At 34.3% G+C, this 288,358-nt stretch overlaps 1 protein-coding gene, 2 long non-coding RNA genes and 1 pseudogene across 4 annotated transcripts; 1 reads left to right on the top strand and 3 right to left on the bottom strand.

Annotated features, from left to right (window-relative positions):
- Positions 1-46,001: 46,001 nt before the first annotated feature.
- Positions 46,002-285,233, bottom strand: LOC133193090 (B-cell receptor CD22-like). The gene is made up of 9 exons (XM_061329064.1): positions 284,934-285,233; positions 253,305-253,592; positions 206,368-206,673; positions 201,857-202,153; positions 199,742-199,990; positions 130,346-130,624; positions 47,251-47,523; positions 46,678-46,950; positions 46,002-46,075 (listed from the first exon to the last, which is right to left on the bottom strand). The coding sequence occupies exons 1-9, from the start codon at positions 285,127-285,129 to the stop codon at positions 46,002-46,004; spliced, it is 2,235 nt and encodes a 744-aa protein (XP_061185048.1). The 5' UTR covers positions 285,130-285,233.
- On the top strand, positions 73,973-77,598 carry LOC133193288 (uncharacterized). The gene is made up of 3 exons (XR_009721890.1): positions 73,973-74,100; positions 74,429-74,581; positions 76,507-77,598. It is a non-coding gene; the product is annotated as an uncharacterized LOC133193288 (long non-coding RNA).
- LOC133193287 (uncharacterized) lies at positions 220,361-230,397 on the bottom strand. Of its 2 annotated transcripts, none has more exons than XR_009721888.1 (8): positions 230,346-230,397; positions 223,907-224,092; positions 223,611-223,723; positions 223,409-223,507; positions 223,115-223,311; positions 222,364-222,447; positions 222,137-222,271; positions 220,361-220,509 (listed from the first exon to the last, which is right to left on the bottom strand). It is a non-coding gene; the product is annotated as an uncharacterized LOC133193287 (long non-coding RNA). The 2 variants fall into 2 exon arrangements; XR_009721889.1 differs by having other exon boundaries at positions 223,611-223,718.
- Positions 278,847-280,735, bottom strand: LOC133193080 (uncharacterized; annotated as a pseudogene).
- Positions 285,234-288,358: the final 3,125 nt, after the last annotated feature.

Genomic DNA, 288,358 nt, shown 5'->3' with positions numbered 1-288,358 from the left:
AGTAGGGGCCTGCCCCCATTTTTTTCCAAACATAACCTACTTCTATTGTAAATGTCCACTGAAAAGCTGGTTGCCCCCCCCCCCCCCGTTGTAGGATAGTTTAAATCAAAGTAATTTGGTATTATAATGTGTTTCGAAAACAAAGTGGAAGGTGGAACCCCCCCCCCCCCCCCCCGAAATAGGATTTTCGAGTTTGGACACTTTACCTTTTTTGTTGCTTGTCAAGGTTTTTTTCAGGTAGGTTGTCAAAAAAAAATCTGGCTGCCCCCTTTCAAAAACGATACTACGTGCCTATATTTCATAATTTTAAATTTTCTTCACTACGTTATATACATTTTAACTATTCAAAATAGACTACCGCCGGTACATTAAAAACAACATAAAATTAAGCTTTAATTCACATAAGTAAAACGACCATGACGACTGTATAATTTTTTTTCAGTTTCATGGAGTTTTATGAAATCACCACACGTTGCTCAAAAGTTAAGACTACATGTACTACTTTGTTACATACGTTTATCAAACAGTGAGATATGCGTTTCAATATTAAAATTTCAGTTGCGCAATTATTTGCTCGATTTTCTTTACTGTTGACTTCCAAAAAGTTTTCGGTCAAATTCCACAACCCAGATGATCGCAACATTGCTTCAAAATCTTTGTATGAATTGCCAGTAATCTTTAATTAAAAGGTATTATTTGTGTGTCAAATAGCTATAAATCGATTAGGGTACAGGTGTCTTTCGTTCCAGAACCAGCAGGGAGGGATCTCTGTATGAAAAGGTCACGCATGCACATCCTTGATTATTACCAAAAGTACACTCAGTGGGTGGTGGAGGAGAATACTGAGTTTGATTTGCTGTTAACTCTCCTGTATTATATCACATGTTGTTTTTATTTATTTTAATTTAGGCCTATATGTCATTGTTTTAAACTTTCAAAAGAAATTGCTATATAGAGGAATGACCTACTAAAAAAAATCCAACAATTAAATACAACTGTAATATGCACACACACCTTTTTTTACGTTATCTATACAGGTATTCTTTGTAGAATGTTTTTTATTCGGGAGTATTCATATACTACAAGTTTAAGATTGTGTGCCTGTCAATTTATCTACATGTATAATATACGTTGTACATATTCTTGAGAGTCTAGCGGAATTTTAAAAGAATCTTTTTTAAAAAGATTACTAACACTTTACTCCTCCTTTTGTATTTATAGTATGTTTCAAGCATCCAAGCCACATTGACCTGTTCCCTAATGAATATTAATGAAATGTGCGCAATGAGAATGCGTTGCGTATTATGTCGATGTTGTATTCTCACTCGTGCAGTTTTCGTTTTTACGTTTGTGTAATTTTCTCACTATATCGTGTAAATATTTTGTTGATTGTGCAGTTTTTCTATAGTTTGTGTAAATTTCAATAACTTTGTGTATATTTTCCTCACTTTGTGTAAGTTTTTACTTACTCGTGTAATTTTTGTTTAAGGTCGTGCAGAAAATAATTTTGAAGCAATCGGCGTGCCATAGCCAAGTGTAATCTTCACATGCACTGACCAAGAGGTCACAAGTTTGAAATGTATGGCTTCTCATTGTGCGAGTTTTGTCAACACATGTCGGAGTAGATTTATCTAAGCCAATTGATTCCCAAAGAAAACTGCTTAGGAAGTTTTTTTTTGTACAGTTTTAAACGGGTAAAATTCATTCGACGCTCAATGGAATTTTCAAATACAAGTGAAATATTTAGGTTACTTGCGCCCGACCTAGTATTTTGTATGCAATAATATTGTAAGTTAGGAAGAAAATAATACAAACTCAAAAGTACTTAATTTTATTTTCGATTTTCCTGATAATTAAAAATATGACCTTCACGTACAATTATCGTGATAATTATATACATGTTGTTTAATGTTCATGAAAGAAATAGCAACTCGTTCAATAATAACATAAGAGAGATAAATAAACTGTTTCTTTAATACGCAAACAAAGTGGTCTTTTTGGCATTCAAAATGCATTGAATTTTAAGTGAATACGTGAAAGGCAGTTAAAGACTAGCTGATTAAAACAAGCGAGTGATAAACAGTAAGACGAAATCATATGAAAGATTCGAAATGATTTTAAAGTAATTTTCCACAATGCACAATTATCTCGATATCGAGAAATACAATGTTTATAAAAATAAATATGCAACTTTCTTGTAATTCAGCGAATATAATATAAATCGAAAAGTACTAGCGACTTAATTAAAGATTTTATGAAATAATCTGAAAGATTCAACATATTTATCCACTCATCACTTAGTTTACAAAATGTATTTGGAATGGCCATTCTATGGTTTGTTTTGTGTATGACCTTAGGTCGCTGATTCACACGCCGATCGATCCCTGATGACCTCCTTTGCCACGCGCTATCGAGGGAGGGGTTACATAATTGTAAACACACAAGGTGAATGTAAAAGGCGTGAACTTAATGGCTGTGAATAGTCTATGTTTAAAGTTTTGTTTTATTTTTTACCGTCATTGTTTGTTTTTATATGATAAGAAGAAAAGGTTATCTTTTTCCCCCCTGTTTAGTAGACTGGTTTATCCAAATTTGAAAACAAACGAAATAAAAGGGAAAGTTGTTAGTAAATAATTTGGAAATAAAGCACAAAATACTTAAAGAACTTGATTCTAAAGAATATATTAGCATCTAATGTAGCCAGCTTTATTATTTATAGTAAGTTTATTTTAATTACATGCATGAAGAGCTCTTGTTTTCTTGCTGAATGAAAACAGTAACCTGTACATGTGTTATGCTTCTAGCTCATTTAGAACACAAGACTCAAACAAAATAATGTTTTCAAGAGATCAATAAGATGTTAAAGAACAACTTTATTTACGGCAGCTATTTCGAAATATTTACCGTTTTTGGGTTATAAAGCAAAAACTTTAAAGGGCCCCAGATCCCTAATTTTAGGGGCCAGACCCTTTTTAGTGGTGTCAAATGAAAGGCCTTAAAATTGTGCACAACTTTTATTCTACAGGTCTTATCAAAATATTTTTAGTTTAGAAGATAAAAAGGAAAATATATGCAAATTTTCGCTCTTTTAGGCGTTCTAATTTTTGACCCCTCTTTAGCGCCATTTTGAATACAGAAATTGAAAAACAAAAACCGATGTGCACAACTTCAGTGCTTCTAGTATTTAAATTCGGTAAAATTTCTACTCCAGCTTTTGTAGTCTCTGAGCCTTTGTCTGGAAATGAAGCCCACTAAATTTTCATTTAAAGGGAAATAACCTAAAAGCGGAAGTGGATTTTTGAATTGTTTGACAGCATTCTGATAGAGTTTTGTAACGTCTATAAACCCTGCAAATTTGAGCAAAATCCGTTGAGAAATGAGCGAGATATGAGGTCTCAAAGTTGGCGTCTAGGGAAAAAAAAAGAATTATAAGAACTAGAGCCGAGCTCGTTGCAATGCAACGAATAGGTCTTCCATCGGAGCTCCGGACAGGACATAGCGACCTTGAGTCAAGGTCATGCAACATTTTAAGGTTATAAAAAATCCTGTAAGGGGCATCAACTTTCAATGTTTCAACAGTAGAAAGACAGTTAAGGAATGTAAAATTCCCCTGTCAGTGAACTTGAACTTGTCCAAATAACCTTGCGTCAATTAAGCCATGACACATCCTGCAGCTGGTTAAGAGCAAACACCATCTGTATGTCACGGACATAAAAAAATGCACAGTCACGTATTCTTTCAGACTATTCATCCAGAACATCATATTCTAAGTGACCTCGAATTTAAGTCAAGGCCATTACACACTCTGGATGATATATTTATCATCTTTTCAGTGAAATGCAAATGCATGCAATTTTTTCTATTACAAAATTATGGACCTTTTTGTTTGTTTGTTTGTATGTTGTTTAACGTCAGTTTCGAGAATTTTTCAATCATATGGAGACGCCACCATTTGCCGATGGAGATCTGCAAATTTTGACCTATACTCGGCACTCATGGCCATTAAGCAGTGAGGGATCTTTTTCATGTCAGCACCTACTGCCAGACGGGACCTCAGTTTGTACGGTCTCATCCAAAGGATCTCTCTCTGCGTCCCACAGTGGGATTCGAACCTGCGAAGTAAGGATCAACTCCTTAATCCACGACTCTAGAGCAGACACTCTTACCACTGCGCCACGTGGGCGACTAGACCTTTTTGAATTTTACACTTATTATATCAGTGACCTTGAACTTGCCTAAATGACCTATGTTAAGGTCACAAACAACCTTTGAACAAATTATGAGCTTCCAGTGATACTCAATGACAAAGATATACCTGAAAAAGAATATTGCACTTTTCTGTCAGTGACCTTGAACTTGCCAGAAAGACCTTGGATCAAGGTCAAAACACATTCTTGGATCATAAGCAATCTCTGTATCAAGTAAAAGCTTCCAGTGATTTTATATAACAAAGTTATAGCATGGGGATTAAATAATATTTATCTGCCAGTGACCTTGAACTTGCCGAAAAAACCTTTGTTCAAGGTCAGGACAAACCCATCTCAAGCAATCTGAGAAAAAGTTTCCTGTGTTCCTTCCACCCCTTATAAATTTATAATCCAGGCACAAATTTTGCCACTTCTTCTGTCAGTCTAGTACTATGTTATCTCACACCGGTGGATCATAAGCAATCTTTGTTCCAAGTATGAGCTTCCAAAATTATAGCACATACAGTAATCTTACACTTTTCTGTCAGTGACCTTGAACTTACAGGAATGACCTTGGATGAAGGTCGTGTCAAACCCTTTAATTTTGTCATAAGCAATTCCAGTATCAAGTATGATACTTGCTATTATTTTCCAGTGACTTTGAACTTGCCGGAATGATATTGGATCAAAACCATGACACACTCTCGGATCATTACTAATCTTTGTACCAAGTTGACCTTCCAGTTTCTTCATAACAAAGTTATAATATCCTTGGCAAACTATCACGTACAGACGGACAGTGTGATTCCAGAAGACTCAAAACACCCCCACCCCAAACCCACACACTTCGTTTGGGGGGATATATAAATTCCTATGTTAAATTATGAACACTCTTTCCGGTCCAAACCTTCTCCCTGGAATCAATATTTGAAAAAAAAATGAATGTATGCTATGATGGAAATTTTCTCATTCTAGTCCAGGGGTTCTTGAGAATACTATTTTCAAATGACCCCATGCGCGGATCTAGATGGGTTTGGGGGCAGTTAAATGTATATACTAAGCCAAGTAAAAGTGACCATGCCCCCCCCCCCCCCTAGAAAACGCGGACCCTTCCTCGAAAATGCGGATCTGTGTTAAAATGGTATGAAAAGTCTTAAGTATGAAGCTTTAAAAGTCAACAACCCCCCCTCCCCCCATACACAGACACAAACACACACACGAAATTGGATTTTCACGTTTGGGAAAAGAGTTTATTTTTTTTGGCTCGTCAAGAAATTTCTGGGTTGAAATATTTTTTTTTATTGGTATCCCCCCCCCTCCCCGGGGAAAAAAATTCCTTGATCCGCGCCTGGACCCCATCTAATTTTTACTACATGTATCCGTTAAAAGAGGATGTGACCCTTCATTTGAATAAAACTTTACCAAAAATATTCTGTGTTAATTTTCGTTGTTATGGTCCAGTGGTTCTTGATAAAAATGAGAACAATTTACACGTAGCTTTAGAACAACAACGACGATAACGCTTATATACACCAAGAAAGCAAACAAAGATGAAGAATTATGAACAGAAAAGCTTCCTTGGGTCTTTGGCTTGGAAGGTGAGATACTTATTAAAAATTGAAATTATTTTGTCATTTTTTTTTTTACAATCGACGGGCCTGCATTTCAAAGAGAGAGAGAGAGAGAGAGAGAGAGAGAATTTCTAGCTAGGTCTTTCAATAACAGTGACATCGGTTCAGAAAACAAGGTCCCTAGGAATGTACATGTATATAAAATAACTGCCTATCTCTCTCGGAATTCATCACCTGCTTCTGTAAAGCTCCATCCTCACTTGTACTGACATGTACCTGGTAAAACCAACCGACTGCCAAAGGAAAACTTTCTATTTATTTCGAGGATGGGGGTATACGTATAGTGATGAGAGGAAATTTATTCACCTATACGTTCATTAAATATGAAAGATTGCTTCTGAGTATTTGTATACGATCGCACGACTTTCGTGTTAATTTATAAAAGTTGGATTATGTAAGCAAAGAACTAAACTAACATTTGTTGTAGATGCATAAAATAATTAATTAGCCGTTTTTTTTAACATCTGTAAGAACCACTTTATTTTAAAAAACAAATAATCGTCCAATTATGGACGCCCATGTTATATTAGACAAGGTGTTTAATTAAAACATAATTCAGATATCGACATCCAAGAGAACAACACATTCTTTTTCAGTGGCGGAAACAGGAATCTTGAAAAGGGGGCCCGACCAGTTTTGGGTCGGGGTAGGGGCCCAAAGCCTCATAAAAAATTGATTTATTAAATCTTGTGTATATTTTGGATACAAAAGGGGGCAGGCCCCTTGATCCTCCTCTAAATCTGCCAGTGTTTTTTTTTTCATTATAAAGCGAAATTTAATAAAAATCTCGAACCCGATCTATTAAACGCGTTGACAAAGTCAAATAGACGGTTTTAGTTTTTAGGGCATTTTTACAGTGATATGAGAAGTCTGATAATTGCTGTTAATTTTAAGAAATAAAAGTTCGTCATTTTTCAACCTCGTTCGGTATAATATAATTTACTGATAATTTTTTCCGTTAAGGAGGAACATATGGACGAAGGATAAAAAAAGCGGTATTCTGCATGTACATGTACACATCAATGCTATAATTGTGTACTCGGGATTAAACCCCAAATCCTTCGTTACATTGTATTTGGGTATAATTTTCACATGTTCTCAGGCGGATAATCATTTATTTTTATCTGTCTAAAGACAATAATTTCAGTTAATAGAGAAATGTTTTTATTTCGTCCTTTTTTTCCCATCCTTTTGGTTTACACGTGTGCTTTGTACACAAAAGCGTGTGTTCATGTACCGCTGTTTCTACACGCTATCGATGTGATCAGGGAGAACATGATATCATCCAGCAATTTACTTCTTATGAAAACACTTAATGAAAACATATTAGGTGAAAATATATATACCCGTTAGTATCTTAGTACCTTAGTATCGACCGGTTTAATTGCAGTGTCACCAACCGTAACGATCGCTGGCCAGGACTTGAATATAATTTATTACCGTTATTAAAACAACTCGTCAGCTGAGCGGAGCTATGATTTAAACAGTAAAATAGGGAAATTCCAGAGTTCAAAGTGTATTTATTTTGGGCGCTCTTCCACATAAACAAATAAAACCGCATTTACGCGTACTTACATGTATGTACCAGTAATTCGTGTCATGGGTAAATTCAGTTTATTAGATGAAATAAAACAAAAGCATAAGATTAATCTTCCTAAACAACAAGTTTTTAAAACAATATATCTGATATAAGGGACGGTGTAAAATAACAAAGAAAATAACGGGTTTGTGTTTGTATTTAATTTAGAATGAGAACAAATCTTAATCTGTCAAATCATTTATAAAGCATACTTCGTTTTCCAGACACTAATTGCCATGCGTAATCTTCACATGCACTGACCAAGAGGTCACAAGTTTGAAATGTACGGCTTCTCATTGCGTGAGTTTTGTCAACACATGTCGGAGTAAACTATCTAAGCCAATTGATTCCCAAAGAAAACTGCATAGGAAGGTTTTTTTGGTACACTTTATTAACGGGTAAAATTCTTTCGACGCTCGTTAGAATTTTCAAATACAAGTGAAATATTTAGGTTACTTGCGTCCGACCTAGTATTTTGTATGCAATAATATTGTAAGTTAGGAAGAAAATAATACAACCTCAAAAGTACTTAATTTTATTTTCGATATTCCTGACAATTAAAAATGTGACCTCTACGTACAATTATCGTGATAATTATATACATGCTGTTTAATGTTCATGAAAGAAATAGCAACTTGTTAAATAATAACATTAGAGAGATAAATAAACTGTTTCTTTAATACGCAAACAAAGTGGTCTTTTAGGCATTCAAAATGCATTGAATTTGAAGTGAATAAGTGAAAGGCAGTTAAGATTAGCTGATTAAAACGAGCGAGTGATAAACAGTAAGACGAAATCATATGAAAGATTCGAAATGATTTTAAAGTAATTTTCCACAAAGCGCAATTATCTCAACATTGAGAAATACAATGTTTATAAAAATAAATATGCAACTTTCTTGTAATATATAAATTGAAATGTACTAGCGACTTAATTAAAGATTTTATGAAATAGTCTGAAAGATTCAACATATTTATCCACTCATCACTTAGTTTACAAAATGTATTTGGAATGGCCATCTATGGTTTGTTTTGTGTATGACCTTAGGTCGCTGGTTCACGATTGATCCTCGGTGACCTCCTTTGCCACGCGCTATCGAGGGAGGGGTTACATAATTGTAAACACACAAATTGAATGTAAAAGGCGTGTACTTAATGGCTGTGAATAGTCTATGTTTAAAGTTTTGTTTTATTTTCTAACTTTATTGTTTGTTTTTATATGATAAGAAGGAAAGGTTATCTTTTTTCCCCTGTTTAGTAGACTGGTTTATCCAAATTTGAAAACAAACGAAATAAAAGGGAAAGTTGTCAGTAAATAATTTGGAAATAAAGCACAAAATACTTCAAAAACCTGATTCTAAAGAATATTAGCATCTAATGTAGCTAGGTTTATTATTTATAGTAAGTTTATTTTTAATTACACGCATGAAGAGCTCTTGTTTACTTGCTGAATGAAGACACTTACCTGTATATGTGTTATGCTTCTAGCTCATTTAGAACACAAGACTCAAACAAAATAACGTTTTCTTGAGATTAATAAGATGTTAAATAACAACTTTAATTACGGTAGCTATTTCGAAATATTTACCGTTTTTGAGTTATAAAGCAAAAACTTTAAAGGGCCCCAGATCCCTAATTTTAGGGGCCAGACCCTTTTTAGTGGTGTCAAATGAAAGGCCTTAAAATTGTGCACAACTTTTATTCTACATGTTTTATCAAAATATTTTTAGTTTAGAAGATAAAAAGGAAAATATGTGTAAATTTTCGCTCTTTTAGGCGTTCTAATTTTTGACCCCTCTCCAGCGCCATTTTGAATACAGAAATTGAAAAACAAAAACCGATGTGCACAACTTCAGTGCTTCTATTATTTAAATTCGGTAGAATTTCTACTCCAGCTTTTGAGGTCTCTGAGCCTTTGTCTGGAAAAAAGCGTCCTAAATTTTCATTTAAAGGGAGATAACCCAAAAGCAGAAGTGAATTTTTGAAATGTTTGACAACATTCTGATAGAGATTTGTAACGTCTATAAACCCTGCAAATTTGAGCAAAATCCGTTGAGAAATGAGCAAGATATGAGGTCTCAAAGTTGGCGTCTAGGAAAAAAAAAAGAATAATAAGAATAATCTTAACCATCAGAATCAGTAGAAGGTCTCCCGCTGGAGCGGAAGACCTTAACAAGGAAACCACTCAACAAATTAACAGGAGTTCGTTTCAAATCCCCGATAGTATGTATTGGAGAAAAACATGGAAGATGGAGCATCGAGAAAATAATCCTTCGACAATGAGATATAACAAGAACAAATTCCACCAATCTCGGGGAAGATATTCAACAGAAAAACAATCATTTAGAAACAGAAATCCTGGACAAGGACCTATGGAGTTCTTCAATCCTTCTGGAAACTTATTCAGAAGAAATGGTACAACTTACATTGGAAAGAAATCTTCACATTATTTTTTAGGAGGAGGCAAACAGAGCCAAGAACAAAGATTTCAGCAATACCAATACCTACAAGGACAGAGGAAAAATTGGGAACTATAGATCCAAAAGTGATAAACCTGTCAAGTAGGCCATTAAACGCGGCTGAAATAAAATTACTGTCAAAAGGATTAAAATTTACACCAACACGAAGTGACCCTAATCTTCAGGAATTATCTAAGGATATCATGGAATATACAAGAAAATTAAGACTAGCAGAGTATTTTCATGATGATGACGAAGACGAAAACACGTCTGAAAATGATCTTGTTAGGAACAAATCAAATTTTAATCCAAAGAAAGGAAGGAACAGTCTCCTTGACACTGTTTGTAATACTCTACAAAATATACCTCTTAATAATGAAAAAAATAATACAAGAAATAATTTACGAAAAGAAGAGGAAAAGGCTGTTCAATCATTGACAAACGATAGTTCAATCGTAATCAAAGAAGCAGACATGGATGGAGCAGTAGTAGTTATGAACGCAGAATTTTACAAAACAAAAATATAACAAATGCTCAATAACAGCGAGTTTTACAATGAAATACCTGAAAACAGTGATAAAAAGACAATACCAAAAATTAAAAACTTAATAAAAAACCACAATACAACTTCCTTTTTAACAGCCAAAGAAGAGGACTTTTTAACAAATTTTGATTTTAGAGAAAGTGCCTTTTATGGACTTCCTAAGCTACACAAATCTAAAATAATTAAGGAAGCGATCAAAATACAAAACTCTGCATACATTACATGTAGCGATCCAGATGACCTTACATTTAGACCTATCGTGGGTGGACCAAAAGCTCCAACACAAAGGCTGAGTCATCTTATGGACATATTACTGAAACCTTTATGTTTAGAAGTAAAAAGTTATGTTCGGGATGATCTAGATTTTCTGAAACCTTCCTGAAAAAGTTAGTCATGATGCCAAGCTAGTCACAATGACTGTTACTAATTTGTACACTAATATTACTACTTCTCTTGGTGTCAAGGCGCTCGAGTACTGGATTGATAAATATCCACAAAAAAATAATGGGCGTTTCAGCAAAGACTTCATCTTAGAGGCTAGTAAAATAGTATTGAAAAATAATACTTTCTCTTTTAACGACAAACATTATGCACAAAAGAAAGGAACGGTAATGGGTACAAAGATGACCCCTACTTATGTCACCCTTACACTAGGATATCTAGAGGAGAGGATGTATGAAAAAACTACTCAGTACTTTGACCAACAGACTTCAGAAAATATAAAGAACAATTAGAAAAGATACCTTGACGATTGTTTTATCATTTGGAATGGCAGCGATGCAAATCTAGCAGCTTATCTAGATATTATGAACGGTCTAGATCCTGACATCAAATTTACAATGGACGAAAATTTACATAGCATTCCATTTTTGGACGTCATTATAACAAAACTTGGAGAATGTCTTTCGACAGACATATACTACAAACCGACAGACACCCATCAATATCTCCATTTCAGTTCCAGTCATCCAAGCCATACAAAACGTTCGATCCCTTACACTCTAGCTAGAAGAATCTGTACTATTGTTAGCGACAAGAAAAGAAGAAATGAACGTCTGAATGAATTAAAAAAATATCTGCTTGAACAATGTTATCCTCTTGGAATCATTGAGGACGGAATAAAAAAGGGTATAGAAATCGACAGAGAAAAACTTATTAATTCTTCAAAATGTGACACATCAGATTCCGCAATATCACCGCTTGTAACTACATACAATCCAAAGAACAGGAATACAGCCCCTACAGTGCGCCACTTCAACAACATTCTACAGACTGATGAGAAAATGTCCAAAGTACTTGAAAAAATATAAATTCATCAACAGTAAAAGACAACCTAAGAACCTCCGAAGAATATTGTGTAAATCTACATTTCACCAACGGAATTCATACGGGGGGTGATCAAAAAGTTCGCGAACTAATTTAATTACTTCCTTAAAAGAAGTAAAATGAGGTTTCAGTGATTATTATTTTTTAAAGTAATCCTCTCCAATTTTAATGCACCACATCTGCCATTGTTCTGCCCATGCGCGAATCACGTGATCCAGACAGTCACGTGACATGCTCCGTAGCAGTCTGTTCAGAGAAGCTAAAAGATTTTTCCGAGTCTTATATTTCTTACCATGCAAGTTATTTTTTATAACAAGAACAATCCATCTATCAGAAATAACCAAATCTCGGCAATAGGATGGGTGGATAAGGATATTCCTTCCCACAATTAGTATGGTGACCCATCACAACCCGAGTCTTCTGTCTTGGAAGCGTCGTTTATCCAATGTGGATAGAGTATGGGCGCCTTCTTTTTATCATATCTCATATGTTTAAAGTCTAAAGTAAACAATATTTTAGGGATCTAATAATTATATTATTGTTACGATATTCAACCATTATTCTAATTGTAACTTGACGATGTTTTGTAACAAATTGCTCAACTAAGGACACATTTTTTACCCGGCTTGCCTTCGCTGGGCAACGGAACAAACATCATTTTCAACCATCTCCCGTCTTCACTTAAACAATCAATCCAATTAATGATTAAACTTCTGGTAAGTCTTTTGCCTTCATAAACCTTGTACAAATTATCATATTCTACTGCAAAGGAAATTCCAAGATATACGTTAAACTTTACAGCCGTTCGTCGCTCGAGTACGACTGAGTCAACCATTTTTTTGTCACAAGTGACCTACATATTAACGTCATTTTCACATTGTGACGTCACAAACACGTTGCAAAACATGATTTAACATCTGTTATTTATAGAACATGTGTATGACTATATGTGTGCCAAATTTCATTCTGATCTGAATTGTGGTTTTGTAAATATAGAGATAGTTCGCGAACTTTTTGATCACCCCTCGTATATGGTCAATAAATGCTCTGATTCACGTTGTGGAACCTGCCAGTATATAAAAGAGGGGAGTACTTTTACGCTCGGAAATAAAGAACTTATTGTCAATGCAGACATGACCTGTGCATCTAAAAACGTTATTTATTGTATAACATGCGCTGGATGCGGACAATCATACATAGGAGAAACGGGGACCACACTACGCACTCGTACATGTATACGCATACATAGACAACATATCAACCAACCCGAGTACAGAAAAATAAAACTCAGTGAACATCTTGCTGTTTGTGGGCTGGGACAATTCTCAGTTTATCCCTTTTATAAACTCAAAACAGAAAATCTTTTAGAAAGACGCTAAAAAGAAAAACATTTCATCAAGATATTTAAACCGTCCTTAAATAGTTTGATATAGACTGTTTCATGACTTTATTATTTATTACGCTATTTATGAATTGCGTAATTTTACTTAGACTCTATAATAATTGTTTCCTCTATAAGCATTGACGTCATTGCATTGTTGTTGACGTTATCATCAGGTAGCGTTATAACGTCACATGTTCGAATTGTTTTGGAATGTAAAACGTCTGAAGTAATGAAAGCGCTTACGTTTTACTAACATTATTGCCTTGTTATTTTTTATTTTCATATATATATTCTTCGGAGCTACAGTCATGATATTTATGCCCCCGTTATCGAAGATTCGGGGAGTTATAGTTTTTGTCCTGTCCGTCCGTCTGTCTGTTAGTCCACAAAAATGTTAACATTGCCCATCATTTTTGATTGGTTGGAACTAAAACTTATATTCCTCGTGTCAAGACCTATTTTTGGATACAAACATATTTGACCTCTTGACCTTGGAGTTTAAACTACTTTTGCAAAGTTTTGCCAATTTTTAACCATGGCCAAAACTTTTGAACAGTTGGTGCTTTCATAATTCAGATCTGTATTCTTAGGGATAAGAATTTTCCTTGGGTATAGATATTTTTTGTCCCTTTGACCTTGACCTTGGATTTTTACCCACTTTTTCAAGGCTTTAACTTGGAAATGACTTTTAAGCGGTTTATACTAGTGCTTTCATATTTAACAGGTGTATTCGTTATACTGTTACCATTGTATATCAACCATTTTAACCCTTTGACCTTTACCTTGGAGTTTGACCTACTTTTGTAAAACGTTAACCTTGTGAACAGTTGGTGCTAGGATTTAAAACGTGTATTCCATGTAAAAGGCTTTCCTTGGGTTTCAACAATTATTTCCCTTTAACCTTGACCTTGGTGTTTGACCTACTTTTGAAAAACTTTAATCTTGTCCATAACTTTTGAATGGTTGGTGCTATGACTTTCATATTTCACATGTGTATTTCTTGTAAGAAAACCTTCCCTTTGGCATTTGAACATTTGAACTGCGTTTGACAAACTTTTCAAAAAACTTTAACCTTCGTCATAACTTTTTAATGGTTGGTGATCGAGCTTTCATATTTCACAGCTATATAATTATCCTGTGACAGGACATTTCTTTGGGTAACAACATTTTTTAACTCTTCCCGTGGAGTTTGTCTTGCATTTGAAAAACTTTAAACTGCCATTGTGGGGCATCAGTGTTTCTCAAACTCAACGTTTTCTAAATATAACCTTATTTATATGACTGTCGTCATGAGACATAATTGCATAACAGGGGGCGCTGTAGAAGGCAGGGGCTCAGGGGGTTGCATTGAAGCCTCCAGCGGGTGCAGAGCAAGGCCCTGCTGGGGTCCGGGGGCGAATCCCACGGAATTCTAACAAATAAGAGGTGTTTTTCCCTTGATTTTAGGATAACACAAACAAATTTTTTTAAAAATTCAAACGGGGTGGGGGGGGGGGGGGCACGCCCGGCGCTGGATCCGCCTTTGATCAAGAAATCTACATCATTGGAAAAAAAAAAAATAAGAGAACCGGTAATGATTTGAGCGAAAAAGGAGACGGGTTTTCACATACAACTTTGAAGCTGCTGGTCTGTAGCTCGTTGATCTGCACGAAGAAATTAGAATAGACAACTGGAGAGTTCCAAGACGAACTATTTAAAATATAGCTTTATATTTGTTACTTTCTGTGTACTACTATAATTCATTTCCAACTCAAAATATTGCAAACCATGAATTCCTAGCATGCATTCTACTTTTATTTCATGATCGTTTGAGAAATATGAGGATTTATTCAGTCAAGAAAAATCATATTTCCGAGTCGAACAGGGATATATAAAAAAAATAGTTATAATTGTAACGGGGACCGTTACAGATGTTCCCCAAACGCTCCCCAACTCCCTTTTGGTGACTTTTTTCCTGTAAGCTTCATTAAATAAGGCAATGAAGTATATTGGTCATTTTTTGCATTTCACGCGCGCGCACGTGCATGCATGTGCAGAATGACCAAGTCATCCCGTCTATACTATATATGCATCTTTATATTCTCAGTATCAAAACATTTCATCAAAAAATATATAAGTTCCGGCTAAATCAAGCATATTGGTCATCTTAGCATTGCACGCACGCGCACATGCATGCATGTTCATAATGACCATGCCATTTTGTGTACACTTATAATATGTCTGTTAATTCATAGTATCAAAGCTTTTCATCAAAAAATATAAAAGTTACGGCTATATTAAGTATATTGGTCATTTAACACATTGCACGCGCGCGCATGTGCATGCATGTGCATCATGGCCAAATCATCTTGTCTACACTTATAATATGTCTGTTAATTCATAGTATCAAAGCTTTTCATCAAAAAATATAAAAATTACGGCTATATTAATTATATTAGTCATTTAACACATTGCACGCGCGCGCACGTGCATGCATATGCATGCATATGCATGATGACCATGTCATCTTGTCTACTCTTTCTATATATATAAATATTTTGAGTATCAAAGCATTTCATCAAAAAGTATAAAAGTTACGATATTATCAAGTAAATTGGTCTTTTTACGCTTTGCACGTGCGCGCACGCGCATGCATGTGCATGTTGACCATGTCATCTTGTTCACACTTTTAATATATCCTTATATTCTGAGTATCAAAGCATTTCACCAAAAAATATAAAAATTACAGCTATATCAAGTATATTGGTCATTTTACCCATTGCACGCTCACGCACGTGCATGCACGTGCGCGCAAAATGACCTTTGTTCTGCAAATCTACATAACATGCCTATTAACCCTAAAAAGGTTTTAACTCAATTGGTTGAGCAGTTTCCGAGAACACTCGCGGACAAAAAAGTACCGGAGAAGAAATAAGAAGAAAAAAGAATAATAATAATAACTAGAGCAAAGCTCGTTGCAAAGCAACGAGTAGGTCTTCCGTCCTGTTTTGACCGGAAGTGACGTCAACAAGAGAAAGGAAGGAGTTTCGACATCTCCAGTGACTTTAAAATTACAATTTCGCATCGAAACCAGCAAAATAAGCTATTTCTGGCTACTTCCGGTTTGACCGGAAGTGATGTTGAGGGATGGTAAATTTGGTTGGACGCTTTTGGTTACATAAATTAACCAATAACATGTCGAAACGGCAAAAATATGCATTTTCTGACTACTTCCGTTTTGACCGGAAGTGACATCATTTGATGACTTTCGACAATCTTATTCACTTCTACTTGTCATTTTGAACAAATTTGCTTGTTTGATGTATCGCAAATTCTCAATAGTTTTTGAGATTTTGAGAAAATACTTTCAGCCCCTGTAGATCCTTTATTTTAGGGGTCAGCCCCTAATTGTTGATATCGAATGAAAGAGCTTGCCATTCTGCACAACTTTTGTTCTATATGTTTTAACAAACTTTTTACAAGTAAAGAGATATTCTTGAAAAAATGCTAAAAATTTTGATATTCTCAATAAGAATATTTTTGGAGCATAGCGAGCGTCAAAGTGCGGTACTTCTGGAAAAATTGAACTACCTAGTACATATTTATTAACATTGCTCTATCATTGCTGAAAATATCAAGTTCCTATTTTAAGTGCTTTTTTAGAACGAACAAAGTGACCCTCTAAAAATCACGTAATCGCAGAAATCTCGTCAAAATAAAAACATTTATATCTAGATTTTTTTTTAATTTTCTACCAGAGCTGAAAGTTTCCTGAAAATCAAACAGCCCATTTCCGAGAACTCGCGTGCACAAAATCGGTAGGGGAAAAAAACAATAATAAAGTTATGCCTGGAAATGTTTTTTTTATTTCTCTGCAAGTGACCTTGAACTTGCCAGAAAGACCTTTGATCAAGGTCATGACACAGCCTCCGTTCATAAGCTATCTCTGTTTCAAGTAAGAGCTTCCAGTGATTTTCTATTACGGTACTAAATCATAGCATGAAATAGAAATTAATTTTTTCTGTCAGTATCCTTGTACTTGACGGAATAACCTTGGATCGGTGTCAATACATACAATCAATCTCAAACAACCTCTGTTTTAAGAAAGCGGTTCTAGTGATTCCCCCTTAGAAATTCATGTCCCAGACAGGCATTTTACAACTTTTTCTGCCAGTGACCCTGAATTTGCTGAAATAATCTTATTTTAAGTCATCTAAAGCCAGCGAACCATAAGCAATCTTTGTATCAAGTACGAACTTAAAAAATTACAGCCTAGATCGTAATCATACAATTTTCTTTGTCAAAGCCGAAGCAAACCTTTTTGTCACAAGCAATCTCTGTATCAAGAATGAGCTTCCAGTGATTCTCAATTACAAATAAATGGCTCGGACAAAACATTTATTCTTTCTCCAGTGACCTTGAATTTGCCGGAATGACCTTGGATCAAGACCACGACACACCCTAGGATCATTGGCAATCTTTGTAACAAGTATGAGCTTCCATTTAATCCAAAAAATCATAGCCTGGGCAAACTTGGAGGGACAGACGGGCAGCTAGACAAACGGATAGACAGACGGACAATATGATTCCTAATCCCCCCTCCCCCCCAGCCCGGAAACTTCGTTTGCAGGGGATATTAATTCCTATGTTAAATTTTGAACACCATTCTGATTTGAAAAAAAATTAATATTTACTATTTCAGGGAGATATTATAAGTATGTTTTCTCAATCTGGCCCACAGTTTTCTAGAGAATAATTTTTTTAAATGACCCTTTCCAATTTTTGATACTTGTTCTTAATTATCTTATGTTGGAAGAGAATGTAGTCATTCATTTGATCAACAACGTTTGGTTGGTAATGACCCAGTGATTCTTGAAAAGATAAGAATGAGAAAAAAAATTACAAGTACCAGGTTTACAGCGACAGCGTCGATTATGCTCACACCGAGAAAGCCAACATCGAAGTCGGAGAAGAACAAACAGATGATGAGCAGAAAATCTTACTTAGCCTTTGGCATGAGAGATGGGGTACTGATTAAAAATTGAAATTATTTTTATATATTCAATATTTTTTTTAAGATCGACGTTTTGAACCCCCCCCCCCAAAAAAAAAAAAAAAACTGATTGAAAACTTCGCCTCTGGAGGGAAGCATTTTATCTATTTTTTTTGGGGGGGGGGGGGGTACGTACATGTATACTGATGAGAGGAAATTTAATCAACTATCAATCCTATAAATATGAATGATTGCTTCGGAATATTTGGTTACAATTACATGGCTTTTATGTTTATATCACCGTGAAAAATTCACTGTTCAAAAAAGAACTTTATTTTGGACTTTACTTTTCAATTTTTAAGTTGTGTCATATTTTATTTCTCACGATATGTTTCGCGAATCTAATTGTTTAATTGACCAGTGACACTTTTTGGACTCTTGATCTGTTGTTACAAAGAGACAGAGTGCTATGCCTCAAGAACTGTTAATCTCTAAAAACAACACTGTGTAATTATCTGGTTTTTTTATGTCCAAACATCAAAGCGTCATTAAGTTTATTTAATTAATCCATACCTGTGAATCTTTCACCCATTTTACTAAATGTCAACACCTGTCATTTATTTACTCATTATGTACATTCTTATAAATAGTCATGTATAATTTCAATCATTAGTCTGGAATATTCGAAGGCCAGTCTCGGCCACGTCCGACTCGTCAGGACTCTGAGTCCGGGGCCACTTCGGCCAGATCCGACTCGATCATTTTTAATATGTCTGTTTGTTGATTCATGTAAACTATTGCCATCGTTGAGACTCATCTAATAAATACGGAATCCTTCATCATTTGTTTTATCTCTGGAATTGCATATTGGTGGAACTTCGGGAACACGGCACACCTATACTTTGTTTTTACCTCACGGCCACACAGCGCCTCTACCTATACCTCGTACCCCCCTACGCCAACGTTCCCTCACCCCGTTCGTTCTGCAAACAACGGATGCTGTTCCAGACGAATTCCTAAGTACCGTCCAATTCTACACGGTCACATTTATTTATACACGTAAGTTAATGTCAGCTAAGAACTAAATTAACATCTGTTATAGACAAAACAAATAAATCTGTAGCTATTTAGGGTTATCTACATGTGTAGATCTATTTGTGAGAACCACTTTTTATAAAAACAAATTTTCCCTCATGATATATTTGGCACTCTATTTAATTACCATTTTATTAGGATGTCGATCAACACATTTTTTTCAAAAACCCCGGAGTGCAAAATAAGCGAAACTGGCCAATGAAGATGTTTAAAAATCCTGATTCCGCAATCGCATCGTCTCGGGCGTTTCCGTCAGAGGTCGGAAAAACAACCCCGAATGTTTTAACATTACCGGATGTTGAATACAAGATGGAGTCGCTTCCTATTTATAAAGGATAGACGGAGTTGAAAGTCCCTTCTAGCTAATTAGTATATTTTAGGTAATATCTTTACATTCAATAAAGTTAAACTCAATAGTCATTTATTTCAAAGTTTGGGAAAGGGGGGGGGGGGGAGTCTACATAATACATTCAAAGTTTTTTTCCGTTAGTTTGAAAGGCCCGAGAAGTTGCGACTGACTTATCTTGGTCTAAAAACACTTTGACAAACCCAAACCACGCAGATTTATTCAGGACACGTGTACAGTGAAATGAAAAAAGTATATTCAATCCAGTTAATTTGAGAAAAAAAAAATAGTCTGGCATTTTTTCAACCTCGTTCGGTTATTTATTAATTAATCTTTTTTTCCGTGAAGGAGGAAAGCATGGACGAAGGATTAAATAAAAAATATTTTCAGGTGTACAAAAGCACCCGTGCATAGACTTCATTTTAGTACTACATATTGTGATTGAAGTTGGAAATAATCAACAAATAGATTTACAGAATAGAGAGATTATGATTGATATTGTAAATAAAATTAAGAAAATTGAACAATATTTGATACAGGAACTATCTGATATATATGTGCATGAGCAAATGTCTCTCTCTCTCTCTCTCTCTCTCTCTCTCTGGATCGTATTTTTAAAACTAACCCAGAAAAGTAAGTTACAAGTCAATTATTTGAAAGAAAATACTCAATTCTATACGTTAAACGATACAAATAGTTTAATAGTTTATGATACAAAGGCTGCCGATTATGATTTTAATAATTGAAATAAAGTTGTCAAAGTGTATTGATTAAGAATGATAAATTTGTGATATTCAGTAGCTGAAGTTCACTGGTCTGAAAAAAAAAAATGGGATGGATGACCAGAGACTCCGGTCCGTCAATAAATTATTTTTTTTCTCTCGGAAAGCTACATGTACAGTTCTGCAGTTAGATATTCAAATGATTCTAAAATTTTCCCAGTGTGTACCTTTTCCGTTCCAATTGATATTTTAAAAAAATATGTTACATGTATTCTGAAATTTACAGTTCTGGACATACGATATAGGTTTATTGTTATCTACATGTATAACCCGCTACCGATATTTAATCCAACAACAAAATTATGATGTTAGCATACTATACTTAAAAAATATCATTCGCGGGTTTAGAATTAATTATAAAAACAAAATTCATTGCTTTAAAATCCTGATGTATTTTATTAAAACTTTACTATAAATAAGCATAGTGCAACACAGAAGTCGCTTATGAAGTTCAGACCTTGGCCACGTGACGGAGTTACCTATCAATGTTGAATCTATTTCATTGTTTACTTTTCAATAAAATAGCGAATCATTTTTGAAGTAAGACTGGTCACCCTTATGTTTCGGAAGATTCTCTTTAAAAGTTTAAAGTTGGTATAATCATGATAAAAACCTGTGATGAAAAAAATATGACTGGAAATATTTGTGTTGAAAACGGAATAATTTACTGTTTCAAAACGTAGAGAAAGCGCAAAGCTTGTGCATTTAATAGTTAAAATAAAGTAACCGCAGATCGCTAGTCCATACGCAGTGAATCACCAAATTAAAAGTAAAATTACACACGGTTGGGAAATAAATTGTTGGTAACGTTAAAACAATTGAAATATGGAGATAACGAACATTTAAAATTTAAGACTGATTAAATGCTTAGCGTTTTGTACTTAAATCAAATCTAAGATATAAAGATAATTTATTTGAAAGATTCGATTTACTTAAAGAAAATAATATTTTCCCGTAAGTCGTTGTGTTTGTAAATAAGATTTAGAACAACAATGTTTGATCACTGCGCACTGGTTTACATGCACACGATGGACTACTTTGACCACAAGCGATCGAAGGAATGGTTGCGTAATTGTAAACAAACACAAAACCTGGCTAGACGTTTTGGATTAAGGCTACATGTATCATGATCAAATTTAAAACAAAGATAAACCAACATAATCTCAAATATTCAATATTAATATTTGTCCATTAATTGTCGTGTTTACAGAATAGACTTAATACGCCGATTTTATTTTGTTTACGACTGTGGGTCAATGGTTCACACGCGCTGGATTGCTTTAGATCTTCTCGGCCGCGCGTGATTAAGGGATGGGTTACCGTACGTAACGGTAAACAGAATAGAATCTGGGGTTCAGGTGAATGTAAGAATCACGCAGTTAATGATTGTGAATTATTTGACTATTAAAAGTTTTTTCGCGTTTATATTGTTTGCTTTCATATTTAAACAAAGAAAAGATCCCAGATAGCAAGACTACATCGGGCCAACGTTGGTTGATGGTTGGTAGGTTGGTATAGTGTTGGCGTTGGGCGGTAAATATTGGCCCAACATTGGCCCAACGGATGATATGTTGGCGTGAAAGCTGGTCCATCGGTGTTGGGTATGCGATGTTGGGCCAATGTTGGTCCATTGTAGTAAATGTTGGCATGAAACATGACCATTATATGTTGGGCATTTGATGTTGGCCCAACGTAGGTCCAACCAAGTAGATGTTGGCTTAAAACAAAGCCACTGTGTGTTGGGATGTAATGTTGGCCCAACATAGGGCCAACCAAGTAATGTTGACATGAAACACATGAAATGTGTGTTGGGCATGTAATCTTGGTCCAATGTTGGCCCAACGTAGTAAATTTTGATTATAATGAGGTATTGATATGGCTTTCAACGTTGGCCCAGCGTTGGTTCAACGGAGTGAATATTGGGATAAAATCAACTTTCATTAACATACATGTTGGTGATCTGTTAATTACACATATTAAATTTGTATCTTTTAGAACCATGCAATTAAGCTTCTTTCAATAGAGACATCTCATCTTTCGTTAAAATATTATGAACAATGGATTATCTTAATAGCCCATTTATTAATAATTTACAGTGTATGTGTATAAATAAAAATGAAAAATTATTCCAGAACCTAATTTATGAAAATAAGATTTTTAATACTGATTTATGTTTGTAATTTGTGTCCGAGACCATTGCAAATACATGTAGAAGTTTTAATTATTCTGCACAGTATATAATTTTGTAGATTCTATATTTAGCATCATAGCATCAAGTGCTGAATTTTAGAGCTCCAAATAATTAGGTCAGTGGTGAAATCCACTGGCTCAGCAGGTGACTGGCCGGTTTCCTAGGAAACAGGCATCCTAATCAGCTCTGTTTCGTAAACTCGGAGTGGTCACATCTTATCACTAATACAACATTGAACAAAGCATATACATGTGCATGTCCGTTTTGAATCGCAAGACAGAGAAAATGGATTGTTTTAGCCCTTGAAATGTAAGTATAGTCGTTTTAGGTGTGATTGATTGAATTTTATCTCTGTGAAAGTTTTAACTTGAGCATAGTTTGTAAAATTGAACAAGTTATTCAAGAATTGCAATTTTCAAAATATGCATGTATATTTACTAGTAATCTCTTTAAGTTATAACTTATAAGTAGTAAGTGACATCATTTTTGAACGGATTAAACTGATATTTTTTTCATATCATTTATAGCATCTGGTGGGGAGAAAACCCTTTGTGTTACAAGTCCATTGATGTTTGGAATGTAATGGACAGTGAGTGATTTATCTCAATTATCAGTGTGAGAGACATGGATTTTACAGACAAAGAAAAAATAACATGAACAAGAAAAAGGGAGTGAATGGTTCAGAAGTAATATGGGCAGGAGAACATTCCAAAGTTTCACAAATTTCAACACTGGGACTCTTATTCTAGAGGAATATTATATAGTGACTGAAGTGATATGGGATAGACTTAAGAAAACATTGAACTACCTTTATTTCCCTCTGTTGATTTCATTCCATAGGAGTAACAAAAAAATAGAACATTTGTTTGAGGAACAAGATAATTTACCATGCAGGCGGATTTATTCAATCAATTGTGTTTTACTCGTAATTATGGAAATAAAAAAGTTACAGGAATTCATATTGTTGAACTAAAATAATTCAATCGCCGATCATTTGCCAACATGTTTATAGAACGTAGGGCCAACGTTGGTCCAACATTCATTCTTAGCTTTAAAAAAACATTGAACCAACATTGGGCCAACAGGAAGTTAAACGTTGGGCCATTGTTGGGCCAATGCCAGATAACCAACCATCGGATGTTGGCCCAACGTCGAGCCAACATGTTGGTTGAACGTAGGGCCGATGAGCAAGATGATGTTGGGCCAACGCATAAAACTGACAGAGGGCCAACGCAATTTTCACCGTTGGGCTTGCGTTGGCCCAACGTAAGCTTGCTATCTGGGATACTTGTTCTTTTTTGTACAGTTTTTCTCTCTTTCTCTCTTGGAAGGTTCTTTATATTAAAACATAATAAAAAGAAAAAGTTGTCACCGAATAATCTGAATAGGAACCAAAGAGCACATTTAAAACCTACTTTAACAAAATAAGGATACAGCGTTGAAAGATATATTATTTATGGCAAGTTTATTTCAGTTATACGCATAAAGAGTTCTTCTTCACTAGCCAAATGAAAACGGGTCCTTGTTTACGGCTCTAGCTTTTTTTCCGTACCATACACAAGACTCGAACAAAATAATATTTTCATGAGACAAAGAAGGTATAAAGGAACAACTTTTTATCGACAGCCATATCGAAATATTTTCTCGTTTTTGAGTTATAAAGCAAAAACTTTCAAGGGCCCTAGATCCCTAAATTAAGGGGCCAGCTCCTTTTTAGTGGTGTCAAATAAAAGGTAATTAAATTGTACACAACTTTTATTCTACATGTCTTAATAAAATATTTCTTATTTAAAAGATACAAAGGAAAACATTTGTCAATTTTTGCTCTTTCATGCGTCCTAATTTTTGACCCCTATCTAGCGGCAGTTTGAATGCAGAAATAAAAAAACAAAAACCAATGTTCACAACTTCATTGCTTCTGTTTCTTATATTCAGTAGTATTTATGTTCCAACTTTTGTAGTCTCGAAATATTTGTCTGGAAATTAAAGACCTAAATTTTCACTTAAAGGGGAAATAACTCGAAAGTGGAAGTCGATTTTGGAAAAATGTTATATTATTCTGTAAGAGTTTTGTAACGTCTATAAACTGTGAAATTTTGATTAAAATCTGTTGAGAAATAAGCGAGATAGGAGGCATCAAAATTAACAAGTAGGAAAATAAGATAAAAATTTGGGCTGTAGCGGACGTTGATGTTTGGTATTTCGGGTAAAAATGAACATCCAAGTACAAATCTATATATGTTGCTCTATCATCACTGAAAATCTCACGTTCCTGTGTTAAGTGCTTTTCTTGAAAATGCCCGGACAAACTAACCCTCGAAAATCACCAAATCTCGAAAATCTCCGGACCGGAAGTGACGTCATCAAAATAAAAAAATATATATCTAGATTTTTTAATTCTCTATCAGACCTGAAAGTTTCATGAAAATCGGGCGAGCCGTTTTCGAGAACTCGTGTGCACAAAATCGGTAGGAAAAAAAAACAATAATAAAAATAGTGGAAAAGAAACCTAAGAATAACAGTAAGGTCTTCCGCTGAAGTCGGAAGACCTTAACTAGTTATAATTGTAACGGGGACCGTTACAGATGTTCCCCAAACGCTCCCAACACCCTTTTGGTGTCTTATTTCCTCTAAGCTTCATTAAATAAGGCAATGAAGTATATTGATCGTTTTTTGCATTTCACGCGCGCGCACGTGCATGCATGTGCAGGATGACCATGTCATCTCATCTATACTATTAATGCATCTTTATATTCTCAGTTTCAAAACATTTCATCAAAAAATAAATAAGTTCCGGCTATATCAAGTATATTGGTCATCTTAGCATTGCACGCATGCGCACCTGCATGTATGTTCCTAATGACCATGCCATTTTGTCTACACTTATAATATGTCTCTTTATTCTTAGTATCAAAGCTTTTCATAAAAAATAAAAAAGTTATGGCTATATTAAGTATATTGGTCATTTTACGCATTGCACGCGCGCGCATGTGCATTCATGAGCATGATGTCCACATCATCTTGTCTACACTTTTAATATATCTGTATATTCTTAATATCAAAGCTTTTCATAAAAAAATATAAAAATTACGGCTATATTTAGTATATTGGTCATTTAACACATTGCGCGCACGTGCATGAATATGCATGCATGCATGTGCATGATGACCATATCATCTTGTCTACACTTTTGATATATATAAATATTTTGAGTATCAAAGCATTTCATCAAAAAGAAAAAAGTTACGAGTATATCAAGTATATTTGTCATTTTACGCTTTGCGCGTGCGCACACGTGCATGCATGCGCATGTTGACCATGTCATCTTGTTTACACTTTTAATATATCCTTATATTCTGAGTATCAAAGCATTTGATCAAAAAATATAAAAGTTACAGCTATATCAAGTATATTGGTCATTTTACGCATTGCATGCGCACGCACGTGCATGCACGTGCGCGCAAAATGACCTTGATTCCGCAAATCTACATAACATGCCTATTAACCCTAAAAAGGTTTTACCTCAATCGGATGAGTAGTTGACGAGATCACTCGCGGACAAAAAAGTACCCAGGAAGAAGAAGAAGAAGAAGAAAAATAATAATAATAACTAGAAACTTGTTGCCATGGCAACAAGAAGGTCTTCCGTCCCTTCTCCGTTATTAGAGAAGTTGATTCCTCACTCATAACACTATCTGTATTACGTTATGCATTAATTTTATAACTCCTTCATACATTAAATACTATAAAACGGAAATTGTATGCAAAAATATATTGCGTAATTCGAAGAGAAAGTTATACCAGATATCTTTTCAAAGATACATTATTATATTTCAGCTGAAAAATGGTACAAAAAATCCAGACATTCTGGGGATTGAGTCCAGGTCGCCCGCGTGAAAATTGAACACGCTAAGCATTACGCTAACGGGACCAATTCTTATAAGAGTCTCTATTATCCCTAGTAAAATCATTAAAAAATATTGAGAGACAAAAAAGTTGAAAAATTCGACTTTTTTAATTCGTTTCCGGTAGCGACCGGAACTATTGACGACGCACAAAAAGGCAATTCCGCAAATGTAGAAGTCATGTTCTATGCTCTCCAATAAGTCTCCAGTTCATATCTTTAGCCGTTCTTTAGATCTGCCGATGAAAAAGTTCCATTTAAAAATCAGTAAGTTACCCGCAACATGGAACCGGAAGTGAATTTTTCCAAAATTCTTTCAAACTGAATAATGGCTTTTTAAAACGCATTTTCCCTGAAAGTTTGACGAAAAAATCATTGATTAGTTCTTGACATATCGCGTGCATGGTATTTGTCTAAAAAATATTAAAAATAATTCTAATATCTATTATTAATTTTCAAACTAATTATACATTATGCATTCTAAAAAGAGTCTCTTTTAACCCTACAAATATCATCAAAATATATTGAAAAACAAAAAAGTTGAGAAATTCCACTTTTTTAATTCGCTTCCGGTAGCGACCGGAAGTAGTGACGACGCACGAAAGGGCAATTCTGGTAATCTAAGAGACATGTTCTATAATCTCTAATAAGTCTCCAGTTCATACCTTTAGTCGTTCTTTAGATAAGCCGTGGACAAAATTCCATTTAAAAATCAGGAATTTGCCCATAATTTGGAACCGGAAGCGAATTTTCCAAATTTTACTTGTGATGAACAAAGTCCATATGATAACTCATTTTTTGTGAAAGTTTCATTAAAAACTACTGAATGGTTCTCGAGATATCGCGTGTATAATATTTATCTAAAAAATATTAAAAATAATTCTAATATCTATTATCAATTTTCAAACTAATTATATATTATGCATTCTGAAAAGAGTCTCTATTAACCCTACAAATATCATCAAAATATATTGAAAAACAAAAAAAGTTGAGAAATTCCACTTTTTAAATTCGCTTCCGGTAGCGACCGGAAGTAGTGACGACGCACGAAAGGGCGATTCTGGTAATCTAAGAGACATGTTCTATAATCTCTAATAAGTCTCCAGTTCATACCTTTAGTCGTTCTTTAGATACGCCGCGGACAAAATTCCATTTAAAAATCAGGAATTTGCCCATAATTTGGAACCGGAAGCGAATTTTCCAAATTTTACTTGTGATGAACAAAGTTCATATGATAACTCATTTTTTGTGAAAGTTTCATTGAAAACTACTAAATAGTTTTTGAGAAATCGCGTGCACAAAATTTGGTCAAAAAAAAGAATAATAATAACTAGAAACTCATTGCGAGCAATGAGAGGTCTTCCGTCCGATTTTGAAAATAAAAACGAAAATTCAAGCTGAAAAAGAGATAAAAGAAATTCAGACACTCTGGAGATTTAACTCTAGTCGTCAGCGTGAAAATCCAACGTGCTAACCATTTACCATTCACTTTTTTACATCACTTCCGGTCACGACCGGAAATACCGAAAGTAACGGCGATACAAGATTTTCTCACGATTCAAATAAACTGATGACTGACCATCAGTCCAGAAAGTTTTAGACCTTAGTCGTTTACTGTCGTTGCCGAGCAATATTGTGAGATCAAATTCTAATTTTGAGGACAGGTAAACACGAGACCGGAAGTGAATTTTATAAAAAATCTCTGACTTTTCTCTAGACATTTGCAGTATATACAACATACATAAAGTCATTTCAAGTACTTTATCGATGAGCAATATTTATGAGAAAGTTAAATATCAAAATAAAGTAGTTTATCTCCTAGAACCGGAAGTTGACGTTTTTATTTCCGGTGGAATCTAACATATTTCAAAACAGCGAAAGAGATGCAATAAAGTGATGCAAGCATTAATTTAAAAAAGAAAAGTTAGTTTTTTTTAGATTTCTTTGATCACTTACTGTGACAAGCGGAAGTGACGACTGACGCGTTTAACCCAAATGGTCTTGCCTACTCCTCAAGGTCTATTACTCATAAAAGATTGGTGTTTTATTCTTTTACCTGGTTTTGAGATCTCGCTCAGACAACTTCACATTTTGAGGACAGGAAGACATGCGACCGGAAGTGAATTTTTGAAAGATATTTAAGGTTACTCTAGACATTTGCAGTCTGAATAACATATTTAAAATTCATTTCAAATACTTTATCTAGAAAAAATATTGATGGGAAAGTAAAATACTCAAATTATGTAGTTTTTCTCTTATAACCGGAAGTTGTCATTTTTGTTTCCGGTGGGACCAACATCTTTCGAATCTGTGAAAAAGATGCAATGAAGTGATGCAATTTTTACTTAAAAAAAGAAAAATTGAAATTTTCGATTTCTTGGATCACTTCCTGTGACGACCGGAAGTGACGGCCGACGCTCTGAACCCAATTGGTTTTGCCTACATCTTAAGGTCTGATGCTCATATAAGTTTGGTGTCCTAATCTCTCACCGTTTCCGAGATCTTGCTCAGACAACTTCTCATTTTGAGGACAGGAAAACACGCGACCGGAAGTGAATTTTACAAAGATAATTAATGTTACTCTAGATATTTGCAGTCTAAATAACATATGTAAAATTCATTTCAAATACCTTATCTACAAAGGATATTAATGGGAAAGAAAAATACTCAAATTACGTAGTTTTTCTCTTATAACCGGAAGTTGACGTTTTTGTTTCCGGTGGGACCAACATATTTCGAAGCTACGAAAGAGATGCAATAATGTTGTGTAGGATTTGATTTGAAAATGCAAAGTTGAAATTTTACGATTTCTTTGATCACTTCCGTAAGCGACCGGAAGTGCCGATGACGAACGAAAAGGTGATTCTGTTCACCTATAAGTCATGCCCTATACTCTCTTACAAGTCTCCAGTTCATATCTTTTACCATTTTTGCAAAAAAGGGGCGACAAAATTTCATTTTAAAATCAGGAAATTGTCCATAACTTGGCACCGGAAGCGAATTTTCAAAATTCCTCCAAGATGTATCAAGTTCCTATAAATGCGCATTATTCCTGAAAATTTCATAGAAAACCACTGAATAGTTGCTGAGAAATCGCGTGCACAAAATTTAGGAAAAAAAATAAGAATAATAATAATAATAATAATAATAAGAAACAGTAGAATCACTATAAGGTCTTCCGTGAAGACGGAAGACCTTAATAAGAAACAGTAGAATCACTATAAGGTCTTCCGTGAAGACGGAAGACCTTAATAAGAAACAGAGTAAAAACAATATGTTCCCCAACTTCGTTTGGGGAACATAATAATAATAAGAAGAAACAGAGTAAAAACAATATGTTCCCAAACTCCGTTTGGGGAACATAATTATGGCCTTGTCACTTGGCTGTCTGAAACCAATCAGATAACGCTTATATACATGTAGAACAATTATAATGAGGTTATAAATTCTGTTGCTTCTTCTTTTAAAACTTTGATGCCTGTAAAATATGTAAGGAAGAATTTGATTTTTGTGAATAAATGAAATTAAGAAATAGATCAAAAATACGCACGTACACGCGCACACCTTTCAGCGTTTATTAGCTAAAACATTACAGGTGATTGCCGACTATTTCTCTATGTTCGGCAGGTAAGAATTAATATATAATCGCATTTAGAAATGTTTATTACAGAAACTTCATTTTGAGATTACAGTAGCGGCCCTTTTACAAATGTGTGATTTGTTGTGTACAAATGTTAGTAACGTCGAGAAGAGGAAAATATTTTAAATTTCACAGTAATGATTAAAGATAGCATAGGTAAAAAAAAAAAGAAAAGAAAGAAAGAAAATGAAGGACAGAGGCATTTATAACAGCTTTTGATAACATGTGATTTATTTGTAAAGAGAAATAAGTTGACAAACGTATCAATTTTCATACATGGGCTAAAATTTTATGAGACAATCCTAAGACCTGATTTTGTGCCTCTATTTTCTGTTTCTACTCCAATCAGTAAGGCAGGCGCAGAAACAAAATTATATGAACATTGAAAATTTAATTTTTTTTCAGCGTATACAAAAGAAAAGCGCTTGGAATTTTAAATAGAAAACAAATATTTTAATATGTGATTTTCACTTACTACGGATAAACCTATTTGGAAACAATTTTACATATCATGACGTGATATTTTGTCCATTAGAATTCATCTCTGATACAGAGAATACGCGAGGTTTTGTTTGGGTTGGATCTTCCCTTACTCTAGAACTGTGTAGATTCTTTGATATTTTAAAATACAAGTGCTTTATATATTCTTTAATTGAGCTAGAATAGAATGCCTAGTATGGAATTGTACAGTACATGCATTTTATTTTCGAATTAACATAATCCGTTTCTAGAGCCTGTCTAGACCCCCCCCCCTTTTTTTTTTCCAAATCCATGTAACTGGATCTGCCTCTAGAATTGTAAACATGCTAGAACAAAGGCAACTTCAGGGTTTATATTGACAAACTAGTAACTTGGAAGAAGAAATCAAATATCGGCTAGAGTTTATACGTATTATTAAGTTTATTTGAATAATTTAAAACTGAATTTTACGCTCGCGACGTCATTACGTCTTCATGAAATAACGTTTGATGCACCTTACTAAAATGATCATAAAATAGTGAAAAAATAAGATATTTTTAAAGGTAATGTATTTTTGCATTCAGAAAGAGTCAGGCTATCAAAATTTACCAAAAAGTCATTTTGTGAAATTTTGACCTTAAGGGCCCTTTTCTCATGACGGCAGTCATATATTTTAGATATTTAAATGAGACATTTAGAGTAGAAGTATAGTAACTCTCACGTGCCTAACAAAATGGCCCCACTTAATAAAGTCATCCTTATATTGAGTTGGTACAGTAAAATGATACATATACTGAAAGGAAAAAGAAACGCTTACCTAAATACTAGTATGTAAGGTATTACTGTGCAACACAATGGTAGCCTAATAGTATGTAGTACGTATACTTTTTAAATTCATAATCCTAATAAATCAAGGCATAATATTGAATCAACCCTTTACCACCACAGTTATTGACTGTATGGAATAGGAATCTAAAATTCACAAAATATCGAAAGTCAATGTCACATGTGTCATCATCGGGCATTTATAGCATCTGGTATCATTTTAATCATAGTATTGATCAGATGGTTGATTCTTCAAATGGGGAGTTTTCACTCCTCCTTAAGAGCTTGCTTCAGCTCATTGATTGTGCTTGAAATCGGATTCCGAAGTCAAATTCGTCGATTCATTACGTTCCAAATTGCTTTCTGAAGACAAATCAGGACCAGTCTAGGTCCCTACATTATTGTCCACAAGGGAATCCCGCTATACCCTTGGAATGCATGTTCTTTTTCATGGGAACATAGTTCTCAAAGAATGGCTTGCGTGCTTTGAGGCCTGCCTCTAAGATACTTCAGCGTACATATTCCTCTAATACTGACATTGTGGTGTCATAGAATGTTACCAGCAGTTTCACATGCAGTTGTTAATCTGTTCCGGTGGTAGATTAAACGGATCTCTCTGAGCGGAAGTCAAATTGTCCCCTAAAGAAGTTTGTTTTTTGGAAGTCTTTAACCCTTCCTGGTAACATTAGTCTTTATTCTAGTCGCGAAACAGTGGATTGCAACCCGGAACCCATATTAAATTGCTCCGTATTTTCATTCTGATCGTGTCTTTGCATAAGCAAGGCAATAACCAGAAATCTTAGAATTTACATCAAGGCGTAGTATCTTTTAAAATCAAAATTTGTTCAAATTCTTAGCAGACATTTTAAAATAAAAGTCCTTGGCTATTGCAATAAAATGGTTCAACTTATCCAAAATTCTAGCTACATGTATTTTTACCTGAATCTCAAGGACAAACTACTCGTGCTCACGGCAAACAGGCCATATTTGAGTGTTTTTCTATTGCATGTCCATTTTTCGACATTATTTAAAGCCTAAATAAATTCAGACCTATTGAAATTAACCATGATTAGACACAGTTGTAGTAGATCAATTAAATGTATGCGTTTCTTTTCCCTATCAATATACATGTATATTAAGATAATTAAGGTCAGACGACACGTTCCTCAAATATCTGTTATGTATATCTTCGTTATGTATGAAAAATATTCAAAATTTTAAGTACCATATGATTTCTTAACCAGTTTCTAATCGTCTTTAAAAAAAACCAAACACTAAAAAATTGATATTGGCAAATTAAATTTTTTTCTTAAAGGATTATATAAGAAAAACTACCCACTGGTATCTTGTACAAATGCCTGGTAAGGTACCTCAATTTTTTGTGAGTAAACATGTTAAAGTAGCAATACCTCAGTGACAAAATCTTGGAAAAAATTATATATTATTTAAAAATGTATCGTCTGTCCTGAACTTTATAAATATATGTACCTTAAGATTATTAATTTTAATTCACCTTTGTCTGGCAAATCACCATTTTGAGAAATGTCAATGTCAACAAACCAATTATTTCTGTTGGACATTTTACTAACGCTCAATAGAATCAGCCCAAACTCATAAAATTGATATATTTACGTCATAAGATCAACAATACATGTATCCTCCCCCCTGGGGTCATGATTTGAACAAACTTGAATCCACACTTCCTAAGAATACTTTCGTTCTTTGTATAAATATGACTTTCCATGCCTTTTCTGTTCTTTCGAAGTTTTTTTTAAAAATAAATAAATAAATAAATTCTATATATTTCTATTTAAAACCCTGATCCCCTATTAATATTGTGGCCCCACTGTAACGCGGAGATTTGAACAAACTTTAATTTGCACTATGTAATAAAGCTTTGACGTAAGTTTCAAGTCTTCTAGCCCAGTGATTCTTGAGAAGATTTTAAAGATTTTTTTTTCCACATCTATATTCCTATGTAAAAATTTGATCTTCTATATATTTTGGCCCCGCCCTACCCCCGAGGATCATGATTTGAACAAACTTGAATCTAAACTTTTGAAGATGCTTACCCAAAAGTTTAATTTTTGACCCAGTAGTTCTTAAGAAAAAGACTTTTAAATGATTCCATTAAATTTTCACTAATTCGTAATTATCACTACTTGGAAGAGAGCGTGGCGTTCATTTGAACAAATTTAATACTCTTTTCCCAAGGATACTTTGTGGCAAGTTGGTTGAAATTAGCCTAGTGGTTCTAGATCTTGAGAAGAAGTCAAAAATGTGAAAAGTTAACAGATAGACAGATGGTCAGACTGACGCCTGACAAAATGTTATCAGAAAAACTAACTTGAGTTTTCGGCTCAGGTAAGCTAAAAGTGTCTTTGATACCTTTCTGAAATTTATTAACATTTCTGTAAAAATTCGTGACCAAAAAAAAGACATTTGAAAAGGTTTTTTCATGCGATTCTGTAAATAGCATGTTGTTTACGTTAGTTTGACGGAGCAACCACATGGCTATCGTTGCAATCGGTTGGTGGAGCATGGATGCGTGAATTATAAAATCGATTTACATATGCATGATTAACCTCGTTCATACTGTTAACTATTACTCAAAGTAAATGTATGTTTTGTGTTTGTTTTTATTTTGTCCTTTTGAGAATTTTCAGGAATCGTTCACTTAGGTAGGGACACTGGATGCTGTAAACTGATCCAAGAAAATGCAATTTTATAGAAACAAGGTGTATAATAAAAGAAAAAGAAACATCTTTTTCTTGTTTTCAGGGTTGTGAGGTGTTTTAACGCCTCCCCTCTCCGAAACGAAAAGACAAAATTGGTCGACTTGCATAACTAACGTTTTATGTTCAAAATAATAAAATGGATTAAAATTATGCACGCATCGACGAAATGCAATAATAATAATAGTTATTAAGAGTTACTTAAGACTAAAAAAAAAAAAGAATTTTGAAGTTCAGTTAAATTACATTAATATATAGAAAATGCCAAAAATCAGAGTAAAATTCCAGACACGAAATATGAGGAATTCCCGAAATCCAGTGAAAGTATCAGTCCAAATATCCAGCCGAGCAGTTTCACAGCCGAGATAAAATGTACAGAACCTCTACCTCGATCATGTCAAAATATACAAGACACTTGTTTCCAGATGTCCACCGAACATTTTCTTGCATAAATTGACAATAGAAATAGGAAAAGAGAGGTTTCCCGATTTCTTCTAAAAATTCTCTCTGTATTAACTTGGGGAACTAATTAGATTTATTAACGTGTATTTAGGGGCATAGTAGTTCTAGGTGTATGGACTCGATGCTTGGGATATCAAGTATACTTGTAACATAATTTTATTGTAAATGAATTACTTAATAATAGCGTTTTACAGGAAGTGACAGAACTGTTATCTTATGAAACGGATTCTGCATTACCTCCCCGTATATACAAGGATGTCATTGATTACTGACCTTATTGAAAAAAATTAATATTCGTCTCAAACTTAACGACGTTTTCTGACCGAGCGCTTCTACACGTACAGTTGAAATTTACGTTTTGATAAACGTTAAGAAAAAAATTGAACACACAAATACGCAAGAAACCCAATCCAGAAAAATTAGGTGGAAGCTAAAGTATTTAAAAGAAGCTGAAAATAATCTTTTATATTTACATTAAATTTGCAAATATTTTCCCTTAAATACACTATTTGAACAAGTCGCTTTTACACCTTGCAGGTTTGTCATGTAACCATAAATTGATTGTTTAGTCATAAACGTTCCAAGTAATTTCATAGTAACGTCATAAGTGATTGACTCGTTCAACAAATTCAATTTATACCGTTGAAGTTTGAAGAAAAAAATCGGTTTATGTGTTTAAAACTATAGGACCCAACTATTTGTAATAAATCATGTAACAAATGTAAATATTAGTAATAAGGTATCATTTTGGGATGTAAATACGAGTTGGCACGTGATCAAATCACATGACCAACCTGTATTTATATCCTGATAAAAGTTTACATTGATACCTTATTTCTTAATTAATAATCTGTATATATATTAGAGGCATGTAGAAAATGTCCTGAAAAAGGAAATCAACAAACTATAAATAGATTTATTGATTCATTTACGTCAAAAATATCTTAGACCATGGAAGCTTTCTTTGAGGAAAAAAAAAACCCACCAATACCATCTATTTAACAAAATTATTCATGCAGAATTCCGATTGATAAACCTATGAATTGAAAAGAAAATATCAACGTAAAAGAGACTTTCGCATTTTTAACAAAGGAGCGGATACTTACCGTAAATTGTTCGAATCAAATAAAAAACAGATTATTAATGAGTATTAAATCAAAGGTTGTTAAAGTGGTGAATTGAAAACTGTTAGTACAGATGCACAGTTTGGTTTTTAACGGGGAACAGCTGAGGCAATATTCTGTCTACATACATTGATAAATCAATCATTAATTAAGAGCAAAAATTAAACTGATTAAAAAAATATTTTTTAAAAAGATTTTACAACGGCTTTTAGTACTGTTGAATGTGCATATTTATGGCACAAACTTAGTTTATATGTAATTAAGGGGAAATAACTAGGCATTATTCGATCGATGTATTCTAAAATAAAATGCTGTGTGAAAAATGCGGCATTACTATCAGAATTGTTCGAGAATAACAACCTTTTACAGGGCGAATTACTGTCTTCTATTTTATTCTCATATATTTAAAAGACTTTGAATTGGATTTTTTAAACAAGGAAAATTAATGAGCTTGTTGATCTACAAGAACTAATTTTATTTGTTTTAACGTAAGTAGATGATATGATCATTTTTTGCAGAATCGGCAGATGGGCTTCAAAGAATGTTAAATACTTTATATGACTATTCTTCAAAATGGATCTTCTCTGTAAATATATCGAAATCAAAAATTGTCATATTCAGAAATGATGGCAAAATACATTGTACTTTAGGAAGAAAGACTGGTATTTAAACGGCGATGGAAAATTTAATGCTTCACGAAAACAAATGACAATCCAAGATGGAAAAGCAATGTTTTCTTTAAAAATCAAAACCAATCAAATGTATCTAAATACTGAGACAGTTTTCACATTTTTATGCTTATGTTGCACGTATATTGAATTATGATTGCAAAGCATGGGGAAGCCACAACGCTACAAGTATTGAAAAAGTATATTAACATTTTATTTAATGTGTTTTATGTATTAGAAAGAGATTACATACTGGTATGATTTAAGGAGAATGGAAGACTTTCAAAAAAGATTGTTCGCATTCTCCGTATCTGAATTTGGTTGAAACTGTTAGAAACTGATAATTGTATCCTGAAAATGTGTTATAAATATTTATTTAATGAGTGTGAATGTTTCCGCAAACGTTCTGAAAACTAGGTTGTAAATATCAAAGAAAAACTCTTTAAAAATGGATTTGGATTAACTGCTTTGAACAAGACAATAAAGAGTAAGAAGCATTTTTCTATTGTCAATCAATTATTAAAAGACAATTTCATACAAAAAAATCCCATGCCTGAAATTAATTTTTCAACAAAATTTATTTTTAAGCATATGCTGTGAATTATCTCAACTTACAGTATTATTTAAGAAACTCATTATCTTCTATTTCTTAACACAAATAATTAGAATAAGAATGTTTTCTAATAACCATGCAATTGAAATTTAGCGTCATATAAATATTGTAAAGGAGCAAACATTTTGTGGATTTTGTAAGTTCAACATAGAAGATGAATTTAATTTTGTTTCAATTTGTCCCATATACAAGAAATTGAGAAATAATATATATTGAAAGCTAATGCTTTCATTAATAATTTTGTTTTAATTTATCCCATATACAAGGAATTGAGAAATAATATATATTGAAAGCTAATACTGGATTGATTAATTATAATTATGTATGTTGTTTGACGTCCCATTCGAGAATTTTTCACTCATATAAAGATGTTACCATATGCCGGTGAAGGGTTTCAAAGAACTACGCACGTTAGTTCTCTATTCCCGCCTACATTTTACACCCATTTAATTCAATATTAATGGCAATTTAGCCGTAAAATCTTTGTTGAATGCAAAGAACAGTTCAATGGTAATTGACTGATAGTTTTAATACCAGTGTTAAATAGTTAATTACCCCTAATTCCAGCTCTTTAAATAAGGGTGGGGTGGGGGTGGGGGGGTTAGACGATATTTTTCACTGAAATCGGGATTTAAAGCATTACCTCATTTTAAAATATTCTTGGATATGAATAATGTTCATTAAATCTTTTCTCATGTTTTAATCATATAATAAAATTAAACATATATTATTCATAAAATACAATATTTTAGTTATGAAATTTAGTTTGAAATTGGTGAAAAAATAACCATTTTTGTAGTTTTTTTTTGTCTGTAAACATATGCCCCCCCCCCATCCCCCGTGAAACACAAAAAGCTTTGGTTTGAATTTGTGAAATGACAGGCCATATTACCTGTAAAAAGGAATTTTTGCTTCACGGGGGGATGCTTTAAAAGTATTTTCCGTTTTCCGTTGATTTCTATAGTGAAAAACAAAGATTATAGAACCATCTCTCTTTGTTTTCCCAAAAAAGAAATGTTTTATGAAAATTCATATAAATATCTATATAGATATAAAAAATCATTCACATGTATTAACTTTTGAAAATTGACTTGGAGGTAGGCGGGAGAACAATACTATCGTTCGCAGTTCTTTAGACCAATACTCGGCAATCAGGGCCATTGAGCAGTGAGGTTTTATTATCGTGCTAACGCCTATCGTGACACGGGACCTCTGTTTTTAAGGTCTCATTCGAAAGACCCGTGACTTTCACTTCTAATGCCGGTGTAAAGACGAATAATAACCCCCGTAGAATGATGAGCGGGGGTCATTTTTCGACGTCGAAAAATGTCCCCCAGGCATTATTCGGCGTCGAAAAATGACCCTTTTGTCTGTAGAAAAAGTGGCATCACCCTTAAAATCTGCATATCCTACGTGAAAAATAATGACCCCCGAAGAATAATGACCCTCTGTAGATTTTGTTAGGGATATACATGTATTTTTCTTATTGATTAAAAAGATTAAGATTTATAAATTAAAAGGTCCGTGGACCAAAATACTCACATGAGTATACGTTAAATGAGGATACAGGGATTATATGTTGGTCTCCCATTAAATCTTTCAAATAAAATTATGTGCATTTTATGATAAATTGACAACATTAATCGACTTCAATGTACATTATGTGGAAATGCTTCCATTTTGGTTTGACAAATGTATCATTGTTTTTAAGAAGATTTATAAACCAGAAGTCTCTGATGAGACTGTAGCTCTACTGGTCTGTTTGTATAACAAAAGAAAAGTAGCACTTGGATTTGAAACATTGCAACATGCAACAATAAATAGAATTATGTATCTTAATGTAGTCTACTTTTGTGACAAGTTATATTGAAATCAAATGAAAACTAGGAGTAGTAGCGTTTTGAAAGTATTTCACGGAAATTTCTATTTTTAGTACCGGTAACCATGACAACACCACTCACCCAAATAAAAAAAAAACAGAAATACATATTATGTATCGTAGTGTATTCTAACTGTGTGCCAAATTAGATTGAAATCAGACCAAAATTGTAGGAGGAGTAACGTTTTAAAGGAATTTCACAGAAATTTCTATTTTAAGTAACCATGGCAACACTGTTCATCAAATTCAAAAACCAATGCAATAAATTATGTATCTTAATATAGTCTTCTTGTATGCCTAATTATATTAGAAGCAGACTAAAACTGTAGCAGGAGTAGTGTTTTAAAGGAATTTCACAGAAATTTCTATTTTTATTAACCATGGCAACACCATCCATCGAAATCAAAAACCGATGCACTAAATTCTGTATCTTAGTGTAGTCTACTTGTGTGCCAAGTTATATTGAAATCGGACCAAAACTGTAGGAGGAGTAGCATTTTAAAGGAATTTCACAGAAATTTCTATTTTTAGTAACCATGGCAACACCGTCCATCGAAATCAAAAACCGATGCACTAAATTATGAATCTTAGTGTAGTCTACTTGTGTGCCAAGTTATATTGAAATCGGACCAAAACTGTAGGAGGAGTAGCATTTTAAAGAAATTTCACAGAAATTTCTATTTTTAGTAACCATGGCAACACCGTCCATCGAAATCAAAAACCAATGCACTAAATTATGTATCTTAGTGTAGTCTACTTGTGTGCCATGTTATATTGAAATCGGACCAAAACTGTAGGAGGAGTAGCGTTTTAAAGGAATTTCACAGAAATTTCTATTTTTAGTAACCATGGCAACACCGTCCATCGAAATCAAAAACCGATGCACTAAATTATGTATCTTAGTGTAGTCTACTTGTGTGCCAAGTTATACTGAAATCGGACCAAAACTGTAGGAGTAGTAGCGTTTTAAAGGAATTTCACAGAAATTTCTATTTTTAGTAACCATGACAACACCGTCCATCGAAATCAAAAACCGATGCACTAAATTATGTATCTAAGTGTAGTCTACTTGTGTGCCAAGTTATATTGAAATCGGACCATAACTGTAGGAGGAGTAGCGTTTTAAAGGAATTTCACAGAAATTTCTATTTTTAGTAACCATGACAACACCGTCCATCGAAATCAAAAACCGATGCACTAAATTATGTATCTTAGTGTAGTCTACTTGTGTGCCAAGTTATATTGAAATCGGACCAAAACTGTAGGAGGAGTAGCGTTTTAAAGAAATTTCACAGAAATTTCTATTTTTAGTAACCATGGCAACACCGTCCATCGAAATCAAAAACCGATGCACTAAATTATGTATCTTAGTGTAGTCTACTTGTGTGCCAAGTTATATTGAAATCGGACCATAACTGTAGGAGAAGTAGCATTTTGAAAAATTGTTTACAGACAGACGGACAGACAGACAGACAGACAGACAGACAGACAGACAGACGGACGGACGACGGACACCTTACTATCGCATAAGCTCTTCTGGTCTCTGACCAGTAGAGCTAAAAATATATTCCACACACACACACACACACAGAGAGAGAGAGAGAGAGAGAGAGAGAGAGAGAGAGAGAGATTGTGTATAATGTCTATCTATTTGTTGATCAAGTTGCATTTGAGTGCATGTATTTTTAAGTCAGTGATTTTAAATAACAGTGTACATACATGTAATTTTTGGAAATATAGCAAAAGTATCTTACAATTTGAATGATAAGATATGTGGTGTTTTAGATACTTTTGGTACATTTTCATTAAAACCGAAGGAAAAAGAATTAAGTAGCTGTCCATTGTATATAGCAAACAAAAGTGGAAGTGCAGGCAATATTTTAACCTACATTGCTAGTAAAACTTCCATGAAACCCAAGAAACCGCAAAGGAATGGAGTCAATAAAGTAAAACTTGTTCATACAGATATCCATATCTCGTCCCCAAAGTGCAATTAATCCATGTGCTTTATGCATGTACCATCTTTGATTTTCTGCATCCTCACCCTTATCAGAGGAAAGATAAATCTTGCATAATGAAATATGGAGATAACAAACAGTATTCAAGCTCAAAAGTTCCATTGGGAGCAGAGCAAAACATCAGAGATGGAATCAGGTGTCATGGAGGAGTAAGCATCCCTGTCGACCGGTCACAGACGCCGTTTGCTCCTTGTCATGATTGGGCAAAGTGAAAAATCCGTAGACAATTCAGTGTGTAAATAATGGACAATTGGTATGAAAAATGTCAGTCAGCATTCGACTTAATGAAAGATTGCTGATTGCTGATAAGGTCACTGTATCGACAATAGAACTTGCAAAACGATGACTTCAAACGAGACTGTTGATATCCTTGTTTCATCAACTTGTTTTTCAGTAGCTTGCCTCGTTTTTGGAATTGTTCATACGTAGAACATGCTCTTGCGTATCGAATCAACTGGGAGACATAAACCCCATATAAAGATGATAAGGGTATGTTGCAACCACTATTGAAATAACGACCACTATTGAAATAATTATTTCAATAGTGGTTGAGAATGCATTTCAAAACCAAACACAGCTTGTAACCACTATTGAAATAATGTTCACTATTGAAATAATTATTTCAATAGTGGTTAAGAGTGCATTTCAAAACCAAACACAGCTTGTAACCACTATTGAAATAACGGCCACTATTGAAATAATTATTTCAATAGTGGTTGAGAGTGCATTTCAAAACCAAACATAGGTTGCAACCACTATTGAAATAACGTTCACTATTGAAATAATTATTTCAATAGTGATTGAGAGTGCATTTCAAAACCCAACATAGGTTGCAACCACTATTGAAATAACGTTCACTATTGAAATGACTATTTCAATAGTGGTTGAAAGTGCATTTCAGAGGCAAACACGGGTTGCAACCACTAATGAAATAATGTTCACTATTGAAACAATGATTTAGATAAAGGTTTTTGAATGCATTTCAAACTCTAAACCAGGTTGCAACCACTAATGAAATAATGTTCACTATTGAAATAAAGATTTCAATAGTGATTGAAATAATGATTTCAATAGTGATTGGAATCATTATTTCAATAGTTGCTGACAATGATTTCAATATAAAAACCAAATTGCAAGCCTCATTGAAATAACCCCAATATTGGAAAAAATATAAGGAGAAATTCTTCATTATGTTTTCCAACATAATAAAATTAATTTATTGAGTTTAAATATGATATGTAATTTCATGTTTTAATTTCTGTCCAGAAATACTATTAATACACGGATACTGAGATTTAACTGATCTAGTAATTTTAAGTAATTTTGTTATATAATTTTCATCTTTATTATTAATTGGGGAAAGTAAAAGATTATAAAATACGGATAGTTGTAGAAATATACATTATTATAACAGTAACTTGATCCGAAGAGTCGTATCACGTCGAGTTGACAGGCGCGGATCATCAGATCAAACGAGACGCGAAGCGTCGAGTTTGATCTGATGATCCGCGCCTGTCAACGAGACGTGATACGGCTCTTCGGATCAAGTTACTGTTATAATGATAAATTTATTATATACCCCACTTACAACTAGCAAAATATAGTTTTAAAAAACTTTTGAGATCAATTATATAAGAATTTTTCCATTAAACAAAGCATTTTGTCAAGGAACTTCTTGATGCGCATGAAAAATAACGTCATGTTTCTGTGCACTACGTCATTACTTTCAGAGAGGGGTGATATGGATTCAGAAAACCACAGTGTGGTGATCCGGAAAGTCGGATCACACCTTCACGTGATTGTACGAAATCTACAGTAAAATTGAGTGATACACACTTGGGTATATAATAAATTAGAATATCTACATTAAAAAGAAGAAAGAAGACATCTATTGATATCTAATATGTATACAAACTTTCTGATGAAAAAAAAGATTAATTTTAATGAAAAGGATATAGAATAGAAGTAAATTTTCGCTTATATTCTTGGGCTTGCCCACACTACCAATATGGATAGTAAATCAAACGTTTCTTGACAATACATTAAAATCAACTATTTGGGAAAACTAAGTATTATAACATCAGAGGTCGTTATTTCAATAGTGGTTACACGTATAAAAACCGCTATTGAAATAATTATTTCAGTAGTGACCGTTATTTCAATAGTGATGACAACTTAGTTTAGGCTTTGAAATGCTCTCTTAACCACTCTTAACCACTATTGAAATAATTGTTTCAATAGTGAACATTACTTCAATAGTGGTTACAAGCTGTGTTTGGTTTTGAAATGCATTCTCAACCACTATTGAAATAATTATTTCAATAGTGGTCGTTATTTCAATAGTGGTTGCAACATATGTTGCAAGGGTATATTGCTACACAAAAAGGGAAGTTGACAATAGAAAAATTGAAGTCATCACGTTTATTAAAAAGTTTTGTAGTAAGATTACATTAACGTCTTTTTCTAGTAAAATATCCAAATATGAAACAGATGTGTCAGACTCTGTGATATCTTTTATTTCAAGTACACTTGGATATATATCGAGTCACATATGAATGGAGGTAACTATATGCATTATTAACTGATAATACGTCGTCGATATATCTAGATGTCGAGTTGAAGACCACAGCGAGTGTTTTCTTTTTTTCATGTATAAGTTTTTGAATAATTATTCTTCATATGAATACGAAAATAGGTCTGCTAATAACGGGGCGCAATTGGTACCCATGGAAATTCTGACAAATTGTTGGAAGACCTGATCTCCAAAAACTACATAGATATTGTCAATCAGAAACTCAAGCATCTTTTTAATATCAACTTCTGGGTACTTAAACGTACAATCAAAATGTTTTTAACAAAATAATTTTGCAAATGACCAATGACAAGGTAAGTAAATTAAAAAAAACAAACAAACATCAAATCTGTTCGAACAAATATATAATTCGCTAAGTTGTCCAAGCAAATACCCAGTTCGTCTGAACAATTCAAAAACAATTTTATCTACTTTCTTCTAAGTGTATTTAATTTGTCCGAAGGAAGAACTTATTTGTTCACCCAAATATCTTGTTCATCCGAACGAAGAACAAACTTGTCAGAACTATTACCTTACTTGTCAAAACATTTTCATCCAAACAATTATTTTTTTTTCTCGGCTTCAATTGCACCATACTATTGTATTATATTCCGTATTTATAAAAATATTACCTTCATGGATTTTTGTACAAGGTACGCTTTCAATACAAATCTTGCCCTGTGTTTTTCTTAAAAATAAAAGTGATGTAAAAAATTAAAACTCATGCTTTTTGAATTATTGAAATTCCATGCAGAAAGATCATACAAATCTTTTTTCTCACATGACCTTCTAAATGCTAATTGTGACGTCATAAACTTGTGCATTTTCCCGTATTTTCTTAAAAAGTTGCAGAAGACACCAATTTTCAATGGAATTTTCTTTCAGATAATATTGTCCACAGGCATCGCCCACAAAGATTTTGAGATATGTGATTTTTCAAAGAATTTTACACAACATATCTAAAAATTAACGTGGGCGACGGCTGTGGACACTATTTTCTTAAGGAAAATAACCCTTGAAATGGGTCATTTTGAGGCTTTTTCTCTTTAAAATAGAGAAATGCATAAAATTAATGACGTCATATATCCAGAATGGTACTCCATCATGCTATATTCTTTCATGATTTATTACAGTCATGTACTCAACTAATATTTTAGCCAGTTTCAAAACTTTTTGAAAACATTGAATTTTTAGGGCACAATAAAGCTAAAACCATACCTTCTTCTTTGTTAAAGTTATTAAGATTCTAAAATTATAAAGTGTATAACCTTACAAAATTTAAAAGATGGAAAATAAATGAATATGCCTACAAGGTCATTAAAATGACCCAGGGATTTTTAGAATACTTACTTTGTTTGAGACTGTTGAAAGCCCTGATACATCATTTCATTTGTCAGTATCCTGCCTGTTTAAAATTTGATCGTATACAGAGCATGCGTACCGAATATGTTAGGAGACTTACACACCACATGCAGATGATATTAGAAGAATTTTACTACATAAATACATATAAGAAGTGGCCGATTCGAAAGTCATCCCGTTTGTAAATAGTTTAGTTGTCAGTTGGCAATAAGTGTCTATAAATAATAAAGTATCCAAATACGAAATGGATAAAAAAGAAAGATTAAGATAACAGTCTTAACCAATAGCCACTGTGACGTACCTATTGTGCGATTTTTATTGTGTGATGAAAACCCAATAGGTGAAATATGAAGATAACGACCAGTAATCAAGCTCAAAAGTCCATTGGAACAATACATTGCAGAAAAGCAAACACGGACCTATATAAAAAAACATCAGGGCCATAGAGGGGTAAGCATCCCCTGTCGACCGGTCACACCAGCTGTTACTCCTTGTCATGATCGGGCAAACTGAAAAATCCGTAGACAATTCAGTGTGAAAATAATGGCCTAACAATTTGAATGAAAAACGTCATTCAACATTCGATTTAACGATAAAGTGTAGGTCATTGTATCGACAATAAAATTAGTGAAATGCTGACAAAACGAGACTGTTGATATCCATGTATTATCAACTTATTTGTCAATAGCTTGCCTCGTTTTAGAAATTGTTCGTAAGTAGAACATGCAATCGCGTATCGAATCGTTTGGGAGACATAAATTTCATATACAGGCGATAATGGTATATTGCTACATAAATAATGGATGTTGACGATGGAAAAGTTGAAGTCACGTTTGTCATCTATTAGTTTTTTTTTTTTTGTTAGTTTGCCATTAGTGTCTTTCTCTTGTAAAATATCCGAAAAGGTATAATAGATCTAAACACATGCTATTTAAAATTACATTTTAATTGCATTTTCTTTCAGTGTTCTTCAGAAAAGTACAGGAGAATTAAACGTTGAGAACCAAACCTTGTCATCAATCACCTCTTTTAAACTTTGTATCACTCTGTTGGAAGGGGGTCATTATTCAACAGGGGTAAATTTTTTATAGGTTGCACATGTAGAAAATTGACCCCTAAGGTTCTTACAATTACAAAGTACAATTTTCTACGGCTGGGAGGTCATTTTTGAACGGCGAAAAATGACCCCCGGTCTTTTTTCTACGGGGGTCATTATTCGTCTTTACACCGGCAAAGGAACAATCACTACCTCGTCTTAGGTTTGATGCAGCGCGGCGAACGAGAATCGAACCCGGGCCTCACGATCACAAAAGCTAATGCTGGAAAAACCATCCGCATTTAAATAGTACAACTATTTAGAGCTTAAACTTTTCTTAGCTTAATTTAAGCTTAGTTAATATAAATGTAAGTTAAGAAATGAAAAAAAAAATGTTATGAATCCATTCGTCGTGTATCTTATCTGTTAATTTATCTATCTATAATTTATAATCTGTCTATAGTGTATGTGCTACATATCATGTACGTAAGCGTCAAACTATACCATTTTTTGTTGCATACATATTTGCCCTATTTATCATGTACAGAAGTGCCATACCATGGGAATTTGTCTGTGTATAAACGTTATAAAATTGTGATAATACGTTTTTAAGCAAATAAAGAATAATTTATGTACCTCTTTGGACGAAAGTAACTTTCTTTTGCTATAAGTGAATATATGTATTTGTTTCAGATCTGAGATTTTTTAATACGGTATTGTTTTATTATTATGATTTTTGCGGGCACTGCCAATACTGTCCGGATGTTCATTAATTAGTTGTTCATCACACTGATATGTTCATTCATAAAGAAATGCAAATTGTCATGTTTTATCAAGAAAAGTAAAACCGGTACCATGATAAGAAAAACAAAGTAAATTCCCTACATTTGACTTTTAGTGGTGTGCTCTTTGTTGCTGGAATCCCTATTCCATTTTCAGCATGACAACTGAAATTCCCTGTGTCATAACAATGGGCAGAACTGATGACTAGTTGACTATATGCCATACTAATGTCCTGGTGTCCGAGACGTTCTCCCTTACGATGCCACGTTACGTTGGAATAGGGTTGACTATCAACAGTACACATTATCTGTACCCTTTCTCCTTCATTAACAGTGTTTATACCATAACTTATGGTGATATTGATATTTGGTGGATCTAAATTAAAAAAGAACATTGGTATGATTAATCTGAATAATCTGTAAGTTTCTTATTCATTTGTACATATCTTTATCATGTAAAATAAAAATTAGCAGTAATTTGATAACAAACCTACAAATATATTTCACTTAGGATGATAAATTGAAATGCCCATATCTGTCAATTACAATTTCCTATAATAAAACAATAGAAACATTTTCTTTGTGGCTTCCAATATATGATTTATTATATACATTTATAATTTTTTTATATGCAACATTTTAAAGAAGTAGATGCCCAAAATGACAAAAGACTTACAAAGTACAATAATGTGTATAGTTATTGACGCAGATCTAGGGGAAGAGTTCACTATATTTCTTGCTGTACAGATGTATGTCCCATTTTTATCCCTTTTAATCAGACCGAGGTTGAGCACAGCTGATGAAGAAGAACGTGGACCATTCCAGGTAAGGTGACACACAGGATTGCATATAGAGTGACACATTATACTGGGAAATGTAGATGAATTTGACTCCTTATAATGCATTATACTTGAGAAATTAGTTCTTGTATTTTCCAGGCTGGGACCATCTGTAAGATAAAATGTTGCATAGGTAGGAAGATTGCAATAAATGAAGTTCATGTTAGGAAAAACAGTGTATTAAATAAGTTTCAGAAATTAACTTTGGAAACTGGATTCTGTCCAATTAATCACAAGTAACAGTTTTTGAATTTTAGTCCGGTATCCATTGTAAACAAGAAATGGAGATGTACACGACAGCAGAGATACAAAAACTACAGAAAGTAATCAAAGGTGTATCAACGGACGAGAGCAGAAATGCAATGAGGATAAATGCATATAAGGATCATTTTTTTTAATCTCCTGATTAGCTGGATTAAAGTTATAATTTTAAAAAGGCATGATGTTTCCTTAAAATCCGCTCAAAATGTACAGTAAGAAAACATTTCGCATCCAAAGACACATCTTCGCAAACCATGGCCAAAATGTACGATCCTCTCCCATTCTGGCCGTGGTTGAATGAGAAAAGAATATTTCGCAGTTCATTAAAATATTGACCAGTGCGAGTAAAACATAGTCGGATGATGAACTTTGGCGCGACCTTTTCAATCTCAATCGCAGTATACGAAATATTTCTTGTATACTGTTGATGTCATTTGTTGATTTCAATTGCGATGGAAACAAATATTGTCATTGGCTGAACATGACGTCACAACAAAAAGGCGTTAATACTGAAGATTACGACAAGCAGCCACTGGCAAGAGAGAGAGCTATATGCGGACTCAAGACCGTGGCTTGAAACGATGCTAAAGACACATCTTCCTGGAACGTGTCGCATACCATCTATATTTCGCCGATACCATCTATATTCAACAAGGAAAAAGGTGAAGATAACGAACAGCGATCGATCGAAAAAATATCCACAGACAGTGTATATATATATATATATATATATATATATATATATATATATATATATATATATATATATATATATATATATATATATATATACAAAGCACTCAAAAAGACCAACGACACGAACAATAATAATTGTCAAATTTTCGGGACGACCTGCCACTTCCTCGGGACAAAGAAAAAGTTAAGAAGTCATAAAAACAAAGGAAATAGAGAAACAAAAACAACTAGCACTACTACTAAACTACCAAACACTAAATATTTACAGTTTTACATGTTTAATTTTAAGTTAATAAACAGTCGTGAACAAAGAAATCCGGAGCGTTATGAATTGCGTCCGGTCTATCGAGTGAACTCTGGTGAAGTGCGATTTACATAATTGAACGAATTAATTATCACTAATTAATTACGACAAGCAGTAAATCGTACATTGTCTTATTCTCTCAAAATAGCGTAACTATACATGATAAAAAGAAATTAAAGAAAGATAATATGGAAGGGCAATTTTAAAAATATGAATTTGGATATATTATAAATTTGGAAATCGGATAAAAGAAATACACAAAAATGTAAGCTGTAAATATCTGGGTAGGTTGTTCCAGAATTGCTAATGCGAATTAACGGTAAAGTTTACACCATATAGAGAGAATGAACTTGTTTGTTACAATCCGGGATTGTGTCTAGTTCACGTTCATCCTGGTGAAGTCATTAAGTTTGTTAATACCATTAGGGCGGAATGACTTCAGCCTGTGCATCCAGAACTTTTCCTTGCTTTTTCTCTGAGCGTCTGTCCATCTTGGATTATGGTCAATAACCACTACTGTCATGTCCTCCCATTTGTGACCTTCAAGGTTGAAATGTTCCCCAACGGGTTCATTGAGTTTTTTGGTCCTAATGGTAGAACGATGATTATTGACTCTCCTGCGGAGATCTCCTGTTTCACCAACATACTGTTTGGAGCAAACTTTGCAACTGATGAGATAAATGCAGTTGTCTGTTTGACAGGACAAATTCCCTAGTATTTTGTAGCTGCGGCCTGTAACGGGGCTGTTAAAGCTGTTTGTGTCAGAGCTGTGCTTACAGAGAAGACATCTTCTGTCAGAGCAAGTTTTAAAGCCCCCGTTAGGTAATGGATTGTCCAATCTGGTTCTTACTACCATGTCCTTTAGATTCCTCGGGCGTCTGTATGCAGCCAATGGGGGCTCCTTAAAGACCTCTGCCATTCGTTTATTTGAGTGGAGAATTGGCAGATTCTTTTGAAGGATACCGCTGAGGTTTTTAAGGACGGGATGGTATGTGGCTACCAGAGGGACCCTGCCGCTATTGTCTTTTTCCTTGTAGCGTAATAGGTTTTGCCCGTCATGTCCCGCCATCTCATCAATAGCAGTTTGTACGGTGCGGGCATTGTAGCCTCTCTTGCATAAGTGGGACTTGAGGAGACCGCTTTGTTCCTGATATAAGGCAGGGAATGAACAGATGCGCCGAATTCTGGTGGCTAGACCCTTAAATGTGTGTGGGGGATGGCAGCTAGTTGGAATAAGATACAAATGGGAATCTGTGGGTTTCGTGTGGAGACTGAACTCGATTTCACCATCAGGCAGGGTAGATGTAGTATCTAGGAATATGTTTTTCGAATTAGATACGTCTACTGTAAATTTGATAGACTGATGAAAGGTGTTGGCAAATGAAATGAATGCCTCGAGGCTCTCGCGACATTCCACCCACTTCATCTCTATATCGTCAATGAAACGCAACCAGCTAAGGGGCCTAAATGGTGCTTGAAGTAGCAAGTTGCGTTCCAGTCTGCCCATGAAAATATTGGCATAAGATGGTGCCATTTTCGTACTCATAGCAGTGCCATTAACCTGCAGGTAATGTTCTCCATTAAACATGAAGTTGTTATATTTGAGAACATGTTCAAGGAGCTTGGCAAGGGACTTGGTAGAAGGAATTTGTATGGATCTACTATCCCAGACTTCTCTACAGGCTTCGATACCCTCATCAGAATATTGGTGTACAAAGATGTGACGTCCATAGTCACGAGAAAGGTATGATCTGGAAGGCCAGTAGAGGGCTTCTTGTTAATGTAGTCCGTGGTGTCCTTGAGTTAGGATGGCAAATTCTCTACGTGTGGACGGAGATGTAGATCAATGTATTCAGAAATTTTCTCCGTGGGGTGTCCAGTTGCGCTAACTATAGGGCGACCTGGCATACCTTCTTTGTGTATCTTAGGAAGCAGATAAAATTGTCCTGGTCTACAGTCATTAGGATTGAATGTCTCATAGACGTTGATACCAATCTCGTTTTTCTCAAACATTTCGTCAAGAGTTTTGGTGATGGCGGTGGAGAATTCTTTAGTAGGGTCAGAGTCCAGTTTCTTATAGAAACGTTCGTCTGAGAGTTGTCTATGGGCCTCCGCCATGTACGTCTCTCTATCAAGCACTACAACTGTAGAGCCTTTGTCTGTTTTCTTGATTACAATGTCATCCCGATTCTTTAATGATTGTAAGGCGGATCTCTCTTCCTTACTCAAATTGTCGGGAGCCTTGTCTGGCATTGAAAGGAGTTTCTCTATGTCTGACTCAACGGCGTCAATATACGACTCAAGGGCTCCGCATTTTCCCGGTGCAGGTTCCCAGTCACTTTTGGGCCGATAGAGTTTGTGTTCCTCTAAGTCGTGCAACTGTGGCTGAGAAGAGTAATATGAGTCAACTTCGGAGTCTTTTCTAGAAAAGTGCTCCTTCAACCAAAGTCTCCGAAAGAATGCTCGGGTGTCCTCTCTGACTTGTTTTTCGTCGACCTCATGTGGCGTGGGACAGAAATTCAGCCCCTTGGAAAGAAGTGAGGTCTCCAATTCGGAGAGAGGAATACTAGTTTTATTGAGCACTGGGCAGACGTCAGGAGTTTGTGAGGGTCCGTCCCTCGCGATTGTCGTTAAGCGCTTGAAGCGTCTCGAGCGGGGTTTACGTGTTTTGTTAACTCGACCTCTGACCGGTTGTTCTTGGTCTGCGGAACACTGTCTCGGAGAAATTTCTTTCTTTGAGTCTTATTGAGTTCATTTCTTAGGGCCATATTATAGGTGTCAATAATATTATGGGCTTCATCAAGATCAGCTTGGGACATGCTATCAGCGAGGGATGATTCTAAGGACGTGATATCACTCTCAAATTGTCCTAACTTGTGGATATCCCAAGAAAGACAGAGTGACATCAATTGTTTAGAACACCTCTTTGTAATATCTTCCCAACGTTCTTGAAAGCGTTTGGAGATTGGCCCTATGTTAGGCGTGACATTAATCTGGACACTTAGGATATACAGTGTTGTTGGTTTTTATAGTGCTTTATATATATATATATATATATATATATATATATATATATATATATATATATATATATATATATATATATAAAAGAAAAATCACAGTGGTCGGTGATAAATATGAAAAATACTCAAACATATAAAAACACAGAGAACGAGTGAAACATAAGCGCTTTCATTTCTTCTTCATGATGTTTTACAATATCGTAATTGATATCAAGTAATCAATATTGTAAAAATTCATGAAGAAGAAATGAAGCGCTTATGTTTTACTCGTTCTCATTGTTTTTATATGTTTAAATATTTTTCATACATATATATATATATATATATAATATCCTTATTGCCTGACGCCACGTGGGTCAGGCAGTATAGATCAAAATTTCCATGGTCCGAAACTAAGCGATCATACTGTTACCTGCATTTAAATACAGTTTGCAGAAGAAAGAATCATATTACTGATGCAAAATAATATGTTTACTTCCTTCAGTTTTTTTGCATGCACCTGTTTATTCTTTGTGATTCTTTATACGGACATGTCCATGAAACATTTTTTCTGCGTTTCTAAACTACTGGATCAGTCCATTTGTCTTCTACGAAAGGGGTGACACAATCATTTCGCGCCAAATGTCACAGGTAAATTATCTTTGCGCCTTTTTCTTGGATTGTTTTATTGAATGGGTGCGATTTTAAAATTGTACATAATATGGCATCTATCTCGCCTGTATGCGAATAAGATGCTTTTATCTTGGAAGCGCAATTTTTTGGCGCAGTTATCTCTCCTTGTTTCAGCACGATGTTATCTAACTTTCAATTATATAAAGAAAGCGCTCGTGCTGCAAACTCTCTCGTTGCCGGTTACATGCTAGTTGCAAGGTTGGTGTTATTAAATTAAAAAAAAAAAAAACAATAACGGCTAAGTGCAGATTTTTAAAATAGATTGTTGCTAAAAAGTTTTGATTGCTATTAATGGGTTTTTTTTTTTTATGAATTTGTACTGTTTATTTATCTATTCGATGACAAAGGTTTGAGATCAGGTCAAATGCATTTCAGTTTTTTCTTTTTCGCATCACCATGTACTAGCCACCATCTTTGTCGCAAGTGAGAAAAAAATTAATCGAATAATATAATCTAATAAATAATAATTTTATAACTTTGTCTTTTGCGAATCTTCGACTTATCGACTATTTTTATCTTCAATTTTCTGTAACTGGATAAATATTAGCTAAAAAAAATACAGCTAGGCCTACTTTTTTGTTGTGAATTGTAAAATTTTACTTTATGGCACTGAATTTAGCACCATTCACTACATGTTTCCCATTCATTTTAATATTTTGTATAATTAGATAAATTCTTTTAAATTAATGGTTTATTTTAATTTTTGGGACTTGACATGCCACGCACTAAGCAGGCTACGAAAGGCAGGCCACCTCAGCGGTTTGACCCATCTCAAACAACAACAGTGGAGAATCGGGGTCGTGCAAGGAGGCGGATGGATCGAACTCAAGTAACCCCATCCCCGAACATCCAACCCCATCCAGAAGCTACGCCAGGTCCATATCATCATCCCATGCAGGTTCAGCAGACCCAACATGACACCCAACCACTGCCGGCTGCCACGACACAACAGCAAGTCAGCCAGCAGACATTAATGCAGCATTTCAACCAACAAATTCAACCTGCTCCAATACCCGCACAGCCACTGCAGAATGTTCTCCAGCAAACCCAACCACAGCAGACTTTCATGACACAAAAGCAGCAAGGTACACTAGGACCATCTCATCAGCCCATGCAGCCTCAGCAGACTCAACAACATACCCAACTGCTGCAGACTCCCACGACACAGCAAGTCAGCCAGGTGCAAGAACAGCCCCAGGCCCAAACAAGCCAGAATCAGAAAGCTGTGCCAGTGCACTCTGTCCATAATTTGGGTATGCACATTAATCAATCTTTGGAACAAAATATAATTGAGGGTTAGTTTGTAGAATTACAATCTCTGCTTCCACCTAAACCTGGGGGTAATGATAAAAAACTAACTCTAAGTGCCACAGGGGAAATCGTAACAAAGGAAAATGTGTCCAAAATATATTCAATTGAAAAATGGACGGATGTCATGCTCATGTTTGCATCCGTTTACATATCTGCCCATCCAGATAAAGCAGTAGATATGCTAAAGTATATCCATACAGTTCGTTTGGGGGCTTCAAGGGGGGCTACAGGGTGGTATCAATATGACACGCAGTATCGTCTGCGGAAATCTACAGATCCTTCTAGTTCTTGGGCATTAGTTGATTCAGAGCTGTGGTTGTTATTCATGAATCCTAGTTATCAGTTGGGTCTTCCCCAGACTCAAAACACACAAATAAACAAATGTTGCTTTGATTTCAATTTTAAGGGGTCCTGCAGTCGAAAACCATGTCAGTACATGCACACGTGTACACGTTGTGCCGGCATGCATCCAGTCATACAATGCAATTATCAAAGAGCCCAGGCAATTAGCTCATCGAACCCCACCTACTCCTTTCGAACCCAGCCCATGCAAAGTTGTAAAGTGGTTTTTCTCAGGGGTTCAGACTTTATTTCTCAGGTCCGAGGTTACATATAGAAAACAACAATTTAATTTCAGCCTATGAACACAAAGCAGAAATAAAAGAAAAAAAATAATAAAGAAGCTGAAGTAGGCAGGGTAGGGGGGACCTACAAAGAACTACCCATATGTAATCTCCGAGTATCTTCAGTAGGAGTGGTACCAAAGGGGGAGAATGCTGGGTGGCAATTGATTACGCACCTATCATATCCCACAGACAACAGTGTAAATCATTATATAGACCCTAGTGAGTCCACAGTTCATTATACATCCTTTGATACAGTCATAAAAATGTTGGCCAAGGTTTGTGAAGGTGCCTTTATTGCAAAAGTAGATATTAAATCAGCATTCAGGTTACTACCTACAGAATTTTCCTTGGGGATTTTGACCTTTTAGGATTCAAAGTTGATGGTTTATATTATATTGATAAATGCCTTCCAATGGGCTGCTCTCTCTCATGCTAAGTTTTTGAAGAATTTGCAACATTCTTGCGCTGGATTACAGAAAAAAAGAGTGGTCTTGATATTTTAGATCATTATTTAGATGATTTCATATTTGCAGGGGAGGATAGGGAGTCCTGTCTTAAATTAATGCAAACATTTCAAGGAGTTTGTAATGAACTGGGGTTCCCCTTAGCTGATGACAAAACGGTTTATCCCACTCACTGTCTTGTATTTTTAGGTTTAGAAATTGACACAGTGCAAATGTTAATCAGAATACCTCATGAAAAATGTATCGAATTTGAGTTTATGCTGCATGAACATTTAAGCAAAAAACATAGTTCTGCGTCAGATACAGTCATTGTTAGGAAAGCTAAACTTTTTTACAAAAGCTATTTCTGCTGGTAGAGCATTTGTTAGGAGATTATACAATTCAACCCATGGCGTATCTAAGCCTCACCATCATATTAAGTTGAACAATGAAATGAAGCAAGACATGGTTATGTGGTTAAGCTTCCTAGAGCAATTTAATGGTCAAGTTTATTTCCAAGAAAGTGATTGGTCTTCAAATTTGGTTTTAGATCTGTATACAGACAGTGCTGGTTCTGCACATTTGGGTTGTGGAGCATACTTTCAAGGCCAATGGTGCTATTTTCCTTGGCCACATGAATGGGTTAATTCAGATATCTTGCGTGACATGACAACACTATAGCTTATCCCAGTGGTTTTGGCCATAAGTTTATGGGGTAGTCAACTCGCGAATAAAAAAGTACTATTTCATATTGATAATGAGGCATTGGTTGCGGTTTTGAATAAACAGCCCTCAAAATCCAATAGAGTTATGAAATTAAATCGTCCATTCGTGTTAGACTGCATGTTAAACAATATTTTTTCCGTGCTGTTCACATCCGTACAAATGATAATATTATTGCCGATTCAATTTCTCGTCATCAGTGGCACCGTTTCTGGAAGGCTGCACCACATGCACAGACAACGCAACATGTACCAATCAAATTCCAGAACCTCATATCCAGCATGAAATAAACAAGTTGTTAGGGGCAGCATTATCTGAAAACACTAGCAAGGCTTATCAAAACGGTTTAAGAGCTTACTTCAGCTGCTGCATGCAACAAGGATTAAATACTCCTTGGCCACCCACCTGTGATTCGATTGTTAGATTTGTTGCACATTTGTCACTTAAGGGCCTGGCCCTCTCTACAGTTCGTTCGTACTTAGCGTCCATTTCTTATAATTGCAAACTTCAAGGTCAAAAAGATCCAACAGAAGTGTTTATAGTAAAAAAAGTTGTTACAGGGCTTGAAACGCACAGCTCACAGCATTGACAGTAGGTTGCCCATTACAAAGTCCATATTAGTGCAGATTCTTAAAATTCTACCCAGTGTATGTACAAATTTATATGAGGTATCATTGTTCTCAGCTGCATTTTCTATTGCATATTATGGCCTCCTTAGAGCAGGAGAACTTGCAGTCTCTGGCAAATCCTCAAATAGAGTTGTTGCCTATACAGACATTCATATTGATGACACTAGCACTACATTATACCTCAAAATAAAATTTTCAAAGACCATTCAGTATGGAAGGGGTACAATTTTGCAGATACATGGCACAGGGGATTTAACTTGCCCCTGCACTAATCTTCAAAGGTTTTTGGAAATTAGACCTACGCAGGGGGGGCCCGTTATTTTGTCATTTTTCCGGAGCTCCTCTCTCTAAGTACCAGTTTACTTTGATTTTATACAAAGCAATATCGGCCTTAAACCTCGAGTCTTGGGGCTACAAATCCCACTCTTTTCGTATGGGAGCAAGTACGAAATTGGCTTTAAAGGGGTTTTCATCTCAAGTTATTCAATCCTCAGGAAGATGGAAATCAGATTGCTATAAAACTTACATACGTATTCCAAGATTTTAATTAACCCAGAATTATTATTTCAGATTCTCAAGTCGGATGGTTGTTTGGGTCATCAATTATTAAAAGGGCTTTTGCAGAAGCTAAGATTAGGCCTGGTAGGTGTGACTTAAATTTGCAAAGATTAAATATTTCAATTTGGTGGCAAGGTTACAGTGGTATAGAATTTAAGAATGCTTTAGCTAAATTGCGGTTGCTGAAAGAAGTGGGTCCTACCCCAAATGTCATCCTTGTGCACTGTGGCGGAAATGATATTGGGAAAACATCAGTGAGAAAATTAAGAATGTTAGGCATAAAATTCTTGGATTTTATTAGGGAGGAATTTCCTCTTGTGCACTTAATATGGTCTCATATTCTTCCACGCATTAGTTGGCGTTATTCCTCAGACAGTCGGGCCATGGAGAATACCAGAAAAAGGTTTAATGCATTTTTCTCTAACAAAGTTTGTCAGGTTGGGGGTTCTGTAATCCACTACCCTGACATAAAAAATCATGCCCAATTTTTTGAAAGGGACGGGGTACATTTATCCAAGTTAGGAAATGAAATTTTTCTCAATACAATTCCAGGGGGGGGGGGGGGTATAGAAGCGATCATTAGGAATGGATGCAAGTTTTATCCATCACATTAATGACTGATATCGGGAGAGGAAGGGTCACGGCTGCTCTAGGCCGCTCAGGACCCCCACTAGTAAAGTAGCGGCGTCCCCATTCGTAGATGCCTTGTTAATACATATACGACTGGGGTCTTGTGGCGAACTGAGCGGCATACATCCCTTTAACTGTAATATTTGTTCATTATTGGACCGCTGCACCACACAGGGTCAAAGTTGAATACCATGTAAATATTGTGACAGTGTAAACAAAACTGTTTATTTTCTTCCTTGACTTCTGCACCTCCCAGAGTCATGGATGTGTGAATATTATTGTTGCATTGCAAGTTTTTATTATTTGACCTTGACCTCTGCATCTCCCAGGTCAAGGTCACCTGATATGTTGTATGTTGATGTTGTACTGAAATGTTGTTGTACTGAAATGTTGTTGTTGAGCTTGTATTGCTGGGCCTACCCGTTGCTTTGGAGGCCCGAAATAATATGTTGTATAATTCAGCCGTGGCCAAAAGCGCCAAATGAATATAAAACCCATTAAAATTTGTGTTTGATTTATTGCGCCTGTCCAAGATAAAGATATATTTTAAACTCATTCCTAATATATGGTAAGACCATCATCGAAAGTGAGTTTTGTTGAGGGAGGGGGGATTATTATTATCTTGTTTTGCTCTAGCTATAAAGTATACAGGTCATTTACTTTGCGTCCTAGTGCAGCATTGAAGCATTTCGTCTAAATTACTTCAAGACAACTTTCCTGGTCAAAACTGTTCACAATTTATTTCGTCGTCTACAAGGACGGAGAACAGACCAGACTATAAATAGAGGCCGTCTCATCAATCTGTCAATGACCAGAGACTCCCTACTAATGTGTTCGGAACATTTTATTTTTCGGTGTTCTGCAAATTATAAAATCCGAGGAAATCCCAGTTGCTCTCACAGTAGCTCTGGCGAGATCTAAAGAGACTTCTACAAGATAAGCTAAATTATTCACGGAAATGTGGTATGGAAGTGACAAGCACGTGGAGACATGGTAAACAGAAAAGTTATCTTGCGTGTCATTTTTCAATATCTGTAGAAATGTACTTCAATCTCTCTTGAATTCATTCAAATGTCAATAAGTATTCTTCATGACATTATTTACTGCACTTATGTATTAAATCTTCTTTTTGGACAAATATGCCTGCATGGGAACTGGGACTATATCTTTTGGCGTAAGATTAGCAAATGAGGTACCAATATAGCTTAATCTGAATGAGTTGAATTGCATTGTGGGTTACTACGGATACTACAGGAATTTTTCGCTTGAAAAAAAAAAAAAAAAATAAAAACAAGGTGATTGGAAAGGCACATAGAACATTTTTTCCCAAGCATTTGCATACATTCCCATGCTGTCCATTTTTATTCTATTTCCATACTCAAAATTACAAACAATTTATTTGTAAGTTGTTAAATAAACGTGGAATTCTGGCTTTCTCAAAGCCAAGCTGTATGGCGATTTGCGTCTGTATTCCTTTGTTGTACTATCGGTGAATACAATTGTCAGGCAGGTTCCCTGACCAAAAAGCATAGATGATCACGGGTATTGTAACATGAAAAAAACTTTGTTGTCCATTTAACTGTTTAAATGCCTAAGGGATGCTGCTCGTTTTCCTTAACCTTGAAGCGCTAGTGTTCTGAACGTGGCATAGACTACATTTCTTATATGCATTTTCTAGTTAACAACGTAGAAACAAATTACGAACACCCGTGGCATCTTTCATATTTTCTACTCTTTGGTTTTTTTTTTCATATAAAGGGTTTTTTTTTATTCAATCCATTTAATATCGATCGTAGATTGAGTTGAACTACGTGTTCAAAGTACACTGGACAAAATTGCTAACGCACCACTTGTTTTTCTTATTTGTGAATCGAACATTTGCCCGATCGGTATTAGTATATATAATATACCATCTTTTCCAAAACAGTGGGACTGACAAATGTCTTGGTATCATGACAAGACCTTTAAAGGACCTTCTTGCCCGAAAACCAATTTTCCGACGTGCACTGCGCACCGTTTTGCCCAGATACATGAAGTTGGTGATCATCAAAGGTGGTCCGTAAGGTTGGCACAGAAGCAGTCTCCAAGTTAAAAATCAAATAACATACAGCTATTGACTATCATATCGCCTAGTAGTCATCCAGTGCCTTGGTGTCCATACCAAATCCACCCAACTTCCGGTTGACCCAATTTTGTGCTACAATTTTCAAATTATCGTGTGCTTCTTACTTAATGCTTGGCTATCTAGAGTAAACATTTTTATGTTTGTTTATTTATTTGCAACAATTTCCCATTAAAGGAACTCACAATCTTTTAATTGTTTTCATTTTTTACAAATTTCTCCGAAGGAACCCCCTGCAGCCACCATACTGTCTGCTTTAGCACGCTCTTCTAAGGTCAAACGCCGCATACGGTGTAACTTTTTTCTGAGTTTTTAATTAGTACAAATATAAAGAACACAAACACAAAGAAAAAAAATTAAATTTATTCTTCCAAAGAAGTATGGACACGATTTTAATTTAAGTAATATAATTATATATCAATTACATCAGTAACAAGTTTTGAAAAGTAAAATATTAAATATTTGGTGGTGCGTTAGCAATTTTGTCTAGTGTAAAAATGTAAACATCTAGGTGTCAAGTTAACGTTGATATTCATTCAATGATTGGTCAATTGGTGGTAAGATCCTCTGTGCGCATTAATAACAATAGCCATATAAGGTGAACAAAGGTTTGTCATATACACTTCTTTTCTACCAACGTTTCGGGCGATTTCGGAAAAATTAACACTACTATTAAGCTCCAATTTTCGCCGAAAATTATCACAAACGCGAAGATTAATTTGGTAGATTGTGATTTTTTAAATCCCACCCATTTCTTTTTAAAATCTTAAAAATCTTTCAGAAAGGTCTAGAAACACATTTTTATAGGACATGTTTTTAAAAGAAACAGATAGCAATTTCCTGTTTACTGCAAATTTTGTTTATAAAACCGGTTCTATCCTATAACCTTTGAATGGGTCAACCTACTCAACGTGCCTTGAATATCAATCACAATAACATAAACATTAGTAGGGGTGAGAGAGTGTGCATGAAGAAGCGCGCCCTCTGGTAAGAGAGCAATATAAATTTCTTTAGAACGAATCGTCTAAGTATTTTTCTCAGAATTCCAATCTACGCAAGTGCACTTGCAGTTTCATCCCAACGTACTTGGTAATGACATTTGAGAAAGTCAATTGTACATCTTGTGTAATGAAGTATCGCAACTATGTTGCTCCTTGATGACGAGAACGTTTAGCACTTCTCTTGCTTATACGTTCCATAGATATTGATTGATTTAGTCAGGTAAGCTTTTTAAAAAGCTATTACTTGTAAATTAATAAATTTTGCAAATAAACTCCTAAATGCCTGCACTAAGAGTTCATACTTACTTCTCTAGGAATTCACTAGGTATGAGGTGATGTCCATAAACTATATTCAGATTTCACTCGCAGAGTAATTATTGTAAATTTAATTAAAGGTCTACATGTACCTTCATTTTCGATAAACAGCCCTGAAGTGGCAAAAGAAGAGAGTAGTACTTCGATGGTGGTTCCGGTTGGCGGATCTACATGTAAGTTACTGGCGATTTTTAATGAAACTGACAACAAGCAATCCTTTATTTATTTCATAAGATGTCATTAAAGAACTATTCGATTAAAACTTGATTGAATGATATAAAAGAAATAAGTTGCGATAACTGATTAAAAAGCAAAATGTGCAAATTGTTTTTGTAATTCACTGATCTAAATCTTGACGGAAATTTCTAGAACATGATATGACATCGAGCCCGATGTTAAAAAATAAAACGGCGCTATTATTACTACATGATTTTTATTTTTAAAAAAGCTTCGATGTGAATGGGCATGGAAATAATGGTAATGCAACTGATAACACTATGAGTTGTGAATACATGTATATTTATATATCGAAAGATTGTACTAATAAATTTATCAGTAAAATGCGCATTTTCGCCACTGAGAGCATCATCGCAACGAACCCGAAGTACAGTTTGTATTTCGTAAAAAACTTATTACATGTAAAAAGAAAATGTCAATTAATGAATACGAAATTTGTTCGACATTGATTGCTTTAGTTAGGCCAGTCTTTTGAAAAAGCTATTACTTGTAAGCGTGTAAAGTTACATTTATATGTGCCAGGAATAATAAACATTATCAAAAAAGAATTTTCAAGAAATTGTTCTTGCACTTATTACACACTGTTTATTACCGCTAGGCAATCCTATTACATGTAACTCTTCGATCCCGAGGTATAAAAAATCTAGGATAACTAACCAGTTTTAATGTTTACCGTTACTGATGTTCCCCAAACGCTCCCCATACTCCCTTTGGGGACCATTTCCTATAATCTTCATTAAATTAAGCAAAGAATTATGTTAAATTGTAAGAGAGATATAGCCTATTAAGTACATGTATAACCAATCAGATTTCAGCACACGTGTATGGATTTCCTAGCGTTACTTTAATTTTGATAGAAGCATGATGTAGGAACACCTATCTATATTCTAAATTTCATCCTGTATTGTTGAAAACTAAAGAAGTTATAGCCATTTAAGATTTCAGCCAATCACGTGCATGCGCGTGTTTCAAGAATTTCCTTAATTATCATATTGTAGAACTTTGTAATATATACCTACATCGTAAATTTCAAAGTATTTTGTCAAAAAACAAGGGCTATTGAGATTCTTAATTCAATCAATCAGAGCGAAGCACACGTGCATGACTTTAGGAGACTATTCTGTTCCTGAATAAGGCAGCTGTGGATGAACAGATGTGACTTAAAAGTCCCATTTATGCAATAGAACCTCAAAGCCCACAACGTACAAACTTCAATTGATGAGATGGCAGGACACGACAGACAAAACCTGTTACACTACAAGGAGAAAGGAAATAGCAGCAGGGTCCCTCTGGTAACCACATACCTTCCCGTCTTAAGAACCTCAGCGTATTCTTAAAAAGAATCTGCCAATTTTCCTCTCAAATAAAAGAATGGCAGAGGTCTTTAAGGAATGTCCATTGGCTGCATACAGGCGCCCGAGGAACTTAAAGGACATGGTAGTAAGAACCAGATTGGACAATTCGTTGCCTAACGGAGGCTTTAAAGCTTGCTCTGACAGAAGATGTCCTCTCTTTTAGCCTAGCTCTGAACAGACAGCTTAAACAGCCCCGTTACAGGCCGCTGCTACAGAAATCTAGGGAATTAATTTATCATGTCAGACAGACAACTGCATATATCTCATCAGTTGTAAAGTTTGTTCCTAACAATATGTTCGGGAAACGGGAGATCTCCGCGGGAAATCAATAATCACCATTCGATCATAAAGACCAAGAAACTCAATGAACCCGTTGGGAAACATTTCAACCTTGAAGATCACACATGGGAGGACATGATAGTAGTGGTTATTGACCATAATCCAAAATGGACCGAGGCTCAGAGGAAAAGCAAAGAAAAATTTTGGATGCGCAGGCTGAAGTCATTCCGCCTTAATGGTACTAACAAACTGAATGACTTTACCAGGATGAACATGAGTTGGGCCAAAATGTTTGGTGATGACAATCAAGACTTTTCTTTCCAGATAATTATAACCACCTAATAAATTCATATTTTTTCTAATTATTTTTATTTTTATGAATGCTATGGTTATAGATAGTTTTCGATTGACACGATTTTAGCAAGAGTTATTTCCCGTTGGTCGCCATATTGGAGGTATACAAGTCCGAATCTCTTCATTATTCAACCAATTTAAACTTGTCATACTGGGCAATTGGGTAAAGATAACACAATTTTTCTTCCGAATTTATGTTAACACAAGCTTCTTTTAATTCGTAATTTTAGTATTTTAAAGATTTTTGCACTTATACTTCTGCCATACAAGTTTAGAATTGTTGCTGAAAGAGGAAAATTCGCTCGTTGGACCTTCAATATGGCGGCCAACTGGAAATTACTCTTGCGAAATTCATGCCTGTCTAAAAATTAAATTATCTATTAGTCAAAAAGTTTTTAATAAATATTTCAAAATTTTAGAGGGTTCTTAAATTATTTGTTTTCTAATTCTGTTCTACTCATATTCAATTTCCTTCATTATTATGAGTTTCATTTCAGTTTCATTTCTATATCTTTATGTAATAATATTATGTAAGAGAGAATACAACGTGGAACGGTTTAACACCTCGCAGTGATTAATTAACAATATATAATTCGGTCGCCTATTTTAATCACAGTATACCAGACTGATCGTGCCTCGCGATGGTCCGGATACATATCAAATTTATTAGTTTTCTACATCAAAATTCAAAATGTAAAGTGTAAATAAATAGGGTTTAGTAGCGAAGTCGTAGTGCTAGATGTTTTGTTTTTATTTCCTTTGTTTTTTTTTTCTCATGAATTTTAATCTATTCTATGTCCTCATGAAGGGACAGGGCTGTCCCGAAAATTTGACAATTTCTATTGTTCGTGTCTTTGGTCATTTTTAGTGTTTTATATAAATTTTTCGTCCTTGACCTTGTATCTATTTAGTAGATCCGACATTTAGGACATACAGTGTTGTTGGTCTTTTAGTGCTCTCTCTCTCTCAAAATCTATCTATCTATCTATCTATCTATCTATCTATCTATCTATCTATCTATCTATCTATCTATCTATCTATCTATCTATCTATCTATCTATCTATCTATCTATCTATCTATCTATCTATCTATCTATCTATCTATCTATCTATCTATCTATCTATCTATCTATCTATCTATCTATCTATCTATCTATCTATCTATCTATCTATCTATCTATCTATCTATCTATCTATCTATCTATCTATCTATCTATCTATCTATCTATCTATCTATCTATCTATCTATCTATCTATCTATCTATCTATCTATCTATCTATCTATCTATCTATCTATCTATCTATCTATCTATCTATCTATCTATCTATCTATCTATCTATCTATCTATCTATCTATCTATCTATCTATCTATCTATCTATCTATCTATCTATCTATCTATCTATCTATCTATCTATCTATCTATCTATCTATCTATCTATCTATCTATCTATCTATCTATCTATCTATCTATCTATCTATCTATCTATCTATCTATCTATCTATCTATCTATCTATCTATCTATCTATCTATCTATCTATCTATCTATCTATCTATCTATCTATCTATCTATCTATCTATCTATCTATCTATCTATCTATCTATCTATCTATCTATCTATCTATCTATCTATCTATCTATCTATCTATCTATCTATCTATCTATCTATCTATCTATCTATCTATCTATCTATCTATCTATCTATCTATCTATCTATCTATCTATCTATCTATCTATCTATCTATCTATCTATCTATCTATCTATCTATCTATCTATCTATGACGGTAAAAGACATCCCCTCCTCCCCCCCCCCCCCTTTTTCGTGCTTCTGTTTGTTTGAATTTCATTTCCAATGCATCAAATTCTTTTGAAATAATATATTTAGACAGAAAATGACTTAATGTTGATTTACTGGGTCGAGTGAAATGCATGAAACCTGCAGAACACCATAATCAATAGATAAAAGATAAAAGTAACACTCTCTAAAATTATTTATGCACAAATAATTTAAAAATTTAGAAATTAAAAAAACGCTCCTAAAAAGAGCAAATCATGACAAGGCCAATGTATCTATACAATTTTTCTGACCATGCCAAGAAATCCCGTCCATTTTTCCACAGCGATGGAGTCAATAAAAGTGTAATTGATGCAAATCACCCATATTCCCCTAACGCTGGCGAGACAATTAACGGCAGCAGATTTGAGGGGGTGGATCCTAAGTTTTCCGTTTTCTTAGTCAAAGAAAAATAAACTTCTACCCCAGGAAGTAGCCTCCTATGCCCTGAAAAAAATAGTTCCTGTCAAAAACCTTTATTTATTTACAAAATATGTAAAATGCACTAGACACAGGTACCAAAATTGTAAAAATAGACTGGAAGGAAATTAAAAAAAAATTCACAAAAGGAAAAAATAATAATTTTATAGGTATGGAACTACAATTGACTAAGTTCATTTTCATTGGTCAATTACCGGTATGATACCTTAATAAGGCGCGAGACTTCCACAACAACCAAGTTCATCGTGCCCGATCTTAATTTATAATAGGAAAAAAAATATTTTGATATATAAACACTGAAAAATTTGAAAGGCGTCTAATTTTTACTGAACAATTAATTAGTTCACTACAATATATTTCACTTTCTTTTTCTTCTTTTTTTTTTAACTTTTTTAATCGCATATGATTTGCATGGAAAATCGCACCCCCCCCCCCCTCAAAAAAAAAAAAAAAAAAAAAACAAAAAAAAAAAAAAAACAAAAAACAAAAAAAAAAAAAAAAAAAAAACAACGAGAAAAAAAGTGCAAAGGGTTCTAAATAATAAGTATTCTAGCTTTAATTTCAAACCAGTAAAACTTAAGATCCTTCCCTCAAAACTGCTGACATTAATTGCCTCGCACACATCTCCCTGGGGAAAAATCACCGATTAACGCTAATTCCGCTTTTATTGAGTTCGCTCTAAAACTAGAATGCGTACCTTTTCTTGGCATGTGTTACAGTAAATATGTGTAATCAGGAAATACATGTACCTGAAATTCCTATTCTACTAAGGAAAAACATGTATTTACTGTTTTCAGATAGGAAATACACGTATTTACTGAATTTTTCAATACTTTTTACATGTATTTACTGACTGTGTTATGGTGAGATAATTTAAAAATATAAATAAAAAAATATGAACAGATGCATTGTATATTCAATGTTTATATCAATGAACTTATCATGTGAATAAATAATATTTGAAATAAACCTTTATTTATTTATAAATAAAAATGCTTTATTTTTGAATATTTAAAAACATAATGATACACTGCTTTCATTTTCTGGAATCAGTTGTCTACGAGGGCTGTTCAATAAATTATGTCCTGAACTCTATGACATACGACAGAGAAATCATATGACATAAACCTTGGTTTTCTCTCATGATTGAAACTTTAATAAACCGATAACAGTTTATGTGACCACGTTTCATCATATAGTTTCATTGTGAGAAGTGGAAAACAAGGGCTATTCGAGACACTGCATTAAAAATGAATTGTAAAGAATCAGTAAACAAGAGTGAAGTTAAAAGCTTCATTAATGCTGCTGTAAAACTTGGTAAGAATTCCAAAGAAATATTCACCAAAATATGTGATGTTTACAGCAACCAATGTTTGTTTTATAGACGCATGAAAGGTGGATTTCAATGATCAAAAATGTTTTATTGTCATTTTCTTCGATAGTAGTGGTTTTGTTGTTCAGATTCTTATTTGGGGAGGCCGTTCAATTTCCGGACGAGTCTAGAAAGCAAAATGTTTGCAAAAAAATCGAAAGGTTTATGAGAAGAAGGAACCAGAATCAGGAATCTGCTACATTAATTTTCTTCATGACAGCGTCCAAACCCACACGTCCTGAACAGTAAAGGAGTTTTTGTGATAAACAGAAAGTTAATGTTTTGTCACACAAACAGTATTCGCCAGATCTTTCACCCTTCGACTTGTTTCATTTTCCAAACTTGAAAAAAAAAAACACCTTTCGGAAAAAAGAAACAGGAATGTCACACTCTGGTATCTTTTATTTCAAGCTTACTGGGATATATCGTGTCGACATGGGAATGGCAATAACTATTGTTAATTGATAATACGTCGTCGATATACCTAAATTAAAGGCCAAAGCAATGGATTTCTTTTTCTCATGCATAAGATTTTGAATAATTTTTGCTTCATATGAACCGCTACGTTGGGAGAACTAGCATAAATATTTAATGCTAAGTACCAAATCCAAGATGCCCTCTATAGTTACAACTTCACAACACACTAGATTCTAATAAAACGGGGAATTATTTTCTACATCTTAACGAATGAAATGTATATTTACATAATTATATATGAATTTTCCGTTTGAAATAAACTTTATTTGTTCCAAAAATAAGTTTTTACTGATATATTTTTATCCCAAATCTTAAGACTTAGCAGCTAGGCTAGCTGTCCGTTCGATAGAAATAGATATATTTCATCTAGCTGCTAGGTTAGCCCCTACGATCTTGAACGGGTAGAGTCTATAACATAACCCAGTCACGGTTTCCGGGAAAATAAATTCCGATTTGGTTAAAGTTTTATATAATTTTAGTATACCGAACCCGATCTATTATTATCGATAATCAGGTCAGTAGGAGTTGGACTCTTACGATTTACCCAAGTAACAAAATGGACGAAGAAATAAGGTAAGGGAACATAGAAATACTAATTTTTTGATAATAAATACAAACAGAGAGTCTTTTTAATGTGTTTTGTATGGCCAAGCTGAAAATTTGACCGGCGACAATGACAAATACTTTATGAAATAACGATAATTGTTAAAATGACTTTATACAACATTAGTCATATCTATTCAAAATTGTGTCTTGTTCATCAATATGTACACCATAACTGAGTCACTGTACAATTAAACACACTCATATTACTGTAGTATCTGTGCGACTGTCCCGTGGTACGACTTACTGTCTGTATTGCGTCAGGCGGCGGGACAGTCGCACGGACCTCTTCTACACGTGGATGCCGAGCTGACAGGACGTGTCAGGGACAGCAGCGGAGCAGGGAGTCGGCCCGGGCCAGAACCTACGGATAAGTTTGTGATTGTATATATTGTTAATAAATATAGTAAAGAACCACAAAGACTTTACTGGCGCCCAACTCGCGGGGCCCGGGAGATTCCCGTACTGCTGTCAAAGTTAAGTTTTTTTTCAGGCATCGTTTTAGCCGCCATTTTTGGTGCTGCTAGGTATGTGAGGTTGGTGTTGGTTTTTTTTTATGTATTTCGTGAATCAACTTTCAGAATTAATTTGTATTGTCTGTGATTTTATCTGATTTAATGTGATATTTTATTATAGATATGTCGGTAGAGGAAGCCGTGTCGGCTCTAGGCCTGGGCACTCAGGCGGTCAGACAATTTCAATTTTCGTTCTCCGTGTAGGATGGGGGTATACCCCGGGGAGGGGGGTTATTCACCATACGCTTATAGCGGGAGTGAGCATTTTGCCTCCCGTCACACACCTTTTGCTCAGTCAATGTCAGGCCACATGGAAGGGGGGTTGCCCCTGGGGGGTCCCTCTACACCTATGCCCGGCCTGCACTCGGGCATCCCCTGTGGGGAGGGTAGTGTATTACATGGAAAGTCACGAAAAGAGGTAAGGTTTGCCTAGTCTCAATTTGGATCACCAGGGATGATGACCAGTGATTCCCTGGAGGCCTCTCTAGCCAGCCCGTGTAGGTGTTGCTCACCTGGTAGCACTGTGGGTTGTAGCCCACCTAAATATGAATATAGGGAGGTTCCCTTGAATTCGGGATTAAACCATCCGTATTCCTTAGGCCATGTGCGACCAGCTAGTAGTAGCCACCTTGTCCTTGTGGGAGACACAGCTAACCTGGGGGGCCCTGCTACTATGGGTTATAGACCAAGCCGCTTGGGTGAGGTTGTACCACACCCACTTGACCCAGCCCTTCCGTCCCATACACCGTGTGTTAGTCAGCAAACCGAGAGGCCTGTGAGGCCCGCACAGCTCACCTCCGAGTATGATCGTCTACATGTGAGGCCCGTAGATCCTGTAGGGCTCACCTGATACCCTACACCCATACAGAGCCAACCTAGACTAGCAGATTTTGGTGCGCCCTCTCTCCCTGGGGATGATTTGCAACCCCGGAGCTCAATGCCATGCACTATATCTGCCCCAGCCCCTGTAAATTTTGGAGTGTCACCAGCAATAGTTCATTCACAAGTAAATGCTTTAAACACTGGTGTGACTGCTGCCAGACCCCAACCTACATTATTGTATGCTAGTTCCACAAGCACACCTTACCATGCACCCCCATCAGTGTACATCAATCCTGGGGGTAGGCATGCCCAACCCCCAGTACCTGACCATGCCCAGTCTGTGTTGTATGGAGGCGAGAGTACTCCAGCCACACCCCATGGTATGGCTATGCCCAGTGCACTGCAGCACCATAGTGTTCCTGTGTCAATGACTTGTAGTCCTGCCCATCCCGATACCCCTGCCTGCCATTTTGGAAGGGAGGGGGAGAGGATAGCACATGTTCAACCTAACATGTATGGGGCAGCCCACCCGGGATACTATGCTAGTCAGTCAGTCCCGGCTAACCAGGCTTGCAACTTTAGTACACCAATACATTATGGCTCACCTGGTTACCAGGGCACCACACCATACCCAGTTACGGCAGCCACTGGGAGTAAGCCCCGGTATAAGGACCTTAGGTATGATGGTAAGACCAGCTGGAAGGCATTTTTGCACAAGTTCGTTAGGTTATCTCGCAGCCAGCTATGGACAGAGGAGGAGCAGCACGACCAGTTTTGTTTCTGCCTTGAGGGGGCAGCAAGCGAATACTATACCTTGCTGTTGGAAACCAGTAGCCAGCTCCGCCTAGGTGAGATCTTGCAGCGATTTGAGAAGCGTTTCGGCTCCTCTGCCCCAGATCTCACTCATCAACTCAACTTCCAGGCTGCCAATCAGAATCCAGGAGAGTCACTTCGTCAGTGGGCAGACAGGGTGCTGACCTTGGCAACGCGAGCCTTACCTTGTGTGCCGGACGTGCACACACACGCCATACCTAGACTGTGTTATGGAGCTGAGGACCGTGACGCTGGCCTCTATGCGCTCGACGGGCATCCCCGGACTGTGGAGGAAGCGGTGGAGCGAATGCTATACTACCAGCACTCCCGACTCCACAAGCCTAAACCATCGAGGGAAGTAAGAAGGCTGGGTTCTGACCATGACACTAAGAGGGATGATCCTGGGATGGGAAATGTGGATGCTAGGGAGGAGCTTGAAGCCTTCAGGCAGAAAGGATATGCCCCCTTTCCGAAACCTCAGAGGGCTGGTTCCCCGCCATCCAGATGGACGGCTCATAAGCGGAAGCCTTCTGTGTGTTTTAAGTGTGGAGAGGTGGGGCATTTCCATAGAAATTGCCCCACTCGAGCTACAGGGAAGACAGTAGCCACTGATGGGCCGCGGGGTGGAGCCCGGATGAAGGGACCCCTTGGTGAGAGGTATCGTAGGCCTGAGTCCCAGGAGAGGGGACCAAGGAGTGGAAGGCCTGGATCCCAGGGAGGGCCCTCTCAGGCAGTTCGATTTATGAACCCAGAGCAGTCCCCAGAGAGGACAGACTCGGAGAGTAAGGAGCAGGGGGCTAGTCTACCCCCCTCCTGTATGCGGCGCAGGCTAAGGGTCTGCTTTGAGACGCCCCATTCACCAGAGCTATTCTCGGCTGAGGAGGAAGAGGCATCTTTGGACGAGGAAGTGGGGAAGCTTGTTGCCCCCCACTCCACTCCGGAGCCACTTGGACCAGCCCGGGATAGGACTAGGGAGTTTCAGGTCTTTGGGAGGACCAGCCCTGGTAGTTCTGATCAGGTGTCACCCGTGAATGAGGGGAAGGAGACCTTTATACAAACTGGGCAGTCACGCCAATCTCAAGGCTTTGCTGTTAGCCTGTGCGTGCCATGCCTGGAAGTAGAGATGGTGGAGGAGTCTCTATTGGATTCTGCAGTTGAGGATATCGGTGTTACACCTCTCTCCCCAAGACCAGCCCAACCTTCGAATGAGGCGGCCTATGGTCTAGTTTCTGTGGGATCACTGAGTTCTGTGGACAAAGGCCCCACCTTAGAGGTAGATATAGATGGGGTCACGAAGGACCATGTTGCAGAAGTGGGGACAACCCCATTTGATTCTGGCAGTCCCTTGTCATCTGACAGTGCGACACCAGAGGAGAACAGTGCATGTCGTTTATACAGATCAAGGCGGAGGCGTGGGCGACGCCGGAGGGTGAGTTTACCCTCCAGGGCCTGATGGTGTGACTGGTGTCACAGTTTCTCAGTAGTGAGTGGGCCTGATGACCTTGGCCCACTCGGTTATCGTTAAACAGATGTTGGATGATTGTCTGGGAATTATACCGGACATACCACCTGTTTGGGAGTAATCCCGGACTTGTTACCTAGGATATCCTGGGTGTGGTTTTGCCTGGAGCTTGCTCTGGCACTTGTATTTCTTGGGCAGTTAGCCCGGGAGGGTGTTTACAGCGCCCCGACGTTGGAGATGGTTCCGGACCCTCTTTCCTGTGGTAGACTCCAGCCTTTCAAAGAAAACAGGGGGAGTGTAGTATCTGTGCGACTGTCCCGTGGTACGACTTACTGTCTGTATTGCGTCAGGCGGCGGGACAGTCGCACGGACCTCTTCTACACGAGGATGCCGAGCTGACAGGACGTGTCAGGGACAGCAGCGGAGCAGGGAGTCGGCCCGGGCCAGAACCTACGGATAAGTTTGTGATTGTATATATTGTTAATAAATATAGTAAAGAACCACAAAGACTTTATTACAATATCATTGCCTTATATAACCCAGTCTTACAACAGATATAACAAAGTTACTACACAGCATAATTCAGACAATACAAACAATATCCCAGTCGCTTTACAGGAGCTAACAAATCCCCTTGCCCAACACTGGGGGACTAGTGAATTTTAGGGATAGGAAAGTGAATTTTTATTAACCACTTGAGCGAGGGTTAGAAATTTTTTCATGAAAAAAAAATTAGTCCCTGAACAACATAACCCAGTCACAAAACAACATACCAAAGTCACAAAGAAACATAACCCAGTCACACAGCAACATAACCCGGTCACAGAGAAACATAACCCAGTCACTGAACAACATAACCCAGTCACAGAGAAACATAACCCAGTCACAGAACAACATAACCCAGTCACAGAGAAACATAACCAAGTCACAGAGAAACATAACCAAGTCACTGAACAACATAAGCCAGTCACAGAACAACATAACCCAGTCACAATGAAACATAACCCAGTCACAGAGAAACATAGCTGAGTCACTGAACAACATAACCCAGTCACAGAACAACATAACCCAGTCACAGAACAACATCACCCAGTCACAGAGAAACAGAACCCAGTCACAAAACAACATAACCCAGTCACAGAGAAACATAATCCAGTCACTGAACAACATAACCCAGTCACAGAGAAACATAACCCAGTCACAGAACAACATAACCCAGTCACAGAGAAACAAAATCCAGTCACAGAACAACATAACCCTGTCACAGAGAAACAGAACCCAGTCACAAAACAACATAGCCCAGTCACAAAACAACATTACCCACTCACAGAGAAACATAACCCAGTCACAGTGAAACATAACCAAGTCACAGAGAAACATAAAATATCAAACTTATCATTGTGGTTGGGTGTGGGCGGGTGTAATATGTTCCAGTCACAGAGAAACATAGCTGAGTCACTGAACAACATAACCCAGTCACAATGAAACATAACCCAGTCAAAGAGAAACATAGCTGAGTCACTGAACAACATAACCCAGTCACAAAACAACATAACCCAGTCACAGAACAACATTACCCAGTCACAGAGAAACAGAACCCAGTCACAAAACAACATGATCAAGTCACAGAGATACATAACCCAGTCACTGAACAGCATAGCCCAGTCACAGAGAAACATAACCCAGTCACAAAACAACATAACCCACTCACAGAGAAACATAACCCAGTCACTAAACAAAATAACCCAGTCACAGAGAAACATAACCCAGTCACAGAAAAACATAACCCGGTCACAGAGAAACATAACCCAGTCACTGAACAACATAACCCAGTCACAGAGAAACATAACCCAGTTACTGAACAGCATAACCCAGTCACAGAACAACATAACCCAATCACAGAACAACATAACCCAGTCACAGAGAAACAGAACCCAGTCACAGAATAACATAACCCAGTCATAGAACAACATAACCCAGTCACAGAGAAACATAACCCAGTCACAGAGAAACATAACCCAGTCACAAAGAAACATAGCTGAGTCACTGAACAACATATCCCAGTCACTGAACAAGATAACCCAGTCACAGAACAACATAACCCAGTCACAGAACAACATAACCCTGTCACAGAGAAACAGAACCCAGTCACAAAACAACATAACCCTGTCACAGAGAAACAGAACCCAGTCACAAAACAACATAGCCCAGTCACAAAACAACATAACCCAGTCACAGTGAAACATAACCCAGTCACAGAGAAACATATAATATCAAACTTATCATTGTGGGTGGGTGTTTGCGGGTGTAATATGTTCCTAAGACTTTTCTTGTTTAACAGTATGCTAAAGATTTCAAAGGAAAACTGACAAAAATTTTGGAATTAGTAGAGGTGATGAAAATTAATGATGGACATTGAGAGCAACCTTAAATTAAGTTTAAATTGTACCCACTGCTGCCAGTGAGATTACATAACATGATGGTTTGATTCAATGAGATATATCATATAAATTGCTGATATTTTTGCCCACTGGGAATTCATATTTTTGTTTTTCCACTGGGAATTCAATTTTTTTTTTAATCACAGACATTTTAAATTGAATTTTTCATTGATGATTGATATAAGTAGTTTTGTTTTCTCTAAATTCATCAGAGTTATTTAAACTTGCTTTACAGGAGTTATGAACCACACTGTAGACATCTATCATGGATTGAGCAGAGATGATTTAACCAATCATAATTTGATGGAAAACTGTTTAAAGAGGTAGCATACATTCATACATGTACCAGTAACCTTTGGAGATAAGGGTAATTTATGATGCTTGTCTTGCAGATTATCCATGTATTTGTTTTGTATTAGAGTTTAATGAAAGACAATTTTATAACAGAGATTTTTGTAATATTAATGAGAGACAATTTTACCTTAGCCTTTGAATTAGCCAAATTGTCATAAAGACTAGTAGACAAATTCATAAATGTTGTACTTCTTGGACCTTAAATGTCATTAACATTCAAATGAATATATATGCATAAGACCCATTCTTGTATGCCTGTCTACTATAGTGAAACTAATTAATGCAAGGATTTCATGAAATAGACACTATATCTCTAAGCAAATTCCACTTTCACTTTTTAGCAGTCAGATAGGCTAAAGTATAACACTCAGCATCCTTCAGTCTACTTGATGGTTTTTCTTAGGGGTCTCCAGTGAAGACTCTCCACAGTTCTTTAGGATTTTGAGTTTGGAAGACTCCAAAAATGGAAAGCTGATGGCAGCACTGGAAAATAAGTATGTTAGGCCATCTTTGAAAAAAATGTTTGTGTGCCCTCTCCCAACCAACTGACTAAAAAGGGCCTGACTTAATTTTTTTAACCTCCAGGAAACTTTTTTTACTATTAATTTCGAAGTTTTCTCACTAATAACATATATAAAGAACTATCTGAACCTCATATTCACAAGCATTTTTTGAATTAAAAAATATTTCCCCTACATGCCTACCCATTTTTTTTTATCCTGAGTCAGGAGAGAGCAAGCAAACATTTTTGGCTCACCTGAGCTAAAAGCTTAAGTGAGCTTTTCTGATAACATTTTGTCTGGCATTTGTCTGTCTATCTGTAATCTTTTTACATTTTTGACTTCTTCTCAAGAACCACTGGGCCAATTTTAACAAAACTTGCCGCAAAGCATCTTTTGGTAAAGGGAATTCAAATTTATTCAAATGAAGGGCCATGCCCTCTTTCAAGGGGAGATAATTAAGAATTGGTCAAAATTTGATGTCATCTTTTGAAAATCTTATTCTCAAGAACCATTTGCCCAGAAAAGTTGAAACTTACATGAAACCTTTATTACATAGTGTTAATTTAGATTTGTCCAAATCTTGACCTGTTTGGGGTAGGGGATGGGGGCAAAACGGGGGATTGAAACTTTACATAGGAATATATTGAAAAAAAATCTTTAAAAATCTTATCAAGAAAAACAAAGACATGATTAGTCATATAAGTATGGAAACATCCTCAGGTAGTGTAGATTCAAGTTTGTTCAAAACATGACCCCTTGAGGTAGGGTAGGGCCACAATGGGGGATCTAAGTTTTACATAGGGATGTATAGGAAAAATCTTTGAAAATCTTCTTCTCAAGAACAACAAAGCCAGGATTGGTCATATTAATATGGAAGCATCCTCAGGTAGTGTAATTTCAAGTTTGTTCAAAATTCCCCCCACCCCAAGGGTAAAGTGGGGCCACAATGGGGGATCAAAGCTTTATATGGAAATATAAAGGGGTAGCATCCTCAGGTCGTGTAGAATCTAGTTTTTTTTTTCAAATCATGACCCCTGGGGGTAGGGTGGGGCCATAATGGGTTATCTAAGTTTTACATAGGAAGTATCTTCAAAAATCTTTGGACCAGTCACGATAGCGTAGTAGTAGGACATTCGCTTCATGATCGGGAGGAGGGGTTCGATTCTCTTTCATCGCACTGTGTCAAACCTAAGACGTAAACATAAGACGTGACTGTTCCTTTGCCAAGCACCTGGCACTAGAAGTGAAAGTCACCAGTTTTTTGGATGAGACCTTAAAAACCGAGGTCCCATGTCACAGTAGGTGTTGGCACGATAAAGAATCCTCACTGCTCAATAGTCCTGAATGCCGAGTATAGGTCTAAATTTGAAGCCCTTCACCGGTATATGGTGACATCTTACTATGAGTGAAAAATTTTCAAATGGGGTGTAAAACAACATACAATCAATCAAAAATCTTTGAAAACAGCTAAGCCATGATTGGTCATATTTATATGGAAGCATCCTCAGGTAGTGTAGATTCAAGTATGTTCAAATCATGACCCTCGGGGGTAGGGTGGGACCACAATGGGTGATGAAAGTTTTACATAGGAATACATAGGAAAAATCTGAAGAAGAACAGCAAAGCCATGATTAGTCATATTTATATGAAAGCATCCTCAGGTAGTGTAGATTCAAATTTTTTCATTCCCCCAGACTACTTATATATTTAAGCTTTTCTGCTTCTTCCTAGCCAAAGTGTTCAGGGGAGCAATGTGGCCCACGGGCTTCTTGTTATTGAATAATTTGCAATGGTTACACTAACATTTTTTTTAAAATGGGAAAAAAAAAGGAATTTTATGATTTTCTTAACTCTCTTAACTTTTTTTTAACATATGATATTTCATTGATCATCTGAATAATTTTATTCTCTTTCAGGACAGGACAGAGGTTTAATGATGGGGTCTGATATTCTAAGGAGGTGTTGCTTGTAGAAGCTAGGATCATTGCTTCCATTGTCGATAACACACAGAAAGAGGTTTATGTGATCAGGTTATGGTTCTCAACGACCCAGACACTTTCTAGACCTTGTGCAAAGTTGTAACTATCTTATTTGTGCAATATACATAATTTTCATGTAAACCAAGGACATTGTCATATCCTTTTAGGAGATTGGAGACAGCCCTTCAGTGAGGGATGGACTTTATTAATATAAATGATGTGATACTCTAACTCACTAATTGTATTATAAAAGATGTGCACACTAAGTATCAATAGCTTTTACCATCTCGGCTCTGAGACCTATGAAATGATTATGGTTCATAATCATAATATAATTATAATCATAATCATATGATTATGGTGATAATGATTATGTGAGTTTTCACCATCTTGGCTCCAAGTAGCTGCAGAACTGTAGCTCTCCGAAAAAAAAATTGACAGACCGGAGAGCTACAGTGCCATCCATTGAAAAAACTGTATATTTATTGCGCACAAAAAGTTGCGCTCTTCTGGATTTATTTCTCCAAATTCTTAACCTCAACTGCACAAAAGCTCAATTTCAAAAAGAATCCTTAGACCTCTATCAACTACTCTTGTAGTTGACATCTTTACGAAGCGAATTTGGCTGAAATGTCTATCCACAAAAAATGGCAGTATTTACAGGCGAAATTTTGGATGGTCTCAATTTCAGGCAAAGGAGGGCTATTAACAATGGTTATAGGAAATGTTTTGATGTGGGAATAGTGACAAAATGAGTTAGGAACACACGGTCAGTAATATTTTGAGACTGCAGTTTAAAAATATGGAGAAATAAATCGAGAAACAGCACACTTTTCTGTGCGCAATAAATATACACTTTTTTTCAATGGGTGGCACTGTAGCTCTCTGGTTGTCCATCCCAATTTTTTCAGACCAGCAAGCTACAGACCTGCAGCTAGGCTCCAAGACCTCAAGCCAATGTACCATTGTTTTACTCAAATGTTTTTGTTGTGATTTTTTTTTTAATAATAAATCTTTATAAACTTTCAAGTCTTCTTAGTCCAAACACATTCTGCTATATGATGTCTAAGCATGCATGTGATTTACCTTTAGTTAGATAAACTCAGCTAATTGTGGGTACACTCAATTCACATCCACACTAGGATGGTATTATCATTCTAATTTGAAAAACAATGAAAACAATGGAAGAATTCGGTAAAATTTAAATGGAAATTTGAGGGGGTAAATTAATTAGGGGCAGTTTTGGTATTGACTGCCATTAAGAGATATCATCTAATTGAACACTGAATTGGTGATATCACTTATTTGATTTGAATTGGTTATATCACCTATTCCAATACGTGATATCACCTATTTGAATTTCATTGGTGATTTCACCTATTTGAATAGGTGATATCACATTTTTGATTTGAAATGGTCCTATTCAAATAGGTGATATCATCTATTTGAATAAGTGAAACCACTTATTTGCATAACTGCTATCATCTATGCAATTTGAATGACTGATATCACCAATTCTAATAGGTGATATCATCTTTTCAAATAAATTACCTTTTCAGTTTGAAAGAGTGAAATTCTTCTTCAAAAAGGTGATATCACCTACTTGAAATTAGGTGAATTTGAAGAGTTTATGTCATCTATTAAATAAATCATCTATTAGAATAAATGATATCATCTATTAGAATAAATGATGTCACCTATTCAATTTGAGTGAGTGATATCACTTATTCAAATAGGTGATTTTACTAAATGGCCATAAATACCAAAATGGCACCTTATAGCAAGTTTGAATAAATCTTTCTTTTATGAAATGAATTTAAAATTTATTTCATAATCATGATGGGCATAACTTTCTTGATATAGTGAGGTCTTATTATTGTGATATAAATGGATTCAGGTTAGTTGATCTAGACTAACTTAACTTAGTGTGAAACAACTATGAATGACATATTAATGTGTTGAGAATGTTTGTTGAGAATGTCATCTTTGAAAAAAAGGGCACAGTTCCAAAAAGGTAAGCATTACATACTTTATGTCAAACAAATTATATACTGATATTTCTTTCATTCAGTTTTATTTTTTCCCTATTGTTTTAGTCTATCTGTATTAAAAAAATCTGCACATTGACTGGGTAAAAATATGTTATTTGAATCCATTATGTTAATTGACTGAATTCACTTTACCAATGTATATTTTGATGAATGACTGGGTGATATGATCTGCATTATGTTGTTAGGTGACTGGGTTATTTAGTTGATTAGGTCCAAAGACCATAAACTGAGAACAAACTTAAAATCAAAATTTCAAACAAATTTAACTTTTGAAATAATTCAGATAATGAAGCAAAATTTACACTATTATATACAAAACTGGAGGATTTTAAGCAAATATGTTAAATAAAAATCAAGATATTTAAAATTAAATTTTTGACTTAATTCTGTCCTCAGTTTATGGTCTTTGTTTTTCAGTGACAACATTCTGTTTCTAATTGACTGGGTTATGTTGTTCTGTGACTGGGTTATGTTTTTCTGTGACTGGGTTATGTTTGTCTGTGACTGGATTATGTTGTTCAGTAACTGGGTTATGTTTCTCTGTGACTGGGTTATGTTGTTCTGTGACTGGGTTATATTGTTCTGTGACTGGGTTATGTTTCTCTGTGACTGGGTTATGTTGTTCAGTGACTTGGTTATGTTTCCCTGTGACTGGATTATGTTGTTCAGGGACTAGGTTATATTTCTGTGTGACTGGGTTATGTTTCTCTTTGACTGGGTTATGTTTCTCTGTGACTGGATTTATGTTTCTCTGTTAATGGGTTATGTTGTTCAGGGACTAGGTTATGTTTCTCTGTGACTAGGTTATGTTGTTCAAGGACTAGGTTATGTTTCCCTGTGACTGGGTTATGTTGTTCTGTAACTGGGTTATGTTTCTCTGTGACTGGGTTTATGTTTCTCAGTGACTGAGTTATGTTGTTCTGTGATTGGGTTATGTTGTTCAGGGAATAGATTATGTTTTCCTGCGACACTGGATTATGTTGTTCAGGGACTAGGTTATGTTTCTCTGTGACTGGGTTATGTTTCTCTGTGACTGGGTTATGTTGTTCAGGGACTAGGTAATTTTTCTCTGTGACTGGGTTATGTTGTTCAAGGACTAGGTTATGTTGTTCTGTGACTGGGTTATGTTGTTCAGTGACTGGGTTATGTTGTTCTGTGACTGGGCTATGTTGTTCTGTGACTGGGTTATGTTGTTCAGGGACTAGGTTATGTTTCTCTGTGACTAGGTTATGTTGTTCAAGGACTAGGTTATATTTCTCTGTGACTGGGTTGTGTTGTTCAGTGACCGGGTTATGTTTCTCTGTGACTGAGTTATGTTGTTCTGTGATTGGGTTATGTTGTTCAGGGACTAAATTATGTTTCTTTGTGACTGCGTTATGTTGTTCTGTGATGGGGTTATGTTGTTCAAGGACTAGGTTATGTTTCTCTGTGACTGGGTTATGTTGTTCTGTAACTGGGTTATGTTTCTCTGTGACTGGGTTTATGTTTCTCTGTGACTGGTTTATGTTGTTCTGTGACTGGGTTATGTTGTTCTGTGAGTAGGTTATGTTTCTCTGTGACTGGGTATGTTTCTCAGTGACTGGGTTATGTTGTTCTGTGATTGGGTTATGTTGTTCAGGGACTAAATTATGTTTCTTTGTGACTGCGTTATGTTGTTCTGTGATGGGGTTATGTTGTTCAAGGACTAGGTTATGTTTCTCTGTGACTGGGTTATGTTGTTCTGTAACTGGGTTATGTTTCTCTGTGACTGGGTTTATGTTTCTCTGTGACTGGTTTATGTTGTTCTGTGACTGGGTTATGTTGTTCTGTGAGTAGGTTATGTTTCTCTGTGACTGGGTATGTTTCTCAGTGACTGGGTTATGTTGTTCTGTGATTGGGTTATGTTGTTCTGTGACTGGGTTATGTTGTTCAGGGAATAGATTATGTTTCCCTGTGACTGGATTATGTTATGTAGGGACTAGGTTATTTTTCTCTGTGACTGGGTTATGTTGTACAGGGACTAGGTTATGTTTCTCTGTGACTAGGTTATGTTGTTCAAGGACTAGGTTATGTTTCTCTGTGACTGGGTTATGTTTCTCTGTGACTGGGTTATGCTAGTCTGTGACTGGGTTATGTTTCTCTGTGACTGGGTTATGTATCTCTGTGACTGGGTTATGTTGTTCAGTGACTGGGTTATGTTTCTCTGTGACTGGGTTATGTTATTCAGTGACTAGGTTAGGTTGTTCTGCGACTTAATTGGTTATGTTTCTCTGTAACTGGGTTATGTTGTTCTGTGACTGAATTATGTTGTTCTGTGATTGGATTGTGTTGTTCAGAGACTAGCTTATGCCATCATTATCAGGTAATGTTCAGTGACCCGTTTACTGTTTTCAACAAGTGTCAAATAAAAACATTACTTCTTGCAAACCTGCAGGCCAAGATTTGTTTAGATTTTCTCATCTGTTCAATAAAATATTTATATGCTTCCTATATGGGCGGGATATTTTATACCCCCCCCCCCATGCTCTACCGGATCTGCCAAAGGATGATTAAGATTTTAAAATGAAATCTATTTCGTACAATATACAAACTAGGACTTTTTTTTCATTAATTAGGCCTATTATCATTACTGGGCTATAAAACGTAATCTGCTGATTTATATTTAAGTTATAAGTACTAAATATAACAATCGTTATGAAAGCCGACCATTCGCCTGAATATTCCATCTCCAATTATAGTTTTATTGTTCGTGCTAGATCAGTAGATGCCACATATAATCATAACGATAATGTTTACAAATGTATATTGCATCGGGATCGAACATGTTTTATATTAGAAAAAGCCATACCGGAAATAATTTTTCCGGAATCCGTGACTGGGTTAAGGCTCCACCTGGGACCTTATCAAAAAAATTTAGTCGCCAATGCAAATTTTAAGTCGCCAGGCAATTTTTTTATCGCCAACTTTAAAAGTTACATGTAATAGTAATCAATATAGAGACCATTGATGTGACTTAGAAAACACGGCATGTCCACTGCTAAAAACAATTTCCTCTTCTTTTAAATTTCTTTTTACTTTTTCAGACAAAATGTTAAAAATGTTAAAATTTACGGAATCCGACGATTGCCAAGTCACTTGAAAATGGTCGCCAATTTGGCGACTTATGGAAAATATTTAGGCGCCAATCAAAAAATTTAGGCGCCATGGCGACTAAATTAGTCGTCAATACGAAACTTCCGAGATACCGGGATATAGCGGTTTTCGTTCTGATTTTATACACCGTTGTCACGTGATAATGCTGAAATGTAGGGCATATTTTGTTGACATCGAAACAAAATGGAGCGTAACGTGGCAGACGAAAACAAGCCCCAAAAGAGAAAAAGTGAGAAGAATGGAGACGAACCAAGTCATTATTGGTGTTCGGTGCCGGGTTGCACATCAGATGGCAGGAAAAAGGCAAATTTAATTAAATATCCGTGGATGATAGGAGTGCAGTTCTATCCATATCCAGGAGCTAAACGTAAGGCAAAGCTGAGAAAGAGGTGATTGCAGCAGGTTTTCAGGGATGAGAAATATGCTCCAAAACGCTACCATTCGGTATGTTCACGACATTTCATAGATGGTTGTCCAACAGAAGAAAACCCCGTTCCTACTTTATTTCCGCGCAATAAAATCGTCAAACATTCCAGAACTACAACCTCTATAGAGAAACGTCAACAGACCAGGTGTAACTCTTCGTCGGATTCAGCTACAGCAGTGGAGAAGTCAGATGTTCATTCTACCCAGTGTTCACCAATAGAATGTTTATCGGTATTGTAAATAATTGATTTTATTCCTACATCGAAAATTTTATGTATGTAAATATACACATGTATCATGATCAGACTCAGAGACATAATATTAAATGACTGTCTCTGCATGACATATACATAACTCATAAAAGTTAGCTTAAACATATAATAAATATATTAAAAAAGCATTACATGTATATTTATATAAAAATGATTTTTTTTTAAATGTATATACAGGATAATTAAGAAGCCAGGATTGCTTGAGGCTATATTTTATGTGTGTATCAATGAAACAAATTGTTTGAATTCAGAAATCAAATAAACAAAATATACATACATATGTGTAATCTTGGGTAATACTATTAAATTTAATATTAAAAAAATATAGATGCATTATTAAGTTTAGTACCAAGAGAATCATCCAAATTGATGATATGTTAAATTTCTTAATGCATATTTTTTTTTCAGATGGAGGATATCACAGTTTCATGTGAAGGGAATGCTGATGTACATATACCTCTCCCTATAGCACATGAGTGTGTCATAGAACACACATCAAACGAAAACTGTTTCGAGGAACCTTGCTCCAAAACTGAGGACATTTCTTAAGGAAACTGCAGTAAGTGTAATGAATTGTATGTTTCATTAGCATAATTCTGAAAAGTTCTATGCAATTTAACTTTTTTGTAGTATACATGTATATCAATTAAACTTATTATATAATTATTATTATTATAGACCATGACCATGTATACAGCAAACGGTCTGTGGAACCTAGGTGCAGTGAAGATTTTGTTGAGTTTGCTGTGCAGACAGACCTGACCATGGAGGATATACATCATATGGAAACTATGACCAAAGAGACAGAACATATCCACAGGGAGCAGTTTGTCAATAGAATTACATGGTCCGACTCGGCAGTCAGAAGATATTTAGGAGTGCCTAGCATAACTATGCTTTTTGGACTGTTTGGTAAGAAATTTGAAGATATAGTTTAAAATTTACCTAATACTGCTTAATATGTATTGTCTTATTTGCAGCTATTATTGATTAGTACAATATTTGAATACTTTGCACTATTTTGTATGTTTGTTTTTGGATAAAATCTTATTTCTGCTTACAGCAATATTTGACAAAGTATGCACCAAACTCAAGTACTGGTCAGGAAAGAACAGCATAGCAAACATGAATTATGAAACCTCTGGAGCCAGAAAACCAGGTCCAAAGAGGAAGTTGACAAAGTTCCATGAGTTTTTATTAACCCTTTTTCGACTAAGACTTTCTGTCCCAGCCTTTTTGATTGGTGATTTGTTTGGTGTATCAGAGACACGAGTATCACAAATAGTGTGTACATGGATAAACTACATGTTCCAGGTTTTCAGACCTCAACTGAAATGGCCATCACTACAGAGCCCTGTAAAATCAGAATGTTTTTTAGCAAAATAATTTTGCAAAGGACCAACGACAAGGTAAGTAAATTTACGAGTTCCATTTTTATTGAAAAAGCAACCGTCAATGATATCAAAAAGCCTAGACTCTAATTTATGCTGGGGATGTTGTATTCATAGTTGAAAAGCCTTAAGTTTTTATGTCATTGATTTTGGTAAAAGAGGTTGTTGCAGTTCTTTTGTTATTTTCCCTAAATGTGTAGCAGATTAAAAGAAGAACTTTAAGTCACTGAAAACGATGTTAATTCTTTTCAGATACAACGGTATATACAGCACAATGTCGAACAATATTTGGAAGCTGCATATTGACTTCCAATTTCCCATTAAATGAAGTGTAAATTAGTCACACAGCAAAATATATAAGATTTTCTGTTTTTTGAATAGGGAATCCCCGTTGTTCTGAAATTGCCTCCTTGAAACAGAATGAATTTGATATATGCACAAAGAGGCAGGAATTTTCATTTCCGATTTTTGTTTCAAAGAGGCATATTTTTGAAAAAACACAAAAATTGAACAGAAATTATTATCTATACGAAATGCAAAATGTGTACATAAAATAACGCACATTAAAATAGTGTCTGAAATGGTCTAGTGGTTATGCTGGTGGACTCTTAACGAATTATTTTACCTAAGAATGGGTTCGAATCCTGGAATGGGTCGTTCGTTTTTTGCATTTTTTCTTCTTCACTTGTTTTCATGTATGGAAGTGCAATAAAATATCTATTTTCAGAGAGCGAGGGAAAGAGAGAGAGAGTGAGAGAGAGAATGTCAAGAAGTTAATGAGTAATAATATTTTAAACGCATGCAGATTTAAATTGTGTTCCTTGATACTGTGACCTAAAACTAATGACATAATGCTAGTTTTTAGTTGAAAGGAGATGTCCTGGAAAATAAAGTATTGTTTTAAATAATTTATTTTTTACATAGTTTACTCATTTTGATTCATTTTTGGTCTGTTATTTAGTGGCCAAGATTTGATTTGAAGCAAATGGAATGTCTTGGATGTAGCATAAACAGTGTGATTATGGGACATAGTTTTATTTATTTAAAAAATATTCACGGACGTTGTCTACATATCTTTCAAAATGCTGAGCAAGGTGCACTGGCCATTGCATGTGCTTTTTATTGTTCAAACCTTTCTCGTACAAAACGGCAAGAGTGACACATGCATGTTAAAATAAATAAAATAAAAAGGTTAACGTTCACTAAAAGGTCGCCGATCGGTTCCTACGTTAGGAAAACCTATGCATGAAATAAACGTAAAATGTGAGGTGTTTTGCTACATCAAGCTGGAAATACCCGCCGTAAACACAAAGTTATTTACGTAGCCTTTTCTATATTTAGACATAACTCTTCAGGCATCGTGAGTATTTAAATGTTCTTCTCGATATAGGGAATAATCGCGAGTTTCTGCAACACCCTCTTTTGTGATTTCAAATTTTCAAAAAAGTTCCTTAAAATTTATCAGTATCCACATCTGATTTACACCACTTCTCGAGTATATTGTTGCACAGTACTCCTGAAGTTTCTTCTTCACTGCTGTTAATATTTAGTGAGGAGTAAAGAAAGAGGCTTGGTAGAACATTTACTGGAACCCGCTAGGCAGCTTTGTTTGTAAGGATTTTTATGAAGTTTCGGAATCCAATGTAAATATGGTAATTTAAATTCATTTTGGTTGTTGGGAATATTAAAAATATTCAAGACTGACATGATTTTGAAGAATTTCCTCCTTAAAAAGGGATCTATGTGTTTAAGTTGGATTGCCACTTGTAGAATTAAGTCCCAGTTCTAGACTTCTAAAATACAATTAAAATAATGAACTTTACAAACAAAGACAATGGTGTTACTTGCTTTGTCAGCTGGGACGTACATACTGATCGTGTAGTCTATCTAATTCTTTTTTCACTTCTGAATTATTGATCACAGATGAAAAGTCAAAGCCTTGAAATCAAACGTTTAGCGATCTTCTAAGAGGAATAGTTAAGAAAATTCGGTAACTTGTGAACACCCATTGTTGTATATCGAGAGGAGTTTTCCGATCTCACTGTATTGTACTAAGGAATAAATTCTTGTTCTTGCAATACAATCAGAAATAGAATGGAGAACATGTATTTAAGTAATTAGACATTCCACTTATACTAACTAAAACGCGGAAAGAGTATCTGTTATTTTTTTTAATTTGATCATTGAATTATACTGTATGTGGACAATTATCAGTGTGTATTGTTATAAGGGCTCAAATTCATAATTAATGCATGGAGTTCTTGTTATATATATATATATATATATATATATATATATATATATATATATATATATATATATATATATATAAAATTAAAAAAAAACGATTTCTTGAGTAATACAATTTAGCAAAGGGGAGTAACTCTCATTCACTTCACTTATTACAATTTTGTACTCTGTTTGCCTCCTAGATTTCCAGGAGAAGAGAAGAGGTACCTTTATTTATATTTATACGTTTAATTTATATTATTGCATTCAGTTTGTTTGCTTAATACTAAGAGACAGACAGGAAGATTTTCAAAGCATTAATGCATTTTCGCTTCATAATCAATAGAGCCCCGCCCAAACACAAGAGCCCCTGACCCAGGGGTGATGAAATTCACATTTTAGAAGAGACATCATTGCTCACCAAAACTATGCATTTAGTTTGCTTGTTTGCTTAAAAACAAGAAGCAGAAGAGAAGATTGTCCATAGATTATTTCATTTTCAGTACATGTTAAATAAGCCCCCCCCCCCCCCACAGGACCCCTGACCAAGGGGCTATGAAATTCATAACTTTGGGAGGAGCATCCTTGCTCATCATAATCATGCACTTAGTTCATCAACTTAATACCAAGGAGCGGAGAAGAAGATTTTCAGAGAATATATATTTTCACTATATAATCATCACAACCTTTTCCTATTTATAACATTAGAGCCTCTGACCCAGGGGCCATAAAATTTACAAATTTTTGGAAGAGGTACCCTTACCCATCATTGCTATGCATTTAGTTTGTTTGCTTGATACCCAGGAGCTGAGGAGAAGACAAATAAATAATGCATTTTCCAATATATATTTAACAGAGCTTCGTCCTAGCACCAGAACCCCTCACCCAGAGGCCATGAATTTCAAAATGTTGGTAGAGGGCTCAATGCTTATTACAATCATACCAACAATTAGATTGCTTGTTATCCATGAGTAAAGAAGAAGATTTTTAAAGATTGCATTAATTTTGATGGTTTGAGCCCCACTTCTCAGGCCCAAGGGGTAAGAGCCATGAAATTCACAATTTTTCTACCCCTCTAACCATAGATGCTTTTTGCCAAAATTGGTTGAAATTGGTTCAGTGGTTTCTAAGGAAGCCGGCAGGTGCCAGGTAGAAAACATATTTTATCTGGCGGCCGCCATATATTTTTTTGGCGGCCGCCACATAATTTACTTATGTGGCGGCAGCCAGATAATTATTTGGTGGCCGCCAGATAAAATATTTTTTCTACCTTGCACCTACTGGCTTCCGTAGGTTTCAGAGAAGAAGCTTAAAATGTATAAATGTTAAACAGACGTCGCACGACGACGGACGAAAACAGATAGCAATAAGTTACCTGAGTGACCTAAAAACACGGAAGGTTTACGTCTGATAATGCCAAGACGGTTAATCCCACGAAAAATCACAATCAAAACTTTTTCATACAAAAAAGTTGGATTATAATCTTTATTTCTTCTTTCTTTCTTTCTTTCTTTCTTTCTTGTCGAAACTGCACTTGCGAGAGCGCTTCTGAACCTATATAAGTGTTGTTATTAATTGTATAAATTATATTTGTTCATTTGAGTGGAAACGAATAACAAATGTGTTTATTGAAGTTATCACAACACGTGTATCTATCAAACATGTTTTAACCAGAGGCCTGTTCAACAGAGCGAGCGTTCGCGAGCGCTCGCCTAAATTCCTTATCCCTCCAACAGAAATGTTCGCAAGCGTTCGCTCTGTTGAACAGGTCTTCGGTGTTTGTTATGTAGACTGTCGATCTGATTAGTAACTGTATTTATAGAATACGCACGCTTTACTTTACGTAAAAGTTAACTCCATTCAAAGACTCTCTCTCAGTGCAGTCAGACGTTTCTCCGTCAACCCGCCCTCATATTTGTATTTTTTTGTCTCTGTAGATATAAAAATTAAAACAAGGAGAGTAAAAATTGTACAATCCCATGAATACAGTAGATTCCTTATTATTCGCGAGTACTTATTGCAAAATGACTCTTTAACGTCAAATCGCGAGAACAATAATTTGCGAGTGGACGATTGATCAAGAGATTTTACATGGATTTCAGCACCATAAAAAATAAAAGCGAGTAATTTCAATTCGCAAGTGGTGCTTCTCGCGAAATTACGCGACAATTATTTAGGAATCTACGGTATATCAAAGTGCACTTGAGAGGCCGCTTCTGTACCTATATACGTGTTGTTATTTATTTTATAAATTATTAATGTTCGAGTGGAAACGAATAAGAATATAATGATGAAAATATAGCTCCACTGGTTTATATTAAACCAAGGTAAAGAAAAGTACCACTAGGACTTGATATTATGGCTTCAGTAATACATAAAATACTGATCCTTAGTTTAGTCTCTTTTTTGGCATGTTCAATTGTAATTGGACAAAAACCGTAGGAGGAGTAGCGTTTTGAAAGAATTAATCGGATTTTTTTGTAATCATGGTCATCCCGTTTTTCAAATCAACAAGATGTATTTGTGAAATACTGATGCCCCCGTATGGCAATTCATAACAAGGCTTAAACTTTTTCGAATGCAAATTAAATATGTTGATACCCAAAGTAAGGTCTTGTCTCGAGAAATATACCTGTGAAATATGAAAACCCTAGCAGTTACCATTGAATAAATATGGAAAAGGTTAACGTTTCTTAAAAGTAGGTCAAACATCAAGGTCAAGTTCAATTGGTCAAAATTAATGGTGCCTAAGGAAAGACCTTCTCACAAAAATAAATATGTGAAATATGAAAGCCCTAACACCAACCATTCAAAAGTTATGGCCAAGGTTAAAGCCTTTCAAAAGTAGGTCAAATTTCAAGGTCAAAGGGTCAAATTTGTTGGAATCCAAAGTAAGGTCTTGTCACAAGGATTACATGTACATATGTGAAGTATGAGAGCCCTAGCACCAATTATTGAAAGTAATGGTTAAGGTTAAAGTTTTCCAAAAGTAGCTCAAACTCCAAGGTCATAGGGTGAAAGTTGTTTGTATCCAAAGAAAGGTCTTGTCACAAGGATTACATATGTGAAGTATGAAAGCCCTGGCATCAACCGTTCAAAAATTATGGCCAATATTACAATTTTGCAAAAGTATGTCAAACTCCAAGATCAAGTTAAAAGGTCAAAGTTGTTGGTATTCAAAAGAAGGTCTTGTCACAAGGATTAAATATGTGAAGTATGAAAGCCCTAACACCTACCGTTCAAAAGTTATGACCAAGGTTAAAGTTTTGCAAAAGTAGGTCAAACATCAAAGGTCAGGGTCAAAGGGTCAAAGTTTTGTGGTATCCAAAGGAAGGTCTTGTCACATTGATTACAGATGTGAAGTATGAAAGCCCTAGCAGCAACTGTTCAAAAGTTATGGCCAAGATTATTGTTTTTTCAAAAGTAGGTCAAATTTCAAGGTCAAAGGGTCAAAGGTGTTGGTATCCAAAGTAAGGTCTTGTCACAATGATTACATATGTGAATTATGAAGTCCTTAGCACCAATTATTGGAAGTAATGGCTAAGGCTAAAGTTTTCCAAAAGTAGGTCAAACTCCAAGCTCAAAGGGTCAAAATTGTTGGTATCCCAAGAAAGGTCTTGTCACAAGGACTACATATGTGAAGTATGAAAGCCCTAGCACCAACCGTTCAAAAGTTATGGCCAATATTACAATTTTGCAAAAATAGGTCAAACTCCAAGATCAAGTCAAAAGGTCAAAGTTGTTGGTATTCAAAAGAAGGTCTTGTCACAAGGATTAAATATGTGAAGTATGAAAGCCCTAACACCTACCGTTCAAAAGTTATGACCAAGGTTAAAGTTTTGCAAAAGTAGGTCAAACATCAAAGGTCAGGGTCAAAGGGTCAAAGTTTTGTGGTATCCAAAGGAAGGTCTTGTCACATTGATTACAGATGTGAAGTATGAAAGCCCTAGCAGCAACTGTTCAAAAGTTATGGCCAAGATTATTGTTTTTTCAAAAGTAGGTCAAACTTCAAGGGTCAAGGTCAAAGGGTCAAAGGTGTTGGTATCCGAATGAAGGTCTTGTCAAAAGGTACAGTGTATACACATGTGAAGTTTGAAAGCCCTAGCACCAACTATTAAAAAGTTGTGATCAAGGTTAAAGTCTGAAAAATTTTTGCAAAACTGGGTCAAACTCCAAGGTCAAAAGGTAAACTTTTATGGTACCCAAAGAAAGGACTTGTCACAAGAAATGCACGTGCGAAATATGAAAGCCATAACTCCAATCAATCAAAAGTTATGGGCAAGGTTAAAGTTTTTGCGGACAAACAGACAGACAGACAGCTAGATAGACGGACGGACAGGGCAAAACCTATATGCCCCCGAATATTCGATTACGGGGGCATAAAACTTATTATTTTACTCTACTTGGGTACTTAGTTATACTGAAATCGGATGAAAATGTAGAAGGAGTGTTGTTTTGAAAGAATTTCAGAAAAGGTCATTTTTTAGTAACCATGGTTACCCTGTTCATCAAAATCAACAACAGATAAACAGAATTATGTATCTTAAGTATCTCATGTAGTTAAGAAAGTGGACTGAAAATGTATAATAAACATTTTAAAAAATGTTCATAGACAAGCAGACAAAAAGACAGACGAACGGACAAAGGACAAATTCTTACTGTCTGACCAGTAGAGCTAATTAAAACTTGCATTTTGACTTTTACCCGTACGACTTAATTCATAATTACCCATCATTCATTATCAACTTTATGAGAGGATTTATTCTCGAATTTTCCCGCGATAGGTGGCGCGACAGTTCTAGAGGTGGTTAACTGAGCGTTTGATTTTCGCGTCATCGCTTGAAATGTAACAGCACTTCCGGTGATGGCATGTGAACAGGATCTCGAAATTTGTTGTTAGAAAATCCATTGTAATCCACTTAATTTGGACAGTAACTAGAATTATTTCGCTGGCAGATTTAAGCATTTATAATTCTGCGTAATTTGAAAGGATTATTCAGTGAAGATGGTGAGAAAAAATGCAGCTGGAACCGGTGGAAGTGGTAATGGCACGCCAAAGAAAAATGGATTCGACAGTTTACTGAATTCTTTTAAGGACAAATGTTCAGAACTTTTAGAGAGTGAAGTTAATATTCATGAAACAGTGGAAGCTGTGAATGAACATCTGAAGCAGGAAGGCGCTGAAGCATCTGGCGAAGACAAGGTAGCTGTGAAAGTAATTTCTTTAATGATGCCGGTTCTCGAGGTAATGATTTCCGCGAGAAGAAACGACAAACTTGACATCCATGAAACAGCGATAATGAAACTTAGTGCTGAGGTGAGAAAAATTTCATATAGTTCTGACTCTCAAAACCAATACTCCAGGCGTGAAAATATTCGTATTTCAAATGTACCGGAAAAGGAGGGGGAGCAAGGTGAAGACTTGATAAAGACATTAATAGAAATAGGTGATGCAATAAACGTTAAAATCAAACCAGAAAACATAAACGACATCCATAGGATGGGGCAAAAACGCCCAGGGAAAATGAGACAAATCATAGTAAGGTTTGTACAGCGTGAACCTAGACATCAATTACTTTGTAACCGGTTCGATCTTCGAAAAACAGAACAATTTGAAAAAGTATTCATTTCCGAAGATCTGACCCAGTTGAAGTTCAAATTGCTACAATATGTAAAGAAGCAAAGCCAGGTTAAATCTGCATTTCCAAAAGATGGGAAAATAATCCTTCAGGATGACAAGAAGGAAGTGGTCGATACACCAGATGATCTCTTTAAGCTTGGAATTGATGCGATTGATTTTAAAGCCTTGGGACTGTCAGAAAGCGTGCTTTAGGATGAGGAAGGAAGTTCCGGTGATTTGCGTTGTAAAGACGATGATACAAATGAAGAAGACTCTGGTGAAAATGCTACTGTACCAATTTGTAAATTTCAGAAATCTGATAAGCAGATTAAAGTGTTGCATTTGAATGTATGTGGGATAGTGTCTAAAATTAGAACCCCTGATTTCATTGAATATGTTTCACAATTTGATATTTTATGCTTCACTGAAACTAAAATTGATGTTTATGATGATATAGGTATTCATAATTATGAATTACTACCACCAATTATTCGTCAGAATTGTAAACATAAATCAGGTGGTATTGCAGTTTTTGTCAAAAGTGAAATTTATAGATATGTTAAGGTCGTTGATACATCTAGTCAATGCATTTACTTATTCTCTGTTGAAAATATTATGCAACATGACACTTAATTTGGGGTTGTATATATTCCCTCAGAAAATAGTCCTTATAGTTCTGTTGATATGTTTGATGAAATTGTTAATAAGTTAGTAACAGTTGATAAAAATTACCAAGTGTGCCTACTTGGAGACTTTAATGCTCATACAGGGTCTCTTGCAGACTACATTATTGTAAATGACACTATTCTCGATAATCTGCTGATTGATGAAGACTCGAGGAAGGATATGAACAGTTTAAATTCCTTATACGAACTCGGTATTCCAATACAGAGGTATTCAAAGGATAAGCGTGTTGATAATTATGGAAATAAACTACTTGAAGTTTGTAAAAGCTTAGATATATATATTGCAAATGGTAGAATCGGTGATGATAGTTTTGTAGGTGCTGCAACCACGAGTAAAGATACCGTTATTGACTATGTTATTGTGTCTCCATCTTTATTTGATAGTATTTCTTCTTTCAAAATTTGTAATTATGATCCTATGTTGAGTGATATGCATTGTCCTGTTATTGTGCACTTTGAGACTGTGTTTATGACAAAAACAGATATAAATGAGCTTTCTTGTAAGTTTAAAGAAAATACTGTAGAAAATCAAGTTGTTTTAAAACCAAAGTGGAAAAGTAACAATGCACATGTATTTATTGAAAATTTAAGTGAAGAGAGTATAAATGAATTGCTTATGAATCTTGAGAATGTTGACATGAATCAAGTCGATATTGGTTTTGTAAATCAGGTTGTTACTAATTGTAATTCTATAATCAAGAATGCAGCAGAAAAGGCAGATATGTTTATTGTGACTAATAACAATGTGCAGAGGTCTGTAAGTTCTAAAATAGGTATACCCTATTTCAACAAAGAATGTTATTTGAAACGTAAAGAGTATCACAAGTGTAGAAATCTCCATTGGAGACTTAAAAGAGCTGAGACAGAACAGAGTTTATTACAAAGTAGTAGAGACTATAAAAAACTTTAAATAAACAGTTTAGAGAATATCAGAAAATTTTATTAACAAACTGAGAAATTTACGTAGTACTGATGCGAAAGCATATTGGTCATTATTGAATAAATGTGACAGAAAGGGTAGTAAAAATGTTGGAAAAATTGCTCTTGATGTTTTCTATGATCATTTTAAGAATATGAATGCTTTAGATAATGATTCTGATGATGATGTCAATCAGCTTCCTAATGTAACTGATTTTAATATGAATTGAACCAAGCTATTACTGAAACGGAAGTGTTGAATGCTATAAAATCACTGAAAAACAACAAAGCATGTGGTAGTGATCTTATATTGAATGAATTCTTGAAAAATACAACTGCAAAATTAATGCCTGTATTTGTAAAAATTTTTAATATTGTTTTCATGACTGGTATTGTGCCTGACAGTTGGTCAGAAGGTTATATTTGCCCAATATACAAAAACAAAGGAGATCCTAATGATGTAGATAATTATCGTGGTATTACCATTCTAAGCTGTTACGGAAAATTGTTCACTTGTATCTTAAATAATAGGTTGCATAAATATTTAGAAAACTCTGGCATGCTCTGTGAAGAACAAGCAGGGTTTAGAAAAGGCTATAGCACAACAGATCATATATTTAATCTTAAATGTTTAATTGATTTGTATTTACATAGAGGTAGAAAATTGTATTGTGCTTTTGTTGATTATCGTAAAGCATTTGACACTGTACGAAGGGCTTATTTATGGCAAAAAATGTTGAAACATTCTATAGATGGAAATATGTTAAAAATAATACAAAATATATACAGTAATGCAAAGTCTTGTGTAAGGCAAGGCAGTTCTTGTTCCAATTTTTTTATTTCAAATATTGGTGTACGTCAAGGTGAAAATTTATCACCAGTTCTGTTTGCCATTTTCCTTAATGATTTGGTTGAATTTATGTCACATGCCTATAATGGTCTTGTAGATATGAACACGGCAGCTCACTTATTAGATACTGACGAGATGACTGTTTATTTACGTTTGTATTTGTTGTTGTATGCTGATGATACAGTTATTTTAGCAGAGTCAGCTGCTGAACTGCAAGCTTCTTTAAATGCAATGTACTTGTACTGTCAAACTTGGAAGATTAATTCTCTTAAAACAAAAGTTGTTATTTTTTCTCGCTCTAACATGAACACTGATAATTTACATTTTACTTATAATGGTGATAGACTAGAAATTGTTAGAAACTTTCAATATCTTGGAATAATTTTTTCTAGTAAAGGTACTTTTAATGACGCAAAGTCACATCTGGTACAACATGCCAGAAAAGCTATGTATATTGTTCTTAGAAAATCCAGGAAATTAAATTTACCTATTGATATGCAACTGCAACTTTTTGACACCATGGTTGTACCTATTTTGTTGTATGGTGTAGAAGTATGGGGTTTTGAAAACTGCAGCATTTTAGAATCCTTTCATATGGAATTTGAAAATTTGAAAGTTAAAAAAAAAACTACTCCTCATTGTATTGTTTATGGAGAGCTGGGTAGAATACCACTTAGTATATTAGTAAAGTCTAGAATGGCTGGTTTCTGGCAAAGGATTTTGTCTGGTAAACATGAGAAAATTTCCTTCACATTGTACTCAATTTTGTATCAATTTAGCTCAAAAGGTTTTTACCATTCAAAATGGCTCATGGAAATTAAGAATATTTTACATGATTGTAATTTGGATCTAATGTGGAATGCTCAGTATGTTGATAAATCATGCAAAATTGGTGTGTTGGTTAAGAATACATTAAGAAATAGTTTTATCCAAGACTGGAATGTAAATGTATTAAATTCTCCAAAATGCCTTAATTATAGAATGTACAAGTGTGATTTTGGTTTTGAAAGTTATCTAAACATGTTACCAAATGATCTTAGATTATATTTATGTAAATTTCGTTGTGTCAGTCATAACTTGCCAATTGAAGCTGGTAGATTTTATAGTATTGATAGATCTGAGAGACATTGTAACCTCTGCAATAACAATGAACTTGGTGATGAGTTTCATTATTTATTTAAGTGTCCTTTTTTTAAGAATGAAAGACAGAAATTTATACCTAGCAATATTTACACAAATCCAAACACAATATCTTTTTATAATTTGATGAATACTTCTGATATATATGAACTAATAGATTTAGCTAAGTTTTGTAAAACTGTCCTTAAATTATTTCATGCCTGAACTTCCTACAATGTAAACATTAAACGATTTTTTTTTTATACAACCGTCAGTACTGTCCATATCAAAGTTCTTTTTGTGGTTCATTATGTTAACTGTTCACATGTTGATTTGTTCAATTGTTAAACTCTTATTGTACTAACATACCCCATGTGAGGCCTTTAGTGAAAATAAAAGTTTCAAAGTTTCAAAGTATGTAAACAAAATTCAGTATTACCAATAAACACCAATTTTATCAACAATTCCACAGTATTGCTGTGTCCTAGGATGTCATAATTCAGGAGGACACAAATTCCCATCAGACAAAAGTGGATTGTTGCATTTAAGAGAATTAACCCGAAAACGAAACGTTATGGAGGCCAACGAAACACGATGTTGTTTGCCATTTACGTCTAAAAGAAAAAAAATATTGTTATTCATGTGAATATTTTTTAATCTATTTAATATTCATTTTTCGTATTCTTCAGTTAATACCCTCACTTTAAAGTTCGTATTACTTTGTGGTTACCTGTTTCTTTTTCAGTCGATACTAAGTCCTTGAAGTATAGACAGTACCATACAGATAAGATTTATTAATAACCATATCTATATGAATTACTCTTATTAATTTTAAAAGCACGGTAACTACCCATTATACTTCAAAAAATAATACATGGAGTAGGGGAACCCCTATTTACGTTGCCCGTGAGATATAAAGTAGATATTTCGGAGGCCCTGAGGGGTGATCCTTATTATAAAAATATCAGATTTGTTATGTGCTGTACATGATTGCTCTAGTACAGTTTTTTTTTTTGACAGAATTACTCGGGTTGTTTAGAAAAATTAAGACACCCCATAGCCCCTGACTCTTAACCCCATTTTTATATTGTGACATGTCACAATATAAAAGCAGGGTTAAGAGTCAGATGAATCTCGGATTTCCCCTATGAAAAATCATTCGAAGGGGAGTGTCTTCATTTGTGTAAAAAAAAAAAAACAACTTGTGATAGGGAGGCCTATCCGAAATATCAGTAAAAAACTAAAATCTTTTTCAATACAATATTTTCATTGTCATTGGTCGGAAAATACTTGAATTGAGCTCCTGGTTTGACCATTTCATTTTTAACCCCTATAGGAGCATTTAATTTTGACCTCAACATTTGCGGAATCATCTACAGCTGCATATGGGGAAGCTCCCAAATATGATTAGTCTAAACAGACAAAGAGCCCATATTCTGTAGTTTTTATACCAAACTTGTTTTCAAACAATTTCAAACCCATGTAGAATAGCTTTGGTTTTGATATTTGAACACAAAATGGAACTACATGTTTTACTGGTATTGCTTCGCGAAGTAGCTCTGCAGACTTCACCAAATCGTGATGCAGTCAGTCTCCACTCCCTCCCCTCAAACCATATGGTGTTTTTGCTGTTCTCTTGTTAATGCTTCTATCTTGTGAATTTTGCGCTCATCGACCTACATATATTTTGCTAAGTTTATTGAGATATTATGTCAAAATAACAATTGTTGTAAATAATAACTTACAATATTGGCAGGTTCCAGAAATTCAAATTAATTTTCGTATTATTTGGACAACATTAGTAAAACTAAATTTAAAAAAAGAACTTGAACAAATAATATTATGTATCAAAAAAGTGTAGGTATGTCTTGATAAATTGTGAAAACAGTTACATGTACATTATTCAGGATTTCACATTCACCTATTGTACAAAAAAAAAAAAAAAATAAGTCAAAAGAAATACATGTAATATACTGTATTATTTTGTTTTTATCATTTTTATATAAATATCGTTATTATTTATGATCAAGCATTCAAATGGAAAAAAGAAAAAAAATGCAACTAATACAGTTTCAGATTATTTTATACATATATTTAGTAGTAAATACATTAGTTTTTTCTTTAAATATTTTTCATGGCTTAATTACCTACCATCAAAGCATTATCAACCTTTTGTTCTTTAAGTGACAAATGACCATAGTCATGTATCATGGACACAACATATATTTTTAAAAGAAACAAATGATAACAACATAGATCTGTCAGCTGTATTTTTTATGTTCTGTCAATTTATAAAAACACACCTTAAAATTTGGCAGCACGATTCATACTTTTAAATGTACAAATGTTATGGCAATATATGTAAAGATGTATGGTTAAATGATTAATGGCTATATTTATTTTAAGAGATTATTTATATTGCATGAATGTATGTACAGAATGTACATAATAACTCATTAAATTGAAAACAGTTATGAGGAACACTATATTAAATATTTCCTGTTTTACATGCACATTTACTTCAAATATACCTGAAGATTTGCTCTTGGATACAGATACCGCATAGAGATATCTTTAGATGTCTCGCTGCAGTATGATGATGATGTTTTGCATCATAGAGTTTTAAGCCGGATTGTTTCTGTGTTTGGGTTGCTTTGTATCTTCAAAAAAGTCTTCATATGGCCCCTTTTTAGAAGAGAGATCCTCTGCCTTTACCGGAGAACCTGTTGTATTTAAAAACGGACATTTTAATCAATATCTATAGAAATGGCCTGTAGGATAAACCTATGTTAGAACATAAATACGAATAAACAAATTTACATATATTTCAATGACATAAATGATAATATGTGACATATTGTTAGAATAAGTCACTTTAAGAAGAATCTTTTTCCTGTTTAAAGCAAAACACATACCAATGTATTGTACTCTTTGGTCTATGGAAAGACATAAGATTCTCTGTGCAGGATTTTACAATTCTTTATGTCCCATTTTCTGCAAATCTCTCAAGCATGATGCAAACAGCTGCCAGATGTTTCAGGTGCCATGGGGCCCTCTCCGAGCTGGGCATTCACAATATGAGTGTTCAAAGGGTCACCACTCTCTCTTGAAACACTGACTTTATAGCTGTAGGTAACCTATCAAGTAGATTTTACAAATTTAATAAGTATAAACCAATACAAATAAATATGATGAAGTAAGTAAATTATATGTAGAATAGTGCATGTTAATTGGCATAAATAATATTTTGACTCCTCTTTCTACAATATTCATTTCCCTCTACAAGCATTAAGTCATGAAATATCTCATAGATGAATGCTACTTACTTTTTGTTTCATTGCTACACCCACAATTCCTGTTAAGTAAATATCATTCTCGATGCAAATAGAGGTCTTGGCCCTTTACCAATCTTTTCAAATCTCCAGTACATTGTCATCTAATTAAAAATAAATATCTAATTAATATGATATTGACCATTGTATACATATACTGTACCTACGCTGAATCACGGGAATCGCCATTAATGTAAACAACAAAAACTTGAAATTTTCATTTGACACCTGAACGAGACAAACTCACACCTGCCGATTCCCGTGGTGAAATTCATATCCGCTTTTTCATTAATGTTAATTAAATAGGTAATCTAATTGACAGGCTATTATATTTTTAACTATGTTAAATCAACGAGCCGTGATTATACAACGCAAACTTTGTCATTGCAGGACGCATGCAGAACTCGGTAAAGCGGTTCAACTTCCAATGTTTACAAGAGGAAATATTTACCTGTCTGTAAGTTCCTGTTTTCGACCAGTTGTTACTGCACCTCTTTTTATTAGTTCTTTCTTTATCTGAGGGACTTTCCAACAGGAATAACGCGAAGAAGTTTCATCCATGACTTGAGCTTACTATGTTCACTTACAGACGCTTGAATTTAAGCGCTCTTCTAACCATCTCTAGTACCTTCGCGCCGCCTAGCGAGTAATGACGTGAGTACGTACTATTATTATGTAAAAATATTTCATATATTACTGCAACTTTAGTCACTCGTGTTGTTAACGTTCTGATTTTTTGCATTTAATGACAATTATTCAATGTACTAGCTGCATATTTATTGCACAAGGATTTTCAATAATTTGGCGAAATAAGTGAAGGGAGTAATATTTACTTTCCTTCTAACCAATATCTTTCTATAATACTTACATGTCGTTATAGAAAAAATATGTTCAAAAGTGTTTATAAAAGTAAGTATATAACACATTACAAATTAAAGTAATTATTTGAAATAAATAATTTCCATATCTGAAAGCATAGAGGAGTTTCTGTACAGGTATATGGACACTTTATCATTCGACAACATCTACAGAGCACTTTGTGCAATTTAAGGGAAACAAAAACAAAATTTACTAAAAGATCCAACTTCAACTTTTAAAATGTTCATATTATAAATTCAAGAAAAATGTAACAAAAAGAAACTGGACAAACAAACATCCTCATATAAGTAAATACGGAGTTATAAACTTCAGCATCGTTTCATTAATTGCATAAAAAGAAAAACAGTATGTTTGTGATTTTGAATTAATGAATTTATTTCAACATGTCATTAAAGGCCGTTGGCTGGTAGGTGAATTGAATTTACAGAAAAAACAACAGGTACTAGTATTTCAATGAAAATGTATGCAAATTGCAACCTATTTGGTCAAGATAATATTCCGTACTTACTTCTGCTCAGATAGTGATAACAATAGTATCACCAGACACTGCATGTTTATATATTATCCAAGTCATGCCTGAATGCAAATTTCATCTGTGACTTGTGCAATTTTATAAACCAGATAAAAATATGACCACTACCTACACATCTTGTGGCTAAATGCAAGACCATAATCATTCATTATGTCAGGTTACAAAATCAGCAACCAAAACTGTTTTATGAACAGTATAATAAATTCCTTGCATTAATAATATGATAAATTCCTAATAATATGACCTATTCCTTCATTAACCTTGCATGCGCGATGGTACTTTTTGGGTCACCTCAGGTTAACTATTGATATCCGTTTTTGTCTGTCATCGTGCGTTAACATTTAACCATTTTCGGTTTCTTTTCAAGAACAACTGTACTAATTTCAGCCAATTTTGGTATATAACATCTATGGTATCAAGGAAACAAAACTTGTAAATTTCGTGATCTCTGCATCCTCCATGCCTGAGAGATGGAGATAAAATCATTAACATTAAACCTTTAAAAACCGTCTTCTTTACTCTTGGACATCAGGAAATGAAAGTGTTGGCAGTTTTTTAACTAAGCATTGAGCTCTATTTAGCTCTACCAAAATTGTAAGATATTTGGCCCCGAGGTCAGGAGTTCTGGTGTAAGGGTAGGGATCTATAGATCATAAGTGAAATTCAATAAGTTCTTCAAAAATCTCTCTCCCTGTATATTTAGCAGGAAAATGTATAGATATGATCAGCAAGGGTGCCTCTTCCAAAATTGTGAAATTCATCAACCCAGGATAAGTTTATCTGTTGTTATTGCGTTATTTATACGTACTCTCTTAATAACCCTTGCGATTTACTGTGTACTAAAATTTAACTGTGCGTTTCTTTCCATTGAACAGTACATAAATGAAAAAAATTAAGATTCATTAATAAACCAAAAGAAATCCCTACTCAGTTTGATTAATAAACTGTAAAATATTGAACACCCCAACTGCTTTATGCATATAATATTCATGTTGTGATAATACTTCTTCATCATACATCTTCATCATATGCTGATACTTTAACATTATTTGCTGATACTTAAACAATAAATGACATTGTTTTGTCTTTATAAATTCGGAATACATAACATTGTCTTGTTTTTTAAGACCACAGATATTTCCTTCCATTCAGTGAGTACCTTAAATACGCAAGTTTCGAGATTATCTCCATTGGTGCGCTCTTTCGTTACGGAGGAGAGTTTTGTTTCCGCGTGAGCAGGCAGGTGGGACAGTTATTTATATATGGATACATTACATCATCGATATACCAGTCCATCATAACTGATTGTCGGGATGTACTTATTAACGAATTAAAGTAAAGGCGTCATTTTTTTCTACGAAAGAAAAAATCCTGAACAAAAGAAAATAAAAATCGGAACAAAAGAAAACGTCAGTGGATATTTAACATCAAACGAGGGAATAGATCTATATGGATCTCTAATAAATACACACGCACCTGATCATTGTACGTCGGCATTCTGAATGACTCTTTGCCTTTTAATAACTTAGAAGAGTCCAATAACTTTTTAGAAAAGGTTTGTACAATCAAAGAATTCTTTTTTTTATATAAGACTATTACAATTCTTTCGTTTTCAAGTATCCTAACTGAAAGTAAATTTTGCAAATATGTATAGAAGAGCTATACAAAATCATCGAAATGATCACTCCTTAGCATTATCATCTTTTTTATAACATTAAATTAATTTTAAAAGCCGTAGCCATCGTTCTTTTATGTATGCAAGTTTGTATACATTAGCAACCTGTCCCACTTCCATGCTGATATAGATACTTTTTGCGCCTCTATCGTAGGAGAGTTACAATCTCGAAACTCGCGTATTAATTAGGTATCTCATTGATTTTTGAAGATGTGTCAGAGAAACTTTAAGTAATTTTACTATCGCTATTTTAATCCGTAATTTTTTCAGTAGCAAATGTGCTAAAAGAAAATTAACAAAACTCGCTACTATCTTAACACTTAAAGGGTTTTTATCACGTATCTAAATTTCTTTCAAATGAAACACTATTATATTCCTGAAACATATAATTATCGTTTAATTATGAAATAAATTTGAAAACGGTCGTATTTAGACGATGAAACGCTTGTAACATAGGGTCATCGAAGCAAAAAAATCCACTTCAAAAATTCACGTGGTACTGAAACGTCATAGGTATCAATGGCAAATTAGAACTCGTAAAGCTTATCCTAAGAAAAAATATGTTGAATAGATTTTTACGTTAAACAAATAGACTACACAATATGGCTGGCTGAAATTTTGACATCGGCCATATTCCTTTGGTTATGGACGGTCAATATGATATGTATGAACGTATAGCAGAGAGAAATAACCAAGAAAATATGAACACAATTGGAGAGTTTACCGAAGACGAAGCCGTTGACAACTCGGGTTTTCTACTGAATAGAACAAATCACTAAAGTTTAACTTAGTTAATATTTATATATGTAGGAAGTTTAAATACTCCTTCATTATTTCAATTATTAGTCCCCTACTGGTGAAACCGGAGGGGACTATAGGTTTCCTCTGAGTCTGTCCGTCTGTCTGTCTGTCCGTCTGTCCCTCTGTCTGTCTGTTAGTCTGTCCCACTTGGTTTTCCGCACCTTTTTTTCTAAACGCTTGCAGATATTGAGCTGATTTTTGGTATGTGAGTGTATCTTGTTGAGTTACAGATCAAGTATAGATTTCGTTCCGCTTCAATGATTTTTGACGGATTTACGACCTCTTCAATTTTTTAGGGTTTTCCGCACTTTTTTTCTAAACGCTTGCAGATATTGAACTGATTTTTGATTTTTGGTATGTGACTCCTCGATGAGTTATAGATCAAGTTTGCATTTTGTTTCAGTTCATCGATTTTTGACGGAATAATGGAATTTTCAATTTTTAAAGGGAACCAGATTACACTTGCCGGTACGGGACTAGTATTGCTAATGCAATACTCTCAGAATGCTTGTTTACATATAAGTAAATCCTGAATATCTTGTGTCTGTTCCAGCAGTGATTATCATATACTAGAAGTGACACTTCTTGAGTGACATTTCTTCTTTGGCGCCGTGTGCCATTACAAAGTTCACAACATTTCTACTAGATTCTGTGCGACTTTTAAAAATGCGTGTTGGAAATTTATTTTTTTTTAAAGAAAGTATGGTGGCATATTTCTGCCCCCTTCATGCAAGATAAATTTTGTTAACATGTAAGAAAAGTATGTTAATATGCAAGATAATTATGTCAACATGCAAAATAATTATATTCACATGCAAGTTACCAATTTTTTTTGCAAATCTTATTTTAATGTTGGTAAAATTACTTACTAACGCCAGTATACGACATTATACAAGCAAGCTGCAACAGAATATGTTGACATGCGACTTAATTATGTTAACATGCAAGAAAGATAATTATGTTATGTTAATTATGCAAGATATTTATGTCAACATGCGACTTATTAATGTTAACATGCAACATTATTATGTAAACATGCGACTTATTTATGTCAGCATGCAAGATAATTATGCTAACATACAACTTATTTATGTTAACATGCGACTTAGATTTGTCAACATGCAACTTATTTACGTCAACATGCGACTTATTTATCACAGGACGAAAGACCATCTTTAAGCAATCGCTTTATGGTGGCTTAATGGTAGCTTAATGGTGACTTATTAAAGTTAATTCCTTTAAGCCACCATTAAGCTGCAGCTTCCAGGTGCTTAATGTCCAAACTTCATTAAGCTATCATTAAGCAACCTTTAAACAGCAACTTAATAATGGCTAAACGTCCAAACTTAATTAAACCACCTTAACGCATTTTTTATCAAGTCTTTAAAACAACTTGCTAAATTTAAAGTTGTTTCAATATCATTTGCGCAAAATCTTATTCAGTTAATAATTTTGTCTCGCTATTTATAAAATCGTTGTCAATGCATGTAAACTCGGCACTGAAAAACAGCTTCAGCAAATGACCTAAAATTTTCGCTATCAAAAATCAGTTTATTTAAAACTTGTTTTAAAATTATTTTTATCCACAAACACATAATATATACTAATTTTCACGTTGTATTTTTCTTTCCTGTTTGGAGAGTCACGTTCTGCTGTAGTTTATATTGCCAATCATTGAATTCTATCATGAATAATTTGAATTAATCCGTGGTTAAATACCATAATTTTTTCCTTTTTAAAATAATTCACAAGTAATTTATCAAAATATAGTCGATCTTCAATTATTGTTATTTCAAAATTGATTTTCAGAAGAACAGTCGATCAGATTAAACATGACATCCGACAAGATTTATACACATTGGGAAAGGGGGTAAAATAAACAGTGTACAGTATATCGACTGGTTAGACAATAGACCTTAATTGTCCCCACCGTCCCCGGTCAGCTAACAGGAAATTATACACAACGTACAGTGACAGATTTTGATGATGAATTGTTTTTACAAAACTTACAATTAAACGCAAGCATATAACAAATTGAAAATTATGATTCTAGGCCAAAAGACAATTATTTTGATACCCATAGTGAAATAAAAAGAAATAAAACTGAAGATGATATGTTAAAAATATTTTATAAACGTAAGTGTTACGCAAAGATTGTCAATTATTTAGATACCAAAAAAAATCGTAATTATCCGCAGCATACATGTATTTAAAAGAACTAAAATATGTTTTTCCATCGTTCTCTTTCGAGGATATATTCCTTTTTAGTAACAAAATTGTGTTATATCTGTTGAATTTCAATCTTTTCATGCCAATAAAACTGCGAATAACAGAGCGAGGTTATCATAACATAAATCAAAAGATTGTTTTACACCAAACTCCATATGACGTAGGACATATGAACGTAATATAAAAGTTTTTTCAAACACCTCTAAATATAATTTATTTATTTATATTATTGATTATAAAGATATAAATAAAAACATTAAAAAATACACTGTCCAATCCACACAAATTTTGTTAAAAATAAAGGTTTTATATTTCCTTAAAATTTCAACAGCACCGATAGCCTAGTGGTTAATGCGTGCGCCCCATAAACCAAAGGTCTTGGGATCGAATCCTGACTTGACCATATTTTTTTATTTTAATTTTTTTTTTAAGAGCTAGGTTCACTTTATGCATAAAATGGCCCTGTAGATATACCAATTTATAAATAAAAGATTAAAAAAAAAAAAAAAAAAAAAATGCGTGCGCCCCATAAACCAAAGGTCTTGGGATCGAATCCTGACTTGACCATATTTTTTTATTTTAATTTTTTTTTTTAAGAGCTAGGTTCACTTTATGCATAAAATGGCCCTGTAGATATACCAATTTATTGACTAAGGCCTTATGTTCCATTTTAAACATCAAGATAAAGTAGAGACGTACATGTAGTGCTTTCATTTCCTATTAATTATTTCTCCTTAAAGTCCAGGTCTTGGAAAACAAGCTTTATGGAATTGCAATGTTCTTGAATTTTAACGAAAACAGGTATATTTAAGTACTTTCAGAGAAGAAAAATAATAATTGTAACTATAACAAAATTATCTTTACTTTTAACGAATAGTAGAATAAAACGCATACTATTCAGTATGTCTAACATGATTTTTTTGGTACTGCTGATATTTTAGTAACTGTACACACATAATTACTGAATGCAAACCAAAATCATTCAAGTATCTAGTAGAATTGGAATTGAAATTACTTTATTGCAGTTTTTTTTAAATTTCAAATTGTTGAACTTAGAGCTGTTTTTAGACAACCAACAAAATTTAAAATTATTACTACAATCATCATGATATATGCTTAAATCTGTTATCTCTTCATGCATGAAGCATCGCTTTTGAAAGTTGGGGGAGGGGCTAGGACAGTAGTTGGCAATTCACCTGAAATTTCTTTGACAAACTACATAGAGAGAAGAAAATTCCAGTTAGGGGGTGGCTTAATTTCCAACTTTTTCGAAGAGAGAATTGATTCTACTTTAACAAAAAGCGGAGAAAAGGGGGGAGGGGGGCAACCGGTCTTTCAAAGAATACTTCCATACTAAATAAACGGTATAAGATTAAGTTTCGGACCCACCCATCCCCCGATATTTTGTGCCTTAAGAATAAATAAATCTAATCATTTCTGTAAGACAAGTGACACCGGACCATGTCAACTTAACATGTACTGACAACGAACATTTTGCTTATAAATGTCAATTTCTCATATAGTATCCTTTCTGCAAAAAGCTATAATATGTCTAATGAAATGAAAATAGCGCTACTTTTCAAACTACGAAATTAAATGCTTTTTAAAAAAAATTGACGACGAATAATATATATATATATTTTTACCTTACATCCATGTTATTATGTTCCCCAAACGAAGTTTGGGAACATATTGTTTTTACTCTGTTTCTTATTATGTTCCCCAAACGAAGTTGGGGAACATATTGTTTTTACTCTGTTTCTTATTGAGGTCTTCCGTTTTCACGGAAGACCTTATAGTGATTCTACTGTTTCTTATTATTATTATTAGGTCTTCCGTTTTCAACGGAAGACTCTACTGTTTCTTATTATTATTATTATTTTTTTTTTCATTTTTATTTTTTTGACCTTTTCAAATCGCGATATCTCAAAAACTACCCATTCATTTTCAGCCAAATTTTCAGGAATGATGTGTTATCTCATGCCATTTTGAAATATTGAAAAAGTCCGGAAAAATTTACTTCCGGTCGGGAATTATTACGATTTTTCACTTTTTCCACTAAAAATTTAGTCCAGGAATGTTCTCAGAAACTGTTTAAGGTAGGAGTCTGAAACTTTCAGGTATGATAGAATTTGGTTTGTAGATGTGTGATGGAAACATTTCGTGTGTCGTCGTCACTTTCGGTCGTCACAGGAAGTGATTTAAAAAGGGTAATTTTTTGAACTTTTTTATTTTTCATTATTTTTTTATGATGTTGATAGGCTAGATAAAGAGTCTTACAAGAATGCTAAATATATAGTTTGCTTAAAAATTGATTAACCCATACTCTAAATATTTATCAATTTTCAATTTTAAGCGATGGTGTTTGATAGCGCAATGGTTAGCATGTTGAATTTTCACGTGGGCGATCGGGATTCAATGCAAAGAATGTCCGAATTTTTTTCTCACTTTTTGGGGCTCATATATAAGATTTTATCTTTAAAAGGGGAGGGGGGGGGGGCTATGTCGTTCGACGTCAGAGCAGCGGTGTTTGACGGCACAATATCAGCGTGTCTTTTTACTCCCTCATAAAGAGTTTGCAGTTGAATTTTGCACTAATTAATGTGCATAGATGCAATTGTGATATCACAAAACGAGGAAAACATCTTGGTACAAATGTATATGTAGCTAGATACCTATGCAATTGCATCATAAATTGGAGAGTTGCCGAATTGTATTTTGAAAGTAGAATTTGTTACTTTCTCATGTTGATTGAATAAAATATAGCAATTTCAAATGAGAGAAAAATAAACTTCAATGATATTTTTCTTTGATTTTAGTAGGGCAATATTCCTTTATAGATGCAAGTTACTGAACATAATAGGTATCAGATTCCTTGAGCATCATATTTCAGTCTTTTCATTAATGTGTTACTAATTGGCATAATCCACTTTTGGGGTAAAGAGGAATATAAAATGTGTAAGAAAACTTAGCGCTGCATTTATGTTACTTGTCCGTATACGGTATGTTATATCTACAGTGTGATAAATATACATTCTTAGGCTAGAAAATCAGGCTATAGCAACATAGTTTTAAAAAAATTTCATTGAAGCTATCACGTACACTTATTCAATTGAAGACACATTCCAAAGAAAAGGTGCGAAGATTTGCTCGTGACGTTTGGCGCGAAATAATTATCTTGACCCGCCTTTCACAAATGGTCTGATGCAGTAGTGTAGAAGTACAGAAAAAGATTACACGGACATGTCTGAATTTGGAATTGCATAGAATAGAAAGTTGAATGCATAAAGAATAAAGGAAGTAAACACAATAGTTTTTTTTTTAGTTTTTATCAGTAACAGATTATTTTTTCTGCTATCAGTTATTGTTAAAACTCAAGTAACAAATCCGATGTAAATCTACTAGTACTTGCACAAAATTTAGCTGGCTAGTTTTCATCCTATAATTCCACACTATAAGAAAAAAAGATTAACCTGACTGACACTCATTACTTCAGGGAATGAGTGCAAGGTAAACATCTATGATGGCTGGTACATTGCGCTAGTGTAGTGGTTTCAATATTAAAGAACAAGGTTCACTTAGGGCCTTTTTTGGCCCTGTGAATTTCAGAAAAAACTGAAACTGCTTGGTTTTAGTTGACAATGCATTAAATATCATTTAGACCTTTGAAAACTGCGTATCTATCAAAAATGAGGTAATTTTCTGGCTAGCCAATGCATTATGACGTCATGAAATGCGTCATTTTCCTCATATCGTGAAAAATTCTACAAAACTATATTCAATATAGTGCGTAACCTCTGATCTTAAATATGCAACTATAAAATGATAGAACTATTTCTGAGGATTACAAAACCTGTTTTATTTTTTTTTAGATCAGAGGGTGTGCTCATATTATTTCTGTTCTGTGAAAGTACTCAAATATACTTATTTTCATTAAAATTCAAGAACAATGCAAATTCATGAGCCCTGTTTTCCAAGACCTTGGCTATAAGGAGAAAATTTTTAATAGAAAATGAAAACACTAAATCTCTACTTTATCTTGATGTTTAAAATGGAACATAAAGTGTTAGTCAATAAATTGGTATATATACAGGGCGATTTTATGCATAAAGTGAACCTAGCTCTTTTCGGGCAGCCGATCTTGGTTTAATCCCGACTATATCTGAATTTTCTGCTTAAATTTACGTTTTCGTCTTTATCAATAATGTTGATCTTTGTTTTTCTCTTTGGGAATTCTGTGCTCTTTTTATTTTTTTTTTTATAAATAAAAAATCTTTTTAAAGACCCATGTTAAATTTTTAGGTGTTTTTAAAAAGAGCAGATATAAATGTAATTTTACGTGCAAAGAATATCACAGTTAAGGATGGCTATTCAGACGGAAGACCTCTCGTTGCTCGCAACGAGTATCTAGTTATTATTATTATTAAGGTCTTCCGTTTCAGACGGAAGACCTTATAGTGATTCTACTGTTTATTTAGGTCTTCCGTTTCAGACGGAAGACCTTATAGTGATTCTACTGTTTATTATTATTATTATTTTTTTCCCATTTTTTGTCCAAGCGATTTCTCAGAGATGGCTCGATGGATTTTCTTGAAACTTTCAGGGATTATAACAAATAAAATAAACTAAAAACATTTTTAAGGATTTTGCAAAATTCACTTCCGGTCGTTAAATATGTCCGATTTCCGTTTTTTAAAAAGAGATCATGTCCGGACGATATCTCAGAAACGGTAAAAGATTAAGACTTCAAACTTTCAGGGATTATAGATCAGGACAAGTACGTTTGCAGAATATGTTTAAATCCGTCAGCCGTCACTTCCGGTCGTCACAGGAAGAGATTGAAGAAATCGAAATTTTCAACTTTCCTTTTTTGATTTTTTTCTTTCATCACATTGTTGCATCTTATTTGTAGATTCAAAATATGTTGTCCCCATCGGAAACAAAAACGTCACATTCCGGCTATAAGCGAAAAACTGCATAATTTGATTATTTTACTTTCCCATAAATATTTTTTATATATAAGGTATTTGAACAGATTTTTGAATATGTTATCAAGACTGCAAATGTCTAGAGTAACGTCAAATATCTTTGTAAAATTCACTTCCGGTCGCGCGATTAAATGTCCGCAAAATGAGAACTTGTCCGAGTGAGATCTCAGAAACTGTAAGAGATTTAGACACCAAACTTAAAGGAGTATTAGACCTTGAGGAGTAGACAAAACCATTTGGGGTAAGAGCGTCAGTCGTCACTTCCGGTCGTCACAGGAAGTGATCAAAGAAATTAAAAATTTCAAATTTTCTCTTTTGGAATAAGACTTGCATCATATAATTGTATCTTTTTCACAGTTACGATATGTGTTGGTCCCACTGGAAACAAAAAACGACAACTTCCGGTTATAAGAGAAAAACTACATAATAGGGGTTTTGAATTTTCCCCAACATATCGCTTATAGATAGAGTTCTTTAAATGATTTTTATATATGTTATTGAGACTGCAGATGTCTAGAGTGACGTGAAATATCTTAGTAAAGTTCACTTCCGGTCTCGTGTTTTCTTGTCCTCAAAAAGAAAAGTTATTTCAGCGAGATCTCGGAAACGGCATGAAAGTAAGACAACAAACTGATAGGAGTAATAAAACTTGGTGAGAAGGCAAAACACATAGGGTTAAAAGCGTCAGCCGTCACTTCCGGGCATCACAGGAAGTGATCGAAGAAATCGAAAATTTCAACTTTTCTTTTTAAAATTAAAACTTTCCTCGCTTTCTTGCTTCCCTTTCGCTGTTTTGAAATATGTTAGATTCCACCGGAAAAAAAAACTTTAAACTTCCGGTTTTAAGAGAAAAACTACGTTATTTCGTGGTTTAACTTTCTCATAAATATCACTTATAGATACGAGTAAGTATTTGAAATGTTTTTTACATATGCTGTAGATACTGCAAAAGTCAAGAGAAAATTCAGAGATTTTTATTCAGTTCACTTCCGGTCGTGTGTTTTCCTGTCCTCAAAATTAGAATTTTTTCTCACAATTGTTCGGCAACAGTAAAAGACTGAAGTCTAAAACTTTCAGGACTTATAGTCAGTCATCAGTTCATTTGCTTCGTGTAAAATTCGTGTGTCGTCATTACTTCCGGTCGTGACAGGAAACGAAGCAAAGAAGTATTTTTTTAAGTTATTTTTTTTACATAAGTTTTAGGCTAATACCGACGTTGGAAAAGACATGTTCATGCAAACAGGAAGTAGTATAACGGAAGACCTTCTCATTACTAGTAATGAGTTTCTAGTTATTATTTTTTTTTCCCCATTTTTTGTCCAAGCGATTTCTCAGAGATGGCTCGATGGATTTTCTTGAAACTTTCAGGGATTATGACAAATATAATAAACTTAAAACATTTTTAAGGATTTTGCAAAATTCACTTCCGGTCGTTAGATATATCCGATTTCCGTTTTTTTTTAAAGAAATCATGTCCGGACGATATCTCAGAAACGGTAAAAGATTAAGACCTCAAACTTTCATTGATTACAGATCATGACAAGTACGTTTGCAGAATATGTTTAAATCCGTCAGCCGTCACTTCCGGTCGTCACAGGAAGTGATAAAAAAATCGAAAATTTCAACTTTTCTTATTTTAATTAAATCTTGCATCACTTTATTGCATCTGTTTTGCAGTTTCGAAATATGTTGGTCCCACCGGAAACAGAAACGACAACTTCCGGTTATAAGAGAAAAACGACATATTTTGAGTATTTTACTTTCCCATAAATATCGCTTATAGATGAAGTTTTTGAAATGATTTTTAGTTATGTTATTTAGACTGCAAATGTCTAGAATAACGTCAAATATCTTTGTAAAATTCACTTCCGGTCGCGTGTTTTACTGTCCGCAAAATAAGAACTTGTCAAAGTGAAATCTCAGAAACGGTAAGAGATTAAGACATCAAACTTATATGAGTTATAGAACTTAATGAGTAGGCAAAACCCTTTGGGTTAATAGCGTCAGCCGTCACTTCCGGTCGTTACAGGAAGTGATCAAAGAAATCGAAAATTTAAACTTTTCTCTTTTGAAATAAAACTTGCATCATATAATTGAATCTCTTTCACAGTTTCTATATGTGTTGATCTCACTGGAAACAAAAAACGACAACTTCCGGTTATAAGAGAGAAACTATGTTATTGGGATTTTTAACATTCCCAAAAATATCACTTATTGATAAAGTTTTTGAAATGATTTTTACATATGTTATTGAGACTGCAATTGTCTAGTGTGAAGTCAACCATCTTAGGAAAATGCACTTCCGGTCGCGTGTTTTTCTGTCCTCAAATTGAGATTATGTTCACCTAATTGCTCAAAAACAGTACATAACTGAAGTATAAAACTTTCAGAACTGATAGTCAGTCACCAGTTTATCTACATCATGTAAAAATCGTACGTTGCCGTCATTTCCGGTCGTGAAGGAAGCGATGCAAAAAAGTGAATTTTTAAAGTTTTTTTCTTTTTACAGAAATGTTTGGCTAATGCAGATGTTAGATAGATCATCACCATGCAAATTATTTTCATCGGAGGTGCCAACCGAAAAACAAGAAGTTGTCTCAAACATGAGTAGTTTTTCATGGAAACTTTTAGGGATGATCAGTTGTGAATAATTTAGGTGTAGAATGAACATTTTATTCATTTGGAGCACTTTCGTTCATGACGAAGTACATAAAGAAAACAGAAAAGTAATTCCGTTTGTTTTTATCTGTATTTACATATCTTTGGAAGCCTTGTGATAACTTTTGTTAATTATTTAGAAGATTGTTTTTTTTTTCAAAGAAGTCAAGAAAACGGAAGACCTGTTATTGCCTTGGCAATAAGTATCTAGTTATTATTATTATTATTTTCCCGTTTTTTGTCCAAGCAATTTCTCAGAGATGGCTTGGTGGATTTTCTTGAAACTTTCAGAGTTTATGACAAATATAATAAACTTAAAACATTTTGAAGGATTTTGCAAAATTCAGTTCCGGTCGTCAGATATGTCCGATTTCCTGTTTTCTCAAAAGAGATCATGTCCGGACGAGATCTCAGAAACGGTAAAAGTTTAAAATACCAAACTTTCACGAGTGATAGATCATGACAAGTAGGTTTGCAGAATTGGTTTAGATCCGTCAGTTGTTACTTCCGGTCGTCACAGAAGTGATCAAAGAAATCGAAAATTTCAACTTTTCTTATTTTAATTAAATCTTGCATCACATTATTGTATCTGTTTTGCAGTTTCGAAATATGTTGGTCCCACCGGAAACAAAAACGTCAACTTCCGGTTATAAGCGAAAAAGTACATAATTTTAGTATTTTACTTTCCCATAAATATCGCTTATGGTTGAAGTATTTGAAATGGTTTTTAGATATGTTATTTAGACTGCAAATGTCTAGAGTAACGTCAAATATCTTGGTAAAATTCACTTCCGGTCGCCTGTTTTACTGTCCGCCAAATAAGAACTTGTCAAAGTGAGATCTCAGAAACGGTAAGAGAATAAGACACTATACTTATAAGAGAAATAGAACTTAAGGAGTAAGCCCTTTGGGTTAATAGCGTCAGCCGTCACTTCCGGTCGTTACAGGAAGTGATCAAAGAAATTAAAAATTTCAACTTTTCTCTTTTGAAATAAAATTTGCATCATTTAATTGAATCTCTTTCACCGTTTCTATATGTGTTGGTCTCACTGGAAACAAAAGACGACAACTTCCGGTTATAAGAGAGAAACTTTGTAATCGGGATTTTTAACTTTCTCAAAAATATCGCTTATTGATAACGTTTTTGCAATGATTTTTACATATGTTATTGAGACTGCAATTGTCTAGTGTGAAGTCAACCATCTTAGGAAAATGCACTTCCGGTCGCGTGTTTTTCTGTCCTCAAATTGAAACTTTGTTCACCTGATTGCTCAAAAACAGTATATGACTGAAGTCTAAAACTTTCAGAACTGATAGTCAGTCACCAGTTTATCTACATCATGTAAAAATCGTACGTTGCCGTCACTTCCGGTCGTGAGAGGAAGCGATGCAAAAAGTGAATTTTTAAAGTTTTTTACTTTTTACAGAAATGTTTGGCTAATGCAGATGTAAGAAAGACCATGACCATGCAAATTATTTTCATCGGAAGTGCCAACCGAAAAACCGGAAGTTGTCTCAAACATGAGTAGTTTTTCATGGAAACTTTTAGGGATGATCAGTTGTGAATAATTTAGGTGTAGAATGAACATTTTATTCATTTGGAGCACTTTCGTTCATGACGAAGTACATAAAGAAAACAGAAAAGTAATTCCGTTTGTTTTTATCTGTATTTACATATCTTTGGAAGCCTTGAGATAACTTTTATTAATTATTTAGAGTAATCTTTTTGACAAGATTGTGTTTTTTTTCCAAAGAAGTCAAGAAAACGGAAGACCTGTTATTGCCTAGGCAATAAGTATCTAGTTATTATTATTATTTTTGGACCAAATTTTGTGCAGGCGTTTTCTCGAAAACTATTGAGTGGTTTTACGTGAAACTTTCAGGAAAAATTAGTCATTGTATGAAGTTTGTTCTTCACAAGGAAAATTTGGAAAATTCCATTCTGGTTCCAAGTTACGGGCAATTTCCTGATTTTTAAATGGAATGTTGTCCGCGAATGATCTCAAGAATGGTTAAAGATATGAACTGGAGACTTATTGGAGAGCATAAAACGTGACTTCTAAATTTGTGGAATCGCCTTTTCGTTCGTCGTCGGCACTTCCGATCGTGTACGGAAGTGATCGAAAAAATCGTAAAATTTCAACTTTCCTTTTTTGAATTAATTCTTACATCACATTATTGCATCTCTTTTGTAGTTTTGAAATATGTTGGTCCCACCGGAAACAAAAACGTCAACTTCCGGTTATAAGAGAAAAACCACATAATTTGAGTATTTTTCTTTCCCATTAATATCTTTTGTAGATAACGTATTTGGAATGAATTTTAAATATGTTATTCAGACAGCAAATGTCTAGAGTAACCTCAAATATCTTTCAAAAACTCACTTCCGGTCTTGTTTTTTTTTCTGTCCTCAAAATGAGAAGTTGTCTGAGCAAGATCTCGGAAACGGTAAGAGATTAAGACACCAGACTTATATGAGCAACAGACCTTAAGATGTAGCCAAAACCATTTGGGTTCAGAGCGTCAGCCGTCACTTCCGGTCGTCACAGGAAGTGATCAAAAAATTCATCTTTTCTTTTTTTATTTAAAAATTGCATCATTTTATTGCATCTTTTTCGCAGATTCGAAAGATGTTGGTCCCACCGGAAACAAAAACGACAACTTCCGGTTATAAGAGAAAAACTACAAAATTTGAGTATTTTACTTTCCTATAAATATTCTTTATAGATAATGTATTTGAAATGAATTTTAAATATGTTATTCAGACTGCAAAGGTCTAGAGTAACCTCAAATATCTTTCAAAAATTCACTTCCGGTCGCCTGTTTTTCTGTCCTCAAAATGAAAAATTGTCTGAGCGAGATCTCAAAAACAGGTAAAAGATTAAAACACCAAATTTTTATGAGTAACAGATCTTGAGGAGTAGGCAAAACCATTTTGGTTAAACGCGTCTGTCGTAACTTCCGGTCGTCACAGGAAGTGATCAAAGAAATTAAAAATTTTAACTTTTCTTTTTTAAATTAAAGTTTGCATCACTTTATTGCATCTCTTTCGCTGTTTTGAAATATGTTAGATTCCACCGGAAACAAAAACGTTAATTTCCGTTTTAGGTGATAAACTACGTTATTTCGATATTTAACTTTCTCATAAATATTGCTTATCAATTAAGTACTTGAAATGTTTTGATGCATTTTGTAGACACTTCAAATGTATAGAGAAACGTCAGAGATTTTTCATAAAATTCACTTCCGGTCGCGTGTTTACCTGTCCTCAGAATTAGAATTTGCTCTCACAATATTGCTCGGCAACAGTAAAGACTGAAGTCTAAAACTTTCAGAACTGATAGTCAATCATCAGTTTATTTGAATCGCGAAGAAATCTTGTATCGCCGTTACTTCCGGTCGTGACATAAAGTGATGCAAAAAAGTGAATGGTTAATGGTTAGCACGTTGGATTTTGGATTTTCGCGCTGACGACCAGGGTTAAATCTCCAGAGTGTCTGAATTTGTTTTATCACTTCTTCAGCTTGAATTTTCGTTTTTATTTTCAGAATCGGACGGAAGACCTCTCATTGCTCGCAATGAGTATCTAGTTATTATTATTATTTTTCTTCTTCCTGGGTACTTTTTTGTCCGCGAGTGATCTCGTAAACTACTCATCCGATTGAGGTGAAACCTTTTTAGGGTAACTAGGCATGTTATGTAGATTTGGGGAACGAAGGTCATTTTGCGCGCACATGCATGCACGTGCGTAAAATGACCAATATACTTGATATAGCTGTAACTTTTATATTTTTTTATGAAATGCTTTGATACTCAAAATATAAGGATATATTAAAAGTGTAAACAAGATGACATGGTCAACATGCACATGCATGCACGTGCGCGCACGCGCAAAGCGTAAAATGACTAATATACTTGATATAGTCGTAACTTTGATACTTTTTGATGAAATGCTTTGATACTCAAAATATTTATATATATTAAAAGTGTAGACAAGATGACATGGTCATCATTCACATGCATGCATATGCACGCACGTGCGCGCGCGTGCAATTTGTTAAATGACCAATATAATTAATATAGCCGTAATTTTTATATTTTTTGATGAAAAGCTTTGATATTAAGAATATACAGATATATTAAAAGTGTAGACAAGATGATGTGGACATCATGCACATGCATGCACATGCGCGCGCGTGCAATGTGTTAAATGACCAATATGCTTAATATAGCCGTAACTTTTATATTTTTTGATGAAAAACTTTGATACTAAGAATAAACAGACAAATTATAAGTGTAGACAAGATGGCATGGTCATTATAAACATGCATGTAGGTGCGCGTGCGCGCAATGCTAAGATGGCCAATATACTTGATATAGCCGTAACTTATATATTTTTGATGAAATGTTTTGATACTGAGAATATGAAGATGCATTAATAGTATAGACGGGATGACATGGTCATCCTGCACATGCGTGCACGTGCGCGCGCGTGAAATGCAAAAAACGACCAACATACTTCATTGCCTTATTTAATGCAGCTTACAGGAAATAAGACACCAAAAGGGTGTTGGGGAGCGTTTGGGGAACATCTGTAACGGTCCCCGTTACAATTATAACTAGTTAAGGTCTTCCGTCTCCAACGGAAGACCTTATTGTTTTCGTTCGGTTTCTTTTTCCCTATTATTATTATTCTTACCGATTTTGTGCACGCGAGTTCTCGGTAACGTCTTGGCCGATTTTCATGAAACTTTCAGATCTGATAGGTATTGATCTAAACCTTATTGGAAATTTTTTTCGTTGATGACGTCACTTTCTATCTCGAGATATTAAGGATTTTCTGATTTTCAGAAGGTCGGCCTGTCCTGGAAACTCCTCCGAAACGACTTAAGATATTGAGTCAAGATTTTCAGTGAAGGTACGGGAAGGTTTCTAGATTTGCAGGCAGGTGTCAAAATCCCTCTAGTGCAAAAGGCGCCGAAGCTCGGTAGGGCTCAAAAAATGTCTCATAAACATCTCACAAAATTTTACACCTTTTCTTTCATATCTTCATACATTTTAAGAATTTGTTAAAACATATAGAAGAAAAGTTGTGCAGAATGAAACGTCCCTTCATTCGATATCAAGAAAGAGGGGCTGAACCCTCAAATTAGGGGCTGAGAGAGACCAAAAGTCTTTCAACTTTAAATCTTTAACGATCAATAATTTGTAATACATTACCGAAGCAAAGATGCTTATCTTAACGATTTACAACAATATATGATAAGATTCTGATCATATGTTACGTAATAAGGGGTCACAAGGGGCGAGAATGCTAAATCTTTGACGCTTTATATCTTGAAAAGGGGAAATATTTTGAAAAGCATAGCTGAACAAAGGATGGTCAGAATAATGTTCTAAACAATATGCACTCTTTCAATTTTTGTCAGTCGGCCCCATTAAGGACTTGGAGGGTTGGCCCCTAAATGTTTCAATTCAGCATATCTCCACAACGAAAAGAAATCTCTGAATAGTTGTTGAACAAAAAGTCTTCAAAATCACAAGACCTTTCATTTGATATCAAGAAAAAGGGGCTTACCCTTCAAATTATGGGGCTCAGAGGGGCCAAAAGTCTTTCATCTATAACTCTTTAACGATCAATTATTTGTTATACATTACTGAAGCAAATATGCTTATCTTAACGATTTACAACAATATATGATAAGATTCTGATCATATGTTACGTAATAAGGGGTCACAAGGAGCCAGAATGTCGAAAAGGGGGAATATTTTGAAAAGCAAACCTGAACAAAAGATGGTCAGAATAATGTTCTAAACAATATGCACCCTTTCAATTTTTGTCAAACGGCCCCATTAAGATCTTGGAGGGGTGGCCCCTAAATATTTCCTTGAAGCATATCTCCACAACAAAAAGAATTCTCTGAATAGTTGTTGAACAAAAAGTCTTCAAAATTCCAAGACCTTTCATTTCATATCAAGAAAAAGGGGCTGATCCCTCAAATTAGGGGCTGAGAGGGGCCAAAAGTCTTTCATCTTTAACTCTTTAATGGTCAATAATTTGTAATACATTACTGAAGAAAAGATGATTATCTTAACGATTTACAACAATATATGATAAGATTCTGATCATATGTTACATAATAAGGGGTCACAAGGGGCGAGAATGCTAAATCTTTGACACTTTATATCTCGAAAAGGGATAATATTTTGATAAGCAATACTGAACAAAAGATGGTCAGAATAATGTTCTAAACAATATGCACTCTTTCAATTTTTGTCAAACAGTACCATTAAGGACTTGGAGGGCTGGCCCCTAAATATTTCCTTGAAGCATATCTCCACAACAAAAAGAATTCTCTGAATAGTTGTTGAACAAAAAGTCTTCAAAATTCCAAGACCTTTCATTTCATATCAAGAAAAAGGGGCTGATCCCTCAAATTAGGGGCTGAGAGGGGCCAAAAGTCTTTCATCTTTAACTCTTTAATGGTCAATAATTTGTAATACATTACTGAAGAAAAGATGATTATCTTAACGATTTACAACAATATATGATAAGATTCTGATCATATGTTACGTAATAAGGGTCACAAGGGACCAGTATGCTAAATCTTTGACGCTTTATATCTCGAAAAGGGGGAATATTTTGATAAGCAATACTGAACAAAGGATGGTCAGAATAATGTTCTAAACAATATGCACCCTTTCAATTTTTGTCAAACGGTCCCATTAAGGAGTTGGGGGGGGGGGGTTGGCCCCTAAATATTTCCATTCACCATATCTTCACAACAAAAAGAAATCACAGGACTTTTCAATTGATATCAAGAAAAAGGGGCTGACCCCTCAAACTAGGGGCTCAGAGGGGCCAAAGGCATGTCATCTATAGCTCTTTGATAATGTTATATAAATCGAAAGAATGAAATCTAATTAGGGAAGTCTATATATTATTATCTTTTAACAAAGATCATAGTCAAGATCATGTCTCATCTTATCGAAAAAATCGGACGGAAGACCTACTCGTTGCTCGCAACGAGATCTCATCTAGTTAAGGTCTTTCGTCTCCAACGGAAGACCTTATTGTTTTCGTTCGGTTTCTTTTTCCCTATTATTATTATTATTATTATTTTTCTTCCAACCGATTTTGTGCACGCGATTTCTCAGAAACGGCTGGGCCGATTTACACCAAACTTCTAGATGTAAAAGATATTCAATTGATCTTGATAGGTTTTTTTGTTTTTTGATGACGTCACATCCGGTCGTGAGATATTGACGATTTTCCGATTTTCAGAGGGTCGGCTTGTCCTGGAAACTCCTCCTAAAAGACTAAAGTTATTGAGTTAAGATTTTCAGTGAAGATAGAGGAAAGATTGTAGATGTGCAATTGGGCATCTATATCATTCCAGCTCAAATGGCGTTGAAGCTCGCCTGGGCTCGAAAAATAGGCTCACAAACATCTCGCAAAATTTGACACGTTTTCTTTTATATCTTTTTACCTGTAAATATTTTGTTAAACCATATATTACAAAAGATGTGTAAAATGATAAGACTTTTCATTTGATATCAAGAAAAAGGGGCTAACCCCTCAAATTAGGGGCTCAGAGGGGCCAAAAGTCTTTTATGTATAACTCTTGAACGATCAATATTTTGTTATAAATTACTGAAGCAAAAATGCTCGTCTTAACAATTTGCAACTATATGTTTTAAAATTTTGATCCTATGTTACGTAATAAGGGGCCAAAAGGGGCCAGAATGCTAAATCTTTGACGCTTTATATCTCAAAAAGGGGGAATATTTTGAAAAGCAATATTGAACAAAAGATGTTCAGAATAATGTTTTAAACAATATGCATCCTTTCAATTTTTGCAAAACGGTCCCATTAAGGACTTGAAGGGCTGGCCCCTAAATATTTCAATTCAGCATATCTCGAAAACGAAAACAAATTTCTGAATAGTTGTTTAACAAAAAGTCTTTAAAATCACAAGACCTTTCATTTGATATCAAGAAAAAAGGGCTGATCCCTTAAATTAGGGGCTCAGAGGGGCCAAAAGTCTTTTATGTATAACTGTTGAACGATCAATATTTTGTTATAAATTACTGAAGCAAAAATGCTCGTCTTAACAATTTGCAACTATATGTTTTAAAATTTTGATCCTATGTTACGTAATAAGGGGCCAAAAGGGGCCAGAATGCTAAATCTTTGACGCTTTATATCTCAAAAAGGGGGAATATTTTGAAAAGCAATATTGAACAAAAGATGTTCAGAATAATGTTTTAAACAATATGCATCCTTTCAATTTTTGCAAAACGGTCCCATTAAGGACTTGAAGGGCTGGCCCCTAAATATTTCAATTCAGCATATCTCGAAAACGAAAACAAATTTCTGAATAGTTGTTTAACAAAAAGTCTTTAAAATCACAAGACCTTTCATTTGATATCAAGAAAAAAGGGCTGATCCCTTAAATTAGGGGCTCAGAGGGGCCAAAAGTCTTTTATGTATAACTGTTGAACGATCAATATTTTGTTATAAATTACTGAAGCAAAAATGCTCGTCTTAACAATTTGCAACTATATGTTTTAAAATTTTGATCCTATGTTACGTAATAAGGGGCCAAAAGGGGCCAGAATGCTAAGTCTTTGACGCTTTATATCTCAAAATGGGGAAATATTTTGAAAAGCAATATTGAACAAAAGATGTTCAGAATAATGTTCTAAACAATATGCAACCTTTTAATTTTTGCAAAACGGTCCCATTAAGGACTTGAAGGGCTGGCCCCTAAATATTTCAATTCAGCATATCTCGAAAACGAAAACAAATTTCTGAATAGTTGTTTAACAAAAAGTCTTTAAAATCACAAGACCTTCCATTTGATATCAAGAAAAAAGGGCTGATCCCTTAAATTAGGGGCTCAGAGGGGCCAAAAGTCTTTTATGTATAACTGTTGAACGATCAATATTTTGTAATACATTACTGAAGCAAAAATGCTTATCTTAATGATTTACAACAATATATGATAAGATTCTGATCATATGTTACGTAATAAGGGGTCACAAGGGGCCAGAATGCTAAATCTTTGACGCTTTATATCGAAAAGGGGGAATATTTTGATAAGCAATACTGAACAAAAGATGGTCAGAATAATGTTCTAAACAATATGCACCCTTTCAATTTTTGTCAAACGGCCCCATTAAGGACTTGGAGGGGTGGCCCCTAAATACTTCAATTCAGCATATCTCCACAACGAAAAGAAATCTCTGAATAGTTGTTGAACAAAAAGTCTTCAAAATCACAAGACCTTTCATTTGATATCAAGGAAAAGGGGCTGACCCTTCAAATTAGGGGCTCAGAGGGGCCAAAAGCCTGTCATATATAGTTCTTTGATAATGTTATATAAATCAAAAAAATGAAATCTAATTAGGGAAGTCTATATATTATTATCTTTTAACAAAGATCATAGTCAAAATCATATCTCACCTTATCGAAAAGTCGGACGGAAGACCTACTCGTTGCTCGCAACGAGATCTCATCTAGTTATTATTATTATTATTCTTACCGATTTTGTGCACGCAAGTTCTCGGTAACGTCTCGGCCGATTTTCATGAAACTTTCAGATCTGATAGGTATTGATCTGAACCTTATTGGAATTTTTTTTCGTTGATGACGTCACTTTCCATCTCGAGATATTTAGGATTTTCTGATTTTCAGAGGGTTGGCTTGTCCTGGAAACTCCTCCGAAACGACGTAAGATATGAATTCAAGATTTTCAGTGAAGGTAGGGAAAGGTTTCTAGATTTGCAGGCAGGTGTCCAAATATCTCTAGCGCAAAAGGCGCCGAAGCTCGGTAGGACTCAAAAAATGTCTCAGAAACATCTCACAAAATTTAACACCTTCTCTTTCATATCTTCATACATATTTAGAATTTGTTAAAACATATAGAAGAAAAGTTGTGCAAAATGAGACGACCTTTCATTTGATATCAAGAATAACGGACTGACCCCTCAAATTAGGGGCTGAGAGGGGCCATAAGTCTTTCATCTTTAACTCTTTAACAATCAATAATTTGTAATACATTACTGAAGCAAAGATGTTTATCTTAATGATTTACAACAATATATGATAAGATTCTGATCATATGTTACGTAATAAGGGGTCACAAGGGGCGAGAATGCTAAATCTTTGACGCTTTATATCTCGAGAAGGGGGAATATTTTGATAAGCAATACTGAACAAAAGATGGTCAGAATAATGTTCTAAACAATATGCACTCTTTCAATTTTTGTCAAACGGCCCCATTAAGGACTTTGAGGGGTGGCCCTTAAATATTTCCATTCAACATATCTCCACAACGAAAAGAAATCTCTGAATAGTTGTTGAACAAAAAGTCTTTAAAATCACAAGACCTTTCATTTGATATCAAGAATAAGGGGCTGACCCCTCAAATTAGGGGCTGAGAGGGGCCAAAAGTCTTTCATCTATAACTCTTTAACGATCAATAATTTGTAATACATTACTGAAGCAAAGATGTTTATCGTAATGATTTACAACAATATATGATAAGATTCTGATCATACGTTACGTAATAAGGGGTCACAAGGGGCCAGAATGCTAAATTTTTGACGCTTTATATCTCGAAAAGGGGGAATATTTTGATAAGCAATACTGAACAAAAGATGGTCAGAATAATGTTCTAAACAATATACACTCTTTCAATTTTTGTCAAACGGCCCCATTAAGGACCTGAAGGGGTGGCCCCTAAATATTTCCATTCAACATATCTCCACAACGAAAAGAAATCTCTGAATAGTTGTTGAACAAAAAGTCTTCAAAATCACAAGACCTTTCATTTGATATCAAGAAAAAGGGACTGACCCCTCAAATTAGGGGCTCAGAGGGGCCATAAGTCTTTCATCTATAACTCTTTAACGATTAATAATTTGTAATACATTACTGAAGCAAAGATGTTTATCTTAATGATTTACAACAATATATGAAAAGATTCTGATAATATATTACGTAATGAGGGGTCACAAGGGGCCAGAATGCTAAATCTTTGACGCTTTATATCTCGAAAAGGGGGAATATTTTGATAAGCAATACTGAACAAAAGATGGTCAGAATAATGTTATAAACAATATACACCCTTTCAATTTTTGTCAAATGGCCCCATTAAGGACTTGGAGTGGTGGCCCCTAAATATTTCTATTCAGCACATCTCCACAACGAAAAGAAATCTCTGAATAGTTGTTGAACAAAAAGTCTTCAAAATCACAAGACCTTTCATTTTATGTCAAGAAAAAAGGAGCTGACCCCTCAAACTAGGGGCTCAGAGGGGCCAAAAGCATGTCATCTGTAGCTCTTTGATAATGTTATATAAATCAAAAAAATGAAATCTAATTAGGGAAGTTTATATATTATTATGTTTTCACAAAGATCATAGTCAAAATCATATCTCATCTTATCGAAAAATCAGACGGAAGACCTACTCGTTGCTCGCAACGAGATCTCATCTAGTTATTATTATTATTATTATTCTTTTTTTCTACTTTCTTCTCCGGTACTTTTTTGTCCGGGAGTGTTCTCATAGAACCACTCATCCGATTGACATGAAACCTTTTTAGGGTTAATAGGCATGTTGTGTAGGTGTTCGGAACGAAGGTCATTTTGCGCGCACATGCATGCACGTGCGCGCGCGTGCAATGACTGAAATGACTGATATACTTGATGAAGCCGTAACTTTTATATTTCTTGATGAATTGCTTTGAAACTCAAAATATAAAGATATATTAGTAGTCCTGACAAGATGACATGGTCAAATTAGCGTGAACTCACGCGCATGCACGTGCGCTCTTCTCTGATTGGCTAATACAAAAATCTCAATAATGTCCTTGTTTTTTGACAAATACTTTGAAATTTAGAATATAAGTATACATTATAAGGTGCTAAAACATGTTATATAGGAGATTTCTTGAAAACACGCGCATGCAGGTGTGCTGCAATCTGATTGGTTGAAATTTTAAATGTCTAAAACTCCCTTGGTTTTCAACAAAACAGGATGAAATTTACGACATGGATAGGCACATTGAGCTCCTACGTTACGATACTATCAAAACTGAATGCAAGGCCATGCATGCGCTTATGCTGAATTCTGATTGGCTAATACTTAAAGGGTTACATCTCTCTTATTTTTCAATGAGATTCTTTAATATTTAACACAAATGTATGTATTGTGAGACACTATAAGAAAATTAATTTGAAAAATGTAGAAAACATGTGCAAGCACATGCGCTGAAATTTGATTGGCTAATACCAATATGGCTGTATCGGAGTAGTTTTCCAATAAAATACCCTTATAAAAGTATTGTCTAATTTATTGAAGCTTGTAGGGAACGGGGCATCATAAGGAATTGGGGAGCCGTTTGGGGAACATCTGTAACGGTTCCCGTTACAATTAGCACTAGTTATTATTAGGGTCTTCCGTCTTCAGCGGAAGACCCTTCTATTATTCTTCGGTTTCTTTTTTACCTTTATTATTATTCTTTTTTCTTCTTACAAAATTTGTGCAGACGATTTCTCGGAGATGGCTCGTTTGATTTCATTCAAATTTTCATGGTAGATGCGTTGACATCTGAAGTTAATTCCGGCAATTTCGTTAAGTGATATTTACTTCCGGTCGGAAGTTATCGCCCTTTTATCAAAATTTAGAGGACCTCCTTGTCTGCGATGGAACTCAAAAACGGCTTAAGCTAGACCGCTGAAATTTTCAGTGATGATAGAGGACATGTTGCCATTTTGCACCTGGGTTTGGATATTTTCCGGAAGTGCCTAGTATGGAAGCTCGGTAGGGGTCGAAATTTAGGACACGAATCATGAGTGAATTTTTGAGACATTTTATATCATATCTTTTAAAGTATAATTAATTTGTTAAAACATATTGAACAAAATTTGTGCAGAATGACAAGATCTGTAACATGGTATCAAGAAAAAAGCGCTGACTCATCACATTCGGGGCCGATAGGGGCCAAAAGTCTGAAATCGATAACTCTTTAACAAGCATTATTTTGGTATACATTACTGAAGCAAAAATATTTATCTTAACAATTTACAATTATATATTATGATTTTTACCTCGTATGGCACATAATTAGGGGCCACAAGGGGCAAGAATGCTAAATCTTTGACGCTTTATATCTCGAAAAGGGGAAACATTTTGAAAAGCAATATTGAACAAAAGTTGTTTAGAATGATGGTCTCAACAATGTGCACCCTTTGAATTTTTCCTAAACAGTCCCTATAAGGACTTAAAGGGACGGCCCCTAAATATTTCAAGTCCACATATCTCGAAAACGAAATGAGACTTCTGAATACTTGTTGAACAAAAAGTCTTCAGAATTGCAAGACCTTTCAAGTGATATCAAGAAAAAGGGGCTGACCCCTCAAATTAGGGGCTCAAAGGGGCCAAAAGTCTTTCATCTATAACTCCTTAACGTTAAATATTTTGATATTAGTTATTGAAGCAAAAATGTTCATCTTTACAATCTGCAACTATATATCTTTAAATTTTCATCAAATAATACGTAATTAGGGGCCATAAGGGGCCCGAATGCTTAATCTTTGACGCTTTATATCTCGAAAAGGGGAAATATTTTGAAAAGCAATATTGAACAAAAGTTGTTTAGAATGATGGTCTCAACAATGCGTATCCTTTGAATTTTTCCTAAACAGCCCCTATAAGGACTTTAAGGGACGGCCCCTAAATATTTCAAGTCCACATATCTCGAAAACGAAACGAAACTTCTGAATAGTTGTTGAACAAAAAGTCTTCAGAATTACAAGACCTTTCATGTGATATCAAGAAAAAGGGGCTGACCCCTCAAATTAGGGGTTCAGAGGGGCCAAAAGTCTTTCATCTTTAACTCTTTAACGTTAAATATTTTGATATTAATTATTGAAGCAAAAATTTTCATCTTCACAATCTGCAACTATATATCTGAAAGTTTTCTTCAAATATTACGTAATTAGGGACCATAAGGGGCCAGAATGCTTAATCTTTGATGCTTTATATCTCGAAAGAAGGGAATATTTTGAAAAGCAATATTGAACAAAAGTTGTTTAGAATGATGTTCTCAACAATGTGCATCCTTTGAATTTTTCCTAAACAGCCCCTATAAGGACTTTAAGGGACGGCCCCTAAATATTTCAAGTCCACATATCTCGAAAACGAAACGAAACTTCTGAATAGTTGTTGAACAAAAAGTCTTGAGAATTACTAGACCTTTCATGTAATTTTAAGAGAAAGGAGCTGACCCCTCGAATTAGGGGCTCAGAGGGGCCAAAAGTCTTTTATCTATAACCCTTTTACAGTAATGTTCATCTTCACGATCTGCTACTGTAAATATTTTAAAATCTACATCAAACATTGCGTTTTTTGGTGTCATAATGATCAAAATTTTGTTAAACATAACTGAAGCAAATTGTACGTTTTCACTATTTATATATTTATGAACGAAAATCTCAGTCAAATTCGTATCTCATCTTATCAAAAATCGGACGGAAGACCCACTCGTTGCTCGCAACGAGATCGCATCTAGTTATTATTATTTTTCTTCCTGGGTACTTTTTTGTCCGTGAGTGATCTCCGAAACTACACATCCAATTGAGGTGAAACCTTTTTAGGGTTCATAGGACTGTTATGTAGATTTGCGGAACGAAGGTCATTTTGCGCGCACGTGCATGCACGTGCGTGCCCGTGCAATGCGTAAAATGACCAATATACTTGATATAGCTGTAACTTATATATTTTTTGATGAAATGCTTTGAAACTCAGAATATAAGGATATATTAAAGTGTAGACAAGATGACATGGTCAGAATGCGCATGCATGCACGTGCGCGCATGCGCATTGATTGAAATTACCAATATAATTGATATAGACTTAACTTGTACATTTTTTGATGAATTGCTTTGAAACCCAGAATATAAATATATATTAGAAGTGTAGACAAGAAGACTTGATCAGCGCACACATGCATGCACTGCGTGCACGTGCGCGCGCGTGCAATGAGTAAAATGACAGATATACTTGATATAGCCATAACTTTCATATCTTTTGATGAAATGCTTTGATACTCAGGATGTCAGGATATATTAAAAGTGTAGACAAGATGACATGGTCAGAATGCACATGCATGCACGTGTGCGCATGCGCAAGGATTGAAATAACCATTTCAAATGATATAGACTTAACTTGTACATTTTTTGATGAATTGCTTTGAAACTCAGAATATAAATATATATATTAGAAGTGTACACAAGATGACATGGTCAGCGCACACATGCATGCACGTGCGTACGCGTGCAATGAGTAAAATTACCAAGATACTTGATATAACCATAACTTTTACATTTTTGATGTAATGCTTTGATACTCAGAAAATATAGACATATTATAAATGTAGACAAGACGACATTGTCAATATGCACTTGCATGCACGTGCGCGCGCATGCAATGCTAAAATGACCAATATATTTGATAAAGCTGTAACTTTTATACTTTTTGATGAAATTCTTTGATACTCAAAATATGTAGATATATTAATAGTGTTGACAAGATGACACGGTCTCATGGAGATGCATGCACGTGCGCGCGCTTGCAATGCGTAAAATAACAGATATACTTAATATAGCCGAATTTTTTTTATTTTTGATGAAATTTGAATATAAAGATGTATCAAAAGTGTAGACAAGTTGACATGGTCATTTTGTACATGCATGCCCGTGCGAGCGCGAGTAATGCGTAAAAAAGCCAATATACTTGATTGCCTTATTTAATGAAGCTAACAGGGAATAAGACACCAAACGGAAGTTGGTGAGCGTTTGGGGAACATCTGTAACGGTCCCCGTTACAATTAATACTAGTTACACTATGGTATGTGATCGCCAATCAAAACTACTCGGAATATATTTAGGATAACAGAGACATAAATGTTTGTCGTGAATACTGAATGCTGTATCTAATCCCCAATATTGAAGTGTATTCCTGGAATTGAACAAAAACATGAATTTTTATGCATTCAGTAAAATTTTTGTATGTTTTGAATGACACCGGACGGACATTATCTTAACCTCGAGCTCACCTGTGAGGTAATGACAACGAACTAATTTTAGTGCTTAACTCTGACAATGGTACTGCTAAGGAACTTAGCGTGTTCCTTGCCGTGTAGGCGCATGTCAAAAAAATCTTCTTGTATCTTGTTTGTATGTAGTCATATATTGGCGTTAGTTAGTAAGTTTACCAATATTAAAATTAGATTTTCTAAAGAAATTGGTAACTTGCAAGTCAACATAATTATATTGCATGTTGACATAAATAAGTCGCATATCTACAAATTTATCTTGCATGTAAGGGGCAGAAATATGCCACCATAAGATAGGTATCTTTTCCTTTAAATATTTTATAGTATAGAAAATTCGTGATCGGGCGTAAACGGTTGTTCTGAATGGAGATAAACGCGCGTTTGCAGAAAAAAGCCCCCTTTCACCTCTCGACCAAGTCCAGAAAAAATGGGGAAAAAATCTTCCTAAGACCTTTCTTGTGCACATTTGTGCATCCTAAAACCAGAAATTATACCTTACTAGCTGTCAATTATCCATTTATCACTTAATTATTTTCTAACAGGTTTAATAGACGCAACAAATGAGCCCTTTTGTATACACAATAAGTACTTCGCTTGACCAGGATTGACACCTATGACGTCAGAGAAATGGCGCATAACATCGGCGATGAAAATATGCATATTGAGAATATCAAACTTTGAATCGCTGAAACATCAAAAATATTAATTTCCTAGCAAAGAATTTTAAATATATGATTTAAATAACATGTAAACTTTGTCATATCAAAAGTTTTTGAGACGTAATAAAAAACCCTTTAATAAGGGATCTCATTGTCTATGAAAGGGCAATTCCTTGGGATGTTGGGATTTGAACATAGGAGTCCCTGACCTGTTTACGTCTAAGTTGTGTACATGTATCGAAAATGTCTCTGTACAAGAGTGGTAATGATGAAGATACATACATGTAGTCTATTTAGACAACCTGGTAATTATAAAATCATTCAATTCTATATCATTGAGATAAGATTGAATTATACTTCTCCACGAAATAAATGGAGATAACGAACACTATTCAAGCTCAAAAGTCCACTTAAGAATACACATCAGGAGCAGAGCAAACATCGACCTCTAAAACATCAGAGGTAGGATCAGGTGCTATTGAAGGGAAAGCATCCCCTGTCGATCAGTCAGTACGGCCGTCTGCTCTTTGTAATGACCGGGAATCAGAAAAATTCATAGACAATTCAGGGTAAAATTATGGAATAACACTCTGTATAAAAAGCGTCAGTCAACATTCGACGGGGTTGTTGATGTCCTTATTTCATCATAGCTTGCCCCATTTTAGAAATTGTTCGTACGTTCAGCATGCTCTTGCGTATCGAATCAACTGGGAGATATAAACTCCATATACAGGTTATATTGGTACATAGCTACATAAATAAGGGAAGTTGACTATTGAAAAGTTGAAGTCATCACGTTTATCATAAAGTTTCGTTGTTAGGTTGTCATTAATTTTTTTATTCAAGCAAAATATCTAAATATGAAACAGATGTGTCCGACTATGTGGTGTCTTTTTTTCGAGTTCAAGTCCTCGATATATCTGAAGGTCGAAATGAAGGCCACAGCAACAGATTTATTCTTTTCGTGTGGAAGATTTTGAATTAATTCTGCATCATATGAGTACAAAATTAGGTCTACTTATAACGGGGAATATACAAGTCAGCATATAATGTTGAAGTATCCGCATATAATGTCAAAATATCAGCATATCATGTTAAAGTATCAGCATGTAATGTTAAGATATCAGTGTAAAATCAAGAGGTAACATCACAAAAGTTTATAAACAAGAGACAATAAGGGCTTTCCATAGTAAAAACTTACAAAGTACATCTACTGTAAGAGTCTGTTGCCCTCTTCCCGTATAAGGTTGTTGACCTGTAGGTGTCAGTGTATTCTCAGCGTGACATGTGTATACACCACTCTGGTCTCTCCGTATGTTGTTGATCTGTAGTATATTACTATTTGAGGCTGTTGCTCCGTTTGGATTTCTCCAATACATCCGGTTTACAGCTGGTTTAGCAGTCGCATTACATCTCACTGTAACAGAATCTTTGACTTCCTCTGGAGTTCTTGGTACAAAGGATTCGATCTCTGGAGAATCTGCTAACATGAAATTTGATACTGAACTGTTTAAAACTTATCAGGAATGTGCTAAAGGTGAAAATATACGATTGACAAAGCTTTGATTGCAAAATTTTGCGTATTTGATACAAGGATACCATTCGAGATGTTTTACTTCACGCAATAGGCATTTGCCTTGTATTAACACATACATGTAATCTTATTCATTAAGGGTTGGATTAAGCGGGTGAAAAAATATAAATGATGAATGTAGTAAAATCGAAATGATGAAACAATATAATTAACCTTCGTTTTAAATCTCCTTCTTGTTTTAAATTTCTTTACAGGTATTACTTTTTGAAATTATCTTTTTCTTTTGGCAATTCAAAAGAAATACATGTATCCTAATTTAATGAGTCATACACGTATGTGTGGCAGTAGACTGTAATAAGAATATTGTCAGACAAAACTGAAACAAAATGAGTAATATAATGTTAAAAGAAAATAGAAGCTGCAAGATTTCAACATTAATGAGTTTTTAAGATGATTTATAAAGATGACAGAAGTGGATAGGGGGCATACTGCCTAAAAAGATCAGTTAATATTAGCATCTCAAGTTATTTTTTTTTAAAGATCAGAAAATTGTTTACGATGTTGTCAAACAAGTTCTTGTTACTCATTATCTGGAAACTGGATTTAGTAGTTGAAATATGTATAACTACTATTCATACTGTTGATACTGATAAAGAAGAAAAGAAATATACAGTCTTGTAAAATCAGGCGTAAGCACATTTCGTAGCGGAAGATAAGATATACAAAAAAATATAAAATAAAATACTTATTTACTTATGCACTAAGTAAAGTCATGTTAAAAATTTTTAAGTGTCAAATTGTGAGAGCTTTATTTATATTAATAAAACAATATCAAAGAAGTTAAATGCATTTAATTTGCTTTTTGATTAATTGTGGTGACAAAATATGCAACGATAGAAATTACCCTTAGACTTGGATTAAATTTGACATTTTTATTAATTATGGTGATACTTTGCAAAAATCTTAAGATTTTAAGAGTTTATAAAAACCACATTGCTACACTAGAGATCTAATGTGCATTAACTAAGATAGGATTAAATCATAAACTAAGCACATCATATACCATTAATGATATAGCGTCTTTATATATACAGAAATAGTAATAATAATTATCGGAAAACAAAACCAGCTAATTATGATAAAAGAAATTAAAATAAGTAGATTCACAAATTCTACTGAAATAAAATTTGTTACATCAATTGACTACTGTGGAACCCTTTTAATTTGCTGGGGTCAGTGTTCAAGGACAAGCAATATTTTATTGGTTCATGGGAATTAATTTCGTGGGTAACTTGCATATACCGAAGATTCAATTAATATATATGTGGATAAAATAATTGTTCGTGGGGATGTGTGTTCGTGTTAAGGGAGACCCGGGAAATCAAAATTGGTCCCCCAGGAACAATGATGGTTCCACATTAATTAACCTAAAAATATGGCGTAAAAGGTATGGAAAGCAGAGTATCTAAAATTCCTGTATTCGTTAAAACGTAAAAATTGTTTTATTTCGTAGACTGGAAATCGGATACTAGTACATTGTAGCTAAACCAACTAAGTAGAGGGTAGAGATGATCTAGAAATAGCACGGGGTGATATTCTCAACAGAGGTCAGCTAAAAATAGGGAAAATCAACTTTATAATCGGGAAAAAAAACCCACTTGAAGTTGGTATTTTAGTCCACCTAAACAAAAGGCAAAAACCCTTTCCTAATCCATAGATTTCATCATTTGCTCTTGTGAAAGTGGTATATCAATGGTACTTTGAAATGAAATTGTTAATCATTTTACCTACCTTGGCATTATTTTTTGATTTAATAACAATGATAAGTTTTCTTTCGGTTAAAACAACTTGTTGATAAAGATAGGAGAGCTTGCTCGTTTTTATTTCTGATTTGGCAGAAAAACACCTTCATGTAAATAACATTTATTTAGAAATATGTATTTAAACCATGATAAATTTTTAATAAGAGATTGGCGAACAGGGCTTGCAAAATGCCTAGAGCTTCAAATGTATGAAAGACATATTCAATTTGTGAATTTAGTATTTAAAGTGGAGTTATGAAATAATGACAAATAAAACATTTATGCGGAATTTTCTTTGGAAAAAAAGTTCTGTGATGTAAAAAAAAATATGTGTGGTATTCTTGGGGTTCGAACCAAAGCAATAAAAATACTGAATATTAATTATCTCACTGAGAGTAACACGCCTACCACTACTCTATATCGCTCATGACAGAAACCGGTATTTAAATCATATTTGTGATATGACCCTTGACTAAATGACTTGTTTCATAAAAGAATATTTTTAAGGTATAGTGGATTTTCGCTCCATGTTTTTGTTAACCGAAGAATCTATATTTTTAGTCATACATTGAGGAAAAAGGGGGCAATGACCCACGGAAAAACGTGTTTTAAAGAATTAACCACTTTTCCCCTCTTTGATGTATATGTATGCTACTCATAGTCAAGTAAATTAAATTTTTCTGAGATTTTTGCGATTTTTGGTTATTTTACATAAAGTATATGTTCATATTAATTGAAATATAAAAGAAACTTTGTCATTATTGAGATTTAATTTTTCACTTTCATATTTGTCGCACAGTAGGCATTTTGTTCGCCTTGTTCGCCCATCTGTTTTTGAGTATTCTTCTGACATTTGAGGAGCACGTAAAGCACCAGATGTTGAATTTCGTATTATATTGGAACGATCGAATCCAGTCTTTTCTGTTCAATCAAAAAGATACCCCCAGAAATCCCTGTACTAGCTTTTTTTTCGATCATGAAAGTAGGTTGTTGTACAAGTGGACAGTAGTAAAAACGGTATTGGTGCCGTTCTTCTTCAAGACAGCAGACCAGTAGAATAATGAATATGCATCTAGATTTCACTGACAGCGTCTGAAACAACCTCGGCACAGATCAAGAAAGATGCATTTTCCGTGTTATATGATCTAGAATGCTTCAATCAGTATATTATGGCTTTAAATTAAAGAGACAATACAAACAGACAATAAACCCTTAGGGGACATCCTAAAAAAACCCCTCTTGCAATGGCACCGAAGCGATCACAGGACATTATGAAGAGATGGAACTCATGCCTTTGATTTTGTATGTGTCAAAGGTGCTAACCTAACAATTGCACACTTTTAGTCGTGCATATCTGAAGAGTGAAGAGGATAATTTTGGTGTGAGACTAAGAATTTTGTCGTACGTTGAAGCTTGATTAAACATCTGACACCTGATGCTTGTCTTCTGGAAATTAAAGAGGCAACACAAATAGATGAGAAAATGCAGGCTATCAAGAAAACGGAAACATGTTACATTACTAGAAATTCGTAAATATTTTGATTTTATAGACTCTATATTATATAGGGATGGTCTGATCCTTAAAGGTAAAGCCGTAATAATCCGGAAATCTTTGAGAAAGGAAATGAAGACCAGACTTCACAAAGCTCACTTTGGATGTGACAGTATGTTAATGAGCAAGAGAAACAATACTTTGGCCAGGAATGAATACATATATCAAGCAGTTGGCTTATTATTGTCAATATGATTAATTGTATGTTTTGTATGCATTGATTGTATTTTATGTCCCGTTCGAAAGATTTTCACGTCTTCATATACCGGTGAAGGGGTTCAAATATAGACCTATACTCGGGACTCATGGCCATTGAGCAGTGAGGGATCTTTATCGTGCCACAGCCTGCCGTGCAACAAGGACTCGGTTTTTAAAGTTTCATCCGAAAGACCTGCAAGTTTCAATTCAAAGTGCCGAGCGTTTGGCGAAGGGACAGTGGCTACCTATTTTTTATCGACTTAGGTCAGTCGCTGCTGAGGCTTGATCCAACGACCTTTCCATCACGGAGTGAGCGCTCCACCGACTGAGCTACCGCGACAGTACGGAAAACCAAGGAACCAAAAAGCTCCATTTCCATTGATGCAGCCTGCAGAGGGCTATCCATGGCAGAAAATAGGACTTGACTTGTTTGAGCTTAATGGAAAACATTATTTCAAGTGCATTGGATTTTTTCTCTATGTTCATTTAAATCGACATGCTTACATCTATGACAAGTCCAGAGTAATAGCTATACTAAAGAAATATTTCGCTCGATTTGGAGTTCCAAATGTACTCATTCTGAAGACGGCCCATTTGTAAGCCAAGAATTCCAAGATTTTGCAAAGAGGTGGGGAATCTCTCATATCATATTATAATCTATTCATCAACAGACCAATAGCAAAGCTGAGTCATATATAAACGTCATGAAAACAATTGCTAGAGAAATGTGAAGTAGAAAAGGCAGATCCTTATGAAGCAATTCTTGAACAAATTAAAGGAATACACCGAAACGGAATACTGGTGCTACACTGTAGTCCTGCGGAAATAATGTTTAACAGAAAAGTGCGTGGCATGATTCTATAGTTTCCTCTGAAATTCGAGGAACCAGAAACCCTCGCAATCGCCAGAAAGAGGAACCAACACAGGCAGAGAGTAAAGAAATAGTTTGTCAGAAAGTCTCGTGAGCAGAGTGAATTGGATGTTGGTCAAGCAATATTCTGCCAGCATGTAGAGGGACACAACTTGAAATACAGAGAAATTAACGATATTCTTGTTTTCAAGGCCAAAATGAACTGCTTATCGAAGAAATAGAATTCATGTGCGAGATACCAAAAGTAACTTCCATAGTCATGACCGTTCGCTGAGGCGTTCAATCGTGGAAGATTATTCAAACAGCAAACAGAGAGGATTTGCACAGATCCTATTCAAGTGAACAAACCAAACACTATTTTTAGCATAAGTGAACCAGAAACACAATCCGTTGAACTGACCGAATCGACACCAACTAAACCATTCGAGGAAAAACCTGATTGCAAAAGAAAACCAGCCTATTTGAAAGATATGTTACTCATTAGTGGACTATGTACTATGAGATTAGTTATGTCATTCTCTGGTCATTTTTGTACTGTTATGTATTTAAACATTCAATTATCGAAGTGTTTGTCCGTTTGCTTGATCATGACAATGAGCACACGGTGGGTGTCACCGGTCGGAAGGGGATGCTTACTCTTTCATTGCAGCTGATCCAACCTCTGATGTGTAAGAGGTCCGTGTTTGCTCTGCTCCAAATTTGTGTTGTTTCAGTGGACTTTGGAGATCGATTGCTTTTCGTTATCTTCATATTTCATGTACATGTATTTTGCAAATGTTTATTTATTGATCAATTTAGATGTCTTCGCAATTCAGTGACAAATAAGCTAGATACGAGCATTATTCATTATAAGTGTGTCAAATGATTAAGTCATATTTGTTTGTGAATCAAATATGTTTTAGAAACAAAATTTCGGTAAGTTTTCTTGAAAAATGGGATGTTGATGGAATTTCTTATATTGGAAATGGTTCGCAATTCAATCAGATAGTGAAAAAAATATACTATATTGCTTAGTCAATAGTTCCTCGACAATGAATAGATTTACATTTTCATTTTTCCCATTACTTTTTTACAAATATTTCTCAACTAGATTTTGAAGTCTGTATACGAGTGATAAAATCTCGAACCCCGTACAAATTTAGTGTGAGCACTATGTTATGAATTGTCTAGCATATAGCATACAAAGAAATGAACTAAGAAAAAATTTACATGAGCAGGGTTCTCCATCATTTGAAATTTTACTGTGTTGCAGACTTCACGTGAACCACTAATATTCGCGGTATTTTCGCGATCAAATTCGCAACTGAACCACTATATTTATTATAATTACAAAAGCAAACACAAACATAACTTTTTTTTATCATTAATTCGCTATACAAATGCTATGGTCGTACATGTGAATAAAATAATAAATTAATTGATACTTAAATCAATTAGAATGTATCCATATAAATAATGTACATACAATGTACTATAAGACAAACTGTAGCCCCCCCCCCCCCCCCCCCAAACACACAACTGAAAAAAGAGATAAGTTCGATTAAAAAAAAACTTATATAATAGACTTGTATCACTGTCTACAAGTTGTAAGTGTATATTAAACCTTGATATTTTTGTTTATATATATATAACTTCATATTTTACACATGCTCTGAAGAGCAGAGGAAATTCTTGTCGATACAATCGATCTACTTACCATCTTTAAAATTAAATTTGTCGAGATTTTTGTCAGTTGATCGAATTAACGGAATAAAAAAAGAAACTTTAGAATTGTAAAATACTTTTAGGGGGTGTCTTTAAATTCTTCAACAATATATTTATACATCAATTATTAAATAATCGATTACGGTACGATGTTTGACTCACAGTGCCAACATAATTCTAGAGAAGTAATTCTGAAGTATAAAGATATATGTTTATAATAATATTTAAATTTTTAAATAACATTTAAAAATGCAATTAGCAATTATACATTTACATGTACAGGGAAGTGTGAAAACAAATTGTCTTTGTTCCTTCATGCGTGAAGTCCAGCAAGGGTCTAGGAGCTAATTGATTATGCAAGGTGAAGCAAGACAAAGTGCCCTTATTAAAAGATATTTAAGTGTTTTGCCTTAAAAATTGAAAGACGGTAAATTTCTTTGATTAAAGTTTCAGTTAGAGAGAATTTATGTTCTGATTTTCACAGAATTTTTACTGTGTCGCACGCATAAAATTTGAATCGTTACTGTGTCGGAGGAAATTTCAATAATCAAATAATGTAGTTTTTGTTTCCGGTGCTACCAACATATTTCGAAACTACAAAAGAGATGCAATAATGTGATGTAAGTATTAATTTACAAAAGGAAAAATGAAAATTTCAATTTCATTGATCAATTCCGTGAACGACCGGACGACGAACGAAATGTAGCTAGGCTAGGCCCAATCACGATCTATAATCCCTTAAAAGTTTGACATTGAAATATTTAGCCGTTCTTGAGATTATCCGTGGAAAAAATCTCATTTTGAAATCAGAAATTTGTCTGCAACTCGGAACCGAAAGTGGATTTTCCAATTTCCTCCCGGATAAAATAACTAATAACTGGTAGTTTTATTCTGTATATGCACTGCATATCATTAATTAACCATACCTTTATGCGCTAAACTGCTTTGAGCTCTTACTTACGGATCTTGCTCTGAAATAATTATATCATCGAAATTTATTTTTCTCTCAGTTGAAATTGCTATATATTATTCAATCAAAATGAGAAAGTAACAAATTCTACTTTCAAAATACAATTCGGCAAATCTCCAATTTGTGATACAATTGCATAGGTATTTAGCTACATATACATTTGTACCAACATGTTTACCTCGTTTTGTCATATCACATCTATGTACATTAATTAGTGCAAAATTCAACTGCAAACACTTTATGAGGGAGTAAAAAGACACGCAGATATTGTGCCGTCAAACACCACTGCTCTGACGTCGAACGACATAGCCCCCCCCCCCCCCCCAACCCCTTAAAGATAAAATCTTACATTTGAGCCCCAAAAAGTGAGAAAAAAATTCGGACATTCTTTGGATTGAATTGGGATCACCCACGTGAAAATTCAACATGCTAACCAATACAATATCAAACACCATCGCTTAAAATGGAAAAATGATAAATATTTAGAGTTGATCAATTTTAAAACAAATTACATATTTAGCATTCTTGTAAGACTTTATTTAGCTTATCAATATCATAAAAAAAATAATGAAAAATAAAAAAGCTAAAAAATTACCCTTTTTTAATCACTTCTTGTGACGACCGGAAGTGACGACGACACACAAAATGTATCAATCACACATCTACAAACCAAATTCTATCATACCTGAAAGATTCAGACTCCTACCTTTAACAGTTTCTTAGAACATTCATGGACTAGATTTTTAGTGGAAAAATTGAAAAAAATCGTAATAATTCCTGACCGGAAGTAACTTTCTCCAAACGTTTTCAATATTTCCAAATGACATGAAATAACACACCATTCCTGAAAATTTGGCTGAAAATGATTGAGTAATTTTTGAGATACCGCGATTTGAAAAGGTCAAAAAAAAAAAAATAAAATAAAAAATAATAATAACTAGAGCCGAGCTCGTTGCAATGCAACGAATAGGTCTTCCGTCGGAGCTCCGGACAGGACATAGCGATCTTGAGTCAAGGTCATGCAACATTTTAAGGTTATAAACAATCCTGTAAGGGACATTAACTTTCAATGTTTTAACAGCAGAAAGACAGTAAAGGAATGTAAAATTCCTCTGTCAGTGAACTTGAACTCGTCCAAATAACCTTGCATCAAGCCATGACACATACTGCAGCTGGTTAAGAGCAAACACCATCTGTATGTCACCGACTTAAAAAAAATTCACAGTCACCTATTCTTTCAGACTATTCATCCAAAACATCATATTCTAAGTGACCTCGCATTTAAGTCAAGGCCATTACACACTCTGGATGATATATTTATCATCTTTTCAGTGAAATGCAAATGCATGCAATTTTTTCTATTACAAAATTATAGACCTTTTTGTTTGTTTGTATGTTGTTTAACGTCCCTCTCGAGAATTTTTCAATCATATGGAGACGCCACCATTTGCCGATGGAGATCTGCAAATTCTGACCTATACTCGGCACTCATGGCCATTGAGCAGTGAGGGATCTTTTTCGTGCCAGCACCTACTGCCACTATACGGTTTCATCAGAAGGATCGGTCTCTGCGTCCCACAGTGGGATTCGAACCTGCGACATAAGGATCAACTCCTTAATCCACGACTCTAGAGCAGACACTCTTACCACTGCGCCACGTGGGAGACTAGACCTTTTGAATTTTGCACTTATTATATCAATGACCTTGAACTTGCCTAAGTGACCTATGCTAAGGTCAAAAACAACCTTTGAACAAATTATGAGCTTCCAGTGATACTCAATGACAAAGATATACCTGAAAAAGAATATTGCACTTTTCTGTCAGTGACCTTGAACTTGCCAGAAAGACCTTGGATCAAGGTCAAAACACATTCTTGTATCATAAACAATCTATGTATCAAGTAAAAGCTTCCAGTGATTTTATATTACAAAGTTATAGCATGGAAAAGAAATAATATTTATCTGCCAGTGACCTTGAACTTGCCGGAAAAAAACCTTTGTTCAAGGTCAGGACAAACCCATCTCAAGCAATCTGAGAAAAAGTTTCCTGTGTTCCTCCCACCCCTTATAAAGGATGACTGCACTTAAGGACAAGCGAAATTTGCGACAAAATAAACTTTCAAAACAAGCATTTTTCTTTTCTTTGCAAGAATGGTCAACATCCAATCTACAACATTATGTAATTACGTTAAATAAAAGTGTGTATTTACGAAGTTCAAATCTGTTTTCAAAGGCAGAGGTCATCACAATTTCTTGAATCTCCGTTCGATAATGAGGACGTCACTTTTTTACTGACTTAATACGAGGGGTGATCAAAAAGTTCGCAAACTATCTCTATATTTACAAAACCACAATTCAGATCAGAATGAAATTAGGCACACATATAGTCATACACATATTCTATAAATAGCAGGTGCTATATAATGTTTTGCTCCTTGTTTGTGACGTCACAATGTGAAAATGACGTCAGTATGTAGGTGACTTGTGACAAAAAATGGTTGACTCAGTCGTACTCGAGCAACGAACGGCTGTAAAGTTTAACGTATATCTTGAAAATTCCTTTGCAGTAGAATATGATAATTTGTACAAGGTTTATAAAGACAAAAGACTTACGAGAAGTTCAATCATTAATTGGATAGATTGTTTTAGTGAATGCAGGGACATGGTTAAAAATGATGTTTGTTCCGTTGCCCAGCAAAAGCAAGCCGGGGAAAAGATTTGTCCTTAGTTGAGTAATTTGTTATGAAAGAACGCCAAGTTACAATTAGAAAGATAGTTGAATATCTTAACAATAATATAATTATTAAATCCCTAAAATATCGTTTACTTTAGACTTTAAACATATGAGATATGATAAAAAAAGAGGTCGTCCATACTTTATCCACATTGGATAAACGACGCTCCCAAGACAGAGGACTCGGATTTTGATGATCACCATGCTAATTTTGGGAAGGAATGTCCTTATCCAACCATCCTATTTCCGAGATTTGGCCATTTCTGACAGATGGACTGTTCTTGTTATAAAAAAAATAACTTGCATGGTAAGAAATATAAGACTCGGAAAAATCTTTTAGCTTCTCTGAACAGAACGCCACGGTGCATGTCACGTGACCGCCTTGATCACGTGATTCGCGCATGGGCAGAACAATGGCAGATGTACATTATAATTAGAGAGGACTACTTTAAAAATAATGTGCACTGAAACCTCATTTTATTTCTTTTAAGGAAGTAATTCAATTAGTTCGCGAACTTTTTGATCACCCCTCGTACATAGTCAGCGCATGTTTGTCTATTGTTCTACGTTTAACAGTAGTTGTATATTTGTATAAATAACAATGTGTCTAAAGGAGATTAATAGACAAACATGCGCTCATGGTTAAAAAGAGAAAAAACTGCTTCTTACATTCGCTCTCTGTGTTGTAACCAAGGATTGTGACATGTTGAATATTATAATTCACCACGTGATTTCTTACTTCAGGTAACTTTGTGAATACTAAATTCCGTCACGTGACTTGTAAGGTAGGATGTTTTGTGCTAACTACTCTAGGACATTGTGTTCGAATTAATTTTAAGATCCGCCTCTTCAAACCGCACGAGACATTTAGAACGTCTAGACTGTGACGTCACATGACGTCGTATGTTAGCTGTATTTCTATAAATGAATTTTGAAAAGTGCAAAAATTTTAACAAAAACGTTTAATCTACTATCTGTATGCAATTCCATTGATTAAGGTGATTTTTGGTGAATTTTTAGTTGTTGTTACCTGCGAGAACGAAGTTAGCAGCGTTGCTATAAACAATCTAACTCCTCAGTGGTTTAATTGTGACGTCTCAATCGTGAAACACGCGGCTAGGATAAGGCTGTCCGAAGAATGTCACAGTGTACCAGCCGCAGTAACTTCTCTGAACCACCTAGATATGACGTCATAATGGCATATGACGTCAAGTCACTGCAAATTTGAGCAGACATAACGGGGAAAGTGTCATAACTTTTACATTCCTTTCACATCACATGTAGAATTTTTTTTACGTTGATGTTTAATTCATAGTCTGTTGTTTTAAGGCTGTTATGATGGTGAATATTTGCAGTATAATATCGTTATTCCTTTTTCTTGTCTAACATGTATGTATTCAAACAATTACAAAAAAATGTGAAACGCTCCCCCTTACGCGTCTGTAGACAAAGTGAGCATTTATAAATCGTGTATATATTAGACTGGCACAAGTGAATAATAAGGATTAATTGAAGACATTCTGTGTGAATCTACTAGAGAAATATGTCCTCTAACTGAATTTTGCTGGGGGATTGTATGTAATTTATCCCACTTTGTATAAATTGCGATGAAGAGTGGAAAATTACCCCTTGTATGTGGGTAAGTAGAATTTCTCGTGAAATATTTTCTTAATAAATAAAATTCAGACTTGCCCCCAGCACTTTATATATACCCAAGAATACGTTTAATTGATTTATGTAACAAGCCGTTCACAATTATTTTGTTTTTCACTTGTGCCGATGCGATTTTTGTGCAACATTTAAGAAAATTTATAAGTGTCCGTCACGTGATCAACACAGTCATGTGACATCACAGAAATGCTTTTTTATAATACCTTATTCAACTCTCTTTACAACTAAACGGTGTATGTATACAAAGAGTACAAATTGAAATCAAAACATAGCTCAAAATAAAATAGTATATATCTAATGCATATTAAGCCTTCAGACAGCCTTAACATAGCTGCGCACGACGTTTTGTTGCAGGGCAAACATGATGGACACGTGAACTTCTTAGCCAATCAAATTCTATTTTACTAGTGAGTTTTCACTTGTAAGCTAGTTGAGGTATAATAAACGTTTTTTTAGACAATACATTGAAATAAATTATCATAATTTCTATAGTCGTAATTTATTAGGTTCAACTCACTGCTTTAAAGGTTCATTGTAAATGTTTTATGCCCGATTTGGATACTGAACAAGGTGTGTTTTTGAAACACTGATGCCCCCATATGGCATCTTATGGCGAAAGTTAAAGTTTCTCAAATGTACGCCAACTCCATGGTCAAGGTCAAAAGATAAAAGAAATGTTTTTATCCAAAGAAAGGTCTTGAACAGAGAATATACTATGAAATATATATGAAAGCCAAAGTAGCAACAGTTTAAAAGTTATGGCCAAGGTTAATTTCTTTAAAAGGTCAAACCCCAAGGTCAAGGGGTCATAATTGTTTGTACGAGGGAAGGTCTTAATTGTTACAAGGAATACACACCTACTCAAAGGTCAAAGTAAAATGGTCAAAATTGTTGGGATACAATGACAGGCCTTGTCACAAGAAATACACCTATGAAATATGAAAGCCCAAGTACTAGCTATTCAAAAGTTATTGTCAAGGCTAAAGTTGTTTAAAAGTCGGTCAAACTCCAAGGTCAAGGTCAAATGGTCAAACATATTTATACCCAAGGAGGAGACTTATCACAAATGATACAGAAGTGAAGAATAAAAGCCCTAGCACCAACTGTTCAAAAGTTTTGGCCAAGGTTATAGTTTGGTAAAATTTTGCAAAAGAGGATCAAACTCCAAGTTCAAGGTCAAGAGGTCAAATATGTTGGTACCTGAAGAAAGTCATTGTTACAAGGAATACACATTAGAAATATGAAAGCAATAGTTCAAACCAATCAAATTTTATGGGCAAAGTTAAAGTTTTTACGGACAACAGGCTAACACAGGCTAACAGACAAATAGACCATCGGACAGGACAAAAACTGTGTATGCCCCGGGATCTTCGTTTACAGCAGCATAAAAAAATGTCGGCGTCTTTGGGTTTTCGCATTGGCCTTCAATCTGAAAATCCAAAGAATTACAAGGTGCATTACGATACGCTTTCACATCATGATCTATAACGCAGAACATATTGTCTGCAAAGAGAAATATTTAATTCAGTATTTAATTAGCTATGCATAATTATCTAATAGAATGTTGTGTTCGTAAGGAAATATAAAAAAAAAATATTTGTTTTATATTTTTCGATGTAGAGATATACAGAAAATGTTTTCCAATCTTAAGTCCTTTCTCGATACACATTTTCAAAAAATAAAAAAAAAATGTGTGTGTTGGAGGGGGGTTCATTACATTTTTGCAGGGATTTGCCTCTGTATGACCGTAGAGGAACAAAGAATGGGGAGGGGACAAGCAGCAACTAAATAAAAATTTACATATTAAAACTACAGCATAAGACTATTTTCAGAAAAGTCTGCCCCCCCCCCCCCCCGGTACAATCCGTACAACGGACCTGTGAAAAAAAAAGCTGATCCTACATTCAGAGTCCCAGGGCACCAGGAAAGAGTGACAAAAAGAGAATATCAGTTTATTTCAGTCTATAAGTCGAATCAAAATATCTTTTCCTCAAGAGTCTTCTTTTTTTGAGTTCTTCCCAGTGATCGTGTGGTTCATTTCATTTATTTTACTTTCTGTACTGGACTCGGAAAATGAGGACATCTTTGGGTTCCTGAGCTGGCCTTGAAGCCTGCAGAACAGATTTTGTGCTTTACGATAAATTCAAATGATAAATTCAAGTTATATGTAATTCGGTATTAATTTTGTGTTGATTTTTGTTATGTTGATTTCATCAAGAAATATGAAAAATCAATTTGTGAACTATACATAGTGAGGCATTTTTTGTGTGGAACGATTATTTGGGGTTTTCACGATTTTTTCATATGGTACACTTGATGAATAAGTGCAAAAATATAATTTGTGAAAAAATGTACAACAAGCTCCGAGGTTGAATATGGGGGGGGGGGGGGGGGGATCTAGTCCACAAGTACCTGTGGTCAAGCCCGTAGAAAGCAATTTCAGTTTTTTTTTGGGGGGGGGGATCAAACAGAAATTTCCACAGGTACTTCTACTCGAATTTTCCTATGGTACACCTGATGAATAAGTGTAATAAATATAGTTTGTGGAAAAAAATCTCTCAACAAACATCGGGGTTGAATTGGGGCGGGGAGTGCTTTGCACTCGTGAAAATATAAAAAAATCCTGTCCCACTAGTGAAATAAATTCCATATTCATCTACAAAACATTGATTTTTCTGTTTTCTTAGATTTTCCCTTTCCCTCTGTCTCTTTGTAACACAGTGTCATAGGCTGTGACGTCATGATTGAGACGTTATAGCTAAGCGATTGTAATATTGAAAAACGTTTTAAACATGGATTTTTAACGGCATATTTGGAAAACTTTGGCAGTATAACTATTAGACCCTGTCAGAATGGCTCTTTAACTCTACCTTATAACAGGCCAGGGATTTTTTTTTTTTTTAAAAAAAAACACTCTTCGTGAAGGGAAGGAAAATCGTAAGTTTTGCCGCACTTCTGCTATTCTCACACTGTGAGAATACCATTTTGATATCCTTTCACACTATGTCAGAATATCACTTTTATTCAGTAAATAAATTACAGTATTTCACTGTTGAAAATGTAATAAATGTATCTATTAGATGCATAAATTATGTTATTAATCATTTTATCTTAAAGGAAAAGTAAAAATCTCAATCAAACTTGTTCCGCATATTATGCTCTCTGATTCAATACTTAACAGATGCTTAATATACATGTAAGAAGGGAAGACTGCAGACTGCAGGTGTGATAAATTCACAGCATGCAGCTCCAGCCTTAATTCCAACTTTGTTCCAAAATATTATTATTCAATGAAAAATTAGAATTAGCCGAAAGAATATTTTGAATCACTTCGGAAGTGCTGCCGTAGAACCAGACTGAGTTTACAATATCGAGTGATTTTGATTGACAGGTGTAGCGCCGTTGTGCATGGATTTCGTGTAACTACATATGAACAGATTGTGTTTGAAAATAATAAACAAACAGATCTAAAGAAAAGATACTGTATAATGTACATATATTTGTTAAGAACCAGTTAATTCATGAAACGAATTTAGTCGTATTATGTGGGCCCATGTTAGATTTGACAGGTTGATTTACCAGTAGAAATTAATATTTTAATTCATTAACTTCCTTCCGTTTCGAAGAAAACGTTGCGTGATATTTCTCATCGATGTCGTGGCGTTGTTGGTGGATGAAACATGGCATGTTAGGTATCTATAGAACGACAATTTTATAAGCTTCTGTGAGTATTATTTGTTTTTGATAACACCTCAAAAATATACTAGTTACATGTATGGCCGCATTTGTAGCCCCCTACAGTTTGGAGTATTTCGAACCACGTGTGTACATGCCAACAGTCAAATAAATTGCACGCGCTACATACATGTTATATGTCAGATATTTTTTTAGACATTGTTTCTTAAATGCAAGGGGTATGAAAGTAATGATTTGACAAAGAAAGAGCTAATAAGACTATCCCGGGTCCCGGTATACGCTTGATCAGTATTGATCACTGTTGATGTGTACGAGTACGTGCAAGTTATGCAGTGATATATATGTCATTCTTAATAATCATGATATCTAAATATGAGTTGGTTTAATTCCTTTTCACAAATTTTTTATCATCATTATATCATTTTTGGTAGCCTACTCGTAGAATTATGACAGTTCAATGTTAATTGTTTTGCATTAAAAAAAATCACATGTGTGAAAAAAAAAATACATAATTATCAGGATAATATTTTAATTAGATGACAACAATTTACAATCAGGTAATTTCTGAAAGTATTATTTTGTTGGTATTTGCTTTTCTGCATGATCCGCCTCTGAGAACGCTGTTTTATTGTGTGCCTACGGGGGGGGAGGGGGGGGGGGGCTTTAATAACTTAATAAATAAACAAGAACCTTCAACAAGAAAATAATTCTTTTTATTTTTTGATACTTTTGGTAAACAATACCAACTAATTCGTTGTTATCTGACTGTTTTTAGCCATTTACCTGGTGATTCCAAATACCCTGAAGTGACCTGCAATACACTCAAAAGGTGATGTAAATTTGACCCCTGTCAAGGCCGCTGTGTCGTAGATAGACTCGCCGTGTAATGTAGATCTGATTTTTCATAGAATTGGCTTTCCTTTAATACCAACCATTTATAAACTTGTTAATAAAATCAATAAATAATCAATAAAATCAATAAAAAGCGATTCGGAATACCCTAAATGAATCCGTTATAAAACAACTCATTATCAACTCAGCGGACCGATAATTTACTTCAAAATAAGCTATAAATCAATAAAATCGATTTCAGATTTAGCGATATTTTGTTGCAAAGATAATGTAAAACAGAGACGGGGAATTTTGTATTTCTCTGTATTTTAAACACTCGATATGCGTATATTGGGGCGCTCTTGCATATACTTGTACACTTGTACATACGAATTCATGAAGAGCATGTTCTGTACTTGCATGCATGTATGCATGTATCCGTAAAACTTTCCGATTTTCCCGAGAATTCATACTCACAATGTCAATTAAGGTTCCGAAATCACAATACCTTGACATTGTGAGGATGCCGAGAATTGAAAAAGTCACCTCCACTTACACTTATCATGCATGTGTACATGCAGTTTAAAACATGAGACAGAAAAATAAATTGTTGCAAACTTAATGGTTAAGTCGGCAATTTTAATGCATAAAACTTGAAATGAATAAACGCACGGGCGGTTAGGATTGATAAAAATAAGCGTGAGATAGTGTGAAATAAAATAATATGTAAGAATCGAAATCATTAAGGTCTTTCGCTCCAGGCGGAAGACCTTCTACTGATTCTGATGGCTAAGATTATTAAGGTCTTCCGTTTCCAACGGAAGACCTTCTACTGATTGTGATGATTAAGATTATTTTTATTATTCTTTTTTTTTTCCTAGACGCAAACTTTGACGCTTCATATCTTCCTCATTTTTAAACAGATTTTGTTCAAATTTTCAGAGCTTTTAGACTTTACAAAACACTGTCAGAATACCGTAATACAATTCGGGAATTACCTTCTGTTCACGAGTTATTCCCCTTTGATTGAATTTTGCATGCCTCCGATTTCCAGACAAAGGCTCAGAAATGGTTATAATTGGAGCACAAAACCCTTTGAAATTGAAAAGAGGAAGCATTGAAGTTGTGCACATCGGTTTTTTGTTTTTAGATTTTTGCATTAAAAATGGCGCTAGAGAGGGGTCAAAAGTTAGAACGCGGAAAACAGCAAAAAATTTGACATATTTTCTTTTATATCTTGAAAACTAGAAATATTTTGTTAAGACATGTAGAACAAAAGTTGTGCATAATTGCAAGGGCTTTCATATTATACTATTTAAAAGGGGCTGGCCCCTATGATTAGGGATCTTGGGCCCTTAAAAGTTTTTGCTTTATAACTCAAAAACGGTAAATATTTCGATCTGGATCTTGGGAACAAAATTGTTCTTTTACACCTTTTTGATCTAATGAAAATGTTGTTTTGTTCGAGTATACCATGGGTATTGCGTAATACGTATTAGAAAGCAGGCTAGGTAAACAGGTAACGTTTTTCATTCGGCAAGAAAATCAGACCTCTTCATTTGTATAACTTAAACAGACTTGCTATCAATAATATACCCTGCGGTATTTAATGCTAATTTTCTTTTTAATAAGGTTTAAAACGTGGTTTATGGTTCACTATTAAATTATTTATTACAACTAGTCTTTCTTTTCTTCTTTTTTAAATTAGGTTAATAGTGTTCAAAAACGGAGAATATTAAATCTATCTTTCTACGTTTATTATTACAACAAATTTTGTAAGTGATTTTAAACTGTATGCATTGAATAATTCACGATCATTAGCTGTATGCATATTACGGTCTCCATGTTCAGCTCGATGTTTAGTTATGTAACCCAACGCGCGAATCCCACGCTGTTGATCGAGGTCACCAGTTTCCTAGCCACCTGTGGCCATAAACAAAGCTAGTATTTGTGATCGCGTATAATGTCAATTTTGTACAAAGAGCTATTAATTAATGGAAAGTTATGTTTTTAATTATATTAAATCAGTAAGATTACTTTACCGATCTTTTATAATCTTAATTCCAAACACTGGTGCATAAAAATCATTTTGAATTTTAATCGCTGTTTTTGTCTGTTCACGCAACAATACATTTAAAAAAAGTATTGCTCTATCCCGTGTTGTTGTATTTTAATTCATCTGCAATTGTAATTGAATGGGGGCTTCGGTAAATAATTGTAATTACTACGCATGCTACGCACATATCATTTTTACCATCACTCTTGTGAATGTCCATTTATTATTTATAGAATTAAATAAACATTAACATAAATAAAAATTCCTTCAAATATACATGTACTATAATTCAAGTTTTTGTAATATAGCAAACAGTTTCATCCATCTCTGCCGCTTTGTGTCTTTAAGTGTTGTAGTCCAGTCCTCGTTTACATACACGTGGCCACAGAGAGCCGCGGGCACCTCGATGTTGAAATACATTGTGTACTCTGATAGTTGCTCTACACCGCACAAACAACTAACGTGTACATGCAGTGTAGTAATTGGCAAAGATTGTTTGAAAAATATAAACTCGCATGTGTTCGCTACGAAGCATTCATTTTAAAATTTTATTTACATGTAGATACCTTATAAGAACAAAATAAAGTAAATGTATAACACCTAGAACAATGTTTAAAAATTAAAATACAAATATCGTGTGCTCGGAAGGGAAGATGGCTTGAAAGGGTGTGTCTGTGAATGCTTAGATCTAGCAACACACTTCGCAAAGTTAAGCATACTTGTGTCCAAATCCTTTAAAAGTGGGGGCAATCCCCAATCCTCGCACCCTTCCTTTTTGAATCTAAAAATATATACCATTCTGAGAGTTGTATATAGAGCGGGAATGTTATTTTATTAGTCCTTAAAGGCACAACTTAAGAAATGACTTATAAATTTTTTTTAGATAAGATTGTTTCGCGATACAGCTGTGATAAATCTTAGGAACTTCTAAAGTTATAACTTAGGCATATCTTAAGATAACTAAGGAAACGTTTTTGAAACAGGCATGTCAAGCATTCAGTCAGATCTATTACGACGTCCATATTACCATATAAGAGAATGAAATTTTGTTTTGTATATAAAGTGGTTATAACAAATATGCGTGTTAAAAAATGTATGTTGAAATCATTAAAAGCTATCGAATTATTTGCATACGTGTACTCGTACATATGAACATTGATCAACACTGATCAAGTGTATACCGGGACCCGGGATAGTCTTATTATAGCTCTTGCTTTGTCAAATCATTACTTTCATACCCCTTACATTTAAGAAAAACAATGTTATAAAAAAATAATAATCTGACATATAACAAGTATACATGTAGCGTGTGCAATTTATTTGGCTAGGGGCATGTACACACGTGGTTCGAAACTGTAGGGGGCTACAAATGCGGCCATAACTAGTTTATTTTTGAGGTGTTATAAAAAAACAAATAATACTCACAATAGCTTATAAAATTGCCGTTCTATCGATACCTTATATGCCATGTTTCATCCACCAACAACGCCACGACATCGATGAGAAATACGTTTCTACACGGGCATTTTCTTCGAAGGATAGGATGTTAATGAATTAAAATAATTAATTCTTTTAGTTAACGCATTATGTTTACCTCTTTATTTGTTGTATGCAATAAGTATAGACCTTACTAATAATGACTGTTTGGTTGTCACACCAGTGCATGTGTCGTGCGAGGTACAGCGGTAAGGTAAATTACCGAGAGTCGCGATGTGCGGGGTGATTCGGAATACCCTAAATGACTGTGGTCCATTGAATTTCTACTAGTAAATCAACCTGTCAAATTTAACATGGGCCCACATAATACGACTAAATTCGTTTCATGAATGAATTGGTTCTTAACAAATATATGTACAGTATACAATATCTTTTCTTTAGATCTGTTTGTTTATTATTTTCAACCACAATCTGCAGTACATGTATAGTTACACGAAATCCATGCACAACGGCGCTACACCTGTCAATCAAAATCACTCGATATTGTGAACTCAGTCTGGTGTTACGGCAGCATTTCCGAAGTGATTCAAAATATTCTATCGGCTAATTCTAATTTTTCGCGTTGAATGATAATATTTTGGAACAAAGTTGGAATTAAGGCTGGAGCTGCATGCTGTGAATTTATCACACCTGCAGTCTGCAGTCTTCCCTTCTTACATGTATATATATGCGGAACAAGTTTGATTGAGATTTTTACTTTTCCTTTAAGATAAAATGATTAATAGCATAATATATACATCTAATAGATACATATAAATGTACATGTATAGCTTTTTAAAAACAAGAATCTGTAATTGAAAATGTGAAAGTGAAGAGTTTAGGTAATAGTTCTTAACCAAAATTTAATGACAGTTCATTCCTTCCTAGTCTCTATATAACTTTTAATTACGGCCGTGCCCTCTCCCCTTCAAAAGATGTCTAATACATGCTTTTAAATTCTGTTTATGTATCAAGAAATTTCCACGGGTACTTGTGGACAGGATCCCCCCCCCCCAAATTCAACCCCAATGTTTGTTGGACATTTTTTTCCACAAATTATATTTATTACACTTATTCATCATGTGTACCATAGGAAAAAATCGAGTACAAGTACCTGTGGAAATTTCTATTTGCCCCCCCCCCCCCTTCCCAAAAAAACTGAAATTGTTTTCTACGGGCTTGACAACAGGTACTTGTGGACAGACCCCCCCCCCCCCCCGATATTCAACCCCGGGGCTTGTTGGATATTTTTTCCACAAATTATATTTATTGCACTTACTCATCATGTGTACCATATGAAAAAATCGTGAAAACCCCAAAATAATCGTTCCACACAAAAAATGCCTCACTATGTATAGTTAAAACATTAATTTTTCATATTTCTTGATGAAATTAACATTAATAAAATCAACACAAAATTAATACCGTATTACATATCACTTGAATTTATCATAAAACAGAAAATCTGTTCTGCGGGCTTCAAGGCCAGCTCAGGAACCTAAAGATGTCCTCATTTTCCAAGTCCAGTACAGAACGTAAATTAAATGAAATAAATCACACGATCACTGGGAAGAACTCAAAGAAAGAAGACTCTTGAGGAAAAGATATTTTGATTCGACTTATAGACTGAAATAAACCGATATTCTCTTTTTGCCACTCTTTCCTGGTGCCCTGGGACTCTGAATGTAGGATCAGTATTTTTCTCACAGGTCCGTTGTACGGATTGTACGGAGGGGGGACCTTCTGAAAATAGTCTTTTATTGTAGTTTTAATATGTAAATTTTGATTTAGTTGCTGCTTGCACCTCCCCACTCTTTGTTTCTCTACGGTCATACATAGGCGAATCCCAGCAAAAATGTAATGACCCCCCCCCCCCCTCCAATACACCTTTTTTTTTAAATGTGTATTGCGATAGGACTTAAAATTGGAAAACATTTTCTGTATATCTCTACATCGAAAAATATAAAACAAATATTTTTTTTTTATATTTCCTTTTTGAAACAACATAGATAATTATGCATATCTAATTAAATACTGAATTAAATATTTATCTTTGCAGACAATATGCTCTGGGTTATAGAACATGATGTGAAAGCGTATCGTAATGCACCTTGTAATCCTTTGGATTGTCCACCTGTCTATTTGTCTGTTAGACTGTGTTAGCCTCTTTGTCCGCAAAAACTTTAACTATGCCCATAAAATTTGATTGGTTGGAACTACTGCTTTCATATTTCTTATGTGTATTCCTAGTAACAAGGACTTCCTTCAGGTACCAACATATTTGATCTCTTGACCTTGAACTTGGAGTTTGATCCTCTTTCGCAAAATTTTACCAAACTATAACCTTGGCCAAAACTTTTGAACAGTTGGTGCTATGGCTTTTATACTTCACATCTGTATCCCTTGTGATAAGTCTCCTCCTTGGGTATAAATATGTTTGACCATTTGACCTTGACCTTGGAGTTTGACCAACTTTTAAACAACTTTAGCCTTGACAATAACTTTTGAATGACTAGTACTAGGGCTTTTATATTACATAGGTAATTTTCTTGTGACAAGGCCTGTCATTGTATACCTTTAATTTTGACCATTTTACCTTGACCTTTGAGTATGTCCTACTTTTGAAAAACTTTAACCTTGGTTTTAACTTTTGAACAGTTGGTGCTAAGGCTTTTTTAATACCACATGTGTATTCCTTGTAACAATTAAGACCTTCCCTCAAGTACAAACAATTATGATCCCTTGACCTTGGAGTTTGACCTTTTAAAGAAATTAACCTTGGCCATAACTTTTAAACTGTTGCTGCTGTGGCTTTCATACTAGTATATATTTCACAGTATATTCTTTGTTCAAGACCTTTATATGGGTAATAACATTTTTTTTTATCTTTTGATCTTGACGATGGAGTTTGACTTGCATTTGAGAAACTTTTAACTTTTGCCATAAGATGCCATATGGGGGCATCAATGTTTCAAAAATCACACGTTGTTCAGTATCCAAATCGGGCATAAAACATTTACAATGATCCTTTAAAGCAGTGAGTTGAACCTAATAAATTACGACTATAGAAATTATGATAATTTATTTCGATGTATGGTCTAAAAAAACGTTTATTATACCTCTGTGAAAACTAGCTTACAAGTGAAAAATCACTAGTAAAATAGAATTTGATTGGCCGAGAAAGTCACGTGTCCATCATGTTTGCCCTGCAACAAAACGTCGTGTTTCACGATTGTGACGTCACCATTAAACGAGTGAAGAGTTAGATTGTTTATAGCGAGGCTGCTAACTTCGTTCGCGCGGTAACAACAACTAAAAATTCACCCCAAAAAATCACCTTAATTAATGGAATTGCATACAGATAGTAGGTTAAACGTTCTTTGTTAAAATGTTTGCACTTTTCAAAATTCGTTTATGGAAATACAGCTAACATACGTCATGAGACGTCACAGTCTAGACGTTCCAAATCTCCGTGCTGTTTGAAGAGGCGGATCTTAAAATTAAGTGAACAATGCACTCGCCCAACGGTCGCACCGTCAACATATTATCGTTGATTGATTGTGTCGATTTAAATGTGTAAAAATGTAATGGTGTTTGAATGTTACTGGTGTGATCACACAAACTTGTCACGTAGGATTTTTTTTTTACTGAAACGAGGCTATTGGTGTACCTGTAACTTACATCTCTTTCATATCGTTCTCATCAAATGCATGTTTGCTTTATTCATTGGATCTCCTTTGTAATTCCTGCATTTTGGTTAATTCGGTATTATAAACAATTTATTGCATAATAGTGAGGGAGACATAAAGATTTCTTCGCAAATGAAAAATCATATTTCTCTCGGGCGTTGCCTTCGGGAAGTATGATTTTTTATGGGCGAAGAAATCTTCATGTCTCCCTCACTATCATGCAATAAATGCAAACTGTGAACTTGTCAATTCCGAAACACACAAAAAGGTATCGCTGATATCATACAGAGTGAATCATTGCCTTGATCAGGCCCATAGGAAGCAAATTCAGGGGGGGGGGGTTGGGGGGGGACAGCCATACATTTTCAGTTGACAGCTGAGGGGGCACTACTACCATAAATTTCCTGACAAGCAAAAAAAAAAGGTCACCAACTACCAAAAATTCCTTGACAAGCAAAAAAAAAAAAGAAGGTTATCAGACGTTTTTATTGAGGTGGCACAAGCTATAGTATCTATGTCTACTATAGTAATCTATATATCGGCAAAATTATTGGGGGGCACGCCCCCCTCCCTCGGTTCCTACGGCCATGTTGATTAAATTTAGGGTCACTAAGGAAAGAATGTTTTGACTGGATGAATGGTCTGAAAGAACATGTGTTAACTTGTCGAGTCGGTAACACATAGATGGGGTTTGCTTATAACCAGAGTGTGTCATGGTTTGATGCAAGGTCATTTGAACGAGTTCAAGGTCATCAACGGAGAAACAAAATTCCCTAACTGTCTTTCTACTGGTGAGACATTGCAAGTTGATACCCCTTACAAGATTGCTTATAACCTTAGAATGTGGCATGACCTTGACTCAAGGTCACTTCTTCCTGTTCGCAGCTCCAACGGAAGACCTACTCGTTGCTTTGCAACGAGCTCTGCTCTAGTTCTTATTATTCTTTTTTTTTTCCTAGACGCCAACTTTGAGACCTCATATCTTGCTCATTTCTCAACGGATTTTGCTCAAATTTGCAGGGTTTAAAGACGTTACAAAATTCTATCAGAATGCTGTCAAACATTTCAAAAACCCACTTCCGCTTTTGGGTTATCTCCCTTTAAATGAAAATTTAGGAGGCTTCATTTCCAGACAAAGGCTCAGAGACTACTGAAGCTGGAGTAGAAATTCTACCGAATTTAAATAATAGAAGCATTGAAGTTGTGCACATCGGTTTTTGTTTTTCAATTTCTGTATTCAAAATGGCGCTAGAGAGGGGTCAAAAATTAGAACGCCAAAAAGAGCGAAAATTTACACATATTTTCCTTTTTATCTTCTAAACTAAAAATATTTTGATGAAACATGTATAATAAAAGTTGTGCACAATTTTAAGGCCTTTCATTTGAGACCACTAAAAAGGGTCTGGCCCCTAAAATTAGGGATCTGGGGCCCTTTAAAGTTTTTGCTTTATAACTCAAAAACGGTAAATATTTCGAAATAGCTGCCGTAATTAAAGTTGTTATTTAACATCTTATTGATCTCAAGAAAATGTTATTTTGTTTGAGTCTTGTGTTCTAAATGAGCTAGAAGCATAACACATATACAGGTAAGTGTTTTCATTCAGCAAGTAAACAAGAGCTCTTCATGCGTGTAATTAAAATAAACTTACTATAAATAATAAACCTTGCTATATTAGATGCTAATATTCTTTAGAATCAGGTTTTTGAAGTATTTTGTGCTTTATTTCCAAATTATTTACTGACAACTTTCCCTTTTATTTCGTTTGTTTTCAAATTTGGATAAACCAGTCTACTAAACAGGGAAAAAAAGATAACCTTTTCTTCTTATCATATAAAAACAAACAATAAAGTTAGAAAATAAAACAAAACTTTAAACATAGACTATTCACAGCCATTAAGTACACGCCTTTTACATTCACCTCGTGTGTTTACAATTATGTAACCCCTCCCTCGATAGCGCGTGGCAAAGGAGGTCACCGAGGATCAATCGGCGTGTGAACCAGCGACCTAAGGTCATACACAAAACAAACCATAGAATGGCCATTCCAAATACATTTTAACTAAGTGATGAGTGGATAAATATGTTGAATCTTTCAGATTATTTCATATCTTTGATTAAGTCGCTAGTACATTTCGATTTATATTTTATTCGCTCAATTACAAGAAAGTTGCATATTTATTCTTATAAACATTGCATTGTTGAGATAATTGCGCTTTGTGGAAAATTACTTTAAAATCATTTCGAATCTTTCATATGATTCCGTCTTACTGTTTAATTATCACTTGCTCGTTTTAATCAGCTAGTCTTAACTGCCTTTCACTTATTCACTTCAAATTCAATGCATTTTGAATGCCGAAAAGACCACTTTCTTTGCGTATTAAAGAAACAGTTTATTTATCTCTCTTATGTTATTATTTAACGAGTTGCTATTTCTTTCATGAACATTAAACAGGATGTATATAATTAAAAACGATAATTGTATGTAGAGGTCACATTTTTAATTGTCAGGAAAATCGAAAATAAAATTAAGTACTTTTGAGTTTGTATTATTTTCTTCCTAACTTACAATATTATTGCATACAAAATACGAGGTCGGACGCATGTAACTTAACCGCCTCAATATTTCACTTGTATTTGAAAATTCTATCGAGCGTCGAATGAATTTTACTCGTTAAAAAGTGTACCCAAAAAAAACCCCTTCCTATGCAGTTTTCTTTGGGAATCAATTGGCTTAGATAGTCTACTCCGACATGTGTTGACAAAACTCACGCAATGAGAAGCCATACATTTCAAACTTGTGACCTCTTGATCAGTGCATGTGAAGATTACGCATGGCAATTAGTATCTGGAAAACGAAGTATGTTTTATAAGTGATTTGACAGGTTAAGATTTGTTCTCATTCCAAATTAAATACAAACACAAACCCTTTATTTTCTTTGTTATTTTATACCGTCAGTTATATCAGATAGATTGTTTTAAAAACGTGTTGTTTAGGAAGATTAATCTTATGCATTTGTTTTATTTCATCTAATAAATTGAATTTACCCATGACACAAATTATTGGTACATGCATGTAAGTACGTGTAAATGCGATTTAATTTGTTTATGCGGAAGAGCGCCCAAAATAAATACACTTCGAACTCTGGAATTTCCCTATTTTACTGTTTAAATCATAGGTCCACTCAGCTGACGAGTTGTTTTAATAACGGTAATAATTATATTCAAGTCCTGGCCAGCGATCGTTACGGTTGGTGACATTGCAATTAAACAGGTCGATACTAAGGTACTAAGATACTAATGGGTGTACATGTATATATTTTCACCTAATATGTTTTCATTGAGTGTTTTCATAAGAAGTAAATTGCTGGAGGATATCATGTTCTCCCTGATCACATCGATAGCGTGTAGAAACAGCGGTATATGAACACACGCTTTTGTGTACAAAGCAAACGTGTAAACCAAAAGGATGGGAAAAAACGACGAAATAAAAACATTTCTCTATTAACTGTAATTATTGTCTTTAGGCAGATAAAAATAAATGATTATCCGCCTGAGAAGATGTGAAAATTATACCAAAATACAATGTAACGAAGGATTTTGGGTTTAATCCCGAGTACACAATTATAGCAATGATGTGTACATGTACATGCAGAATACCTCTTTTTTTATCCTTCGTCCATGTGTTCCTCCTTAAGGACATACGCAACGTAGTTTGAACTTTATTGTCTTTTTCCCTGGAGTTGAAGAGTTTCAATACTTAAAATAATTGTGTGCTACATTTTTATGTCTATATATTCTTTTGTACACTTAATCTAAAACAAGTTTTAATAAACAAAACATGTAGAATATATGATTAGTAATTTTTGTGTATTTTTCTTTGAATTATACGAGAATTTTCGTCAATTGATATCTTTTCAAAACCCCTGGTAATACATGCTGATTTTTTGTCCACGAACATCTGATGGCACTACAATCTTAAATAAAGAATATCTGGAAAAATTATCAGTAGGTAAGGTACGTTGCGTATGTCCTTAACGGAAAAAATTATCAGTAAATTATATTATATCGAACGAGGTTGAAAAATGCCGAACTTTATTTCTTAAAATTAACAGCAATTATCCGACTTTTCTCATATCACTGTAAAAATACCGTAAAAACTAAAACCGTCTGGTTTGATTTTGTCAACGCGTTTTAGATCGGGTTTGGTTTGAGATTTTTATTAAATGTCTGGAGTATTTCGCTTATTCTGCAAGTCCGTATAATGAAAGAAAACACTGACAGATTTAGAGGAGGTTCAGGGGGCCTGCCCCCACTGGCGGATTTAAGTGGGGCTTGGGGGCGCACCCCCCCCCCCCACCCTAAAATTTTCAAAATATGACATGACTAATATTAATAATGCCATACTTTGGTTTTATAATTAATGGTCAATTAAAAAATGGTAATTTTATTTTATGACCAAGTATCGGTTTCCTTAAAAATCAAGTCTGAAAACCATGCATTCCCTAGGCTATGAATATTCAAAGCGGAAAACGTCTCCCGATTTCGTTTGAAGGGTAGACAGCACTCGTCAATTTCCTATGATGATGCAAAGAAAGGTAAATAACATTCGGCAAACCTCGGCTGATTCCGTCACCTTCATCCAGATGAGGTACGAATCGGCCGAGGTGTGCCGAGTGAGGTAAATAAGAAGGTCTACGTTACAAACCTATCCACTGATTGATGTATTTATTTATCAAATGGTGTAACTATGCAGTAATTTACTTACATAGATACAAGACTTTTTTTAACGTCAGGATATAGGTTAGGATGGTCACAGACGAGTGTAACTTCGACCACCTGGTGAATTTCGACTGTTCATAAATACCTTAAAATAATTTGTTTATAACCCATTATAGTGTACACACATCTATTTTATGCAGAAAGAAAATGCATTTTTCATATACAAATCAATGTTGATAATAATAGGCGAAATTTATTTCTTTACTGGAAAATTACATCCAAGAAGAAAGTTTATCGCCCGAAAAATTACGGACGAGTATTTTTAAACCATTGCGGGGAATTATCAGTTTATCACCTCTAAAAATGTCTTGTATATACAGAAAGACACAGTGGATATTCCTGGCGTGAAATTTATCAACTATGTTTAAATTTGCAACTTAAATTCATACCTTTTAAATTTATAGTATTTAGTTTTTACAAATAAAATGCAAATCAGCTGAACAGAAATCGGCCGAAGTTACCCTTTGCATGAATACGGCGTCAGCAGGTAACTCAGTTCGACCAATGAAAATGACGCAATGCTATTTGTTACCAGAAAAAAATCATGACCACCATCCGTATAAAAAAAGTATTAGGATAAGTATTATGTACAAGAATACGCCGTAGAAACTAGTTCTATAACCGTGAAAAAATCATCTGTTTTGTTTACATGCGGTTTAGATGCCTGCGCATATATATATATTTGTAGCATGCCTTGACAAATCGGTAAATTAGTCTCTAGGCACCTGGTGCACTTAATGTCTTCAAATTAGGTACATTTTGAAAATTGCTTTTTTTTCTTTTTGTCAGCAGTTTTTCACAATCTTTTATGTTTTACAACAGAATAATTTAAATTAATATAATGTATTTTTTTAAAATTAGAGATGACGCGAAAAATTTCATTTATATTTGCACATCGATCGAAAATACCCCGTGTGCAGTTGAAGTTACCCAACACACACATCTTGTAAATCGAACACATTTATTTTATATCATGACGAATAATACATATAACACAATGTAATCTGAACAATAAAAGGTATTCCGAAGGAAAAATAATCCAGTAAATGTTGAGCGCAATACATGTATAATAGGCAGTGACATACTTGAACAAATCTAAATATAAAAAGATAAATCGGTCGAAATTACACCACCCTACCCTACAGTGTATCTGTCATATATGTATAATACTTATAAAAACAAACGTTGCAATATTTAATTTTTCAATATTCAGATATTCTTTGTGTATCATTGTGCTTCGTTTATTTCATACTGCTGTAAAGGGAACTGCACGTTACAGCGTGTTTGTTTATATTTTTTCGTTGGCTGCGGTGGAGATAGGCCTATTAACTGAAATGAAGGGTCACATCCTCTTTTAACGGATACATGTAGAAAAAATTAGATGGGGTCCAGGCGCAGATCAAAGAATTTTTTTCCACGGAGGGGGGGGGGGGGGGAGGGGATCCCAATAAAAAAAAATATTTCAACCCAGAAATTTCTTGACGAGCCAAAAAAAAAGAAACTCTTTTCCCAAACGTGAAAAACCTATTTCGTGTGTGTGTTTGTGTGTGTGTATGGGGGAGGGGGGGGGGGGGTGTCGTTGACTTTTAAAGCTTCATACCTAAGACTTTTCATACCATTTTAACACAGATCCGCGTTTTCGAAGAAGGGTCCGTGTTTTCTAAGGGGGGGGGGGCATGGTCAGTTTTACTTGTTAGCTCACCTGAGCTGAAAGCTCAAGTGAGCTTTTCTGATCACCCGTTGTCCGTCGTCCGTCCGTCTGTCCGTCCGTCCGTCTGTAAACTTTTCACATTTTCAACTTCTTCTCAAGAACCACTGAGCCAATTTTAACCAAACTTGGTACAAAGTATCCTTGGGGGAAGGGGAGTTTAATTTTTTAAAATAAAGGACCAAGTCCCCTTACAAGGGGAGATAATCAAGAAAAGACAAAAATAGGGTGGGGTCATTAAAAAATCTTCTCAAGAACCACTGGGCCAGAAAAGCTGAAACTTATGTGGAAGCATCCTGGGGTAGTGTAGATTCTAAATTGTTCAAATCATGACCCCCGGGGGTAGGACGGGGCCACAATAGGGAATCCAAGTTTTACATTGAAATATATAGGAAAAATCTTTAAAAATCTTCTTCTCAAGAACCACTGGGCCAGAAAAGCTGAAACTTATGTGGAAGCATCCTGGGGTAGTGTAGATTCTAAATTGTTCAAATCATGACCCCCGGGGGTAGGGCGAGGCCACAATAGGGAATACAAGTTTTACATTGAAATATATAGGAAAAATCTTTAAAAATCTTCTCAAGAACCACTGAGCCAGAAAAGCTGAAACTTATGTGGAAGCATCCTGGGGTAGTGTAGATTCTAAATTGTTCAAATCATGACCCCCGGGGGTAGGGCGAGGCCACAATAGGAAATACAAGTTTTACATTGAAATATATAGGAAAAATCTTTAAAAATCTTCTTCTCAAGAACCACTGAGCCAGAAAAGCTGAAACTTACATGTATGTGGAAGCATCCTGGGGTAGTGTAGATTCTAAATTGTTCAAATCATGACCCCCAGGGACAGGGCTGGGCCACAATAGGAAATACAAGTTTTACATTGAAATATATAGGAAAAATCTTTAAAAATCTTCTTCTCAAGAACCACTGGGCCAGAAAAGCTGAAACTTATGTGGAAGCATCCTGGGATAGTGTAGATTCTAAATTGTTCAAATCATGACCCCCAGGGACAGGGCTGGGCCACAATAGGAAATACAAGTTTTACATTGAAATATATAGGAAAAATCTTTAAAAATCTTCTTCTCAAGAACCACTGGGCCAGAAAAGCTGAAACTTATGTGGAAGCATCCTGGGGTAGTGTAGATTCTAAATTGTTCAAATCATGACCCCCGGGGGTAGGGCGAGGCCACAATAGGAAATACAAGTTTTACATTGAAATATATAGGAAAAATCTTTAAAAATCTTCTTCTCAAGAACCACTGAGCCAGAAAAGCTGAAACTTATGTGGAAGCATCCTCAAGTAGTGTAGACTCTAAATTGTTCAAATCATGACCCCGGGGATAGGGCGGGGCCACAATAGGGGGAATCTCAAGTTTTACATTGAAATATATAGGAAAAATCTTTAAAAATCTTCTCAAGAACCACTGGACCAGAAAAACTTAAACTTATGTGGAAGCATCCTGGGGTAGTCACCGTTCACGGTAGCTCAGTCGGTAGAGCGCTCGCTTCGTGATCGGGAGGTCGTGAGTTCGAATCTCGGGCGCGACAGACCTAAGTCGATAAAAAATAGGTAGCAACTGTTCCTTCGCCATGCGCTCAGCACTTTGGAGTGAAAGTAGCGGGTCTTTCGGATGAGACCTTAAAAACTGAGGCCCCGTGTCACGGCAGGCGTTGGCACGATAAAGATCCCTCACTGCTCAATGGCCCTGAGTGCCGAGTAAAGGTCAAAATTTGAAGCCCTTCACCGGTATATGGTGACGTCTCTATATGAGTGAAAAATTCTCGAATGGGACGTAAAACAATATACAATCAATCAATCAAACCTGGGGTAGTGTAGATTCTAAATTGTTCAAATCATGGCCCCTGGGGGTAGGGTGGGGCCACAATAAGTATTACAAGGGGGGAAGTCTGGTAATGAACAGCATGGCCAAAGTTACTCAGGTGAGCGATGTGGCCCATGGGCCTCTTGTTTAGTATATACATTTAACTGCCCCAACCCCCTCTAGATCCGCGCATGGGGCCATTTGAAAATAGTATTCTCAAGAATCCCTGGACTAGAATGAGAAAATTTCCAACATAGCATACATTCATTTTTTTTTCAAATATTGATTCCAATGAGAAGGTTTGGGCCGGAAAGAGTGTTCATAATTTAACAAAGGAATTTATATATCCCCCCAAACGAAGTGTGTGGGTTTGGGGTGGGGGTGTTTTGAGTCTTTTGGAATCACACTCTCCGTCTGCCTAGCTGTCCGTCTGTACGTGATAGTTCGCCAAGGATATTATAACTTTGTTATGAAGAAACTGGAAGGTCATACTTGGTACAAAGATTACTAATGATCCGAAAGTGTGTCATGGTTTTGATCCAACATCATTCCAGCAAGTTCAAGGTCATTGGAAAAAAATAGCAAGTATCATACTTGATACAGAAATTGCTTATGACAAAATTAAAGGGTTTGACACGACTTTCATCCAAGGTCATTCCTGTAAGTTCAAGGTCACTGACAAAAAACTGTAAGATTACTGTATGTGTTATAACTTTTGAAGCTCATACTTGGAACAAAGATTGCTTATGATCCACCGGTTTGAGATAACATAGTACTAGACTAGCAGAAGAAGTGGCAAAATTCGTGCCTGGATTATAAATTTATAAGGGGTGGTAGGAACACAGGAAACTTTTTCTCAGATTGCTTGAGATGGGTTTTCCTGACCTTGAACAAAGGTTTTTTCGGCAAGTTCAAGGTCACTGGCAGATAAATATTATTTTTTTCCACATGCTATAACTTTGTTATATAAAATCACTGGAAGCTTTTATTTGATACAGAGATTGCTTATGATCCAAGAATGTGTTTTGACCTTGATCCAAGGTCTTTCTGGCAAGTTCAAGGTCACTGACAGAAAAGTGCAATATTCTTTTCCAGGTATATCTTTGTCATTGGGTATCACTGGAAGCTCATAATTTGTTCAAAGGTTGTTTTTGACCTTAACATAGGTCATTTAGGCAAGTTCAAGGTCACTGATATCATAAGTGTAAAATTCAAAAAGGTCTAGTCGCCAAGTGGCGCAGTGGTAAGAGTGTCTGCTCTAGAGTCGTGGATTATGGAGTTGATCCTTACGTCGCAGGTTCGAATCCCACTGTTGGATGCAGAGACTGATCCTTTGGATGAGACCGTACAAACTGAGGTCCCGTCTGGCAGTAGGTGCTGGCACGAAAAAGATCCCTCACTGCTAAATGGCCATGTGTGCCGAGTATAGGTCAAAATTTGCAGATCTCCATCGGCAAATGGTGGCGTCTCCATATGATTGAAAAATTCTCGAAAGGGACGTTAAACAACATACAAACAAATAAACAAAAAGGTCTATACTTTTGTAATAGAAAAAATTGCATGCATTTGCATTTCACTGAAAAGATGATAAATATATCATCCAGAGTGTGTAATGGCCTTGACTTAAATGCGAGGTCACTTAGAATATGATGTTTTGGATGAATAGTCTGAAAGAATAGGTGACTGAATTTTTTTTAAGTCGGTGACATACAGATGGTGTTTGCTCTTAACCAGCTGCAGTATGTGTCATGGCTTGATGCAAGGTTATTTGGACGAGTTCAAGTTCACTGACAGAGGAATTTTACATTCCTTTACTGTCTTTCTGCTGTTAAAACATTGAAAGTTAATGTCCCTTACAGGATTGTTTATAACCTTAAAATGTTGCATGACCTTGACTCAAGATCGCTATGTCCTGTCCGGAGCTCCGACGGAAGACCTATTCGTTGCATTGCAACGAGCTCGGCTCTAGTTTCAATGTATTGTTGTGTCGAGTGTCGACAGTGAACAGGCCGGTGAAAGCGATTCAAATTCGAAATGTTTTTATGCACTAGTGTTTGGAATTGAGATTAAATCAAAGATGAAATTAAGTTATCTTAAAGATTCGATATAAAATAAAAAAAACCTAATGTTTCATTAATCGTTGTTTCTACACAATGGATTTTAAACGCGATCACTGATGTTTGTTTTGTTTACATGGTTTATGACCGCAGGTGGCTGGTACACTGGTGAACTCGGCAACGTGGGATTGCGGATTGTGTTACATAACTGTATACATCGAAGTGAACATGGAGAACGTAAAGTGCGTACAGTTAATGATCATTAATCATTCGATGCTTAAAGTTTAATATTACTTATATAGTTATATAGATACATTTAATTCCTTCCTTTATTTGAAGACGTTGTTCCCTTTAAAACTAAATTAAAAAAGAAAAGAAAGTTGTAAAAAAAATAATTCATGAGTGAACCACAGAACACGTTAAAAACCTTATTTAGAAGAAAATTAGCATTAAATACAGTAGAGTATATTATTTATTGCAAGTTTGTTTAAGTTATACACATGAAGAGTTCTGATTTACTTGCCGAATGAAACCGCTTACCTATTTACGGGACCTGCTTTTTACCTACATATTACGACATATAAGGCAATACTCGAACAAAACAACATTTTTATGAGATCAATAAGTTGTTAAAGAACAACTTTAATTCAGAGAGCCATATCGAAATATTTACCGTTTTTTGAGTTATAAAGCGAAAACTTTCAAGGGATCTAGATCCCTAATTTAAGGGGCCAGCCCCTTTTAAACGATATCAAATGAAAGCTCTTGCAATTATGCACAACTTTTATTCTACATGTTTTAACAAAATATTTTTTGTTTTAAAGATATAAAGGAAAATATGTCAAAATTTTTGCTCTTTTCCGCGTTCCAACTTTTGACCCCTCTCTAGCGCCATTTTTAATGCAAAAATCAAAAAACAAAAACTGATGTGCACAACTTCAATGCTTCTTCTTTTCAAATTCAAAGGGTTTTGTGCTCCAATTATTACAGTCTCAGAGCCTTTGTCTGGAAATCGAAGGCCTAAATATTTCAATCAAAGGGGAATAACTCGTGAACAGAAGGTAATTTCCAATTGTATAACATATTCTCAGAGTGTTTTGTAAAGTCTAAAAGCTCTGAAAACTTGAACAAAATCCGTTCAGAAATGAGGAAGATATGAAGCTTCAAAGTTGGCGTCTAGGAAAAAAAAAGAATAAGAACTAGAGCGAGCTCGTTGCAAAGCAACGAATAGGTCTTCCGTTGGAGCTGCGGAAGGAAGAAGTGACCTTGAGTTAAGGTCATACAGTCCCTGAAACGTTCTACTTTCCCATTTTTCCGTTCGCTCACCGTTCGTTCAGCGTGCGTTCACCGTTCGTTCAGCGTGCGTTCACCGTTCGCTCTCCGTTCACAGTTTTGCGTTCAGCGTTCACCGTGCGCTCGCGTTCACCGTTCACAAAGCGTTCAGCGTTCGCTCTTCGTTCGTTCATTTTGCGTTCACCTTGCGTTCAGCGTTCTCCTATTTCAGTTTTTATTGTCATTCGGAACTCCGAAGTGAAAGGACTTATCTTTTTTTAAGTAAGGATTTTCAGGTTTTGAATTAAATAATTAACATATCGTGTTTAAATAATCATTATTTCATGGGAAAAAATTATCTACAATATTTATTTTTATCATCCTAACTTAGCTCTAAGGTTATTAATTAAATTTATCTGGAAAATAAATGTTGTTATAAGTACATGTACAGTGTATGTACCTACGTAGAACGATGCTGAAAAATTAAATTTAAATACGGGCAAAATACAGATACTAGCACTGCAACATTTTGTCGTTATGTTAAAGACGACAAATCGTTAATGGATAGATAATAATCGAGTCAATTAATTTACCAACTGCAGCAAAAATACGACAATATTTATTTCTAACACATTTTTTTTAAATAATACAGAAATACATGTTAGAACTAGTTCTGAGAATTATAAACAGTACTGCGGATATCCAGTTAATTAAATATCTTTAGAGCGAATTAAAATGATAGTGTGGTTAAAAAAAAAAATCTGTTTAAATGTAAATACGTTATAGAATTTTTTTCTACTTTACATATATAAAGTCTTTAATAAGAGAGAGAGAAATGCCTTTATAACATAATTATCATTAATATAACCAAGGTGATTCTCCATTAATGATATTTTTCACCGTAACATTATATGTTTGCCATTCGACATGATTAAGAGCCCCCCCCCCCCCCCTTCCCCTAAATCGGTTACTTAGTTAGTATTTCCAGTATATCTTAATTAACATTTAAAAAGAAGTTAATGTGTTTTGTAGCACAATAATTTCAGTCTCAAAACAAACATGCATCTTAACAAAGTCGTTAAACAATAGTGGTTCAAGATATAAATGTGCCGGCAGTGATATTATAAATTAGCAGGTAGCATGTTTCAAATTCAAGCGGCTTAATCATTCCAAGTGTTTATTTCAAATGTATTTTATTCATTTATTACTTTTTTTTTAAGAAATGTTGGAATCAGATCTAGAAATGATAAGGAGAAATGTTAAAACTTCTTGGAGATACTAACACTTTGCCTTCGGTGTGACGAGACTTTTACACCTGCAATGATTTTGATTGACATGTGGACTTCGTGTGAACTTGAAGCAGGAAAATAAAAACCAATTATGACTGTAAAACAAATGGATCTGTTGATAGAAAAAATGATCACTTTCACTGCCTGATATATTTAGAAAAAAAATTAAGATTTTTGTTTGGTATAGGTACACACATTTTAGGAAAGGGGGGGCTCAAACCGGACATCTCTCTCTCTCGCTCTCTCTCATTTGTCTGTTTAATAAAAACCAAGACAGCATTTTACTTAAATATCAAGTTGTGAAAATTTAATCTATAACAAATAATATGAATGCCTCTTTGTATCATCTTGTCCGAGTATAATCACAGCCGGAAAATGTCTACAGATACATGTAAAAGTCTACTCAATAAATCATCAAAAAATAAAAAATAAAATAAAATAAAACTGACACATAAACATATTATTGTATTAAAATTTTAAAAATACAAGTTTATTTATGCAATAAACATCCACATACCTTTGTAAGATATTTTAAATTTTTTTTCTCTTTATTTTCCACGGAATCGCCTTGGCACGGAAATATATGTATAGTTGTTACAACCGTTGCAATTCATTCTATAAGTCCGTAGTTTTCTCTTCTAAAATCAACATTTTTTGTAATGGTTTTATTTATCAAATAAGAATCAACATATTTATTTTACAACTAGATTAATTTTATCTTTTATACTACAACGTTCGGTAACAATTACAATGTTTTACAGCGATAAAAATCATGTTATTAAAAGTTGAATTTAAACATCGTACATATGTGCAGAAAATATTGTAAGCAACTTAAATTAATAATTTTGCTTAATGTGCATGTATCATCTTTCTTAGGACAATTTTCATTGATTTGTTTATTTATTTATTATTTATTTATTTTTATAATACAACAGAATAGTTTCAATGCAAGGAAAAGATCAGAGGCATTCCGAATAAATCGTTCATCTTGCGTTCACCGTTCGTTCACCGTTCACTTTGCGCTCGCGTTCGCGCTCCGTTCGCGTTCTGCGTTCGCTCACCGTTCAGCGTTCACACTTCGTTCACCAAGTTGCGTTCAGCGTTCACACATCGATCACTCACCGTTCGCTCTGCGATCGTTCAGCGTTCGTTCACCGTTCGCTCACCGTTCAAGTGGGAAAGTAGAACGTTTCAGGGACTGTACCACATTCTAAAGTTATACATGTAAGCAATCTTGTAAGGGGAAGCAACTTACAATATTTCGCAAGGAAAAACTGTAAAGGAATGTACGTGACCTTGAACATTCCGAATGACCTTGGGTCAAGCCATGACACACTCTTGTCATAAAACCCAATCTGTGTGTTGAAAAGTTCACAGTGACACGTCATGTTCTTTTAGTCTATACATAAAGTCAAAACATCTTATCCTTAGTGACCTTGAACTTGAGTCAAGGCCATGTCTCACTCTGCATGATACCAGCAATGTTTCACTAGTACAAATACGGTAGCGAAATTAGTTTCTCTGTCAGTGACCTTGACTCGACCAAATGACCTTGCATCAAGGCCATAACACACACTGGTTAAGAGCAATCCCAATCTGTGGGTTTCTGAATGGATAAGTTCAGCCATGTTTTTTTCAGACCATACAGCGAGTCAGAATAATTTGCTAGGTTCAACACAATGATTTAATTTAAAAAATTCATTGAGAATGTTTTATGTCCAGTTTGGATAAGTAGTAAAACGTGGAGATCGGTCCTTTGGATTTGGATGAGACCGTATAAGGTCTCATGTCGGGGTAAGTGCTAGCAATAAATTTTGAATTTACCGGGTGGCAGTAAATACAAAATTTACAACATGACATGTAAATTTTGTATTTACTGACAACCGGTAAGTTCAAAATTTACAACATGACAGATCCATGGCACTTGATTCTACCTCTGATTTCAAAAGATTTGCACTGCTCCTGATTTGTATTGTTTGAATGATCTTTTAAGCTTGAATGCTGCACAGGTGCTTGTGGACAGGACCCCCCCCCCCCCCAAATATACAACCTGGGTCCAAGAATATTTTTATTCGTCTTTTTCAATAAATTAATCTTCTAGTACACATTTACAATGTATTCCATATGAAAAATCCAAAAAATAACGTAGAATTAACGTTTTATTAAAAATCATACCCGCGGTATTATGAAATAGAGAAGGTAAGTCACTTCCATTTGTTAACCATGAACCCCTCTTGGATATCGGGCCTAAAATATCATATACCTACCACATGTCACCAAAATATGTTATTAAATCTTGTTCCGGTAGATATTTTTTTGTCTTTAATCGTGCTATTTAATTGCCTATGCATTCCACAATAATCCGAGTATTCATCGTCAAACGTAAAAAATGTAAGATTTGGAAATGTCAAAGTAGAATTATACGGAAGTGATGCAGAAACGACACCTAGCGGGTTACTCGAGAGTTCCGAGTGTTACAGAATTAAGGGAAAAGCCAGAGGTCTGCGGAAAAGTTCGGAAAAATTTTGATAAAGAAGTCGGAATCGATTCATTAGAATTTAAATTTTGCTCATCAATATTCTTTTTAAAGGATTTTATCACTGAAACCAAATACCGTTTTAAAAACGCTTTCTAACTGCACTTAACCAGTTTGTACAATTTTCCTGTTGTTCTTCATACTCACATAACAATTGTTTATAACATGTCCGCAGAATGCAATTATTTGTATTGAGCAAATTACACCCGTCCAATATTTCAGAATTCGAAGTTTTCTTTGAACATACATTGGGCATCTACCAAATTCGAAATAAACCATTAAGTTATTTGTAGATTTTCGAAGCGACATAATTTTCTTCAAAAAGTTCATATGTACTTGCTCAGCATGTGGGGCTTTATGAAATCCCCACATCTCACATCCATAATGAAGAACAGAACCTACATATGTATCAAATAAAGAGAGTGTAGTCTACACATTTAGATTATTCTCTTTCACTCTTTTCCACAAAGAAAAAGTACATTTCTCCTTAACATTTCACCTTTGGAATGCTGATCATTTTCTCCGTATTCCATCCCTTACTGCTCAAAGGCCGTAAGTACCATGTACATTATAAAATGTATAAAATTTCAGCCATTCACCATTTATATCCTATCAAAATTTTAATTCCATCTATTTTGTTAACATTACATTGCTGGAAATATAGTCAAAAAATCCAGAATGAAAATAATAAATGTTAAAAGTGAAATTTATTAACTGTCGGAAGTGCAATGCAAAATTCCGGAAATCAAATGCACCGAAAATGTTACCCCCCCCCCCCCCCCGCAAAGAAACTATTAGTACACACTTCGACGCTCAATTGACCACTCCAATGAACACGTACATTAAATCGTTACATTTTTTAAGTTTTAGAAATAAAATAAAAGACCTTAAAAAGTTTATAAAATAGGAAAGCTTAGTCACAGATATTAATCGTTGCAGACCTTGTTTTTCATTCATTTGACGATTCGCGAATAACAAATGTCGCGTATGATTATTGGTTTACATTAAAATAGGTTGTGGATTTCTCTCGGAATTCAACACCAGCCCTCACCTATATGTATACGTACCTAAACAATCCAACCGATTGACATTTTCGGCTCTAAAGAAAAACATTGTATTCTTTAAATCTTTAAAGGGGGGGGGGGTGTACGTATCGTGATGAAAGGAAATTTGATCACCTGTCAGTCCATTAAACATGAAAGATTATTTTGGAATATTTGTATACAACTACTTGGCTTTCTTAGAACCAAATTAGTATTTGTTAGAAAAATTAAATAATTATTTAGATGTTTAAGATTTGTGACATATTTGTAAGAACCACTTTATTTACTTAACAAAGTTTCATCCTTATATGGACGCCGTGACATATTTGATAGGCTGTTTAATTACTATTCGGATATATTGCCATTCAAAGGACCAACATATATTTTTTTTAATTTGGATAAAAAGTCCGACAATTTTCAACCTCGTTTGCTATAATTATACCGAATCGGATCTTTTTTCCGTATAGTCAAAATGCATGGACGAAGGATAAAAAACCGTATGCTGATCAATCAAAACATCATTGCGATTGTGTATTTAATTTATGGAGACATGTTTTTTTTTTGTTTTTCCTTATCTGTGAATTACCCGTTTGCTTTGTGCATGTGTATTCTGGATGTATTTAGTTTGGGCGCTCTTCCATGTAAAACAGCATGTATGTACTTACAAGCATGTATCCGTAAAATCGTGTATTGGGATATTCTGTTTATTCGACGAAATAAAAGAAATGCATAAGTATATAATTTTGTACAATACAATTATAAGTTTGGTAGCAAATAATGCAAACTCAGAAGTGATTAATTTAATTTTCGATTTTCCCGAGAATTGTAAACGTCACCTCCACTAACAATTATTATACATGTGTACATGCAGTTTAAAACATGAGACAAAAAAATAAAGTGTTGCAAACCTAGTGGTTAAGTCGGCAATTAAAATGCATAAAACTTAATTAAAATGAATAAATACACAGGCGGATAAGATAATGATCAAAACAAGCGTGAGATCGAGTGAAATAAAATAATATTTAAGATCTGAAATGATTTCAAACACAATTTTCCATTAATTGCTATGAGTACACATTGCATTTTAACACCGATATAACCGCGGCTTGCTAATCTCTGCGGCCACGTGTGAACGACGAGTGGGTTAAACATTTTGAAGTTAAACACAGAGACAGAGCGGAATGTAAACTGTCTGCTGTAAGAAGGCGTGAATTATTGTATGTTAAAAGTATTATTTTATGTATATAGTTTATTTAATATTAAATGAAAAATTTAATGAAGAAACAAGAGACTGACAGTAAAAATTATACTTTACACAAGTATTAATACTTAATATTTCCATCACTAATTGCAATTCTTTGCCGTAGCACCTTTCAATTACAGTTGAAATAGAATACAATAACAAGGGATAGAGAAATAAATTGTTTATTTTTTTTTAAATCGTATCGTTGTGTCGACAGTGACCAGGTCGGTGAAAGCGACTAAAATTCGTAATGATTTTATGCACTAGTGTTTGGAATTACGATTAAATCAAAGATAAGATTAAGATATCTTAAAGATTCGATAAAAATAAAAAAAAAAACAAAATGTTTCATTAATCGTTGTTTCTACACAATGGATTTGTCTTCTCAGATGTTTGTTTTGTTTACATGGCTTATGACCGCAGGTGGCTGGTACACCGGTGACCTCGACATCGTGGGATCGCGGGTTGTGTTACATAATTATAAACATCGAGGTGAACATGGAGAACGTAACCTGGTAAAATGAGTACAGTTAATGATCATTAATTATTCGATGCTTAAAGTTTAATATTACTTTATAGTTATATAGATACAATTAATTCCTTCCTTTATTTGAAGACGTGTTCCCTTTAAATCTAAATTTAAAAAAAAAAGAAAGTTGTAAAAAAAATAATTTATGAGTGAACCACAGAACACGTTTAAAACCTTATTTAGAAGAAAATTAGCATTAAATACAGTAGGGTATATAATTTATTGCAAGTTTGTTTAAGTTATACACATGAAGAGTTCTGATTTACTTGCCGAATGAAACCGCTTACCTATTTACGGGACCTGCTTTTTACCTACATATTACGACATATTACGCAATACTCGAACAAAACAACATTCTTATGAGATCAATAAGGTGTTAAAAAACAACTTTAATTCCGAAAGCCATATCGAAATATTTACCGTTTTTTAAATTATAAAGCGAAAACTTTCAAGGGATCTAGATCCCTAATTTTAGGGGCCAGCCCCTTTTAAACGATATCAAATGAAAGCTCTTGCAATTATGCACAACTTTTATTCTACATGTTTTAACAAAATATTTTTTGTTTTAAAAATATAAAGGAAAATATGTCAAAATTTTTGCTCTTTTCCGCGTTCCAACTTTTGACCCCTCTCTAGCGCCATTTTTAATCCAAAAATCAAAAAAACAAAAACCGATGTGCACAACTTCAATGCTTCTTCTTTTCAAATTCAAAGGGTTTTGTGCTCCAATTATTACAATTTCAGAGCCTTTGTCTGCAAACCAGAGGCATAAAAATTTCAATCAAAGGTAAATAACTTGTGAATAGAAGGTAATTTCCGAATTGTAATACAGTATTCTGAGAGTGTTTTGTAAAGTCTAAAAGCTCTGAAAATTTGAACAAAATCCGTTCAGAAATGAGGAAGATATGAAGCTTCAAAGTTGGCGTCTAGGAAAAAAAAGAATAATAAGAATAATCTTGGCAACATGAAGGTCTTCCGTCCCTTCTCTGTCTTCAGAGAAGTTGATTCCTCACTAAACAACATGTTATGTTGTTCATTGCCTGTAACACCTTCATAAATAAAATATAATTAAACGTTCAAATTTTGAAAATATTGCAAAACTGGAACGATAAAAAATACGATACATCATTTAAAGAAAGGGGGACCTATGCCCAAGACGTCTTTGTGAGAATTTTTTTAAACTTTGATATTCTCACACTTAATTGTGCTAAATATAAAATTATGATAAGATTTTTTTTTTAATTTAAGGGCTATCTACTCTGATTTATTTTATTCTACACGATTTCATGCATTTGGTTACCCTCGCCCCCCCCCCCCCTTCCTAAGTCAGCACCACACACGCATAACAAATTGATTGACAATTTACTGATGTATTACTTGAAAGAATATTTTTTCACACACTGTTTCGATTATACAGATTTTTTTGGTGTTTTATTGTGTTAATACACTGTACATGTATATCATTGATTAACCATACCTTTATGCGCTAAGTCGCTCTGAGCTCTTAATTATGACGGATCTTGCTCTGAACTAAATGTCATTGAATTTTTTTCCCTTTCATCTGAAATTGCTATTTGTTATTCAATCAAGATGAGAAAAAAATTAATTTTACTTTCAAAATATAATTTGACAAATCTCCAATTTGTGATTTAATTGCATAGGTACCTAGCTACATTTACATTTAGTCGCCCGCGTGGCGCAGTGGTTAGCGTCTGCTCTAGAGTCGCGGAGTAAGGAGTTGATCCTTATGTCGCGGGTTCGAATTTCACTGTGGGACGTGGAGACCAGTCCTTTGGATGAGACAGTATAAACCGAGGTCCCATGTCGCAGTAGGTGCTGGCACGAAAAAGATCCCTCACTGCTCAATGGTCCTAAGAGCCAAGTAGAGCTAAAAAATTTGCAGCTCTCCACCGGCAAGTGGTGTCGTCTTATTATGAATGAAAAAATCTCGAGAGGGACGTTAAAGCTGAACACGACTCGTAAATAGACATACGCCATTTTCGATATTACTATCTTAGATATCAGCACCGGGGTATACTCTTCGCATTCGTTACACCTGACTGCTTTATTGTCACGGGTATCGGCGTGGAATGGCGACCCGTGTTCGTGCTGGTTATCTTGCATTCCCTTTGTTTACATTTTATTGCAGTTACGTATATTTGTGTTTGTTTTTATACTGCATTGACCTGTGCAACTGTTGTAAGTGTCTTTGGTATCTTACTCTCCTACATTAGAAGAAGCACAGTTATTTTTGTCGCTCCCAAGTGCTGTATAGCATACGTCCGTCTACACCGGAGACGATTGATTACACTGAACAGTGACCAAGTGAGCGGCTCTATATATAGGGGTCCTCAGATACAGCTCGAGTCCAATCGAATATGGCGGACACATTCTTTTTACGAAGCGTGTTCAGCTTTAAACAACAAACAAACAGATAAAAACAAAACATTTACATTTACCTTGTTTTGTCATTTCACAATTTCATGTATGCACATTAATTAGTGCAAAATTCAACTGCAAACTCTTTATGAAGAAGTAAAAAGACACACTGCTTTTGTGAAGTCAAACACCATTGCTCTGACGTTGAACGACATGGCCGCCCCCCCTCCCCCCCCCCCCATTCATAGATTAAATCTTACGTTTAAGCCCAAACAACTGTGTGAAGAAATTCGCACATTCTAGGGATTGAATACGAGTCGCCCGTGTGAAAATTCAACACGCTAACCATTACGCTATCACAGATCATCGCATCAAGGTAGCAAGTACTAAATATCTAGAGTACATGTTGATCAATTTTTAAACAAATTACATATTTAGCATTCTGATAAGACTCTTTATTTGACCTAAAAATATTTTTAAAAAATAATGAACAACAAAAAAAACGTACAAAAATTTACCCTTTTAAAATCACTTCCTGTGACGACCGGAAGTGGCGACGACACACGAAATGTTTCCATCACACATCTACAAATCACATTCTATCATACCTGAAAGTTTCAGACTCCTACCTTCAGTTTCTAAGAACATCACGGACTAGATTTTTAGTGGAAAAAGTGAAAAATCGTAATATTTCCTGACTGGAAGTAAATTTTTCCAAACTTTTTCTATATTTCAAACCGTTCACGGTAGCTCAGTCGGTAGAGCGCTCGCTCCGTGATCGGGTTCGAATCGGCCGCGACAGACCTAAGTCGATAAAAAATAGGTAGCAACTGTTCCTTCGCCATGCGCTCGGCACTTTGGAGTGAAAGTTGCGGGTTTTTCGGATGAGACCTTAAAAACCGAGGCCCCATGTCACGGCAGGCGTTGGCACGATAAAGATCCCTCACTGCTCAATGGCCCTGAGTGCCGAGTAAAGGTCAAAATTTGAAGCCCTTCACCGGTATATGGTGACGTCTCTTTATGAGTGAAAAATTCTCGAATGGGACGTAAAACAATATACAATCAATCAATCTATATTTCAAAATGACATGAGATAACACATCATTCCTGAAAATTTGGTTGAAAATGATTGAGTAGTTTTTGAGATATCGGGATTTGAAAAGGTCAAAAAAATAAAAATGAAAAAAAAAAAAATAATAATAATAATAACTAGAAACTCATTGCAAGCAATGAGAGGTCTTCCGCCCGATTCTGAAAATAAAAAACGAAAAATCAAGCTGAAAAAGTAATAAAAGAAATTCAGACACTCTGGAGATTTAACCCTAGTCGTCAGCGTGAAAAGCCAACATGCTAATTATAAACCATTCATTTTTTACATCACTTCCTGGAAGTAACGGCAATACAAGATTTTCTCACGATTCAAATAAACTGATGACTGACTATCAGTTCTGAAAGTTTTAGACTTCAGTCTTTTACTGTTGCCGAGCAATATTGTGAGAACAAATTCTAATTTTGAGGACAGGTAAACACGCGACCGGAAGTGAATTGTATAAAAAATCTCTGACTTTTCTCTAGACATTTGCAGAATCTACAACATACATAAAATCATTTCAGGTACTTTATCGATTAGCAATATTTATGAGAAAATTAAATGTCAAAATAACGTAGTTTATCTCCTAAAACCGGAAGTTGACGTTTCTGTTTCCGGTGAAATCTAACATATTTCAAAACAGCAAAAGAGATACAATAAAGTGATGCAAGATTTAATTTAAAAATGAAAAGTTAATTTTTTTTGATTTTTTTATCACTTCCTGTGACAAGCAGAAGTGACGACTGACGCGTTTAACCCAAATGGTTTTGCCAACTCTTCAATGTCTATTACTCATAAAAGTTTGGCGTTTTAATCTTTTACCTGTTTTTGAGATCTCGCTCAGACAACTTCTCATTTTGAAGACAGAAAAACACGCGACCGGAAGTGAATTTTTGAAAGATATTTAAGGTTACTCTAGACATTTGCAGTTTGAAGAACATATTTTAACTTCATTTCAAATACTTTATCTATAATGAATATTTTAACTATAAAGAGTATTTATGGGAAAGTAAAATACTCAAATGATGTAATTTTTTCCTTATAACCGGAAGTTGTCGTTATTGTTTCCGGTGGGACCAACATCTTTCGAATCTGCAGAAAAGATGCAATAAAGTGAAGCAAGTTTTAATTAAAAAACTAAAAGTTGAAATTTTCGATTTCTTTTATCACTTCCTGTGACGACCGGAAGAGACGGCTGACGCTCTGAACCCAAATGGTTTTGTCTACATCTTTAGGTCTGTTGCTCATATAAGTTTGGTGTCTTAATCTCGTACCGTTTCCAAGATCTTGCTCAGACAACTTCTCATTTTGAGGGTAGAAAAACAGGCCACCGGAAGTGAATTTTAGAAAGATATTTGTCGTTACTCTAGACATTTGCAGTCTTAATAACATATTTTAAATTCATTTCAAATACTTTATCTACAAAAGATATTAATGGGAAAGAAAAATACTCAAATTATGTCGTTTTTCTCTTCTAACCGGAACTTGACGTTTTTGTATCCGGTGGGACCAACATATTTCGAAACTACTAAAGAAATGCAATAATGTGATGAAGGTATTGATCTAAAAAAGGAAAGTTGAAATTTTACGATTTCTTTGATCACTTCCGTAAGCGACCGGAAGTGCCGACGAGGAACGAAAAGAAGCGACATGGCTAGTATTTATCACGACCTATAATCCCTGAAAGTTTGACATTGATATCTCTTGTCGTTCTTGAGATTATCCGCGGACAAAATGTCATTTTGAAATCAGAAAATGGTCTGTAACTTGGCACCGGAAGTGAATTTCGAAATTTTCTGTCAGATAGATCAAGTTCCTGTTACGACACATCTTTTCTGAAAATTTCATGTAAATCCATCCAATAGTCTTTGAGAAATCGCGTGCACAAAATTAGAAAGTAAAAAAAATAAGAATAACTAGAAACTCATTGCGAGCAATGAGAGGTCTTCCGTCTGATTCTGAAAAAAAAAAAAAGAAAACTCAAACTGAAAAGTGATAAAAGAAATTCAGACACTCTGGAGATTTAAACCTGGTCGTCAGCCTGAAAATCCAACGTGCTAACCATTAACCATTCCCTGTTTTGCATCACTTCCTGTCACGATCGGAAGTAACGGCGATACAAGATTTTGTCACGATTCAAATAAACTGATGACTGACTATCAGTCCTGAAAGTTTTAGACTTCAGTCGTTTACTGTTGCCGAGCAATAGACCGGAAGTTGACGATTATTTCCGGTGGAATCTAACATATTTTAAAACAGTGAAAGAGATGCAATAAAGTGATGCAAGTTTTAGTTTAAAAAAGAAAGAAGAGAAATAATATGAGCGCATCCTCTGATCTAAAAAAAATAAAACAGGTTTTGTAATCCTCAGAAATACTTCTATCATTTAATAGTTGCATATTTAAGATTAGAGGTTACGTCCTATATTAAATATCGAAAAATAGCTTTAAAAATTGGCTGTTTTGTATAAATTTTCAGGATACGAGGAAAATGACGCATTTCATGACGTCTTAATGCATAGGCTAGCCAGAAAATTACGTCATTTTTGATAGATACGCAGTCATCAAAGGTCTAAATGATATTTAATGCATCTTCAACTAAAACCAAGCAGTTTCAGTTTTTCTGAAATTCACAGGGCCAAAAAAGGCCCTAAGTGAACCTTGTTCTTTAATATTGAAACCACTACACTAGCGCAATGTACCAGCCATCATCGATCTTTACCTTGCACTCATTCCCTGAAGTAATGAGTGTCAGGCAGGTTATTTTTTTTCTTATAGTGCGGAATTATAGGATGAAAACTAGCCAGCTAAATTTTGTGCAAGTGCTAGTAGATTTACATCGGATTTGTTACTTGAGTTTTAACAATAACTGATAGCAGAGAAAATAATCTGTTACTGATAAAAACTAAAAAAAATTATTGTGTTTACTCCCTTTATTCTTTAAGCATTCAGCTTTCTGTTCTATGCAATTCGAAATACAGAAATGCCCGTGTAATCTTTTTCTGTACTTCTACACTACTGCATCAGACCATTTGTGAAAGGCGGGTCAAGATACATTATTTCGCGCCAAACGTCACGAGTAAATCTTCGCATCTTTTCTTTGAAATGTGTATTCAATTGAATAAGTGTACGTGATAGCTTCAATGAAATTTAAAAAAAAAATATGTTGCTATAGCCTGATTTTCAAGCCTAAGAATATTTATCACACTGTACATATAACATATCGTATACGGGCAAGTAACATAAAGGCAGCGCTAAGTTTTCTTACACATTTTATATTCCTCTTAACCCCCAAAGTGGACTATTCCAATTAGTAACACATTAATGAAAAGTCTTGAATGTTTTGCAACAAAACACGTCTCGCCATATGACGCTCAAGGAAACTGATACCTATTATGTTCGGTAACTTGCATCTATAAAGGAATATAACCCTACTAAAATCAAAGAAAAATATTGAAAAATGTAAAAGTTGAAAAAATTGACTTTTTTTAATTCGCTTCCGGTAGCGACCGGAAGTACTCACGACGCACGAAAAGGCAAACCTGCACATATAGGAATCATGTTCAATGCTCTCCAACAATTCTCCAATTCATATCTTTAGCCGTTCTTTAGATCTCGCGCGGATAAAATTTCATTTCAAAATCAGAAAGTGTCCATAACTGGGAATTGGAAACGAATTTCTCCAAACTTCTTTCAAACGTAACAATGGCATGTTATAGCGCATTATCCCTGAAAGTTTGATGGAAAATCATTGAATAGTTCTCGAGATATTGCGTGCACAAGATTTGTCTAAAAAATCTATTTTTAAAATGTATTCTGGTAGACAATTTTAAAAACAAATTATATGTTAAGCATTACAATAAGAGTCTCTATTAACCCTATTAAAATCAAAGAAAAATATTGAAAAACGTAAAAGTTGAAAAAATTGACTTTTTAAATTCGCTTCCGGTAGCGACCGGAAGTACTCACGACGTACGAAAAGGCAAACCCGCATATCTAGAAGTCATGTTCTATGCTCTCCAACAATTTTTCAGTTCATATCTTTAGCCGTTCTTTAGATCTCGCGCGGATAAAATGTCATTTCAAAATCAGAAAAATGTCCATAACTTGGAACCGGAAGCGAATTTCTCAAAAACTCTTTCAAATGTAACAATGGCATTTTATAGCGCATTATACCTGAAAGTTTGATGAAAAACCACTGAATAGTTCTCGAGATATTGCGTGCACAAAATTTGTCTAAAAAATAAGAATAATAATAATAATAAGAAACAGTAGAATCACTATAAGGTCTTCCGTGAAGACGAAAGACCTTAATAATGATAAGAAGAAGAAGAAACAGTAAAATCACTATAGGTCTTCCGTTGAAAACGGAAGACCTAATAAGAAACAGTAGAATCACTATAAGGTCTTCCGTGAAGACGGAAGACCTTAATAATACAGTACAGCTCACGAGTTTCTTCCACCCCACCGTGAAAAACACACGGTGGAAAATACCCCGTGTTACACCGTGTACACGGAGTTCCACCGTGTGCGTATATTGCGATTACACCAAAGACGCACCGTGTCACACCGTGGACATACCGTTTCATCGGGTTACCCTCCGTGTTCCACCGTGCAAGAAAATTACGGAAGAAAATGGCTTGTTTATAAAAATAATTTTAGAATTGAAATTATAGGTATGTTGGTTTAATTGCTAGAAAGAAATAGTAAATGAAAAATTATTTAATTCAAACAGCTCACTATCATACATGTAAGGTCGTAACATAACAGCGGCGTTCAGTGTAGACTTTGGTTCACCGTTGACGGTATATATCAATTGAATAAATTTATTTTGATTTCTGTTGAATTCATATTTCATATTCAATTGAAAACAAAAATAACTACATGTCGATTGTGCAAATTAATATATTTCTGACGTATGCTATAAGTGCGCAGGTACAAATCCAAGTACAGGTACATTGTCTATGAACTTAATAATTATTCAATGTGAAACATAGATACGGATCGGTAATTTTAGTTGTTATTTTCTCTGTGAAATAATATGGTATTAAAGGTATTGAGAGTAAAGGCGTTTACAAATAATACCTATGATATCAGATAATTAATTTAGCATCATCTGATCACTACATCGTAAATAATAATAGTGAAAAAAATGTCGAGTCAGTATATTATGATATTCATATGGTATATGAATAAAGTCTTATTTTGCAGAAATAAAATAAAAAGTGTAGACCACTTATCAATGATGATACTAAGTTGCTTCATGTGAGGAAGAAAAAGTATTTGTACATGTAAGAAGAAAAAAAGCAAAACACGTAGCATTCACTAAAAAATCTTATACGCAGTTTGGTAGTCGTACAATCGGCAAATTCACATGAAATTCAAGCAGTTGTATGCATCATTGATTAAACTTGACATTAAGAGACATAAATGTAAAAAAAAATTCAATGTTTGAACGTTTATTTCTGTCGAATATGTAAAGTGTCAGTATTTCTATCTGAGTATTTTTTTTTTATTACTACTTAATCTTCTACGGTCAGTACGAAAGGTATAAAAAATAGCTTGAACTGCCAATGCAGCATTCTAAAAATTCTTTTATAAATTATATACTATTCACTTTTTTCGTAATAATTAAAAATTATTTTGAATTCCATATTTTATAATGTTAAGATACGAGAGAGAGAGAGCGATATTTTACTTTCAGGTTCATCCTTCTGTTCTTTTTTTTTTTTCTTTTCTCATATACATCTAATGTATCTCTCTTATTTTTTTTTTAAGAAATCATAGTTCACCTCCAGTTTTTATTAATCGAAACGAAATAGAATCGGTGCAATTTAGGTACAAGTTCAACGCATCACACACGGAATCCACGTGTTCTACCTGTCAATCAAATACCGGATATCGATGAATTGCAGAAACTTCTCGTGTATTTATGGAGTCGCTCCTTGGCTAATATATTTCACACCTGTTCAGAAGAAAAATATATTGCGACATTCAGTAGCTGTGGCCCTTGGGACATTATTCCCATGTTGAAACTCTAGACGACTGTATACTATACACCTCAACTGGCTTCGAAACTTACACGTGTCGGGCAGTTAATTGGAACTTGAAAAATCAACAACTACTAGTATTTATTTTTATTGTTTATAGAATTTTTAGTACAGCAACATATTTTTAAAAAACAAGTTACAGTTACAAACGAATATTATTCAACTGTATCTAGATTATATAAAGTCGTTATATACTGTAACATAACTTACTGGTGAAATGAAGAAAAAAGAAATCATAACTCTCCATGTCGTAAAATTGTCTCTCTTTCGTTGATTTTATTTATCATTAAAATGCTATTTTTGAAAAGGATTAGAATAAATCCTTAAATAGGACAGGTAATACAATAAATAGGCATATGTAAATATTGTTCTTTTTTTAACATGTCCGTGTAGAAATTATCCATAAAACTCATTATGGAAAGGGGGGCTGTTATTACATGTAGGGAGAGCACATATACAGTATGCTTGCTTTTATTTAATGGTTTGAAAAATCTCCGCTAGGTACTAGTAAAATATAAAATCTTCTATCTAGTTTTTCGTATCTCCTATGCATATGCTTAGTTAGGCAGTGAACCTATCAACAATTATAGACTTTTTTCATACACGTTACGGAAGAAAACTGTTTGGCTTTTTACATCATTGTTTAACGTAGAACATATTGCAGAAATATCATTTTCATTGAATAGTATCATTGGAAATTTTTTCCATTATCGACGTCATTGACAATGTTGTTGAGCATTATTATAACGTTTTACATCTTATCGTTTACATATTGTGATTATTCTTGGCGACAAGTTTTGTGAAAAATGTTGTGCCCATAATGCTTCGATCTGTACACAAAATGCAAGTTAAATATTAAGGTTCATATTTTAAACATAATTCTGAACAATTACAAACAGACACAGATGAAAAAGTGGGGCATCTTCAATACCTGAATATCAACATTTCATATTTTCTGATGGGCTGGGCAAAGATTTACTCATCACACAGAGACTACATCCGGTCTCATCTCAATATGGGTTCCGTTACGGGACGGAAATTTAAGTCAATCTTTTCATAGCTATTTTTTTTCATCCGATTCAAATTAAATTAAACAATATATTTTCTGTGTCGTATTTTGATGTAGTAATTATTTACATAATTATACACCAGTTTCTACAGTAATTTATAATTTAAAACAAAGTACGTCGGATAAGATAATCAATTGACAATTCCACATGGATTTCCTGAGCATAGTACAAATGCAGAATATTCCTTTCTTATTTTTTTTTTAAATTTAGATTTAGCTTTTGTTTTACAAACAAAATAATCTTTAAGAAGATATCTTCCAAATAACACAAGATTGCTGACTGCTTGGTAAAATTCCGTCTTTGTTAAATTCATTGACAAGTCAGTACAATATCGAAAGTAGGAAAATGTACGCTGCGGATGATATGCATTTCAATGATTTTTATTCTAAAATCTTCAATGAATTATTTTAAAGTAATTTCAAACCACTTAACGTTGATTAACCAGCACGGAGTTCCACGGAGCAAACGCACCGTGTCCCACCGTGTACACACCGTGTCGCACCGTGTGCCAGGTTAGCGCTGAAAACGAAACATCAAAGACACCGACATTTTTCAAAGTCCACGCAAAAGCGTGGACCAAGGGTCCACCGTGGCCGGTGTTTTCCGGAAGATACTCGTGAGCTGTACTGTATAAGAAACAGTAGAATCACAATAAGGTCTTCCGTTAAGACGGAAGACCTTAATAATAAGAAGAAGAAACAGTTGAATCACTATAAGGTTTTCCGTGAAGACAAAAGACCTTAATAAGGAACAATAGAATCACTATAAGGTCTTCCGTGAAAACGGAAGACCTTAAATAGAGTAAAAACAATATGTTCCCAAACTTCGTTTGGGGAACATAATAAGAAACAGAGCAAAAACAATATGTTCCCAAACTTCGTTTGGGGAACGTAATAAGGAATTTTAAACGTTACCGTTCGCAACGCAGTAATACACTGTGTAAAACAGAAAAATCTCACACTGCGGTCTCACACTGGACAGATCTATCTAACATCGGTGATTATGTGAGAAAAAGATGTCGCCATACCAAAAAAAAAAAAAAGAAAAAAAACCCAATAGAAACAGGTCGATAAAATAACACGGATATAGAATATAGACTTTGTGTTGCTGGTGTGTATCAGTTTACTTAAGTTTGTCCTGTTTATAGAATTCATCGAAAAAGAATAACTTACGAAAAACCCTCGATGTATATAATAATGTATTAAACCTGAAAATGTGAAAGAAGTATAAGCTACCTAGATAAATATACGAGGGTTGTCCTGAAAAATCGTAGACATCGCGTTTTCCCCGAAAAATAATGCATGCACTGGGCTGAATTTTTTTTAGCAAATGTTTATTAATCATATTTAAGATTATCTTATTCCTTTTAATAAATTATAGGCAAAAATAGAGAGTTTATTATGCTTCAATGTGCACAGGGTATGGGCCTACGGCGCACGACCAAACAACAAGGGATTTATCAGTGAATATGCAAGTATTATTTTGAAATAAAAATATTAAATATAATAGGTTGGGGTAAAAATCATCATATTTTCAATTCACTATATTATGTCGTCATTAGGAAAATTTCAAGGAATTTACTAAATGTTTGGTTATTTTCCGAAACTTTGAAAGGGAAAAGTAATAAACGCAACACACGAAAAATGGCGACGTTGATGACGTTACGGCGCACCGGAGAGCAGAACAGTTATTTGTTGATTGCGTAATGACGGTGTAAGAGACTTTAAATGATTATAAAAGATAACAGGATATATAAAAAAATATATTTCAAAAAAATATAACAGTTACATTAGAATACAAGTGGAATGAGCATTTTTTTAAACGGAAGCCTTTTGATCGAGTCCCCCGGTAGATCAAAACATACAGTCAGCCATTGGCAATAACAAAAGATGCTACCATTGCAGATAGTCGTAAAAAGACTACCTATTTAGATAAGTGAAAGTGAGAGTCCCTCCCCCATACAAGTTTTCATAAGGGCCCATGTATGTGTTAGATTGGTACTTCGATTCTTTTTTGAGAAATGAAGGGGAACTCGAGTGTGTGCATCAGTAAATTTTCCTGAATTTATGTAGGGCTTATCCAACTTTTTAAAACAAAGATGATTAACGTGACGGTGCTTTAGACATTTTGACGTTATCATCCGTGCGCCGTACGGTGATACCACACATAACATAATATCCCATAATTTCCTTAATTGAATATATAACTCTATGAAATTTGCTATGTATATTGATGAAAAATGTACTAAAGTGAAGGGAAAATTTTAGAAAGCAGTGCTGATTAATTTACACTCTAGACTACCTGTCCACGATTTCAACGGACAAGCGTCGTACTTAATTCAACACGAGAACTAGAAAAATACATGAACAAAAAGCTAGGTTTATTTTATGCATAAAATGGCCCTGTGCCTATATCAATTATTTGACTATAACCATATGTCCCATTTCATATATCAAATTAAAGTAGAGACTTAGTGCTTTCATTTCCTTTAACCAAATTTCTTCTGGAGAATCCAGGTATTGGAAAACAGGCTTTGAGAAAATGCAATGTTCTTGAATTTTGCAGAAAACATGCGTATTTGACTACCTTCAGAAAAGAATTAAAATATGAGCACAGCCCACGATCCAAAAATTAAAATATGTTTTGTGATCTTCAAATACAGATCTTTCATTATATAATTGCATATTTTGTGCTCTATATGAAATTTAAAAAAAAAAAAAAACCTCAATTTTTTGCCATTTTTTAGGGAATTTACAGGATATGGGAAAAATGGCGCATTTTATGACGTCATAATGCATTGACTAGAGAGAAAATTACGTCATATTCAATAGATACACGGTCACCAAGGGTCCAAGCTATAAATACTATATTTTCAACCAAAACTGAGCAGTTTCGATTTTTCAGAAATTCTCAGGGCCAAAAAAGGCCCTAAGTGGCTCTTACTCTTTATAAGTACAATAAGTACTTCTCCTGAACTGGACTGATTTTCTGATATAGCAAGAACAATTCATAAAGCTCCCTGCAAAATAGAATTTGTGATACACAACTTATGCAGTGCCAAATGGAATTATCGGTGAATTTTTTTTTTTTTTTTTTTTTTTTTTTTTTTTTTTTTTTTAGATAAAAAGTACATTCTTTACAAGGATGGGCGATTCTTTTTAGAACTTCAGTGATATCGGACAAATGTAATGTGGTTTAAAACTACATGTAAAGGACAATTAAAGTTTTTGCTTAGACTTGTCACGTGAATTGATAGTCACGTGATTTTAGCAAATATACTTGCAGTATTAAGGTCATCTATTAATTCCAATATTGCAAGGACATAACCAAGTTAAAAATCGAAGTTTAATTTATAATTATTTTTAACACTATCCTTTCTTTCTGAAAAGGGCTGCGGACCTTTATAGATTTTAGTATCTAATTGGTAAAATTACATTTGTAAACCGCATGTTGAATATTTTGCATCATATGGAGAAATGGTGTTCATTCTGCTGATTTGCATAAAGGTTTATATAGAGAAAATACAAAAAATCGCGAATTTTTATATCCTAACTATTTCGGATAAAGTTCTTCCGCCGATGGTTTGATTCTTCTTAATATCTTCTATCGGAAATGACAAGATTGTTGATACCAAAGTGAAAGTTGCGACCGCCTTTTTGATTTGAAAATTCGAAGCAAGAGTGTATTGTTTTATTGAAGGAAAGAGCACAGATTGCTGTTTTTATATTTTTTTATGAGGAAATGTAAGTATTTATTACAAGTTGACAGAGTTCTTCCGCCGATTAAGAGGTGCAGGAGAGAGCCTATTTTTATAAAATACATATGTTTCACCATTCCATGAGGAGTTACGACTGCTTTTTTAATTTGAAAACGGCAATTTTTTGCATCAGTGTGACCTACTTTATATCGGGAAAAAGGTGTTCTGAGTCGTCAGCTGTTATTCACACAAATTTCTACCCATATAACTATGACGGAGCCTTGAAGAAAAAAAAAACGAAACAGGCTTGCAGGTTTTAACATAAAAATTTAAAGAAATGAAATTTCGAGTTTATTCAGTATCTAATGAATATTAATGAGAAATAAATGACGTGGAAGCAATCTCATAAATAAATTGCACACAGTTTCTTCATATGTGTCAACTACATTCAATTTAGAAATATCTAATTCATTTGCAAGATTTCATCAGGTTCGCAGCACTTTTCAAATATCTTTATACTTCTTGAGTTTGTGTGTAAAATCATTCATGATCTACTGAGGGTATGCCCTTGCAATATATCGAATGTTAAAACCCTTCTGTTACCCTCCAATGAATCTGCATACAAATATACGGCAGTATCACTTGTCAAGGGAATGTGCGGAATGTATATGAATACGATCATAAAATAGACATCGCTTCCAAGTTAATGGCCTCTTAATTATCTGAAAATAATATTTCATTTGACTACAAAGTACATTGTTCATTGTATAAAATATCACTTGATCCGCCTCTCAGTGCATACAAACTGCGTCAAATTTTACAATATGACGGTACATCGATAAGTGCATTGCGATCACTGAATTCTTTATATCTTGCTGTGTGGGATTTACCAAAAGACAAAACTGCATGAAATGTACGTTTTGGTGTAGTTTATAGCTATCTAATAGTTTAAAATAGCAAATCATTTCATTGTGTGGTGATTTGAAGCACTAGTATTTTTGTGTGATGTCATAGTTAAAACATCCCGTATATATTAGGCCCCACCTCCTTTTTTTAGCTTTAACTGTGCTGCGTAGGCAGGAGATATTGTTTTTGGAAAAATGTGTTTTACAGTCCAGGGGAACCAAATCTGGTATATAAATCAGACTAAACTAAATTCTGTAGATTTCTAAATATACGCGAGGAATAAATTATCGCGTAATTACGCGAGAAGCACCACTCGCAAAATAAAATTACTCGCTTTTATTTTTATAGTGCTCTAATGAATGTAAAATCTCTGGATAATTCGCGAATTATTGTTTTCGCCATTTGACGCCCTTTGGCAGTTTCGCGATATTAAGTGCTCGCGTAAAATAAGAAATCTACTTAGGCATCAGCATCCAACCAGCATTAGCATCTGCATTTAAAAAAAAACATGATGTTACTTCCGGAATCTTTGACTTTCATGCAGGTTTGAGAAAGCCTTATATAGCTGCATCGGGGCAAGGATAACTTGCCTAGTATTTACTGGCATCAAATCAGCAAGTAGGGAAAGCATTCAAAACTGCAAAACCGTTCACGGTAGCTCAGTCGGTAGAGCGCTCGCTCCGTGATCGGGAGGTTGTGAGTTCGAATCTCGGCCGCGACTGACCTAAGTCGATAAAAAATGGGTAGCAACTGTTCCTTCGCCAAGCGCTCGGCACTTTGGAGTGAAAGTTGCGGGTCCTTCGGGTGAGACATTAAAAACCGAGGCCCCGTGTCACGGCAGACGTTGGCGTGATAAAGAATCCTCACTGCTCAATGGCCCTGAGTGCCGAGTAAAGGTCAAACTTTGAAGCCCTTCACCGGTATATGGTGACGTCTCTTTATGAGTGAAATATTCTCGAATGGGACGTAAAACAATATTCAATCAATCAATCAAAACTGCAAAAATGGATTTTAAAACATCAGCAGCCATGTAACAAAAGAAGTTCCCTACACTGTACATTGAACGAGAACTAGTCCTTTATTAGGTCATTTTGACTTAAAATGCTAGTTGACGTTGCTTAAAGCACGAAAAGAGCAGGGTTCACTTAGGACATTTTTTGGCGCTGTGTATTTCTAAAAAGTCAAAACTACTTAGTTTAAGTTGACAGTGCATAAGATATCACTTCAACCATTGGTGACTGCATATCTATTAAAATGACGAAATTTACTCACTCTATAGTCAATGCATTATGACGTCGCAAATTGCGTCATTTTTCCCATATCCTGAATATTTCTTCTAAAGGGGCCAAAAAATGAGGATGTTTTTCAATATTTTGTATACAGCAGAAACTCTGGTCCAAAATTGCATATTGAAAGAACTTCTCACAAGATGAAACACTTCCTTTAAACTTGGCTTAAGGAGGCTCTGAACACTGACAAAAAGTGCTTTTTGGACAGGGAGAAAAATATATCATATAAAGGTGTGCATTTTGAATCCATTTAGGTCATTTCCAACATAACGTAACTGCCTTATTTCTGCAGGAAAAATGTTCAAAGACAATGGACTATTCGTGAGCAGAAATCACTGTTGTTTACTTACATTGGGAAAATTAATGGAAATAATGCATTCAATTACTTATTCTTGGTCTGATATAATGCTAAGAATATTTTAATCTATTACAAATTGTGTTATTAACTGTAAATAACTAATTTTTCTATCTTACCTCTGAGGGCAGATCACTCTAACTGCATAAAACTACCCTATAAGTAGAACTCTTTAGTGTGCAGTGTTTAGAGCTTCCTTAATGGTGGCTTATAGGTCCTTCATGATGGCTTAATGGTTGTCTTTAAAAAGATAGCTTAATGGTGCATAATGGTGACTTAAAAACGTCCAGTCGGGGTTCGATTCCACAGCCTTTGGTTTATGGGGCGAACGCTTAACCACTACACTATCGGGTCTGTTGAAATTTGATTGAAATATAAAACCTTTATTTTTAACAAAATTTGTCTGGACTGGAACGATAGAAAAACAAATTAAAGTTCTTTTGAATACATGTATGCTGTGGATATTAACGGTTTGTTTATCTAGATATTGAAATCTTTGCGTAACCTTACGTTTATAAAATATTTCTTTTAACATATCATCTTCAGTTTTAATTCTGTTTATTTCCCAATGGGTATCAAAATAATTGTCTTTTTGCATAGAATATAATTTTAATTTGTTATATGCTTGCATTTAATTTTAAGTTTTGTAAAAATAATTGATCATCAAAATCTGTCACTGTACGTTCCCGTGTATAGTTTCCTGATAGCTGACCGGGAACTGGTGGGGACACCTAATCAAGGTCTATTGTCTAACCAGTCGATATACTGTACACTGTTAATTTTATCCCGATTCCCAATGTGTATACATCTGGTCAGATGTCATGTTCAATCTGATCGACTGTTCTTCTGAAAATCGATTTTGAAATAACAATCATTGAAGATCGAGTATATTTTGATAAATTCTTACTAGATGCATTATTTTAAAAGGGGGAAAAATAATGGCATTTAACCACAGATTAATTCAAAATATTCATGATAGAATTCAAAAATTAAGAGACTTACAGATAATATTTTTTTTCCAGAAAAAATACTTTATAATACAATATTTCCCATAAATTCGGCAGCGGAACGTGGCTCTCCAATTACGAAAGAAAAATACAGCGTGATTTTTAAAAATTAATATATTCTATAATTGTTATGTTTTTATGGATAAAAATAATTTTAAAACAAGTTTTAAACAAACTGATTTTGGTAGCAAAAATTTTAAGGCATTTGCCGAAGTTGTTTCCAGTGCCAAGTTTATACGCATTGACAAAGATGAATGTTAGAAATAGCGAGACAAAATTATGAATTGAATAAGATTTTGCGTAAATGATATTGAAACAACTTTAAACTTAGCAAGTTAGTTTAAAGACTTGATAAAGGATGTGTTAAGGTGGTTTAATTAGGTTTGGACATTAAGCCACCGTTAAGCTGCGGCTTAAAAGTGGCTTTATGGTAGCTTAATGAAGTTTGGACATTAAGCACCTAGAAGCTACAGCTTAATGGTGGTTTAATGGTGGCTTAAAAGAATTAACTCCTATAAGCCACCATTAAACTACCATTAAGCGAATGCTTAAGATGGCTTTTCGTGCCTGTGCGCTTCTGAAGATTATAAAACATATTTTACTTTTTGGATCAAGGGGTATGCTCGTATTCCAATTCTTAGCTGAAGCTACTCAAATACACTTTTTTTCTGCAAAATTCAAGAACATGGAAATTTCACACAGCCCGATTCCCACTATATGGACTCTTAGAGGAAACTATTTTATAGGAAATGAAAGCACTTAGACTCTACTTTATATTGATGAAATATGGGGAGATAACAACCAGTATTCGAGCTCAAAAGTCCATTAAACATAACAAAATAGGAGCAGTGCAAACACGGACCTCTAAGATATCAGAGGTGGGATTAGGTGTCATGGAGGAGTGAGCACCCCCTGCCGACCGGTCACACCCGCTGTGTGCTCCTTGTCATTATCGGGAAATAATTAAAAAATCCGTCGACAATTTAGTGTGTAAATAATGGCCTAACAATTAGTATGAAAAAAGTCAGTCAGCATTTGACTTAATGATAGATTGTATTGCTGACTAGGTCACTGTATCGGCCATAGAACTTACGAAATGATGACTTTAAACGAGACTGCTGATATTCTTGTTTCATCAACTTCTTAGTCAATAACTTACCGCGTTTTAGAAATTGTTCTTACGTAGAACATGCTCTGGCTAATTGAATCAACTGAGAGATATAAACTCCGTATGCAGGTGATAAGGGTATATTGCTGCATAGGTAAGGGAAGTTGACGATTGAAAAGTTAAAGTCATCACGTTTATCATAAAGCTTTGTTGTTAGATTACCATTAACGTCTTTTTCTAATAAAATAACCAAATATGAAACAGATGTGTCAGAATCTGTGGTATCTTTTATCTCAAGCACAGCGGGAAATATCGTGTCGACATAAGAATGAAAATAACCATTGTTAATTGACAATATGTCGTCGATATATCTAAATGTCGAGTTGAAGGCCACAGCAAGTGTTTTCTTCTTTTCTCGTAAAAGATTTTGAACAAATTCTGCTTCATATGAAAAAATAGGACTGCTAATAACGGGGCGCAATCTGTACCCATGGGAATTCCAATAGATTGTTGGAAGTCTTGATCTTCAAAAATCACATAGATATTGTCAATCAAAAACTTGAGCATCTTTTTAATGTCATCTTCAGAGTACTTGTGTGTACAATCAGATTGTTTTTTGACAAAGTAATTTTGCAAATGACCAATGACAAGGTAAGCAAATCTACGAGTGCTTTTTTTATTGAAAAAGCAGCTGTCAACGATGTCAGAAATCTGGACTTTAATTTATGTTGAAAATGGGACATAGGGTGTAAGTCAGTAAATTGGTTTATCTACAGGGCCATTTTATGCATAAAGTGAACCCAGCTCTTTAACCACACGAAAATATGTGATTTTACAATATTCGAGGATTATCTGCATGGAAAGATTGCTTTGGATTTTCGCCTCAGATTTTTCCCATCGTATACAACATACATTACAAAAAATCCAATGAGCCCAATTTAGATATTGGAGGGGGGGGGGGATGAGTCCTATCATTATCATTAATTAAAACATGATTTTGACGTAAATCTTTTGTTTGTGTAGTCCATTCTATAGCTTAATGTTGAGCTAACTCCTCAAACAATCCATTAAGTTACCTGTAAGTGTCCATTCTTTTTGGAAAACTGTCCATTCTTTTAAGAATGGACAGTTTTTTTTTTTTCAAAAAGAATGGACAGTTAAAACAAACAGAATGGAGAGTTACAGGTAAACCTTGGAATATGTTCAAGATGAAAACAAAAACAAATACAATGAATACTCTTTAATTTACATGTAAATAACAAAAAGAACGCGGAGATCTAAGTTAATCCACACAGCATCCACTCGATTTTACTCTTTTAAATCCACGAATAATGCACATTATTTCAATGCTTAAAACTTAATTTTCACAAAACTTGAATTCAAATGGCACGATTTCACATTTGCTTAAAATTTCGGAAAAATCAATCCCTCGAGTAGAATTTTAGATAGAAGTACATTTAATATTAAATCCTCCACCCAGAAAACAGTTTGCACCATGAACACTACACTGCTGCAGTTAATATTTCGGTAGAAAATAAATAAAAATGAAACATTTCCAGATTGGATTTGAAAAACATTTTCAGGTCGAAGATTGGCTCATGGCTAATCCAACACTCAGAACACAATTTGCATCTCACCATTACACTGCTGCAGTTAATATATCCTGAAACGTAGAATTCAAATAAAACATTTCCAGGTTTGATTCGAATTTGATCATCTGTATCTGTCGTCGAAGTTCATTTTTGGGTCAAAAGCTTTCTAATATTTCTTTTACTCTTACTTTTCTGTTTCCAGATCCAAATATCACTAATTTTGTGCATATTTTGGTTATTAGATGTTCATTCTGTCATATACTCTTCCCATCACAGGAAAACATGTATGCCTTTACAACGCAAACTGTAAACTGATTTTGAAGCATCGCATACTTGTATAAATAATAGTATCCCACAAAATCCACCTGTAACTGTCCATTCTTAGTACAAAGACCTTTTGTTATTTGCATCTGGAAACACAATGACTATTCAAAAAATTGCTCTGCATCCCTAGCTTACCTGTGACTGTCCATTCCGTAAACAATGAACTTGTCATGGTATGTATGCTACCTGTCATATCTGATACCAGTTTTGTACATTTTTTATTTAATTTTGAGAACAAAGGAAATCATGTTTTAAGTAGGAGAAAGGCCTCGAACTGTCCATTCTGTGAGAGAAAGAACTAATCTTGGGATTACGGCCCTCGATTAGTTCTTTCTCTCACAGAATGGACAGTTTGAGGCCTTTCTCCTTTACGTAACAGTGGATACTTATATACGGATTAACTTCTTTTTCTCAGAGTTTGCCTTTGCCGCAAACGCAATGCCCTGTGATTTAATTCTGTAATTAATTGGCGATTATATTTAACAATCAACCATTAATTCATTTTAAATTGGTGTTGCATTCGCAACGTTTTATGTTATTAATGGATTGTTTTTGAAAATTTTAGCGATGTGTAAACTCTTGACATTTTACTCACAAACTAAATAAAAGTGAGAGGCATTTTATGTTAAATTTGTGAGTAAAATGTCAAGAGTTTACACATCGATAAATTTTCAAAAACAACGTTTAATTCTTATAATTCCAATTTGTGTTTAGATTTAAAAAAAAAAATTTATACCCTATGCGAGGTCTCTTTCTTTTTTTAAACTTGAATTTGCCAAACTAGTAGGAATACATCATATGAAAAATTAATTCCTAAGTGCTGGAACGTTAACAAAATTTAATAATCAAGTTGTATAACAAAAATATATTTAACATTAACTGTATAATTTATGCAATAAACAAGTAATTCACTAAAATAGGAGGGGTTTTTTTGCGTTTGATCAAAGTTTTATACTATGACGTATGGCATTGTTTACAACGCTAGTTAAAGTTAAAGTGGCAATCTTTAAAGACAGAGCTTGTTCCAAATTTGACAAATTCATGGATTCCCTGCGCAGGTAGGTTAAGGCTTCCCATAGAATATGACAGTGCACTCTGTGCCTTCACTTCTCTGAACTACAAAAATATGATCATAATGGAAAATGACGTCAAGTCACTGCCAACTTGAGGTTTTATGACCGGGGGGGGGGGGGGGGGGGGGGGGGAGTGTCATGAACCTTACACCTTATTTGAAACTGCATGTAACATGCTAGATAGCTAAAAGTTATTTTAAGTCTTGTATGTCCGAATGTTTTAAAAATACATCGCTTACTTACCCTTGATTAAAATTTAGCATGTTCAAAATGCTTACGAAAAATATACTTTTGAAATGTCCTCTGTGTTATACCCATGTTTGAAGGAAGAATTTATTTTGTGTGTATAAAAGAGTCTGGCGCAGGTGATTAATGAGGATTAATCTGAGATTTTTTGTGGGAATTTGTAAGAAGAGGTTCTCTAACTGAATCTTGCTTTGGAAAAATATGTAATGGCTTTGTTTTAATCCAGATTACGATATTGTTTGGAAAATACCCTCAAATTTGTAGGTAAGTTGTATTTCTCACGAAATATTTTGTACCCAAGTAATGATATGTATGGCATGTCAAACGTTGCAATATTCAATCTTTTCCATTTGTATTGTATAACTTTCCATTTGTATTGTATAATTTTTATTTGTATTGTATAATTTTTCATTTGTATTGTATAATTTTCCATTTGCATTGTATAATTTTTATTTGTTTTCTTTAATTTTCCACTTGGAATCTATAACTTTCCATTTGGATTGTATAATGTTTATTTGTATTCTATATTTTCCATTTGCATCGTATAATTTCTTTTTTGCATTATATAATTTCTTATTTGTATGCGATAATTTTTCATTTGTATTGTATCCGAGGATTGTTTATTTATTTCGTTACGAAGGATGTCATTAGTCATTAGTCTGTATAAAGGTCTCAGGTGCCCACACAAACTTAGTCTGGTACCCTTCCGACAATTCCGATCGCGCACTCTCTACAAACACAAACTCGGCTCCTCTATTTGTGTGCATGCTAGCATTTGATTGGGGGGGGGGGGGTTCGAATCCGATTTTTTTTTCATTCTCTCGCAGGAGAGAATATTTATTTCCAATATGACCAGAGACAAGGAGAAAAGGGAAAAGAAGAAAATCTGCCCAAACCCGAAAACTCATTTGTGTGTGTGTGTGTGTGTGTGTGGGGGGGGGGGGGGGGGGAGGTACCACCACTCAAGGTCAATTTATTTTTTTCTCAGTCAACATTTCTAAGGACAGATTATTTATTTGCCATCTGCCAGCGCTCCCTTTTTGGAATCTAATGACCGTCTAACATGCACGCAAATACATATGCCGCCGAAAAATAGCTGAAATATTGCCGACTCCGCGTTAAACAATAATCAAGCAAGCAAACAAGCAAATACATATGAGCCCAGTTTGCTTTGAGCACCCGAAACATCTTCAACCCGATAAAGGCTGAAACTTGACCAATGAAATCCTTCATAACGAAACAAATAAACAATCCGCGGATACAAAACAAATGAAAAATCGCATACAAATAAAGAAATTTTACAATACAAATAAGAAATTATACGATGCAAATGGAAAATATAGAATACAAATAAAAATTATACAATACAAATGAAAACTATACAATAAATAGAAAATTATAGAATACAAATAAAAATTATACAATACAAATGAAAAATTATACAATACAAATAGAAAATTATAGAACACAAATAAAAATTTTACAATGCAAACGGAAAATTATACTATACAAATGGAAAAGATCGAATATTGCAACGTTTCTCATGCCATAACTATGACTTTCCCCAAGCACATTTCGGGTACACAAGGATACGATGAGTTTATTTATATAACAAAATGTTAATTATTGTGTTAATCAGCTGCGCCGAAGCGATTTATGGAAACACTTCAAAAAATTATAAATGACCGTCACGTGATCAACAAAGTCATGTGATATCGTTGTTTGTTTGTTTGTTTGTATGTTGTTTAACGTCCCTCTCGAGAATTTTTCACTCATATGGAGACGCAACCACTTGCCGGTGGAGAGCTGCAAATTTTGTCCTATTCTCGGCACTTAAGGCCATTAAGCAGTAATGGATCTTTTTCGTGCCAGCAAATACTGCGACACGTGACCTTGGTTTATACGGTCTCATCCGAAGGACCGGTCTCCACGTCCCACAGTGGGATTCGAACCCGCGACGTAAGGATCAACTCCATACTTGGCGACTCTAGAGCAGACGCTCTAACCACTGCGCCACGCGGCCGACCATGTGGTATCGTAGCAATTATGGTAATATATAGCCGAGGGAACCCTCTAAATAAATTGGAGGTACTAAAGTACAATACTTAAAAATTAAAACCAAAACCGACCTCGAAATGAAATATGTTTTGAGCGCAATTTAAAGCTTCGGGAAGCCTTAACATAGATGCGTGCTTATTTGGAGACTTTGATTGTTGATTGACTGTGTTTGAGTGGACGGTATCAGACTCGCATGTTTGGGTTTTTTCTTCACTTGCAACATTTTTAAGAACAGAGTTAAATTCAACTTACCGACAAATTTGAGGGTATTTTCCACTCAATATCGTCATCTGTATTAAAACAAAGCCATCACACATTTTTCCCAAGCAAGATTCAGTTAGAGGGGAAACTCCTCTTACAGATTTCCACAAAAGATCTCAAATAAATCCTCATAAATCACCTGCGCCAGGCTCTTTTATACACATATTATAAATTCTACTTCTATCCAAGGGTATAAAAAAGGGTAAATGTCAAACGTATATTTTTCGTTTATATTTTAAACACGCTGACTTTTCAACAAGAGTAATAAAGCAATGTTATCTAAAATATTCGGATATATTAGATTTTTCAGAAAGATTAAAACGTTTATTTTTCATAACCTTTCTGACACTTTATATGCAGACTGAAATAAGGTGTAAAGTTTATGACACTCTCCCCATCATTACAGCTCAAGTTTGCGGTGACTTGACGTCATTTTCAATGATGACGTCATACATTTGAAGTTCAGAGAAGTGACGGCACAGAGTACACTGCGATATTCTCTGGGAAGCCTTAACGTACCTGCGTCGCTCATTGCTGTGATCGAAGTCGAACGGAGAGAATGTGCAGTGAATCTAGTGGTCGCAGCGTCCTTGCAGATATTTTGCATGAATGTGGTGAATTTCTTGAGCTTAACTAGGGTGACTATATACCATACTGAAAAGGATTCAGGTGATTCTCAACGTAAAGCATCTCGTGCACATTCATTAATGAGTGACACAGCTGCTGGGTCATGATCAGTTTTTTGGATAAACTTTTTGAGGGATTATACCGGACATGCTGATGTTCCTGTGGCGTACATTCTCTTGTCCTAGGCCTCCTCGCACTTGTCACCTAGCCCACCCTGGTATTTCTTCTGTTGCGTTTCATGGTTTATCGTTACATACTCTAACTCATTTTCATCGTTCGCAAACTTCAGGGATTTCATAGTTAGTTGGTGATGAAACTCGCAGCGTCTGCTTACAAAATGGATTGCCAGTAAATACCTGATGCAAAATCTGAGGGAGACAAGGTTATCATTAAAGATATACTGGTTGATTTTTGCAAGATCCTCGTTTGGTATAATGAAATGATGCTTGGTTGATCTTGACAGGCCTTGACGCAAGTTAAATTTGAGTTTTGAACTAAGCATCGCATTAGCAGTTTTGAACTCCTTGTCTCTTACTATGTCAATTTCTCTTCCTATGTCTTTGAAGTATCTATTTATTGCAGCTCGCACTTTTTTCATTGAATTTCTGTGATATTCTTGTGTCTTTTCCTCTTTAGTTGTTTTCGATCGATTTATGAGATTTTTCATTTAGGGTGCTTGCATCAACAACCTCTAGATCATGTGTTTCATTTAGTAGCTCCAGACACCAAGCTGGAAAATTATAATTTTTAGATTATTTTGATACACTGATACTTTTATTTACAATACACAACATAAGTATTTTTGATATTTTGTAATTCATGCATGTTTGTTTACAATAATACAACTACATTTTGATATTTATTTTATATTTTCACATATTTTAAATTAACACGTTTGTACTGTTTTTTGTTTTTACTAGTTTTGTTTTATTTTCAAAATAACTATACAGGTTAATGATTCATTCTATACCTATTTCTGGCATGATCATGTTTTGATTGTTATTCAAAATGTCAAAACTGACCATTGCTGTGGGTAGATATGTGATATTGCTGCTGAATGAACTTTATAGTGATTTTATAGAAGTATCAAAGTAAGCATTACCATTAAAGACACAAACTCCCCATTTTGTGTTCCTTTTGGTGGCTTCTGAGTACTGGTTTCTCTCTATTTCTTGTAAATCGTTTTCTGAAAGGCATTTGAATCCAGATTTTTCTTCTTTCAGAGTCTCCTTAGGTGAAACAGGATTTTGAATGGGTTCTGGTTCTGCCATTGTGACATTTGATTCAAAGTGCTCTTCTGTCTGGTTTTGCTGTTGTAATGCCTCCAGGAGCATGCCATCAAAACCCTCAAAATCTTCTTTTAGGACCTCCAGAAGTGTTAAAACCTCCGATTCATCAATTATTTCCGGTGGTATAAACTATTGAAAATCTACCAAAAGCCTTTCAAAGGTTTCTTCACCATCTGAAGATTTTATAGCTTTAGATTCTACTGCCAAAGCCTAGCCCCCCTTGATAGGTAATCCAAGCAGACGTTATATTTACAGATATATTAAATTTAATTTAAGTTTCTCATGATCAGGAAAGTTAAAACTGTTGAATTTAAAATGTTTTTAATCAAAAAAAACTTTAAAAATTCCTCTTTTTTTTTATCAACAATCAGTTTTCCCCAACAAGTTACGACAACATATTGTCGGCCATATTGTTTACATTAGATATGGGTCAAAAATGTAGTTCCAGCTTTCGTTTCTTTATCGAAGTGTTAAAATTTGTGCCTGTGGCTTATAAATCATTCAGAAGGCTTGATTGTTGAATATGCTTATGAGATTGGAATTATATTCTTTAAATAGCTCTTTTATGTTCTTCTCCATTTCTATTCTGTAAGGCAAGATTAAATTTGGCCGACTAGTTCATAGGAAATGGAAAAATGATGAACAGTCAGTAATGCAGGGAGAGAAAATGTGGAGAAAGTAGAGTTTTTGTACAAGTGAAGCGGAAAGATCTAAATGAGAGTATTGTATGCCCTCTTCAAATATTTGTATTGTTAATGTTTTTTTTTTTTTAGATAGATCACTGTTCATTTTCTTCAACTTTTTCCTGATCTTATTAATCATGTTGATATACATCGGCCTATATAAAATATAATTATCACATTCTCTTTGATGCTACATATACTGTTAATACTTCTTGAATTTTTAACTGTCATCATTATTACAGGTAGTGGATGTTTGCTTGTCCATTAATGCGAAATTTTATGGTGGAACAACAAGTGTCCATCTTTAGTATCTTCTCTTACAATTGCTCGATTATGTTTTCCATTGATGATACGATATTTATTGGTTAACATTGTAATTGATTTATATAGTGTTTGTTTTAATAGATTTGCCCAGTATATAAATACTTACATTGAACAGTTATTTGAGTCCTGGCTATTGGAGATCTACCAACAGTGTTTTCTGCTTCACACTCGTACTGCCCCTCGTGTACTTTCGTAATTTCAGTTATCTTAAGGACATTAGATGTAGATGTGGCTGGGTTCCACGTATAAGATACCTGCTGTGGATTTGCTTCTAGCAAGGTACACTGTAGTATTACATCTCTTTGTCCTACAACAACCATTAAATTGGATGGTGATAGACTAACCCGAGGGGAGTCTAAAATATATAAAGAAATATGTATAATGAAAGACAAGTGTTTACAATTAACATTCTGAAATACTTGACAACATTATAAAGGTGTACAAAACATTATACAATTATAATTGCTGTTTTTGAGATCAATACGATGAGTTAGGCACCTGAGGAGTACAATGTTGTACTTCGAAGGTTGGCTAAGTCATCTTATTGACTGAGAAAAACAGGAATAATTGTTTCATTATATAATTCACTATGATTAAATGATGCAAACTCATTTAGAAATCCATGCCATCTTACTTTTTACTACTTTTTACATTAATTTCCTGAAGTCCTAGCCAAATGCAGTCAGAGAAACTGGGATAAAATTAACATAAACCGTTGTATTTACAGTAACACTTGTTTAGTACGAACACGGATATTGCGAATTCACGGATATAGCGAAGTTTTCTTTGATCCCCAGCTATATAAATCTAACAAGTTTCTTATACGGATATAACGAATTACGGATATAGCGAAGTTATTTCACGGGTCCAGTTGACTTCGTTATAACCGAGTTTTATTGTATTTGGAATTGTTAAATTTAGAGAAAAAAAATATATGTCAGGCACGTAAATAGGATCGATTTTTAAGAAAAAGGGGTTAGGGCATTATGAATATAAAATACAAGGCTACTGTCTATATTTGGGCGAGGGTAAGAAAACGTGATAGAGGGCGAGGCTTGCCGAGCCCTCTTTCACGTTTTCGACCCGAGCCCAAATATTGCATATATTTCAAGACAGTATCCATGTATTTTGTTTATCCTGCAATATATTTTACATAAGACCTCCACAACGAGCTATTTTCAACCGATTTAGGTATATCTCTACAGTTGAAACTAAGAAGACACGGCGTAAACATTGCAATGTTTATAACGTCACAATGCATTTAGAACGTCGGAATACATGCACGAGGCTTTATTAGGGTATTGTCTGAATAAAGCTTTAGTTTATTAGGTTACCTTTATTAGGTCAATGTAAGGGGTAGTCGCAGGATAACAAAAATTAAATTCACAACTTATTGAAAAAAAAACTTTAACTACCCACCCACTCCCCAAATATGATGAGAATTCTCTTAAAATTATGTGCGGCATGGTATTATGTAGTGTGTTCGAAAAGTTTCTTTGAAAGTCACGTGGTTATATAGGTATAAATAGTAAGGCCATGCGGTAGCACGACACTCTAAGCTCGCTCGCTAGGATTTAGAAATTAGTATGGCTGATAGTGATGCAATGGAGTGCAATGAATTTGGGCTATACAGTTGTATTAGTTAATGTGTTATGGTTATGTGTTAACAGTATATAATTGAATAAAAGCACTAGCGAGCAGCGTTCCTACTTAATATGTGTTGTGTTTTATTCATTTAGCACTTCATTGATTTATATTCGGACGAACGAAGTGAGGGAGAATATAACAAATTTTATTTTGATAGTGGAAATGGGTAAGTGTTAGGGTGTTAAGGTCCATAAACCTAGGGGCACAAGCTCTTTAATGAACATTTTATAGTTCATTAAAAGTAAAAATTTACGTTCAGAAAAAAAAAATTTGCGGAAGGGGGCAGGTCCACTACAACCCCCTCCCCCCTCTACACCACTCCTCATCCCAGATCCTATGTGCCTGAATGATATGTTCACCTCAGTGAAAGTCAGGTGCAAGTGAAATAACTTTATGTTCACTTCTGAATTTCCCAATATCGTTTTAGTCCAATGTAGAAAAATTTAATGCAGTTGAAAAAAAACGTAGTATTTTTCTACATTTTCTACAGTGTTGGATCTCAGCCAATCAAAGAAATAAGAATTATTCAAATATATATAAAAAAATCAATACTTTTTTAGTCTTCGGCACTTACACTTAACATCAAGAGTAGTAGAATTATTTGCCACATTGTCACCATTACTAGCTGTGCAGGTGATGACAGAACGGTGATCATGACGTGACAATACTTTTGTATAAGTTTGAGATGTCCTTACTCCATTGTATATTCCAGCAGATGTGGATACTGCAGTGTTAACAGACAGAGGAGACGAGTTATTTCTCCATGAAATAATTGATGCATTGTTTGATTCATCAGCTGTACATCTCAAATTCATTGCACTGTTCTCCTGCAGTCCAGTAGTCCCATCAAAGCCGATTCTGTCTGGGCCAACTAGAAAACGGAATAATAGTTTCTGATAAATTAGAATTTGGATTATATTCCTAAGAGAGAAATGTACAGAAATAAGTGAGTAAATAATGCGTAAAGAGGATTTTTGTGATTTAAAAAATAAGAAAAAAAGCGTGTTCCTGAAATGTGGTTTATATTGAATTCATTTATTTCAAAGAAAAAAATAAAAGAAAAATATTGTTTTTTCCTGAGAGTTGAATACCGGTTAGAGGTAAATTGAAAGATTTCACAAGGGGTAAGATAAAAGTTATGCAGAATAAGTAAGTTATAATAATGAATAATTATGAAGATATTAATAATAATGATAATGAATAAGCTCTTATAAAACTTGCATTAAATTCATTTGATGAAACTCTGTAGCTTATTTTATTTTCATTATTTTTGTAGAATCTTAGTGACAAAATAATTTTCAACATATATCTGCCTTATTATAATTTTTTACTGTTTCACCTTTTTTGTCAGCAGTATTTCTTAAAGATGGCTTAAACAATCTTAATGAAACTAACAGTGATGACACTCACGAGGTGTATACGTAATTATGCATACCATATTAAAATTTTTCAAAATATCTTGCCTTCACCATGGAAGCGAAAGGCATTTTGTTAAAAATTTGAAATCTTCCAAAATTTTGAAAAAGAACTCACCCCCTTTTTTAAAGTATTTTTTATTTCTAAATTTCATTTGCTTAATATTTCGTATAAAACTACAAGTGTCAGACGAATTTTTTTTGTTCAACAGGAGTGAAATTTTTAAATAATGAATTTTTGGTGGCAAAATTTTTAATGATAAAAAAAGCTTCACGAATAAGTAGGTATTGTTAGATATTCATTTAAATCTAATGAATAGTGCATTTTGATAATATCATTAAAAATTATTTCAATAAAAATAATATTTTCGCATATTTTAAGGTGTTTGGAAATTATTACGTTCTTATTACGCTTCCGCTTACGGACTTGCAAAGGACACCCTATATATATCTATATTATTCACTTATTTGATTTCATATTTCGTTTAAAGATCTTCTGAGCTGAAACCTCAAGTGAGCTCTTTCTGATCAAATTTTGTCGAGCGACCGTCGGTCTGTCCGTTTGATTGTCTGTCCGTCTAGCTATCTGAAAATTTTTCATGTAGATTCTCCAGGAATAACGCGCCAATTTCAAGTAAACTTGCAAAAATGATTCTTTGATGAAAGAAATATCCTCAAACAGAGTATATTTCAGTAGGTTCAAATTTTGGTCCTTAGGGGTAAGATGGGGCCTAAATATAAGATCAAAACTTTACATGGTAATAATAGGGAAAGGACCTTTTTTTAAATTCTTGTAAATTAAAAACAAATTTGTAAAAACGATGCAAATATTCTTATGGTGTTTAGATAGATGTTTGTTAACCATGACCCCTAGGTTAAGATGGGAGTATACTAGGGGATCAAAGTTTCATAGGTATATACAAGAATATATATATATATATATATATATATATATATATATATATATATATATATATATATATATATATATATATATATATATATATATAGAAAGCACAAAGAAATTCACTTCTACAAGGATACCCACTTCCGCCCCAGCCCGGGGTTGAATTCTCGACCTACGGAATCTGTCTCCTAGCAGTACAGGAACAGCGCGCTAGACCGCTCGGCTATCTAGGCAAGTCATAAAACTTGCTTTCGATGCCGATGGAATTCTCGCGGAGCTGCCCTACACTACACGGTCATTGAGAATGGAAGTGAGATACAGTTATTTGGACATTAGTTTTATATATATATATATATATATATATATATATATATATATATATATATATATATATGAAATATATGGAGATAACGAACAGTATTCAAGCTCAAAAGTTCATTATACAATACAAAATAGGAGCAGAGCAAACACGGACCTCCAAACATCAGAGGTGGGATCAGGTGCCATGGAGGAGTGAGCATCCCCTGCCGACCGGTCACACCCGCCGTGTCCTCCTTGTCATGATCGGGAAATAACGGAAAAATCCGCTGACAATTCATTGTGTAAATAATGGCCTAACAATTTGTATGAAAAACGTCAGTCAGCATTTGACTCAGTGATAAATTGTATTTGCTGACAAGGTCATTGTATCGACCATAGAACTTACGAAATGATGACTTTAAACGAGACAGCTGATATTCTTGTTTCATCAACTTATTTGTCAATAATTTACCTCGTTTTAGAAATTATACATAGGTAGAGCATGCTCTTGCGTATCGAATCAACTGAGAGATATATACCCCGTATGCAGGTGATGAAGGTATATTGCTGCATAAGTAAGGGAAGTTGACGATTGAAAAGTTAAAGTCATCACGTTTATCATAAAGCTTGGTTGTTAGATTACCATTAACGTCTTTTTCAAGTAAAATATCCAAATATGAAACAGATGTGTCAGACTCTGTGGCATCTTTTATCTCAAGTTCACCAGGATATATCGTATCGACATAAGAATGAAAATAGCCACTGTTAATTGACAATACGTCGTCGATATAACTAAATGTCGAGTTGAACGCCACAGCAAGTGTTTTCTTCTTTTCACGTACAAGATTTTGGACAAATTCTGCTTCATATGAATACAAAAAAAGGTCTGCTAATAACGGGGTGCAATTGGTACCCATAGAAATTCCAATAGATTGTTGGAAGACCTGGTCTCCAAAAACCACATAGATATTGTCAATCAGAAACTCAAGCATCTTTTTAATATCAACTTCAGAGTACTTGTGTGTACAATCAGAAAGTTTTTTAACAAAATAATTTTGCAAATGACCAATGACAAGGTAAGTATATTTACGAGTTCCATTTTTATTGAAAAAGCAGCTGTCAATGATATCAAAAAGCCTGGACTTTAATTTATCGTGGGGAATGGTTGTGTATAAAGTTGAAAAGTCGTAAGTTTTTAAGCTGTTGATTTTGGTAAAATCTTGTGATTTCAAATTTTCCAAAAGTTCCAATAAGTATCCACATCTGATTTACATCACTTCTCGAATATATTGTTGCACAGTACTCTTGAAGTTTCTCCTTCACCATTGTTAATATCTTAGTGAGGAGTAAAGATAGAGGCTTCGTTGAACATTTACTGGAACCCGCTATGTATCTTTGTTTGTAAGGATTTTTATGAAGTTTCGGAATCCAATATAGATATGGTAATTCGAATTCATTTTGGTTGTTTGGAATATTAAAAATATTCAAAACTGACATATGATTTTGAAGAATTTCTTCCTTAGAAAGGGAACTATGAGTATAAGTTGGATTACCACTTGTAGAATTAAATCCAAGTTCCTCTAAAATACATTTAATATAATGAGCCTTACAAACAAAGACAATGTTGTTACCTGCTTTGTAAGCAGGGACCAGTACGTACTGATCATGTAATCTATCTAATATATATATATAAAGATGATCTCAAAAACAAAAAGGCCCTGAATAATATTAAATAAAAAATCAGGAACCTGAAAGTACATGTATATGTGCCGTGGATTAACGGTAGAATTCGGGTGTTAAAGAAAAAAAAAGTTTTTGTTATAGTTTAAAAAAAAATTCTTTATCACTCTGAGCGGTCAAAAAATCGATTTGGGATGGCTTAGTGAGATTTTAGATTTGTCGATAAGATGTTGAACAGCTATGACGTTTTTTAAACTCATGCTAGGCAGGATCAGCTATATCTTATATGTATTCCTTGATGTAAGACACTTAAATAATGGACCACGTTAAAACCGCAGTTCGGCTAAACGTAATTTACATCAAAATTTTTCATTTCCACTACAAACATTGAAACCAGCGCAAGATAATTTATAATAAAAAAAATAAAAGGTATAACAAAACATTCATTGAATAGGTTCGAGGGCACCATGCATTTTGCCGAACCCTCGAAACAAATTGTTTGCCTTCGGCCTGAGGGCCTTAGGCAAACCGTTTGGTTCTTGGATCCGACAAAACGTAAATGTAGAGTAAAAAAAATGTACAGAACAGTATAATCTTGATTAGCAATTTTAATTAGGGCCATCTTCAGGGATGTAGATTCAAGTTGGTTCATACCATGGTCCACGGAGTAGGGTTGGGCATGCAACTGTTCTAAAGAACAACGGGGATTTGATGACTCAGGTTGGCGGTGTGGCCCATGGGCCTCTTGTCTGGGTTTGAAAGATGATAACATTGTTTACTTACAGTGGATGGAAACAACTTGCTTTGACTGAGTTCCAGCTGATAACGCAATGTTAGAAGCGATGCATGTAACGTTTCTTCCATTATCTCCTCGGTTCACTGTAACAGTTAGGGTTGAGCTTACAGTGTAGGTGTGTGTCAAAGTATCTAACATAGGTGGAAAAGTAGTTGTTGCTGGTAATGAAGATCCTCTAAACCTCCAGGATAGGGTTGCTGCTGGGCGGCTCCCACTGGATGAACAACTCACCGTCAACTGCTGGTTCTCCTTAGTTACAAAGAGAGAGGAAATAAGTGGTCTCTGAGGCATCACTGAAAATAAAATCTGTGTACAATAAAAGAAACGTATATCATTTTCAATCTGCAACTTCATTTACATCTTCTACTGGGTGGATTCAGGAAGTTTTCCTATGAAAAGAAGTAATATCCAGTAATAAAAAAATTGAGCTTTAAAAATCACATCAAAGTACATTCTATGGAGAACTTTTTCAATAGTTTGAGAGGGGTCAACTTTCCTGAAGTGAGGGCGTCCAAAGGCAATTTCAATATAGTTTACAGAGCACACTCATAAACACTAAAAATGCTATAAGATGTTTCGTCTCCTCCCCTTAAATCTACACGCAACCATCCCGTTCCCCTCTGATACTGCACAAAATTCATTAGTCGCCCGCGTGGCGCAGTGGTAGAGCGTCTGCTCTAGACTCGCGGTGTAAGGAGTTGATCCTTACATCGCGGGTTCGAATCCCACTTTGGGACGTGGATACCGGTCCTTCGGATGAGACCGTATAAACCGAGGTCCCGTGTCGCATTAGGTGCTGGCACGAAAAAGATCCCTCACTGCTCAATGGCCCTGAGTGCCGATCATAGGTCAAAATTTGCAGCTCTCCACCGGCAAGTGGTGGCGTCTCCACATGAGTGAAAAATTCTCGAAAAGGACATTAATCAACAAAAACAAAACGAAATTCATTACATTGACAACAGGGTTGTAGAAATCCTTGTAACATCGACTTATTTATCATTAGCTGGCCTTGATTTAAAAATTGATCGTTTTCAGAATATGCTCTTACGAAGCTGCAGAGCGGTAGCTCTCTGCTTGAGAGAATTCGGACAGATAAAACAGAGAGCTACAGATCCAAGCGTTGTAAAAACCTTCGATTTACGCCGCCGCTTTTTTGTCTCTCGCTTTGTGTATTATTTCTTGTATTTTATGCTTTCCTCTGCTTTAAGATTGGTATCGATAATTAACCATATATATTACTCCCGTTTCTGATACTTTATCTTTCAACGTTTCCAAACGGCCGTATATGGTTTTGGAGTATAAGTTAAAAATGCATTTAAATGTCCATGTTCATCCTCAAATAACACGCCGGAGTTTTAATTATTAGTATCTCATTTCTTATTTTTACATACATATTGTCTTCTTTATAGACAATATGCATCATATTTGAACCTCCTAAATTTTTATTTACATTTTCTTGGCAAGTGTATGTTCTTTGAAAGACCCCCAACATGGACATCTGGATAGGAATATTTTAAACCGATATTTCACAGCGCTATTTGGGACAATTGAAAGTAAAATAAAGTATCAAGAATAGGAATAAAATTACGGTTAATTATCGGATACCATTCTTAAAGAGGGGGAAAGCATTAAATATAAGAAATAAAAAGAGAAGCGAGCGAAAAAAGAAGCGGCGGTGTAAATCGATGGTTTTAACAACGCTTGGATCTGTAGCACTCTGCTTTATCTGTCCGAATTTTCTCAAGCAGAGAGCTAAGCTTCAGTTCTGCAGCTAGCTCTTACGTATCCAGTCAGTTGGGAGGCATAAACACAATATTCAGGTGATGCTGGAATATTTCTATATACTGTGAAATCACACATTTTCATGGGATAACATTTTCGTGGTTTGAGGGAAAAATACAGGTTTATTGGTGATTTGATTTCGTGGATGGAGAAGTTCTTTCTAATACCTCGAAAACAACGAAAATTATATCCCTGCAAAAATTAATCCCTATGAAAATTAGCGATTTCATATTAAATAAGGAAAGTAGACCACGGAATAATTAAAGTAATCTTGTCATATAATAGGGTTGTGATTTGTATGAACTATGCCTAAATAGTAGTCAGGGTTTGACACATGGTGCACAAGCCAGAGGCTATTGTTTATTGATAAACGTCGTCTATATAACTAAATGTTAAGCTGAAGGCCACAGCTACAGTTTTCATTTTCTCATGAAGAAGTTTTTGAATAAATTCTCCTTCATGAGAGTATAAACACAGGTCGGCTAATAAAGAAAAACAAAGAGTGCCCATCAGAATTCAAACAGATTGTTGGAAAATCTGGCTCCCAAAGACTACACAGGTTGTGTTAATTGGGAATTCCAGGATCTTTTTATTATCAACTTCAGAGTACATGCATGTACAGTACCAACCAGACCCAACTTGACACCCAAGCAGTCCCAGAAGGCAATCCCGAGGACTGCTCTAGGACTTCTGTGAGACTGCTCTGGGACCGCTGTGGGACTGCTCTAGGGAGCAAACCTAGCAGAATCTGAGGCATACACTCGTGTGATTTAAACGCTTATAGAATAAAACACTTGAAATTAGTAAAATTGTTTTCTGTTTCATAAAGATTTTACCAATAATTAAATCGGCAAGTCATTGAAAATAATCATGACTAGAATACTGAAGAAGCACAAATTTTCGTGAGGATAAAATTTCGTTGAATTGTTATCTTATTAGTATATAAGAAATATCACAAGATATGAAAATTTACGAGGTTTTTTTTCATTCAGGAAGCAAATGTCTATAATGTCGAAATGCATTTTGTTCTGCCACAATAATTGCCTTTATTTAGCAGAATGTTAAGGTGTTATGACCCTTTGTTCTCATTTTTTTTAAACATTGATTTTCATCAAGAGCTATAGCTTTAGATTTAAATAAAAATAGTATGAGGTACGAAGAGCTGCTTATTTTTTTAGAAATGGTTTTTAAGTCAGACCATATGAAGACATTAAACACGGAAAATCAGAGGAGTAATAATATATTTTCACAACATAAACTTAAAAATATGAGGTGCATATAATGATAATATTTAGTGTCTTACATTTTTAAATCATATTAGAAATATAAAAATGTTTAATGTGCTTGTAAGAAAAGAAAACATCCATCAGGAAGAGTTATCTTTTTTTAAAACTATTTTTTCAATAAAAAAAAGGAATACTAATAACAAATTTATATATGGTACATGGCACATCAAAACAATTTTTTTTCAATGGTTCATAAAAAAGAGAGAACTTCTTCAATTTGTAAGGTTTTTAATACTGGATGTAAATGTTTTATGTCAAATATAAGAACAGATAAGACTAAGGGAATCTTCTAAAGCAATTGAAGGGTAAACACAGATAAGGTCCGTGATTAGTAATATAAGGAAAGATCTATGGGAGGAAGATGGAATTGATTTTCGCATATCTCACGTTGCTCAACAACAGGAGGAGAACATCAACAATATCCAATTGCTTCAATAGGAGAACAAGATACTAAGAGAAGATACCGATAACTATGTTAAAATGGGTGTTCATTACTAAAGATAGAACAGTCAGAAATCAGCAATCTGAATTATAGATTAAGAGTAAAAGACAATGAATCACAATATTCTTATTCACAAAATTCCAGAAGACAATGAGGAAAAATTTATTTAAGAAAATTCCACAACTCATAAAGCAGCATTTTGGAATGGAACTACTTTTGCAAATATTCACGGAACTAGACCAAAACCTCCAGGGAGATTTCGAATAATTACTGGTAGAATGGGAAAATTAATGGATAGGGAAAAATTCTCCAAGCGTAAAGAGAACTGAACGAAAGAGATCGTGAAGCGTCTGACCATTCCGCGCAACCAAATGACCTGATTTACCATTTTACGTCACGCCATAGAGACCCATAGAAAAAAAAAAAACGAAAGAAACTTTAGGAGATACTAGTAATCAGTATTAGAAGAAGAAGGTAATGACAAGATTTGTGGGAGAGAAATTAATATTTCCGTATGGAAATATGTACAGAGACAAAGTATTGAAACCAGAGCCAGTAAATATCCTGGAGATAAGGAAAAGCTTAAATAGAATCCCATGTCCATCACTGAAAGTTCAGACGGAGGAAACATATTCAAAGTAGCCAGAGCAACAACAAAACTTATAATTAGTTCAGAAACTTTTATTTAAAAAAATCTGCAAGTATGGTGAGGGGAGGCGGCTCATCAAAGTTCTCCAGTAGCGGAACGTTACAAATATGATATCCATGATCTCCTGCAGATTTTATGGTGAACAATTGGGATTTCGCAGGTTTCAGGTTATGGAAAACTGGATTGCAGACATTATTCATGCGCATCGGTGAAGAATGTACGAATTTAATCCTTTTAAAAACTTTATTAACAGCATGTTATGATTGATTGTTTATTGTTTAACGCCGAGTCGGCAATATTTCAGCCATGTTTCGGCGGAACAGCATGTTATGCACACACGTTATGCACACACACTAGGAACCATAACTCTTACATACAGACTCTTACACAGAACTCATAGGGTTAATTACCTTAGGTAATCAATACACAACAATACCCCCTTTTCCTTGAATAAACCATTACAAATCACAAAATAAATCAATTACATAAAAAGATTACTGTCCAAAATATTCCTAGAAAATCTTTGAAATCTCCTCAAGTTTTAAACAGTTATTACAGATTATTCCATTATTTTCATCTCAGATATACAGCTTCTTTCACACAGAAATACATTTCACATTTCAAAGTCCTCAAAACATTGCGGTTATTTCTTAACACGGGTTGAACTTCTCAATTCTGGTCCAAATTTCGGAGCTAGTGCAACTGAAGACGGAAAATTGTCACCATTATAAGTAGGCACAATGATCCGTTCACGAGGAGTCTCTGGAATATCAGATGCACTATTCAGTTCATGAAATTTTTTAACAAATTCACTATTTCGCTCAACGGAAGGTCCCTCCGGCAATCTATCAACTGCTTCCAGTTTTCTGTACGAATTTATACGGTTCTATACGTAGTATCCTTTTTATCATTGACTGTTTTCCTCAAAACGACTAATCTCCTGGCTCTAAATCACAATCACATTTCTCGTCAATATTAAGTTTGTTTTTGTATTTTGAATACACATCTTTATCACGCACTCCCTCGTCAAACACGTCTTCTTGTAGGTTTTCTACTTGTGGTAGTTTTATTCTCAGTTTACGGCAGAACATCAGTTCTGCATGTGGTTCTCCTGTTGTACTTTGTGGAGTTATTCGATATGCAGAAAGAGAATTTAGGACTTCTTTCTTCCAGTCCTTAGATTCTGCTTGCGCAATTCTAATTCTTTTCATCAACGATCTATTTGGACGTTCTACCTCCCTGTTTACTGATGCATGTAATGGTGTAACTGCTCGGTGCTTAATACAGTTATCTGTCAAATATTCTTTGAATAACTTTCATCTGAATTGTGGTCCTTTATCAGAAGTAATTTGTAATGAAAGTCCATATCAACAAAACATTCCCTCAAGTGTGTCAGTGATTTTATCACTTGTAATATCATTGGTAATTACAATCTCATAGTATCAACTGAAATAGTCAACAACTACTAACACAATTGTCCAGATGTTAACGGTCAAAGTAGATCAATAGCCTATTCTTGCCATGGTCCTGTTGGCAAGGGTGTCGGACTAACTTGTTCTGGTTTTTGAAGTGCACAGGTAATCTGACATCTATGACATGAGTTCACATACTTCTCAATTTCCTTATCCATACCAGGAAACCAAACTTTAGTTCTTAACTGCTGTTTTGTACCAAATGAAACGATTCCTATATGTCCCAGGTGTGCTAACTGTACACAGTGTTTCCTCAGATTTCAATAATTCAGAGATGAAAAAAGAATTAGATAGATTACATGATCAGTATGTACTGGTCCCTGCTGACAAAGCAGGTAACAACATTGTCTTTGTTTGTAAGGCTCATTATTTAAATTGTATTTTAGAGGAACTGGGATTTAATTCTACGAGTAGTAATCCAACTTATACCCATAGCTCCCTTTCTAAGGAGGAAATTCTTCAAAATCATATGTCAGTTTTGAATATCTTTAATATTCCCAACAACTAACATGAATTTGAATTACCATATCTATATTGGATTTCGAAACTTCATAAAAATCCTTACAAACAAAGATACAAAGCGGGTTCCAGTAAATGTTCTACGAAGCCTCTTTCTCTACTCATCACTTAAATATTAACAGCAGTGAAGGAGGAACTCCAGGAGTACTGTGCAACAATATATTCGAGAAGTGGTGTAAATCAGATGTGGATACTTAAAAATTCCAAGGAACTTTTGGAAAATTTGAAATCACAAATTTTTACCAAAATCAACAGCATAAAAACTTACGACTTTTCAACTTGATATAGAACCATTCCCCACGATGAATTAAAGTCCAGGCTTTTTGATATCATTGACAGCTGATTTTTCAATGAAAATGGAAATCATAAATGTTCATATCTTGTCATTGGTCATTTGCAAAATTATTTTGTTAAAAAAATTCTGATTGTACACACAAGTACTCTGAAGTTAATATTAAAAAGATGATTGAGTTTCTGATTGACAATATCTATGTGATTCTTGGAGACCAGGTCTTCCAACAGTCTATTGGAATTCCCAAGGGTACCAATTGCGCCCCGTTATTAGCAGACCTATTTTCGTACTCACACGAAGCAAAAATTTGTTCAAAATCTTATACGTGAAAAGAAGAAAACGCTTGCCTTGGCCTTCAACTCGACAGTTACATATATCGACTGCGTATTGCCAATTAATAATTGTTATTTCCATTTTTTCAGAATACGATATCAACCGGTGAGCTTGAAATACAGGATACCACAGAGTCTGACGCATCTGTTTCATATATGGATATTTTACTAGAAAAAGACGTTAATTGTAACCTAACAGCTAAACTTTATGATAAACTTAATATCTTTGACTTTTCAATCATTAACTTTCCTTACTTATGCAGCAATATACCATTATCACCTGCATACGCAGTTTATATCTCCCAGTTGATTCGATACGCAAGAGCATGCTCTAAGTATGAACAATTTCTTAAACGGGGTCATCATTTCGTTAAATCTATGGTCGATACAATGACCTTGTCAGCATATACAATCTATCATTAAGTCAAATGCTGACTGACGTTTTTCATACTAATTGTTAGGTCATTCTTTACACACTGAATTGTGTATAGATTTTTCCGTTATTTCTCGATCATGAGGAGCAAACGGAAGTTGTGTCTGGTCGGCAGGGGATGCTCACTCGTCCATGGCACCTGATCCCACCTCTGATGTTTTAGAGATCCGCGTTTGCTTTGCTCCTGATTTGTATTGTTTAAATGTTCTTTTGAGCTTGAATACTGTTCATTTTCTCTATACATTTTTTCATGAAGAAGTATAATTCAATTTTACCTCAATGATGTAGAATTGGATGATTTTATAATTACCAGAGGTTGTCTAAATAGACTACATGTAAGGTCATCATTACCATTTTTTACAGAAACATTTTCGAAAGATGGGCTCAATTTAGATGTAAGGATAATTGAACCAATAATTTTTAAAAGAAACTCTCTGGTTCAATGATAACATTAAAATGAATAATGAGACAGTCTTCTTGAAAAAGTTGTATATAACAGAGTCTCAACTAATTTTTTGTCTAAACTATTTTTTTATTCAAATATCATCTTTTCAAGGTTTGATTATTAATGGCTCATTCTTCAACTTACAAAAAATTGTCCCGAAGCACAAAATTGAAATGATAAAATTTAACTTTTCAAATTCGAACAGAATGTAGCTGAATTTGTAAACAAATTTTACTGAAATTCCAGATCGAGAGGTTTTTACTGAAAATATTTTAAATTTTCCATCGTCTTACCTGCATTGTTGCAATGCCATACAATTTGCACAACTATATGCAAATGCAGATTATAAACATTTCTCAATTCCTCAATGCAGGAATTTCATGACTACATAGTGTGAATGCAGGCTTCATGTATGTTGAATGATTATGCCTGTCAATACAGGTATTGACCGACTCCAACGTCAGTCAATGCAGGCATTGGCTTACTACACAGTCAGTCAATGCAGGCATTGGCTGACTACACAGTCAGTCAATGCAGGCATTGGCTTACTACACAGTCAGTCAACGCAGGCATTGGATTACTACACAGTCAGTCAACGCAGGCATTGGCTTACTACACAGTTAGTCAATGCAGGCATTAGCAGACTACACAGTCAGTCAATGCAGGCATTGGACAACTACACAGTCAGTCAATACAGGCATTGGCTGACTACACAGTCTGTCAATGCAGGCACTGGCCGACTAAACAGTCAGTCAGTGCAGGCATTGGCTGACTACACAGTCAGTCAATGCAGGCATTGGCCAAACCACAGTCAGCCAATGCAGGCATTGGCCAACACCACAGTCAGTCAATGCAGACATTGGCCAACACCACAGTCAGTCAATGCAGACATTGGCCAACAGCACAGTCAGCCAATGCAGGCATTGGCCAACACCACAGTCAGTCAATGCAGGCATTGGCCAACACCACAGTCAGCCAATGCAGGCATTGACCAACTTCACAGTTAGTCAATACAGGCATTGGCCAACACCACAGTCAGATAATGCAGGCATTGACCGACTACACAGTCAGTCAGTACAGGCATTGGCCGACTACACAGTCAGTTAATGCTGGCATTGGCCAACACCACAGTCAGTCAATGCAGGCATTGGCCAACTCTATGGTCTTTCAGAGGAGGCATAAGTTGACCCCTCAGTCTCTCAATGTAGAACTTGGCTGACTTTTACAAGCTTTTTAATCAAATAAGGAATTGTGGTCGTTAACAATTTTCACGTCATGGATCAGTAAAATGATGAACAGTTTCAGATTCATTTGAAATTAATAAGTTAATAATATGCAGCCAAGTAATTTTTAATACATTAAAGAATAATTGACGCAAAAAATTTCTTGTGAGTGAAACTTGATTTTTGTTTTACACTAGTTTGATGTAAATTCATTTCATACATTAAAAGGATGCCAGCATGAAAATGATCCTAACTGCTATATGTCTACAACGTACTGTATGTGCTTAGTACCTGATAAAAATTCACATCATTTCACTGCGGGGAACTTGGTGATATTCCAACATGAATGAAATATTTCCGAACAAACCGTACACAAATAATCAAATAAAATAGAAATATCAATTGGTAGTAAAAATGGTAGAAATTTTCCTGCAAAATATAAACATTAGGGGCATATTAAAAGAGTTTTTGCTCCTCTGTCGTTTTCTTTTCCTTCGGTCTGTATTGTAAGTTAAAGCCTGTGTATACCTGAAAAAAAAGTAGTGTTGGTAAAGTAATCAAGAAAATTTGATCATAATTACTTTTTTAAAAAAATTATTTACGATAATTTTTTCAGATATATTCTGACAACCATTTATTTTGATTATGTTTATGTCCTGGAACAATTGGATTAACAAGTACTGAGTAGTTTAAACTATTGTTTAAACTATAGATATTATTGGAACAGGGGTGGCATTTTTTCCTCAGTTGGATTAATTATAATTAATATGTATTTTCAAACATTCAAAATTAAGACAGAATATTTATATCCAGGATGGTCAGAGGCAGATTATTTATTTTCTCGCTAGTGGACAATCGGACATTATTAATTTTCATCATTTTTAAGGACAACTTATTTCTAAAATCTGCAAGACCCCCCCCCCCCCTTTTTTCCAGAATTAATGAATTGGCCGATCCCTAACATTCAAACAAACAAACAAAAAAGAAAGAAAGAAAAAAGAAAAAATTAAAAAAAACACTCTACCAGTGTTTTCTTTTGTGACTTTTCCACCAGCTCATTGTCTTCTGTATTTCTCTGGTTTCTGGGAGTTCATTAGCATTTTATAGGTACCGCAGGTCGATTTCCAGTCTCTGTTACATTCATCATAAGGAAGAGATTTCGCACTAATTCACATTTACCGTGGCAAGCCTCGTGTCCTATTGAAATCACATTGTATTTAGGATTTGTTTAAAAAATTTATCATAAACTATTTCACGATGTTTCAATCTTTTGAACGCCTCTGTATTAAAAGTGATAGTTTTAGAATTGTTTATAGGTCAAAATCAATTTTATTTATTAAATTATTGAATTATTACTGGTTAATAAAAAGACGCAAGAAAAACTTTCCCATGACGAACGCATACTCAATCATTATATAAATGATCGGAATAATGCTTGCTGATCGGAATAATGCTTGCATAGGCTCGATGGATATACATGTACATGTACATACAGTCGTAGTACGTAAATGCGTGTATTCTTTCACAAAGATACACATAAATACAAGATAATGAAATTCCGTCCTTTCTTTCGTTGTATTTAAACGGCTTCTACAACTACTAACGTTTCGCGGATTTTAGTTTCTGTTTGAACACGGTTGAATTCAATGTACGTGACGTCATAAAGGCACGTTGTGTTGCTCTCAACAGTTATTTGAAGATTGATCATTCACTCAAGTAACAAAGATGTAGGCGATTACAAAAAATTGGAATTATTATTATGCAGTGAAAAACAACAGCCAGATGTGGGTTTTTTTTTCTTGAAGCAAAGCTCTGTCTTCCATCTACATGTACGAAAGTCCAACCTAGTTCTAGGACCTCTTGAATGTAAGTAATACATGATCTGAGTAAATATGTATATAAATATACATAGGGTTGTGTATATTTGACAAATGTTTATTTCAAAATAACTACTGTATTTCCGAAGTAATTTCGTAAAGGTGTTTAAGGTTATTTTTAGGATACGGGATTTTCGATGTATAGCTTCTGTCGAAAGTACATGTAAATCGTATGTTGTTCGTTTTCTTATGTAGAAAAAAATGTTCGATTTCTTACGTAGAGAAAAGAATAGTTGTTTTCAATTTCTTAAATTGAAAAAAATATGGGAATAAATTTAGGCTATGGCTTGTTTTAACTTTGCACTTAGTGTGTGATTTTTGAAATTTGCAATGTGTGTGTGTGTGTGTGTGTGTGTACGTGTACAACCGCAATTCTCACTACACGAGGTTTTACACCTGAAAGTCACTACACTATGTTCCAGCAATGCTAACAAGATAAACAGACCATAACTGTGATTCTATGGGTCTTTGTATATGCAAATGAGGTTCAGAAAGATGAAAATTCAAATAATGAAAAAATGATTTTTCACCTAAAAGTCACTACATTTGGTCACGTGAATTTGCTCAATCACACACCGGAAGTTGACAAGTCACTACATGGCGTTACCAGGACACACACAGGAAACTCAGTACATAAACACTCTTGTAAGATATTATACAAGAAAATCACTACATTAATAAAATTTTGAATGTGTTTCCCGTAAAAACACCAATTTTTCCAAAAAATTGTCGAAAATACATGACAATGTCTGCTTGAAATCTGTATGCTATAGAAAAGAAAATTGTCAAAGGATATCCGACAAAGTTAAAAGATAAAAAATTGGCTTTCAGCATCTGTATATAGATTAATATAAAGCAAATGAAATGAGAAGAATAAATTAACAGTCATGACAAAGATTTAAAAGTATTAACGGCCAGGCACGTAACATCGTTTTTGAAAGTCGGGGGGGGGGGGGGGGGGCAGAAAATACAACTTAATACCCGAAAATCTTTGGCAAGCAAGAAAAATAGGTTAACTTCAAAAAGTCGAAAATCCTATTGCTGGGTTGAACTTTTGTGAACCCTCCAAAAAATTTCTTTACAATAAAATGACCGCATTTAGATACATAACAAAACAGTGTGTGTATGTGGGGGGGGGGGGGGGGCTTTTAATGAACACTTTCACAGTAAATTAAAAATAAAACTTTTAAGTTTGAAAAAAGGAGAGGCCAAGCTACCCCTCCCCTCTGCTTTTACGTCGCTGACGGCAATGAATTGCCGAGTGTGCGTTAATTCAAGACTTGTTTCGTCAAGAATATTCGTTTTGGGGTTTTTTTCCTGTTGCATTGAGTAAGACAAGTAGAAATTGAAAATCGTTCCCCAATTTTAAATGCAATCATTATGTTTTTATGATCTTAAAGAGTTTATTTTTTTCTTAACAAGAATTTTATAGGATTACAAATTACTTAACTACTGTTCATGTAATAACATCTCGTTCTTTTTTATGTGGATGACACCACAACCAGCATTCAAAGGAAATTTTACAATAGTAATATAGTATATTCAGAAAAAGTGGGGGGGGGGGGGGTGGCCTCCGCGTTCTACGGACCTGAAATAAGGGGGAAAATAATGATCCCTCTTATTTATTCTTGCAATTTAATGACTTCAAAAAACTGAAATTACTTTGGTGGGGAAAGTCCACTTCATTGTTTTTCTTATGCATAACATTCTATCATTTCATATTCATCATTTCATTTTCCAATTCAGCATTTAAAAATCCCATTGCTCAAATATGTTGTTCTCTAAAACCATGATTTTTTACGAAATGCAGTTCATACAGCACCCTTTAGTTCTCTTATCCCTTTGCTCAAATGTTTTACAACATTTTGAAAGATCAAACAAAAAAGACGGTTTGTTTGCATGAAACAATTTAATTGCATCAACTATACAAAAAAAGTACATAAAAAGAATGCTGACATGAAATAAGATACACATGTATAAGCCAAGTGTAAATAGATATTTCTTGCTGTTAATTTTTAAGGTATCCAAAATAAGTTTATTTTCACAGAAGAACAATCAAGGACAATCAGTCAGTATTTGTGCAAAATATAGTGGCATTTTCTTAGTGCATTAAACAACATACAAGTTTCAAAATAAAAAAAAAAAACTCTTTAAGCTTAAAGCTGACAACCAAGCAAGAAATATAAATATTATGCAGTTAATAACTTCCTGTGTTTAAAATGCAACAAAAGGCCCTAGGCTTTGACTATTACCTGAGTATTATGAATTTCTCAGGCTGTGGTCATTTCAAAACCGCCTGGATCTAGAAATCTAGACCCATGTAACAAAAATCGTAAATTTTCACAAGAATTCTATATTTATTATCATATTGATGCAGCTGAACTCCTAGAAGTTCAAAAGTAAAGAGGATAAGGTATACTGGCTAATACTGTATAAAACATTTTAATTTATGACTAACTCTGCCTTTTCATGGGCCTGAAACATTAAGAAGCCTTCAATTAGAGGGCTAAGCATTAATTAAGATTAATTTTAGAGGTCCATGTTTGCTCTGCTACGAATATGGGTTATTCTAATGGACTTTTGAGTTTGATTAATATTCATAATCTTCATATTTAATTTTATGCCTGCTAGTTTGCCTGCTAGATGTTCACCAGTAAAGGATTTTTTAAAACTTCAATTTACAGCCCATAGCAAGGGTTTCAAAAGTAGGGGGACTTCAAAAAATATCTGACAAGCAAAAAAAAAAAAACATTATTTACTGAACCGACCTTATTGCAACAAAAAGGGGGGGGGGGAGGGGAACCAGGATATAAAGGATACTTTACTATAGCAAAATACTATACTCAGAAAAAGTGGGAGGTGGGGGGGGGGGGGTTCTATGGGCCTGTTGCAGTGTCAATATAAATAATAAATAGGTAAACCTTGCATGAACAATGGGTCATGAGTGATAAATTTCACAAATTTTGGTTAAAAAATAATTACTTGCTTAAATTATGCAAACAGCTGTCTGCTACATGTCCATGAAAAAAAATTTATAGGATATATTTTTTCAATATTCAGCTCCATCCTGAACCTATATGCAAAAACGAATCTCACAATTTTTTGTACTTAAAGAGCTATGGGCTTATATGATATGCATACCATCAATTGGCCTGCTGGCAAAACTTCTCACAAAAGAGACATGAATGTTTTTTATTATCATAGTTCCCAGACCATGTTTTTGGCCTCTAAAAAACTGGTCTTTCGCTTCTCTGACTGTGGTAAAACTTTGCTGACATCATCATGATCATCTTCACATTCACTGTCCTTTTCACTGTCACTTGCAAGTGCAGCTTGTTTCTGCTGCATTTCAGATTTGAGAGGCTTACTGGGCATATCTGAAATTATTATATATGTACATGTATTGACAAAAGGGATTCATTTTTATTTTTATAGAGGAGGCCAATGGGCCACATGGCTCACCCAAGTCACAATGGCCCTGCACATTTCCCCCCTATATATTCCTATGCAAAGCTTTGATTGCCTATTATGGCCTCATCTTACCCATTCAAACCTAATGAAGAGGTATGAAAGTTGTTTTTCCATACTTCAATCTGTTAGGCATGATTGAAACACTCTATTTAAGCTCCTTATGGAGATATTTATAATTTATAATGCTGGCTAATGAACATCATGTTAATGTGATGCAAAGGAAAGTAATTTATTTAAAATGAATTTTGTCAATTTATCAGACTGTGATCATGTCTGGAGAAAAAACAACTTATGGAATTAATCCTTAACTGTAATAAAGAAACACTCATACTTAAAATTCAAGACAGAAATTCTGACATAATTTTAATTCACTTTAAACAATCTACATATTGTACAATGTAATACATAACACCTTATACAAGAGGCCCATGGTCCATGACACCTGAGCCCTTTTGCAAGAGAAAAGCAGAAATCAGTTCAGTATTGAAAAGTTTGAGCAATTATACAATTGGTGCCACCCTATGCCCTGTGGGTGATGATTTGAACAAACCTGAAACTACTTCTCCCATCCTACCCCTTGATGTTATGATTTGAATAAATTTGAATGTACACTACCTGAAAAATACTCCTGTATTAATATAACAAATCATGGCTTTGCTGTTCTTGAGAAGAAGGCCTTTAAAGACATTTTCTATATAATTCCATGTAAAAGTCTTATGCCCCATTGTGTCCCCACCCTTCTGCCAGGGGTCATTAGTTGATAAAACTTCAAGCTACATTACCTGAGTATGCTTCTGTATTAATATGACTTGTCATGGCTTTGCTGTTCTGGAGAAAAATTTTTCTGGCCCACTCAGACCTGTTTAACTTTTCTAATTGATGTCAGTATTCTAGAAGTTGTCAGTATTTTGAGCAGTTTGTCAGTAAAAATGCAACCCAGCTTATTAGACATTTTTATATGAAGAACCCCTTGTTATACAAATGCTAAGCACTAACTGCGCATGTCACCGTATGCTGTCTACTGTTGCTTACATATTTTACATTTGCCGTAATTATATTGTTTTTAGATCATTTTTGATAAGACCACTTCAATCAACAAGCTTCTTTATCAAACTGATTGACAAATTTCGGGAACGACTCCGATTTTTTTCCGTCTTTAGGGAAAATCTGTATATTTTCAACGTGAATCTGTAGAGCACATTTTTACTCGAAGATTCATGGGAAATACTAAAAATTTGTACAAGTAAACAACTCTGCCCATTGTTTCTGGAGAAGATTTTTTTAAAGATGCCATCAAATTTACACTTATTTTTGATTATATCCCCTTAAAATAGGGTGATGCCTTTCATGTGAACAAACTTGAATCCCCCACCCAAGAATACTTTGTGGCAAGTTTGGTTGAAATTGACGCAGTGGTTCTTGAGAAGGAGCTGAAAATTTGAAACAACAATGACGCTGGAGATGGACAATGGACAAACTTTGATCAGAAAAGCTTACTTGAGCTTAAGAAAGTTCTGTTTTCAGCTTTATTACCAAGATCATTAATGGTATCTTCATCACAGCTTTTTTCATCGCTTGAAGGATGGTATGATTCATCATCATTACCATCATCATACTCGTCTGCTTCATCACTTAAAAGTGCCCCTGTATCATATCCTATTTAAAATTCTAAAAAAGAAATTATCATTTTAAGACTATTCATTTTTATTGGGTTAACTTTTAATTTGTAACATCCAAACAACATCATAAATATAGATTACCATTCTCATTGACAACATCATGACTGCTGCTTTCATTTACAAATGATTGGTGTGATTCCTCATCCTGCTCAATTGCAAAAGACTCTGTCAAAACATTCAAATTAGATATTAAATTGGAAAATAACACTTTTCTTAAAAAGTAAGATTCAAATTTATGAATACAATAGGGGTTATCTATTTTTTTTTTGCCTTTACTATGTGCATGCAAAGAAGAGTCCCATGGGATACAACATTTCCCATGTAACTTAAAAGAAGCTTTTCTTAATGTTTATAAAGAGTTTTTCTCCTTAATTTTCCCATGCAAAATTGTGAACTCATATTATGACCCTATCCTAACTCTAAAGGGTCTCTGAATCCCCCCCCCCCCCCCCCCCCCCGGGCTTCCTTCCTCCCTTTGGCCATGATTTGAACAATAAGGAAGCTACAAGAAGGTTTAAAAATACTTGTTGTGGTCCAGTTGTTCTTAAGAGGATTCATAAAGATTTTAACCAGTACATAAATGTATGTATATATTTCAAGGTAAATCTTTGATCCCCTATTTTGGCCCCATCAACCCCAAAGGCCATTTTTTGAATAATTTAAAATCTTTATTACATCAGGAAGCTTTCACATAATATTCAGCTCCTGACCAGTAAAGTGAGAATATTATGGGCTTTGAGAAGAAAATACACATTATGGTTTAATTTGACCTCCAAATCTTTTTTCTAGTACCATAATAATGTACTATACATTTATTAACTTGACAACATACCAATCTTCTCCTGGATTTTGTATGCTGGTGAGCACAGACTGGGCTCACAGTTTCCAGCAAAGTTAACAGCTGTAACTCTTAACTCCCACTCTGAGTCCTGAGGAAGATCGGTGACAGTAAAGAGAGGTCAGTGCAGGGGTACTCATTACACTTAAACCACATCTCTGCTCCCTTAAACCTCTCTTCCACAAGGTAGTCTACAAAGATAATCAATATTATCAACTGCTACAGTGTTTATGTGTTTTGAACAGAGATCAACATTTCCCTTTTTTTATTCTACTTTTAAATTAGTACCTGTAATTTTACAGCCACCATTATGCTTAGGTGGTTCCCATTTCAGATAAGTTATAGAATTGTTGACAGCCTCTGGTACACCAGGTGGCAAAACCTTGGCTAAAATAAAAGTTTAAAAATGTGAAAGAAAAAATAATTGAAATTAAAGTACAATATGGTAATTGTTTTTTAAAATGTTATAATTTTTTTCAAATATACTTACTGTATTTGAAATGGGGGTTATGGGACCAATCACATCACTAGACTCACTAAAACCTTCAAGATTCTTGGCCCGTATGTGGAAGTTGTATTCCTTGTCCTTTTTTAATCCCTACACTGATGAAAAAATTCTCAAATTTAAGTTTTGTAAACAAAACAAATTTCAAGAATCACTTTCGTAAAACATCTTTTCACAGTTTTCAGCCATAATATACTAATTACATGCAACAAAAGGACATGTAAATCCACTTACTAGTTCATAAGAAAGATACATGTGTCAACAAGTAATCAGTTACTCACCCTCATAAACACACTCATCTACTGGGTAGTCATTAGCCTGCCTCCAGTGGTGGGGTCTTCGTATTCTATGACATATCCTATAATCTTCTTAAAACCATCATTTCTTGGTTTGGTCCAACAGAGACAGAGTGACAAAATCTTCATCAATGTCGAAAACACTTGGATGTCCAGGAGGATCACAACAAGCTGAGGGAAACATTTAATATTTTCAAAATTTTTCAACCCAGTTCATCATGCAAGCACAAAGACATTCTTTTAATTGTATACACCAATCAATGCTTGAATCTTAACATATCCCTTCGTATTGAAACGAAGTCTTAAAGTTTGGAATTCATTTGATATCTAACAATTCATGTTCAACAGAATTATCACTTCACTTCAGCTTAGCTTCAGGGGAGAGATCAAAATTCATACACATCTACAAAAACTAATCAATCACCTGAAAATGAATTTCTTTGGCTACCACTTAAATATTAAGATGACTTGCAAAATAAAGTGGACAGACAGGACAGTATATATAGGTTGAACAAATAGGGATATACTAAAATACTTAACTAAATGTGCATTCTCAACCAAAGGATGACTGCACTTAATGCCTATATTTGGGTCTTTTTCGGTTGCTTCTGTTGCTTTTATATCTAAACCTTATTTCACTTTTGTATGTTTTTGAGAGAATCCTGTCAATTTGGAACCAAATTTAAATCTTAAAATGATTTTAGACTGTGATACAATAAAATGATTCAATGTTTTTTGTCCTTACTGCTTTCCAAATATAGTGAATTTACACTTATCTGCCCTTGATTGAACATTAGGTATGCATGAGAGGTGGAGCTAACATTGTAAGAATGGGTCTAAAATTAGACTTGATAAATAACAAAATAACAATGACATGTTTGGAAAAAAGAACGTGATCACTCCTTCCAATCTCCCTCTCCATTCTGTGTGGCACAAATACACTTCTGATAAAGGTTTCAAAACGAAATTAACAATATGAGCACGTCAATGTAATTAAAGCAGACTTTATATCAATGCCAGATGACTTAACGTGTTCGAACACAATGTCCTAGTTAGCACAAACATGCTACCTTACAAGTCACGTGACGGAATTTAGTATTCACAAAGTTACCTGAGGTAAGAAATCACATGGTGAATTATAATATTCAGCATGTCACAATCCTTGGTTACAACACAGAGAGCGAATGTAAGAAGAAGCAGTTTTTTTTCCTTTTAACCATGAGCACATGTTTGTCTATCAATCTCCTTTTGACACATTATTATTTATGCAAATATACTACTGTTAAACGTAGAACAATAGACAAACATGCGCTGACTATGTATAAAGTCAGTAAAAAAGTGGGCGTCCTCATTATCGAATGGAGATTCATGAAATTGTGATGACCCCTGCCTTTGAAAACAGATTCGAACTTCGTAAATACACACTTTTATTAAACGTAATTACATAAAGTTGTAGATTGGATGTTGACCATTCTTGCAATGAAAAGAAAAATGCTTGTTTTAAAAGTTTATTTTGTCGCAAATTTCGCATGTCCTTAAGTGCAGTCATCCTTTGTGCACAGTGCACTATTTAAAGAATGTCCATACAAAGTAGTCAAAATACCAATCCCAAAGATTTTGAACTTAGCATTTTACAATTTTTTCCTCATAAAAATAGATGAATTCAAAATTTGATGCAAAAATATTAATGCTCTCAAACTAGGAATAATTAACATTTTTGGTGGAATGGCTCTGTTCAATGGTACCAGTTATGGAAGAAAAAAAATGCTGCTGTTTGTTCTTTATCACAAAATACATTGTATTTAAAAAAAAAGTTCATTTCTTTTTTATTTTAAACATTTTTTCCTTTATATTCCCACAAAAAACTTTAATCCACTATTGTTGTGCCACTCTACGGGTACCTCTAGGCACCATGATTGGGAAAAAAATTGTACAGCACTTTCTGAGGATAACAGCTAGCACATTAATATCACTAATCAATGTCCTGTTGTGAAATACATTCCAATGAAAAACTTCAACCGCTAATTGTAGCCCTATCCTACCCCACTGTAGATGCACTTCATTTATTTATTTTTAATTACAAAAAGACAATTGAACAAACTACCATGTTATGACTGCATCTTATTATGACATTTTTTTATATGTTGATGTAAAAAAAATATTGATTCCATACTGGTTCCACCTACCCCATTAAGTCAGATTTGAACATGCAAACTTGAATCTATACCATGTCAGGACACTTCCACATAAGTTTCAATGGTTTATAAAAAGGAGATTTTTATATGAATCAAATTTTCACTGTTTCATAGCTATTTCTCCTTGAAAAGTTGGTCACCATTCATTTGAACAAATTAAAATTGCCAAGTGGTTCTCCAGAAGAAGTAAAATGCTCCTGAGCTTTTGAGCAGATTTTTGTCTTAACCTGTATTTCCACTTTTGCATAATGTTTTAGTTCTTACAATAAATTTGGATTCTACAATACCAATTAAAATATATTCAGTTAAAACTCCATACCAAAAGCATTAAGTGAGGAAATACTGTATGTGTACTTAAAAAAGCAGGCTTCATATTTTAGGGGGCCCTTGGCGCAGACAACAATGCGCTAATTCATGAATACCACTAAGAAATCATTTATAAATATAATATACTGTACAGACATTTATAGCGCTAATTCGTGATGTCGCCAACACCTCAAAACCCAGTGATTTCGCTAAATTTTGAATACGCCAATTTATGTACACGTACAGTATATTTTGTGGCGGAAGGTTTTTTAGAAGAAAATGATCATTTCTTTCTCTTTCAAAGTAATTAAAGTATATTAAGTTTGGATTCCTATTTTTCCATGCAGCCTACACACAGAGTTATTCTGAGCCATGAATTGTTTTATGCTGGTCCTAAATTATATATCAAATAAAATATCATGAATTCTATCATTATATTTGATAAGTATAGCAAATATATTGTGAAAATCCAGAAAAAATAGCCGTAATTTAAATTAAGCTTAAAATTAGCACTATTTTGGTAATATCTAAAAATTAACATCACAGACCCCCACTTTTAATTTTCTTCTCTGAATATATAAAATACTTTTAACCATTCTTCTTAAATTCAGTAAAATGTCATTACTTTCAAGATATTTTATTGCTTGTTAAATTTTTTAATGCCAGAAAAATATTTTCTGAGTGCAAAAAGGTCAAATAATTGAACTTGCGAAGTAATTTGAAAAATTTTTGTTGTCACAAATTTTAATACACCTATTCAAGGTGAAATAAGACTGCGTTTGTTCCCATAATTAATTTGAAAAAAATATTGGAGGAAAAACTTTAAAAATTGATTTATGTGTAAGACGTATTTACAGTGCAAAAAAGTCAAACTAAATGCTCAATACCGCCAAGAGAAGCACATTAACCCCCATTTTTTGTTTTGATTTTTAATTAAGCTAGGTGTGTACATTGTAGATTCTAAAAATATACTTGATAAAAGATCCTCATTACTTTTGAATTTAAAATTTCAAAATTATGCTTTGTAAAGTAGAAATCTGGTGTCTGATTATAATCGATAACATTGAAACAGAAGCTGATTCCAAACATTGATCGAAAATGAAAATAAACCAATGCAAGGAAACTCACAACATCTGTGTGATAAATGTATACAGACAGGGAAACTCACTACATGTGTGTAAATAATGCACTCTGGCAAGGAAACTCACTACATGTGTGTAAATAATATACTCTGGCAAGGAAACTCACTACATGTGTGTTAATAATGTACTCTGGAATGGAAACTCACTACATGTGTGTAAATAATATACTCTGGCAAGGAAACTCACTACATGTGTGTAAATAATGTACTCTGGCAAAGAAACTAACTACATGTGTGCAAATAATGTACTCTGGCAAGGAAACTCACTACATGTGTGTGATAATTTTAAACAGACAAGGAAACTCACTACATGTGTGTAAATAATATACTCTGGCAAGGAAACTCACTACATATGTGTAAATAATGTACTCTGGCAAGGAAACTCACTACATGAGTGTAAATAACTTACCCTGGCAAGGAAACTCACTACATGTGTGCAAATAATGTACTTTGGCAAGGAAACTCACTACATCTGTGTAAATAATGTACTCTGGCAAGGAAACTCACTACATGTGTGTGATAATTTTAAGCAGACAAGGAAACTCACTACATGTGTGTGCAAATAATATACTCTGGGAAGGAAAATCACTACGTGTGCAATTACTGTCCTCTGACACTACATCTGCGTGATAAATTTTAAAGTTAAAGATAGAAACTCAAAACGTTGACACAAATACTGAGGTATGTGACTAATGCAGAGATTATTAGATACTGTACGTGGCATGAAAAAAATTGCTGGCTTCACATCAATGTTGCTATGGAATGAAGGAATCAAAATAATCATCCCAAATTAAACATACATGTATTAGACCATTAGAGAGAATCTAGGTATGTCACTCCAGTTTGTTTACTTTGTACCCCATTGGTTTTTCTGAGTTGAAATCATGTTTTTATTTCAAAATGAAGTGCCATTTCACATTCTTTTGACATATAATTCAGTCTGTCTTTAATTTGATGAAGCTTTTAAATTGGATTTGCATCTCATAATAATACTACAATTTATTCTCAAATACAAATCAATCAGTGTTTTGGAAAATCCTTAAGTAAAAGCAAAAGGCCACTCAATCTCATTCACTACAGTATGTCACTTCTTTTCATCCATGCTCAATACATTTCACTCTGATTCTTATTCTTCATAATTTCAGTACTTTGCTGATGCTTCATTGTGTTAGCTATGTATACCAGTTCTTCTTACTTTTAAACTAATTCCAGTTCTTAACTACTGTAACATTATTTTTAAATTTGCAAATTAAATCTCTGTTACAAATATCAATTGAAATATTTTTGTTGTAGACAACCAAGAATTCAAGTAATGTGAGAAAAACAAAATGCCAGTAATATGTCTTCAATTATGTCATAAAAATGACTCTGGCCATCCGAACCGAGCAGCATCCAATCTTATAATTATGTGTTGATACTAGTGTGGTCAAATCGGACAATTTTTAGTAACCGGTTACTCGCTTACTTTTCCGATCAAGTAAACGGTTACACAGATGGATTTTTTTTAGACCTTTAAACATCCTTGCTCATGGTATGTATTCAATAATAACTGTAATATATGTAACGTCATAACAATTTCCATGTTTAACATTTACATACTGGCCAATATCAAACGCAAATGCACTGTAGATGCATTTCATTTGTTTATTTTTAATTACAAAAAGACAAAATAAAGCTTCTAAATGAATTTGTTCTTGAATATCCTATAATAGTTGGCAATTTTTGCGGATGTCCTAAATATAATGTTACTTTAGTTTCGTTTCTGTGTATGTTAATTTCATTTTACATATTTTACACCTTTCGGATTTAAATTCTTTTAAAACATTTCGGAATCTATGCTTTTGATGGTTCTGGAGGCATCTTGTTTAAAATTAATCCTGTACTGCGGACTAGCACAGTATAAGTGAGTTAATTATAATTAACCCAGGTTTTCTACATTGTATACCGCTTGGCAATCAAAGCCATCAATTAGATAAACTGTGAAAACTAAGTGTTATCAAAACAAATCGGTCATGTTTGTGAAACGCTAGATCAAGTCTAACGTTAAATAACGGTAAATAAAATGGTAGAGGTGTAGATTCATTTCTTAACAAAATAACATTTCTTTTCTACTTTTGTCTATATATCCGAGTAACTGAGTAGCAGTTTTACTATCTGATACTCGCATTGTTTGCCGATTAACCGGTTAACTAGGTACTCGTTGACAACACTAGTAGATATGGTAAAAATGGCATCACACAAAATAAAGATAAATTAATTATTCAAACAACAGGGAATAATACAGTAAAACATGCTTACAATAGCAAAGAGCCAGGGACCAAAATATTTAATTCTTTATAAGCATAAACTTTCCATTTACAACACTTTTAAATCTATGGGGAAGGAAATCACTTCAATGTTAGCATATAAATTCATTTTAAGCATGTTTGCTATAACAATGTTCTGGCTGATTGATCTGAAAATTTTATAAATAGTTCTTCAATGATGTGCACAATTTAGGAGACACTTCAACAAGTGGAAGCTAGACCACTGCTCCTTGATGAAAATATATCCTTGTTCATAACCTTATTATAAATCTAGCTTAATAGTCAGACTGGGTGAAGCCTATCTTTATGAAGTATTGATACTGATGGTGGCATTACATAAAAAAAAAATAGTTTGTGTCCAAAAACATGTGAATAAACATGATAAATATTAAATCCCTCTTTATGACATTATCATGAAATTAGCTTAACAGCAGACTGGGTAGTGCAACTTGTATAATTATATTTATATATATTACCTGAATTAATCTCATCATCATCATCACTGTCAAATGAATTTCCCATTGAATTCCCAAATAAAAGGGTCCGATTCCACTTCCACATCTGAGCTAGCCGTTTGGATGTCTAAAACATCAAAGCATTTAGATTCAACATCACCTTTTAAAAATTAAAACTGTCTTCAAACAAGAGGCCCATGGGCCATGATGCTCACTTTGGTCAAATAGGTTCAATAAAAGACTTACTTATAGACACAAAATATTACAAAAAAATTTATCAATTCAGATTCTGAGATCTTATTTTCCAGGTATAAGTCTTCTGCTAAATGTGTCTTTGTGTGACATCATATTGTAACTAGGGGATTGCTCTAGAATCAGTCCCAGTATTTCCAATTTGTTTAAACATCATTTATGTTAAAAATTATACAAAAAAAATTTTTTGGAAAAAATATACAAACTTAAATTTAAATACAGATCAATCTGGACTTAAACTTTTTTGCACAAAACTATAAATTAACAGCATATAAAATTATAATCATGTAAATAAATGAAAAAATATGAAATTCAAGCAATATTATTCTTTCTACATCCATCCACTTTACAAAACAAAACCACAGATGTTGAGAGTAAATTAATAATATAAACTTACTTTTATAGTCTGATATAAATTTGATCTCAAAACCTTTTTGGTCAAAGCCAGCCTGGCAGTAAAAATCTGCTTCTGACGAAGGTGACGTTCGTCTTCTCTGAAAACAGATGTGATCAGGGAATACATAAGCTTTAATTCATAACATACTATATAAATGGTGCCTGTTTTGGAGGATAACAAATGAAATTGACACCCTTTTGAAAACCATTGTTAACCTTTTGTTTTGTCATTGAAATGATCCCTCCTGAAATATTTTATCAACCAAATATTAGAAGTTTTTTTTTAAATTTTAATCAATTCTTTGCCTGTAATCAAATGACCACCAAAACGTGTGTTCGATCTAAGGGAAAACAAGTTTCTTGGTTGACTAGTGATACTTTTTACAAAAAAGTTAACTGTTTATTGAGTTTTTTTTATCAACATATAAACATAGGTAATCAAAGATTACAAAGCTCAATGAATGGTACATGTGTATCTATAAGTAAGGTAAATCTTGTACCAATACTGTGAGAGATCAATTATCAATGCAAGTTTGGTTAAAGTAGGACTTATAGTTGCATGGGAATAGACCTGCTCCAAAAACTTTAAACTTAAACTGTTTACTCATAAAGAAAATGTAGGTCAGTTCCAGCATCCAAAGCATGTCTGGTAGTGTCCATCCCTAGTTTCGTCATCCATGCAAGTTTAGTCATAACATGTCATATAGTGATAGAGCTACTCCAAAGACATTACTCTGGTCACATATCTGAAAAATGTAGGTCAGATTCAGCATCAAAAGCAAGTCTTCTTGTGTTCATCTTTAGATACATCATTCCATGCTAGTTTGGTTCTGGTAAGGCTAATAATTACTCATCTGGAAAATAAAGGTTAGATCCAGCATCCAAAGCAAGTCTGGTAGTGTCCATCCCTAGGTGCATCCTCCATGCAACTTTGGTCCAGGTAGGGCTTAGTTACTTGGAAATGCATGGACTTGCTCCAAAAACTTTAACCTGGTCACTCATCTAGAAAAATTTAGGTCAGATCCAGTATCTGAAGCAAGTCTAGTATTGTCCATCCCTAGATGCATCATCCATGTAAGTTGGGTCCAGGTACAGCTTATAGTTACTTGGGAATGGACTTGCTCATAAAACTTTAACCGGGATGCCGACACAAACGAAAATCAATAATTATGATTTGCCATCTAAATCACATGTTCAATTTCAAGTGTGATTTACAACATTTTCATAATTTCATTCGGTAAACAAATAAAAAAATTTACAAATTCATTTTTAATGGACCCAAATTATAGCTTGTATAGCCACTGTATTAGTGTAAAATGTGCACTGCGCCATTTGGCTGGCTCCACAAAATGCAAGAAAGCCTGATTTTCTAGTTTGTAAGTTCATTGCAGTCTGCACTCTTGGTATTCGTCATCGAAATTAAATGATATCCATGATGTATCATAGAACAAGAGGCCCAAGGGCCTTAACGGTCACATGAGTATAAAACAACTATCCATAGAGGATCCATAGAGTATAAAATAAACTGATAGAAGAACCTTAATTTGTTGCCCAAAAGCAAGAAAAATAGGACGATCATGATCATCGAAATAATTAGTCTAATATTCAGTAACAACTCATAAATTAAGTTCTAATCTGTCCCCCATTTAGATTTTTTTCCTATAAGTTTTATTTTCTAATATGGCCCCACCCTACCCCCGAGGGTCATAATTTGAATAATCTTGAATATACACTACTGTAAAACACTTTTTATTCACAAGAACTTTATTTTTGCGTAATTACGTGAGACAGTGTGCTTGTGAAAATTTCATTCTCGCTTATATTAGTATTCCTAAAGATTATATAGAGCAAACACATTTCGTGATATTCTGTCTCGTTAATAGGGAGTCAGTGACTATCTCGCGAAAATGAAGTGTCCCGAAAATTTAGTGATCTACAGCACCTGAAGATGTTTCTGTATTAAAATGACTAATCATGGCTTTGTTGTTCTTGAGAAGAAAGTTTTTAAATGATCTTTTCTATATATTCCTAACTAAAACTTTGATCACCTGTTGTGTCCCCTCCCTACCCCAGGGGGTCATGATTTGAACAAATTTGAATTTACATTACCCAAGGATGCTTCCATATAAATAAGACAAATCATGGCTTTGCTATTCTTGAGAAAAAGATTGTTAAAGATTTTTCCTATGTATTCATATGTAAATCTTTGATCATAAATTGTGGCCCCACTCTATATTACCTGAGGATGCTTCCATGTAAATATAACCAATCATGGCTTTGCTGTTCTTGAGAAAATAATTTTTTCACGATTTTTCCTACGTATTCCAATGTAAAAATTTCATTGTTCATTATGGCCCCACCCTCCCCGGGGATCATGATTTTAAGAAATTTGAATCTACACTACGTGAAGATGTTTTCACATCAATTACATCTTTCTTGGCCCAGTGGTTCTGGAGAAGATTTTTCCAATGTATTCCCATGTAAAACTTTGATCTCCCATTGTGACCCGCCCTGCCTCAGGCAGGGGTGTGCAATTACCATCGCCCAACGCCCAGGGCTACCAATTTTAGAGGTTGGGCTATCATAAATCTATACTGCATTAGCCTGTCGGGCTAGTAAATCTGAAACGAAAGTATACGTATATTTACATCGACTGAATTGATATACGAATTAACTTTGTTGTAAAATCATAATCTTTAATTCTTTTCAACATATATGTATTGTGTGTTGCTATCGCCAGTCGTTTCAGTGACAATTATATTCGATAAAAAATTAAAAATAGGGAGAAGTACCTGACAATAACATAGCGCAAACCACTATTTGTTTTATTTATTTCAACTTAAATGTTTTTTTTTTTACCTTTTTGTTATACTTATACATGTATTGTTTTCGGTAGTTAATGGGCTAGTGATGATTGTCAACCTTGAGCTAGTAACTTTGTTACTTCCACTAGCCCAGGCTAGTAACTAATTTTTGTAATTGCACTCCCCTGCCCAGGGGTCATGATTTGAACAAACTTGAATCTACACTACATGAGGATGTTTCCACATAAGTTTTATCTTTCTTGGCCCAGTGGTTCTGGAGAAGAAGATTTTTAAAGATTTCTCCTATGTATTCCTATAATGTAAAACTTTGATCTTCCATTGTGGACCCACCCTACCCCTGGGGGTTATGATTTTAACAAGCTTGAGTCTACGCTACCTGAGGATGTTTCCACATAAGTTTCATCTTACCTGGTCCAGTGGTTCTTGAGAAGAAGATTTTTAAAAGATGCCATTAATTTTTCACTAATTCTTAGTTATCTCCCCTTGGAAGATGGTGTGGCCCTTCATTTGAAAAAACTTGAATTACCTTTACCCAAGGATACTTTGTGGCAAGTTTGGTTGAAATTGGCCCGATGGTTCTTGAGAAGAAGTTAAAATGTAAAAAGTTTACGCAAGACGCACACCCACACGACGACGAATGAAAACAGATACATGTAGCAATAGGTCACCTGAGTGACTCAGGTGACCTAATAAAATCAGAGCCACCAATCAACATATCAACATATTGACATCCACTGGCAAAGCAACAAACTTTTCCTCTGATGTGGTTCCTAACTCCAAAATATCAAGTCATTTTGCATGGCTGCACCACAGATTTATGAAATTGATGCGCATAGAAAATATTACCTTAGGCCATTCCAAGTTTTTTCTATGTTTAGCGTCCACCCATCTTTCAAATACCTCCCTACCTATTCGCAAAAAACACACAGACCAAAAAGTAAAACACAAGTCATTATAGTCATAAAAATGATGTCATTCAAAGGATATGATTCCATTAATCTATTTTTCTCGTAGAAATATTTATTCCTCAGCAAAATCAAGGTATTAAATGCTTAAAATATTCCAAATATGGCATATTGTAGACAAATACTTAGAGAAATTGAAAGAATTCAATGATTTCGACCAGAATAAACAATTTCAGGACTCCTGATTTTGTTTGTTTTTTTGTTTGTTTTTTTTGATAAGGGATGTCAAAAAACCGAGGCACACGCGGACGCTAAACATAGAAAAAACTTGGAATGGCCTTACATGTACAATGAAATACCATACTAACAAATTCTAATTAATTATCTAGGCTCGCTCTTTGATCTCTAAAAGTTGGCATTAAAAAATGATTTTGGTTTAAATATATTTTATTCTAAATACTTGCTGTAATAGATGACAAATCTCCATGAAGTTCTAAAAACAGAAAATTAATTTCCACATATCTGTTATCAAGGTGGCAGGGGATAATTTTTCTTTTCAATGCCAAACATGTGCCGAGGGGGTAGGCATATGCATGAGGTCAATAAAAACAGATAGTTTGGGGCAGTTTCTTGGGTGCTAATTAATTGCACTTCATATATCTATAACTCAAAAAATGTGTCAACATATAACATGTAACCTATATATTAAAGTGCACATGTACCGAAAATGCACTTGGAGGTCTCCAAAGATTTTGGCTTGTTTTTCCAAGATTTGGGCTGCTGTCGCACCTATACAGCCCATCCCATTCCCGAGTGAGCAGGATAAAACACCCAGTATTCTGTAGAACAATGCATGCCCTAATGAAAATTCACCAATTGATCTGGGGCCATTCACCTTCCCTCTGAGATGCACACCACTGCTTTTCAGCTGAATTTCCTCTGTGACTGACCAAATGTCTTAGTTTCGCATTTACAACTCTATATATATATGCTAAGCATCATTGTGACACCTACATGATGCACATCATTTTTCTCAGCAAGCTCTGCTACACTGCACATGTACATGAATCCCATAATTATTCTATTCATTTTTCTACATAAAATATCACATCAATCATGGGATACCTCAGTTTTTAAAGAAATTTGACAGCGCATACTATAGTATGAAACTATCCCCTGCCACCCAATGTCATATGGCCATAGTCAAGTCGTACCCAAGGCAATTCAAATCTTAACATGTTAACATACAAACATATATGGTTTTGAGTTGACACAGATAAATGCTGTTTTTATTCTCACGGACCAAAAAGTTCCTTGATAAAATGGTTTGCTTAACGGATAAAAGTTATGTAATTGATCCTAAAAGTTTCCTTCTATTATATTTTGCTAGTTGTAAAGGGTTATATAATAAATTTATCATTATAACAGTAACTTGATCCTGAGACCCGTATTACGTGTCGTTGACAGGAGCGGATCATCAGATCAAACTCGACACTTCGCGTCTCATTTGATCTGATGATCCGTGCATGTCAACTTGACATGATACGGCTCTTCGGATCAAGTTACTATTATAATTATATATATATATATATATATATATATATATATATATATATATATATATATATATACTGACCTCTGTTTTTCTTTCAGAAAATATCATAGGCTCAATTTCATTGAGTCAATAATTTGGAATATCCCATAATTATCTCTTAATTTGAATCACTTAAACGTGTTAGATCAACACATGCCCCTGATCGGCCGAGAATTGCAAAATTTGGTGGTAATTTGCTTTACATTTAGATTATTTTACAACGTATACTTTAAAATTTATTAAATATCCATTCCAATAAACAAAAAGAACAGATTACATTTATCAGAAAAACAAATTTTTTACTGAGAATAAACATAGTTTGAAAAACTTGTAGTGTTGTGTGTGATGTTTTGGGCGAGTAAACAAGGTACTGAAGGAGATGCCTATCCCGTTAGTATATAGATCCCTGACTTAATGCATAGAATAATGATTATACGTTAAAAAAGTGTGTTATAAAATTTGCATTGTCTGTTTATGATACGGAATACAACAGATCTAGGGCCTATAAGTCAAAAAATTTATTTGTTTATTCATTTGAAAAAATTTTGTTACAATTCAATTCCAGGAAATGCAGACTTGGCTCTTCTTTATCGTAAAATTCTGCGCCAGATTTTCATTTTGCTCAGTAAAAGTTACCTTCAATTATAATGCCCTGTTCACACGGAGAGTTTAATTCGAATTAAATATAAGTTACTGCGAATTAAATTTGAACCGCGTTCACACAGGGAATTTAATGCGAATTAGGTTAATTCAAATTAATTAACTGCACATTAAATTACTTCGCATTAGCTCCGTGTGAATGCTAAGCGAAGCTAATTCGAATTAAATTTTGACGCATGCGTAATGGCACAATTAAGTCACATACCACATGTCTGTGGACAGATATGGATACTTATGCTATTTTTTAGTGGAAAACAAAGAAAAATTATGTTAATCACTGAAATGTGCACAGACACTATGACAGAATGTAATATGGGTTTGCTGCGCATAAGGTGACGTGATTTGAAAATGACGTCATAATAGCCTTACTGAATAGCCTTACTGTAGAAATAAAATTTTAATTCCCATTAGTTTACTTCGCATTAGCTGTCGTGTGAACACAATTTAATTCACATTATTTTAATTCACATTATTTACTTCGCATTAATTTACTGTGAATTAAACTCTCCGTGTGAACAGGGCATAACAATTTAATGCATGTTACTGTCAATCAAAAATTGTTTTAATCAGTAAATCATTATGCAAAAACTTACATGACTTGCAGAAGTCAGCATAAACAACTTCACTAGTGAATCAAGATCCCATTTAAAAAACATTGGTAATGTAATGCAATATCATGCACTCAAGTGTATAATATATAATTTTCTTATCGGTATAATAAAACAATTGATACCCCATACAAGTTCCACATGGTGAAAAGAAGTACCCTTTACATGACCGACTTGCTAACCAGACCTGACCTCATAGTGGCCTTATTCAGGTTAATTAGAATAATCTAACTGTGTCTTGGGACAGGCCCTCACTACAGTTAGAATGCCTCCCCTATACCAGTAATATAGCAGAAAATTGCAGAATCGCTCCGAAATGATTTTGAAGAAAATTAATGAAGTTGCATTGAAAATAACAGTCAAATTAATCATAAAAAACCTTTTTGAGACTGTAAATACCTTTCATCTAAAAATTTCATCCATATAATGGAAGAATTCAACACTTTTTCACCAACATTTTTTACTCGTTTCAAATTTACACACCATGTTGACATTCAGAACTCTCGGGATTTTTCATAGTAAATGCACTAAGTTAGAGTTATCTCCCGTATTTTCTTTGCTACATAGACAATACACGGAATGCATTCGATCATTAAACAGGGTCCGTAGGACATTTATCATTTTAACGATAGAACATTCTATCTATGGTCAGGTCAGTTCACCTCGTAGACCAAGTCTTGGGTCCGTATTTCACCATGTTGACCTCAAAAGGGGTAATAAGTTGTTAATATTGTTAAGTTATGAGTTGTCATCAATTTATATAGGGGAGTCAGCTTGTAACAATTCTCCTGGTTACGAATTTTGTCGTTTCATTAATATGAGTTGACCTATTGGGTTTGATCTGATCTACTCAACATGCTAGAGGTTCACGGCGATATACTTTTGACTTGGCGCTCCGAGGTATATAAGGAGCGTAGGGACGTTTAACCGAGGCTCTTACTTGTAGGAGAAGATCTGACCTACTGGCTAGATACGATCATACGAGTTGACCAAAAACCCTTAAACAGACACTGTAACTTTTCTGTGTTTCCCAATCCCAAACAAGGATAGACTGTAATGCAGGCCCAACTGGGTTCATTGTACGTGTATAAAAAATGAAAACGGGCACTATAAAGATTATCGTTTCGAAAAATTGACACATACAACTGACCTAGTTCGAATTTTCTCAACTAAGTGACAACTTTCCAAAGTTCACAGTACATACGATGAACTTCAAGCATCTTCTAAATTTCCATCTTCAAAAGTAACAAGAGAAGATTTTTATACTTTAAAGCTTACAAATACTTACAAAACTGTCTTTCATGCGCAATGCAGTCTCAGTGATCAGTTCATGCTCATGTTCATGATGTTGTAGGGTGTTACCTTCGCTTAACTGGTTCTTGTGAACTTCCGGTAACCAGCACATTTCTGAAAAATGAAAATCTTGTAATATGCAGGCAATATTTATGACTTTTAGAGTGGGACAGTTGCAAAGTATGATGGCAAAGGTACTTATTTTAGCCATTTTAGGGTGGGACAAGTCATTTTAACAACAAAAGACCCTACATACATCATGTACATAATCTATATAACTCAGTAACTGTAGGGCAGTGGCGGATCCAGAAGGGTGTCTAAAGATTAAGGGCCTGGGACACAAATTATAAATGCAATATTTAGCAACAACAAAATAATAAAATTCTTAATCTTTATTCGAATAATTTTGGTTATAAAAGGGGAGTTGCCCCCCCCCCCCCCGAACCCCCTCCTAGTAAAGGTCCCTGATTTTATTATGAAATGAGAAAAGACTCATGAATAGTAATTCAAAACCATGAAATAAACCCTCAAATCACAGGTTCCTCCTAGTTTTTGGACAATTTAGACCTGGCCTTCAGTGCAAAACTGTCAAATTAATCAATTCAATCAAATTATCAGGAAATTAATTAATCAATTTAGATTTAGAAAGTATGCTACATTTAAGATTTAGACAGTATGTTAGAAGCATATAATATACTTTTAGTCAAGAGTGTACAGGGATTTACCCTGATTGTATTCAATACACCTTGAGGCTGAATCAAGGGTGTAGGGGATTTACTCTGTGTTGTATTCCATACATGTGTGCAGAAGGCCCCAGTGCTTTTTAACTATGCCTTGTGACATCACAATATTTTACCTTCGGCTCAAGCTGTGCATAGTACATACTAAATTACACCAGCTGGCTTACAATCAAATCTTGTATTACAAGTTAGCTTGCTGCTTCAGCCTCTGAGGATGTATAGAATACAATTTACCAGAGGAAAATCTCTTTACACCCTTGATTGAATTGCAGTGGATATATCCCTGCTAGAATTACAAGAAAAACAATCCATGTCATATTTCCTTAGAAATAAAAAATGTCATGGTCAAGTAAGATTTGTTACAACTTTCAAACATTTTCAGGTTGCATGATATCCAAAACAGGGGTGTAGCTTGACTTTAAATTCTAGTGAGGCAAAACCATACATGTAGCAGCAAGAGGTCTGGGGCCGCCTTAAGGCCCCAGAAGGTTCCGGGTAGTGTCATGGGAGGGGGGCACTCCAACAAAAAATACAGTTGGAGTTTTAAAATGCAATGAAATTTCATTTGCTGTACTGGTTTCTTTATTTAAGACTTCAGCATGATACTACATATTGTAAAAGAATGTAAACGAGTTAATAAATATAATGTTTACTAAAACTTTTGAAACGTTTAAAGGTAAAAGCGCATCTTATTAAACTTTGCTTTTATTTCTTTAAAACTTCAATTCAACATTATAGAACTGCTTAGATTAAATGTTAAAAGAAATGTCATTAATTTTACGTATTATCTGCAATGTATTGTTGATTATGGAAAGGTGTGGTGGTGGTGAAAAATCTAGTGAGGCAGTTGCCTCATTGCCACAATGGAAGCTACGCCCCTGCAAAATCATGCACATTTAAAATTCCCAAATATTTCATATAGAAAAGGAAATCACCAAATATTTTGCAACTGAATGGAGTCTGTACCCTTCAAGTAGTAGCCATCTATACCACAGCCTCAACATGGCTGATGAAGGAGAAATTTAAAGGTCATATTATATTGTATATATGTACAGGTGTATTTATGAACTTTAATTTACTTTGATTTAATTTTCATACAAAATGAGGACGGGAAATATATTCTTTCACTGCAGTGGAAGGTATGGGACCAATTTATTTAAGACTTTATAAATCTATGTTTATGCACTGGTCCCACTCTGGTGAATAATATTGCCTAGTCTCTTATTCATGGACTATAAATTTGTGGAAACTTGAATGTAATTGATATTGCAATTCAAATTATCCTAGTAATTAAGAATACGAAGCCAAATATACTTATTAAGCGGATGTTGCATTATTTTGTATGCTTTCTGTGGTTCATGACATTATGCTGAAAATTCTTTCCAAAAAATATTTACGTATTAAACGTATGTTTATCTAAAGTGTTCCAAGAAAAAACATGTGTTGCCTGCTATATAGGCTATATAGGCTCATAAAAGTTGCAAATAAATCTATGATGGTCAGGTATTTGCTGTACAGTGCATAAAAAAATCCACAAATAGGAAGGCTCTGATAGAAATTGACAATATAATAGAAAATGTTGAATATGATTCCCCTACCCTCAAAACTAAAAAAAAATAATATTACAATTAAAGATCAGAAATAATTATTATTTAATGCATGTTTCCAACAATCCTCTGAAAGTCTGACTTTCCCTATTATATTGACTTTACTACACTTGAATTTAACATTCAGCTGATTTTCAAAGGAAATACTTAGTATTCAAGATATCTTTATTTAAATTCACACAATGATATATTGTGAGAACTATTCAAATGTGTCCATTTTTTTTTTTTACCTTGACTTAGCTTTTTCATTTTGCATTTTGTTCAGTTTTAAAGGAACTGTTCAAGAATTTTTTTAATCCAAATACACATACAGTGTACTATCACATGTTGGTAAGAAGTATTCAAATGTGTCCTGAATTTTTTATTGTGACCCCTATGATATTGACCCAACTATTTCAATCTGCATTTAGCTCAATTTCAAAGAAATTATTCAAGATATTTTTATCTATACACATATATCTGAGATATCTGATAAACTATGTCAATTTTTTTTATCTTGATCTTCCCTTTGACCTTGACCTCACTATTCCTTATTTTGTAGCTTAGTCTTATAAAAATCTTTTAATTTATTTTTATCTATGCACTTGCACTGACACATATTGGTGATAACATTTCAACTGTGTCCAAATTATGACCTGTTCCTTTTGTTAATCATTAATCTTACTATTTATTTTAGTTACAGCTCTTTTTTTTAAAGAAAGTATTCATAATATTTCTATCAAACATACAATAACACAAAATTGGTGAAAGTTATTCAACTGTGTCATAATATTTCAAACCTTTATAAAGTTTCCTTTGACCTTGACCTCATCATTTCTCCTTTACTCTGATTTTGAACAATAGAAGCCTGATACTTTTTTCCTTGTTTCATCAAAATTTATCCTGGGTAAGGCATTCATGTCCTGTTACTTTTGTTTTTAGATAGAACCGAAATTAACTTTGCAGAATGGCATCGTATCTGCCTTCAACAACTCTCTTTTATGTAAACTTTAAGAGGACGTGATTTTTTTCCATTCCGAAAATATATCTTTTTCTAATATAGTATCGTCAACAGATACTAGAAATTCCATTCATCAAAAGACACCGTAAAATTTCAATAAACTGTATACGTATTATTGTATAAAAATTTCACAAAATGTCTCAAATAAAACATGCAGTTCTGCAACAAGGAATACGCAGTCCTCGAATCATGTTAACTGAATTTTCGGAAATGGAGAAATTTGGGGATTGACGCTTTCCAAGCATGGAGTATCTCGTAATTAGGGAATACCAAATTGGGAACATCTCGTATAATAAGTGTTTGTCACACATCCAACAGCAAAGAAACCGCCGAGAGTGTGTTGGTTTAACAATAATTATTTTATTTCCTAAGATGGTAAGGTGTAATGTGAAACCATTATCCATAAATATTTTTCCCCCAGATTTTTTTTTTTTATTTTTAATAAATTTTATTGAAATTTTACGTTTACACAACGTAAAAAAGGACGTGTATACGTACTAACTTTTTGCATTTGTTTCATACTCAACAAACTTTATGTATGAATTGACTTTTGTGGTTTGCATATGAATTGACTCCTTATATACGAATCAGTTTTTGTACGAATTAACATTAAGTCGGTGTAGTTTAATGAATATTCATGAGGCGAGAAATATTAAAATGGGGAAATATCAGGAATTAAACTTTGCGCCCATCAACGAAATGTCATTAAAATAACTTGAGAACCATGTACATTTTATTTTCGAACATCGAAACGACTCCACTTTCATTATTTTGTCCCTGCAAAATTCACCGCTAGGGTCCCCGTGTTTTTACACTGTTGTTTATTCATAGCCCAGACCAGCAGCAATAGCCTGTGGCTATAAATAGCCACTGTCTAAAAATGAATTGCAATGTTTATGCCTTTATAAAAAAAAAATTAAACAAAATAAAAACAAAATTTTACCTATCAACCCTATTTTTTATTAGCAAGTAATGGTACATGTATACAAGCATGTTTTTTTTCCTTAGGCCTGATGTCTTATAGATTTCATTCCAGTTAATAAATCTTGTTGATCGATTGATTGTTTGTTGTTTAATGTCCCTCTTGAGAATTTTTCATTCATATAGAGATGCTACCACTTGCTGGTGTAAGGCTACAAATGTTGACCTATACTTTGCACTCAGGACCAGTGAGGGATATTTTTCGAACCAGCACTTACTGTGACAAGGGACCTCGGTTTATACAGTCTCATCCGAAGGACCGGTCTCCACGACCCGCAGTGGGATTCGAACCTGTGACGTAAGGATCAACTCCTTACTCCGCGACTCTAGAGCAGACACCCTAACCACTGCGTCATGCAGGCGACAAGAAATCTTATTGAAAAGTCTAATAAACTGTAGCTCTGTACATTGTATTTACCCTAAAATGTGCGAATTCAATTCATCACCAAACTCGATAAATCATGATATCTGTATAACAACATATTGCTGTTTCCTAATTAATGAGAATTAGTTTGTGTATATATATAGTGCAAACATATAGTGCATATGCATAGTGTATATGTATATAAACATATCAAGTTTTCAAGTAATAGTTACTTAAGTTGAACTTCAGTATCCATGACACTGATATATTGAATATCATGGATATGTTGAAGGGATTTTGAAGTCCCAAACCCTTATTCTTTGGGTATTTTGCCCTGGATATCTTGAATCCTCAGATATCAAGGTTTGACTGTATTTAAAATTTTTGGAGTTTCATTGTTATTTTGCTAACCCAGTTAAGCAGGTATTACTATTTCAATCTACACTATATGTCTTGTTAATTCCTAACCCATACTAATTATCAGACTAGTAATCAATGACTTCCCTAAGTAAGTTGTGATTTATTGACCACTTTCAGGTACATTAACAGTGGCAGATTCAGGACCCCCACTCCAAGATATTTTTTTAAAATTGTCATTTTTACAACATATTGCATAAATGAGATTGTCTCTTTGCTATATCCAAACACATTGTTCTGTATTGTATTATATGTATTAAAAAACCCAAACATTTACTTACTGTAGTACTCTTAGATAGATTAAAGGCCGACTAAGTCATAATTTTTAATATTATACTTTCATTTAAATTAGTTGAATCTGATTCGTCAAGAAACATTTGTTAAAAACACTATTACCTGCTGAATAATGAAGCCACACCCTCCAGGATAGCAACAGTCGACATTGCTTGACTACAGGTGATATTCCAAAAAAATATTGACTCTGCAGAATTTATGCGTGCAAGGTTCACTGTAATGTGTTTGTTTGTTTGTATGTTGTTTAACGTCCCTCTCGAGAATTTTTCACTCATATGGAGACGCCACCAGGTGCCGGTGGAGAGCTGCAAATTTTGTCCTATGCTCGGCACTTACAGCCATTGAGCAGTGAGGGATCTTTTTCGTGCCAGCACCTACTGCGACACGGGACCTCGGTTTATACGGTCTCATCTGAAGGACCGGTCTCCACGTCCCACAGTGGGATTCGAACCCGCGACGTAAGGATCAACTCCTTACTTCGCCACTCTAGAGCAGACGCTCTAACCACTGCACCATGTGGGCGACTCACTGTAATGTGTATTTGTATAAAACATTCAGTATGATATAAAAAATACTTCATGTAGTTGCAGTTGAGGGTAACATTGAAAATTTTCACCCCAAGAAAACCATTGTCAACCTTGGCTGTGCATCAGTTGACAATGGTTTTCTAAGGCTGAAAATTTTCAATGTTACCATGGTTACACTCAACTACATGCAGTATTTATATAATACAATCTCAAACTTTATATTACTGAGAAAGAACTTCAAGATTCCCAAGGAATCAGGATATCGAGGGTTAAATTATATAAATATTGCATGAAGTTGAGTGTAACATTGAAAATTTTCACCCCAAGAAAACCATTGTCAACCGAGGCTGCGCCTCAGTTGACAATGGTTTTCTTGGGGTGAAAATTTTCAATGTTACACTCAACTACATGCAATATTTATTATATTATGCTGAATGTTTTATGCGAATACATATAAAAGTGAACCTTGCATGCATAAATTCTGCGCAGTCACTATTTTTGGAATATCACCCGTCATCAAGCATTGTTGACTGTTGCTATGCCGGAGGGCATGACTTCATCATTCAGTGGGTAATAGTGTTTTTTAACAAATGTTTCTCGACGAATCAGATTCAACTAAGTTACATGAAAGTATAATATACTTAAATAATATATGGTTGGACCACAAAATCACTCCGACATATCCATGGTATTCTAGATAGCAGTGTTTGAGATACTGAATCTCAACCATTATGGTAGTTATAATATATTAAATCGTGTAAAGGTTAACAGATTTTAACAAAAAGACCTCATGTTTAAGTCAAGTTTGCTCAGTTTTTACAACAGTGTAAAATTGGAGTGTTACAACCTGTCTGGTGGCAGTTCAAATGAAAAATTAATTGATAAGAATTAGGTTAAAAATAGAAAAACACATTATTGGTCATAAAATTAAAACTATTCAATTGAATGGCAAAATGAATAAATAGATAAGGGAAAAAATTAATAAATGAAAATGAAATTGATTCAACAAATTTTACATGTAAATATGATCACATTTAAAGAATCTCAGTTACTAAACTCAGCACTGACCCTACAGCAGCAGAAATAATCTGAAAACTGAAAGCCGACCAAATGTTAGTCTAAAAATGTTGATTTATTTTGCTCCCGTCCTTTTGCATAAAGAAAGCTTGAAAATTCTTTCCATTTAACTCACATTTATCTTTTTTAATTACTAATAGCATGCGTAGTGGTTATAGAATTTGCTCTGGAGTCGCAGCTTACACTGCGGATTCGAATCTCATTGCGGGACATGGGGACAGGTCCTTTGGATGACAGTATATACCGAGCTTCTGTTTCATAGTATGCGCTGGCATGAAAAAGATCCATAATTGCTTATGGGTGCACAGGTCTAAATTTTTGGCCCTCCACCGGCAAGTGGTGGCATCTCAGTATGAGATAAAAAATTTTCAAAGGGATGGTAAACAAGCAAACAATTATTTTAATTACTTGTTCTTTAATATAAAGCAAATATGAAAGAATTTTATTTTTCCTTTTAAATATTTTGCAATTGTATCAAACTCATTCTTTCAAATAAACTTAACTTTCAGGAAGTTCTGGTAAAGTCAAATTACTGGTATATAAAATGTGAGATTATATGATGAAATAATTTCATTAGAGATGATGAAATAATCTCATTAGATAAGGCAACATTATTTAAAATGAATTGTTTAAAACAGATAAAAAACACTAAAAAAAAACAACCAAACAAACGGATAAAAGAACACTAAAACAAATTCACTTGTTTTAACTAAAATATTTACATACGTTTATTTACTAAACAATTTTTTTTAAGAAAAGGTAAGTCCACTTTTATCATTCTTGATCAGGAAATTCGGATTATCCCTCATCCTACTTTTACAAACAGTAACTCACAATGACTTTTTTCAATACCCTAATGTTAAGTGCACAAAAGACAAACTTAGGGCCTATAATTTATTAATTTATCTGTTTGCAATCGCATTGCCTTTGACAAACTACTTTAAAATGTCGGAGTTTCGAGGAAATTCAGTCAATATTAATAAATGTTATGTAACATATAAAAGTGATTTTAAAGTTTAAAATAATAATTTCATTAAACACGGTACGTTATTTTAAAGTTAATTATTTCAATTAATAGAGAAAATATCCTTAGAAGAAGTGCAACTTTATTCACATCCTTAACTGAATGTCATTTCTAACAAAATAATCTGTTAAAATCATGTTATAATTTTTTTTATCAGTACTCTGGTCTTTAAGCGACTAAATAATAATAAAACATGTCAAAAACAGTTAATTCGGATTTTGTACTATGTAAAAATTGTCAAAATATGTTGTTAATAACTTACTTTTACTGTTGATGTCCATTTTCACGGAAGTTACTCGTGCGCATGCGCAAAAAATCCATCAGGGGAAAGTGTGTAAACGCCATGGTGCAGCATGAAAATGTGTGTGGAAAAAATCACGTTCAGACCGGAAACTCACACTATGAACAATTTTGTATTTTCTGGGTAATATACGGTGCGAAATTCCGTTTTCAACACTTTAGAAAACTCACTACATGAGTGTAAGTGGTGACTCTTCAAAATGTAGTGACTTGCTGGTGTGTTACCTAGTACGTGTAGTGAGTATCGGGGTCTTACAAACACACTGTGTGTGTGAGGGGGTGTGTGTGTGTTTTCATCTTTTTTTTTTTTTTTTTGCCATTTTTGAACCACTCCAGGGGCCGTGTGATAGGAATAGGTGACATAAACATACCTTGTGAGTGTATACAGAGCTTGCAAGTGTATTATTTTTTTAATACAGAGAAATTCCAACACTTTTTTTTAAATTTAATCACTCTCTCATATATCTAAATGAGAACAAACCTCATATATTCATTTTAACTGCAAACGTATATTTTTTCCATGGGGTCATAATTCCGTGGAATCACAATTTCTGCTCAATCCACGGGAAGGAAATTACGTGGATTTCTTAATTGCCGCTATTTACCTTAAATATACGGACCTGAGGAAGACAGTGTTCTGGCAATGCAATAAGATTGTCCAAAGCTATTTTTAAAAAAAAATTTCTTTAAAATTACATCGTTTCATTTCAGCTCAGATTTCCGCTTATTCTTTTTTTAATATAAAAAAATAAAAGTTAAAATTGTTGTTATATATGATCTTGCAAGTTGTCAATGTAAGTAAAAACAAGAGAAAAGAATCTTCATCATTAAATGATTTCTTGATGTCTGCGTTAAAGGGAAGGTCTGACAAGGACGATATATATTTTTGAAAGGAACAGATTACTTGGAAGAGTCTCCCAACGCCTGCATTGGACTTTGACAGAGTCGCCCAATGTCTGCATTGGACTTTGAGAGAGTCGTACAATGCCTGCTCTTCTGAGAGTCGCCCAATGCCTGCATTGGACTTTGAGAGAGTCGTACAATGCCTGCACTGGCTCTTGAGTCGCCTAATGCCTGCATTGGACCTTGAGAAGTCCCCTAATGTCTGCATTGGCTCTTATGAGAGAATCTCCCAATGCCTGCATTGGACCTTGAGAGACTCTTCCAATGCCTGCATTGGACCTTGAGAAGTCACCAAATGCCTGCATTAGCTCTTATGAGAGAGTCACCCAATGCCTGCATTGGACCTTGAGAGAGAGTCTCTCAATGCCTGCCTTGGACCTTGAGAGAGTCTCTCAATGCCTGCATTGGCTCTCATGAGAGTCGCCCAATGTCTGAATTGGATTTTGAGATAGTCGTACAATTCCCGCGTGGACACTTTAGAGAGTCTCTCAATGCCTGCCTTGGACCTTGAGAGAGTCTCTCAATGCCTGCATTGGCTCTCATGAGAGTCGCCCAATGTCTGAATTGGATTTTGAGATAGTCGTACAATTCCCGCGTGGACACTTTAGAGAGTTAGGCAATGCCTGCATTGCCCATTGAGTGAAAGAAAGTCTCAATGCCTGCATTGGCCCTTTAGATATTCGTGCAATGCCTGCATTGGCCAACGATGAACAGATTCCCTTGACAGATTGTCATGAAATTCTTGCATTGGCTTTATTATAAAAAGATTTTCAAAATTTTTTTTGACATTAGTGATTCTTAGTGGGAATTTACAAATAATATTTCATTTTCGTAATAATCGTCACTGCATTGCAAGTTTATTTATTTTCTAAGTGTTCAAATAGATTTTGCATTCCTTTAACGCTGAATTGCATTAGTCTATTACATTTAGAACAATTTCAACTGCATACGTGATTAAGATAAAATTCAAATCAGAATGAGAAGAAAATTGCAAAAAAATAAATGAACACATAGTCAATATTTCCGTAAAGACTTTTATCACATGAATTTGGAAATGGGCAATTTAAACCATAAAATGTATTTCGGGATACTTTTATTATCATAAACAACTTCCATCATAAATTCGTTAAATTACATTCACTCTGGTAGTAGAAGCCAAGATTTCTTTCCTCATTACCTAAAACATTGATTTTAAATTAAAAAAAAATAATTTGGACAAATAAAATTAAGACTCCATTATAAACAAGGTATCTTATACATTGGAGATATTTATGGTGATACTTATGATTTTTTAAGCCATGGAGAATTAAGTAAATTGACTTTTATGTACCTTTCTTTGATTACTTTTGTTTTACAAATGCAATTCCATATCATTGGCAAAAATATATGAGACAAAACAAAAAGTTTCATTCAACGGAAATTCTTTGACCCTGAGTTTTGACAATAAAAGAAGTCCATTGTCAAAAATATCTTGCAAAGACCTTTACTGGATTATTGCAGAAAGTTTAAATGAAGTATCAACATGTGTTCAATATTTGATACAAAGTTCTCACAAGCAGACTTGGAAAAAAATTATGGTCCCTTTTGTATGTTGTAATGAAACATCACTACAGTCTTTACAGTATAAACTAATTCATATATTACCGGGTATTCTCATAATTCTCATAATAAACTACTGTTTCAAATGCAAATTAAAACGTCATTCCAATGCTTTTTGTGTACAAAAGAAGATACTATGAAACTCAAGTTTTATTACTGGTTACAACATTTTGGAACATTTACTTTCTAATATGGTGGAATAATCTATATATATTCCACGTAGGCAAGTTATCTTGTCAAAATGCTGCATTAGGATCTGTATGAGAAAAAAATGTGATAGTTTGAATTCTGAATTTTGCTTTCTAATTAAGTTTTATAAACATTCATTGTTTACATCCAATTTGGAATTAATTAAAAAAGAACCAAGTTTCCATGCCTTTATAAGTCTTCTGAATAAGAAATTGCTACTTTTAAAAAAAAGTCATCAGTGTATTGCTCTGAAAGAGATTTAGATAATTTTAATGAAACTTAGCAATTAATATTAGATGCATTATAAATATTATTTCAGAACTTTTTGTATTATTTTTTATGTAATTAAATTAAATGATATAATCAAAAGGTTAGAATGCCTTTAATATGTTTTTTTGTAAAAGTAATGAACATATAATTTATATATGTAGAAAGTATGTTCCACACTTTTTATGATTTTTGAAAAATTCAGTCCTGCATGATGCAGATTGAAATTATAAAAGTATATTATGGTAACATTTGTTGCATTTTTAATATATTTTTACATTGTATGTCAAAAAAATGTATTATCTTTATGTATTGACTCAATCGATTTCATATGCTTTGTCCCCTATCATTTCTAATCATTTGCTAGAATTTGTTGTTCTATTTCTAGTCTCACACAATCATTTGTTTAATCAATTTTGTTGATAACGGATCTAAAACCAAATACACAGACCCAAACACGGTTCAAAAATTGGTGGCAGTGTCAGGATTTGGGTTAGATCCGGTTTGTTATGTTTTCTGATTTACTATTACTTTAACAATTTCACGTCTACGGCTGACATATCATACTATATAGACAGACTAAGTCTAAGTAAAGAGATAGATGAGTTTCTGCGATTGATAGCTCTTCAGAAAAATGTTTCAGGTGTCTCAAACCCATACAACAAACACGGACGAGTACACCGTTTACAAGACGGACAGATAGAGTGCTTGGAAATACAAGTACTGAGGATGTATGCATATGTGATGAAACTGATGATAGATCTGGAAACCAAAGACAGCATTCGGAATATAGCACAAATACTCATCTGGCAACAGATACAAATTAAAATCAGTAGAGATTAAAGCCCTGGGATTCTGTTAAACCTGCAATATATGAGGTTCCAGTATGTGGAATGAGTATTTGTCTCATTTTCAGTCTGTGAGTGTATTAAATAAATGGAACAGTATGTGGAATGACTATTTGTCTCATTTTCAGTCTGTGAGTGTATTAAATAAATGGAACGAGACGAAAAAGGGTTATATTAAGATGCGTCTCTTAGAGGGTTAGCACACGGTGTGCTCGGTAATCAGCTCAGGAATGAAAGACAGAATATGCAAAATTAGTCAATACTTTGCAGAATAGATTTGCCCCACTGAACCAAACAGAGCTGTATCGGACCCAGCTCAGAGAAAGGAGAGAGAAAGCAGCGAAGGGTTTATCAGAGATGGGCAAGGATAAAGGGAGGCTTGTGAACTTAGCCTACCCTACAGCAACGAACGACGTACGTGAGATCCTTGCCACAGAACAGTTTTTAGATTGACTACATAATTCAGAAATGCGTCTTAAGAGCAAGCAGTCCAGACTAAGCAGTTCTAATGATGTCATACAGAGACCCGTTAAGCTCGAAGCTTATATCGGGAAGATATGTACATTGGAGAGAACACATGTCTTGTATATGATTTGATGCACTACACAGAATTACATGATCTTTCTGGAATTCTAGTCATGATAGATTTTGAGAAGGTCTTTGTCTCTGGATATTTTTTTTCAAAATAATATAAATTCATGTGTGTTGCAGGCAGGAATTTTATCTAAATTTTTTAAGTTGCGGTTGGCTTGTCGACAAGGTGACCCAATTTCTCCATATATTTTTCTCTTATGTGCTGAAATACTGTTATAAAAATCAGAAATAATGAAAATATCAAAGGAATTAAGATATACGACACAGAATACTTAATGTTACAATATGTAGGTGACAAAATGATAATCCTTGCAATTGATCCTTAATCTTGAAAGGCTACAATGCTAGAATTAGAAGAATTTTATAAAATGTCAAGTCTCAAAATCGTTCAATCAAAATCCCAAATGGTATGGATTGGAAGTGTAAGAAATATTCTGAGGATAAACTCTGTTCGGGGTTTAAAAAATGGCACTCTATACTTTAAATTTAGCTAAATCCTTTTTCCTTCATCATCTATGCTGATATACTCCGTCATTTTTTCTGTCACCCATTCTTTTTTCATACACACCCCTTTCTCTTTCTCTCTCCCTCTCTTTTCTCATCTTTTTCAAAATTAATGAAGACAACAATGACAAGAATATGAATTGTTCGTATTGTACGTTTACGTGTGAATTATAACACTGCGTATTCCAAATACAAAAAAGAGATAATTATAGTTATAAAATAAAAATCCTTTTCCATTTCCCCAGCCATTGTACTTGGTACACAAGGAATGTCCTTCATAGTTTTATATAATTATGTATATAATAATATAATTATGTTGCCGCTAACGAAGTCGTGCGACATATTGCTAGACCTATTTTCTCGCAAATGGCTGGGAAAATCTAAATGAAACTTCAGAGAAATGTTAATCACCAACTCAAAATCTTGATGTGCCATTTACATATGATATTTTAGAAATGGCCTTCCTTTCCTTGGAAATAGATGAAATATGCGTTTGTAAAATTTCAATTTTCTTAATGTTCTTCCATATTTTTTGAAACTTTTAAGAATTATTCGTTGCATTTTGTCAATTGTGTTTTCTACAAAACGGTTGCACAGTTATAACCACTTAAGCACATAAAAGTTAATATGAAATTATTTTGATTTCACTTGATCATGGTTTATGTAATCTGGTTTCAAACTAAACATGTACAACATACGACATGAATCCATTAAAGAAATGTATAGAAAATAGAGAGAGAGAGAGAAACAGAGGGAATAGAGAGATATTAAAAAGATATCTTTCTACGATGATTTTAAATCAAAGAATGGTTGACATATTCATAATGCAATATGAAGATAAACAATGAAAATTTATTAGCTCCAAATTCATAATAAACAGAACAAACACACTTCACTGTAAACAGCAGAGGCGTAATAAGGTTTAGCGGAGTAGTAAGCATCCCCTTCGACCGGTTACACCCATTTAATCATTTAGTCATGGCATCTGAGAATGACTTTATTTTGCTAACAAGTGGTTAATCTAAGTACATGTACATTTCCCCTTTTGAATGTGCATTTCTTATTACAGATTTAGTATCTATCCTTTGCCTAAGCCAGAGGAACTCCTTTACTCAAGACTACTTTTAATGCGGTGTTTATGTAAGGAGTTAGATCTATACATGACACCAATTACCGAAGATTGTATCTACATATACATGTACATATGCTTACACTTAAGATAAATCTGTACATCCTTCATCATCGGGCTAGTCAAAGCTGGACTGTTAGAGACACACGTGTAGTTCTGGAGATCATCATTACTTGATGCAGCAAAGGTGTATGAGGTCTGACTTATTCCACTGGATAGAATCTGTGAGCCTCTCTTCCAAGTAACATTAGCAGGCGGTACTCCTCCAACTGAAAGGCAGATTAATGTGAGACTACTGCTTTCCGTACCTCTGATTCTCAGAATTCCATTCTCAGTGTATGACTCGCTTATGGAAATATTAGAAGGTGACTCTAAAAAAAAATATACATTGCATACATTAGTTCTTTCAATGATTATGTCTATTTTCATTAGAAATAACTTGCTTTAAAATTAAAGGAATAAAGGAAATTTTAATGAAAATACAAACTTTTTTTTTATAAAAGAGATTGTGAATCAGGCGCAAAGTCACTTTCACATTATTGTGGGCGGCAGTTAGGGTAAAAATAAAGTTAATGCAAAATGAACAACTTATTTTTAAGGAAAAATAAATACTAAAATAAAACCAGAAAAGCTTAAATTGAAATTAACATGCTCCGTTGCGAGACGAACGGTCATCGATGCAAAGCACACGATCACCCATGCAAAACCAATAGTCATAACACTACTAGTGCTAGATGACGTGCAAATACCTCGCTAAATACTAGTGACATGTAAAGCTAGATGGCGCGTAATTCAATAAATTACTGTTTACGTCATAATTTTCTTAGTTCTATTTTACATGTAGCAATTGCAACTCCGTATTAGCAGACCTATTTTTGTATTCATATGAAGCAAAATTTATTAAAAACTTCTACATGTGAAGAAGAAAACACTTGCTGTGGCCTTCAACTCGACATTAAGATATATATTACGTACTACGACGTACTATCAATTAACAATAGTCACTTCCATTCATATGTCGACTCGATATATCCCAGTGAGCTTAAAATTAAAGATACCACAGAGTCTGACACATCTGTTTCATATTTGGATATTTTACTAGAAAAAGACATTAATGGTAACCTAACAACAAAGCTTTATGATAAACGTGCTGACTTCAATTTTTCAATTTTGAACTTCCCTTACTTATGTAGCAATATACCCTTATCAACTGCATATGGGGGTTTTGTCTCCTAGTTGATTCGATACGCAGGAACATGCTCTACGGTATAAACAATTTCTAAAACGGGGCAAGCTATCGACAAACAAGTTGATGAAACAAGAATATGAACAGTCTCGTTTAAAGTCATCATTTCGTTAGATCTATGGTCGATACAATGGCCTTGTCAGCATATACAATCTATCATTAAGTCAAATGCTGACTGACGTTTTTCGTCTTTGTTAGGGCGGGGCTCTGTTGATTACACAGTGACAATACAATTATCATTAAAAAAAATCTTCTCCCCTGCTCCTTGGTATAGAGCAAATAAACTAAATGCATAGTTATGATGAGCATGGGTGTTTATTCCAAAGTTGTGAATTTCATGGCCCCTGGGACAGGGGTTCTTGCGTTATGGTAGGGCTATAATGATTATAAAGTGAAAATGCATTAATTATTTGAAAATCTTCTCTTCTGCTGCTGGGTATTAAGCCAATGAACTAAATACATATATAGTTATGATGAGCAAGGATGCTTTTTTTCAAAATTGTGAACTATGCGCCCTCGGGGTCGGGGGTTCCGGGGGGAGGGGGGTTATTTATTATATACTAAAAGTGACATCTCCTCTGCTTCTTGGTATCAAGAAAACAAACTATATGTATAGTTGTGATGAGCAAGGATACCTCTTTCAAAATTGAGAATTTCATGGCCGGGGGTTCTTATGTTTGTGTGGGGTTCTGTTGATTATATAGCGAAAATGCATTAATGCTTCAAAAATCTTTCACCTGATATTAAGCAAACAAACTAAATAAAATAATATTAATGTATAAATATGAAGAAATGTGCCTCTTATCTGCTCCTGGGATTCAAACAGAGTACAAAATTGTAATAAATGAAGTGAATGAGAGTTACTCCCCTTTGCTAAATTGTGCCTATCAAGTAATCATTGTGTAAAATTTAAACAACAGGCTATTTTTTTGAATTAGAATACAAGAAAGAATGTTAAACATTTAGCAACAAAATAAAAAAATAAATATGTGGTTTAGATGAGTAAAGCATGCTTAAAGTCGGATTCTTGCTTATTAAGCAATATAAAATATTGACATAAAGTTTATTTTCCGCATGTAGCAAAATAGCCAAATGCATGGAGTACAGTGCAGGGAACTTATTTTGTTACATTAATCAGCATAAGCAAAAGTGCATCAGCATCCAGCTATTTTTACGTGAATGAGATACATCAAAACATAGTGAGAAGATGAAAATATGTTTAGTCAATACATAGTGAATAAATATGTAGGTATTGGATAACTACAGGGTTAATTAATTGATTCTGTTAATGTTGTATGCATTTGAAGGTTATGATTTAAAAAAAAACATTGAATCTTCTGCTCAACTAATGATTCAACGATATAATAAAGATTTATTTTGCTATTACATCAGTCCAATTATCTTAATATTTCTGCAGAACAAATTCGATATCGACATGATATCATATCAGAATTGTCGATATCGACGATATCGACATAGCATTCAGTTTTATGATGATTGACATAAATAACAAAATACTAAGTCTATCGATATAAATACGATATCGACATGATATAGTCGATATCGTCGATATCGATATCACAGTCAGCATACCTTAAACTAAAATTAAAAATTTTACAAATCACAGTCAATATCAAAATTAAATTGATAAAATAGCTTTTCTCTATTTGGTCGATATCGAATCAATATCGAATCATCGATATCGACATTGCACTATGTCTTGGACATGAAAAGTCTACCTTATATTCGTTATAACGTGGGAATGAAACAGCCTAGTAACAAATATGTTTGAAATTACTGCCAGCAATTGTAACCCTAACGTTAATTATCACCATAGTATTGGTTCCGGCCAACATTATATTCGTTTTAAAGTGGCAAAGAATTGTACAGGAAACAAAATTTTTAAATTACTCTCAGTAAATCTAACCCAGAACGTTAATTATGATCATAATATTGGTTCTGGCCTACTTAATCTTCGTTATAAAGTGAAAAAGAAACAAAAAGTAACAAATATTCTTGAATTTACTGCCAGCAATTGTAACCCGGATCGTTTATTATGACCATAATATTGGTTCTGACCTACTTTATCATCGTTATAATGTGAAATGAAACAAGAAAGTAACAAATATGTTTGAACTTACTGTCAGCAATTGTAACCCGGAACGTTATTTATGACCATAATATTGCTTCCATCCTACTTTATATTCGTTATAAAGTGGAAAAGAATTGTACAGAAAACAAAATGTTTGAAATTACTCTCAGTAATTGTAACCTGGAACGTTAATTATGACCATAATATTGGTTCTGGCCTACTTTATCTTCGGTATAACGTGAATGAAACAGCCTAGTAACAAATATCTTTGATATTACTGTCAGCACATATAATCTGTAACGTTAATTATGACCATAATTTTGGTTCCGGCCTACCTTATATTCGTTATAAAGTGGCAAAGAATTGTACAGGAAACAAAATTTTTGAAATTCCTCTTAGAAATTGTAACTTAAAACGTCAATTATGACCATAATATTTGTTCCAGCCTACATAATCTTCATTGAAGTGAAAAAGAAAGAAGAAAGTAACAAATATGTTTGAAATTACTGCAAGCAATTGTAACCTGGAACGTTTATTTTGACCATAATATTGGTTCCGGCCTACTTTACATTCATTATAAGTGGCAAAGAATTGTACAGGAAATAAAATGTTTGAAATTACTCTCGGTAAATGTAACACGGAACGTTGATAATGACCATAATATTGGTTCCAGCCTACTTTATCTTCGTTAAAAAGTGAAAAAGAAACGTGAAGATAACAATTAACAAACTTGGTTGAAATTATCCCCAGCAAAAATGTATCTGAAACCTCAAAGATGGTTTTAATATATGTTTCAGATCACTTTCTCCTCGTTTTTTAAATAGAAGATAACAAATTTTGTTGAATGTTGTTGAAATTATTTTCAGCACCAAATTTCTACCTATACCTGAATAAACCTTACGATTTGGCACACCTATCAATCTCGCCGAAATTCTTAGGAAATTAACAAAACATGTAATACCTGTGATTATATATTATTATAGAACGTAGGTTTTTTTCATTTCCAAATATTTCTCATTAAAATTGATAGATATGCCACACCTGTGAAAATACTTAAATCTGCAGTACCCGAGGATCGATGCTTATAGTTATATATTACTTTAACGGATCATAGAACAAATGCTAACGCTGTTATTTAGACTATATTTCTAATATTATTTCCATTAAATTTTTGAGGTGCTACCATACCCCAAGGGTCAGGAATGATTTGAACGAACTTATATTATTACTACCTGGGGATGCTTGTAGTTCAAAGTATATTACTAATCAAGCATGCAAGGCCTTGGCTGATGTTTAGAAAACACTTTAAAACATTTTTTTTCTTTAGACATGTACATGTATTCTCATGCTAACTCCTCCAAGACATCTGTTTCCACTATCCCAGATGGTTCTACGGATCCACATTTTGTTCTGTAATATTTTAATTTTAAATTTTTATCCCTTATTTTGGTCCAATCTTTTCCCCAAGTGTCAGGATTTGTGCAAACTTGCATCTTCAATATATCAAAATCCTTCTACGCAAACTTATGGTATAGAGGGAAACTTGCATAATTGGTTAAAGAGTTACAAAGAAGATCACAGACAGTTTTATACAGAAACTTGTTATCTGATGAAAAACCTTTAGGTGCAGGTGTCCCACAAGGTTCAGTGTTAGGTCCTTAACATTTCTTATACATGTATATGTCAATGATGTTGCTGAAAAAATGACAAGTTTTTGTAGATTATTTGCAGACGATAATTCCCTGCAGCAGTTTTCTGAAAATGTCAATACAATTGAAAACAAACTTAACTTCGTAAAAAAAAAATCGCTTCTCAAATTTAATCCTTCAAAAACTAAAGTAATACTTTTTAGCTTGAGAAAAAAAAAATGTATGCTATTATTCACTCTTCTTCCAGCAAAGTCAGTTAGAATTTGTTTTCTTGCATAAATATTTAGGGATTTTTTTCTTGTATGATCTTCGTTGGTCCACACATATTGATACCGTTTTAGCAAATGCGTAACACTTCAAAAAAATGGGTTTGTTAAAAAAAACTTAAATTTGTAGTAAAACGGAAAACTTTTTCACTCATGTTAACAACCTTTATCATACGGAAGCCGGTAGGTGCCAGGTAGAAAAATATTTTATCTGGCGGCCGCCAGAAAGTTATCTGGCGGCCGCCAGATAAATATTTGGCGGCCGCCAGAAAGTTATCTGGCGGCCGCCAAATAATTTTCAGGCGGCCGCCAGATAATTTATCTGGCGGCCTCCAGAAATTATGTGGCGGCCGCCAGATAACTTTCTGGCGGCCGCCAGTTATTTATCTGGCGGCCGCCAGATAATTATTTGGCGGCCGCCAGATAAAATATTTTTTCTACCTGGCACCAACCGGCTTCCGTATTATCAGGCCACAATTAGAAGAGCAAGGTACGGTTTCAATACATATCTTGCCCTGTGTTTTTCTTAAAAATGAAAGTGATGTAAAAAGTTAAAACTCATGCTTTCTGAATGATTGAAATTACATGCAGAATGGTCATACATATCATTTTTCTCTCATGACCTTCTAAATGCTAATTGTGACGTCATAAACTTGTACATTTTCCCGTATTTTTTGAAAAGTTGAAGAAGACAGCAATTTTCAATTGGATTTTCTCTCAGATGATATTGTTCACAGGCATTGCCCACAAAGATTTTGAGATATGTGATTTTTCAAAAAAAAAAAAAAAAAAATTACATAACATATCCGAAAATAAATGTGGGCGACGGCTGTGGACACTATTTTCTTAAGGAAAATAACCCTTGAAATGGTCATTTTGAGGCTTTTTCTGTTTAAAATAGAGAAATGCATCAAATTAACGTCATATTTCCTTTTCTCTTCCTCGGTGTGGGGTGGACGTAATATGGGTGATAGCGAAAAATTACAATTATGTGCTGCTCGAATTGTCACAGGTCTTACTTTATTGGTTTTTAAAGATTTACTTTACTTTGAAACTGGGTGGGAACCATTACATAAACAAAGAAAAACTACTAGATTAACTACAATGTACAAAATCTATAATAACCAAGTTCCTGTCTGGTGAATATCTAAATGACGTAATCCCTAATTTACGTCGTAATTCAACAAATTACAGTACGAGAAATTCACAAAACTATAGTATACCTAAATGCAGATTACAAACCTATAAGTCAACTTTTATTCCCGTTGTTATTAATGAATGGAATTCACTACCCATTGCTGTAAGAAATTTATCCTTATTATCCAATTTTAGAAAAAATCGATTTCTAATAATAAACCAATGCCACCCTCTTACTTCAGTTGTGGGACTCGTCAATTAATATGATTTCTTTCGTTTGAGGAACGAATTAGACAGAAATCATTTTCTACTTGGTGTTTTAATGAATTACATGGTTTTCATTCGATTACCTGGTTAATATCACGTGGTTCTGTAGAACCGGTCTCGTTAGCAAGGCTATATAAGAGGTAAATAGTTGTTTAAATGCCAGTTTAGGACGACACGTAGAGCACGATAAAAGTTTAAATTTCATCTATATTTATTCAATCCAACATTACCATATACATATATATAATTATGGATTTTCATATTTTACATGGTATATGTACATTGTACAATAAAGCTGCTACGTGTCGTTGCTATGTTCAAATAGTGCGTTGTTGTTTATTGTACTTTCATTTGAAAGTAATGAATGGATTTAAAGTAGAAAATATATTACATACAAGGCTTCGTCACAGTTGTGTGCTAAAAATGGACCTTTATTGATGTAATATCATTTTGATTCCCCTCTGCTCTTGTGGAAGAGTGGAGGATACTCATCATTACTTCTTTTCATGCACAAAATATACAGAAGCCAGAAAATACTTTTTCGACGAATTTCTGCGTTTTGGTAAATTACGTACCATTGATACACTCATCTTAATTTGGGGAAATAAATCTTTTAGGTCCATAAACCCTCTGTTCACTCATAAAAATGTTTCTTTAATTCTTATGATTTTCCAAAAGAAATGTTTTTTAAAGTAAAATACAAACATTATAGCATAGCTTGCAGGGCAAAATTTGACAAAAAGACATTTCATCTTGACAAATTTATAAAGGAATAATAGACATTTATGTTATTAAGAGTTATCTCTCTTATCAGAGTATCGATGAACCTTAAGTGAAGTTGAGAATAAATACTTTTTTTTCAATTGTACAAACATTTAGGTGGTTTTGCTTGAATCAGTAATTACTTTTTGTGAAGTCTATTCAATCTGTATGTTGTATGATATATTTATCCTGTAGAATATTTTATCGTCTGATTATTGTTTTTTCTCCTGTGTTTATTCATTTAAAACTGTGACTCATATGTGTAAAAATGTTTGATATAATTCACATGCAAGGAAAGGGCGTATTAAGTCTTTAGAACTTTTTTGCCTGATCCCATTTGTAAAATTTAAAGTCAATAAAATAAGATCAATCTTTTCTGCCGCAGTGATGTTTCAGAATGAAAATTTTAAATGAGCCCACCAAATTTTCACTATATTTCCTTATGCCACCCTTAAAATAGGGCACAACCCATCATTTGAACAAACTTTTATCCCCTTCATTCCGACTTTTTATATGCATAAGATTAAAAAATTAGTTAACACTTTTCCATTTTTGTAGCTTTTATAATATTACCTCCTCCTTTTTCGGAGGGGGGGGGGGCTCAGATAGTTAACACTTTTCCATTTTTTGCAGCTGTTATAATACCATCCTCCAATTTTTAAAAAGGGGGGGGGGCTCAGATTAAAAAAACAACATAATTGCAGCTTACATTTTATCTACGTGTATGTATTTTATTTTTTCTCCAAAAAAATATTGATATTATAAAACATAAGGGCATTATAAAACGATAAAATTTAATAGTTAATAGGAATAAACCATGTCGTCATGTATTCATGTTTGTTTCATTACGGGAAAAACCATATCTTCGAGAATTATCCATAGTTAATTTGTAACAAAATAAACCATATATTTTTTTTCACATTTTATTTCCATTTCTTAATACAAACAAACATTGAAATATATATAACATATTTAGAACAAGTTACATTACAAACATAAGATAATATGACAATATTGACTTAGGACAATCTAAAGCAATTAAAACATGTATTCAAAAATATTTTAGGCAAAATTTTTAAAAAGTCTGTAATGAAAATAATTGAAGATTTAACATGATTAAGAATGATGAAGCTAGTTTCATCCAATGAATGTAGTCGACAGTACATCTCATACTTGTAAATTATATAGGCAACATAAGAGATGAGACAATTTTCTATTACGCTCAGAGCTAAATCCAATCATTACATGTTTCCATTTAAAATCTATTTTCAGGTAAAAACATAATCTGTTCCATATTTCAAGAACATTTTTACATTAAAAAATGAGATGTTTTGAAGTTTCGTTCACATGGCATAATTTGCAATAACTATTCGTTTCTTTTTTCCATTTACTGAGATAGAAACTATTACAAAGAATATTGTTTAAAAGTTTATAGTTGAATTCTGCAAGTTGTCTATCGGGTATGTCATATAATTTACATTGATGTATATTTTTCCATTCTGAAGGTTCAACATTGAACTCTTTTTTTAAAACTGTTTGATAACACGGTTTACAAAATTATTTGTGTACAAGATTTTCATAGAAAAAGCTGCATCTTTGATCTAAGACATTCACATATCCTGTTTAGAAGAGAAAATCATTTCTGTAGCGTATGTTCACAAACTTACAATTTTAAAAATCATTCTATCGTAGTAAAGGTTTGAAAACAGAAGTAAGAATTTTAAATTCACACAACCAGTTTGACTTGTTTTTTATACACTTCGAAAAATCTAACAGTGATTTGAAATTACCATCATCGTCAAATATATCTTTAACATGTAAAATCCCACTGGCTATCCAGTTTTTAACAAATAATGTATCTCCTCTATAAACAAAATTACAATTGTTTCATATCCGCTGTTGCAGAACATTATCGTAAGACATTTCGTTCAAAGAACAAGGCTTACATTCATTGAAGCAACAGAACATCTGTTGATAAAAAAATAGGTAGTTTCTCTAGTTTCTCCATATTTTCTATCTCTCTATCGGAGAAACGTAACAAGTGAAAAGCATTTTTTTTTCATTAGCCATTAAAAATGTTGTACAAATCATCTATCTCAGATGAATATTTTTCAATTTTTTTGTTTGAAATGTCTTTACTCCTGTAAAGATCACTACAGAAAGAATATATTTCACCTAAAATGGCATTGGTTTTACTGATTTTATTCCCATCTATTGATTTTATTTCTTTAACTATGCCTGAGGATTGGTTGCGATTTTCTAAATTAAAAAAATATTTTGAGTTTTTCTCCCCCTCCTCGATCCATTTAATTTTAGATCTTATCTGCGCACCTTTAGATTTTTTTTGTCTCATAGAGCGTATAATTCCGCTTCTAAGGTTTTCAATCTTTTGTAATGAAAATTATCAACATTTCCTTCTTCCATATCTTCTATTTCGCGTTCTATTGATCTTATCTTTTTTAACTGATTTTTGTTCTTTTTTTGTTCTTTTTTTTTTCAAAATAAATAGAGAAATCTTTAACCTTTCATTTAATCAACTCCCATATCATTATAGGGCTTAAAGAGGATAAAGAGGAATCTATACTATGAATAATATCTAAAATTCCTTTCTTGTATTTTTCATTATCGAGATAGGAAACATTTAGTTTCCAATATCCGGGACCTTTTTTCGTTTTATTAATATCAAAACTAAATTTTAAGTATCTATGGTCACTCATTCGACTTCCTTTTGAATGGGTACCTGGAATTTTTCTAACCTTAATATCTGCTATGTTATGATAAAAAGATTCATTGATAAAAACATAATCTATTCTACTTTTAGGGTCATTTTTTGCATCACACCAAGTGAAGTCTGACATACCTGGATTTTGTTTTACCCATATATCAATCATATTATAACATCTTATCAAATCTTTTAAATGATTTACTCTTTTCTAAGCATTATTGCTTAACTGGCAATTACAGTCTCCACATAATATAATATTTTCGTTGACACAACTTTTTGAAATAAAATATTTTAATTTTTTTTTAAAAAATTCACACCTTAATTTCATAAGGTGCATTAGGTGCATATATATTTACTATTGTAAAAATATTACCATTAACTTCAAGATTCATCAAAATTTTCCTACCATCAATAGACTTTTCTACATGGATTCATTTTTGTCTACAAAATGTTTTTCTTCCAAAAAATAATATCCATGTTACATTATATTCTTTCAACCATGAATATTTTTTTCGTCTTTTTTCAGGAGTATTTAACCCCCTTACCCCCTACATTAACTGAGATAAATTCTAACTTTTCCATAGGAAATAATTTTAAAATGCTTAAATTTGTTATAGAAAAAAATACCGTAACATTTCATTCCAATCCGCTGATCGAGAATCAAAGTCCTGTGACATTCAAGCATTACACAGTTTTTGCTTTATTTGTCCTTCTTAGCCGGGTCGTCCGAATCAGAATCATTCGTCAAAACCTGACATTGATTCAGAATCCGATTGATTTCTTAAAGCATGTAACATCTGTGCTATGTCCCTTTGTCTGGAGTTAACTTTCGGTTTTGGTTTTTGCTTCGGTTTGCTCCACTGGTTGCTTTTTTACGTTTCTGTATTTTTTGCCGATTTTATTGATGATTTTCCCAAGCAGATTTTTTCCAGGACAGGAATCCATTTTGGTGTTCTCCTTACCTTTATTTTTATCCAAATCTGTGCCCCATATGTCGCTGTAAGTTGATTCGGCGAAAATAGTGTCTTTCTTTACTGATCTCAATTTTTCCCGAAACATTTGGACTTGTACAAACTTATTTCCGATTATTTCGGTCATGAACGCTTCCCTGGTCTCAGACCATTGATCGTTGGGTTTGGAGTCTGATCACGTGACAAGTATAGAGATGGACATGTTTTTTTTCCGTCCAGGATTTTATAAACTTGATTACATTTTTACTCCTAGAAGCATGAGAATTTTTCCAGTGTGGTATGGTATGTGTTCGACTGCGTAAATTAAGTACTTGTTCTTATGAATTTTGGGACGCTATCACCCTCCAAACCACCAAAGAAAAAGAAAGAAAGACGAAAATCTGCGCAGGTTAAAATGGCGACCAACCAACAAATACTGCACAGTAATGCCGATTTAGAGATTCAGCAAATGCAACACATCCAGCACATAGATAATGTTTCCTATCATCAATTACAACCCATGAAATCAATACCTATGCAAACAACAATGCAAAGTACATCACCAATACAGTCATAATTTCATAATTTCCAATCGAGCACTCCCCCCTCCCCCCAGCCTACCTCACGGTGGGTTCAATGAATTTTTCAGTTGGATATTATGAGCAAAAAAATTAAAAAGTTAGACTCGACTGAGATGTCTTTGTCAAGCTTGAAAAATGATATTAAAAGCCTAAATAATCGTGTACTAGAGATAGACAAAAAAGCCAAGAATTTATTACAAAATCTCTCGACACCAACGATAAAAACACCTCCAAAGCACTCAATGAACTTTCAGAACTGAAAGCAGTCATTATTTTTTTTTAAGAGAACGACATTGATCTTTTTGTTGAATTAAAGAAGCAGTTAAGTTATTATATGTTGGTTGGTGATGTTTTTATCTTATTTCTTTTACAATTTTGACGGTTAAAAATCCACTTTTCCCTATAAAAATGTCTACTAAAAAAATATACGAAAAGGGTATACTTAGATTTTCAATTATCACGTGACCGGAAAATGTGCAAAATAAATTATTTTCCTTTTTTTGGAAGATAAGGAGTTTTTCTACAAAACATCAAAATTTCGTGAGGGGCCGAAAAACGGCCATATCGAAACTCCCCCATTAAGGTAAAACCCGAAAGAAATACATTGTATTAATCAGAAAAACTAACTTGTCTTTTGCTCAGATGAGCTAAACATTCAGTTGTTCCAGAGAAAAAGGGGAAAAAAATCAGAAGTTTAGGACTGACAGATGAAACAGATGAAAAAACAAAGATAGTAATCGGTCACCGGAAAGACTCAATTGAACTTAAAATCTGCAGATGGGCAGAAGACAAACATTGAATATGGTATCCACAATATATATTATGGATTTCTGATTACAAAATTCTGAAAATGTTGATGTGCCATAACATACGTGAGTGCTTTTTCCATAGTGGAAAATCTACTGTGGATTAATGTTAATGATTGAGGGCTAACAAAATTTTACTCGATTGCACAGTGTGAAAGACTAAAGAGTTAGGGTTGTCTAAAAACTTCGTGACAATGAGATTTTGTCAAAATTAATTATTCTAAATATACTTATTGCATACCAAAATATGTTACGAAAATCCAAGTTAGAATACATGTTGTTTGGTTTTTATTGTTTAAACTTAATATCTTTGTAAAAATCGCGGTCTTTAAAGATCGCAGATTATGTGCACGGTGAGTGTTAAATGCCATAAACTTTTAGATAAAGTGTTCTGATTAAAATGATTGTTTTCTTTATGAAATAAGTCAAAACTTAATAAAAATTAAATACGTCGCAAATAAAACGGCTGTCGTCATTTTCTGACAACTTTACAGTACTGTAATAAAATGTTTAATATGAGTTAATATGAAGTATGACATCTACATTCAACTCTTCATTGTAGTTGCATGTTTCAAAAAAGTCAATTCGTAAATAAATTGTGAATGCAGTGTTTTTGCATAAATGAAAAAAGAGAAACTTTTTAATGCTTAATATAAGCCTTTTATACATGTAAATAATGGCATCTTTATCTAATACTTCACTGTAATAATAAAAATAATTTTTTTTCCAAATTAATGTAATCTCATTAAAATTCGACTTCTTAGATCCGCGCCGTATACTCTGCACAGAATGTATACGGAGCGGATCTAAGAAGTCTGATTTTTGTAAGATTGTGCTTTTGTTGCATTTATGAAAGAAAAAAAGTAAACTATGTTAGATATATAACTATAATCCTTCTTATCACAAAATATAAAAACATTAAAATAAACACGTTACAAAAGGGTTCAACAATTTTCACACTAACAATTAACCCCGGTCAGTTTACATTACTTAAACTCCCCAAATTTATCTTCAAGGCTTCAGATAAGGAGTGGTTCTAGCTTAGCTGCTCAGTTTCAGTATCATGATAACCTTGTTATGCAATTTTCTTGCTGGGCAGCGATACAGAGTAGTTGTTTGCAGCAGCTTGTCTAGGTCAAAATTTGAATTGAACTGATGAACAAGAAGTGCACGTCTTCTTTCTGTTCATATATTATGTGTTTTACAAGCCATGCACAAGGATTAAGGCTGGATTATCAACTTCTGCTCAGTAAGTATAATTCTCTTTTCATGGATTTAGAAGAAATTTTACATTTTCTAGTACCCATACATCATTTTATTCTTGTTTTGTAAGCATATTTGTAATAAGCGTGCAAAACTTGAATGCTTTGCAATCACCAATGCCTTTATCCTTACAACTAATTTTGAATGGAGACAATAACCTTACTTACAACCAAAATGTTGCAGTATTTAAATTTGTTCATGAATTTATTACATCTACAAAGAGATTTGCATGATATTGTTTCTCTTCCTTTTTTTTTTATTGTCAAACCACAGAACAAGCATCCAGTAATGTGTTCTTATTAACTTTCACATTTATACCTGTATTATTTTTGTTAGTCATACATGGCTGTAGGAACCGGGGGAGGGGGAGAGCACGGTCGGGGGGGGGGGGGTCCCCCAATAATTTTGCCGATATATAGAGTACTACAGAAACATAGATACTATATGCATGTACCCCCTCAATAAAAACGTCTGATCACCTTTTTTTTTTTTGGTTTGTCAAAGAATTTTTGGTAGTTGATAGTGCCACCTCAACTGAAAATGTATGACTGTGCCCCCTCCTCCCCCCCCCCCCCAAAGAAAAACTGGAATTGCTTCCTACGGGCCTGTCATATATGTTAAACTGCAAACATATATAGTATTATTGTATCAACACCTGACTTATAATTAATTTTCTACTATTTATTTTGTCTCATTTTTATAGATTTCTTTTGAATATACACATGTATATATTTACTTTTTTCAATGATATGTAATTAATATGTACTTATACATGTATGACTTTGACCTTGTATTATGGAGAGGATTTATACAGGCAGTGCCTGTTGTCCAACCCTATTATGATTTTACATAATAAAATATTGTTTAAATTTTAAATATTGCGTGAAATGTACATCCTTAGTTCGTGTATTTATGTGTTCTGTTGATATTCATTTGCTCACGGAACCAAAATATAATATACAATTTAATTGCAGTTGGGCGTAAGGTTCCATCAACCACTGGATTTTGAGATGTAATTTATGCCATGATTATATCAGATCCTTCGCCCGTGAAAATTACAAAGGAATGCAACATTTTGTATGTACACTTCCATGTTTTTTAATATATTTTTCTTCAGTAATAATTATTCATAATCATACTGTTATGAATTTTAACACGAGGACAAATATAATTCTTTTCATTAATTCCAATTATAAGAACATGTACTTTTGTCTGTTTTTTTTAAAATCATTCATGTATATTTTCATCATTAGAAATAACAAGTTATCAAATAAATGACTTTGACATCATTATCTCTTTTGTTAATAGGCTTTGCTTTATAGGATGGAGCTTCCTGTTCATTTTTTTCCTACCGACGAGTCATTTTGTGGGACTTACATGTAACTATGCGCGTGATCTAAAATCAATGCATCCGCTACTTTGTGGAATTTAGTTTTAGACAGATGCGTGATATGATGAACCTGGATATGATTACTGTGACCCCTTTTTTTTCTTAGGAAGATAAATATTGTTAAACAGTGATTTTTGAGATTCGGTGATTGGATCCTGGATTTATGTTTGTTTTTAAAATACAGTTTAAAATAAATTCACTCAGAATCTTAATACTGAATTACTTAAATACAACTTATAAATATATTTCGTAACTTGAATAAAAACTTTTTGTAGAATGTGAAATGTATTTGTTTATAAAGCAAAACTCATTATGAATTCAAAGTGATTTTTACCAAATATCAACATGTGAACAACCAAAAAATTTCAACCAAAATTTAGCCTAATTTCAACCAATGTTCAACCTTTTTTCAATGTTGATATTTGAAGTTGAAACAACGTTGAAGTTTCAACGTTGCCCAACTTTCATTTGCAACCAAACTTCAACTATAAATCAACCAAAGTTCAACCCATTTTCAACGTCCATTCAACGTTGAAAATTGACGTTGAAAAAACGTTGATGTCTCAAACTTACCTCAACTTTCATATGCAACCAAAATTCAACGTTGATTCAACGTTGAAGTGCAACGTTGATTCAACGTTGAATCAATGTTAAAATGCCTGCTGAGGACCTTGTATTGTGGAGAGGACTTATATATAGGCAGTGCCTGCTGTCCAATCCTATTATGATTATACATAATAAAATATTGTTTAAATTAATCTGCGTGAAATGCACATCCTTAGTTCGTGTATTTATGTGTTTTGTTGATATTTATTTACACATGAAATCCAAAATATAATATACAATTTAATTATAGTTGAGACGTAATTGATGCCATGATTGTCTCCTTTGCCCGTGAACATTACAAAGGAACGCAGCATTTTAAGGTTTAAAGGTCATAGGAGAAAATTACCTGAACATATTGAGTTACATATGGAAATAAGTTCATATGAGCTGGTAAAATAAGACTGAAATTGTTTTTTTGGATTTTTTACGCAAGATAGCTACAGCACAGTTGATCAAAATTACTCAGTCGTGAAAATTCACTTTGACTAAATTGCTTATCTCCCTTAGCATATGACGTCAGTAAGGCCCAATCGCTGTTCAAAGCTATGCAATGTTTACAAACTATCATGTCATTTTGCAGCTTTATTTTAAAGAATATCATAATCATGGCTAAAACCTAGTATAAATATACGATCATCAAACAAGCAAGTATTTCTTTTTAAAAATTCCATTGCATATTTGCAAGATGTTTGCATGTTTTATCAATCAAAATGTGATCATTTTCATCGTTTGACACTTTCTATTGAGAGAAAAATAAAGCAATCGGAAGAGAGAAAGAAGGGTGAGTGAGAATGAATTCATTTTTCATAACCAGGGCAGTTGTTTTTATGAAATCATTTATTTACAATCTAGTTTTACTTTCACATAAAGTCCAACACTGTCAGTATGACACTTTTCTTGACAAACGATACATGTACGCACCTGCTGCGTTAAGTATCACATGACTTAAAAAAAAAACAAGAAAAAAATTTCTTGTGTTACTGTTTTATATAATTAAATCAATTCTTATCATTTGACACTGTCTTTACTGTCTTAATATTCACTTACTCATGTATAACATCACCACCAATACCCGATCTCTGCCCCCCCCCCTCCCCATGATCCCTCTTGTTATTTCTTATTTCTTTCTTTTTGTAATTGAAAGTTCTTGAAATAATCGTGTCGTTTTTAAACACACTGCAGATGGGTTAAAAACAACTCTGGCAAGAACTATACGTAAACTTGTATATATGGGAGTTAGTTCAAACGACGTTTAAAAAAAAGCAGCTCTAACATATGGAAATATTTCTATGAAGAATAAGGATTCTACCAAATGTATTAATGAATTAATACATGAATTAGAAATCGAGATTTTTTTTAATTTAGTAAAATTTAATACATAAAATACGAAAAAGGTAGGTATCTTTCCAGTCAATTTGTTAAAATATTTATCAAAGATCAGTACTTATCATCGTATACAAACCTGTTTTTTTTTTCCAGTTTGTATTATATTTATGTTTTTTTTTCTGTAAAGGATATAATTTCAAAAGTTTTATCATCTGTTAAAAAGAACATTAATATTAAAATTGTAGTCTCGCAAATAATGGATGGATTTGCAAACTGATCACGGACTGTACTGTTTACTACTACATACCGATTATTTCAAAATTCGATATTGTGGAGTCAAACCGTGTCTGCACAAGTATCTGCATCGTAACAATCTCATTTGCTCTGGGCTCAACATTTCTTCTTTATATATATATTTTTTTATAGAAGAATACGATCATGTCATAAATTCAGGGATTCTATTGCTATATCGTTTTCACAGCAATATGTGTGTTTCGGATCGGGGGAAACGAAACCTCAAAGACGCTGACATTTTCAGTGGATCACGCTTATCATGGACTTCAATACCACCGGCCCCGTGTTTATTTTGGGGATCACATTAGGGATATTCCCCATATCAGTGTCATATTCTTTCTTTAACAGAATATTATAGGCTTAATCAAAATTTTTATTCATATCAGAAAAGGTCACTTTTGATAAATTATTCTATGTTGCATTATGTGATTTTTCTTGGAATAAAAAACGACTTATTAACTTTTTTTTTAATGACGATGGAATCCTTTTGGAATGTCGTATATGTGTATTAAACAGGGAAATATTTTTTTGTTTCTAAGGGTTTGATGCAGAGTAAGTAATCGAAGTTGTAGCTTAATTTAAGCGTAATTTTATATAGGATATCCATCAGGATCATCCTCCGATAAAAAGCCCCCGTTTTGAGTTGCCGTGCCTTATTAACGACTCCTTCAAACTGAATTGACTGAACTACGAAATCAGATAACTCACCTGAAAACTTAGACACATTTATATCAACAAAAATAGCTTAAATTAACGAGATAAAAATATGGTAGAAATACATTAGTCTAATGCTCTGTTTACATCAGTGGGCTCTTGTGACGTCATAAAACCACAAAATCAAGGACGATAAGCGGGTAAGAAAAGTAACAAGTGGAAAAGTTTTCACCTTTATTTTTCAGTAGAACAAAGGCCAAAAAATATTACTACTCGTAATTTAACATTCTTTCATATATAGCTTTAGGTTTAAAAAGTGAAATCCTAATGTTAAGAATCGTTTCCTATGACCTTTAAGGTTTGTTTGTTTGTTTTATTTGAACCAGAGACATTACATCTCATACATGTGTAGGTATACAAAATGTGTACATAAATATTTATACATAAGCTTTGCACAGGATAAGTGTAGTATATGCTATACAATATACATTACATGTGGCAATTACATAAACAATAGCATTTAATGTATTATCACTTCTTATTGTACACTATTTAAAACGTCATTTCTTAATTGATAAGAAAAATACAGAAATTTACCTACGTTACATAGTTCTTTAGTATTTGTGGAACTCAGTAACTGTACTAATTTAAATACTGATGGTTTTTTTAAATAATAACTCTTGATACATTTAATTCTTAGTTCTTCATATCGAGGACATTTTAATACAAAGTGAAATTCGTCCTCTATCTCATACATTTTGTATGCACACTTCCATGTTTGTTTGTTTTTTTAACACTAATAACAATAATTAGTTATCAAATATTTGTAAATGACTTTCACATAATTATCTCTTTTGTTGATAGGCTTTGAATTAGAGGTTGGAGCTTCCTGTTTATTTCTTTCCGACCGACGAGTCATTTGTGGGACTTAAATGCAACTTTGCGCGTGATTTAAAATCAAGGGATCCGCCACTTCGCGGCACTTAGTTTAAGTCAGATGCGTGATATGATGAACCTGGATATGATTACTGTGACCCTCTTTTCAATAGGAAGATAAATTTTGTTAAACAGTGATTTTTGAGATTCGAATTCGGTGATTGGACCCTGGATTTATGTTTATTTTTTAAAATACAGTTTAAAATAAATTCACTCAGAATCTTAATACTGAATTGTGACACGATGGCGGTGTTTTTCTTTGAAGTTTACTGTTCTGTATCAGCAATACAGTACAGGACTATGGTGGGCGGAGCTATCTTCTGTACTGAATCAATCCTATAACTGTGTTACCAACCGTTCTGTAACTTAAATACAGAACGATCTAAAAATAAATCAAGTCAATTTTATACATTCAATATTTTACTTGCATGACGAGCTCAAATAATTTTCAAAATAAAAAATCAGTTAATCATTTTTTTCCTGCTTGGAATTAAATAAAATCACAATTACACTTTTACTAGTATAATGACGTTACGCACTGTGTTGGTGACGCTTTGAATTGATTTTCCTTCTAATGAGAATATCGGCATGCATTACTCTATAATTGTGTAAATAAATAATACCTCTTGAGTACTTTGCTTCAAAATAAATTAGAAAATCTTTTGAAACTCGGAAATATGTCATTATTTTTTATTTTATCTACATTAAGATATTAATACTTTTGATATTTATGCATAGACACACATGTAGACTGGTAACGTTTGAGGCATATACTCAAAATTGTAATACATATATGAGCGATTTATAAAATTGTAATATTGATAGTTTTTATATCAGTCGGCGGGAAAAAGCATCGTCTTTATGACATCATAAGTAATTTGACGTAAAAATCGTTAGATCTGAGTGAATACGCCCTTTAACGCATGAAGATAGAAGGTGGACTTCGGAAAAAAAGAGGGGATAAATTCAAAGTTTGATCAGGTAAGGGTGTTTATGGAGATGTGTTGTATATTTTTAAAGTACTGGAAATTTGATTTACACAAATATCTATCAAAAACAGATGCTTACAAGAGTTCTTGAAAAATTTTAGGTTCATTTTTAAATCCTTTTCAAACGTTTTAGCATTTATTTGAAACTCATATCATATAAAACCCCTATGTCACGTTATGTTTTTTTAAACATTGTGATTCCATATAACCCTTACTGTTTGATTTTTTTAGTCCGTCGTATAAATTTCAGAAAAAATATGCAATTTAATTCTGAAAGGAGTGTATCAAGGATCTGCTTAAACATTATTTTATGAATTTCAATGCATAAAAATAGCTCATGTGGAATTTCGCATGTTTTTACTTGTCCGTCACAGGAAATCTTTCACGGTTTCATGGCGTCTCATAATATAAACTAGCCCTATTTAGTCCAAGTTTATAAGACTTATTTATATTTCAATTCCTATTATTTTACTCATGGTCTATAATCTCCTACTATGCTTTTTATTAATTGGTTCCAAAACGTTTTTTGTCTCAAAATATGATACGAAATTCTAACTGAATCTCTGTCTACTCAAATGTCCTCGACAGTGTTTCTAATGTTTTTTCTGTGATTTTAAATGCTATGGTACCGAACTCGTACTCTTTGAAAACAATTATTTCAAACACTTGATAAGTTTTCAAAAAAACTCTTTGTTCTCTAAAAATTATACCCATATTAGACTTTCCTGTTCCTTTGTTTTGCAACAGAAATGATATTCAATGAATTAATGAAGAAGTTTAATTGTTCTACTTATTTGTCTATCTACAGGATTTTGACGTGATCTGCACTTATGACGTCTCGCGACAAAAAAGCGCAGATGTTCACGGTTTAGATTCACCTTAATTAAGACACATCAACACATTCATTGTTAAACCCAGAAAATTGTAAATGGAGGGGATGCACAAAATGAAAGGGGGAGGGGGGGGGGGGGTAGAGGGAATTCACAACCTGATTGCTTAGACAGTTTTTACAGTCTACATCCCATTTACATTTCCTTTTCCTCTTTGGGAGACATGGGAAAGTTTTCAGACTTACAATTCATCAGTACATACTAATTTTTATGAAGGCTTTTGTTCATTTCTCAAGTGTAGTTTTGTCTGCAAAAAGATGGAGGTGGTGGTGGTGGGTGGGTGGGGGGTTCTGACCACTCCTCTGGATCCGCCCTTGGAATGACGCACATGTTACGTATACAGTATGATTATAAACAGATAACGATATGGGACAAACTTTAAATTTTAAAAAATCGGAACAATACGTGGTATGCATATTTTTTTTTATATTGCCAATTACCGTCGGCAAATTGAATTCAAATACCGAAAATTTCTGCTATCTAAATCAAATATGAATTTGATTACATTAGATATAAATGTATGTTTTTGCTGAATTGTGGCAAATGAACAGTATATAAGGGGTTATTGTATACAGTTGTCATAGACAATATGAAGGGAGCGAATCAAAGAAATACATGTATAGCTTTCATTAAAAGGTAATCAATTTAAAACAACAATATATTATGCATACCAGCGCAATTTTTCATGTCGACAAAACTAAGGCCTATATACTAATTCTTCAGTGTGTTTTAAGAAAAAGAAATGGTGTTATCAATGTTGAATTGCTAGCAACGCTCCCGTCCCGTTCGATTCAGTACGATATACAGAGATGCAGAATCGGCTTTAAAAAGTTTAGGGAGGGGGTAAAAAGTATCAAATTAAGACAATTTTTAGGACAGAAAAATTCGACGAGAACAAAAAATGTTTTGGAAATAAAGTATATTATTATCATTCAAAAACATGCATTAGTAAAGGGAAGAAAATAGTTTCTCTCTTTCTTTTATTCAGTCTTTTACATTAAAATATTTCGGGGTGAAGTCTCCTCAGAGACCCCATTTTAATCCGCGACAGGTGTGCCTACGGCTCTTTGGATTGGATAGCATAGATATTATACATTAAAATTAAGGATTACATTTTTTTTTTTTTAAAGAATTAAAAAAAAAAAGAATAAAAAAACCCTTATTTTTTTCTAAACATATTTGGTAAATTTAATCTTCTTGGCTCTAAACAAAATTGATCTAAAAGTATTCCTTATTTTTCCCCTTGTTGGGGGGTGGGGTAATCTTAAATGATATTGTTTCACATGTACCTAAAAGAGGACCCCCAGCCATTATGTTGTCTATGAAACATTCAATAATAAATTCAAATTTCATTCCTTATTGGATGACATATGTATAGATATATTGTATGATAACTATTTTTATCGTTCCTTAATATATTAGTTTACATATAAATTATAAAATTTGTATCATATATTGGTACAGGTATGTCAAATTGCTCAACGATCAAAGAAAAGAGAGAGGAAATACGCAGAGAACAAAAGAGAAAATGGAAACAAAAACAAAAATTATTGAGACCAGCAAAGGAGTTGTCTCAATCTATACCTACTGTAAAGAAGAGGCAGCAGAGAGAGAGGCTTGCTCGGAAAAAAGAGGAAGAACGTGAAAAAAGACAACAAGCTACAGAAAGAAAGCGGAAAAGTAGGGCAGTCCTTAAGAGTAAACAGATTCAAGAGAAATTAAAGAAGGAAGAAAAACGCAAGAAAAACACAGAGAAACAAAGACGATGGCGAGAAAAGAAAAAAATACTCAAGCAACACAATCTTCCGCTCACACAAGAGGAACAACAAATATTTCAAAATAAAATGAGCAAATACCTTGCAATAAGAAAGTTAAAGGAAGCTCTTCCTAGGACACCTCTAAAACGTATTGCAACTGTAAAGGCGTACTTGTCCTCAAAGAAATCAAGAATTTAAGAGGAGTGATAAGTCGCGGGAAGTCGTCGACATTCTAGCTGCATCTGTATCAGGACCATTAGTTCAAAAATCTAGGGCCAAAGTTGACCTTGCGAGAAAACTCGGAATGCCAGTTAGAAGGATCTCAAAGGGTGTTCGAATCCGACAACGAGTTTTGCATTCAGAACAATCATCCTTTGAGTTTACAAAAAGGAAAACAAGGTCAGATAAACTAACTGAAGAAGTTCAAAAACAGTATATGATTTTTGGTGTCTACCTGAAAATTCGCGGCACACTGGAAATAAAACTGATGTCAAGCGTGTCCGAATAGGTCCAAAAACTTACTGTAGCCATGCTATTCAAATTCTAGAAAAAACACAGAGTGAACTGTTCATGTCTTTTAACCAACATTATCCTGAAATTCAGATTTCACAGAGAACATTTGAAAAATGTAAGCCATATTTTGTCCGATCTGCAAGGAAAAAGGATAGAACAACATGCTGCTGCAGGTATCATCTAGAGAGCAAGTTTTTGTTCAACGCTTTCAAGGCACATAGAAATCAGTTGGCAAACGATGGGTTGCTGGACGAAAACACATTTAAGGTTTACAAAACAATTTCGGAATTATGTAATTCATACAGCAACTACGAAAAAAAAAAAATCACATTTGGTCACTTTCATCCAAACGAAACGGATTTAAAAAAAAAATTCCAATACAGTGCTTGACACTTTCGCATGGCCTTGTTTTCTTTCAATGTAAAACCGGACACACAAAATCACGCTTGATCGATCAATTTGATCCAAAAGAACAATTTTGAAATACTGATGCCGTATTTGTTAGATCCCGCAGATCTCGACTGCTTTCACTGCACAATTTCTTAGCGTCGCCTTCAGAATGATTTTTATTACATGTACAAGGAGATGGGATTCTTTTACTGCCAGTAGACTTACTGGAAGACGGCTCGTGGGATTCCTGTTTTGTAGAGGCCACGGGTGGATCCAAAATCTTAGAAATGCTTTTCACTTCCACGTTACTTTTCATATATTTCCTTACTCCTTGTTCCGACTTGTGACCAGTAACATTCATGATTTCTGCCTCGGGTACACCTCCTATATAAGATTGAGTTGCGCAGGTTTTCTTCCCGCTATGATTTCTATAATTCCCTTCCTCCTCCTTTTTTCGAAATTAATTTCATAAAAGTTTTCAGTTTATTAATTCCCACAACCTGTGTGCCGTAACGCACGGGCTTCTCCGAGGTTCCGGGAAGTGGACGACAATAAAATGGCCCCGCACCGTCTTAAGCATCAAGATATATCCGAAAATACTCTGCTAAGCATCGAACACCTGTAAATTATATAACAGTAATTAGATTTAATATAAATGACCCCCTCGCTTTTCTACATACTTCTGTCTTAATGTATCCACATAAATATTTACTTTTACCGGGCTCACAGTAATGCCCCCTCCCCCTTTTCCTCTAACTACTACATTTATACTTTAAATAAAGTATCTTAATGTATCCACATAAATATATATATTTACTTACCAGGTTTACAATAATGCTTCAGATTCTTTGTCTGCAAATTCATTTGACCCAAACCGCCCTTGTAAGTTTTTGATGCTCTTCCAACAAATTGAATGAACTGTCCATGGGTATCGTTTCCAGGGGAAAACTGTTAACATTGCAATTTGTGGTGCTCAGCGCACGCCCTCAAACCAAACAATTTACATTAAAAAAAACACCGTGTGTTGCAATTGTTCACTGTTTTCTTTCCCAAAAACATTCTCTTGCCACAATTTCTCCTCATCTTCCGGCCATATAGGATCAGCTTGGCGGATCTCGCACCCAAGTCCTCTATCAATGAGCGATTTCATTTTGGCGTCCAAAACTTTTCGCAACCCGACAAAAGATTGAATCCAAGTGTACTAATTGGTATGGGAATTCACTTTTTTCCGATTTACCAGGGATTAAGGAAAAAATGAAATATACATGACACCACTTAAAATAATAGCACAAATAAAAGTGGGAGGAGCTGATTTTGATTGATCGTGTCACAAAGCTTCGCACTCGTCCACCCCAAAATTTGTATCAACGATACAGAACCTGTCTCGTTCTCTAAATAATACTTACAACTTACATATTTCGCAACTTGAATAAAAACTTTTATTATAATGTGAAATGTATTTGTTATTAAAGCAGAACTCAATATAAATTCAACGTGATTTCAACTAAATATCAACATTTGTATAACCAAAAAAATTTCAACCAAATGTCACCTAATTTCAACCAATGTTCTACTTTATTTCAATGTTGATATTTAACGTTGAAACAACGTTGAAGTTTCAACGTTGCCTCAAAATTCATTTGTAACCAAAATTCAACTATGAATCAACCAAAGTTCAACCCATTTTCAACGTCTATTCAACGTTGAATCAACGTTGAAATGCCTGCTGGCTTACTATTCAGATAGTGAAATTTAAGGTAAAACCCACAAGAAATATTAATCAGAAAACTAATTTGTCTCTGGCTGAGCTATACATTCACTTGTTCCAGAGAAAAGGATAAGAAAAAATTCAGAAGTTTAGGACTGACAGATGAAACAGATGAAAAAAAAAAGATAGTAATCGTTCACCGGAAAGACTCAAGTGAATTTAAAATCTGCAGATGGACATAACACAAACATTGAATAGGTATCCACAATATGTGATAAGCCACAAGAAAACCAGGTTTATTGAGTTTTTTCATGAAATTGAGATTTTTGCATTTTCAGGTAGCTATAGTATGAATAAGTAAAAATACAAAATGTTTGAGTCAATCTCCTTTTAATTCACAAGTTATGATGATGCAAAAATGATATGTTTCATTTACAAAATCTCAAAATTCTACTTCTTCCTACTTCTTCAGCCTCATCAACCAGATAAAATCTTTGCACACCTAAAATAAAATTGAAATCATTGTTTTATTTGCAGCTTGTATGTTGTTTCTCATTTTTTTCACAAACATTAATCTTTTGTCTTCCTGGATTCATTCAGTGATGCAAAATTTAAGCAACATATTAGTTGTCTAATAATTGTTTACCTGCTCCTTCTGCACAAACACCAAAGGCTTGGCACTTTCTAGGGGTCTTGAAAAATAGTGGCCCTACTTCCTGTGCATGGTGAGGATAGTGGACTTGTTGAGCAAAGTCAAAGCTGTGTGTCTGGGTTATGTCATGTGTGCATACTTGCCCTTCAAGGAAAATCAAACTAATAATGCATGTATAAACTGAGATTATTTTGTTCATATACTGTACCATGTGTTAATTTTAATTAATCAGACTGTGTGTGACAATAGATTGCATACATGAAACAATAATCTCCTATTGATTTAATCTGTATATTGTGGGAAGTAAACAACATTTGGAAATGAAAATAAAATAATTTTATTTAAGCACACTTCTTTCTACTTGGTCCAAGTTGTGTGTGTAAAACAAATCTTTAGACTGTATACACCTTTCTCTGTAGTATTCTCTCTGTTCCTTAGCTCTGTCCAGGTGACAGGTATACTCTTCAAGCATAGTCTTCTTTTCATCCTCTAACAAGTTCCCTGCATTGCTGATGTTGTGAACATATCTCTGGCATTTAGGGCACAGATCAGTAGCTGGTTTCATGATAAGAATATGTGGCATTTGCTCCAACCAGATTTCCTTAAAACTTGATAAACTCACTTGCCTTGAAAAGTTATAAAAGAAAGGTGAGATGACTATCACATTTTAAACAATGCATAAAGACTACTATGTCTTAATATTTATTATCAGTGATAGGTACTTTAAATGTCCAGTCTAAAGCCTTATTATTAAGAATTATCAGAAAATTAGAAATTAGAACTGCATTACAAAATTGAGTTATTCATGTTATTTTAACAGAATCATGTAGGACATTAACATGTACCTGTAATTCTGCTTTTCTGCTGCTTGATTATAAAGTTCCCAAACATCAGACTTTGTCTTATCAGAAGGAAGCAACAAAAGGACTTTGAGTCGAGTAGTTCGGCTGTCTGCCTGGCAGTGGGAGTCCATTCTTCAGGGTATATTCCTGACAAACATGTTTTACATCAGTTACACAGAGTGCATGTTTAGGCATTTTCCCAGTGTTTCCATGAATCCTTGGCTTGAGACTATCCTTATTAAGAGAAGAAGCTCTGTTGTTAAGCTTAAATTTCCCAATACCATGGCAGAACAGAAAGGTATCCCGACAGACCTGCTGTCCCGCAAAATAATACTTCTGTGCTACTCTTTCTCGTTCCTTTGTTTTTTGCTTTTTACTCATCGACTGGGGCCAATATGTGCATGGTTTTCTGTGTGCTGCCAATTGAACTTTTACTGTTAAATCTAATTCCTCACTTGACATTTCTTGACACTGTTGTCTGTATTCGAGCATGTGACTGAATTCAATTTTTGTACTACACGGAGAACCATACAGTTTACTGCAACCACATGTTTTTGTTTTGAATACTGCAACACAACTCGCTTCATCTATGTCAATTGTTCTGAACTCTAATTCAGTATCTGAATCTGAAAAATTACCATCAATGTTTGTGGCTCGACTTTCCTCTTCCTCATCTTCGGACGATAACAAGGGTACAAACTCCGAGTGATTTCCAAAATACAAATCGTTCAAAGATGTAATTTCATCGATTAAAAGTTCATCTTGATGAAAAATAATTTCATCAGTCACTTCACTAACTCTGCTTGACTGGCTCATAATAAATATAAACAGATTTCCTTCAACATCGACGAATCTATTGAATGTCGTCTGCGGATTGTTCCGACGATTGTTTACGTTGGCTACGTACTTTCGCTTTTACTACGACCGATAACTCTGACAAGATACATTATTACCTAACCTACTATATAAATTGTAATTAGGCATTTTGAACTGTTTCCTGATTCTTTTTAATGTTTTTGCAAATCATGAAACAGTCAAAACTGTTTACCCGGTCACAGAATGAACTGTTGCATGGCTGAACAGTTCCATTATGACGTCATAATTAATTCCCCGTACTTTACAGCTTTAATATTGAATTATGTTTAAAATTAAAGCATTTTCATTCAATTTGAAATTATCATCTGAAAAGTAATCCTGATATATAATCAATTTAATATCATTTCGAAGAAGAGGCCATGAACACCTTTTCTGAGGGTAATTTGGGAAAAATGTAGGCCACTTTCACTCAGTATAGTTCTTTGCCATAAACGTGTAATATTCAAATCTTCAAGACATCATTATGTTGTTTACATGTTTTTTTTTTTTTTTTTTAAATTTATTAGTGCATGATAATATCACATCCATTAATTTTTCTGAACACCAATCGGTGTGAGAATTTGATTAATATTCATCTTGTTTAGTTTGTTTTTAAAAACATTGATTATTATGTCGATATCATTACTTTAAGAAATTATATAGTAGGTTAGGTAATAAAACACTTATTTCATGACAACTCGGGAAACAGTCAAACTGTTGTCCCTCGATAATGGGGAAGACCTGGGAAACTGTTGCCCTCGGCCTTCGGCCTCGGGCAACAGTTTCCCAGGTCTTCCCCATTACCTTGGGACAACAGTTTGACTGTTCCCCTCTTAGTCATGAAATAAGTGTATACTGACAAATGACAAATCGGTATTAATTAAAAGTCCATGAAAAAATATTTACAGTTACTGAATGGACCTAAAAAAAATAAATATTTGTATAAAATTATATTAAATAATTTTTTTTCTAACCAACGGGGTTTTACTTAAAACGTTGCGCAACAACAAATGTGTTTTTCAGCGCTATTTCTAAAAAAAATCTACTGTGGATTGATGAAATATATGGAGATAACGAACAGTATTCAAGCTCAGAAGTTCATTAAACAAAACAAAATTGGAGCAGAGCAAACACGGACCACCAAAACATCAGAGGTAGGATCAGTTGCCACGGAGGAGTGAGCATCCCCTGCCGACCGGTCACACCCGCGTATGCTCCTTGTCATGATCGGGAAATAACGGAAAAATCCGTCGACAATTCAGTGTGTAAATAATGGCCTAACAATTAGTATGAAAAACGTCAGTGAGCAATTGACTCAATGATAAATTGTATTTGCTGACAAGGTCATTGTATCGACCATAGAACTTACGAAATGATGACTTTAAACGAGACTGTTGAAATTCTTGTTTCATCAACTTGTTTGTCAATAATTTACCTCGTTTTAGAAATTGTACATACGTAGAGCACGCTCTTGCGTATCGAATCAACTGAGAGATATAAACCCCGTATGCAGGTGATGAAGGTATATTGCTGCATAAGTAAGGGAAGTTGACGTTGAAAAGTTAAAGTGATCATGTTTATCACAAAGCTTGGTTGTTAGATTACCATTAACGTCTTTTTCAAGTGAAATATCCAAATATGAAACAGATGTGTCAGACTCTGTTGTATCTTTTATCTCAAGCTCACCGGGATATATCGTATCGTATCGTATTGACAATACGTCGTGGATATATCTAAATGTCGAGTTGAAGGCCACAGCAAGTGTTTTCTTCTTTTCACGTATAAGATTTTGGACAAATTCTGCTTCATGTGAATACAAAAAAAGGTCTGCTAATAACGGGGCGCAATGGGTACTCATGGGAATTCCAATACATTGTTGGAAAACCTGGTCTCCAAAAACCACATAGATATTGTCAATCAGAACTCAAGCATATTTATAATGTCAACTTCAGAGTACTTGTGTGTACAATCAGAACGTTCTTAACAAAATAATTTTGCAAATGACCAATGACAAGGGGTGTAAATGTACGAGTTCCATTTTTATTGAAAAGCAGCTGTCAATGATATCAAAAAGCCTGGACTTTAATTTATCGTGGGGAATGGTTGTGTATAAATTCTTGTGATTTCAAATTTTCCAAAAGTTCCTTGGAATTTTTAAGTATCCACATCTGATTTACACCACTTCCCGAATATATTGTTGCGCAGTACTCTTGAAGTTTCTCCTTGATGTTAATATTAATGATTGTGGACAAACAAAATTTTACTCGATTGCACTGTGTGAAAGACTAAAGAGCTAGGGTTGTCTAAAAAGTACGTGGTCAATAACGTTTTTTTTTTCAAAATAAATGGTTCTAGACATACTTATTGCATACCAAAATATATTATTCATATATATATATATATATATATATATATATATATATATATATATATATATATATATATATATATATATATATATATATATATATATATATATGTATGTATGTATATAATGAAAATCCATGTCAGAATACATGTAGTTTGCTTTTATTGTTTAAACTTAATATCTTGTAAAAATCGCGGTCGCAGAGTGCGTGCACGGCCGAGGGTTAAATGCCTTAAGCTTTTAGATAAAGTGTTCTGATTAAGATAATTATTTTCTTTATGAAATGAGTCAAAACTAAATAAAAATTAAATACGTCGCAAATTAAGCGGCTGTCGTCATTTTCTGACAGACAGTGGAAAATTTAAGGTAAAACCCGCAAGAAATATGTCCGAAAAAGCGATGTCGGCCATCCGAATGGAACAATATCTTATCATAAAATTATGTTTAAATATGGTTGAAACGACGTCAAAGACAAAATATCCTTCAAGCAACTTGAAATTATTGGAATATATATTTAGTTTATTGGTTTGAAATTAGTATATACGATTTTTGTTGTGTGTTCGTAATAGTGATAGTTTTATGCTATTTCAATTATTAAGATATTCAAATGTCACAATAAAATATGTGGTGATCACGAACAGCACTCGAACTCAGAAATCCATGAAACATTACAAAATAGGAGCAGAGCAAACACGGACCTCTAAGATATCAGAGGTGGGATCAGGTGCCATGGAGGAGTGAGCATTCCCTGCCGACTGGTCACACCCGCCGTGTGCTCCTTGCCACCATCGGGAAACAACGGGAAAATCCGCCTAGAACCCAGCGAGCAAACAATGGCCAAACGACTAGCATGAAAAAAGTCAGCCAGCATTCGACTCAACGACAGACCACACCTGCCGACAAGGGCACTGCATCGACCATAGAATTCACAAAATGACGACCCCAAACGAGACCGCCGACACTCCTGTCCCATCAACCTGTCAACAACCTATTGGTCAAGATTTTTACCTCCAAATTCCTGACAAAATAGATAATTAGCTAAAACTTTAGACCCACCCTTGTACTTTTTCTACACCTGCAATAAGCTACCTGAGTAGAATTCAATTTTCTTTAATTCTATTGGTCAAGAATAATTAAGATAGCATAAAACTATCACTATTACATGTACAATTTCGGAGAATTACAGGAAGTGAAAAAAACACTGTTATGTGATGAAAATAGGACATCCCTATTCTCGGACTGGGCTGTGCAGCCTGTGTATTCGAAGTGTTTATATTGATGACGCTCGTATTTTATCGTGTATGGTTTTGAATTTTAAAAATTAAATCAATTATGGTATGTACATAAATATTTTTGTACACAATTGGCAGTGTGGTATAATAAATAAAATGTAGCGTGTGTCCATAAACATGTGATAAAAATTTTCACATTATCATGGAATTAGCATTATGTCAGACTGGGCCATGCGGCTTGAATATCATAAGTATTTACACTTACAACGTTCGGAAATAGTGTGTATTCTTTAATTTTTATATACATGTATTTACTTAGTTAATTATGGTCTATATTAAAATATTATCGTACACAGTTGCCAGTGTGAACTTCATTAAGAAAATTATAGCATTTGTCCACAAACTTTATGGAAACCCTCGTATATATTCAGAAGATTCAATAATTTATACATTCATTGTGACATATACCATCGACCCACAAAATCCTCAAACACTGGTCTAGCATTGACAGAGTGTATTTGAGTTGCAAAAAATGACAACTCTCTGTAGAGACTGACTGAACTTACCATACAAATTCAAGTTCACTCTGTACTCTTTTGGTGGCATGGTGTTCACGATACATGTGTATTTTCCAACATCCTCTGCTCTGCTGAGTCCAGTAATCTGAAGGTCATATCCTCCTGTGTTGACGTTCCTTACCACAGACAAACGTTCTGGTCTAGCAACATTAGGATTCTTAATTTCATTGATGAAGTAGGCCATTAATGATGGTGGTCCATTCCAGGTTGTCTTGCCATTTGTATCCGGTGAAGAAAAAGGACATACCAGTCTTATACTTCCTCCTTCTTGTCCATATTGATTTGTTTGACTGTAAGCTAGAAATGAACTAAAATTGTTTCACTCTTTGAACTTCAATGAAAAGTTAAATAAGTACACGATCCCATAATTATGAAAATAAAATGTATATCTTCTTTCTTTTTAAAATATTTTGTAAGGTTAGTCTGTTTGCGTTCAAGATTTAATAGCGATTCTCTGTAACCACTTAAACTTCTTTGCCACGCATGGTCACCGATTTGGATGAAACTTTGCCCATTATAACAACTTGACACCAGAAACATATATCAAATAAAATTTCGTTGCTATGTGTCTTGGTTGCCATGGTAACAGCCAGAAAAGTTGAAAAAAAATGAGATTTTCAACTACTTTGAATCTTTATTACAACTTAATAAAGACCAAGAAAAACAAACAAACCATTCTCCCAAAAACATGACACCTTGTTGCCACTTATGCTATAAAGAAACTATTAAGAATTTATCTGTTAGTAAGTGGTAACCACGGGTACATTTGGAATACATTTTAGATGCTGAAAAATGCTCAATATTCACAAATGATAGATGTTACATGATCAAACTTAATCAACAATCTAAGAAAACCAATAAAAAATACTTGACCTTAAGTAATTAGGTATTGGCAATATTATTCTAAAAATAACTTTCATGGTTGCCATGGTAACACAGTGTAACCATGCAAAATCTGTTGCTATGATTGGGTTAATGCTACTATCTTGAGGAAAAACAATAAAATTCATGACTGGCACATATACATCCTTATGACCTTGCAACACCAACAACGTAAGAAAAATTGGGATTAATTGTTACTTTGCAGTTTAACCATGGAAACAATGTACCAGTTGTTCAAAGTGATATTTCTTTGCTGCTTTAGGAATTTACTTACCTTTTAATCAAGAAACGTATTATTTGACTCACCTTGAATAATACTTATCTGGTAGAACTAAAGTTGAATATCATAATTGATAAAGTTTGTTGAAAAATACAACACTGTTGCTATGGTTACCAAGAAGGGAAAATGTTCGATTTTGTTAATTTTATACCATTATTAAACCCTATGTGCCAGCTTTTTGCATCCAGTTAGAGATTGGATGGTAGTCAAAATTAAAAGTCAGGTTCATTGTTCATATATATCAATCATAAAAGTTTTGGGAATCTACATACAAGGGTACGTATTCAAGGAAACGGAATATTTTTCAGATTTTTAAGCATATTTTTTGGCTAATTTCCATAGCAACGCTCTATTTAAAGAATTGAATATGAATTTTTTGAAATGTGAAAATTAGGGTCACACCAACGCCTTTAAAAATTGATCATCAGTTATATAGAAATATGCTTTTTAAAAAAATAGGATAAGATTAAAACACTAAAAGAGTAAATTTAAGATCCCTTCTTGGTATTAAAACCATGGCAACCATTGTCAAACTACAAGAAATATCATATTTCGTCCTTGGTATATGTTACAAGGATCTCTTGTCTATTATTTGCTTTCATTTCAACCTATAATTGTTTTTATTCTTAAGTGTATGACTTTATAAAATTAAATGAACAAATTTATTACTTTTGAATACTTTGTTTCCATTATAGTAACGTATGTAATAGTTGATTTACCAAACATGTTTATCACGCATTTAAGACATCAGGCCTTCAACTTTCAGAAACAGTCATTGCCACTTGTTTGCTTTGCTGCAAACCTTAACTGTGGGACTCTGAACATGTTAAAAAATGCCACTTTTCAAACGTTAGGACATGTTGCTAGGGTAACCATGAAACGTAGCAACCAATTTTTGCCTGATTTGAGTTTACGGTGTCAAAAACTTTTATCATAGAGAGTTTGGGGAAATTCTGAGACTATGCGTGCCACAGCTCCTATGTAAAAGTTCAAGTCATTACAGAGAATGGCTCTTAATTCCTTGAATTAACGTTAACATATATAACAGTGTATTATTGTCACGACAGCCGTCGTGTTCTGTTCAGTCAGACACAACAAGATTTTTATTTCTATTTACAATTTTTTATATATAAATAAAATCAGTATTAACAATATTTACACCATATTTATACAGTTATAATTTACAATATGTATATCTTAAAAGTCTCTAGATCTCTCAATCCAGGTCATCCTGGTGTTCGCTCACAACCACGTCCAGACACGCCCCGTTTCACGACGGACTCCCACCAACTGGCTCCCAGTGGGTCTCCGGTCTGTTGAACGTCATAGCCAACACACACATGACTAGATATTATCAGGATTATCAGGAACCTTTAAATTAAATAACACATTTTTAAGTCACAGGTTACGTATACCTTAAAAAAAGACTAGTCACCATTGACTATCATTGCACAAATGGCACACCAAACAAATATAAATCTAACCAAACACTGTTATATATGTAGACAGCGTTAAGAATACACAATTTCTTAACACAAGTGGTTTTAACAACTAAACCCACGACACCGACTGTATAAGCGGCAAAACAAAATACACTGCGTGCGTACATAACTTAGTACATGCACAAAACCAGAACATTACACGCATGAGTAACTCTACTCAGCAAAACTTGTATACGTAAACAGTAACAAAAAACATTACTTAACCCGTTTTCTTACAAAGTTTACAAATCTTAATGCAATATCAAAATACTAAATAATTAATCAGAAAATTTAACTTACCCCTCATGGAGAAATGGTTACCGTTGTAAAAAAACTACCAATCTATACATCTTGGATTGTACGTCAAGCATGTAAAAAGTATGAAAACGTGGACCCGGCTACGTGGTCAGCAATGCAGCGATTTAAATACTCCAAATACAATAGGCCGTAACTGACCAATGCCTGCAATTTCTAAATTTGAGGTTCATTACAGGTAACAGACTAAAGAGGTCCCATAAAGGAAAAATAAGTAAAAATCATAAACATAAATAAAACAATAATCGGGATTAAATATTGATTGTGACAATTCTTATTTTTCAAACGTTTGGATATAACGATAGATACATGTAAAATATGCATATTTTGTACATTTTTCGTAAAGAAAATGCAAAATTGATAAACAAAACTTATAACGTATGTTTTATATACTCTATTTTTTTCATTGCCAATTCCAAATCAAGAAAATATCCATAAAAAAGTTAACTTAAGCC

The sequence above is a fragment of the Saccostrea echinata genome, unplaced genomic scaffold (assembly GCF_033153115.1).
Source record: "Saccostrea echinata isolate AGI-Se365-2 ecotype Australia unplaced genomic scaffold, CSIRO_AGI_Sech_v1 ptg000027l, whole genome shotgun sequence".
In the NCBI taxonomy this organism is placed as follows: domain Eukaryota; kingdom Metazoa; phylum Mollusca; class Bivalvia; order Ostreida; family Ostreidae; genus Saccostrea; species Saccostrea echinata.
The sequence above is the reverse complement of the archived record's forward strand: the minus strand, read 5'-3'. Positions and strand labels throughout refer to the sequence as shown.

Bases quoted from the DNA above. Each gene is read 5' to 3' on its own strand.
- LOC133193090 (XM_061329064.1), bottom strand. From the start codon at position 285,129: ATGGCCTACTTCATCAATGAAATTAAGAATCCTAATGTTGCTAGACCA. The intron at 253,593-284,933 runs GTAAGTTCAGTC...ATTTTTTTTTAG, and splicing joins AGTGAACTTGAATTTGTATG to AGTCACCTTCTAATATTTCC. The intron at 46,076-46,677 runs GTAGGGAATTTA...TGGTTTTTCCAG, and splicing joins CACACCACTAAAAGTCAAAT to CATTAGCTTTTGTGATCGTG.